This window comes from Schistocerca serialis, chromosome 7 (genome assembly GCF_023864345.2).
Source record: "Schistocerca serialis cubense isolate TAMUIC-IGC-003099 chromosome 7, iqSchSeri2.2, whole genome shotgun sequence".
In the NCBI taxonomy this organism is placed as follows: Eukaryota; Metazoa; Arthropoda; class Insecta; order Orthoptera; family Acrididae; genus Schistocerca; species Schistocerca serialis.
Genome location: NC_064644.1, coordinates 279,494,550 through 279,782,907, shown reverse-complemented (window position 1 = coordinate 279,782,907; position 288,358 = coordinate 279,494,550). Strand labels below are relative to the sequence as shown.

The following is a 288,358-nucleotide window of genomic DNA, read 5'->3' as shown; positions in this document are numbered from 1 at the left end:
ATAAATGAAAGTCAAGAGGGTTAAGGTCAGGAGAACGTGGAGGCCATGGAATTGGTCAGCCTCTACAAATCCATCGGTCACCGTATCTGTTTTTAAGAAGCGTACGAACACCTCGACTGAAATGTGCAGGAGCTCCATAGTGCATGAACCACATGTTGTGTCGTACTTGTAAAAGCACATGTTCTAGCAGCGCAGGTAGAGTATCCCGAATGAAATCATGATAACGTGCTCCATTGAGCGTAGGTGGAAGAACATTGGGCCCAATCAAGACATCACCAACAATGCCTGCCGAAACGTTCACAGATAATCTGTGTTGATGACGTGATTGAACAATTGCGTGCGGATTCTCGTCAGCCCACACATGTTGATTGTGAAAATTTATAATTTGATCACGTTGGAGTGAAGCCTCATCCGTAAATAGAGCATTTGCACTGAAATGAGGATTGACACATTGTTGGATGAACCATTCGCAGAAGTGTACCAGTGGAGGCCAATCAGCTGCTGATAGCTCCTGCACACGCTGTACATGGTACGGAAACAACTGGTTCTCCCGTAGCACTCTCCATACAGTGACGTGGTCAACGTTACCTTGTACAGCAGCAACTTCTCTGACGCTGACATTAGGGTTATCGTCAACTGCACGAAGAATAGCCTCGTCCATTGCAGGTGTCCTCGTCGTTCTAGTTCTTCTCCAGTCGCGAGTCGTAGGCTGGAATGTTCCGTGCTCCCTAAGACGCCGATCAATTGCTTCGAACGTCTTCCTGTCGGGACACCTTCGTTCTGGAAATCTGTCTCGATACAAACGTACCGCGCCACGGCTATTGCCCCGTGCTAATCCATACATCAAATGGACATCTGCCAACTCCGCATTTCTAAACATTGCACTGACTGCAAAACCACGTTCGAGTGAACACTAACCTGTTGATGCTACATACTGATGTGCTTCATGCTAGTACTGTAGAGCAATGAGTCGCATGTCAACACAAGTAACGAAGTCAACACTACCTTCCTTCAATTGGGCCAACTGGCGGCGAATCGAGGAAGTACAGTACATACTGACGAAACCAAAATGAGCTCTAACATGGAAATTAAGCGTTTCCGGACACATGTCCATATAACATATTTTCTTTATTTGTGTGTGAGGAATGTTTCCTGAAAGTTTGGCCGTACCTTTTTGTAACACCCTGTATATAAAATTCCTTAAGAATGCCGTCGAGTCCTGGCGAGTATTGCGATGGTGAATCAATAATAAGGTGATACATATCATCTCAAGTAAAGTCATTAGAAAGTCATAATTTAAAGCGGGAGTAACCACGTAATCGAGGAGATTAGTAAGCCCATCAGGTACAATCTTATCAGTGGCAGAGTCATCATAACACGTCGGTGAAGTAATGATAGATCGCTGTAGAAATGTCACATTGGGATGTCAATATGTAACCATCTATGTGAGTAAGGGACGTGATAAACGCTTGTTTGCGACGCTTTAGCAACCGCATAATGTGATACAAGGAGGTCAGTTCATCCTGTAGGAAGGAGCGGGACTTAGATCGCACCCTGAGTCCTTACACTTGTTGCCTCTTTAACTGAAGAAGTTTTGCCTTAACGTGGCGGACATCCATAATCCGTAAGGAAGCTTATCTGGCACCGTCATGAAGTTGACGCACGACGGAATAATAAAATGCCTGGGTCCGATGGAGGCCTCTCGCCCTCTCAGCGCTTTAGCACATTAACGCTTTCCGGTGCAAAGGTTTGACGTGCCCAAGCCACCATTCCATCAGGGAAGGTTGGCGGTCCTGCGAACGCAAACTACAGTACCAAACATCTCGAACGATAATCTCGATGGAAGGACCCATTAAGAGGGATGTTTTCAACGTCCAGTGGAGGCGATACAGTTTTACTGGTTGCGGCACATTGGTCAGTGAAACAATTGGTTATCACGTCTATCGCTAGCAGCTGTCCAGATAAAGAGTCAAAAAGATAAAAGCGGCAGAGTCGGCTGCTGGAAGTAACTCTAAAATGCGTATACCTGACGAGAGTGGAATATTGACAGATGCACGCATCTCGTTTTCTACGAGAACTCACAAAGTCGTCTAGTTCCTTACGGAAATTTAATTGGGGCTCTGGTTCACCCGACACAAAACACTATAGAAATCTCCATCTGACAGAATTTTCTGTGGAGTTTTACGGAATAAATAAACTACACACACTTTATAATAATGAGCACGATCTGTTGAACGACCACATCCTGAAAAGGCGTAAAGAAGAATTAAAGTAAGGTCACCAAAGGTGCACCTATTCCTCAGCCGTCATCAAGAACTTTGAAATCAGTCAGTGACATGCCCTCTCTGTAAAATAAAGCAATACCAGGAGATAGTTCAGAAGCCACATTGAAGAAAGTAGAGGAGCCAGGAAGAGAAAAATTGCCAAAAAATACTTCTTGCAAAAATATCACGTCTGAACCTGAATCGTAAATTGCCGCAGCACCGCAGTTCTAAGCTCGGAAGTAGTTCTGCTCACATTCGAGGTAAGAAATCTATAGGCCTGGATATTCTGGTTACCAAAACTGGGCATTTGACCAATTGAAAATGACCGTGAACTGTCCATGACAGAGTCAACAGATGGATCTGAATGTAAAGAAGTGGATCTCTCTCTTCCCCCACGCCATTTTCTGTTTTTTTATTTTTTCGGGACTTCGCGCTCTCAGGTTGAAAACGTTATTTGTCGCGGCTGTGCGGGAAGGCGACTGCCGCATGGGTCAACGTGTGCGTGGGTGGGGTGGGGGGTCCTTCGGAAATTCAGTTACAGGTACAGTGGATACAACCTACTCCACTACAGGTGGGCGGTGCGGCTCCTGGTAATCAACGGAAACGGAAACTGACGGGGAGGGGGGGGGGGGGGTCTTTCACCGTCACCACGTATGCCAGTGGCATACTTCGGCCGATCAGGTTCTGATTAGCAGCGGGTTGTAGCATGCAGCAGAAGAAGGCTGGGGATATGTTACGAATTTAGGGATGTTTGGCAAGTCCGCAGTTATACGAGTAGTACGCAGCTGCGGAACAGGTCTATTCCTTTGTTCTTCCCAAGAGGCGGTCTCGGTCTTGGGAGTCAGGACAGAGGGACTGGTGGACGCTTTCTAGTCTTTAATAGCAACCGAAATGTTATCGTTCGGTCTAAACTCAGAAAGGGGAGAGGCAGCCTCCACAGGAATCTTTACAGTAGAACGAAGAATCTAGGAGGAATCTTCAATACTTGTTTTGAAGTGAAGATGGTGGCGGCGCTTAAACTACAGTGCCGGAGTGCCTACTCGAGGCCAACGGCGGAAATGCGATAGGACCATCACACAATGGCTCACCTTGCCCCTCAGAAACGTGGTTAATGACAATGGCTGTCACTTGGGGAACTAGATCCTCTAACGTTAGTTCATAAGTGGATTTTAAGATGACACGGGCAATTTGTAGGAGGTGTCCAATCTCAGTACATATAAAACAGGCCCCTTCTTTCCCTGTGTAAATTATAACCTGTATCCAATCACCTGCAAATGAGAGGGAATATTCCGTTTAACCACCATGTCTACGGTTCGATCTCCGCTATAAACTTGAAACCGATGTTGAGAGGACCAGAGTTCCCTCCACATAGTCCGCATATCCCCAAAGGCAAACACGACGATCTTGAGGAAACTGTCATCAACTTCTGGAGGAAGGTTAAACACCCTAATATTCGTATATTTTCCCTCCGCGTTCGGCAGAATAACCATGATATTAGAGCCATTGCTATGAGTGAAAGGAACTTGTCCACGCCGCAGGAGCCTGTCAACCTGGAGCGGGTCTTCAAACTGAACATAAAACACACATGATTCAGAATCGAAGTAAGCCGTGTGAACCTGTTCTGAAATGACCTTGATCGTACCTGCAAGCCACTCATGAATTTCTAACGAATTCGGCTGCACAAGACGGGTAGACTTGCCAAAATTAAAACTGACGTCACCTTGGGTGGAATGTCCCTGGAAGCCATGGATGACATCACGGCGCATGACAACGCCGTGTCAGTACAAAGTGACACACACACGAGACGCCGAGAGAGAAGCGACTCACACGACACTGAGGACAGAGAGGTTCTCGCAGCGCAAAGATAGAGGCGGGAACAGGCGGAAGCTTGTCGCCCGGAGTGCGTAGCAGGAACGTGTATACTCATTCATCGGAGCGGTCAGATACGGCTCTATCCATCCTGAAAGATCCAGAGCGGCTCTCTCAAGCGGAAGAGCCCCCGCCAAAACTAGCACTCCCCTCCACTTTGTTCGTACCTCTGCGCCTATGAGTAATCACGCCTTTACTCATTCTATAAACTGATGAAAGAAAATAGCTTGTAAGAGAGGAGATAGTTTTTCTTAAGCCCTATGCTCAATTACGTGCTTTAGCTTACATTTAAAATATATTTTTCTTAACCCGAAAGGTTAAGAACAAGAGGGAGTATTTTGTCTCAACACCGATATCTCGCAATATCGCTATCGAAATTCTACAGAAGGGTTTCCCCTCAACATTCACAATTCCACGCGCTTTCTGATACCGGAACGGTATTACTAAGGTGAAATTGTTTTAGAAGGTAATAGAAAATTATAGTTTTTCCGCGCAATTGGCACTCCTATCTACATCTGGCCGCGTCAGTCACTGCGCCTTCCCGCTTGAGATCACTTAGAGCCTTCTATTCCGATCTTTCGACGTATGCCTGCCCACAGCCTTCTGCACACTCTCATTTGAATTTACTCTGATTAATAACGAAAATATATTAATTCACTTCGCCTTATGGATGGAGTGTTTTACCGTGGTTTAAATTTGGGCGAAGGCCTCACGCTATTATTATTTTTATTATTAAAATTGCTATTGAAGTCTTTAAATAAGATTTCAAAGTAGATTGTGTATATTATACAGAACTATGTAACGTAGTTGCTATGTTACAGCCACCACCAGCTTTCAAAGTGCCTTGTTCACAATTTGGGCCCGTTGCTTCATGGGGTCTGTGCCATACTCGAACCCTTAACATCAGCTCTTACCAACTGAAATCGGGACTCATCTGACCAGGTTACGGTTTTCTAGTCATCTAGTGCACAGTCGATATTGACACTAGCCTAGAAGAGGCACTGACGGTGATGTCGTGTTGTCAGCAAAGGCGCTCGAGACGATCGTCTGCTCCCACAGCCCATTAACACCAAATTTCTTCTCACTCCACTAACGGATACGTTCGTCGTACGCCCCACATCGATTTCTCCGGTTATTTCACGCAGTGTTGCAAGTCTGTTAGCACTGACATCTGTTGTCTTTACGCAAACGCCACCGCACTCGGTCGTTAAGTGAAGGCAGTCGGCCAGTACTTCGTCCGGGATGAGAAGTAATTTCTGAAATTTGGTATCCTCTGCACGGTCTTGACACTGAAAATTTCGGAATATTCAATTCCCTAACGATTTCAGAAATGGAATGTTTCATGTCTCTGACTCCAACTACCATTCCTCATTCAGAGTCTTTTAATTCCAGTCTTGCGACTATAAACACGTCGAATACCATTTCACATGAATCACCTGAGTACAAATGATAGCTCCATCACTGCATTGCCCTTTGATACCTTGTGTACGCGATACTACCGCCATCTGTATGTGTGCATACCGCTGTCCCGTGACTTGTCACCTCAGTGTATTTGCACTGAATGTTGTTTATTTATGAATCCTTTTATAGAGTGATTCCTAAAATATCATGTAAAAAGTTCACAGAATGAGATTTTCACTCTGCGGCGGAGTGTGCGCTAATATGAAGCTTCCTGGAAGATTGAAACTGTGTGCCGGACGGAGACTCGAACCTTTGTGGAAAAGCTGCCAAGTTCAAGTCCCGGTCCGGCACAGAGTTTTAATCTGCCAGGAAGTTTCATGTCAAAAGATGATTAAGGTGGCGACATTTAACTGCTTACGATAGCTTTCTGGTAGCTGGAAGTAATGTGATGTGAAGGATGTCACGAATTTCCACTGAGTTAAATTATTTGTCTCCGTAATAAATCAGTCAGAATCTTTACATACTCGTCCTCTCACATGTCAAGAATGAAGAGTATTACTCTGACAGCGGGTGATGTAAGTAAGAATGAAATGCCATCTACTAGAAGGATTGAGCTGAGAGTGCGATTCTCCACTGAATTTTGGTCTTGCTTTAAATTATTATGTTCACCAGATTACTCAAGTTCTACCGCAGTCTACTCCCAGTTATTATTGTTACATAATAGTCTTCTGAGCTGGAAAGTGGTTGACAGAAAATAAACTAAGTATTGTGGACATGTATAGCTTACTTCATATTATTACATACATAGCATCTGAAACAACATGCAGTTCTTTTCAACGTTTGTAGTCAAATACCCATCTAGCCGCCAAAAAGCTGACTACATAATACAGGTGTCAACATGGTGAACTTCATTGTTTGTCTGTATTTTGTCCTCATCAGTATTGTAGAGTCGATCTCTGTAGAGGTACCATGTTGTGTTTCTGTGTCTGTAGTTACTCTCAGCTCACATTGACTGTAGAGGTCCTTCCTTATTTTCCGTAAATTAGACCCCGGATGCTTCAGAAGACACTGTTTTATCGCACACAGCTTACAATATGCACTGAGCTGGGTAAATGAAAGTCATCCTTCAGCAGTGGCTGCGGTGCTTTTAAGAAGCTCACAAGGAGTGAGCTGTGTGCAGCCACCGGCATTCGTCTCAATCTGGCTGACAGGACTGATAACAGTATACGACCGGAGCCATCGCCTGCGGTTACCGAGGGCGCCGCACCTCACAGGCTCCAAACACAAGCAGCCAAGGAATACCAGCACAGTCCTTTCACACCGCCGACGTTTAAACTACCTTTCTGCACACGGGGACACGTTTGTTAATGTATATGTAATAATAAATTCGGAATCCACTTCAGTCACCGTGCGTGATTCATTTAAATACAAATTGCTATAATTGTGCACTTACAATTGACGACTAATGTGATTATCACCGATTCACACTACTTACATTGCTTATCATCTATAAACAGTCAATTTAAATTGCTGAACTGAAAATAAATGTACCTACGAGAGTCGATTACACAGGCCGACAATCATTTGTTTTTTTAAAAAAACTTTATTTACTTTGATAGCTGATGTCTATAGATTTTTACGAGCTGAATCCAAATCTAGACTTAGTTTTTTTCTATCACTCATAGTTTTCGAGCAATTTGCTTTATATTATATAGTATAAAAGTCCTATGCTATACGGTAAACGGAGAAATTGATGAAACACTTTGTTACAACATAAGCATGGTTTGTATTTACAGTAAGCTACGTAAAACAAGGATATGTGTTAAGAGAGATTTTTCTTGTCAGCAGAAATTGGTTTGTATTTTCTTTCTCTTTCTTCTTTGAAGCTCACTTACCGAACTTCTCGGTGAAGTAGCCAACAGTAGTGCCCCATCATGTTGGTGTTCCAGCGGCCTTGGTGGCGTTTCTCCATCACTTTAATGTCCTGGTGAAAACGCTCTCCTTGGTCGGACGGCGGACGGAAGGTTAGGGTAGGGTAGCTTATTACCTTCTTTTTTTCGAACTATGACCAGTAATATGAACACTGCAAAACTAGCATTCATCGGAATGATTTCTTGACTCCCTCCATATCACAGGAATAGTAAATCTAAAGGCTTTCTTCTCCTTTTTCGACCATTTTCTCAGATCTTCAACACACTCATAATATACCTTACGCGGCGCCCAAGATTTGTCTTAATCACCAACGTTAAATCCAAATTATGATAGATAAACCTTTTTCACAAAGTCTGTAATGTTTCTATGGTGTCTTTTAATCACAAATTCACCACAAATATAACAAAGAACTGTCAGCAGAATTTTTAAAACCACGATCAGACATTGTACTGAGCACATGTACAGTAAACGGGAAAGTGAGGTTAGGTTGACAGTAAACAAAACACCATCTGTTAACACAAAAATAGGATCAACCTTCTTTGCCAGCAAATGTTTTACAGCAGTTCTACCAGTTCTCCTGCACAATTTTACGTCTCTGGTGAAGCAGACCACCAAATTGTAAAATGCAAATCATCTGTACCATTTTAACAACAAAAGAAAATTAGCACATCCACAAAGATATCACACACGGCAAAAAAGTTATCAAGACAACCAAGCAGTACTATGTAAGCAAACACTATTCAGCACTCTAAGCGAACCATCGCGCAACATAAAATAAAACACACATACACACACATACGCACGCACATAATGCAAACAAACAGGACAGATTCAAAATTCTCGGACGATAGACCAAAACGAAGGGTTAAACAAAGTCGGTAGCCCATGAGAAACGTAAATTTGTGCTGTGAAACGTGTGTACAAGCAACAGCAACATAGCATCGTGCATATCCACAAATGAGGAGAAGTTCAAAATGGTTCAAATGGCTCTGATCACTATGGGACTTAACTTCTAAGGTCATCAGTCCCCTAGAACTTAGAACTACTTAAACCTAACTAACCTAAGGACATCACACACATCCATGCCCGAGGCAGGATTCGAACCTGCGACCGTAGCGGCCGCGCGGTTCCAGACTGTAGCGCCTTTAACCGCTTGGCCACCACGGCCGGCTGAGGAGAAGAAAACGTGAGTAAACACTTTCAAAATATGAAACATCATCCATGAATAAGAAACTATACCAATTAGTTCTACATACCTGAGCTTCATAAAACTTTTTGTCGATGACCGTACATCAGTCCAACTTCATAAAGAGCACAAAAACACCATGGTACACAAAAACAAACGTATCACAATTCAGGACAAGCCAGATATTACAATGCTAATACTACACCTCGATTTTTACCTGAACACACATTTCAAAGATTGGATTATAATCCAAAATTCAGTGCAGACGATATACTAACATCCCTCAGGCTTACAGGTGCCATGATCGACCTGTGGCCGATTTCGGTTGTCTGCTGCTGGACACACATAATGTCCTCATGAAAGAAAAGGTAAAGCAAACATAAATTAAATATCAATAAAATCTGATGTAATGTATTTCCTATTCCAAACATAATCAGTATGTACGTATTTCAGAAAAATAAAATAAAAACTCCACTGAGAATGATACTAGTGTGGCGAAACATGTTTGGGTGTTAAAGCAAAACAATAATTTTGGTACTTGCAAAAATGTGGACCCATCCTTAATTCATTACTAAACATGTCCACAGAGAAAGAAATCATGGGGCGACCAGTCAGGTGAATGCGGTGTCCACGCAACATGTCCTCCTCGTCCTAACAAATTTTCCCCAAAAACCGGTACTTACCTGTGCTGGCGTATCAACACTGATGTGTGCTGATGCTCAATCATGCTACTCGTATAACCAGAGGATCTGCGCACAGCAAGCGGCAGACAGTCCAGCACTTCCGGAAGTGTTCAAATGTGTGTGAAATCTTATGGGACTTAACTGCTAAGATCATCAGTCCCTAAGTTTATACACTACGTAACCTAAATTATCCTAAGGACAAACACACACACCCATGCCCGAGAGAGGACTCGAATCTCCGCCGGGACCAGCCGCACAGTCAATGACTGCAGCGCCTGAGACCGCTCGGGTAATCCCGCGCGGCTCCGGAAGAGTGATCTGCAGTTACGGGGAGTACGTTACTCTAGTTAACCTAGGTGGCATTATTACCCATCATAGAGGATGATTTTAAACATTACCGCCCACATGTGAGGAACCTTCGTTGGTGCGATTAACATTAACGTCATACGGATTCTCGTAGACGTACGTGTGACTGTTCCTGTTATTTAAATACCCGTTCTGTGTGAAGTTCTCAAATGTAACTAAGAGGTGTGTGGAAGGTAACGTCATACGGACTTTGGTGTACAAACCACTGCACATTTAGCATGTGATGTGAGTGATGAGTTAATACTTAAATCAGCACCCATTGAAGATGGTACGCTTGTAGGTTGCACTCGTGCAATGTTCTCCAAACAGATCAATGACATGTTCTCATAGCAATGATTATACCATGCGTGCTGCTCCAAGTTTCATTGCTAAATCTGCGGATCACCTCACTGAAAATCCAATGTTCTCACTTAATATCTATGACCATCAACATGCTGAGGACGCAATGTCCCTGTTGCTCTTTATAGTCCATCTATTGTAGCAAAGGTATTGCGATATGATGAGTTGCTCTTTCATTTCTCCTCACCTCATCGAACCTTATAACCATGTCAGTGATAAGACGCACGCCACTGCAGATACTGTATTACAACAATACGTCCATAGGCATAACTCATAAATGGGAGACTGAAACATACATATTTCTTAAAAATTTGCCATCTTTGTGAGATCTATCATCCTCAGAGATTGTTGGTGATGTTTTGAAACATCCTGCATACACCGTAATGGCATTTGTTGTTGACGACATTGATTGATTCAGAGGGAACTGCGGCATTCATTAGATAGACAACTGTTTGCACTTAAATAATACTTCCATCTTTTTTAACGCTTCCATTGGCAAAGTACAGAAAAGTGTAAACCATTCTGCAAATTTCATTATCGACAGAGTGATAAACACAAGGTCTTCAAATCACCGTTGAAAGGAATTCTTGCAATAAACATCTTGTATTCTGTACATAATTTTGTCGTAACAGATGAGAAGGTTTCCGTGTTATGAGTTATATATTCTTATACTTTCTCATAACTTCTTCTTGTTTCATTAGTTCTTTAGTTTCTTCGTTGATAAATTTTTAGATATCATACACTGACTTGTTCCACGTTCAGGCATCTTTAGCACCTATTGCCCCCCTTACCTGGTACATAAATGTAAAAAATAAAAATATAATTATTGTTTTTGAAATCTGCGTCAGGTAAAATACTACCATTTTGTTGTAAAAATTCTGAAGTAGTGTAACACTTACCAAGAGCATGGCCATGAGTCCCGTCAGGCAATGATACTATGCCATAGCAGTTACCAGATACTAAGAGAGTGCTGCCAGATGCTTATATTCATTTAATAAAAGTGTAATTACTAGTACCAGAAAACGGTAACCAATATGGAAATTCCAGTATTAATTTGAAATTCAGTGGCACCGTATTAACAATGCTCTGTTCACTTCATTACCTTAATATTTTTTGTTTAACAGTGCCTAATTGGCGTCTTGTGTAACAAAAATGAACTACTATTACGAGTAGTTAACTAAAACACAGAATTATGCTGCATTATATGAATATTTCTACTCCAGAAAACAAACTGGAAACACGAACCGACCACATGTTTAAAGAAGTAGTTACAGACACACACGCTTACCTAACGTAGGCGTGTAACTTGTTATTTAAAAATCAGACACTAGATCTTCATTCATCAAGAAGCTGCCGCGTTTTGAGGTTGATGGAGTCTCTGAATTTAGAGTTGAAAAGTCAGTGCAAGGTGGCGTAGTGGATAGCACACTGGACTCACGTTAGCAAGGACGACGATTCAGTTCAGCCTCCAGCCATCCTCATTTCAATTTTCCCTGACTCCCCTTAATCGTTCCCGGTAAATTCCAGGATGAATACTTTGAAAGAGAACGGCCGAGTTATTTCCTCATTCTTGAAAACAATTCGAACTTGAGCTCCGTCTTCCTTCATTAAACATGGAAAGAATATTTATTCAAACACTTCAATAAAAGACGTCGAACAGGATATGATTTAAGAGTGAAATATCCACATACTGTTACAATAGGAAACCACTCGCTGTCATGCGTTCTACAACATATCTCACTAATATATCAGAACTCTCTCCTTTATGTTAAGAAGCATCAGTCTTCCAGGACAACGACGACTTACCTTTCTCCACCTATACCCTTAATCTGAACAAGGAAGAAGATATTTAATTCAGTTAACTGATTGTGCCATTATCAGACCATAGATGAGATTTGTAGCGACATCAGCAACATGTGTAAACAACATAGTACCACCGTAGCATGTACCTATGTTACGTACGAGAATCAATGAAATGAGTTAGGCTGAAGTAGTTAGTTGTCGATAATGCCCTGTTCTGTGTCATAAAACGACACTGAAAAGAGGTATTGGAGAGATTTTTCGTTTAAAAGATTTAACCGAAAAAATAAGTTTAGGAAAATGTAACTGTATTCCGAGAAGTTTGATTTTAAGCGAAAAAAATACCGGTGGTTCAATTATTAGCAAAGTCAGCATAATGAACTCAATTTAACCTACGCAGCAACTTCCGACTGATATTCAGACGACCTCTTGCATACAGAATATAAATAGGCTATTAATTCGCCCTTCACGTGTCAAGATTAATTAATGCCAACCTAATGCGTTCAGTTGACAGGCAGCCAAAAGTGTTAAGTTCACCGCGACTGCACATGAATAATTTATCGACTGGATGACGACAGGCTCGTCTGACTCATCTGATGCCTGTGTAAGAGTCCTCCATGACTATTACTTCACTAAGCAACATTTATTTAGACAATAAGGAGTGCGCATTTAAACAGTACATATGTGTGGTTGCATTTCAATGAGTTTTCCACTTCGTTCGCATGCACAGATATCAGAGTTGGTCAGTAACCCATTTGCAGGAAACTTTTAACCGCTGGCCAACTACACATTTAGAGTAAATTTTTAAAACAATGTTCTATCCTATAATGACACTCCAACATAATTGGTTTGATCCTGAAAGGAACTTCTAGAGACAGGCAACTTCTAACAAAGAGCACCGCAAAACGTATGAGCAAATACAAGGTTCCGCGGTACTCTGTCGTACCGCAAAGGATTCATCGGCGTTTTAACATCCTATTTCTTCTCTGGCGTATCCTGCGGCGGAATATCGAACTCAAGGGTGGTTCCATAGTGCCCGAAGTACAGAAGGTCAACTTTAAACCATGTCTTATTAAACAGAAGGTACTGTAATATTCACACCGGTCAGCACGTTCCTTCTTTGGAACAGGAACTGTTAAGTGCTTCTAGAAGTCTGAGCGTATTTCTCCTATTTCGCGTATTTGGCAAAGCAGGAGGACAAATTCTGTCTTGGTATGTTTTCTGAAGAATCTAGATAATTACAAGGGAATTTCGTCTGATCGCGTGGCCTTATTGTGCCTTGCGACTTCATTTCTCTGTGAAATCGTTCAAAACGTATCACAATTCTCGTCTCACACTCATGTACTTCCTCTTCCTGTACTGAGACAGTAAATGTGACCCCTAACTAAGGGTAATAAACAGTCGACCGACTAGTCGACCTTTACTGATATGCTTATTAACTTGTCATTTGGGTTAAGTATTTGAAAAAGGAACGTGGCATTTTGTTTTTACTAATGTGTAAACAGTGACAGTAATACAAATGGCTCAATATGAGATGCCGAAGATTGGCGAGGTAGAGAAACAGAAGTAAAAGGGCTCAGGCGTCTAGAACCACAGATTACGCAAGACTTGTGAAGCGTGAAGGTTAACCAAGAGAAATTAAACCTTGTGGAAAAACTATTTTTCAAAGAAGAACTCACTCTGTGTATTATTTGGGCATGAAACTGAGTATCAATAGAGTGTACCGAATGTAGGGCCTTTTTTCGGATTTGGCCGCACAGCTTCAATAAATATACTGAAAGACATTTTTCCACGAGAACGTCGATATTTTTATTTTATTTTTCGTACTACCGCTCTCTAGTAACATTCGTAGCTATATAAATTAATGATAACTATTTAGACAAATATGTTACTAGAGTAATTTGAGAATGGGCAACGCCCGAAACTGGTAGCGTGAAAAATAAAAAGTTTTATATATATTCTGGCGGAAAAATGTTGTTCTTTGAATGTAAGGCATTTGTGGACATTGGGGACTAGAAGCTTGAGATGACGGCGCTGTAAGAACACGAACTGTGTCACCACAAAAGGTTGTTAAACGTTAAAGTACTCAGAAGAAGGGCGAAACGAAGTGCTAGTGATAAATAAACTCGCAGTAAGGAGAGCACGAGGAATAAACATGGCGGGACATACAATATGGATGCACTAACACTTAACTGATCACTGGAAGAAAATGTAGATACGAAAAAACAAACGTAGTATCGAATGATTATAATATCAGTGCATCACAGTTCGAATAATAAAACGTATACAAATGCCTGGCTACAGTAATTTGTAGGGATAATACGATATTTGGAAAATGCACTCAGGCTGTAAAAGAGATTACGACTAATTCTGTAATATTGCTCAAGTGTGCGGAACAGCGCACCAAATAGGAATAACAAGGATTACTGAACATACAGATAGAGAGACAGTAGGAATAGTTACAGGTTTATTTGATCCGTAGCCGAGTGGCATGGAGACGTTGAAAAACAAGGAACTGGCAGATTTTAGGGCAAATTGTCCCGTGAAAGCCAGCCTGTAAAGTTCCAAGAACCAACTTTATGTGATTAATCTAGAAACCCCCTACGAGTCGTTCCCGTAGGGATTGCATAGAGCATTTTACCCTATTTACATCGCACACGGAGGGATTTAAGCAGTCACTCTTAGCATGCTTTATTCGCGAATGGGTCGAAATGAAGTGCTAACGGTGATATAATAGGAAATGTCGTCTGCTGTGCACTTCACAGTTGTCTGGAGGGTATAAGTTTAGATGTATATTATAATTTATGATAATGATGTAAAGATTAGCCGAAGATGCATTAATCACCGTAAGGTTGGTAACTCATTTAAACAAAATTTCGAAATATTCATTTCAAGTGTTCTTTTCCTTTATTACGAGTTTGTAGCGTGGGACATACTTTGTCCTTAAATACTCAAGTTGATGCTGGTTCTTCACTCAATAACACAGGCCATCGATGGAAAAACTTTTTTGCTCAAAATACCTTGTCCTTATGTATTTTAGGGTGAGAAATCCGAATATGATACTTAAAAAACTATATCATTCACCATTCCTTCACATATTACAGTTCAATGTATTAATTTAAACAACTTTTTAAAGAATTTGACATCATTTATGTAATTAAAATAATTTAAAAAAGAGGTGTAATGAATGTAGATGTTATGAGAAAGCATAAGAATATATAACTCATAACACGGAAACCTTCTCATCTGTTACGACGAAATTATGTACAGAATACAAGATGTTTATTGCAAGAATTCCTTTCAACGGTGATTTGAAGACATTGTGTTTATCACTCTGTCGATAATGAAATTTGCAGAATGGTTTACACTTTTCTGTACTTTGCCAATGGAAGCGTTAAAAAAGATGGAAGTATTATTTAAGTGCAAACTGTTGTCTATCTAATGAATGCCGCAGTTCCCTCTGAATCAATCAATGTCGTCAACAACAAATGCCATTACGGTGTATGCAGGATGTTTCAAAACATCACCAACAATCTCTGAGGATGATAGATCTCACAAAGATGGCAAATTTTTAAGAAATATGTATGTTTCAGTCTCCCATTTATGAGTTATGCCTATGGACGTATTGTTGTAATACAGTATCTGCAGTGGCGTGCGTCTTATCACTGACATGGTTATAAGGTTCGATGAGGTGAGGAGAAATGAAAGAGCAACTCATCATATCGCAATACCTTTGCTACAATAGATGGACTATAAAGAGCAACAGGGACATTGCGTCCTCAGCATGTTGATGGTCATAGATATTAAGTGAGAACATTGGATTTTCAGTGAGGTGATCCGCAGATTTAGCAATGAAACTTGGAGCAGCACGCATGGTATAATCATTGCTATGAGAACATGTCATTGATCTGTTTGGAGAACATTGCACGAGTGCAACCTACAAGCGTACCATCTTCAATGGGTGCTGATTTAAGTATTAACTCATCACTCACATCACATGCTAAATGTGCAGTGGTTTGTACACCAAAGTCCGTATGACGTTACCTTCCACACACCTCTTAGTTACATTTGAGAACTTCACACACAACGGGTATTTAAATAACAGGAACAGTCACACGTACGTCTACGAGAATCCGTATGACGTTAATGTTAAATCGCACCAACGAAGGTTCCCCACATGTGGGCGGTAATGTTTAAAATCATCCTCTGTGATGGGTAATAATGCCACCTAGGTTAACTAGAGTAACGTACTCCCCGTAACTGCAGATCACTCTTCCGGAGCCGCGCGGGATTACCCGAGCGGTCTCAGGCGCTGCAGTCATTGGCTGACGTGAGTCGACACTGTAAAAATACGAAAAAGATTGTAAGAATAACAAAGTACAGAGCATTGAAGCTTCACAAAATTTTTAGCGCTGTCCAGTACACAAGTGCAACAAAATGATGTTTGTCACACAATGACAAAACCTGTCACATCCCAGGACAGGCCAGATACTACAATGGTAATATTATGCCACGATTTTTACCTGAATTTGTATTTTAAAGATTGGACTACAAATAAAAATTCACGTATCCTAATATCCCTAACGTTCGCATGTGATATGATGTACTAATTGAGACTGGTGGCTTGTTTTGGTTGGCAGACACAGGCACACACAATGTCAAATAAAAGTTAAAGTGAAAATACAATTTAAATAACAACAAAACCCGATGCACCACATTTCTTAAGCTAAACGTAATCTTTAGATATGTATTTCCGGATAATGGAAGAAAACTGCAAAGAGATTATCAGGTTACCTACTATTCGGAAAGTGGAAGCACTCAGCGACTGTATACGACTTATAAATTATAGAGTGCAGCAATCAGTCTTCCTTTTTAGATTTTATTATGCAAATCCAGATTTTGGCTAGTAGCTAGCCGTACTCGAGCCACTATTATTTTTATTCTCAATGCATGTAAGTCCCTTTTGTTCGGGCGTCAGTCACAGAGATTGTCAAAATTATGGTCAATCATATTGGGCTTTAAGGAAAAACAACAATGTGTGTACCTGCAAAAAGGTGGACACTTCCTTCAATCATTATTATTTTCTGCAAACATGGGAAATGAGCTCAGAACTCCTGTACGATAGTCTGGCTTTATGTTACTCCAGTTGCCACTAGAGCTGAAGTGATAGCTCGAATCACTGATACGTTCCACCACATCCGACAGAAACCTGACGTGTACTCCAGAGGTGGACTGGCATAGATACGAAGGTGTGCAATATTTGTTGAGGTATAGGGTGGATTGTTTGAACCACTTGTTTAAATTACTATGATAATATGCCTAATAATAATAAACAGCAATTGCAACTGATGTTATAGATTGTTATATCCTTAATGATATGTTGAAGACAATATGTTGGTTAATAAAAGAGAGACTCTTTGGTGGACCTACCATTCCTCGAAATTTGTCGGAGAGGTACTGAAACACCCTGCATATTCAGGGACAGAAGTGGCAAAATTCCAAGACACTTGAACAACTGCCTGCTGAAGTTCGCTGGCTGATAATGCAGTTCCGCCTGACCACCATTTGCTGAGCTACACATATTCCTAATAATGTCAGTATGCATTTTATTTCCTCTATACATCGTCTATCGCAAGTTATTTTGCTTTCCAAACAGCAAAACTCATTGACTACCTTCAGTGTCTCATTTAATGATTTAATTCTATCAGCCTCACCTGATTTATTTACAATACCCTCCATTACAGATTTCATTTTGGTAATATTCAATCCTTTAACACTCTTCAAGACGTTATCCATTTTGTTTAATGGCTCTTGCAAGTACTTTGCCTTCTTGGACGGAACTGCAATGTAAGCTTTCATAATTTCTTGGCGCGACTTATTAACAATGTACTTGTGGATGTTCTGCCGAGTTGTTGCTTCCAATTCATGCGTAAAATGGAAACATTAACACGGCAGAACACACAGAAACACATCGTTAGTTAAAACTTACAATGTCATCGGCAAGCCTCAAAGATGTTTTTTCTTCTGCCTAAATTTAAATGCCTGATCCAAATTTCTCCTTGCTTTCCTTTGTAGCTTGCTCATTGTAAAGACTGAATAAAATCTGGGGAAAGCTTCAATGTCGTATCATGTTCTTCTCTGCTAACACTTCAATTTCAGGCCCTAAGACCCTTACAACTGAGTTACTGCAAAAATTTTACATGATAAAACTGAGATTTAATAGCTCCCTCGAAAATATAATTAATCTGATTAAAATAGTATGTAACATTTCACTCCATTATTCTAGCCTGCTACCTTCAGATGTTAATCGACTCAACATTGTCAATAGTTTTCTCTCAATCTACAACGGAAATTAACGTAGGTTTTGCACTTCGTCACCCTGTCTTCTAAGGTGTCTTAAAGTCAGTGTGACCTTGTGGGTTTCTACATCTCCCCGGTACACAGTCCGCTCAATTAGCTGAGTGGTGATCAGCACGTCTAACTGCAATGCAGCCGGCCTGGGTTCGATTACGGGCCGGGTCGGAGATTTCCTGCGCCCCAGGTCTGGGTGCTGTGTTGTCCTATTCTATTCCCAGCCGAGTCGAAGATTTTCTTCGCTCAGGGACTGGGTGTTTAGTGGTCCTCATCTTCATATCTTCAACACTGCAACGGATGTCGCCCAACTCAGCGTCAACTGAAACAACTTGAAACTCAGTGTCCGAACTTCCCCAGGTGAGTTTTCCACACCATCAACACGAAACAGTCATATCATTTTCACCGGTACACAATCAGATCATCTCCGAAGTGGATTTCCACCAGTTTCTTGTTCTTCTGTAAATAATTCTTGTCAGTATTTAGCAACAACTACACAACTGGACATTAAAATTGCTACACCAAGAAGAAATGCTGATGATAATTGGCTGTTCATTGGACAAATATATTATACAATAACTGACACGTAATTACATTTCCACGCAATTTTGGTGCATAGATCGTGAGAAATCAGTACCCAGAAAAACCACCTCTGGCCGTAATAACGGCCTTGATACGCCTGGGAATTGAGTGAAACTGAGCTTGGATGGCGCGTACAGGTATAGCTGCCCATGCAGCTTCAACACGATACCACATTTCATCAAGAGTAGTGACTGGCGTATTGTAACGAGCCAGTTGCTCGCCCACCATTGACCAGACGTTTTCAACTGGTTACAGATCTGGAGAATGTGCTGGCCAGGGCAGCAGTCAAACATTTTCTGTATCCAGAAACGCCCGTACAGGACCTGCAACATGCGATCGTGCATTATCCTGCTGAAATGCAGGGTTTCGCAGGGATCGAATGAAGGGTAGAGCCACTGGTCGTAACACATCTGAAATGTAACGTCCACTGTTTAAAGTGCCGTCAGTGCGAACAAGAGGTGACCGTGACATGTAACCAATGGTACCCCATACCATCACGCCGGGTGATACGTCAGTATGGCGATGACGAATACACACTTCCAATGTGCGTTCGCCGCGATGTCGCCAAACACGGATGCGACCATCATGATGCTGTAAACCGAAACTGGATTCATCCGAAAAAATGACTTTTTGTCATTCGTCCACCCAGATTCGTCGGCCGGCCGAAGTGGCCGTGCGGTTAAAGGCGCTGCAGTCTGGAACCGCAAGACCGCTACGGTCGCAGGTTAGAATCCTGCCTCGGGCATGGATGTTTGTGATGTCCTTAGGTTAGTTAGGTTTAACTAGTTCTAAGTTCTAGGGGACTAATGACCTCAGCAGTTGAGTCCCATAGTGCTCAGAGCCATTTGAACCCAGGTTCGTCGTTGAGTACACCATCGCAGGCGCTCCTGTCTGTGATGCAGCGTCAAGGGTAACCGCAGCCATGATCTCCGAGCTGATAGTCCATGCTGCTGCAAACGTTGTCGACCAGTTCGTTCTGATGGTTGTCGTGTTGCAAAATGTCCCCATCTGTTGTCTCAGGGATCGAGACGTGGCTGCACGATCCGTTACAGCCATGCGGATAAGATGCCTGTCATCTCGACTTCTAGTGATACGAGGCCGTTGGGATCCAGCACGGCGTTCCGTATTACCCTGCTGAATCCACTGCTTCCATATTTTGCTAACTGTCTTTGGATTTCGACAAACGCGAACAGCAATGTCGACATACGATAAACCGCAATCGTGATCCCTATCAAAGTCGTAAACGTGATGGTACGCATGTCTCCTCCTTACACGAGGCATCACAACAACGTTTCACCAGGCAATGCCGGTCAGCTGCTGTTTGTGTATGAGAAATCGGTTGGAAACTTTCCTCATGTCAGCACGTTGTAGGTGTCGCCACCGGCGCCAACCTTGTGTGAATGCTCTGAAAAGCTAATCATTTGCATATCACGGCATCTTCTTTCTGTCCGTTAAATTTCGCGTCTGTAGCAGGTCATCTTTGTGGTATAGCAATTTTAATAGCCAGTAGTGTACTTATTAAAGTGATAATTCAATAATATTAGCATCTGACTGCTTCGAAATAGGAATTACTGCTTTCCTGTAGAAATCTCAGGGTATTTCATTAGTTTGACATATCGTGCTTACAAAATGGAAATGATTTGACACGACTGGCTCTCCCAAGGATGTGAACCGTTCTGGGATAAGTAGCATTGTTTTGAAATTTGTTTACCTAATGCAGACCCTCTAGGTAGAGGCGTGCATCGAGCATGCGCGACTCATCCGGAACAGTAGCCTTGACAGCCGGGCGAGCCTCGAGTCACCCTGCCCGGTCAACCGGTCGAGAAGCACCAGCGCCAGCCGCGCATCGCTGTGCCCCGCTACATCCCATGTCTGCCGGCCGCCCGAGCAGCTCGGCTGCTCGTCGGGTCGCGCACCCGCCAGGCGCTGCACTCCTGCGAGTGCTAAACGAAATTTCTGTGGCCCATTTGCAAGCAATTTTCAACTTTTAACAGTATTTAAAGACACAGTATTCAGCTCCAGTCTTATATTAAAATATCTGATGGCTGTAACGTCAGCAACAAGATGGTATTTTAATCTCCACTGTGGTATGTAATTATTAATACAACATATTGTGAGGTGCATGTGAAAAACATCTGTACCTAACAACGCACTGAAAATTTCATTCATGATTATCATACTAATTAGAGCCTTTTGCAGTAATAACCGAAGTATTTAAAAATTTTTATTGACTAACACAGATATAGATGGCTATATCACAGCTAAAGTGTTCTCACACTGTATGACGTTTATCTTTTTCTCACCACATAAACCTTTCCGTAGGCAAAGTCTGGCTTCCAACAGTAGCTTATTTGGCAGAAATTTGGTTAAAAAGTCAACAGTTTCAACATAGGATTATATAGCCAACTGGTTGCACGTAACTGCTCGGTACACTTACCTGAGTTTCGAGACCTGCTAGGGGTGTCTTCATCGGAATGAAATTTTGATAAATCTTGAAAGTACATTGTTAAAATGCAATGATCAGAAATTAGAGTCTGATGTTGTTCTCAGCTGGGCACACGTGGCAAAGCCTGGAACGTTTTATTTCACTTTTGACTTGAGCAGAGCTGCTCTAATTTCTCACCATTGTTTTTTAGCAATGTAATTTTACGATTTATCAAAATTTCATTCTGATGAAGACAGTGCTACTAGGTGTGGAAACCTAGGTCACTGTACCTACCACTTACGTGCTACCAGTTGGCTGTATAATCCTGTGTTGAAACTAGTATACGGTTGCTGGGTAACAGTCATATTTGAAACTGTAAAATCAACAGTTGAAATTTATTATTTCACGAACCAAAGAGAAAGCTGTGTAATGCGCAAGACCGTATGAATCGTTCATTAAAAATCTTGCACTTTGGGAAATCTGTTTAACTTCCAATAAAATTGAGTGCTTCGATATCCTTAAAGATTTCCTAATAGAATTCATTTTACTTCGGACGAAGATGCCAGGAATAGGATAAAGGAATATCTTAATTGATCTGGAGAAATTTAAACATTATTCCTCTGTTCTACCTAGTAATAACAACTGGATTCGCATTCGCTCGGGAAAGACAATATTGAAATCCACATGAAATGTAAATTGAAACGAATAGCTACTCCAAACCTCCAGTGACTAAGTTGCAGAAAATAAGTCTTTGTCACGGTTTTCTGGTTAAGCTTAAAGTCTTAGTGTCTAGCGCTATTAAATAAAGCGGCAACAAGTTTATTACCTGTATCGTCCTGATATCTATGCGAAAAGGCTTCTCCTCCTTAAACGTATATAATAATAATACCAGAAAAAAAATTCACAGCGAAAGCAATTTGAGACTGACTTTACCTTCTGTGCTTCCTGGTTTTAAAGTTATGCCACACGCAAAGCAGGCGGATCGTCCTCAATAAATTTCGAGGAAGGGTTGAGTCAGTTAGTTCGATATTGAAAACTTTTCGATTAACAGTAAAGTGTAAAATAGTGTAATATTCTGAGACAGACCTAACCATTGTGCAAAAACTTCATCAGTTCTTTTGATGCTGCACAGGTGAATTGTAAAGCATTATAAAAGCATTATCGATATTAAACCATTGGTAAAAAACTACAACCAATCACTTTCTGAAATAGTTATTCATTCATTCCAAGAAATGGTTTTCGGACATTTTCAGGTTCATCTTCAGATGGTGTACAGGACGTTACGTAACAATTTCAAGCATAATGCTGGGTGCTGACTCTGTGACAAGTAGATGAAACGTGCTTTAATCTATCGCCATGAGTATGGTTTATCTGCCAATGTTGTTGCAAAGTTTAATTTTGTACTTACTACGACAGTATGGGCGGCTTTTACTGTTAATAACCATCTATCTGCTTCCAATGTGATGGCCAGATGGTACCGACAGCCGAATTGGCAGATAAACAATGCTCATGGCGTTCCATTAAATCATGGTCCATCTCCTTGTCACAGAGCCAACACCCAACATTCTGTCGAAAATAGCTATGCAACGTCCTGTACACAATCTGAAGATGAGCCTGAAAACATCCGAAAATCTTCTGGCTTACTTCGGGCTTGCCATCTGAGCTGTATCCACGCTGGTGCCTCTTTTTTCTACAGAGGCGTCTAATTTTCCTATATGCTGCATTTGTCTTTCCCAGTGTCACACATGTATAGACAACCTTGCATTTCTCGTGTAACCATTCCTTCTTTGCCAACTTGTGCTTCCTGTCAGTCTGTTGTTATACGTCTCTACTCCCTTTTTTCTGCTTCATCTGCTGCTTTTTATACACTCCTGGAAATGGAAAAAAGAACACATTGACACCGGTGTGTCAGACCCACCATACTTGCTCCGGACACTGCGAGAGGGCTGTACAAGCAATGATCACACGCACGGCACAGCGGACACACCAGGAACCGCGGTGTTGGCCGTCGAATGGCGCTAGCTGCGCAGCATTTGTGCACCGCCGCCGTCAGTGTCAGCCAGTTTGCCGTGGCATACGGAGCTCCATCGCAGTCTTTAACACTGGTAGCATGCCGCGACAGCGTGGACGTGAACCGTATGTGCAGTTGACGGGCTTTGAGCGAGCGCGTATAGTGGGCATGCGGGAGGCCGGGTGGACGTACCGCCGAATTGCTCAACACGTGGGGCGTGAGGTCTCCACAGTACATCGACGTTGTCGCCAGTGGTCGGCGGAAGGTGCACGTGCCCGTCGACCTGGGACCGGACCGCAGCGACGCACGGATGCACGCCAAGACCGTAGGATCCTACGCAGTGCCGTAGGGGACCGCACCGCCACTTCCCAGCAAATTAGGGACACTGTTGCTCCTGGGGTATCGGCGAGGACCATTCGCAACCGTCTCCATGAAGCTGGGCTACGGTCCCGCACACCGTTAGGCCGTCTTCCGCTCACGCCCCAACATCGTGCAGCCCGCCTCCAGTGGTGTCGCGACAGGCGTGAATGGAGGGACGAATGGAGACGTGTCGTCTTCAGCGATTAGAGTCGCTTCTGCCTTGGTGCCAATGATGGTCGTATGCGTGTTTGGCGCCGTGCAGGTGAGCGCCACAATCAGGACTGCGTACGACCGAGGCACACAGGGCCAACACCCGGCATCATGGTGTGGGGAGCGATCTCCTACACTGGCCGTACACCACTGGTGATCGTCGAGGGGACACTGAATAGTGCACGGTACATCCAAACCGTCATCGAACCCATCGTTCTACCATTCCTAGACCGGCAAGGGAACTTGCTGTTCCAACAGGACAATGCACGTCCGCATGTATCCCGTGCCACCCAACGTGCACTAGAAGGTGTAAGTCAACTACCCTGGCCAGCAAGATCTCCGGGTCTGTCCCCCATTGAGCATGTTTGGGACTGGATGAAGCGTCGTCTCACGCGGTCTGCACGTCCAGCACGAACGCTGGTCCAACTGAGGCACCAGGTGGAAATGGCATGGCAAACCGTTCCACAGGACTACATCAAGCATCTCTACGATCGTCTCCATGGGAGAATAGCAGCCTGCATTGCTGCGAAAGGTGGATATACACTGTACTAGTGCCGACATTGTGCATGCTCTGTTGCCTGTGTCTATGTGCCTGTGGTTCTGTCAGTGTGATCATGTGATGTATCTGACCACAGGAATGTGTCAATAAAGTTTCCCCTTCCTGGGACAATGAATTCACGGTGTTCTTATTTCAATTTCCAGGAGTGTATATTTCCCTTTACGCAGTTAGATACAATTTGTCGTGAGTTCGCCAATGATTCCTGCTGGGCCTAGACTTTCTGACAACGGAGTCTCTGCTGATTTCACAATTTCCTCTCTCCATGGTACTACTGGTTCACTTAACTGTCTTCCATGGTACACGATTTGGGACCTTTGTGAGACTCTTAAGAAGCGAGAAGAGAACTGCTGGAGGCAACAATTACGGAATTGCGACTCCACACTAAGCGCTTTTTTCTCGAGATTTGTTTTGCTCCTTATGACACCTGAGCATTATCTGTTACGTGTTTCGTGGATAGTGCACTTTTCTATGTGACTGTGAAAAAGTGCTTTTTCAGGTATCATCCTTATGACAAAATGATGGGATTTAGCATGCGACGATGGCAAAGTTTTCTTGTGTGGATGCCTCTCCTATATTAAGACAACACATTCTCGACGTCAGTCGTAAACAGAGACGTTACTAGTTCTCTTTGAATGTAAGGATATCCAAAACCAGACCAGCTGCCTTATCTACTCACTAGTTCTGCAGACCCATACCAGTTCTTGTAACGGGAAAGATTTGAAAAACATACGTGGCATGGAAACAACGTCAGGGCAGTGTGCTACAATTACTGCACTCAAGGGTCCCCTGGAAACTATTGATCACCAGACACTGCCTCAACTCAAGAAGCAGCAAAGAAAGATGGGCAGTGACTTAAGGCAATTTGTGGTAGTCCCTGTGTCGTTTCAACCTTGCTTTTCTCAATCGTCTACCCCATTACTATGTACCTGTGCGGCGAGACTCAGCACAAATTTCGGTGAGAGCCAACGTATACAAGTTTCGACTGGTAAATGCTGGAGTCGTTCTCGTCCGCTTTGACGTCTCATTGGCCGCACAGAAATTTGTCCGTAACCGGAGCCACAATCTGACAGGCATTATTGCATTTAATATGGATCTGCGTGGGCTTCGCGACCATGGATTCGCTCGCCGTTTAAAATTTCACGCGTTTCAATTATGCAAGTGATTGCTTTCATTTTTATTATTCACCGCGTACGTATTTCCCCTGCGCAGGCACACGGTGTGGGATATTTGTCGTTGTTTCGCAACTGCCGTCGCCTCTGATTTTGAAAAACGCGCAGACTTATTCGGGCTTGCGGCGCGGCCAGAATTTTGGCATTGCGAGGCAGTTTGTATTCATCAGGCTGCTGTCGTACGCCGCTAAATCTGAGCACCGTCCTTGCCTTCGTTTTTTAATGGCGGCTATTTCTCATACTCTGTTGCTAATTTGTTCTGGTTTTTCGCGAAGCGAACCGATATGTATTCTTTGCACGGCGGCATGCATCACGACACGTATAACCCATTCAGGCGTGAGCAGCCAAAAAAGGTGGCCGCCGCGCTGGTGGGATTTGTCCAGGAGAGGAGGCAGATATTTTGCCTTTATGGAGCGTCCTTTCAACCTGTGGCTCTCTAAACGTTTGCCAGGCACTTTTTTTTACAATAATACCTCTTTTTATTGGATGTACTCATTAAGGAGGTTTCTTTCTACTTACTTATATAAAGCGCGCTATCATATTGTAATACTAAGCAGCATTGTATTTAAAGTTGAAAGAAATGTAGTGCGCTTTTCTTTTGATGCGATAATCTGTCCCGTCATCCATGTGTGAATGGTGTAGGTCTGCTGACAGAAAGGATACTCTTTTCTCCAATAAATTTCGTTCCTGCACTTCATTGTTGTACACAAAATTTAGCAAAAGCATAGGTGGGGGACCGGTAGGGACTGGGGGTTGTTGAGACGTATATGTTCCTTTCCAGAATGAAAAATTTGTGTGCTGACCCGGTTTCCACCAACGACACGCCTTCTCGTCAGTCTCTACGTGGAGACTCTTTCCTGCATCTTCATGCATAGCGGTCTGCTCTATTTTATGGTATGTTATATTCATAAAGATACAAATTTCCCAATTGTTATCTTCTGTATACGGTTCTTGTTATTAAGCGTTCTTGTCGATACTTCCTACAAATGGTTCAAATGGCTCTAAGCACTATGGGACTTAACGTCAGTCCCCTAGACTTAGAACTACTTAAACCTAACTAACCTAAAGACATCACACACACCCATGCCCGAGGCAGAATTTGAACCTGCAGCCGCTCTGTTCCGGACTGAAGCGCCTAGAACCCCTCGGCCACAGAGGTCGGCATACTTCCCACATTTTTTATTAATTTCTTGGCACTTTTGATGGATTTTGATCCTTGATACAATGGTTAAACGGTTGTGTTCGACATACTGTCGTTCTTTTCGGATTCATGGTAGGTGCTTCTAACTTTGGACTTGGTGATCCAGCGCATTATTGGTCTGGCGTCAATTAAGTTTGGTGGATATTTATTGACGAGTCTCATTGCTTTAGAAAAATTCTGAGGCACCCATGAGGAATCTTCGACCCATAATTTCTGCTTCCCTGACGAATCGTTAACTGCATCATTTATATATAGACAATGAATTTTGGGTCCCGTCCTTGAAGCAAGTTAAGTGTCACAGTTTAACGCGTAAGTAATATCCTTTATTTTTTACTGTTGATTGTAACTATAATAGACCAAAATACTAGCGACCGTCTTTTCTAACATTACAGATTTAACCTCATCATGTGGCTCGTAAGCTGCAATACCATTCGTTAAATAAACTATTTACAAGAGCAGCCAAGCGGTTATTATTCAAGATATCTACTTATGGAGACTGTTGACTCTCATACAAGGTAGTGTGTAGCAATTTATTAGCAACCCACCCACCAAATCCCAAATACGTGACGATATCTTGTGCTAAAATTTATGCATTAGTGCTAGAACCATAACAGAAGACAATGAATGTAGAGACGAGCCAACGGCTAACACTCAAGAATAGCATACGTATGCTTGCTAAACAAATGGAGAATAATTAGAAAAGTTCTCGTAAGTAAAGACCAGTATACTCTAAATAGCAATTAAAATGAAAAAATTTTCACGAGTGAATGGTGAATACTAGAAACCAAATGCAGCAGAATTAAATTACAGTACGCCAAGTCACTGAAAATAATGAGCTACAGCAATTAAAATACACAACGAAATGAATAAGATTCATGAGTGAAATATCAATCTATTGATACCAAAAACACCGAGATAAATAGTACCACAGAATCCACAGAACTCTCGCTCTTTTCCGATGTCCCCGAAACCCTTAAGAGATAACATGAAACAATTAAATAACAACTTTGCTCAGTAGCACAACCATCATACTCAGTTAAACATTCCGAACTATCACAAATGCCAGTTAAAGACAGTATTAATATGTACTCAACTCATACAGAATCACTGCCCATGTAAGGTGCGTAGCAAGGGAGCCCATCCCGGGGGACAAGAGGGGCGCAAACCCTCGCATTGCCCAGCTCTCGAGGAAAGAGAAAAATATAGCGTCGTTAGGTGTTTTTCCTTCAATAAAATGAGTGAAATGTCGGCATTACACAGTTATTTAACACTTGTCTTCCAAAAAATTTAAAATACACCATACCCCCAGATGTTCCCAGCCGCCATCCCCCCACCCCCCTAAAACTATCGTATGGACGCTCTTTCTTCGTAGCACTGGTCCCTCTTCTGTTTCCTGCCAATACATAATGGCCATATAGCACGTAGACTTAGAAAACGAACTTTGACAGGCCCTTGCGAAATCCTGTATGCCAGACACCACAGGCAGCACTCTCCGTGCACTTCCTGATCAATTCAGAACAGACATTTAGTAGACCACAGAAACACTGGACGGCCAGTCCTCCTCGCCCTTGGATTCTCTCTCGTGTCGTCAGTTGCCACCTGCCATTAGGTTCCACAGCCTTACGTTTCACATCCAGGCACACTCAGGAACCGACTTCGCGGGAACAAGAAAACTACGATCATTTCGAATCCCGGGCACTCGATGCGGCTTTCCATACGTTGTCAGCAAGCATCCGCTCCAGGCTCCAGCTGTTTCACTGTTCTCAGCCAGCCTTCAGAAACAATCACTTGGGAAACGATACGACACCGGACTGCATGCTCCCTGGTGCATGCGACGTCTGAGTGGTGTCAGCCAGCAGCCATTTATTGTCTTCCCACACGCTGACTTTATGCACCTACCAGCCCAATTCTTGACAGAAACTCGGGAACCAATTACCCCGGAAATAGCGATCAGGGAACTGAGGAACACCGGACAGGGCAGCCTACATAAAATCGACACTGCTCACCGAGAGCTGTTAGCCAACGACTGTTGTCGTCTTCCTGGCATTGTATTCAAGTCCCGTTGGTCTACTGCTGAACACAAGATTCCTCAACAGCTCCCGCGGTCCCTCCTCCATCGACTGTGATACTGCCCGCAGCTGCTCACGTGTGCCCCTACAGGTGCAAGCTGGCATTTCCAGCGTTGGCGCCACCTCATGAGCGTGACGGGGCTAGAAATGTACTGGGAAATCACGGAACCAATTCAGCTCATATTTGGCAGATCGCCCCTTTACAAATGGTTCAAATGGCCAAGCACTATGGGACTTAACTTCTGAGGTCATCAGTCCCCTATAACTTAGAACTACTTGAACCTATTTAACCTAAGGACATCACACACACCCATGCCCGAGGCAGAATTCGAGCCTGCGACCGTAGCGGCCGCGCGGTTCCAGACTGTAGCGCCTAGAACCGTTCGGCCAGCTCCTTTACAATCTAAAATGAAAGACTCTTAGATATATTGGCTAATCGCCCTCCCCTCCCCTCCACACCCACTCACCCACTTCTGGGAAAACCATCCCTAAAGTTGAGGACGGAAAAGACTCAAAATCGACGGGATCGATAGACAGTTGAACACTGAGCACTCAACTGAATGTCTCTGATGGTAGTGCTTACACACTTGTCCACCAGTTGGGGTACTCAAAGATATTTGCCCACTACGTTCCTTGCCACCTAACTGGAGGGTTACATTTGTTTGGCAAAATGAAGGATGCACCCCGCGGGAAGCAGTGCGTGGATGATAGGAGATTATAGAGGGAGCAAGGCGTTGGCTCCGACGTCGACCAATAGAGTGGTACATTGTGGTCATATAGACCCTCCCAATAAGGTGGCGTAGCATTGAACGGAGATGTCTTAAAATAGGTTTTTGTAGCTAAAACTGTGGGTAGTAGTACGGTATATTTGAATGCACAATAAATCCAACCTGTTTCCGGAGAAAAATGTGTTGCGTTACTTACTGAACGCCCCTCACGCATGGGGCCGCAAACTCACATTTTACAAAAAAAAAAATAAAATAAAAAAAAAATAAAGGAATGAAACTTTCTCGACTGTCAGTTATGTATCCATAAGCTAAACGCTGTTTAATGATGGCGCAGTTCACGCAGCGATCAAGGCATCTAGTTACGTGGCAGAGATCCTTGATTCGATTCCTACACGCAATCTGCAGGTTAATTTTACATGTGTATTTTTTCCGCATCGAAATTGGTACACATAGGCGCGGTAATGAGTTAAGTAATTCAGTTATTCAATTTATCAAACGACTTTTATTAGCAAAGAATTAAAATTTTAAACCTCGTTGTATGAAAACAATCTGGAATAAGACTGCTGCGAAGACGAGCGCTCTACAGACGTTATCGCATAAGGAGAAATAGCGAACCCTAGTCGTAGTTTGTGGTATACATCAAATATCACATTCGTACGAGGAGCAATATGCCATCACAGCGTTTGAAAAAATGTTGCCTGAAGTTTTCCTGCGCTTATATTGAACTAATGGTAACTTTGGTCCTCGCACAAAGAGGTCAATTGTTTAATCGACTCGTTAAAAAATGTCGGTACCACTTTTTCCATACCCGAGACACTGACAAACACTATTCACAAAACGCGTCTTGAGAACATTTTAAAACCGTACGTAGCCGACAAGATTTGGTTTGATATTGGATTCTTGTTATAGACAAACTAATATCGTCATGTGTGATAGCATATTCCTGTAGATGGCAAGTGTCAAACCGACTTGCACGGTGGAAGTAATACCGCCAAATCATTTAACGCTTATTTTTATCGTTAAGTTAAAAACTTTGTTTCCAATCCCCAGAATTCCAATCTGCCTCTGAAAACTAAACGGGTATAGCAGAACGGAACGGCTGCAATAATGAAACACAGCGTACTTTGTGAACGACTTTCAGGCAATGTTATCGTATGCGTGAGGTACATCTTAGTTAACTCACGAAAAACAAATAGTCTTAAATTTGAACCGAGTCTTAATTCCACCGATCTACGGAAGGAACGATGTAGTTTCTCGAAGACTGCCTGCATTAGAGGTTCCTGACACCATCAGTAAATTCGCTTCGAATGTTTATTTGACAATAAGAATCAATGTGATGTTTGAGGGAAATTGGAAACATGTATGGATTTGAGTGAAAGATCCTCTGTAATGCGGCAAGGATTAAATTTTTAATTCTTCGCCAACCCAAGCCTTTTGAGAAATTTATTTCCCTGCTTTATTATTCTTTATACATTTACTTATTTCATTACCTCTACTGTTTAGACGCAGAAAAAATACAGTGCCCAGCGAATTTTGAATCGAACCGAGGTTCTCTGTTTCGCAGCAGGATGTCTTGGTCACTACGCCACCAGCGCTTTCACGGGTACTTATCGGTACTTAAGGGACAGCCGAAAAACTAACTTTCCTCGATATCTAGGAAAATATGAGTTTGAGGATGCCAAGTATGACTAAGACGCAATGCCAATTTCTCGATTATTTATCGATCCTGCCAATTTTGAGATGTGCGCGTCTTGAACTTTAGCGATGGCTTTCTCAAAAAACGGGGTGCTGGAGCAAAAATATCTTAGAGTTTCTTATCTTAGGATGCAAACAAGCGACGCACTAAAGATGAGCCCAACCGGTTGGTCGAGTCTGTGGCCTTCCCCTTGTGAGCCACAAAATTACACCCCCAAATGTTAACAACGTTTAGAAAGAAAGTTGCGTAGTAAGAACGGTGGATTTTTAAAATATAAATGCACTATTTTTTGATATTTTTAATGAAATTCGCCGTCGTTGAGTATTTGGTTTCAGAAAGAGAATCTAGTTGCTTGTGGTCTTCTGAGGCTGAACAAGAGTGTCGCACCCATAGGCTACGATACCCACGTCGGCGTAATCTGTCAAAACTTAATGAATATACGTACTGGAGACAAATTATCTCACGCTTGTTCCAATAGGGAAGCTGTTCACAGAAACTATGTAGTATTGCTGATGACTCTACACAAGCTATGTAAAGTCACTAATTTAAACTTGGTGGCGAGTATCTCACACTAAAACAAGATAATCTCCCACTTAAATACAGGTCTGCAAATCTGTCGAGTTCTTAAGCTTATGAAGTTACACTTCCAGGAAACCTCGTTGAAATATCTTGATATTAGGAAAGATTGCTCCAATAAAACAGTTTTTTTAGGTGGCTCAAAAGAAAAGTCCAGTTTCCTTAGGCTTTAAGTCGACCCACCCATTCCTCGAACACTATGACTGGAATGGCTTGAAACCCATCATGAATAAATCAGCTGACTGCTTTGTTTTTCAGTCGAACTTACTGTGAAAAGTGTGAAAGACTGTACTGATTGGCATCCTTGTAGACAGGAGTAATAAGATGTGCTGGGAAAAGATATGGACCTACAATTACAACATGGGACAGAAGATAGCTTTATCCCACAATCTTCAATTTCTGCTTTTGTAGTAGTCAAGCCCTTAATGAAGCAAGGACATCGCCTAGATTAGGTGATTTGTTTGCCCCAATAATGCAAATAGCCGTACAGTAGGTGCAACCGAATGGGTGGGGCATCTGCTGATATGCCACAGAACCATATGGTTACCGAAAAATAGTTAGCAAACGTTTCAGTAGTTTCAGTCAGGATGATTGACTGATGGGGCCTTTTAACAATATCCAGCATACCTTGCTGTCCTGGTGCTGCCCATGGGCATTCAGTATACTTTAATGATGATGGCATCTTCCTGGATAAAACATTCAGAAGGTGAAATAGTCTCCCATCCGTCTCTTCGCGTGGGGACTACTTAGGGAGGTATCATTATAAGGAAAAGCAGAACTGCCGTTCTAAAGGTCGGAGAATCTAATGTTAGATCCACTAATTTGGCAGGTATGCTAAAGTAAAGTGAAATAGGTATGTTGGAGTCTGATTTTGTAGGATAAAGTTAAGAATAATGGCAGGGACCGCTAGTCAAGTAAGTACTATGTTATAAAAATAAAATAAAATAGAATTAGTGAAGAAAAAGGTCTAATAATTAATAAGAAAATAGAAATTCGGGTAAGCTACTATCAGCAGCTTTGTGAACGTAACACACTTCCGAAGACACACGAAGCCAACATCCATCACAACTGCAGAAGTTTATATGCCAACAATATTATGGAGAACAGCATTCAATGTACACACGATTAAAAAAAAAGAAATGCAATAAGACGGTCAATTAATTTTGTGAAATGATTATGTAAAAATAAGTAGTAAAAAGGATTAGCGAAAATTGTATAAAAATAAGTAGTAAAACGGATTAGAGAAACTTTTGACTCTCCTTTGAATGAATTGACATATCATTTGTAGCAAATAAAGCGCGTCAAATGCATTTGTAATGAATTTATGATTAATTTTGATATTTATTTCATTTTTTCAGCATGAAGATAAGATTCCATCATTTCAACACCTATGTAATTTTTCATGCGCAAAATAGCTAGACCCTGAATAGATGAACTTTTTGACATTTCATTTACAAAGATAGCTGCAACTCTTTGTGACGTATTTCAATTACCTCTCAAATCACTATGTAAGATTTCCTTAATTACCCTGATTACTTTCAAAAAATTAAATCTTTTTTAAAAACCGAAATGTTACGTTAGTCAATTTGAAGCTTCATTCGTCCATATCCTACTTTTGTTTGTCTATGAACATTTGCACAAAAATCCATGGTGTCATTTCTAGGGAGTCTTGTCTTTACTCCGATTAAATATTTGACCGAAACTCATCGTTAAACTAATTCTTGAATAGTTTTCGTTGGTATGCGATCTTCGTCAATTTGCGTACCGGAAGAACAACAGATTCCAAAAAGCTGCTCCATTTATGACTGGTGTAATTATTCAGCGGAAATCCTCAGAGAACGCTGTGAAGATGTTACGGGATGGACGTGATCTCAACATTCTGACAGCCCAAGTTCTTAAATTAGCCGAAAGATTTGCTATTTTCTAATACATACAACTCAGGCATTGACAACAAAGTGGAAAAAAATTGCTATGTCGAGTTGAACCATCCACAAACGTAAGTGGAAGTGGGAAAAGTTACAGTGGTATCCACGTACCGTAGGTGGTTTGAGGACTACGCACATAGATGTATTCACATCGTATACATGCAGCCTAGTTTCGAGAATCGTATCTCTAGCGAGCGTTTTGTGTCTCAAAGTCACCAATCGCTCATTCTTAATGCAATTTTTGTGGTTAGGGATTTCAAAACATTGAAATAAAGGACAATGGAAATTCAGTGCTCTGTACAGTGAGAGCTTTGGATTCTACTGAATATTATCACTTGTGCTGAGCTACATGCATATACCGGACCACGACTCGAACGTGATCATTGGTCTTTAGGGTACAGAGCTGTTCCTTTTGACCTACCATAAATATCTAACAAACTGACTCATTGCTGTGAGATGCCAGTGTCTCCTCAGTTCTTCTCAACTCTACAGAATTACGAACTACTCGCAATATGTTGTCTTCCAGGTTCATTGATACCCCGGACAAAGTCTGCAATTCAACGTTTTTTTAATTAACTTGCAAAGATGGGGCTATAGTGTAGCTCCCACTGATACTTCGATAACATGGTATGGATCTATCAGCTAACTACAGATTCACTTATTGCGCTGTTCTTTGCCACCGAACGTCACATCTTACGCTTGTTTATCTCTGGCCGCGTGCGCAGCGTCGAACCCCGCAGATTTAAAAGAACGGAAAGAGCGCTGTGGCTCCCTCGGAAGATGGCCGGAATATATCCGTGCGAAATATCATGTGAAGATATAGTGTTTCTGCAGCTGCACATCCCAAGTCTAACAGATTATTCAGAGCACCGCAAAAACTTGGAGATGTATTCTAAGTCATCCTTCTACCAGCATACTTTTGTCCTGTTGAGCAATGAAAGTACATAAACATGGATTAATATACCTTCTGAATGTATAGTAAACAGAGATTAAATTCCCGCCCATCTACATAACTTACATTCGCAGAGTTAAAGCTTTTCCTTTTAAGTAAATACTATGATGCCTACGACGTTGCAGCATATTGCAGGGGAAAAATAGGTCCCCAACTCGTTTTATAATTGAAAGAAGTGGTTCTAACTCCATCATAAGTTGCTTTCACAACCTGCCCCATGTGGTCTGTTTGCTGTTGTTGAGCTGGTCATAGTGCCACTTTGATCTTCATTGTAGGAGAAATTATTTTACATATTATTTTACATAGGATTTCGCCAGTATTGTTACACAATACTGATTGTCGGAAAATGGACATAGCTGTCCGAAACTAGCAACCATCAACAAATAAAAAAGATACTTCTGAGTGCTACTAATGACGGAGCTGCAACCATTTTTTTTCAACAAGGATCATTGTTTCAACAATGCGAAAGTCAGTTTTGTCCATTGTATCTTCTCAAACAAGGTGTTGGTTCGTCTTCAACGATCTCGATATTCAAGAAAAGATATCATGATCATCATTATGATGTATGAATCGGTCGAAAAGAGAGGTTTTAAATTAACTTTGAGCTCCACAACATTCTGTTCCTACTGGACTCCGTTCGTTGTTGATATGAAGTGCATTCCTTTGTATCTACCAGCGTGCAATAGCATCTTCTATATCTGCATCATTCCGCTTCTGATTTTAACTTAGATGATAATTTTCCTTAGAACTTGAAACTCGCTGTGTGGCTTCATCCATCTGATACGCCTCAAGAGAGCTCTTAATTCGTTTATCCTTTCAAACATTTACCTGTTATTTACTCTGCCTACAAATTTTATATTCTTCGTTCTTCACCGCAGCCGTATTTCAAAGCTTACGAAAGTATTCTCCTTTTCGGATTGTCATCCCAGCTTCCTCTCGAAGAGTTAAAAATGGTTCATATGGCTCTGAGCACTATGGAACTTGACATCTGCGGTTATCAGTCCCCTAGAACTTAGAACTACGTAAACCTAACTAACGTAAGGACATCACACACATCCATGCCCGAGGCAGAATTCGAACCTGCGACCGTAGCAGCAGCGCGGTTCCGGGCCTCTCGAACAGTCATTACTATAGTATTAAGTACTGTCGTCATATTGCTCACCTGTCTTTTGAGTCTAATTGTAGTTCTTTCAATATTTTGTTTACCTTATTCCATTTTTCTCAATGAAAATCTATTATCCAGTATCCGAAAGACATATACATCTCTCTTCAGACCTCACCCTTTCCTTGTGTTAATATCGGTTCTTGTTCCCTCTACTTCCCCATATCAAAGTTAACAAACTGATAATTGTTCTCTATCATGTAGTCCAGTTACTCCAGTCACAAATGAGTAACTTGGAATCTGGGGTATAAGACTAATGTTCTGGGATCCTTTAACTCCTTTGAATGCTGCTTACTTTGAGTGGGGAACACGACTGTCTTAAGAAAATTTTGTGGCCAAAAAGCTGTTCTTTATATTTTCATATCTCTTTATCAGCAGCGTTATGCTCTGCACGGCACCATATTCTAAAACCTGCTCTGAGTTTCCTGATACGTGATATATATGAAACATTCTGTTAATGTCCACCTATACAGTATGGAAGGACCAATGTAAGACAGTAAGAGGAATCAGAGATCGAATCGAAAGATGTAAGTATCCCTTTCTTGCGCGTGCTGTTCGATAGTAGAACGATAGGGAAATACCAAAGGTTGAAAATACCACTTCATTTGTTAAATTTTTTTATCATTACGACCGGTTTCTGGCTTTCGAAGCTCATTCTCAGGTGTCGCAACTGTGCTGTGGCTCCCGAGCGCCGCGGTACACTTGTACTAGGCGCGGTTTGCTACCTATGAGCGCAGAACAGGAAGTAGTGTGGAAGTGGGTCGAGGAATCCTGTGAGAGGTCCTTACGTTGAACTGCAGAGAAGATATAGTTGTAGATGAACGTTACGGCTTTCTTATCGGCCCCTTATATTAAAACTGGACCAGCACTATCTTTGTGACAGTTCTCTCCTTCTTCTAATTGACCATAGTCATTAACATACTTTTAAGCTCCCAGAACTTCTTCTACCTAATAAGTGTAAATCGGCTTCTGTGTTTATTGGTCTGCAGTTGAATTTCCGTGTTTCTATTTTCATCATATTTTTTGTTTCATTACGCAATTCTTCTATGACCCACTGTTTCTCTACAGTGTGTCCATAATTAAAGTTCCAATTTCAAAACGCTGTAGAAAAAGAACCACTGCTCAGAATTACGTCAAATTTGAAAATATATTATTAACACAAGAGGAAACTTCCTGGAACGAAGTAAAATTTAACGAAAATTTCACCAGTAGACAGAGCTGTAGGCGTCTTAGCATAAATGGGGTCGGCTGCAGATGACAGATGTATCACAATACTACGGCTGTGGTTTGAGTTGCACATAACACCACCCGTAATGTTGAATGTGCATGACTACATGTGTTCTACAGTCAACGTTTGTGATTCTGTTAGCAAGGTAAGCCCATCCATCACGGCAAGATTGTACCACATCGGATGGGACAAATCTGTTTTTGATTGTCCTGAGGGCAAAAACCGCATAAAAAAACAAAATGACTACGGTTAACTATTCAAAGACACATTCAGTATGCTGTCCACCGTTTCTTGCCCAAGCCGAAATCAATAAACGTCATGTTCCTTTCACAACAGATCGGAGTGTCTCGAGAACGTTCAGAATGCGTTGCGAATACGTGCTTTCAATTCAGCTATTTTCGTAATTGGGGAACTGAACACCACTGTCAGAAGTCATGCGGATTAAGGTCAGGTGATCTGGATGGCCAAGATGTAGGGAAATTACTGCTCATAATTCAAGCACTTCCGAAACACCTCTGCAGCAGCCGCTTCTCTCCCTGTGCAATGTGTGAAGGTGTGCCACCTCGCATAAAAATTATCCCACACATACATCTAGCCTGTTGAAGAGTTGGAGTGAAATATGTGCACAAGCGACTCTCGTAGAGTTTACCAGTGACCGTACAGGTAATAGCGCCCTCAGGATTCATCGCAAAAATATGTGATCCCATAATAGAAGATGCCATCAATCAGCACCACACAGTCACCTTTGTACAATGAAGTGAAACCGGTTGATATGTCTGCGGATTTTCGGTTGCCCATATTCTGCATTTCTGTATATTGACATGTCCTTGGAAATGAAAATGGGCTTTGTGTGTCCAAAGAATGTTCCAAGGCCATTCGTTGTCCAATCAGAGCAAGAAACTCCACATCCAATGTTTTCCTTGCTGACAGGTCAGCAGGAAGCAACCTCTAAACATGGTTGATTTTCTATGGATAGCAATACAGGATGTTTCGCAGGACTTTACGCACCATGCTCGCAACCATGTCCAGCGTTAGGGATTTCCCCGTAAACTGCATGCTTTCACACAACCGCTCGAAACATCCTCCAATAGTTGGGCCACATCTTCGCCAGATGTTGAGTCAACTGCTTTCTCCCCTCTGCCACACTGCACTTAAAAAAAAAAAAAAACTGTATTTTCGAATTTTTTAACCATTTTCTCCAGGCCCTTAGAAGTATCACCAATGCCTTTTTTCATACGCTTCAGTGTCCGAAACTTCTGCAGGGCTAATGGCCCACAGTTACCGATCTTGTGAAAGAGCCTTCATGAAGGCAGTCATATTAGGCGTCTCGGACGCGAACTGAGGAACACCCGTCCACCGCTCGCCTGTTGATGTGCGTATTCCGACACTTAAAGCGCCATTTATTGGGCAAATTTTCGTTCTCTTTTTGCATGAGGTTCCCTCCTGCGTTAATGATATGCTGTTAAAATTTGACGTCATTTTGAGCAGCGGTTGTCTTTCTACAGCGTTTTGAAATTGCAACTTTAATTATGGACGACACCCTGCAGTTCCGCCATCATTTTACGCTTACTATCAATCCGTTTTCAGTATTTTCCCTGTTATGCTTCTCATCTGATTCATTATTACACAGGGTGTTCCTAAAGTAACTGTACACATTTCCGGGCGTAATGTACACAGCAAAGTAAGGGTAAAATGTTAATTAAGATTGTGTGAAATTGCTTTATTTCCGAGTTATGATGCATAACGTCATTCGTGGAAGATATTACATCATGGGCAAGTACGGACTTTTAGTGTGTCGTGTTTGCCTGCATATCACTGATGTTCCCTTATAGACCCCTCTACATTGCTCCGTACAAAAACGGTTCAAATGGCTCTAAGCACTATGGACTTAACATCTGAGGTCATCAGTCCCCTAAACTTAGTACTACGTAAACCTAACTTACCTAAGGACATCACACAAATCCATCCCCGAGGCAGGATTCGAACCTGCGATCGCAGCAGTAGCGCGGTTTCGGACTGAAACGCCAAGAACCGCTCGGCCACAGCGGACGGCTCACTGTTCGGTACGAAATGCCTTTCTTTGCTTGATTTCGGAAAGGTTCGTTGGGGTACATGTGGGCGGATGATAATCCTCGCGTAACTACAGTAAGAGGATATCGTTTAGCAGTGAACATTTGGAGTGGTGTAGTGGCCAATCGGTTACTTGGACCGCTTGTTATTCCACAGCGTTTGTCTGGCAAAGCCTATAGACAGTTTTTGGAACATGGATTGGGTGGTCTGCTCCATGATGCCACACTGGCTACACCAACCAGCTTATGGGTAAGGCACGACGGTGGCCTTGCACTTTTCACTCGGGAGGCATGGAAGTGTATCAAAGTTGGTTATCTCGATGAGTGGACAGGTTGTGTAGGTCCCCTATTTGGTCTGCCAGATCCCTGCATCTCAACCCCCTGGACGTCTACCTTAGACCAAACTCGAGGAGCTTGTGTATGGTGTTGGACTCAAACATATAGCACAACTACACCAATGAACCGAAAATGGCTCTGCAACTGCAAAAAATTACATGAACTGAGACTGGAATATTCCAAGATCGGTAAGACGCCGAGTGCGTCATTGTCTTCGTCTACATGGACAACATTTTGAACTTGTTCTGTGGTAAATGAACAGTATTAAATTGTTTCAAATTTCAGATCCGTGTCGTTGCTTTCTGAGAGATATTAGTTTTGGGTGGTTTGTGTTGTACTTGAGGTCCCTATTCTACTGAACAACTCTAAAATCATCTACATCTACATCTACATCCATACTCCGCAAGCCACCTGACGGTGTGTGGCGGAGGGTACCTTGAGTACCTCTATCGGTTCTCCCTTCTATTCCATTCTCGTATTGTTCGTGGAAAGAAGGATTGTCGGAATGCCTCTGTGTGGGCTCTAATCTCTCTGATTTTATCCTCATGGTCTCTTCGCGAGATATACGTAGGAGGGAGCAATATACTGCTTGACTCTTCGGTGAAGGTATGTTCTCGAAACTTTGACAAAAGCCCATACCGAGCTACAGAGCGTCTCTCCTGCAGAGTCTTCCACTGGAGTTTATCTATCATCTCCGTAACGCTTTCGCGATTACTAAATGATCCTGTAACGAAGCGCGCTGCTCTCCGTTGGATCTTCTCTATATCTTCTATCAACCCTATCTGATACGGATCCCACACTGCTGAGCAGTACTCAAGCAGTGGGCGAACAAGCGTACTGTAACCTACTTCCTTTGTTTTCGGATTGCATTTCCTTAGGATTCTTCCAATGAATCTCAGTCTGGCATCTGCTTCACCGACGATCAACATTATATGATCATTCCATTTTAAATCACTCCTAATGCGTACTCCCAGATAATTTATGGTATTAACTGCTTCCAGTTGCTGACCTGCTATTTTGTAGCCAAATGATAAAGGATCTATCTTTCTGTGTATTCGCAGCACATTACACTTGTCTACATTGAGATTCAATTGCCATTCCCTGCACCATGCGTCAATTCGCTGCAGATCCTCCTGCATTTCAGTACAATTTTCCATTGTTACAACCTCTTGATACACCACAGCATCATCCGCAAAAAGCCTCAGTGAACTTCCGATGTCATCCACAAGGTCATTTATGTATATTGTGAATAGCAACGGTCCTATGACACTCCCCTGCGGCACACCTGAAATCACTCTTACTTCGGAAGACTTCTCTCCATTGAGAATGACATGCTGCGTCCTGTTGTCTAGGAACTCCTCAATCCAATCACACAATTGGTCTGATAGTCCATATGCTCTTACTTTGTTCATTAAACGACTGTGGGGAACTGTATCGAACGCCTTGCGGAAGTCAAGAAACACGGCGTCTACCTGTGAACCCGTGTCTATGGCCCTCTGAGTCTCGTGGACGAATAGCGCGAGCTGGGTTTCACATGACCGTCTTTTTCGAAACCCATGCTGATTCCTACAGAGTAGATTTCTAGTCTCCAGGAAAGTCATTATACTCGAACACAATACGTGTTCCAAAATTCTACAACTGATCGACGTTAGAGATATAGGTCTATAGTTCTGCACATCTGCTCGACGTCCCTTCTTGAAAACGGGGATGACCTGTGCCCTTTTCCAATCCTTTGGAACGCTACGCTCTTCTAGAGACCTACGGTACACCGCTGCAAGAAGGGGGGCAAGTTCCTTCGCGTACTCTGTGTGAAATTGAACTGGTATTCCATCAGGTCCAGAGGCCTTTCCTCTTTTGAGCGATTTTAATTGTTTCTCTATCCCTCTGTCGTCTATTACGATATCTACCATTTTGTCATCTGTGCGACAATCTAGCGAAGGAACTACAGTGCAATCTTCCTCTGTGAAACAACTTTGGAAAAAGACATTTAGTATTTCGGCCTTTAGTCTGTCATCCTCTGTTTCAGTACCATTTTGGTCACAGAGTGTCTGGACATTTTGTTTTGATCCACCTACCGCAAGAAATTACAAAGAAATCTTTATTTTAGGAACATCTTATGCTTTTTGATGCATACATTTCGTCCACGAAATGTGTACAATTATTTTTGAATCACCCAGTATTACTTGTTACTACAGTTCACATTCTTTAACGATTCTAGTGGGTTACATTTCTTCCCAGGTTCTTTTCTGTACCATCTAATTTTCCCCGACTCTAATAACAAATGATGAAACACTGTATACTTAACCCGTAGTACCTGCTTTGCCGTGGTGAACTTCGGCTTCCACTTACTGCGCGCCCGCCCACTCGCCACGTCTGAGTGGGACGCACACACATCACGTCTGTGGCGGTTCACCTCTCCCCTCCCTGTCCCAGCACAGTACAGTGCGGTGGCTCGCCACTGTTTCCCCCGAGTTGCGCTTCGTGGCTACGGGCCGCTCCTCCAGGAAGTTACTGATGAGCTTTCTGGCGAGATGAGACGGTTTCCGCCCGAGGTGTCAGGTGGTACGTCGCAACCCCCGCGCAACTTTGCTGAACCAATTTCGCTGCACGTGCCTGGCTCCAAGGCGAAAACTCAGGGGAGTGCCATAAATATTTCTCCAAGCAGTTTGGTGCGCGCTCCACTGACCAGAGGAGGTAGACCACCGCGAGAATTGATGGAGTGACGGACAAGTGGTTGGCGCCCGGTATTTCGGTGGGAGAAAGACCCTTCCTCGCAACTCTGCCGTAGAAGGCATTTCGCGAACGAGGGACGACGAGCAGAAAAAGTCGTTCTCTCGCCACAGGTGGACTTCACATAGTCGGCAGCTAACTTTCATACTACACTCAAGAATTTATATTAGCCTTGAAGACTGTATTTATTACTTTTATTGCGCCTTACACGTTTCGACCTTACGTCATTCTCAGAGGTTTCAAATATATGTAATCCATTCATATGTAAAACGTAAACTGGAATTTTCGAACATGTATAACCCAGTGAGTGGATTTTATATATTTTAAGCGTTTGTGAATGGCGCACTGACGCAATGCGTAAGGGAGAATACGATGGTCAAGCTAATATAAGTTCTTGAATACATTAAAAACGGGTGCTTCAAAGCATCAAACATTTATGCATTTTGCTGCTGTTTTATACTATATTTAAAAAAAGTCACTCCCTTGACCTTTAATAGTCTTTATGACAGTTCATTTGTATATCATGGACAAAACTCTACAGTTCGCATTTGGCATTCAGAATTTACCGCGTCATTACCAACGTATTTCTTCATGATGCTACAACAGTCTGAATTAATGGATATAGACACTAAATGCATATTCTGGTGAGTGTGAAAAATTAATGTAACGAAGCGTTGTGAGTTACAATCAGATTAAGTGATGAGTTAATTGAAATGGCGGTCTACCTGTTAACGCTTCCAACCTCAAAATAATCTCCACTGAAGATCTTCTATCTCCTCTCTGTGGCAGCATCAGCGATGAAAACTACATCACTTGTTTCAACTATAAGAACTTAAAGAATAAGGGATAAGGTGAGAACCGCAAATACATATCAGAAAAGCAGTTAGCGAACTGAATAAACATATTGTTCATTTGAGACACACTTCAATGCTAGGTAACGCATTACAAAACGTGATGAAAGAAATCCATAATTGAAAATTACTCTTCATGTAGCTTGTTCGCCATGGGAATTAGAAATTAGAAAAGAAATAATCAAAGAAGAAATAAAAGTTCGTGCGGCCGCTAAAGGGTCCTAGTCAATAAAACGGGTGAATCTATCTTAAGTGGTAGATGGGAGACATCGTTGACCATGAGTGATATAAGACTTGAATGAAAGTGCGACATACCTTCCCCAACGGCATCGGCGAGTGGTGTGCAGACATCTTGAAGAGCAGACTGCTTGCGTGTATAATTACGGTGATAGCGGAAGGCACGCACATACCAGATTCTTACCACAGTGATTCCAACTAAAGTAATGGTGGCCAATATAGGTTAACTACGTATAGCAGCAACCTCTGCAGTACTACTTACCAACCATATAACGGTAATCTCGAGAACCTGCTTTCAAATGTTCGCATCGACATTGTGCTTCAGGGTGGCTATGTCAAGAATATGCATAATAGTGGACTCAAGAGCGCATGTTTATGTAGTTTTGTTGTCCTGGAGGAGATACAGTGAACTACCTAGCTCAGAAAAATGTAGGTCGTGTTGCCAACCTAGATTGGGAGGGTGTCCTAAGCACCTCTATGGCTTCTCATCCATAGCGTCACGGGAAGACTACCTAGCACTTCCGTTGATCGTTCTGCAGTAGTGTTAGGTAGACGTCGCCGTGGAACAAGTCTTGCTAGGCGTTAAAGTCTCTGTGTTTCGAATTTCAATGCAATTGCTCCTTTCGTCAATGACTAACAGCAGGAATTCTCAGCCTGTGGGCCGCGTACCCCTGTGGGGGCGTAATGACAGTTATTATTTCTCAAGTTAATGTAGTGAAAAAATAGCAAAGCGAAATACATTATGACGTTATAAAAAATGAAAATTTACGTTTAAACTAATAAAATGCGCTTACAAATGGGACCGTTTCAGTACTGCAGAGCGCATTTAGTAATTAACTTTTCAGCACTAAATTGAAAACAAGTTAAATAGTTATTACTGAAGCACTTGGACCTGGTTTTTCTTAGGGCAGCGTCGGTGCTACCTTGCCCGTGCTCGTTCTATCCTCTGACGTAATTCATCAACTTTTCACGCTCTACCTCTAAGACAACAACAGAGGGTCTTCGATTTTTGGTTATCAATGTACCGAATCGATGTTCCAAAACAGCAATAAATTTACTTATTCTTCTGTATTGGTATTTAGTAAGGCCTGTAACGCTACCTTCAGCGCCAAAATATTCAGAAATGATGTATATATTTTTATAGTACGAGGAAGCGGGGCAGGGGAAGTGATAAAAATTATGAACGTCAACTGGATCGCATGTACTGGAAGGTTGAGAAATACTGCATTTCGAGACTTTCTTCAGTGATCTGTTCAGTGGTATTAAGTTACATGGGCATCAACATTTGATGGTCTTGTTTTCAAACAACATTTTTGCGAGTCTGGGATAAAGAGAGAGACCGACAGTTCAATTGAAATTAGAATATTATGTTTCCTGATTGGTAAATATTCAAACGATCAGCTAGTAGTTGCAGTTGCAGGATTTCTAATTTTGCCACCTATATGAATCCGTGACTGGAAGTGTTATTCACTGAATAACTAAATACTCTTTAAGGACTGGGCAAAAGAGTTATTGTAAACTTTTTCCAAATGTGTGTGAGACATCGAGGAATACTGTCGCGTTTGCAAAAGCCTGATAAAGGATTCTGAGAGTGTGCACTGCAGTCTTTTTGAGAAACACAATTCCCTTGTACTCTAGAAACTAGCGCGCTGTGCTCTGGCTCGATTCGATAGCCGTTGACTCTCTATCTTGATGTGTGACTGTACCCACGCAACGATTCTGGTGGTGTTCCGACGGAACGCACAAGCAGTCTCCTCTGCGGCTCGTAGAGCGCTGTCTGTGGAAATTCGCTCTCGGTCTGAGTAGAGTCTTCGTGCTGCAGTTGACCAGTGCAAAGGACGCCAGATGACCTGCTGAGGCCCATCTGCTGTTCACACTAGTTCGTTGTTGAGGCCGACGCATTCCTGGACTACATTTTGAAGAGATGTGTTGCAGCCAGAAGGCTCTGGCGAATGTCAGAGGTTGGATGGTTCTAAGAAAGCAACTGTTGGTAACTTCATTTCATGCACCAGTAGCGCAACACTGAGGACAATTAATTTTGTTAGCACGCTGTCAGATTTGTCACCTTTAGAATTTTGGTGTTCCATAGCCATTGAGGGATGTCTTTGTAGAAGACCAACCTTATCTAAGTTGGTTTTGTTGCCAGATTTCGTCGGCTTCTGCAGTGTTAAAGCAGTGTGGTCTAGGTCTTGTGGTGTCTACTATTATTTGTAAAGTTGTAAACCACTACCACTAGATTTGTTTTGTGTTGCGCTAAGGGGCTTCGTATTGGGTTTGATTGACATGTTCTACGTTTTCATATCGTTTAATATTTCTTTTATTTATTATTATCGTTTTTGTATATATATTCAGAGCTTAGAGACATCTCAGGTTTAAATATTTCTGAAGTTGTTTTACACCTCTCCATTTTGTAATCTTGTTCATTTCCATGATTGCAGAGGATTATCTTTTGAATGCTGTAGTAAAACCAATTTGCTGTGCCATACTCTGAAGTTTGTCATAGTGCGTATACTGTCTTACTGACGGAAGCTGGCCCATCATTCTAGTTCTCTTGCTTCATCTCAAGTTTTATTAATTCTGTAGTATCAGTTTCATACATGAATCATTCATAGTTTTAGTGTTAAGCCTCGTGGCCATAAAACTGTGTAATTTATTAATTTATTCATTAATTTTTTGTCCGAACAGTGGCCTTAAAACTAGTCCAAGTTGCTGCTTGGGCATAAATTTTAATCGGACTCGCGCTTTTCTATCTTTCAGTTGTGACAGCGTGGTTCGCTCGGTGTTGACAAATTTTAAAATAGGTATATTTTAAAAAGATTTATTTTTGTTTCTGTTGTATGCTATGTCCGCTACGGTGTTTTTGTGCTACAGTTACCTTTGTCACCAGATATAAAGAACAGAGGTAACCATGCGTTAAAAAGGAATTAGTAAATTAATGAGAATTTTACACTGTCAACCCAGGCAAGAAAGTGTGGCAGAGCTGTGCTCGTCGCTCGGGGGTTTGTGGCGCTGCCCTCTATAAGTCACAGTGGCCTAAGCTTGCGAGGTGGGTGTCTCTTCGTATTTAGTCCTCGTTACTCACCGGTGTGTTCCAGAGTGTTAATCTGGAAGGGCATGACATCTGATAGTAAGAGCGAATTCTTTTTGTGTGAGGTGGAAGGTCAGAGGCAGCTGATGGGTTTTTCAAGACTGCAAGTATAGAGATGTTCAGTGGCTTTAAGAGATTGCCTAACCCCATTTCCCCATGATTCAGAGCATTGTTAATTTATCTGTTCACAAAAGTCACGAAATTGGTAAACTGTTGTGGTCCTATGTTCACTTAGAACAACTTGCCTGTATATTTCAAATATCTCGTTCAGTCACTCTTCAAGTATTATACGCATTAACTCAAGATATTCTGAAGTTTGTTCTTCTCGGGGTTTGGTATCATGTAAGCAAGTTAAAAGATTTACGAGAGAACATTATGTAGGAGAAATTATCCAGTAGGGTTAGGAATGAGCTTGGTAAAAGGCATTTTCTCTGGTTATAGGCTCGCGATGAGACATTTTTCGACTTATAAAACAAATTAAAACCACTATCTCGGTGTAATGTTTTGAGGTCACCAATATGGAAGCAGTCAATAACATCTTGGAGGGAATGTATCCTGAAGATCGTTCCTATATGTTGTTTACTGAAAAACCCAGAATCTTTGTTGAAATCGACACGATTGTTCCAAGTACAGAGAGCATTCGTGTCAGTGACGAAAAACGTGACACTCGTCAACAAGCTTACGAGTGCGCTCTCACAACTCATTCAGCTAAGAGACAAGTGAGAAGTGCGATTCAACATAATAATAATTTTTATCGTTGTAAGATACCGTCCTACTTGGTTCGTGTTGGCCCAGTTTGCATGATAGATTTCGAAGTAGGAACCGGAGCCGGAACAGGAACAACAGCAGTGGGAACACTGTCCGATTCTAGGGGAAACTGCCGCGCAGAGATGTAATAAACTGAAAGCAGTTTCGAAGTACTTGATTCCGTTTGTAGGTGCGTCTATTAAAGGTGAATCTGTGAGTACGTAATTTGCATCTTGAATTATGAGTGGTGCCTTAAGTACCATCACAGTTGTTAATTTTTGCTGTTGCAACCAGATAGCAGTTGTTTGGCACCGTGAACAGAGAGTTCTTGCCTTTCGTCCCGAGTGTAAGGATTCATGATTTGTCATGACCAGTGAATTTTACACCTGCAAGAGGGGTATTCAACAGTGTTTTCCTTTATTCTGAGGGCTACCTTAGTTCTATTTTAAATTTCGGCCTGGTAAGGCTGTGTAATCATAATTCCACCCAAGGCATTAGCAACGGTCCAAGTAGTTCCGTTGAATTTGATGTTGCGCATTTGAAAGAAGGGCAAGGTGACAAAATTTTAAGGGTTCTTGAGCAGTTTCCGGATATAATGACTGACAGGTTGTGAGCGGCTGCTAAGAAACAATATCAGATTTAGTTGACTAATGGTACATACGTCACCAATCACCATATCGCTTATACTGTCCAAAAGTGAAAAAGTTATGCCAGATTATTGACACATTACTGGCTTATGGCATTGTTAGGCCATCCATCTTAACCCATGCTTTACGCATCTTTCTTGTACCTAAGGGGAATGGCGTGGTCCATAGGCCGGTTGTCGATTATCTTGGTCTGAAACAGAAAGTTATTTTGTAGTCAGTGCAGTTACTGAATTTACGCAAGTGTGTGTTTTTTAACTTCGTGGATAATATACGTAGCAAGATGACTGAGGAACGTTTAGAACATTTAAGGGAAATTTATTTGCGAGAAGGCAGCTTAACTACTAGAAGTAGTAGCCGGGTCCGACGTTGCTTAACATCGGTGATCTGGTGGGAAGCGGCATTACGAACGTGGCAAGCCCGTTGGTAGCAGTTGTTACAATCAATTTATTGGTTTCACCATCTTAATTAAAGCGCTTTTTCCACAGGACTGGTTTTGCTTTCATTTACAGAGAAAAGTCTGTGGTCATTCTGGAAATCTGGATACAAAAATTATTTGTACATTTTGATTTCATAGATAAATAAAGCGACAAGAAAATACTATTTTCAATCACAGAAACAAAATCTACATATATATTTCTCCAAACTGAAATAAACTTAAGATGGAAGAACCAATAATGATTGGCTGTTTTAGTTAATCTAGCCCATCAAGGAATCTCCTTTTTATGGCATTTAGTTTCTGGCGCTGGCGTTAAAATTGGTACAGAGGGTACAAGTCTTAAATTTCCTCAAACTAAAAATAAGAGATGTATAACTCAATTTACTCCCCCAGTAAGCCGCATCCTTGAATCAGTTTGAATCAGTTATGCTATACGGCGGACATCTTTCAGTGCATCGAAAGTCAGCCGACTGTTTTTGATACAAACTTGGGTCTTGCCTGTCGCAGATTTTGAACGCCCCATTATAGTTCCAACTGATGACACTCATTGTGGGATTGGAGCTACACACTTTTAGCAGCTTGACAGCGATAGAGGATCAGTCGTGTACACTTCTAGGGCTACGTCTGCCGGTGAACTTACATATTCCGTATGCAATTTAGAAGCGCACCAGTCAGGTTCACTTTGGAGATATTAAATAATGCTTGGAATACTTTTTCTATTCGTTTATTTAATAGGAAATTGAGATCAGAATCCAGGTGCAAGCAGTGTTAAACAGAAGCTTCTCGCTGATGGACAGTTTAAGGGTTACCAACTTAATAAACGGCTTCTTTGTTGTTTCACCTGTTATGCGGGAATATAAAAATTCTGTCTCACCAAGAAACGTGTCCTTTCTATTTTTAGGTACTTTCATGAATCTTTGCTTGGAAGGCAATCGGGTATATATAAAACCGTAGGCAAAGTTATGGAGCACCTCACCTGGCCTCTATTTAACAAGGATGTGACAAGGCTGCTCAATGAGAGTGAGGTCTAATCCTAATACTCATGGTTTTCTTCATTCAGTCCGTGAAGACAAGCCCATGGAAAACGGCTTGCGGATTATTTGGGTCCCCTTACTCGAACCAAAAATGGTAAAAGATGTGTACCTACGGTTTTTAATTTAATTTCATTTATTCAACATGCCCCATTAATGTGTTTGTAATACTACGAGGGTGGCAACTTTAATATTGGCAACTATTTATTTACAGCTCGTGCAAAACAGATTCGTGTCTCAAAGTTTTACTGACCTTCAAAGTAGTCACCAGCAGTGTGTATAACCCGTTGGCAGCGATGAAGAAGTCGTAGGAAACGCTTGGCAGTGCCAATTGTGTCGACAGTTCGAGCGGTGCGGTCCGTTCCCCGACGATTTTGTAGCAGTTCTGAAGCGAATACCGTGAAGTGTTTCCTTCAGTTTAGGAATCAAGTTGAATTTACGAGGGCTCAAGTAAGGGGGGGGGGGGGGGGGTACAGTAGGTGGTATAGCACTTAGCAGCCCCATCACTCAAACATATCAGTGACTGCTTGCACTGTACGTGCTTGAGCATTGTCCTGCAGAATAATGGTCAGGTCCTGCGGAAAGTGTCATCACTTCTAAGCTGCTCGCAGGCTGTGTTCCAAAAATTAACAGCGGATGGAGCTGATGGAGCTGAAAAGTGCTACACCACGTACTGCACTCCCCTGACTTAGTCCCTCGTGAGTTCAACTCGGTTTCGAAAGTGAAGGAAACACTTCTGTTTGTAAAACTTGCAGTAACATAAATATTCGTATGCTGGGAAAACGTTATCAAATTGCGAAATCTTCGCAATTTGTTAATATATAGCTTTACCAAAACCGGCTTATAGATTGGCTAACTCGCTCGTTTTCCTGTAATACTCTACCTTATGTTACGTCTCTCTCTGTATTAAGATAGTGACACACCCATAAGAGTGATCTACTGTTTGGTCACCCCCTTCCACCACACCTAAAAACAGCACTTGGAGTTAGCGTCAGCCGATGGTACGAAGACATTAATTTTCCACGTCCGGCTAACATCATTGCAATATTAGGTGACTGTGGTAACTTTATGAAAAGACAATATTGAACAATCAGAAAAAAAACCTTTTGTGATTGCACCATTTGTAGTTGCAGAGCGCTCTCATTCCCATTTTTCTTTTGCAGTGTATCTTAACTTACTCCTGGTCACAGACGAAGGGATTCTGCTGTAGATCTCTGCTGCGTTTTCTCTAGCTCCTTGTTTGGTAAACTTGTCTGCCAGTTCATTCCCAGGTGTTCCTACACGTGCTTTCGTCGATTCGACGTTAATATATCATTTCCTCTGCCGCAATTCCCTAATTTTCTTTCTAATCTCTTCTATCAAATATAAATGATTCGTGAAATAACGAATTCAGAGTAATTCTACTCTCCTTGCATATTACCACGACCATGTTAACATTTTCTTCTCGTGAGTTCTCTAATTTCTCTAGGGCTCGCAAGATTGCTAATTTTTCTGCTTGGTTATTGGTCCACCCATTAGGGTGCACTTTAACTGACAGGCAGGTATCCCATTAATCATTATTACCGCTCCTGGACTTGTCCCGTTTTCTCAATAACTTTCATTGGTATAAATCTCTGTAGGATATTCCTTGAGTTTGTAATTTTCTTCTAAAGTTGCTGTACTTGCTTGATAGGGCTGTTGTTTGTTGTTTAAAGGAGCGTGTATAGAACGGGCCAGGTATTCAATTTTTGTAATTACACTCCTGGAAATTGAAATAAGAACACCGTGAATTCATTGTCCCAGGAAGGGGAAACTTTATTGACACATTCCTGGGGTCAGATACATCACATGATCACACTGACAGAACCACAGGCACATAGACACAGGCAACAGAGCATGCACAATGTCGGCACTAGTACAGTGTATATCCATCTTTCGCAGCAATGCAGGCTGCTATTCTCCCATGGAGACGATCGTAGAGATGCTGGATGTAGTCCTGTGGAACGGCTTGCCATGCCATTTCCACCTGGCGCCTCAGTTGGACCAGCGTTCGTGCTGGACGTGCAGACCGCATAAGACGACGCTTCATCCAGTCCCAAACATGCTCAATGGGGGACAGATCCGGAGATCTTGCTGGCCAGGGTAGTTCACTTACACCTTCTAGAGCACGTTGGGTGGCACGGGATACATGCGGACGTGCATTGTCCTGTTGGAACAGCAAGTTCCCTTGCCGGTCTAGGAATGGTAGAACGATGGGTTCGATGACGGTTTGGATGTACCGTGCACTATTCAGTGTCCCCTCGACGATCACCAGTGGTGTACGGCCAGTGTAGGAGATCGCTCCCCACACCATGATGCCGGGTGTTGGCCCTGTGTGCCTCGGTCGTATGCAGTCCTGATTGTGGCGCTCACCTGCACGGCGCCAAACACGCATACGACCATCATTGGTACCAAGGCAGAAGCGACTCTCATCGCTGAAGACGACACGTCTCCATTCGTCCCTCCATTCACGCCTGTCGCGACACCACTGGAGGCGGGCTGCACTATGTTTGGGCGTGAGCGGAAGACGGCCTAACGGTGTGCGGGACCGTAGCCCAGCTTCATGGAGACGGTTGCGAATGGTCCTCGCCGATACCCCAGGAGCAACAGTGTCCCTAATTTGCTGGGAAGTGGCGGTGCGGTCCCCTACGGCACTGCGTAGGATCCTACGGTCTTGGCGTGCATCCGTGCGTCGCTGCGGTCCGGTCCCAGGTCGACGGGCACGTGCACCTTCCGCCGACCACTGGCGACAACATCGATGTACTGTGGAGACCTCACGACCCACGTGTTGAGCAATTCGGCGGTACGTCCACCCGGCCTCCCGCATGCCCACTATACTCGCTCGCTCAAAGTCCGTCAACTGCACATACGGTTCACGTCCACGCTGTCGCGGCATGCTACCAGTGTTAAAGACTGCGATGGAGCTCCGTATGCCACGGAAAACTGGCTGACACTGGCGGCGGCGGTGCACAAATGCTGCGCAGCTAGCGCCATTCGACGGCCAACACCGCGGTTCCTGGTGCGTCCGCTGTGCCGTGCGTGTGATCATTGCTTGTACAGCCCTCTCGCAGTGTCCGGAGCAAGTATGGTGGGTCTGACACACCGGTGTCAATGTGTTCTTTTTTCCATTTCCAGGAGTGTATTTGTTCTTCAGATGTTGTCTTTACTTTAATAATTACTTATGTAAGACCTATTAGAATGCACAACGCTTCAGTAGACCTTCTATCAGCTTTAGCAATCTTTGTGTTAATCAAGTCCTGGATTCGAAGAATGACTGAATCTTCGTGCTGTTACATTTTCTTCTTACTGCGTGAATCCAAACAAGAGCTGCATATTGTAATACTGGTAGTATAGCGCCTTTGTAAATTATTTTCGTTGGTCCTCAATCAAGTCCCCAGTTGAGCCTTGCTCATTTAGACAAAGAAAGAATAAGTTCGCTGCATTTTTCAGTCATGTACTGTATATGTTCTTTAAACATAAATTGAGAATCAATAATTACACCCATATATTTTAATCGTACATCATGTTGCAAAACATTATTGTTCAGAATGATACTAAATGTTGTTTTGTCTTTCTTTTCCTTGCATTAGTTTGAATATTTGTTCATTACAACGGATACTTTTGTTTTTGGCCCAAGTTATGACTTTTTCCATTATTCTATACCTCCTTAACAATAATGATTGTATCTACTTTGATCAACATCTTTAAGACACATGCAAATGCAACCGTTCTTGTGCTCACTGTGTAATCCAAATTAAACAGAGAATTATACTATATATTTCAATAACCTACGCCACATTAAGACCCGTGTGGGCACCCTTTTGTCACCTTCTTTTCTTGTCTGATGCTGTCAAACGCCAACACTGCTGTTTTATCAGTGCTATAGTTGTTTGCTTAGTTATGTAAGTTCTAGGGCATTCAAATTACAGTAGCACTTTAAGCATTCTGGGCCACCAAGCTGCGTGGAAAGCTACATGAACGTCAAGACTGACCTTTATTACACACTGTCCTTGTGGTATGATTACCTCTACGAAGTTCGTAACAGCAAACAATGGATCTGTGAAGTAAGCCATACTGAATGTTGTTTAGCTGATCCTTAGAGAAGACATGGTGCATAAGTCTGTTAATTAATAGCTTTTCTGATACGTTTCTCTCCATATACACGAGGCTGGTAGGACGAAATTAGGACACGTTCATGCTGTTTTCTTCACCAGCTTTGCGAATGGGTTCTACTTCAGATATTTTCTACAGTCTCGGAAACCAACCGATAAAAAGCTCAAATGTATGTGAAATCTTATGGGACTTAACAGCCAAGGTCATCAGTCCGTAAGCTTATACACTACTTAACCTAAATGATCCTAAGGACAAACACACACACCCATGCCCGAGGGAGGACTCGAACCTTCGCCGGGACCAGCCGCACAGTCCATGACTGTAGCGCTTTGGACCGCTCGGCTAATCCTGCGCTGCGGTAAGCAACCGCTTTTTAGGCAACTGTTATGTAAAACGGTAAGACAGTTAGGGAAAACGCTGTACAATCAACGAAGAATCTTGCTAATAAAATCATTTTCACCAGGAGTCTTGTTTTCAGGCAACTTATTTATTATTTCCTTTATTTCTGTCTGTGTAAAAACTATATCATTTACCGTTCCGTTCGGTCGTAGCGTTTGAGATCTTATTAATTTGATATTCCTTGTCTTGTGTTCGATCGTCCTGAAGCACAAAATATTCGAGCATATTCATGGCAGTTTCGGTTAAATCCCTTGTCGTGTTCTAGCTTTGCCATGGGAGAATTATTTCTGATTTTTAATCATGCGATTCGATAGACTATGTTCTAAGCGTTGCTTTTTGGGTTCAGCCTTCAGTATTCCTTCCAGGATTACCTTTTCGCTATCTGTATGGCGGTACTGTATTCCTTCTTCTCTTTACAATATTGTTGTCTTCGTAACTCCCTCAGCTGTTCATTGTCCTTTGTCCTTGAATCAATTCGCCTTTACGCAATGGCTTTATTTTGAGTTGCAGTTAATTCAGATGTTCACCAGGGGCAGATATTAACCCAGTTCTGTCCTGAACCTGGTTTTGTATCTCGAACGCTTTATTTCATGAGGTATCAAGAACTTATTCATATTATGTGACAACAGTTTTAGTATTTGTTTCCGCGTGAAATTCGGCTGCCAAATTTTGGTCTATTTTTTTTTTTTTTAAGTTGTGTAAGTACGTCTTTGGCAAACATTTGTGCGTCAGTTCTTTCAACAACTACCCGTCAAAATCTCTTAGGTTTTCGTCTCTAAGAATAAATTTTTTATTTTGAATTTTGCTTGCAGCATATGCCCTTATTCACAGTCCTATGCTAAAAGTAATAATTGTCGAGGCAACTCTCTTCTTCATCACACGTACATTGGCTTAGCATCGGCAGTAGATGATAATTGGCCATAGTTAAGTCGATACTGTTCTTTCCTTTACTGTTTTCAAAAAGTTGTTCCGTAATTCACCTCGTTCAGTAGGAACAGACTATTGGAAGCCAGAAGTTCTTCCACCTCCTTTCCTCTGCCACATGTCAGCTCTTGCATTGCCATTCATAGCAATTACTAAACCAACTGCTTCGTTGTAGGTTACCATGTCATCAATTTCTCTCAGGTCATTTTTGATGGGTTTTTTGATATCTAAGTACAGGATACATATGAAAAATTTCTTCGTGGGAAAAGTGGCTGATCATTTCGGATTTAGTATCTTTGTTGGTTGGCAGTATTGTTGCCATCTTCCTTGCGTCACCTGCGTCATATATCTCGTAGCCTCCAGTGATTCCACTATCTTGTAGTATCTAGTGACTCCACCTACATTTTGTTGATAACAATATGGTTCCTGTATGAAATCAACGTCAATCAGATATTGCACAGTAATGTGCATACGTTAGGTATTGGAGCTCTGGAGCGCAGTTGATTTACTTGCATGCGCTGGATTTTGAAGAGACCAAGTTGTTTGGCTTGATTTTCTGTTGGCATTAGTGACATAAGTTTTCTATTTTCATTGTGTCCGTCCCGATGTATTTATCCCTGTATCCCATTTGCACGGCATTTACATTTATCCCTTTATTCGTCATGACGATCCCTATTTGCTCAGGGTTATCTGTTGCTCAGAGGACAAGTATGTTTTAGCAACCATATATATTCCGTGTGGGCCCCTGAGCGAAATGTTCAAAATAATTTTCTGAGGACGCTTTCAGTACGGTTTCTGACGACATTCTCTGCCTACCACTGACTTTAAACATGTATTTTAACCAACATATCTAGGCTGAAGAGGTTGTAACTGAAGTCACCGCCAACTATAACTGTAAGAATGAGGTATCTGTTTTGGTAGCTCTGTCGTTAGAGCACTTGCATGCGAAGGACGAAGTCCCGATTTCTAGTCCCGGTCCGGTACACAATTCTTATCTACCAAGAAGTTTCCTTGAAAAAAAAAATAAATAAAAATAAAATAAAAGAAAGAAAAGAAAAATTAAAAAAAAGAAAAAAAAAAAAAGATAGCTGAGTGGTCAACGTGACGGATTGCCGTCCTACGGGCCCAGGTTCGATTCCTGCGTGGCGCGGGGATTTTCTCTGCTCAGGTACTGGGTGCTGAGCTATCATCATTTCATCCCCATCCGGCGCGCAGGTCGCCCAATGTGGCGCGCGAATGTAATAAAACCTGCGCCAAGGCGGTCGGACCTGCCCCGCAAGGGGCCTCCAGGCCAATGACCCCAAACGCTCATTTCCATTTATTTATTTTTTTATTTATTTATTTTGCATTGTGCACTATTTAATTCGGAGGTATCCACGGTACTAAATTGTTCCTTCTGGAACACAGAGGTGACGAACACGTATCTTATTTAGTGGCCGTTTCTGTTTTAGTCATATTTATAAATCATTGTGCATGACGACGTTTTTTGGATGCTTTGATTCTTGTGAATTGTTTATCAATTAATTGTCGCAAAGTTATAAAATCTTTAGTCTACAGTGTTGCAATAAGAAGCATTATTTTCTAATTTCTTGTCGCTTTCAAAAAGGCTTTTGAAGGTATGAGGTGTCTTTACGGAGGAATCGATATTGACGAACCACATTAGGATTTTATCTATCGTGTCATGGTTCTGTTGTGTAGCATCAGATGCAGGTAGTGTGTCAGTAATAGTTATTGCGACTGGCGCTGTCTGAGAAGTACTAGATTCGTCAGTATCCCTAAATTCACATAAGTCGTTAGTTTCCATAGGAAGGACATTCACAGTTCCATACGAGATTTTTAATCTGGTTTTCACTGGGATATATATTGGTATTATTGACGACTGAACTGCGGACAGTATTCTTATTAAAATCGAAATTAGATCGACGTCTTTTAGTGTCAGTCATTGGAAAACCACTCCGAAACAGCTAATTTCACTTTTTTTTTTTTTGTTTGCTTTTATTCAGTCTATGAGTAGTTTCGGAGCGGTACCCTAGCCATCGTGTGAATAAAAAAAATGGAAATTTGCAACTTTGGACTGGTTTTTCGTTGTACCGATTAACAGAAGTTGCTGACCTTCAGCTGTTCCAGAATTCTGGAGGATCACCTTGTAGTGTGTTTAGGGTGATATTTCTAGAACGGTAGAGCCAGAGTCAATGTATTTTTTTTTTTTAGGGAATGGGTTTAATGCGATATCTCCAATATTCCTTATTGTCGACAGCCTCCCTTTGCAGAAAGGGTAAACAAAATTTTAGAAGAGCTCTCATTATTTTTCACGCTCACCGTCGGACAGTGGGGTAAGTCTATCGGTTGTTTTAATTTGACATATAATTCTGATGTTTATGAGATCCAAGGGCAGCTCCGGCTAGTCTAACGTTTGCTTACCCCTTGTCTAATCTGTATCTAATCACAGATCGATTAATGACCTCCTGACAGAAACGATCAATCCGGAAATCGTCCAAAGGAATTGTAGGTAGGGCAAAATTACTGTTGATCTTGCACAACACAGACTGGCTTGAAGGTATAACTGCAGTAAGCATCCTACCAATTTCAATCTTCGACAGACGGTCTAATGTAGTAAATTAGTAAGATGCCGCCACGGTTTATTGGATCTTGCAAGGTTGATAGGATTTTGACCCTCATTAGCCTCTAAATTAAATCTTCCGCCACCAATAAAACTAGTTACAGTCATCTAAGCCAGGTTAAGACTAGTCATTGTAAACTGTCTCTCCCGACGTTTGGCTAAGGGCGAGATGTTGAGGCTTGCACCCACCGGTACATACCGATAGAGATTTTCTCTCTACCACAGTCTATAACAATAGCCTAGCTACGAATCGAGCGGCGTTGTGCTAGATAGCGCAACCTGCTCAGACTTCTTTATTGTTGGGCCCTGTCTGTGGAGGCTCGCTCTCAGTATTTTGGGAGTTTTCGTGCTGCAGCTAACCAGCCCAGAAGGTCCCTACCTAGCGCCGCAATTCTTTACGCTAAACACTGGAGCCAAAGCACGCGCTGGACTGCTTTTATTAGGTGTGTGTTGCAGCCAGAAGCCTCATGCAGGTCTCAGAGGTTGGCTGGTCCTAACGAAGTAGCTGCTGGTAACTTAATTCCATGAAACACCAGCAGATAACTGACGACAATTAAGTTGTTCAGAACACACTCAGAATTTTAGCCTTCTGCATTCCGCAGGTATCTTTGTATAAGACGAACATAATCTAAATTTATTTTGTCGCCACGCGTTAGAGGCTTTTGCAGTGTTAGGGCAATGCGATCTTGATCTAGTGCTGTCTAATGTAACTTGTAAAACTGTAAACTGCTTCCACTGGAATTGTTTTGTGATGTGTTAAGTTGCTTGGTATCAGCTTTGGTTATGGCATGTTACATGTTTTCTAAAGGTTTAAGAGTTCTTGTACTTAATATTTTTATTCAGAGAATTTAAATACTTCAACTTTAGATGTTTATGACGTTGTCTGATAACTCTTTATTGTGTAACGATGTTTACCGCCATGTTTTAACAAGACTGGTTTTGAATGGTTTTGTAGTGTCGCCAATAAGCTCCATATTCCCAAGTTTGCCACGTCCAGAGTATGTCCAGTCTGATGGCAGCTGCCTGCTGATTGCTTTTTGCCTGCTTTAACTCTCGCTCTGTTCATTTTGTGGTGTCATCAGATGCATTGTTAAGCCTCTCAACCATATAATTGTGTATTACTTTTTTTTAGTTCTGGCTTCAAAAAAGGAGAGTTTGGCATTTTTTTTTCCTTTGTCATTTGCTCCCAGATCCCTGCTTTTGTACCATTGATCTAGGTCCAAAAATAATTTCTAACATACGTTTACTACTAAACATGAAAGGGAAACAGGGGGTTGATTAGATTTAGCAAAAAATTAAAACTGCGCTTCTTTCAGGCTACCTTAGTTATAGTACTGAGAAACGAAAATTTTTCCTTTGTCTGTACTAACCTCATAGCAGTTTTTCAGAAATCCAGCTTTTGACAAAAACAGCAGGAACAGCACTTCAGGTATACATACTTCTGAATTTAAAAATGATGTATACGTGGATCTCAAGAGTATACGTTGATCTCAAGAGTGGGCTGTCGTTCGTGACCGGTTGAGCGTAAGGACAACGCAATACCCAGCCCCCAAGCGGAGGAAAGTCTACGAGGCGACAGAAAACGAATCAAGGCGCCTTTGCATACTTACCGAAGCGGTCAGTCAACGAAATTTGGCTTCGCAACCGTGTTGTGGAATGGGTACATGTGGAGTTTGGAGGGGTCCAGAGCTCACATACAAATATAGATAGGTTTCGCGAACTGCACTGAAACCTTAGATTAATAATATCTTTGATGGAAGGTGGTGACCGGATTTAAAATTGGTCAGGTGATGTAATCTCTTGCACCATAACACCCAGACCACCGGTAAACTAAATGAATCTCCCGATATTTTCTAACTTTTTCACTGTTGTTGCAAAAACTGAATTATTCACTAATTTGTAAAAATCTTTTCCAAGATCGCACGTCTTGAAAGCCCTCTGTTCTATGTTTCATGAATATACTCCTTCAACCAGTAATTCAGTCGAAGGAGATGCCACAGAAGAATCTAACAAGTACCATAGCGAATTAGATACATTGGTGGAGTTTTCTATCGCTGCTTGTTCCCCAGCGTTGCCAACAGATTCGGGAGAGAATCAATTAAATGTATGAAGAACTCTGGACACAATTATAAGTCGCTGTGCGCATCATGCAAATGGATAGGATATGTTAGTTCTATCTCCAGAACATATCACTCACCAGAATTCTCACCCACAATATGGATCTATCTGGCTATTTCCCTTTTCGATTTCCTTCAGAACCCCCCAAACGAAAGGCTTTGTTGCATGTCGTATCTGTAGAGGTTGTTTACTTCCAAATAGAGGATGCAACTTAAGTCTTCAGAGGCTTGTACTCCTCCTCGCTCATTTGTGGGTTATTTGCTTGGTTTACTTGTGCATGCACTGCCATATACCCCCCTGCATCCTGCAGTCTAAGAAGAATAGCATGTCAACGTTTGTAAGCAGTTCGATGCTGATAAGTGTTCTTCTTAACATTGTGCCCCACGACAGCCCTGGCGTGATATAATAGAAGGCAGGGAGTATGGGCCCAGGCATAAACTCCCTAAAAAAAAAAAGAGCCGTTGTATTCAAACTGGAAACTCTCGGATGGTTTCTTTGAAAGGCTACAGTCGATTTCCTTCCGCATCCTTTAAATATTTCGAACTTGTACTCCGTTTCAAATGACCTCGATGTCGATGTGATGTCAAATCCCAATCTTACATTCTTCCAGCCGGCCGCCTCGGGCATGGATGTGTGTGATGTCCTCAGGTTAGTTAGGTTTAAGTAGTTCTAAGTGTAAGGGACTGATGACCTCAGATGTTAGTCCCATAGTGCTTAGAGGCATTTGAACCATTTTCTTCCTTCCATGGATGGAGATGTTATTAATCTAAAACTTAGCCACTCTTTCATATTATGGGTTAGACAAAAGAGTCTTGAACCCTTACCACGTGTGTGTGGGTGTGTGTGTGTGTGTGTGTGTGTGTGTGTGTGTGTCTGCGGGATTCAGAGACATCGTATGGAAGTCTCACGTTTACGGTATCCTGTACGGTTATTATGATTAAGCTTCTTCATGTCACCAGTATACTCAAAGCATAAACATTGCCGTATCATTTAATTATTGTTGAGCGTAACATGCTTGCTGGATTCATTATCAATCAGCGGTTAATTATGGTCTCATTTTGTTCTAAACAGTTCATAATTCTCATTGTATATGGAAAGAAACGATACAACCAAAACTCTATGTTATTATGTTTCCGTGTTGAAATGCATTATACATTTCTTTGAGGTACTGTCTGAGAAAAGCTGCACGAATATACAGGTTGATTGAGCTGCCCCTGCCGGCCGTGGTGGCCGAGCGGTTCTAGGCGCTACAGTCTGGAACCGCGTGACCGCTACGGTCGCAGGTTCGAATCCTGTCTCGGGCATGGATGTGTGTGATGTCCTTAGGTTAGTTAGGTTTAAGTAGTTCTAAGTTCCAGGGGACTGATGCCCTCAGAAGTAAAGTCCCATAGCGCTGAGAGCCATTTCAACCATTTTTTTGAGCTGCCCCTGTAGATTCGTTTTATGTAACATGCTGTGAGTCTGTAACAGGAACAGTGGGTAGACAGGCTATAGGCATGAAACCTGTGTGTGTTCCGTCTCAGAGCTTTGGGTGACAGTTACCAACGAAATCATACTATAAAAAATACGAGTGAGGATTGGCTATGAGTTACATGGTATTTTTGGACCGAGATATAACTTATTTCCGACGTTCTTATCCAGGTGTCTCCAATCTTTCTTTGTATAATTGTCGGTGCAGTCATACGGGGTTTGGATGTCTCTCTAAGTTTATTTCGTTTATACTACTTAATCTTTCGTAAGTGGTTCAAGCGTTGTGTACTTGAAAGTTGGTACCTCCACTCTTCCCATTTTCATAACATGCATACATTTCGTAGTTTCTGATGGTGAAACACACTTTATGAGGCAACGTTTCTGAACTGTTTACGAAAGATTAAGTACTATAAGTGGAATAAACTTACAGGGACATCCAAAACCTCTATCATTAAACAGGTAATTACACAAAGAAGTGTTGGAGATACTTGGATAAGTATGGTAGTAGTAAGGTATATCTTGGTGCAGAAATACTGTGAAGCTCACAGCAAATCTTCACTTGTATTCTAAAGTGTGATTCCGTTTGCTAGCAGTCGCCGGAAGTTCTGGGAGAGAAGTCATATCGATTACGTCAGCTGCGTTGTCTGTCTTGGTAATGTGTCTGACCCAGACGTAGTGTGGGTTGCCGAAAACTAATCGGTAATGGCATGTGAATCGCCCTGTAGAGTCATATCTTGAGAAGATTTCGAGGTAGTGCAAAGTCAGTCAACTTGTTTTAAAAGTTAAAGAACGTAAAACTGTGTACTTAACAAAACGCGAGAAGTAGTGTCCTAGGAACAAATCTAAACAGGTAACTCATACAACTACGTACGAGTAACGGTTTGAAGAGTTATAAACGGAATGACCACATGGTCTCAGTGGGAGGAAAAGCAGATTGCAGACTCAGATTAATAGCCCAGGTTCTGGGAAAATGCAGTCTGTCTACAAGGAAGGCAGTTTACAAAACACTTCTCTGTACCATCTTAGAATAACGCTCAGTTATGTAGGATGCATACCAAACAGGACTATCAGAATATATTAAAAGTATAGAGAGAAGAGCGGCACGAACGGTCACAGCTTTGCGTACCTCACACCTGAATTAGCAGATTCTTGAAGAGCGACGCAGACTTTCCCGAGAAAGCCAGTTACAAAGTTAAAAGAGGCGGTAATAATTAAAGATTGAAGAGATAATCTTCTCTCTGTGCATCCCTCTCGCAAAAACCATTGCGGAAAGATCAGATGAATTACAACTCTCAGGGAGGTATTTAAGTACTCAGTCTACTCGCACCCCCATAAACCATTAAAACGGGAAAATATTCTTACATTTGTTTGAATTCCAAGCACTCGCTACCATGCACCTACATTTATTTGAACATGGTGACGGTTTTCCAGCCTTTATCTCCCTGTGCAGCTGTTACCCTTCCAAATATCTCGCCATCATTAAATTAATAATTCCTTGATGCCTCAGGACGTTCCTGCCAATCTCTTTGTTTAGTGAAGTTGAGCCATAAAATTCATTTCTCCTCAACTTGATTGAAGATTAGTTACACGACCTACATATGTAATATGCAGTAATCTTATTTGAATTGCGAACGTGATATCTATGAAGGTTAACAGGAACTGATACTAACATATTTGCGATCAAATTTAATACCAAACTTCTGATTGCAAAGGTATAGTATCTGCGATCGTAGGTAAAACTGTTGTAAAGTAACACATCCTCCTCACTTATTTAAAATACTGTTCTGGTAATAGAATCCCAAGTAAATACAGAAATGGAGTACTTCAGAGGACTGAAAATAGACATCTTGGCTTCATTTAGAACAATACCCGCTGGGCTAAACGCTTGACTACATACATTATCGTGAAACCTCGAAACCAAGACCAGGCCAACCTCACGTACTGCAGACAAGGACCATCGAGAATTGCAGAGGATGACCGTAAGAAATCGCATGACATCAGCAGAAGGAATCACTTGTGAGTTCCAAAGTGTTACTAGACGTCCCAATAGCACAATGACTGTGCGTAAGAAGTTGAGACAATGGTGTGCAGTGGTCAAGTAGCTCGTATTAAACCACACATTTCTGTGGTCAACACTCAGTGGCGCTGGAAACGGTGTAAAGAGTGACGCCACTGGACCGCGGATGATGGGAAATGAATGATCTGGAACGATGAATCACGCTGTGGTAATGGGATGAACGAGTTTTGGTCTGGCGAATGCATTTGTGGAATGATGACTGCACCAGAATGACAGGGCATCCTATTGTAAAGCAGAAAGTGTGAGACAGTGGTTTGTGGACAATGATATCCTGAAGTGGAATAGTGTAACAAGAGTCCTGATCTGAATCCCAATGGAACATCTTTATTATGAGTTACAACGACGACTTCGTTTCAGGTCCCAGGTAAAGCATCATTACATTACCTGGTTTCGGCTATTACGGAACAATTGAGCACTGGGGTCCCGGCGGTGGGGTGAGTGGACTGCTGTAGCCTGTTGTGGGGTTGTGTACCACTGCGGGCTACGGCGGGGTCGAATCCTTTCCGTCGTCTCTAGGTCCCCAGTTCCATACAATACAATACAATATCACAATAACATCAGTTTCGTCTTCTAACACAGTCGTTTTAGCAAAGTATAATAGTTATTACTCTATGATGTACAGAGAGGACACAAACATTCAAAAGCACTGAAACTATTTCAACAGAAAATACGGACTAAAATTAGACAAGTTGTGGGCTCTACTGCATAAATGAAACGGCCAGAGCCAACTCTTCCTTTCCTCAAGTTCCGCAGCGTACGTCTGCGTGACTGCACGATCATAAGAAGTGGTCGAGGCCCATAGAAAAGACAGGGCGCGACGTTAACGTCACAGCACTAGGGCCGTGCGGGATTAGCCGAGCGATCTTTGGCGCTGCAGTCATGGACTGTGCAGCTGGTCCCGGCGGAGGTTCGAGTCCTCCCTCGGGCATGGGTGTGTGTGTTTGTTCTTAGGATAATTTACGTTAAGTAGTGCGTAATCTTAGGGACTGATGACCTTAGCAGTTAAGTCCCATAAGATTTCACACACATTTGAATATTTTTTGAACATTTTAGAACAGCACTTGAACACTGCAGGTCTTAAGAGAGCTAGCAGCAGTGTCCGGCGGGGAGCTGGAAACTGTTTAAGATATTTATCTGGTACCTTTCCAATGACATAATGATATCCCGTGGGCCCTGCACGGAACCCAGCGATCGCGAAGTGTGGCGGACAAGCCGACTAGTCTGACGTCTGAAGTTCTTAGCTGGGCCCGTATACCTCGTTGGGGCAGCGGCCTGATGGCGTCACGAACCGAAAGTTTGTTGGATACATATAAACAATTCGGTTCGCTGAGTTTGTTTTGAATAACACCTTTATGTTCAAATAACTTACGGATTTGCTGCCGAATGACGTCGTCGACCACCATGAATTTTTCGACAGAAGCACACCCTGCCATTCTCAAGGCACAAATGCAAGCAGGAAGCAATGTGCAAGAGAATTTAATACTTCCATTCAAAGAGGACAAACAAGAAAGATACCACACACAGAACAAGTATCAACACAAACAAAGATAACCAACATCAGAAATATAGATAGTGACTATTAATAAACAGGTGAGGTAGCACTAATTCTGCCCATATATTTTTTGATGAGAGACAGAGCCGGTTTCCAAGCAGCACTGAAACAAAATCCACCATCTCTGTTTATAAGGTTGCTTGATAGTTTGATTTCAACAGCTTCATTAATAACACTATCCCAATAGCTGGTAGTGAAAGCCAGAATCTCCCTGTTGTTGTATTCCATAAGACGACCGGTGTCAAGGCAATGTTCTGCAATATCGGATTTGCTCGGCTGTTGTAAGCGTGTGTGACGCTTATGTTCAATACACCGGTCTTCCACAGTCCCGATTGTGTGACCAATATATGACATGCAAGGAATACGATAGACACCAGCTTCACGCAAACCAAGATCATCTTTTACGGACACCAACAGGGCCTTAAATTTAGGTGGTCGAAAAACAGATTTCACATCAAATTTCAGCAAAATACTGCCAATCCTGTTGGAAATGCTTCCTGGGTAAGGTAAAAATGCCGTAGACATAGGTGCCACTTCGTTGCTATCGTCACTCACCCGTCGCACAGAAGGCTGATAGCGCAACGCACGTTTGATCTGCCTCTCACTATAACCATTCTGACGAAAGGTGACTTCGAGATGTGATAGCTCAGCTGCCAAACTTTCAGGGTCTGAGATAATGTGGGCCCTGTTAACCAAGGTACGAAGAATTCCTTCACGCTGAGCTGGATAGTGACAACTATCAGCTCGCAGATACAAGTCAGTGTGAGTAGGCTTCCCATAAACAGAATGTCCCAACGTACCATCAGTCTTACTTCTGACCAACACATCAAGGTAGTGAAGGTTCAAAATGGCTCTAAGCACTATGGGACTTAACTTCTAAGGTCATCAGTCCTCTAGAACTTAGAACTGCTTAAACCTACCTAACCTGAGGAAATCACACACATCTATACCCGAGGCAGGATTCGAACCTGCGACCCTAGCGGTCGCGCGGTTCCAGACAGTAGTGCCCAGAAGCGCTCGGCCACCTCGGCCGGCGCGGAAGTGAAGGCATCCTTTCTTTTCCACCTCCATAGTAAACTGAATATTCGGGTGGACTGAATTCAGGTGTTAGAAAAACCGGTTTAAATTCTCACTACCATGAGGCCAAACAACAAAAGTATCGTCTACGTATCTGAAAAAACACGCAGGTTTCAAGGTCGCTGACTCCAATGCACGTTCCTCAAAGTCCTCCATAAACAAACTGGCCGCAATAGGTGACAACGGGCTTCCCATTGCAACTCCATCCATCTGTTCGTAGTACTGGCCATTGCATAAAAAGTAAGTGGAAGTCAGCACATGTCGAAACACATTTGTTAACTCGACACCAAACTTAACCTCAATTAGCTGCAACGAATCAGCGAGAGGAACGGGAGTGAAGAGAGAAACCACATCAAAACTTACTAAAATATCAGAGTCATTCAAACACAATCCCTGAAATCGACGTAAGAAATCTGCAGATTTCTTAATGTGGTGTTCATATCTACCTACTAGTGGGCTCAACAAACTAGCAACATGTTTAGCTACACGATATGTCGGAGCACCATTATTAAAAACAATAGGCCTCAACGGGACAGTCTCTTTATGGACCTTAGGGTAGCCATGTAGTCTAGGTGATACAGCACAGTAAGAATTAAGACTCTTATAGTCTCCTGTGACATATAAAATTTCTTCAGGAGGTTATTAGTCTTTCTCTCAACACTCTTAGTAGGGTCAGCACCGATTTTGCAATACGTCGAATCAGAAAGTAGACAATGCATCTTTTGAATTTAATCGTGCTTGTTCAACAAAACCGTGGCATTTCCCTTGTCCGCAGGTGTAATAACAATATCAGGATCCATTCTGAGTGAACGTAAAGCAGCCGCCTGAGCTGCTGTAATCTTACACTTGGGTGGACGGGCCCCAGTCAACAAATGGTTCAAATGGCTCTGAGCACTATGGGACTTAACTGCTGTGGTCATCAGTCCCCTAGAACTTAGAACTACTTAAACCTAACTAACCTAAGGACATCACACACATCCATGCCCGAGGCAGGATTCGAACCTGCGACCGTAGCAGTCGCGCGGTTCCGGACTGAGCGCCTAGAACCGCGAGCCCACCCCAGTCAACACACGACAAGCTTCCCTCCTAACATCTTCCGCAGCCTCGGAAGGTAGTTTATGAACAGCCTGTTCAGTGGAACTAATAACATCAGCGACTGGCAAACTCTTAGGCGTCGATGCGAAATTAAAACCTTTCCCCAGCACAGACAAAGCTGCGTCGTCAAACGTTTTCTCCGTGAGATTGATCGCAGAACGTAGAGAATTGAAATTAGAATTAGACACTGAGCCAAGGAAACGTTCAAACTTTGCCGAATGACGAACAGATACAAATTGAAATTCCCAGTCAGACTGCGACCAAGAGGCACCGCCTACCCAATTCCAAGAAAATTCTGTAACATTAGACGCCATCATTAAATAAAGTTAAAATAATTCCATAGAAACAAAATCTAATTGACGGCGAATATAGTGGATCCTTTCACGAACATGAGCTAAACCAGCACGTTGCTTGATGCGATTGGCGGCATGAGAATTAATATGATGCCCAACCTTAACAAACGTTGGAACCACACTATGATTTCGACACTTCAATAAAAACGATAATGCACATAATTCTCCAGCCGCCAATCGCATCAAGCGACGATGTTACCCGGCAGCAAACCCGTAAGTTATTTGAACATTCAATTCACTGGGAAAAGTTGAGGTCTCACAACACCTTTCTTATTCGCTAAAGCCTCTGAGGTCTCCAGCAGTGGAAGACGAAACGACAGGCTAAGAATAATGCATTGGATCACTGCTTTATGCCCATATATTAGCAATATCGCAAATATCGGCAGTGAATGCCTATACCATGTTACTGAAAACAGTTACTCTGTTCCTTAATTCAATTACTTTAATTGAAAATTTTTATTTTTGTGTTGGTGGAAATAGGAAGTCCATGTCCATTCTTTGTGATCAGGTATGTATCATTAAAAACGATTAACAACCTAAGCTGAGAAGTGTATGTTAAATTAGCATCGAAACACGGATTACAAATTTTCCTAGTTTTTCACTGACTGATAAAAAACTGAAGCACCCGTACATGGAGGAGAAAACGAAACGAGTTTCGTGAGAGCACATGTGATGTTGTTTAAGGGATTACAATTTCGAGTCGAATTAACAGAGAATTTGGCAGGATGAGCCCATTTACGAGAATGAAGTTACACCCCCATGGTTTGAAACATGCACTGGTGTAGTAAAGCCGTGGTATATGCTCCTGCGGCAAGCTGCCAGACAGTTGTTGCAACTGGTTCATGATATGATTTTTCAATTTCTCCAGGCTTATTTTGTGACGAAATAAATCTCGGGTGAACAGCCTGGTATGAGTGTGCATAGGACGCAATATTTCGGCAATCGACCACTTTGCCAACATCAGATGCGCTGGTGCACCGTACAGTACATCAGCGCACCCAATGATAGCAACGTAGTCGATTGCCGAAATATTGTGTCCTATGTACACTCATACCAGGCTGCTCACCCGAGATTTATTTTGTCTTGGTCCATGACATCTTCTTGATGCTGGCACTGGGACATAGTTGACATCTAAGACGTTCTCAGTCATGTTCTATGGTGACAGAGTTGAGAACCAAAGATCACGGGAGTTCCTCAGCATCACAGAGACAGTACTGTGAATGAGCATTGCCCTATTGAAAAATGCCACCACGATACTGTCACTGAGAGATAACACATTAGTATGTAGAGCGTTCGTGATGCAGTGTTGTGACGTCGGATTTCCCCAGTCACTAGCAGTCATACCCCATTGTTTCCCACACCATGACTGTAGGAGGGAGATGTGCATATCAGCGCCATTTTGATATCAAATTGATATGCAAATTAATTAAATTTATCAATTAATCCTCCTACCACCCCCCATCCCCTCCCTGACCATGCCCACCCCCACCTGCAGATGACATAAAATCGTTTCCCAGCTGAACGTGTGCCCCAGCTCCTTCCATCCCTCCCCCCTCCCCCACATCCAACCACTCGTCCAAGCTACCCTATTGACGGGAATTTCGAATTTTGGCAGGAACTGAGGTGAATTTCTTTGTCCCAGGGCTGTGCAGACATCCCATTCCTCCCCACACCACCACCCAAGTCTGGGAATTGGCAGGAAAAGGACTCAGCCTGTGCTGGATAGGATGGACGAATGTCCTTATTTAAACGGTCTTTATTTAAATAATTTGAGGCAGTGCCACCATCTGGTGTGTTCACTATGTCGTCTGGAGTCCAACTGACCTAGTACACAGCACTACCTCGAGAGGGCGTCATCGCCCTCCCATCCAAGATGGCGGTGTGGAGGGGATAACTGGCAGTACATTTTCTGGGACTTGAACCCTGGTGCTCCTGGATGAAAAGCCGAAGTGCACCTCCTAACACATGGAAACTATCCAGACGCGGGAGAGGAAGGTTAGGTTAGTGTAATTTATTTATTTTAGTCCAGAAACTGACCCAAATATCAATCTTAATTACATAGTTAATAATAAAGATCGGCCATTATACACAATTATATGCATAGTGCAACACAAGGGCGGCATAAAAGCGCAATACAGCGAAAAAACTGAGTATACCATACAACTGGTGTCATACTGCTGGGAAAAAATTTCGCAATACCCCTCGAGACCAGGGACAGAAACACTCAGACTCCACCCTACACCTACAAGCTGGTGGGAAAAAAGGCTTGGGTGTAAGGTACTACCTTTATTCTTTTTGGCGCGAAATATGTTCATCTGTCGAGATGCTGGTGTTGGAGAGAGAGGGGTTTAGAAAGTATATAACTGTAAGCATACATCATCTATCGCTGTTTGACATCAGAGTTCACTACAGATACCTACTAAACATCACCCTACAGCCAAGCTAACCGAAGCCAATACACGCAATCACATCTGATGGAAAAAATGCGTCACAGTTCTAATTACACTTCAAAATTGAAATAAAAAACAGCACTTGTAACGAATGGCTCATTATGTAGCACATGTACTGGGGGAAATTGTCGTCCTAAAAGACTGCCAAGGGAGTGGTAGTCGAACGTGCATTCTCCTCCATGTACAATCAAGAACTGCCAAAAATCGATGCCCCCTCCCCTCCCACCCTCTAACCATCTAGGTGGTTGGAGGGATTGAGGGCGGGAGGGAGCTACTCTACCGACAGCCTCTCGGCATGTGATGGCTCATATCCGCCTTGGGATGTTGGTCCTTCGCCAACATAAAAGTAGATAAAGGTAACTAAACAATAGGAGATTGGCTGTCCTGAATGTATCTTGGTCATCTAAACTATAGTGACTCAGCTGCCCTAATGGTTAGGGGGTGCACCTTTGGCGACGAACTGTTACACACTAGACATGTCCTCTACGCCTCCAACGGGCCTCTTGTTCTAGGAAAAAAAACTCTTTTGTTTAACGTCACGCAGGACGCTCCAGCTGGGACCGGGGAAGAGACACGATCTCATAGGGAAGTCGCACACCATTCTGCTCAAAATGGCTCTGAGCACTAAGGGACTTAACAGCGGCGGTCATCAGTCCCCTAGAACTTAGAACTACTTAAACCTAACTAACCTAAGGACATCACACACATCCATGCCCGAGGCAGGATTCGAACCTGCGACCGTAGCAGTCGCGGGGATCCAGACTGAAGTGCCTAGAACCGCTCGGCTACAGCGACCCGCGCCATTCTGCACTGGACTATTTAAGATAAACTCGACTCCTATAATGAAGCAACTATTAAAAAGAAAAAAAAAATTTTCGACAATAATAAATGCCCTCTTACCATTAAAATAGACGAATTCCATTTTTATGAGCAAAATCGGTATAGATCTTACGTTCGACTGCACTAGCATCTCATTATTTTGTGACGTCCAGCGAAGTGTACTGCCATCGATCACAAATGATTAGCAGAGTCTTACCAACCCTGCATAAAATCAGGAAAAAAAACTTCGACTACCCGGATGAGAAAACTACAGATCACCTCCGAATATCCTCGTTATTTCAAAATTAAATTGGTCATGAGAGACACTTTGCATGGCGAGTAACTTTTTTTTCTGTGGTTGGATTACACTAATCAGGCAGGTCAAATGGGTATCCGTGGAGGGAACACGATGTTATTTTTGAGGAACACTACTGAGAAATGACATCTGAAGCTGACCACAGAGATATTCTACAGCCCACAGCATACATTTCGAGTAAGGACTGTGGTGTTAAAAACACGATCGTCGCGACCACGTTACAGTCACCCTGCATAAAAAGCGGTCTTCAGTCTACAGGTAACACACACGAGCCGCTGATAGTGTTACGCTTTCTGGTAGAAATACTGTCAGAGATTTTGAATCAAGTCTATCTATTCAACCACTTACTTGCATTGGATCGTGTACAGACATCTTTTAATGATTACAGCCACTGGTGAACAATATTCGTAGCATTCTCATACATCGAAATGAGTCACCTTTTTCGAACCTATCTGCTAAGCATCCCATACGACCGAAACTCCAGCACTGTTCTTTAGACAGTCCCTCTGCATCTTGTAACTGCACCTAAGTCTATGCCCCCGCCACCCATGTAGCTTAGTCTATGTGATAGCCCCAATTTAGGTCGGATCTGTACGGAATGCGGAGAGCTCTATATCTAAGACCTTCTGCATCCTGAAGGGAAACTGGAGAAGTTGAGTTGGTGCGAAAGGTACGCATGTTGACCACTCGGTATAAATTGGATCATGATGTCATATCTCCGCCAGCCGTGTACAGTGTGTAAGACCAGCGCCAAACGAAGATTTCCCCGGCAACACGAGGTAGCAGGACAGATAGTATGAGCAGTTATTGTGGTGTTTCTTGTTGGGAAAATTAGGAAGACTACACATCATACATGGCATGGAGGAAGGATGAAGATTTTTCAACCCATATGCAAACCACATACAGCTAGTTGCAACGAGATCTGTGTCTCTCAGGGTGCATTCATATGTATCACCCAAACATATGTGGCGATCCTATTAAATATACAGGCATTGGTTCACTGGAGCAGGTGGTTCGTGATGGAAGTCGCTTCCACAGAGAGATGTAAAGTTTCATCACCTGTCGGATGAATGTATCCAACAGCCTTTCAATTACACGAGAAGGTTCCTATATTGCTCCTTCATATGCAGTTAAATAGATTGTTTTTTTTTTCAGTTGTAATACATCAAAGCAGTGTTCACTGCGATAAACTTTGTTTTACCTACCATAGCTTAGAGACCCGTGTCAGCTGCTGCCAAACTTACATTAACATGTTTCGTTCCTCTGGCTCTTACAGAAAACAGAACATCGCATGGCATAAGCAGTACAGCTACCACGCCACAGGCTGGTAGAAATAAAACACAGACGTTATGTTTCTCATTGACAAAAATGTGGAAGACATCGTATCATATGGAAACTGGAAGAGTCTGCGGTATTGTAGAGCGCTTCCAACAACTATTCGAAGGTGATTACCTGCACAGTTAATCTCATCTTCCCATTGAAAGGGTAGCGGATGTCTTGGTGCTCCATCTCGAAAAGAATTGTTTCTTAATTTTGTAGTCATGTACATGATTACTGTTCCAGTGTGACCATCGCTGGATGGTGCCGTTCACAACACGCATGAAGTAGCACAAATCAAAAGATGTCTTCTTCTTCTTCTCCTTTATCGTCGCCTTGTCCCACCTCACGTAGGGTCGGCGTTGCCCTTCTGGACCCTTCTCCTCCATAGTACTCTATCCGTTGCCTCTTCCTTCTTCCATCCTTTCTCCCTCAGGTCCCCGCATATCTTATCCTTCCACCTCATCTTCGTTCTTCCTCTCCTTCTCGCTCCTTCAATCTTTATATCTTCAACTCTGTTTCCGATATACTCTTCCCCTTTTCTCTTTAAGTGTCCGTACCACTTCAGTCTACTCGCTTGTATCTTTTTCCCCAGGGGTCCTACTTTCACAGCTCCTCTAAGAAATTCATTTCTGATCCTGTCCTTCCTTGTTGCCCCACACATCCACCTCAGCATCCTCATTTCTGCCACTTCCATCTTCCTTTCCTGGGCTACTGTGATTGGCCATGTCTCTGCCCCGTACATCATAGCAAGCCTTACCACCGACTAGTAAACTTTCCCTTTCAACCCAATGCTCACCTTCTTGTCACACAACACTCCACTCAGTTTCCTCCAGTTGTTACAACCGCAATTTATTCGGTGTTGTATCTCGCTTGCCAGTCCTCCGTCCCCCTGTATGTATTTAAGTTTGCAGACGGATTTCAGCTCATCATCCTGGATCTTGCAAGACCTCATCTGCACATCCTTCAGTGCTAAATATTCTGACTTTGTCCTGCTAATTTTCATCCCTCTTCTTCTAGTGCCTTCCTCCAATCCTCCAGCTTTTCCTTAAGTCTGTCGATGCTCTGCTCACAAAGAACCACATCATCCGCAAACATCATATTCCACGGCGCTTTCTTCTTCACATCTTTCACCAGCACATTCATAATCAGGTCAAAGAGGTAGGGATTAAACGCAGACCCTTGATGTAACCCTACTTTTACTGGAAACTCCTTTGTCATGCCCACACTACATCTCACCTGTGTCATTGCACCTCTGTACATTTCCTTCACTAACCTCACGTACTTCTCTGGCACGCACTGCTCTCTCATGCTTCTCCATATTTCGTCCCTTGGGACTCTGTCATATGCTTTCTCCAAATCAACGAAAGCCATATGTAGATCGGCTTGTAGCTCCCCGTGTCTCTCTACTATCCGCCGTAAAGCATGTATTGCATCAGTCGTTCCTCTTCCAGGCATGAACCCAATCTGTTCTTCACACACCACAGTCTCCTTGCGTAATCTTGCTTCTATAACTCTTCCCCAAATTTTCATTGTGTGTGCCTTCAGTTTAATACCTCTATAGTTACTGCAGTCCTGCACAAAACCTTTTCCCTTAAATATTGGGATTAGTACACAAGTTGTCCACTCGTCTGGCATCCCCTCCTGTCGCCAAATCTTCTTCATTAAATCCCAAAGGAACTCAATTCCCTTTTTACCGACACACTTCCATACCTCAACGGGGATCTGGTCTGGGCCAACTGCCTTCCCGTGATTTCCCTAAAATCACTCCAGGCAAATGCCGGGATGGTTCCTCTGAAAGGGCACGGCCGACTTCCTTCCCAATCCTTCCCTAATCCGATGAGACCGATGACCACGCTGTCTGGTCTCCTTCCCCAAACCAACCCACCAACTGCCTTCCCATTTTTCATCTTTTCAACTGTCCGTTCGACTTCATCTCTACTTATATCCATTGTTAATCCTTCGTTTGCCCCTTCTTCCTCAGTTTTCACTCTTACATTTTCTTCATTCAGCAATTTCTCAAAATAATTCAGGCACCTTTGGATTATTTTTCCATGGTCATGCAGAATTATTCCTGTTTCATCTTTCATTTGTTTTATTGCTGTTGAATACTTAGAAGCTTTATCTCTTGATTTGCCTATCCGTATCAGTTGTCTCATATCCTGATTTTTTTGTAGTTGTTCCTATGCCACTCTTACTGATTCAGCTTTAGCTTTAGCCACGGCTTGTTTTGCATTCTTCTTTGCACTTTTGAATACTTGCCCATCCTCAGCACTTCCGGACAAATCCCACTTCCCACTTTTTCTTCAAAACCTTGTGCACCTCTTCATTCCACCACCATGCTTCCCTATCTTTTGGCACCCCTCTCCCAGATGTTAACCCAAACACTTCCTTCTTGGTCTTCCTTATAACAACACTATTTATTTTCCACCACTCCTGCACACTCTCTGCCAATTTTACCTTTCCCAGTACTTTTTCACTAACCTCCTCTCTCAATTTTTTATCCTTTAATCTCCACCACTTAATATTCCTTTTACATTTATTTAAGGGCCTCTGTCTTTTACATACTTTCATCTCACAATCCGCTACAATCAACTTATGTTGTGTTGCTATTCCTTCACCGTATATGACCTTAGTATTTCGCACCTCCCCACTATTTTTTCTTCTACATAATATGTAATCAATTTGGCTTTTATTTTCACCACTCCTGTATGTTATTAGTTTTTCTGTTTTTCTTTGGAAGTGGGTATTCGTAATCACTAGATCAAAAGCCACTGCAAACTCCACTATCTTTTTTCCTTCCTCTCTCGCCATACCCCTATCCTCCATGCCACGTCTCTTCCCCACATTCCTTTCCGCCAACATGACCATTTACATCCTCTCGGGATATCACTCTTTCATTCTCTGGTATTCCGACCATTACTCCATCGGAATCTCTCCAAAATTTTTCCTTCTCGTCCTCCGGACATCCCGCTTGGGGTGCATAGGCTGTCAGCACTGTTACCATTTCTCCACCAAACATCATCTTAACGTTCATGATCCTATCATTTACTCTGCTGACTTCACATGCCTCTTCTTCAAGCTCCCTGTGCAAAATAACTCCAACTCCATTTCTTGTTTCCGGGCTTGCACTACAATAAAGTAGCTTATAGCCTTCAGCTAAGATCTTTGCCTTATTGCCCTTCCACCTTGTCTCTTGCAAACACAAAACCTTTATCTTCCTCCTCTGCATCATGTCTACTATTTCTCTACCATTTCCCGTCATCGTTCCCACGTTTAGAGTTCTTACTCTGATCTTGAACACCATTGGATCCTTCACAAAACGCCTCCACCGAAGATCCGAATGGGAAGCTATTACTCCAGAACATTTATCTTGAGAAGCATCCATCACTCCTCTTGTTTGGGCAATGTTTTTACAGCTGGATGCCCTTCCTGCCGCCAACCCCCTTCCCTTGTTAGAGGGGCGGAGGCTTGCTAGTTTTCGTAACTCCACACGGGCACAAATGAAAAGATGTACTGTTATCTTACTAGTGAAAAAATAAAAAATAAATAAAGATATCTATAGGGTATCGCAACACATGTAAATAGGAGCAGTCTGTAGCAATGAGGAACGCTTCCAACCTACTGTATTAAGGTGATGACCTCTACATTTAATCGCAAGTTCCGCAGCAACAAGTAGCAGATATCCAGTGTTCCATCAAGGTTCCCTCCATCTCAATGGAGCGGTGTCAGTCAGTCATTATGCAGTAATCAACAGCGTACTCAGTGGACGGTCGGAATTTAAAAGACGCCATTCATATAGAGCAATGTACTGCAATACACACCGCAGTTAGCGAGAACAATCTTAGCAATTTTACCCAGAAGTCGGAGAGAGCAATATCCACCACATTCTGCAACCTGTTTAGGAACGGAGTGAGCTGAGGTAACGCTATACGAGCGTGTTTTGTCCACTCGGTGGAAGTGAGAACATGTTCTCGTACCCGTGTACGATGTGTATGGTTAGCGTAAAATGAAGCCAGCTCCTTCAACACGATCACAGTACGAATAGTTACGGTGGTGTTTATTGTTGGGAAAATTAGGAAGACTCAGCATCGAAGCAGATCTGCGTCCCCCAGGATCCATTCACGTCTGTCACCCAAGAATTCTATCATCGTTAATCTCTACCATCCAGCAGAGAAAAATTACGAATTATCTGCATGCCTGCATCGAGCACATGCAACGATCCTATTAAATGTACAAGTATTAATCCATTGCACAGACCAATGAAAAAGTGCATCGCCTGTACTGTAGGAGGATGACTGAATCCTACTAACTATACAAGACGCTTCTTGTGACCCTGTGTCGTTGTTTCAAACATTGCTTTTTCAGCTTTAACACGCTTTGCACACTGCCATACGTTTGGTTTTTTCCGCTACGACTCCGAGGTCTGTGTCAGGATGTAAACTGATACAAAGATTTTCTAATCCATTGCTTCTCACAGAAAACTAGACCTCACAGGGTATAAAGCATGTTGCTACTGCTGCTACCATAACACACCACATACACACTGGATGATTTTTAAATAAAAGACAGTTACAACATAAGGAAACTGGAAGGGTTTGGCTGCCTTGTGGAGATTTTCCAAACTGCTGGCCGGAGGTGACTGATGACTACATTTAAACTCATCTGTCGCAATGATGGAATATCTGATGGCTCTGCATTCCGTTTCGACTGATTCCTCATATAGCAATCATGTACGCGAACACTGTTTCGGTGTTAGCCATCCCAATAAGGTGCTGCTCCTCCACCAAAACCCTTTCTCCATCTCAAGCAAGCGATGTTACTCAGTCTTTATGTGGTAACCACCAGCGCACCAGTGGATGAATGGGGCGGAAAAGACATCATCGATGTGCTGTAATAATAAGCATCACAGCTGATAGTGCGAACAATTTGAGTTCAAAACTGACCAAAGATGCCACAGCATGTTTCCCAGATTGCCTATAATCACTAAAATGTCCCTTCTCTACTTTGTGAGTATCATTGCGAATTTAGATAGATGACGGTTCAGTACGTCCATTCATTGTTAATTCTCAAAGATATGCATCACCAAAGCATACCAGACAGCACTCTATACATTTCTATCACCTCGAGCATAGTACATAATTTGCGATCTATCTCCAAATGGATAGGAGTCACAGAGCATTCTCACAGTCTTAGGATAAAGTTCGAGACAGAAAGACCACCTCGCATTGTGTTTGACCAACCCACGCTGCAGCACCATTACCGATATAATCTGCAGCAGACCAGAAGTAGACCAATTCATTCCACATCTCGTGAATGAATTAAACTTGTCGAGTCCTTGCCCATCCAAGTGCACAAGATTTCTCCAGACACGCCCATTTCGAGGAGGTTAGCACCCCTTATCGGTGTATAGTAGCAGATTCGAAAGTGCTGTTATGTAATAGCAGACTTTTAAGAACAACAAGAAATTGATGGTTTTTATGCGTAATGGATCTCCAGATGAATGGAGTTCGAAGGATTTTTCGTAAATCAACTACACTATTCATTTTAAAGCATTGTTCTAGTGTCTGGGGTCAGTACCAGGAGGGTAGTGGTAAAAGGGAACATAAACATAAGAACTCCTAAGGCCACATGGTTCTGCACTGAAAGCAGGCTGTTATGTTCGATTGCTTCAGTTAATGACCTATCAGTCACATGGAATGCAGCGCTGTTATCATTCCAATGTAAGATATATATTTCCAGCGTATGACATGCATCCTTCCAGCAGGTTTCTCTACGATTAACTATGGTGACAAACTGTAAAATGAAAAAAACACTTCGTTAAAATATCGATTCTGTGTGATACATGCACAATGTAGCTCTCCAGAGATGTATAGCGTCCACTGTTGACATCCGAAAACGGTTCACAAATTGTACTATGCTCGCCATGCAAAGTGACTCTCTTGATCAATTTAATTCCAAATTAACGAGGACATTGTGCGGTGATCGGTAGTTTTCACATCAAAATAGTCGAAGCTACTTTCCTGATTTTAGGCATGATGGGTATGTCTCTGCTGATCATTTGTGATAGGTGGTGGTACGTTTTGCTGGACGTCACAAAATTATGAGATGCGAGTGCAGTCGAACGTAAAAACACTACACCAATTTTGCGTATAAAACTACTATTTTCATGGAAAGAGGACATTTATTATCATCGCGAATTTCTTTTCCTCTTCTTCATAGTTGCTTTATTATAGAGTCGAGTTGATGTTAAATAGTCCCGTGCAGAATGACGGGCGACTTCCCTACGAGACCGTGGCTCTCCCACTGTACCAGATGGAGCGTTCTATGTGACTTTAAACAAAAGTGTTTTCTATCCCTGAACGTGACGCCTATTGGAGGCGTTGAGGACATGTCTAGTTTGCAACAGCTCGTCTACACAGGTGCACCTCCTAACCATTAGGGGCAGTTGTGTCACTATACTTTAGATGACCAACATGCATGCATTCGGGATAGCCATTCTTTTATCTCCTATTGTTTAGTTACCTATATCTCCTATTATGTTGGCGAAGGACCAACCTCTCAAGGGGGACAGCAGCCATCACATGCCGACAGGCTGTCGGCAGAGTAGCTCCCTCCCGCCCTCCCTCCAACCACCGAGGTAGTTGGAGGGAGGGAGGGGAGAGGGCCTCAATTTTCGGCAGTTCGTGATTGTACACGGAGGAGAAAACACGTTCAACTAGCACCATTTTTGAAGGCTTTTAGGGCGACGATTTCCCCCAGTACATGTGCTGCATTATGACCTGTTCATAACAAGTGCTGGTCTTTTCATGACAATACCAAAGTGTAATTAGAACTGTGACGCTTTTTTTCCATCAGTTGTGATTGCGTGTATTGGCTTCGGTTAGCTGCGCTGTAGGCTTATGTAGGGAAATCCGATGTCAATCAACGATATATGTTATATGCTTACAGTAATATAGTTGTATGGTATCGTCAGTTTTTGCACTCTATTGCGATTTTACGCCATCCTTGTGCAGCGCTATGCTTATAGTTGTGTAATTATAACCGATCTTTGTGGTTAATTACGTAATTAGGATGGACATTTGCGTCAGTTTCCCGCCCAAAATAAATAAAGTAGACTTACCTAACCTTTCTCTCCCGCATCTGGACAGTTTCCGTGTGTCAGGGGATGCACTTGGGCTATCCATCCTGAAGCACCAGTGCTCAAGTCCCAGAAAAGGCACTGCCACTCCCCTCCAGACCGCCATCTTGGATTACATCATGGGAGGGACGATGGCGCCCTCTCGTGGTACTGCTGTGTACTAGGTCAGTTGGACTCCAGAGCCCATGGTGAACACACCAGATGGAGGCACTGTCTAAAATTGTTTAAATAAAGACTGTTTAAATAAAGACATACGTCAATCCTATCCACCACAGGCTGAGTCCTTTTCCCACCAAATCCCAGGTGGGGTTGGGTGGTGTGGGGTGGGATGTCAGCACAACTCTGGGACAAAGAAATTCCAGCCCGCTAACAGGGTAGGTTTTGGGAGTGGTGGGGGTGGTGGGGGGGAGGGGGAGGAGGGTGCAGGGGCGCACGTGCAGCTGGAAAAACTAGCAATGTCCTCTGGTGGTGGGGGTGGACGTTTTGGGGGGGTGGGGTTGAGCTGGTGTGGGAGCAATTAATTGATAAATTTAATTTAATTACATATAAATTTGATATCAAAATTGCGCTGATACTCCATCTCCCTACTACTCATGATGCCAGGAGATACAGCGCTGTGCTTTTCCAAAACAATGGAGGTATGGGACCTCCTTCCAGGTCGCTACCATACTCGTTGACCATGGTTACCCAGGATGGTACTGAAATACGATTCATTGTTGAACAAAATGCGGCGCCAATCATCAGCAGTGTGTTTTTCCTGTTCACGTCAGCACTCCAAATACAGTTGTTTGCGTTTTGGTGTTAGCGGCTGCCTATTCACTGGATGGTTATCCTCCAGTCCGTCTGCTGCTAATCTCCGCTCAGTGGTGCTGCGTGACACAGAGTGATGGAGAGTGCATTACTTGTTCTCGACTGGCAGGTATAGATGTGAAGTGTGTCTGGTACACACTACGGCGATCCTGCCTTGTGGAGGGTAGACGTCGTCAACCAAAACTTGGCGACGAGTGTGGCTAACCTCTCGTTCCCATGCAGTTCAACAGTGGACTACCTCAACATTCGAATGCCCCGTAATTTATCGCCAGAACATTTACAAAATGTGACATATCTACCAAAGACACTGCTTGCACTACTCTTCTTCACCCTTTTCTGGAGTACTGCTGTGCAGTGTGGGATCCAATCAGATAGGACTGACGGAGGACAAAGAAAAAGTTCATAGAAAGGGAGCTCGTTTTGGGGCTATAGCGAAATAGGGGAGAGAGGGCCCCGTATATAATACACGAATTGGTGTGCGAATCATTAAAACAAAGGTGTTTTTCGTTGCTCATGAAATTTCAATCAACAACTTCTCTCTCAGAGTGTGAAAATATTTTGTTGGCAGCCATCTGCAGAGAAAGAAATGGTCATAATAATAAAATAAGAGGAGAGAGAGCTCGCACAGAAAAATTTAAGTGTTCATTTTTCCCGCGAGCTGTTCGAGACTGGAACGGCAGAGATATAGCTTGAAGGTGATTTGATGAACCCTTTCGGCAGTGCTTAATAGTGAGTTATAGAGCGGTCATATAGATGTAGATGTAGGTGAACAACTCTGGATATTCCATGATTCTATCAGATAGCGGAACTGAAGCCCATAACATGGCTCCTTTCCAACTCTGTCAAGCGCTGATAACGCTGTCACACACGAGTACGTGACATCTACGTGCCCTTCATACTGGTCTCTCAACACCTGACGCAGTTCACGCTCCTTATAAAACTTCTTCGGCTGGTAACAACACTAAACACGAATACCACTAATACACTGTGGTCACAACTCTGTCTGTTAAACAGAATTCCGACGTTGTGTTTTGGATACTTCAGAATTGTCCCTCGTCGTGGGTGTCACAAACCGGTTACCACTAAGAAAATGGTGCCAAACGAAGGGCTGACAAATGTAGCACTACAATTTTTAATCCCACTTTTATCCATCTACTTGTCAGTTTTACCACCATAAAATGTCACACTACTGTGCTCTCAACATCTGACGCTGTCGCGATACTTTTAAGACTTACAGGTCTGGTGACTGTGATATGGCTACACACTGCTACCACACACTCCGTGGGGCTTCTCCCGTCGGAGGTTCGAGTCCTCCCTCGAGCATGGGTGTGTGTGTTGTCCTTAGTGTGAGTTAATTTAAGTTAGATTAAGTAGCACGTAAGCTTAGGGACCAATGATCTCAGCAGTTTGGTCTCATAAGACTTTACGACAAATTTCCAAAAGTTTCCTACACAATGCTACCAGTGGAAGCATAGCCGTCGCCCTGAACTTGTCTGGTACTATTTCGTGCAAATCATTTCACGAAGCCACAAACAGTGAGTCGAGAGGAAAGTTACACGCATTGAGTGGTGAAAGTATTAGTGATTCTGAACAAAACAGTAGTATCATTGTATGTTCTGTTCTTAATACTTGAGCAGTGGAGGAAAGGCGTAAGCAGGTGATGGTAAATGATACATCGTGATCTAATGTTTTGTTTAATTTTTTATTTTTTTCACAGAAGATGTTTAAAAAAGTCCACCATCAACTGTGATGCATTTTGTAACTCTTCTGGACAGTAGTCGTGTTACCTATCAGAGCTCATTCTCACGGTCCTTTACATAGAAAATACAAGCGGAAGTTCGCGCACTGTGTCCACTCTGGCCTTGTAGACTTCGCTCTTAAGCCAGTTCCGCTATCAGTAACTTGACACATTGGGATCGGATTACCTCGGTAGGCAATAAATGATTATACGGCAACCCATCCAGCGGCCGGGATACGTTTCAGTGCAGTACTGTGTCACTGGGTGTGCGGAATGTGCAGGACCTCCGTCGTGCTGGAAGTACGTACGACGTCGTGTCGGCAAAGGAATAACCTCCAAGTATTGTGGTAACACATTTTGAAGGAGAGGAAGACGACATACTCCATTAAGACTGCTGTCTAAAACAACTGGACCGATGAGTTGGTCATCAATAATACTGCAGCACACACGTTCACTGAGAAGAATAACAGTACGTAGACTGACGTCGCTTTGGTCTTATTCGCATGCGAGTGCTGGTCGAGAAGGACGTACGACTGGCACCCGTGATTTTCAAACACCAGTACGTCTGACTCGTTTAAGAAGAGAGCATACGTTCATGCGAAGTTTTTTGTTCAGAATCATCAATACTGTCACGTTTCCTCCTGGCTGACCCTGTATTTATGTAAGTTGTTTGGGCATCTGTAGGATTCGCTGAAGCGAATCTCTGTGCGGGGAAAGGGACAGCCGATGCTGGCTCTCGGATTTCTCTTGCCGGTGTTGCGTCAGGTCAAGTGGGTAGTCTGAAGCTGCGTTACCAGTTGCCGGCGGTACGCCGCGGCCGCTGTCCTTGGAAGGCACGTGACGCGTTGGCGAGCTGCACACACGTGGCGAACGGCCAGTCCAGTCTACTCCAGTCTGTGGCTGACAGCGGCCATCGTCACTTCCGTCTCGCTAGCAGGTGAGTTTGTCGCACTATCACTTACATACGTACTTCTCACAAGCGACTTTGCTGATTGACTCGATGCGTGTTCTTAGTAGCAAGAGTTACGTTGTAACTGAGACTACTGGGGAACGAGGAAAACGGTGAGCACAGCAAAGAAAAGGTGAAGGGCGTTGACCTCAAGTAATTCAGAATTTGTGTTTTGTCTGGGACTGCCACCTCGTTATTCGTAAGTATTGCGTTACTCATGGCTGGAGGAGGGCACATTGTGTTCCATTATCGTCTTTCGTCATTTACTGATGGCGCGTGGTAACAATGGAGATAGGTACGCCTCCGTATAGCCAAGTATTGCTCTTGTAAGCAACCGTGTTAACAAGTGTGTTATTGCTCACGTTACTCACATCCTAAAGAGAATATGCACCTGGCATCAGAAGACATTAAGGAGCTCAATAAGCTTTATCGGTTCATCTTGATTATTCGCACTGTAGTTTTAGCTCACATACAATACATTAGAGTTGAAAGGGATTTTTGAGTGCGAAGATATTTACGTCGACTTCATCATAAATTAAGCTTACCAACTTACCCGTTACGGATGTTCTAGAATCTGAGAGTATGAACACAGGTGATGGCAAACACCCACTTTTTGAAATATTTGCTCATTCCCATTTTGTAGTTTTCGAAGCTATTCATGTTAAATTTCTGTTGCTTTCTTGGTAATTACTTCTTTCTTTCCGTAACTTGTTACTAGCTCTGTGACAAGAACGTAGATTTATCGTCATGCGTGATACGTATATAAAGAACTGCACATAAATGAATTCTTTTACTCACGGCGACTGTATGCACACCACCACTGTAGTTAGCTTCCTTTTCAGTTATCAAGTGGCTACAGATTGGTTACTTTTCACTATAGCCGGCCGGAGTGGCCGTGCGGTTACAGGCGCTACAGTCTGGAACCGCGTGACCGCTACGGTCGCAGATTCGAATCCTGCCTCGGGCATGGATGTGTGTGATGTCCTTAGGTTAGTTAGGTTTAAGTAGTTCTAAGTTCTAGGGGACTGATGACCACAGTAGTTAAGTCCCATAGTGCTCAGAGCCATTTGAACCATTCTTTTCACTATAAATACAAATATTGATCGTCACGAAAAATTCGGAAGTACCCAATATGTCCTGTACCAATGATGCATAAGGGGTGGTACAAAAATTTTCCGTTCGAATGCCGTAGACTGCAGAATCGGTATGCCAATTAGGAAAAATTGCCGAGTGCATTGAGGCAATCATCTCACTGACGCACTAGGATTCTGTGAAGAAGTTCGTTAACTGCCCGTTTTACATTCTCGTCCGACAGGAATCGTCGACACTTCAAGGCCATTTTTAAGGGACGCAGGCGAGATAATCACTAAAGGGGGGGGGGGGGGAGAGATAAGGACTATAGGACGGGTGCTCGAGAATCTACTGCTTGAGATGGCATAACTTCTGCTGGACAACCCAGATAGACTGGCATCTTGTGTCGAATCACGATCATCAAGGAACTTGGCGAACCTTTCCAGAGGGGTGGTTTTCGACAGATATGCTCTCCCATACAAATTATTCGTTGTCCGATGGATGCCTACCGGTGTTGTCCTTCGGCTGCCAAGAAAAGAATAACAGCACCTTGGTCCTGACAGGAAGCGTATCGTAACAATGTCGCTATAGTTCACGTTGCCGCACCTACTGCACACATACAGGAAAGACACGAATGTCGGACTTGTCGGTGTTTATATACCTGCATCAGAGTCGCTTTCCGTTGCATATACGCTACAGCAACACCCTCAAACGGAAACGTTTTGATCGTCCCTTACAAATATTGATCGCCCCCAATTTACAGCAAGAATCCAAGACCTGAAGTACAAATGTTGTATGTTACAAATATCATCGCTGCTAGCAAATAATTCATTAATTTTGTGTGTGTAACAAAATCGATGTGTGGACAAATACATTGATCTAAACTGGTGTTTACATGAACGACGGAATATACAAGTACAGTAATTACAGGTACAGAAAATTGCAGTGGTTTCCTCGTTTTCCCTAAGCGACGTGTACAACGGGGGCAACAGATTTGTTTTACAATCCTCAACGTCTACCGGTTCCCTGAAATGATTCAAGATGCTTACGCTAGAAAATGTCGCACTATTTGTTAAACATTTCTCTTAAGGTTACCTGCCATATGACTTGGGCTCCTCCGTTCTCATGACAGCTATGTTGGTCTTAATTCGTGCAAAGCGTAACGGCGTAAGTGCTGATAATGATTCCACCCGCTAGAGTGAGCAATACTACCGGCTGTATACAAGACCCATTTATAGGTGCACGTCAATTCCCCAGACGTCACCCAACAAATCAAATAATTTATTCGCTTACCTGCTACTGACTTTAAGTGCTGCTTCTACCTGACATCGAATTCAAGCATTACCCATAACTCTTTATTTGGCAATCTCGCTTTCAAACAACATCAAAATTGAGCGCTATTTTCTGCAAAATATTAAAGGTATTATCCTTCAATGGGTAATAGTGCTTGCTAGCAACATTTCAGCTCGAATATACAGCAGCGTTTTGCTGTCTCTGGTGAAAATTTTCTGAATGATGCGTGTTTAACAGACACATTAGACTTTACGTGAGCAGCTATTAGCGCTGTAGAAGTTTCTTTCTGGCTTGTTGTGCTTTTTCTGTGCAAAGAAAACTGCTTATAAACGCAAAGAGGAACATAGCAAATGGACTGATCTTTTATGGGAAGAGGAGGCCTGGCATTGTCTATCTGATGGACAACAATTCCAGAAGAAGATGAAAACTGCAGCTACAATGCTAGAGAGTGATATATGGTATGATAGTTCTGCGTAATCGGCGGACTATGGGCCGAAAACGAAGAGGTGGACCTGGCATTCAGGAGAATTCGACTGTGTGGTGTAAAATGTGGAACTGTTCTGTGCTTTGACCAATATTAGATTTTTGAAGACAGTTCACATGAATTAGTGCGAAATGCCACCATTTTTTTAGCCACAGGAAAAACATTGTAGCATTTATGTTGTAGCACATGTGTATCTTTTGTGGGTAATAATACTTAAAGGCACTATAATATATTTTAAAAAAATGGATGCAAAAGTTCTCATTTGACCATAAAGATCTAATTTAAGTAACTTAATATTTTCCTTTCACCATATTTTTGTGTGCCAAACAAAGGGTTAAATATGTAACCGTATGGCAGACTCCTGATTCTTAAATATATAACCGTAACACATGCTTCAGTAGTTTATCACTGATCCTGTAATCGGATACAACCGATACTTTTTACCTTTGCATTTTTTAGCATTGATAATTTCGCATTTTCCTTAAAAGTTGTTTACATTCAGAGTAAGCAATCAGTCTCCGTACCAAACACTAATCAGGTGCAGTTCTTACTGCATTTGACTGATGCGATATTCCTGCATCAAACTGTGTCGTCCGTTAATAGTTTCAGAGCTACTGTCGTTTAGCAAGTAACACACTTACTTTTTGTTCATCTAACAGTAAACAGTAATTTACTTCTGCATGTAAATTCAGAACGACGTGATATTTCCTTGTCGATATGGAACTTCAAACAATTAGTAGTAAATAGGAAACTGTACTTTCTATGCCTTACGTGTGAAACCCACGTTCTCGAGTTGACCGCGATGTTCAGAGAAGACGTTTACCGCGTTTTCTGGTAAAAAGCGTTAGGCTGCGAGCTGCGACGTGCAATTTGATAAGAAACTTCCCAGAGGTTGAAGCTCTTCTGTCCGTGTTTGCTTTAACAATATGTATGTTTTTGGAAGGGGTCTTCAGCAAAATACAGTTTTGTTCTTTACACCAAACATGTTTCACTACAGTTTCAGCATCATCAATGGGCTTTTACTTTATGGCTGTTAAACATAAAGAATGTTCTTTGTTGTGTCGGTAGCTGGGCCGACACCGTGAAGTTGAGATGGCTGAAAATGCACGCTAGACTAACGCAGACGGGCGTGAAGTACTGGAACAGGCTACGTAATTAATGTTATTAAGAAAAGTACGTAGCTGTATTAATACTTATCTTTAATATCATTGTGGTACATCGATCTTGACGATACACAGGAGACTTTAAGTACAATCACTGTATGGCTAATGGCGCCTTGTTAGTTCGTAGCCATTAACTTAGCTGATGGCTATTCTGTCTCTCGGCTAATGAGAGAGAAAGGCTTCGTACATCTAGTCGGTAGCGAGGTTCTCGTACAACTGGGGCGAGTGCTCTCTCGTATCACGAGACCTGCCTTGGTGGTGGCGCTAGGTCTGCGATTACACAGTGGCGACACGCGGGTCCGACATGTACTAAATGGACCGCGGCCGATTTAAGCTACCACCTAGCAAGTGTGGTGTCTGGCGGTGACACCACATTCCTCCCCCGCAAATCGGCGAACGGTCGTGTGATAAGGCTTCCGCCCGCCGTGGGGAGGACCACATGTTGACGTATGCGATGAGGTGGGGAGCCTAACAACAGGCGAGGCTGTGCCACCCGCACCCGGCCATTCGGTCCGAGGGGAGCTAGGAAACGCCTGAAAAACTAGTCCAGGGTGCACGTCAACATGCGGTGTATGCGCCCATAAAGAGACAGGAGGGACCGAAGGATCAACCTCCATTGCGTCGGGGTAGCCGACGCGCGATGACGTCATGTGGTCCGGAGCGGGCGGGAGTTCCATGGCGGAGGACAGCTGGTCACGGGAAGCGATCGGCGGCGCGTGACCCTGAGAGGCGCTTGGCGGCTGCAACGAAGCGTCGAATGCGGGCGGCGCCGGCGGGAGAACAAGCGGCGGCGGCGGCGGCTGCTGCTGCTGCTGCGGCGGCGGCGGCGCGTCGCCATGGGGCAAAATGGAAGGCATCGTCGGTAACACCTGGGGATGAGGCGAGCCAGTAGATGGGTCCCCAGGGCGCTGACCGGACGGCACCGTCGCTGAAAGCAGACGGGGAGCGGCAGAACCCGAGCGACGACAGAGGCGCAGCTGATTGAGATGCCGACGCACCTCACCAGAGGCCCCCAAAACCAAATACATCGCGCGGCCGAGGCAGCGAAGAATGCGCCCTGCGAGCCAACGCCGTGAACCTCGATAGTTGCGATAAAGTACAACGTCGCCTGGAGCAAAAGCAGGGGTCTGCCGCTGCACAGGAACCTGATGCGGCGGATGCAGCAAAGACATCAAGGTGCGATGAGGACGACCGTGGAGCAACTCAGCCGGCGAGCGACCATCTCGGGGCTGAGAGCGATACGAAGACAAAAAGAGCAACAATGCGTCCTCCCGAGAATGCGACTCTTTCAATTTCAACATCTGTGACTTGAAAGTCCGGACCAATCGTTCAGCGGCACCGTTGGACTGAGGCGAAAACGGCGTGGATGTCAGATGTTGAATACCATTGGCCTGGCAGAATGACTGAAATTCTGCGGACATGAATTGTGGGCCATTGTCGGAAACAATAGTCTGCGGAAGACCTTCAATGTAAAAGATAGCAGACAACGCTTGGATGGTGGCGGAGGACGTCGTGGAAGACATCCGGACAACAAAAGGAAAATTACTGAAGGCGTCGACCAGAACCAACCATCGAGCATTCCAGAATGGACCAGCAAAATCAATGTGCAAGCGTTGCCAAGGGGAAGTGGCTTTTGGCCACGCAAAGACTTTCCGCGGCGGTGCGGACTGTTGTTCGGCACACGCCGGGCACGAAGAACACATTTTCGTAATCGCAGCATCGATTCCGAACCAAGTACAGTGCTGACGAGCAAGTTGTTTCGTTCGCACTATACCCCAATGTCCTTGGTGAAGAAGCCGTAAAACAGAGGACTGTAACGAACGTGGGACCACGACTCTGGACTGATCATTATCAGAACGCAACAACAAAACACCACGTCGACCAAAAAGTCTCTCCTTGTGAGCAAAAAATCGGCGAACCAACGGATCCTCGATCCGAGACTTTGACAAAGGCCATTGCGTAGCAACAAAACGTAAAACAGTAGCAAGGACAGGGTCAGCAGCTGTGGCTGTAGCGACACGACGAAAATCAATCGGAAACGATTCGACCACTTCATCGGTTTCCGAATCAATGAACATGCAAGCAAGTTCGGAAGAATCGAATGCTTTATCCTCAGCAACAGGCAAACGGGACAACGCATCGGCGTTTCCGTGCTTAGCAGTGGACCGATACAAGATATCGTAGCGGTACTGCGAGAGGAAAATAGACCAGCGAATGAATTTCTGCGCTGTACGTGGAGGTACAGGCTGGGTCGGATGAAAAAGCGATGTCAAAGGTTTGTGGTCTGTGATGATGGTAAAGTGACGACCATACAAGAAATCATGGAACTTAGTAACACCAAACACGAGAGCCAAAGCTTCTTTCTCTATCTGTGAATAATTTCTTTGCGCAGACGAGAGCAATTTGGACGCAAAGGCAATAGGGCGATCATGGGAGCCAACTTTGTGCGCAAGCACAGCACCGATCCCGAAATCCGATGCATCGACCATCAACAAAAGGGGTTTCTGGGGATCGAATGGCGTAAGTCAAGTATTAGAAAGCAACGCCGATTTCAACTGGCGAAAGGCGCGTTCACATTCCGTCGTCCAGACGAACGGAACACCTTTACGGCGTAAGCGATGAAGCGGAGCTGAAATGGAAGAGGCATTGCGCACAAATTTATTGTAATAATTAATTTTACCCAACACACTCTGTAGCTGTTTCACATTTTGAGGGGAAGGCAATTCTTGTATGGCACGGAGGTGCTCTGGACTCGGATGTATGCCTTGGGCATTAATGACATGTCCCAGGTATGGTAAGTCACGAGCAAAAAACACACATTTGTCCTTCCTCAAGCGAAGACCATTTTGCCGCAAGACCTGAAATAATGTTCGTAAGTTCGCAAGATGATCTTCTTCTGCCTGTCCGGAGATCACTATATCGTCCAGATAGTTTGCTGCAGTAGGGACCGACGCACAAATAGTTTGCAAATATTGCTGAAACAAGGCAGGGGCGGATGCACACCCGAATGGCAGTCTTTTGAAGCGGTACAATCCAAGATGCGTGTTAACCACCAATACGCGCTGGGATTCGTCGTCCACCGGTATTTGCAAGTACGCATCGGCTAGGTCCAACTTTGAAAAATATTTTCCCGGGAACAGTTTAGCAAAAAGATCTTCCGGGCGGGGCAAAGGAAAAGTAGCAGTCACTAGCTGTGGATTCACTGTGGCCTTGAAGTCCACGCAAAGTCTCAATTTTCCGGAAGGTTTTGGCAAAATTACTAAGGGTGAGGCCCAGAGAGAAGCTTGCACACGTTCAATTACACCCTGTGATTCGAGATCGTGTAACGTTCTTGCGACCTCATCACGCAATGCGTGGGGAACATTGCGCGCCCTGAAAAATTTCGGTTGCGCGTTTACCTTCAGTTCTAAATGTGCTTCATAGTTTTTAGCGCAACCTAAGCCCGGTGCAAAAATGTCTGCAAATTCGTCACACAGCCGAGAAACACTGTCTGTAGGCACAGTCTGATTCACTGATAGGACCTGATTTACAATAGACATGTTAAACAACTGAAATAAATCGAGACCAAACAAGTTCACTGCAGAAGAAGAACGAAGAACGTAAAATGACACAAGTTTTGTTTGTCCCTTGTATGTTGCAAGAAGGCTGCACTGTCCTAACACAGGAAGTTTCTGTCCGGAATATGTAGTTAGCTTAACATTTGCGGAACGCAACGGAGGTTTGCCCAGTTGTTTGTACGTGTCGTGATTGAGCAATGAAACTGCAGCTCCGGTATCGAGCTGGAATGGTATCACTTTGCCTTCAAAGTCTAAGTCCACAAAAAGTTTATTGTTCTGCTGATGACAAGAGCGACTGTTTTGTGCAATTGGAACAGACACTGGTACAGAATCACTTGCTAATTGACGTGATTTCCGGCGACGTCGACGCACAGTTTTTGTGGGACGATCACAGTCACTGTTAGAGAAAGTGTCACTGGACGAAGCGGAATTAACGACATGAATGTCCATAGGCGAAGGTCCACGAGCCTGAGTGTCCTTGGTTCGATTCCGGCGCGAAGCAAAGGGCCTGGAATGATTGTGATTGTCTGATCTGAGCTTTTTCTGGCAAACACTTTGAACATGTCCTTTCTTATTGCAGAAAAAGCAAATAGCTTGGCGTGACGGGCAATGTTCACGCTAATGTCTAGTAGCACACCGCGGGCATGATTTCACTGCATTTGTGTGCTGGCGCGGCACACCTGGCTTAGCACGCGGCGGCCGCTGTGTCGACGTGCGCAAGGCCCGGTTACCGGGCCGCGCAGCGCGTCCAGCGGGCCGGTTAATGTTACACACGGCTGGCGAAGTTTCAAAAGATTCCTGAGCACAGTCAAGTGTGTCCTGTTTATCCAATATGTCTATCACTTGTTGAAGGGAGGGATTAACTAGTTTCAAAATTTGCTCCCGTATGCGAACATCAGAAACGTTCTGTGCAATTGCATCACGCACCATTGTATCAGAATAAGAAAGACCACAGTCACATTCAAAGGCACAGTCCCTAGTAAGTCCTTGCAATGTTGCTACCCACTCCCTATTAGTTTGACCGGCCGTACGTTTTGTACGAAAGAACGTATACCGTTTGGCAACCACATTAACTGTTTCTTTGAAATAGGCATCTAATGCAGACAAAATTTCCTCGTAGGACAGAGTTGCTACGTCGCGTCGGGGAAACAATTTCACTATCACACGGTATGTGGACACACCGACACAAGAAAGCAAAAACGGCTGCCGCTCTTTACCTTGAATTCTGTAGGCTGCTAGATGAAAGTTGAACTGGCGAGACCACTCGTTCCAGGTCTCATCGGCTGCCACGTATGGTCGAAAGGGAGGTGCAACAGCGTTTAGTGGCAGCAGTAGCGAAGAAGCGGCGGCGGCCGCATCGGTTTGAATGGTACGTTGACCCTGGACGAGCTGTCCAAGGGCATCCAGTAACGCCTGCGTCTGCTGATTCTGCAAGCGATAAAATTCGGACAGTACATCGGGAGAATGTGGCGAAGCCATGACACAAACGAATTAATACAAACATCCCATCCTCGTCGCCAATGTTGTGTCGGTAGCTGGGCCGACACCGTGAAGTTGAGATGGCTGAAAATGCACGCTAGACTAACGCAGACGGGCGTGAAGTACTGGAACAGGCTACGTAATTAATGTTATTAAGAAAAGTACGTAGCTGTATTAATACTTATCTTTAATATCATTGTGGTACATCGATCTTGACGATACACAGGAGACTTTAAGTACAATCACTGTATGGCTAATGGCGCCTTGTTAGTTCGTAGCCATTAACTTAGCTGATGGCTATTCTGTCTCTCGGCTAATGAGAGAGAAAGGCTTCGTACATCTGGTCGGTAGCTAGGTTCTCGTACAACTGGGGCGAGTGCTCTCTCGTATCACGAGACCTGCCTAGGTGGTGGCGCTAGGTCTGCGATTACACAGTGGCGACACGCGGGTCCGACATGTACTAAATGGACCGCGTCCGATTTAAGCTACCACCTAGCAAGTGTGGTGTCTGGCGGTGACACCACATTCTTTACTGTTTGTATGCATGTAAATATTATTTTTAAAATCGTAATTACAGAACACATAAAATTATGTATTCATATCTTTTTACCGCATGGTGTGGTTTTCCAGCTGTATTATGTTTTCATAGTAGCGGTTTCTTTCACAGTTTGTCATCTGTAACCATATACAACTTAATGTAGACAAATTATTTAAGCAAAAATTACGATTTGGAAACTGTTATGGTTATGCTTGAAATTAATTAATTCTAAGTGGCGGGTTCTGTGTGTGTGTGTGTGTGTGTGTGTGTGTGTGTGTGTGTGTGTGTGTGTCTATTTGCATTATGTTTCACTCACGTTTTCCTTTTTCCTCATCTTCTTCACTGTGAAATTCTGTATATTGAGCTGTCACTGTCACTGTTTCACTCTTTACCAGCTGGAAAAACAATATGGCGGACCGTGGAACAGTTGAATGTGTTTCTGGCGGTTGTTTTGAAGAGATAGGATTGGTTTGAAGATTTTATTATTATTATTATTTTATTTTTTGATTTTTTTAATATTTTTGTAGTGTGTATGTGTGTGTGTGTGTGTGTGTGTGTGTGTGTGTATGTGTGTGTGTGTGTGTTGGTTTGAGTGGGGAGGGGGGGTGGGGTTTGAATTATCTAATAATGCCTTTACGGCAGAGAACAGAGCTCGAATACAGAGAGCCATGTATTTATTTATTACTTCTTTTCACTCAACAATGGCTTTTTGTATTTTATAGGTACCTTCAATTATTGAAGCTGTTACTTTATAATGCTCTGTGTTCCATGTATCTGGTATTAAAGTTTCTGTTTCTCTGTCCCATATAAACTAATTTGGAGTCCTGTCATGTTAGTTGGTAAATACCATATGTGTTGCGTTTGTCTGTGATTGTGTTGGGTGTTCTTAGTTTTATCTATGTTGAATTGTCTGTCCTGTAGGCTATTTTAAGACATTGTTGTCTGAGTTTGTTACTGGCAGAATAGGAGACATTCACAAAGAACAAGGGCTAAAAATAGCAATTCTTCCAATCCATATGTGGCATACAGCAAGCCAGTGCTTGACAGTATTAGATAAAAACAGTCATGGTTGCAATGTTAGAGTCTTATTTTTCAACGCCGCATTTCACCTTATTTAGGCATCTTCAGGTTATCTTTCAGGTGGACGCGAGTGACACCAAGATCTGCATAAATAAGGCGAAACGCGTCGTTGAAAAACAAAAAACTAAAATTGCAACCAAGACTGTTTTCAACCAATGCTAAGAAAAGCCTATAGGGCAGACAACTCAACGCAGATTAAGCAAAGGACAATCGATACAAGCACAAACAAACACAACAATCACATCTGTTCTCTCGACGAAAGATCCTTACCCAAAGACTGGAAAGTTGCATAGGTCGCACCAATATTGAAGAAAGGTAGCAAGAGTAATTCACTTCATTACAGACCCATATCATTAACGTCTATATGCAGCACGATTTTGGAACATATATTGTGTTCGAACATTATGAATTACCTCGAAGAAAACTGTCTATTGTCACATGGCTTTAGAAAACATCGTTCTTGTGAAACACAACTAGCTCTTTATTCATATGAAGTGTTGAGCGCTATTGACAATGGATTTTAGATCGATTCCGTATTTCTGGATTTCCGAAAGGCTTTTGACATTGGACCTCACAAGCGGCTTGTATTGAAATTGCATGCTTATGGAATATTGTCTCAGTTATGTTAGTGGATTTGTGATTTCCTGTCAGAGAGGCCACAGTTCATAGCAATCGACGGAAAGTCTCGTAGTAAAACAGAAGTGGTTTCTGGCGTTCCCCAAGGTAGTATTAAAGGCCCTTTGCTGTTCCTTATCTATATAAACGATTTTGGAGACAATCTGAGAAGCCGTCTTAGGTTGTCTGCAGAAGACGCTTTAGTTTATCGACTAATAAAGTCATCAGAAGATCGAAAAAAATTGAAAACGATTTAGAAAAGATATCTGAATGGTGCGAAAATTGGCAGTTGACCCTAAATAACGAAAAGTGAGGTCATCCGCATTAGTGCTAAAAGGAATTCGTCAAATTTCGGTTACACGATAAATCAGTGTAATCTAAAAGCCGTAAATTCAGCTAAATACGTAGGTATTACAATTACGAACAACTTAAATTGCAAGGAAGACAGAAAATATTGTGGGGAAGGCTAACCAAAGACTGCGTATTATTGGCAGGACACTTAGAAAATGTAACAGATCTACTAAGGAAACTGCCTACACTACGCTTGTCAGTCCTCTTTTAGAATACTGCTGCGCGGTGTGGGATCCTTACCAGAAAGGACTGACGGAGTGGATTAAAAATTACATATAAAATCAACTTGTTGCTCTTAAAAGAACAAAACCGACAGGCATAAAAGTAATTTCAGTGGCGTCCCAAGGAAGTGTGATAGGACCGTTACAGTTTATAGTGTATATTATTGATCTAGCAGAATGCGCCGGAAGCTCTTCAAGGCTTCGAAGATGATTCGGTTGTCTATAAGAAGCTGGCAACCATAGCAGACCGTAGAGGAAAAGGTCCAAATATTGGCTAGTTAAGGTTATACATAGTAAAATTTTTCTGTTAATTAATAAATTATTGAGGAAACCTTGGGATGGTACAATAACATGTGCGATTAAAAGTTAAAGAGGGTTAAACAATTAAAAAAACAATCTTCCGATTTTAAATAATTTATTTCATAAATCAATAAAAAAAGCCGATATTGGCTATAAATATGGCCAACCATTAACATGAGGGAAAAAAGAAGTATTTAAAAACCAGTTTGAAGCGGAAATTTATTTGCAATAATCGCAAGTATAAAATCCATTGTCAATCCTTCACTTTCAGTATGCGTCCAAATACAGCGCTAGATGTACTGAATCCAAATTTAGCTGTTGGCGTCCGCTAAAAATGGACTGTCGCATTATATGCCCGATCTATCCGTCCCAGAAGACGTGTGATCTTCAGAAACCTCAAAAACATTTTCCTCGTCGTATAGGGTAGGCTCATTCTCATTAGATAATTCGTCACACAAATATAGGTCTTTTTTATATTTTGCTGAGCAACAGTCATACAATACTTTTTAAAGGAACATACCGCCATTTGACTCCTTTATTGTTTATTTAAGGTCAACTCATGTTTAGGTCTTTTGTGCTATTTTCAAGTATTTGATTTTATATCTTTAACATATACTGCAGGACACTTAATATGTCGTTAAGGTCAAAGTCCGCCATAAAGTAAGAAAAATATTGGCTCCCCACGAAATTCCAGACGTAAAATCATCATCTTGAACGGATCAGTGAATAATCTGAAATGTTACAATATGGTGATTTTACATCCGGCATTTCGTGGGAAGCCGATATTTTTCTTAATTTATGACCAGCTTTGAGCGTGACAATATGTTAAGTGTTCTGCAATATACTTGTATGTTAACGGCGCAAAATCACATACTTGAAAATGGCATAAAATGCCAAAATCTGGGGTGTACTTCCTTTTTCTTCCATAGATTTTTTGCTTCAATTTTTGATGAGGCAAAGTAGCTGTCTTTTCCTCTTTAGTGACCAGTCCAAGGAACTTGCGAGCTCTCCGTTGTATGTGATCCTGTAATCAAGCAAGCTTTTAGAGAGTTCTGACCTCTGTTTCCTTGTTTTCTTTGTAATTGTTGGTGGGGAAATGTCGAAAGGACTAACAAGAGCCGAAGTTCCTGGTAGTGAATATGACGAGGAAGAAATGGGCAGAGGAAATTATGAAAACATTCTTGGCCTTGAAGAGAATTACCGTGAATTTGTGCCTTAGGGCTTACGAATCGATAGGCAGTATGAATGGTGATTCAGAGAAAGATCTGCCCAACTTCTACCAGCTGTGTTAGTGGTGAGAGGTGCGTTAGTGTCACTGCTGTCTGCTAAGACAAGCGCCGTTCGTTTGAAATCTGATGCAGTATAACCATAAACCTTTGATCCTTAGTCAACAAGTATGATACAAGCTCTTCTTCCACACTTGGTCCTAAAAATGAGGGCCTGCCTAGCGTAGCACTTTCGGCAGCACTTGGGGTAAGATCTGTTTTCTTGCTTAACGTCAGCAGGGTAGAGCGAGGTAAATCATATACTTTTGCTGCCTCTAGAGTTCCTCACAGCAGTGACGGCTTCAGTCATCTTCAAAGGGTCGTGCGTTTTCATTTTCTCTTGGCTTGGTGTTTAGTCTTGTTACACGGCACCGCGAACAACAGATCTTGAGTAGATTCCAACTAAAATTACAGGAATGTAAATTGATCCAAATACAGAATAGCCCATAATTAGACCCTCCATGGTTGCCCATATTTGGACCACACTGTGGTTCCTGCAAATGGCTCTATCGGTCATTACTAAATACAGCCAGAACAATGGAAATTGGGAAAGACATACTTTAACGTACCAGTAATACAGTTCTTCGAACGAACTGTATGCAGGGCTGAGTCAAAATGTAAAAAAAAAAAAAAAAAAATAGTTACGCACGTACCTGTTGTTAGAGTGCATCCCACATCGAGATTTTCACGCGCAAAATCTCAGAGCACCCAAACAACATGCGTTCGCGCAACGAGCTGTTTACAGTAGTCGTTGGCTTGGCTTGCACGCGCCACGGCCAGGTTGCAGCACTTGCAGCACCCCCAGTCCTACCACCCTATATTTAGACCACGGCCCATATTTGGACCTTCTCTTATAACGATTTACAGAAAGACCTACACGCGATTGATGAATGGTGTATGCTTTGGAAATTCACCCTGAACTTAAATAAATGTAACGTATTGTCCATACATAGGAAAAGAAATCCGCTGCTGCACAACTACACTAACGGCGAAAAATTGCTGGAAATAATAACCACTGTAAAATATTCTGGAGAAGGCTATCTATTCGGAATGACATTCAAAAAAAATGTTCAAATGTGTGCGAATCTAATGGGACTTAACTGCTAAGGTCATCAGTCCCTAAGCTTACGCACTACTTAACCTAAATTATCCTAAGGACAAACACACACATCCCTGCCCGAGGGAGGACGCGAACCTTCGCCGGCACCAGCCGCACAGGAATGACATTCAGTGGAATGATCCCATAAAATAAATAACAGGAAAAGCGGATGCCAGACTGTAATTCGCAGGAAGAATCTTAAGGATACATAATTCATCCAGTTAAGAAGTAGCTTAAAAGAAGCACGTTTGACTGATCCTTGAGTACTGTTTATCAGTGTGGGACCCTTATAAGGCTGGACTCATAGATGAGATACAGAAGATTCAACCAAGAGCGGCGCGTTCGTCTAGGGATCGTTTAGACGGTGACAAATCTAGCACCAAGAGCTATTTGCTTCAAATATTACAAACAACCTTATTCCTGAGACCATTCAATGAAAACTCGCCATAGGAGAACACAAACTTTATAAGAAAGTGACTGATCTTAATACTACGTTATTCCCCAGAAGGAGGTCGGTTATTAAACTGCACTTTAGCGGTAAAACACACTACGTATGTTAAAAAAGTTGGAATACTGGAATACAAATAAAGTTAAGATGGTGGTTTTAATACTACAACTCGACTATCATCTCCGCCTTCCATTCAGTATTACACACAGGACGTCCATGAAACCATGTTCAGTAGTCAGAAGGTCCTTTCTCGGGATGTTCAGAAGGGCGACACTTTCACATCTTCGGTCTCGGCGAACCATCAGAGACCCATTCTGCACTGTGTCTTTGCATGGTAGGTTCACATTTTTAGCACTAAATCTCCTCACCGGTGATGGCTTTTTCCATGGCTTTTTCTTGAAAAGAGTTGTCCGCTCTTTTCATTTTAGTCCAACAGCAGGCGTCCAAGTGTCATGCTTGTGTTCAGGAGGCAAAGTGTGCGGGATAGTCTTTCCATACACTTCTCTCTTCTTCAGCCATTCTGGGTAATGTCCTGAATATTCGACTTGAGGACGGCTGATGATTGATGCACGTCTGTTGTTTGCATTATTTCGTACATGCTCTCCAAGTAGTTACTGTTCAGAAGACGCATTTACGCAAGGAATAAAATCAGTAGCGGAACTTTGGGGCGAGTGTTACAAGTGTAACGAACTACATGTACGAAGACTAGGAATCCACCGATGATCACATTATAGAAGGAGATATATAACGTTGACGGTTTCATAACCCTATTTCCGAATTACTTCATAATGAGAAGAATGTTTTGTTTCGATTTTTATTTCAGTGACAAACAAAATGGGGATACGTAATATAAGTGTTTTCTGTCAGAAGGCTAGTTATTTGCAGACACTGAAGCAAGTGATACTTGCTTCCATATAGCTTCATTTTGTTACTGTTTGGGACTGTCACTGTTACACACTGGCATACCTTCAAATAGTTCTAATGGCTCTGAGCACTATGGGACGTAACATCTCAGGTCATCAGTCCCCTAGACTTAGAACTACTTAAACCTAACTAACCTACAGACATCACACACATTCATGCCAGAGGCAGAATTCGAACCTGCGACCGTAGAAGCAGCGCGGTTCCGGACTGAAGCGCCCACAACCGCTCGGTCACAGCGGCAGACTGGAATACCTTCCTGAACACCCTCTGCGTATTGTCTTGGCCTTATGTATTACACCAAATAAAATGTAAAGCACACTCTACAAGTAAGAAATTTCTTTGTTTCAGCATGGCCACGAGCACGGCATGTTCCGCCGTGGAATGCAGGCCAGTACACAACGACAGTTAATTAGTCGACGCATTTCGCTTGTGTCACGCAATCCTCTCCTGATTATCCACTTGAGCTGAGTGGCTTCCCTTAATGATGCAAATTACTCATATCTAGAAACAAGCGAACTTTCTCTTGGAATTATTGTATGCTGTTGTTGCGACAGTTAAGGCATAGTGTGACACGAGCCATGTCACACTTCCTAGAACAGTCACTTCCCGCTCCACTTTAATTTACTATAGCTGCATATTCTTCTAGAAATCAACGTTTTATCTGCTGCTTAAATACTTCCTCATATACACTGAAGCACCAAAGAAACTGATATAGGCATGCGTATTCAAATACAGAGATATGTAAACTGGCAGAGTACGGTAAGTTGCCGAACGTCTGTGTTAGAAAACAAGTATCTGGCGCAGGTGTTAGATTGGTTACAGCTGCTACAATGGCAGTTTATCAAGATTTATGTGAGTTTGAACGTGGTGTTATCGCCAGTGTACGAGCGATGATACACAGCTTCTCTGAGGTAGCGACGAATTGGGGATTTTCCCATCAGACCATTTCACGAGTGTACCATGAATATCAGGAATCCGGTAAAACATCAGATCTCCACATCACTGCTGCCGGAAAAAGATTCTACAAGAACCGCACCAACGATGACATAAGAGAATCGTTCAACGTCACAGAAGTGCAAGCCTTCCGCATATTGCTGCAGATATCAATGCTTGGCCTTCAACAAGTTTCAGCCTGCGAACCATTCAACCAAACATCATCGATATGGGCTTTCGGAGTCGAAGGTCCACTTATGTATCGTTGATGACTGCACGACACATAGCGTTACGCCTTGCTTGGGCCCGTCAACACCGACATTGGGCTGTTGATGACTGGAAACATGTTGCTGGTCGGACGAGTTTCGTTCCAAATTGTATCGAGCGGTTGGACGTGTTCGGATATGGAGACCACCTCATGAATCCATGGACCTTAAATGTCAGCAGGGGGCTGTCCAGCCGTCCGGTGTGGCCGAGCGGTTCTAGGCGCTTCAGTCCGGAACCGCGCGACTGCTACGGTCGCAGGTTCGAATCCTGCCTCGGGCATGGATGTGTGTGATGTCCTTAGGATAGTTAGTTTTAAGTAGTTCTAAGTTCTAGGAGACTGATGACCTCCGATGTTAAGTCCCATAGTGCTCAGAGCCGTTCGTTCAGACTGTCCAAGCTGATGGAGGCTCTGTAATGATGTGGGGCATGTGCCGTTGGTGTGATATGTTTAGATACGACTCAGACAGGTGGCACGTAAGCGTCCAGTCTGATCACCTGCATCCATTCTTGTCCATTGTGCATACCGACGGACTTCGGCAACACCCCACACGTTCAGAATTGCTACAGAGTGGCTCCAGGAAACTCTTCCGAGTTTAAACACTTCCGCTGGCCTCCAAACTCCCCAGACGTGAGCATTATTGAGAATATCTGAGTTGCCCTTGCAATGTGCTGTTCAGAAGAGATCTCCACCCCATCGTACTCTTACGGATTTACGGACAGCCCTGCAGGAGTCATGTTGTCAGTTCCCTCCAGCACTACCTCAGACATCAGTCGAGTTGATGCCACGTCGTATTGCGGCACTTGTGCGTGCTTGTGGCAGCCCGATATTAGGCAGGTGTGCCAGTTTCTTTGGCTGTTCAGTGTATTTCTAGTCTCTGGTCCTTTTACTTAACTCTGCATACTGCCTGTATCACTGGCCATCCACAACGACGGATACGCCATCTTTAGATTTAACCGTCACATGCCCTAAATATACATAATACTTCGCGAAGCAACTTGTAGTACGTAGCCGAAGTTACTTTTATTATGCAACATACACTCCTGGAAATGGAAAAAAGAACACATTGACACCGGTGTGTCAGACCCACCATACTTGCTCCGGACACTGCGAGAGGGCTGTACAAGCAATGATCACACGCACGGCACAGCGGACACACCAGGAACCGCGGTGTTGGCCGTCGAATGGCGCTAGCTGCGCAGCATTTGTGCACCGCCGCCGTCAGTGTCAGCCAGTTTTCCGTGGCATACGGAGCTCCATCGCAGTCTTTAACACTGGTAGCATGCCGCGACAGCGTGGACGTGAACCGTATGTGTAGTTGACGGGCTTTGAGCGAGGGCGTATAGTGGGCATGCGGGAGGCCGGGTGGACGTACCGCCGAATTGCTCAACACGTGGGGCGTGAGGTCTCCACAGTACATCGATGTTGTCGCCAGTGGTCGGCGGAAGGTGCACGTGCCCGTCGACCTGGGACCGGACCGCAGCGACGCACGGATGCACGCCAAGACCGTAGGATCCTACGCAGTGCCGTAGGGGACCGCACCGCCACTTCCCAGCAAATTAGGGACACTGTTGCTCCTGGGGTATCGGCGAGGACCATTCGCAACCGTCTCCATGAAGCTGGGCTACGGTCCCGCACACCGTTAGGCCGTCTTCCGCTCACGCCCCAACATCGTGCAGCCCGCCTCCAGTGGTGTCGCGACAGGCGTGAATGGAGGGACGAATGGAGACGTGTCGTCTTCAGCGATGAGAGTCGCTTCTGCCTTGGTGCCAATGATGGTCGTATGCGTGTTTGGCGCCGTGCAGGCGAGCGCCACAATCAGGACTGCATACGACCGAGGCACACAGGGCCAACACCCGGCATCATGGTGTGGGGAGCGATCTTCTACACTGGCCGTACACCACTGGTGATCGTTGAGGGGACACTGAATAGTGCACGGCACATCCAAACCGTCATCGAACCCATCGTTCTACCATTCCAAGACCGGCAAGGGAACTTGCTGTTCCAACAGGACAATGCACGTCCGCATGTATCCCGTGCCACCCAACGTGCTCTAGAAGGTGTAAGTCAACTACCCTGGCCAGCAGGATCTCCGGATCTGTCCCCCATTGAGCATGTTTGGGACTGGATGAAGCGTCGTCTCACGCGGTCTGCACGTCCAGCACTAACGCTGGTCCAACTGAGGCGCCAGGTGGAAATGGCATGGCAAGCCGTTCCACAGGACTACATCCAGCATCTCTACGATCGTCTCCATGGGAGAATAGCAGCCTGCATTGCTGCGAAAGGTGGATATACACTGTACTAGTGCCGACATTGTGCATGCTCTGTTGCCTGTGTCTCTGTGCCTGTGGTTCTGTCAGTGTGATCATGTGATGTATCTGACCCCAGGAATGTGTCAATAAAGTTTCCCCTTCCTGGGACAATGAATTCGCGGTGTTCTTATTTCAATTTCCAGGAGTGTATTAAGAAACTTCTCGCTCCATTAACGGATGGAGATAATAATATAGTGTGTAAGCCTCTGTTAAACCCGTTTTTAAATACAAATTTTATCTGCTTCACATCTATGGACTAGACTCGTAAAGATCTAAAGAATATTCGTAGTTTCTGACTTGATGTTTACTAAGCAGGTTCTCGCGATATAAACGTCTTTGTTCGTGTGTGTGCCACAACTCTTACGTAACACACTCTCAGCATCAAAGAAGCCTCTATGGAAAGAGTTGGTCACGATACATTTCCTGTTCTCGAGGCCGTCCGCTGTGGCCGAGCGGTTCTATGCGCTTCAGTCCAGAACCGCGCTGCTGCTACGGTCTCAGGTTCGAATCCTGCCTCGGGCATGGATGTGTGTGATGTCCTTAGGTTAGTTACGTTTAAGTAGTTCTAAGTCTAGGGGCCCCCCATGAACCATAGACCTTGCCGTTGGTGGGAAGGCTTGCGTGCCTCAGCGATACAGATAGCCGTACCGTAGGTGCAACCACAACGGAGGGGTATCTATTGAGAGGCCAGATAAACGTATGGTTTCTGAAGAGGGGCAGCAGCCTTTTCAGTAGTTGCAGGGGCAACAGTCTGGATGATTGACATATCTGGCCTTGTAACACTAACCTAAACGGCCTTGCTGTGCTGGTACTGTGAACGGCTGAAAGCAAGGGGAAACTACGGCCGTAATTTTTCCCGAGGGCATGCAGCTTTACTGTATAGTTAAATGATGATGGCGTCCTCTTGGGTAAAATATTCCGGAGGTAAAATAGTCCCCCATTCGGATCTCCGGGTGGGGACTACTCAGTAGGACGTCGTTATCAGGAGAAAGAAAACTGGCGTTCTACGGATCGGAGCGTGGAATGTCAGATCCCTTAATCGGGCAGGTAGGTTAGAAAATTTAAAAAGGGAAATGGATAGGTTAAAGTTGGATATAGAGGGAATTAGTGAAGTTCGGTGGCAGGAGGAACAAGACTTTTGGTCAGGTGAAGACAGGGTGATAAATACAAAATCAAATACGGGTAATGCAGGAGTAGGTTTAATAATGAATAAAGCAATAGGAATGCGAGTGAGCTACTACAAACAGCACAGCGAACGCATTGTTGTGGCCAATATAGACACGAAGCCCACGCCTACGACAATAGTACAAATTGCTCTGAGCACTATATGACTCAACTGCTGTGGTTATCAGTCCCCTAGAACTTAGAACTACTTAAACCTAACTAACCTAAGGACATCACATACACCCATGCCCGAAGCAGGATTCGAACCTGCGACCGTAGCAACAGCGCGGCTCCGGACTGGAGCGCCTATAACCGCAGGGCCACCGCGGCCAGCGACAGTAGTACAAGTCTATATGCCTACTAGCTCTGCAGATGACGAAGAAATCGAAGAAATGTATGATGAAATAAAAGAAATTATTCAGATAGTGAAGGGAGACGAAAATTTAATAGTCATGGGTGACTGGACTTCGATAGTAGGAAAAGGAAGAGAAGGAAACGTAGTAGGTGAATATGGATTCGGGGTAAGAAATGAAAGAGGAAGCCGCCTGGTGGAATTTTGCACAGAGCACAACTTAATCATAGCTAACACTTGGTTCAAGAAACATAAAAGAAGGTTGTATACATGGAAGAAGCCGGGAGATACTGACAGGTTTCAGATAGATTATATAATTGTAAGACAGAGATTTAGGAACCAGGTTTTAAATTGTAAGACATTTCCAGAGGCAGATGTGGACTCTGACCACAATCTATTGGTTATGAACTGCAGATTAAAACTGAAGAAACTGCAAAAAGGTGAGATTTTAAGGAGATGGGTCCTGGAGAAACTGACTAAACCAGAGGTTGTACAGAGTTTCAGGGAGAGCATAAGGGAACAATTGACATGAATTGGGGAAAGAAATACAGTAGAAGAAGAATGGGTAGCTTTGAGGGATGAAGTAGTGAAGGCAGCAGAGGATGAAGTAGGTAAAAAGACGAGGGCTAGTAGAAATCCTTGGGTGACAGAAGAAATATTGAATTTAATTGACGAAAGGAGAAAATATAAAAATGCAGTAAATGAAGCAGGCAAAAAGTAATACAAACGTCTCAAAAATGACATCGACAGGAAGTGCCAAATGGCTAAGCAGGGATGGCTAGAGGACAAATGTAAGGATGTAGAGTCTTATCGCACTAGGGGTAAGATAGATATTGCGTACAGGAAAATTAAAGAGACCTTTGGAGAAAAGAGAACCACCTGCATGAATATCAAAAGCTCAGATGGAAACCCAGTTCTAAGCAAAGAAGGGAAAGCAGAAAGGTGGAAGGAGTATACAGAGGGTCAATACGAGGGGGGTGTACTTGAGGGCAATGTTATAGAAAGGGAAGAGGATGTAGATGAAGATGAAATGGGAGATATGGTACTGCGTCAAGAGTTTGACAGAACACTGAAAGACCTGAGTGGAAACAAGGCCCCAGGAGTAGACAACATTCCATTAGAGCTACTGACAGCCTTGGGAGAGCCTGTCCTGACAAAACTCTACCATATGTTCAGCAAAATGTATGAGACAGGCGAAATTCCCTCAGACTTCAAGAAGAATATAATAATTACAATCCCAAAGAAAGCAGGCGTTGACAGATGTGAAAATTACCGAACTATCAGTTTAATAAGTCACGGCTACTAAAAACTAACGCGAATTCCTTACAGACGAATGGAAAAACTGGTAGAAGCCGACGTCGGGGAAGATCAGTTTGGATTCCGTAGAAATACGGGAACACTTGAGGCAATATTGACCCTATGACTTATTTTAGAGCCAGCCGCGGTGGTCTCGTGGTTCTAGGCGCGCAATCCGGAACCGTGCGACTGCTATGGTCGCAGGTTCGAATTCTGCATCGGGCATGGATGTGTGTGATGTCCTTAGGTTAGTTAGGTTTAAGTAGTTGTAAGTTCTAGGGGACTGATGACCACAGCAGTTGAGTCCCATAGTGCTCAGAGCCATTTGAACCATTTTGAACTTTTTTAGAAGCTAGATTAAGAAAAGGCGAACCTTCGTTTCTAGCATTTGTAGACTTAGAGTAAGCTTTTGATAATGTTGGCTGGAATACTCTCTTTCAAATTCTGGAGGAGGCAGGGGTAAAATACAGGGAGCGAAAGGCTATTTACAATTTGTACAGAAACTAGATGGCAGTTATAAGAGTCGACGGACATGAAAAGGAAGCATTAGTTGGGAAGGGAGTGAGACAGGTTTGTAGCCTCTCCCCGATGTTGTTCAATCTGTATATTGAGCAAGCAGTAAAGGAAACAAATGAAAAATTCGGATTAGGTATTAAAATCCATGAGGAAGAAATAATAACTTTGACGTTCGCCGATGACATTGTAATTCTGCCAGAGACAGCAAAGGACTTGGAAGAGCAGTTGAACTGAATGGACAGTGTGTTGAAAGAAGGATATAAGATGAACATCAACAAAAGTAAATCGAGGATAATGGAATGTAGTCGAACTAATTCGGGTGATGCTGAGGGAATTAGATTGGGAAATAAGACACTTAAAGTAGTAAAGGAGTTTTGCTGTTTGGGGAGCAAAATAACTGATGATGTTCGAAGTAGAGAGGATATAAAATGTAGACTGGCAATGGGAAGGAAAGCGTTTCTGAAGAAGAGAAATTTGTTAACATCAAGTATAGATTTAAGTGTCAGGAAACCGTTTTTGAATGTATTTGTATGGCGTGTAGCCATGTATGGAAGTGAAACATGGACGATAAATAGTTTGGACAAGACGAGAATAGAAGCTTTCGAAATGTGGTGCTACAAAAGAATGCTGAAGATTAAATGGGAAGATCACATAACTAATGAGGAGGTACTGAGTACGATTGGGGAGATGAGGAGTTTGTGGCACAACTTAACTAGACGAAGGGATCGGTTGGTAGGACATGTTCTGAGGCATCAAGTGGTCACCAATTTAGTATAGGAAGGCAGCGTGGAGGGTAAAAATCGTAGAGGGAGATCAAGAGATGGATACCCTAAGCAGATTCAGAAGGATGTTGGTTGCGGTACGTACTGGGACATGAAGAAGCTTGCACAGGATAGAGTAGCATGGAGAGCTGCATCAAACCAGTCTCAGGAGTGAAGACCAAATCAACAACAATAAGTCTAGGGGACTGATGACCTCAGATGTGAAGTCCCATAGTGCTTAGAGCCATTTTGAACCGCTCCTTAACGTTCTCGTCCGCCACAGTCGAAATAGAAGTTTTGTGTACGTTCTCAACAGGTAATCTACGCACTCCAACCTGTACGTACACGCTACCGGCCATCATCACACGTCACAGAATCACGCTGAGTTACAAGCATTGGTACATCGTGTAGTGTCAGATGTCGATGCCTACCTGAGCCACCTACGCAGAATCTTCAGGAACAACGGCGATTGTTGTTGTTGTGGTCTTCAGTCCTGAGACTGGTTTGATGCAGCTCTCCATGCTACTCTATCCTGTGCAAGCTTCTTCATCTCCCAGTACCTACTGCAACCTACATCCTTCTGAATCTGCTTAGTGAATTGATCTCTTGGTCTCCCTCTACGATTTTTACCCTCCACGCTGCCCTCCAATGCTAATTTTGTGATCCCTTGATGCCTCAAAACATGTCCTACCAACCGATCCCTTCTTCTAGTCAAGTTGTGCCACAAACTTCTCTTCTCCCCAATCCTATTCAATACCTCCTCATTAGTTACGTGATCTACCCACCTTATCTTCAGCATTCTTCTGTAGCACCACATTTCGAAAGCTTCTATTCTCTTCTTGTCCAAACTGGTTATCGTCCATGTTTCACTTCCATACATGGCTACACTCCATACAAATACTTTCAGAAACGACTTCCTGACACTTAAATCTATACTCGATGTTAACAAACTTCTCTTCTTCAGAAACGATTTCCTTGCCATTGCCAGTCTACATTTTATATCCTCTCTACTTCGACCATCATCAGTTATTTTACTCCCTAAATAGCTAAACTCCTTTACTACTTTAAGTGTCTCATTTCCTAATCTAATCCCCTACGCATCACCCGATTTAATTTGACTACATTCCATTATCCTCGTTTTGCTTTTGTTGATGTTCATCTTATATCCTCCGTTCAAGACACTGTCCATTCCGTTCAACTGCTCTTCCAAGTCCTTCGTTGTCTCTGACAGAATTACAATGTCATCGGCGAACCTCAAACTTTTTACTTCTTCTCCATGAATTTTAATACCTACTCCGAATTTTTCTTTTGTTTCCTTTACTGCTTGCTCAATATAGAGATTGAATAACATCGGGGAGAGGCTACAACCCTGTCTCACTCCTTTCCCAACCACTGCTTCCCTTTCATGCCCCTCGACTCTTATAACTGCCATCTGGTTTCTGTACAAATTGTAAATTGCCTTTCGCTCCCTGTATTTCTCCCCTGTCACCTTCAGAATTTGAAAGAGAGTATTCCAGTTAACGTTGTCAAAAGCTTTCTCCAAGTCTACAAATGCTAAAAACGTAGGTTTGCCTTTTCTTAATCTTTCTTCGCAGATAAGTCGTAAGGTTAGTATTGCCTCACGTGTTCCAACATTTCTACGGAATCCAAACTGATCTTCCCCGAGGTCCGCGCGATAACTATCGTCAAATAAATGAAGTGATCTCAAGCGTGAATTGCAATAAGACCCCAGACGAGCAGTAGGAAACGAATCTTGCCTTTTTGCCCTTCTGTGGGTCCTTGTTCGGCAAGAAAAGCCTCCTTGAAAAGATTGAAAGATCAAATTCAATATCTGACTTCCGTCAAAATTCGGACAGTATCTGAGTGCACATATAGGTGCGGCAGGACTCAGAAATCCTGGAGTGGACAAGTTCCCTTGGGAGTGTGGCCGTTCTGACGTCGGACAAACTGTGGAACAACGCAATGAGGTTTTATCAGTTGTGGTATCCCCAAATATCCGCTTTAACTGAGTGTGTTCAAGAAAACGTATGTCGAATTAAATTAGACGAAATCTTTGTCGTGGCACGCACTAACGGCTTCTGGAACCATGTAATTAAAGAAGCCATCGAAAGATAAATCATTGACAACACAGCTAACAGAGACAGCGGGAGCAGCTCATCGCGGCTTGAGATCCAGCGATCGCGAAGTTGAAGCGGGCACATCCAACACGGAGTCAACGACTGACTATATGCGCCGATGGCGTGAGCGCCCGTGACGTCAGAGACGGCAGCTCGAGGCCCACGAGAAAGACTGGCCGTAGCGGTTACGTCAGAGCACGTGACACTGCAGGTGTTACGAGTGCCAGCAGGCGTCTCTGGCGGGGAGCGAGTACCTGTTTCCGACGAGTTTAATACGAGGGTCACTCCAAAAGAATTGCACACTATTTTTGTAAAAATACAGTTTTCATTCTGCATGTGTGAAAGTTTTACAGTGTGTAGATACCTCCTTCACGCTTGTTTTCAAACTTAGTTCAACCTGTTCCCGTCAGTGGCGCCGTCATAGCATGTCTTAACGATGGTTGCTACACTTGACGTTCGTCAGAAGCAACGTTCTGTCATAGAATTCCTGTGCTGTGAAAACGAGACAGTGGAAACGTCCACAAGAGATGCTGCTGTCGATCGCAGTACAGTTAGTCGCTGGGCAAGCAGGTTACTTGATGAAAGCGGGCACTGCAATATTGAGGATTGTCCTCGCAGCGGCAGGCTTCGTACTGCACACACTCCAGACAACGTGCAGAGAGTTAACGAATTGGTGACTGCTGACAGACACATTACGGTTAACGAATTGTCACGCTATGTTGGGATACGGGAAGGAAGTGTTTGCAGAATACTGAAAGTGTTGGCTCTAAAACAAGGTTGGTGCCGGGTGGGTTCCCAGGGTGTTGAAAGTGGCTCACACAGAAACAAGAAAAAAGGTATGCAGCGAACTTTTGGAACAGTACGAGAGTGGTGGAGATGAATTTCTTGGAAGAATTGTGACAGGTGATGAAACATGGCTCCATCATTTTTCACCAGAGACGAAGAGGCAATCAATGGATTGGCATCATGCAAATTCACCCAAGAAAAAAAAAAAATTCAAAACCACGCCTTCTGCTGGAAAAGTTATGGCTACGGTGTTTTCCGATTCCGAAGAACTCTTGCCTGCGGACATCATGCCAAGTGGAACCACAATAGATTCTGATGCATATGTGACGACACTGAAGAGACTTCAAGCTCGACTGAGTCGTGTTCGACCTCATATGCAAAAGCAGGATGTTTTGCTGTTGCACGACAATTCACGGCCACATGACAGTCAAGAAACTATGAAAGCAATCACAGAACTCGGATGGACAACACTGAAACACCCGCCTTACAGTCCTGACCTGGCTCCATGTGACTATCATCTCTTTAGGAAACTGAAAGACTCTCTTCGTGGAACAAGGTTTGAAGATGATGACTCCTTTGTGCACGCTGCCAAACACTGGCTCCAACAGATTGGTCCAGAATTTTACCGTGCGGGTATACAGGCGCTTGTTCGAAGATGGCGTAATGTAGTTGAGAGGGATGGAAATTATGTAGAGAAATGAAAATATTGTTCCTAAAGGATGTATCTACGTACTGTAAAACTTTCAAACACGTAGAATAAAAGATGGATTTAAAGGAAAATAGTGTGCATTTCTTTTGGAGTGACCCTCGTAATTCCTGACTGCGTGTTTAAGTACATACAAGTTCTCGATAGCACACGACAAAAAGATACCATTAGGGGGCCCTTTTATATTAAATATCTATTTCCTGTGGGCCCTGCAGCGGAGCCGAGCGTTCGCATGTGGGGGACCAGCCGACTAGTGTGACGTCTCAAGTTCGTCGCTGGGCCCGGAGTGGTTGGTCGAAATCTTGTGACATTGTAACCTCTCGATGCGCCCAGAAACCCGAAAACATTTTCTTCAAACCTCTGACTGTTCACACTGCATACCTCTGTCCTTCCGGCCTAAAATGGATGACAGATGTTTGCACAGTGCTCAAATAAAGACCGCACAATCGTTTTGCAAGCATCCGTTTGTGGACGAACTGCAGTCTGTCAGTATCGTACCAATAAACTGTAGCCAACCATTTTCTTTGTTCCACTTAATAAAATTTCTTCGTGGGTCAAACTGCAATCGGTTAATTGTCTGAGAACTTCAACTGATAGTATCTGCTGCGTCATTACGTACATGACAGACAGCAACCATCCTATTACACAATCACGAGGCTGACCAGCTATTAGATTCTGTAAATGACTCTCCATCCAGACTAATGTGAAGTGTCCCGCCCTTCAGGAGTTTATGATCTTGTCGACAACTTGATAACTGTTCTCATTTGAACGTATTTCCTCAAGGACGCCTCGATGCAGTACTGAATAAAAAGATATTTAGAAGTCTAGAACCATCACATCAACCCGGTTTTTTAATCGCGGAACCAAAGACAAGTGTGAAGAACGTGAGGTATGTTCCACAAGACCCATGTTTTCGGAATCCACGTAGATACCCATGAATAAGGCCACTTTGTTCCAGATTAATCGTAATGTTAGAACTCGGTATATGTTCAGATTACTGATACAAATGGTTCTGGGTGATTTACGATGTTTATTCTGGTTTCAGTATCACTTGGTGCTCTTTTTCCCCATTACTCTTGCTGTCATCCAAAGAAGGTGATATCTGTTCGTGAATTTCAGATAACTGTCTTCTTCTTCGCAAGGACCAAACATAGGCAATCAGTTCTTCTCCTCGTGCCAACAAATTGGCCTTCTGATGAACGTGTCTCTGTATAAATTCCAAGACTCCGAGTTTAATTATGTTAGCTGAATCTATATTGAGTAACAGTAGCCTAAAGTAAGAGGTCTATAATATAACAGTAAAGAAAGTAGAAGTAATGAAGGCCAAATATCAGTCATAAGAACAATGTTTGTGTCAGATAACACGCGACTATATCAAAACAGTGTGGAGATACGAGAATACAAACGATGTGCTGTAATGCCAGGGTCGTTGATTCCTTGTAAGCCGTATCAAGATGAAATACATGTAAGGATAAATAGCGTTAAATTGTGTTTGCATGTGAAGTAAGCCAAAAACAAATTTTATTAAATATTGACGTCTGGATACAAGAAGGTCAAACATTCCTGCTGAGCTCTCAGCATATGACGTGTATATAGTAAGTCCCCTTTTGCTTGCTGAAGAAAAAGCACGAGCATGTTAGCAGAATATCAAGTGTTTACGATAGAGAAAAAGTAAAAAAGTTGGAAGTTGACCGAGAGTAAATAGATGACGCACAGCTACGGTCAGGGTATGACTGAGAAATGTGTTATACTGGCAGAGGTGCTAAGATCGTTATGTTGCGTTCCTTAAATCCACAGTATACGTCAGTAAACAAACTCAACCTACCATCATATAACTGATCATTTCACCAAATATTTTGCCTTCCGTGCCATACTTATTAGGCTGTGTAAGTGAGTACTAGAAATTAGAATAGAGAGCAAACTGATACTCCAAGTAGAGTTTGGTTCTATTAACCTTACGAATACAGGGGGAGAGCTACAAACTTTAATAATAGAAGTCAGAACTGAAGTAGGAAAGGGGAGTTAGGATACTTCGGATACCTGCGTAGGTTTGTGGACCCTGCAAAGAGTCTCATATATTGCAAAGTGAAATAATGTGTTCGAAATTCTGAAAGAAGCACATTGAAGTTCTAAATAGCTAATGACGTATGAGAAGTCTGAAAGTAATTTGTGATAGTAGTAAGAACTGTGTACGACTGTGTTGATGTTTACGTGTAAGGATTGAGGATGAATTCCTTGTCTTAACTATTTTACATTCACTTTACTTGACACTTATGAAGCACAACTTTCCACATGCGCCTCTACCATAAGTATCGGTTTAAATACGTACTAGATCTTGAATTTTGCTTCACTTACACTTCGATGTAAAGCTCCGATCAGAACTATCTGGCTACGACAGCTAGCTGAAATCTCAAGTGTAGGGAAGCTATCACTGTGCTTGAATTCAGCCCTCCCCCGGTGTGGCCTCTATAGGGCGACTTGTAGCCATTTCACGAATTGTGTTTTTTCTTCTGCTCCCAGAACCCCTTCATCTGTTCTCTTCTTCTTCTTCTCTTCTTCTTCTTCTCTTCTCTTCTTCGTGCTATTCAAAGATCTTCATTAAATTCTTCTCCACTCTGCTCGCTGTTGACTCAATTTTAACTTCCAATATCCTCCTCTGTTCGTTGATATCTGGTACGTTGATCGGTTTGCACTTGCTTCTCCAATTTTCCTTCCCTTCTATTATAATTCTCATTTCCGATCAATTATTTTGAGTTCTACAAATCAATCAGTTCCTTTCTTTCCTCTTGTTCCACCTGTTGTTTTTCATACTGCTTTGCTCATTCTGCTCATACTTATCCAGATTACATGGCCCTCCATTCTTTCCGTTTTCAGGGTTCTGCCTCCTGACTGTATCCTCATGCTACTGCGGTACAGGACTATCCTAGGTCCTCGCAAACATATCTCACCATCTCTGCTAGGGCTGCGGCTGGTCCCGGCGGAGGTTCGAGTCCTCCCTCGGGCGTGGGTGTGTGTGTTTGTCCTTGGGATAATTTAGGTTAAGTACTGTGTAAGCTTAGGTACTGATGACCTTAGCAGTTAAGTCCCATAAGATTTTACACACATTTGAACATCTGTTAGGGCCCATATGATTTTTTCCCTCTTCAACATGTAGGTGTTCTGTACCCTGTCTTCCTAGTGTTATCGTCTCTGCACCAATTGCACCGCATTCCTCGCCGTTTCCCTGTAGTAGCTGACGTTTGCGACCGTGGATACATTATTTTTATTGTATGTCTCACTGGGTTAATAGAAGGTTCACACCAATTTCTTCAGCATGTCTGTTGCTCTTTCACTGCCACGTTCCTCGGCTCAGAACTGTCAGTAAATGTGAGCTCTGCGCATGCATTACTTTCGCCAATGCAGCGAGGGATTTCCTCAAGCATGTGTGTGATATGGGTCAGCAGCTATATGAAGGCAAGCAAATGAGTAACGGGAAGTAGTTCATTTATAAGTTTGACTTATTTATAACTGGGGCCTACTCGTATTGAAGAAGCAATTGGCGTCCCAGCAGTGACTGCGGAAATGTGAATAAGAGCGGAGAAAGTCCTCATATTTTCCAAAATTTCATATTGCCAGAAGCAACTACCAAGGACGAACGCCAATTATATTGCCAATAATTGTGTTAGCTACGGGAGTTGGTAGAATCTTCCAATTGCCATTGAGTACTAATCCTTCATGTCCTTCGTTTCAGTCACCACAAAGCTACAAGAAACAAGCCATTATAATAAGTCATCCAAAAATTAAATTTCAGTTGGCAAAGACTTTTCCGAACTGCTGGTATAGTCCGAAGAAATGATTTTCCTTTTCGAAGAAAGCCCGATAGCTACTCTCCAGACCACACAAGAGCAATAGCAAGAACTGGAGGAATAAGCTTGGCTATTTAGCGGTGAATGGGTGCGAATGAAGTGGGAGTATTCATTGAAGAAGGAAGGAAGGAAGATTTAGCGTTAATGTCCCGTCGACGGCCAGGTCATTAGAGATGGAGTACAAGCTCGGATTTTGTCAAGAATGGGAAAGGATATTGGCAGTGCCTTTCCAAAGGAACCACTCCGGCACTGGCTTGGAGTGATTTAGGGAAGTCATGGAAAAGCTAAACCTGTGTGGTCGGATGAGAATTTGAACCTTCGTCCTTCCGAATGAGAGTCCTGTGTGTTAACTACTGTGCAACCTCGATCGCTAGAATTGGTTGAAGTGTTCCACAACTGAAAAAAAAATTGTTAGCAGTCGTTCGAGCTTATTACCCAGAAGAAGGTATGTCAGTCACGAACAGAGTGCTCGATAACAGTAAAAACTATGTTCGCAGTGAATATAAAACATCCGAGATTTCTTAGTCATTGATGATTCAAGACAGAGAACCGCCGTAGAGAGTTTTCGCAGTCATGTTATTGCAATGTATAAGCTAGGGCCTCCCGTCGGGTAGACCGTTCGCCTGGTGCAAGTCTTTCGAGTTGACGCCACTTCGGCGACTTGCGTGTCGAAGGGGATGAAATGATGATGATGATAACACAACACCCAGTCTCGGAATGGAGAAAATCTCCTACCCAGCCGGGAATCGAATCCGGGCCGTTAGGTATGACATTCCATCGCGCTGACAACTCAGCTACCGGGGGCGGACTACTTCAATGTGTAAGATCATTAGCGACGTCTGTACGTTATTAGATCAGACGTCTAATCCTGTTCTTGAGGTTCCAATGAAATGCTGCGCAATAAACGATGATGCACCTAGTAATAACAATATAAATTATGATTTTTATCTTAAATTTCATCGTTTATATAATGAACGCTCTAATTTTTGTTTGAAACGTCTGTTGAGTTTCCTAGTATCTCGAGCCACAATTAGTGCTGACAAAGGTAATTCGTAGTTCTCATATTAATACGTTAAATGATTTATTATAATATCAGTTGTCCAGTTTTCAATTTTTAACATCTATCATCACTCGTAATTACGGGTCATTAAATTTTTTAAAAGATTTTCGTTGTTTTTACGTCCGTGTTTCGACATATCTTTCAAATATAAAGAAAAAATTGCACATTGGAGTCTCTATTCTATGTTATAAGTACATTTGATATCAGTGTAACGAAAACAAAGACTGGAGAGTTTCTCGCTTCAACTCCCTTAATGAAAGAATATGAAACACTTAAATCTGTCGTTTATTCTCACGTCAAAGTCCCACCATAAAGTAGATTTTAAGGTTTATTACTGCAAAACCATTATCAGACAGTAGGGCTTGACAGCATAATGTTGTCCCGTCTATTGATACACTGGCATCTTTAAAACAATGTACAAACGCTCTGAATACGTCTTAACGTAACAAACACATTGCCGCGGTCTTATTTCAACTTTCCATGTCATTTTATGTCAAAGATTTAGAAAGGTGGGGGAATAGCGGACCATGAAAGTTCTTCGATGTTTTCTATTGTTTTCTACATATTACGTGAGATGTTTTACAGAGGTTTTTTCTTTGGTATGTAAGGAAACATTTCATGAGCTTGCATTTGCTGGGTTAATAATAGATAACCGAATTAACAAGTGCTGTAAAGATACTGTAATGCGTTTGATTTCAATTAAAAGACTTTTTTCATATGTGAAATTGCCGTTCATTAAACACATGTTATCATTATCGATGTTTTCGACGGAATAAGACCGTGGAAAGAATACAATTCACATCGCAGGCTTATAGCAGCTCCTAATTCATGTATTAAGACTGTGGTAAGATTCGCATACAGTAACTGATTAAATATTTTCAGTCTTTCTTCTTACACCTCGGAAATCGTATATACAAACAGATTAAATATATTCAGTCTTTCATCTTACACCTCAGAAGATAGTTTCATTAACCGTAGCATCACTAAGCTCGGATCTATCACAGGGATTTCTAAGGGGGTGGGGGGCAAAATTTGCCCTCACTTTCTTTTCACTTTTTAACATTGTTTTGTTTGTTTGTTTGTTTTGATTATTTAACGAACTAGGAACTTCTTTACTAGGTTGCAACACACTTTACATAGTTATCAGGAACATTATAAGAAATACAAATACAATAAATAAAGTAATGAATATGAGAAATATTATCATATTTTTATCATGAAACTAACACTTTCGTATATTTCAGACCTATATTCAGAAATCATAAAAGAAAACGTGCAATAGAAAAACACAAATAAGAGAACAAAAAATCAAAGTCAGAAATTACAATTGAGTTTTTCCTTCCTACTCAATTTCACTTTCAATTTCACAACCTTTGCCTATGATTGTTTATGCACAATGGATGGAACACACATACTTGGGACACCTGCAACAAACTATAGACACTTTTGTCATCTTGTCTTTTTCCTTTTTAGAGTTATTACTCTTCAAACAGATGTGACATCTTTCTCTTGAATAAAATTCAGCAGACTGAACAGTTGCAGTAACGCTGGGCAACGTTTTCCCTAGAACACCTTCCATTGCAGAGATGATAGGCTTTTGTAAACCCGTGATATTCTTTGCTCTCTCTTCCACACCTGGCCTAACGAGCTGTTGACCAAATTCTTGCAGATATAGCCTTCTTACATTATGCTTTTTCTTATTTCAGTTTGGATTGCTTATCATGAAAATTGTTCCAGTGTTGAGACAGGCAATATCTGTAGTTATTGTTGTCTTCAGTCTTGAAACTGGTTAGATGCTGCTCTCCATGCTACTCTATCCTGTGCAAGCTTCTTCGCCTCCCAGTACCTACTGGAACCTACATCCTTCTGAATCTGCTTAGTGTATTCATCTCTTCGTCTCCCTTTACGATTTCTACCCTCCACGTTGCTCTCCAGTACTAAATTGATGATCCCTTGATGCCTTGGAACATGTCCTACCAACTGATCCCTTCTTCTAGTCAAATTGTGCCACAAACGCCTCTTCTCCCGAAATTATATTCAATACCTCCTCATTAGTTACGTGATCTACCCATCTAATCTTCAGAATTCTTCTGTAGCACCACATTTAGAAAGCTTCTATTTTCTTCTTGTCCAAACTATTTATCGTCCATGTTTCACTTCCATACAAGGCTACACTCCATACAAATACTTTCAGAAACGACGTCCTGACAGTTAAATCTATACTCGATGTTAAAAAGTTTCTCTTCCCCAGAAACGCTTTACTTGCCATTGCCAGTCTACATTTTATATCCTCTCTACATCGACCATCATCAATTATTTTGCTCCCCAAATAGCAAAACTGCTTTGCCACTTTAAGTGTCTTATTTCCTAAACTAATTCCCTGAGCATCACCCGACTTAATTCAACTACATTCCATTATCCTCGTTTTGCTTTTGTTGATGTTCATCTTATATCCTCCTTTCAAGACACTGTCCATTCCGTTCAACTGCTCTTCCAAGTCCTTTGCTGTCTCTGACAGAATTACAATGTCATCGGCGAACCTCAAAGTTTTTATTTCTTCTCCATAGATTTTAATACCTACTGCGAATTTTTCTTTTATTTCCTTTATTACTTGCTCAATATACAGATTGAGTAACAGCGGAGAGAGGCGACAACCCTGTCTCACTCACTTCCCAATATCTATCAGGGTGAAAAAGAGGGATAGTGGCCACCATCTCGTTCCTGGTTTTACTGAATGATGTCGTGTCATTTGATGAATGCTGTCTGTGCCCCCTTTGGTGTTATTGTAGTCGAGATTGATGTTTATCCTTTTTTTCTCCCTCCGTCGACTCATCCACTTTGTTATCATTGTGTTGTGTGAAAATAAGTAGGAGATTCTTAGTAGGCTTCAGTTTGGAGATGTATGATACAAAGGCGTCTGGTGCGTTGCTTGTTTTCGGATGTGTGAATAACAACTTAGAGGAATATAGCTCTCGACCCTGCGTCTTCTTTACCTGTTCTGTTACGTGTTTTCTGTTACTCTTCAATGTTCCCACCAAAGTTAACATATCATCATTGTAGAGCTCCTCGGATAGGTCTGTGGATGTATAATAAGCATCTGTTCTTATATTTCTTCCCCTTCCTGCCAGTGGATTCACCAGGCGTCTAACAACTGCCTTTGCACTCCGTTCCTCGGCAGGTAGTTCATCCATCCCTGCATAGACCTCCATTATTAGAACATACCGGGTGTGTGCATCCGATAACATCTTAATCAATACGCCATACTTCCCATGCTTGTCTTTCATAAAGAACTTAAAGGGACATCTTCTTCGAAATAGGGAGAGCATTTCATCGATCGTTAGATCTGCACTTGGTTTGTAGTCTTTCACAAACATTGCGTCAGTTTTGTCGAAAACTTCACAAGGGCGACAAAACTTATCCTGCTTTCGTCTCTCGGTTCTTGTTTCTTTATCATCAAATCTAACCAGGGGCAGAAGTTCTCCACATTGAATACGACTTATTGCATCTATGTAGATATTCTTGCACAGTACTTTCCCCTGTAAGTCCTCAAGAGACAGTCTAGTGTCATTATCTGTGCCCGTGAGTATCAAAATACCAATGAGGTGTACATTTCTTCTATGGTCGTAAGTTTTAAGTTCTTATTACGAGTTTCTTGGTTTGTATAGTCCACGATAATCTTCATTATTTTGGGAGTTATAAGCTCTTTGAAAGATTAGAGGTCAAGCCTTGATGAGTCATACCTTCATGAAAATTTTTTATATTTTGAACTGACCTGCGTACTTGCCTTGGAGGCACAGTAATATATTCCCTACTGCTTTTTGCTGTAACAATGACGCTGGAAGCAGCTGCATGCTTTCCATCAGGGGATGAACTCCGTGAACTTGACTCATTGTCAATTGCTATGTAACTATTTTATGCCACAACTGTATCATCTTCTTCTGGATCACTTTCATCACCTTTACTTGATTCATTTATTATTGCTGACACCTATATCTGTGAGTAACCTCTGATACTGAAGAGACATTTTATTAGAACTGCAAGCAACATACAACTGCTCGAACAACAAAGGAGATTTATTTCAAAACAACAATGGCACCAGACACAGCGGTACCAACAGTTAAAAACTGCAATTCTTTCTGCCATAGTGAGAAACATTTTAATGAGAAAAGATTTCTCACCGATATCTAAGGGGGGAGGGGGCAAAACCTGCCTACACTTAAATGTAATAGGCCGATTTAAATAATTGACAAAAATTATGAAACCATGACAAGACATATTCTAGATATTTTTGTACAGCTACCTAAACTCTTGCGTCTTCTCTCCAACAAATAGATATGTTACACAAATAACACAAATATTTAAGGCAATTTTTGCCACCCCCCTTAGTTGTGCTAGGGTTAAACAATCAGAATTCTCGAATGTGAGTAGGTAACGACACAATTACCTTGGTGCCATTGTTGGTTACACACTTTCTGGAGCACAGAGGTTGGTCAACATTTTTTATTACCTTCAGGTTCCTGAGACATGATCGAATTTCTTGACACATAGCGTCATTTCTTTGAACGAATCTTTTAATACATTCCGTTGTTGATATTACCCCTGGGATTATCAGTATTTTCCGATAGGTATCGCTCATTTCTCTCTCTCTCTCTCTCATGCTCTCGTTGTCTTCACATTGATCTTCTATTTTTTTTCTTGTCCACTACGCTTTTGTTCATCAGTTACCAATCTGTAGCAGCTCATTTCCTATATAATAGGCCAGTCTTGCTGGCTTCGTACTACGAGCAGATTCATGAAGTTTCTTCTGTCATTTATAGCTCGTAGCACGTCATAAAACTTACTTTCCTACAGTGGTTCCTCTAACATTAATTACTTTCTCCTTAGGTGAGGATTCCGCTACGCTTGTAGGCTGCCACTTTTTCCCAGCATAATACTCTTGGCCTCTAAGAATTTCGAATCGATGCCATTAGCTTTTACTCTTCGACGCTAGTGCGGTGGCATTTCCTTGTCTCTACTTGATTATAAACCCTCTCTTAACCATGAAGTGTTTTCGGTCTGAATCCATACCTTAGCGCAACTTTCGTAGTTCCTCAATATTTTTCTAGCATTGCGCTGCAGTGCAGTCCATCTTTTACTGGTATATCCTTTTCAAGTTGAACGCAGGTATACACTTACTGTCCATTAAAATTTCTACACCACGAAGATGACGTGCTACAGATGCGCAATTTAACCGACAGGAAGAAGATGCTGTGATATGCAAATGATTAGCTTTTCACAGCATTCACACAACGTTGGGGCCGGTGGCGACACCTACAACGTGCTGACGTGAGGAAAGTTTCCAACCGATTTCTCATACACAAACAGCGGTTGACCGGCGTTGCCTGGTGAAACGTTGTTGTGATCCCTCGTGTAAGTAGGAGAAATGCGTACCATCACGTTTCCGACCTTCATAAAGGTCGGATTGTAGCCTAACGCGATTGCGGTTTATCGTATAGCGACATTGCTGCTCGCGTTGGTCGACATCCAATGACTGTTAGCAGAATTTGGAATCGGTGGGTTCAGGAGGGTAATACGGAACGCCGTGCTGGATCCCTACGGCCTCGTATCACTAGCAGTCGAGATGACAGGCATCTTATCCGCAGGGCTGTAATGGATCGTGCAGCCACGTCTCGATCACTGAGTCAACAGATGGGGACGTTTGCAAGACAACAACCATCTGCACGAACAGTTAGCCGACGTTTGCAGCAGCATGGACCATCAGCTCGGAGACCATGGCTGCGGTTAGCCACGACGCTGCATCACAGACAGGAGCGCCTGCGATGGTGTACTCAACGACGAACCTGGGTGCACGATTAGCAAAACGTCACTTTTTCAGATTAATCAAGGTTCTGTTTACAGCATCATGATGGTCGCATCCGTGTTTGGCGACATTGCGGTGAACGCACAATGGAAGCGTGTATTCGTCATCGCCATACTAGCGTATCAGACAGCGTGATGGTATGAAGTACCACTGGTTACACGTCACGGTCACCTCTTGTTAGCATTGACGGCACTTTGAACAGTGGACGTTACAGTTCAGATGTATTACGACCCGTGGCTCTACCCTTCATTCGATCCCTGCGAAACCCTACATTTCAGCAGGATAATGCACGACCACATGTTGCAGGTCCTGTACGGGCCTTTCTGGATACAGAAAATGTTCGACTGCTGCCCTGACCAGCACATTCTCCAGATCTCTTACCAATTGAAAACGTCTGGTCAATGGCGACCGAGCATTTGGCTCGTCACAATACGCCAGTCACTACTCTTGATGAACTATGGTATCGTGTTGAAGAATCATGTACACACCATCCAAGCTCTGGTTGACTCAATGCCCAGGCGTATCAAGGCCGTTATTAGGGCTAGAGGTGGTTGTTCTAGGTACTGATTTCTTAGGATCTCTGCACCCAAATTACGTGCAAATCTAACCACATGTCAGTTATAGTAAAATATATTTGGCCAATGAATACCCGTTGCATTTCTTCTCGGTGTAGCAATTTAAATGGCCAGTAGTATATAAAGTGGAAGTAGTTTTAAAAGAATGTTTTTACAAGAAGGAAGATAAGAATATGATTTAACGTCCCGTCCACGATGAGGTCATTAAGGACGGAGAACGAGCTCGGATTGGAGGAGGGGTGCGGAAGGATATTGGCGTTGCCATTTCAATTTGTGCCATTCTGTTATTTGCTTTAGCGATCTAGGGAAGTTACGAAAAACGTAGATCATTATATCTGAAAGGCATTTCTCCTGACCTCCTTTCGAAGTGGAGTCGAGTGTCTCACCTCACTTCTACTTTCCTGGATTTCGAGACGGACGGGTGTTCATCGAGATAAAGATTAATTGTGTTTAATGCAGTTTGTCCATCACCTGCTACTAGTCAGTGTTTTATCGTCTTTTTTTTTTAGCACACCACGCACGATCTAGGATGGGTCAAGTAGTTCACAATGTTATTAAATTTTCTCCTTGAAACTAAGGTTTGGCACCAACATTACGTCAGTTACATTAAATTTCCGGAGGTTTAGGAAATCAGTCGGTAATAATATTCTCACGTGGCGATTGTATTATTCCAGAGGCACCCCGTGCACGGTATATGAATAGCTGGTGCTCTTCTTTATTTCTAGTCGATTCACAGTAAATTATTACAGAAGTATGCTATAATTATTCTCCCCCATATTTATCTGATTCATTATATTGTACATTATGCTGGCTTAATAAATTTATGCAATTGCAGTGAGAAGCATTTGCAAATATTGCTTTTAGTGGTCTTCATTTCCTTCAGATGTTACGAATTTTTCCCTTTGTTTTTGAGCTTAAATGTCAAGGGCTTAATAAGGAAAATTATAACCTCACCTTTATGGCGCACTGCTGTATTTTAACCGATCGCGACGCAACTACGTGTGGTATGCTGTTTTTATTAGGTTTCGGTACAAACTTGCATTTACGTATGACATACATCTGAGATTATTCTTGCAGTTTGTTACTTGTATTATTTTTCTCATAGGTACTTAAACCTCCCAGAAAGCCGTATTCCATGTAAACAGTTACGATATACTAATCATTTACATGAATAATTTTAAAGTATGTTTACCTAATAGATGCATTAAGTGTTAACGAATTAACTGGTACAAGCACAAGTGCGAACACACGAACTCTTGCGCCCTCCCTCCCCTCTCCCCCCACCAATCCCGGTCGCCCGTCACTGTCTCTCTCTCTCTCTCTCTCTCTCTCTCTCACACACACACACACACACACACACACACACACACACACACACACACACGCACACGCACACGCACATACGTCCACACACACATACATACACGAATATACACAAATTCCGTAGACGAAAGTATTCGTGTATGGAATGTATGAAGCTGCCAACCACAAATTAAACCTGATGTTATTACCCATCTCCACCTTTAATTTGCTTTATTGTACTTGAAAACTCAAAATGCTGGATAACATGTCATCCATATTTAAGTTGAGAACAGAGGACGTCATTGTAACTCACAGTGTTGTATTAATGAATGCTGTTTTTGGTTACTTTAATGATAGCAAGTTCCCGCGAACATTATAAGCAAACTAAATTAGGATGGAGTAGGTCTGAGCAATCAAAATTAGTTGAGTTCTTTCTTTTCTGACATATTTTCGAAGACATACTGATCGGATTCTGTATTCAGAGATTCTTCATTGACAATAACAGATTTGATTAAAATATTTAGACTTGGTTGTCTCATCTAAATGACAGACATTCGCCCGCAGATTCGTTTGGTGATATGTACTTGCTAGTAGTGTTGTGACACTTCCTTAAAGATTTTCAGTCTAATATTCAAGAATCATAACACGAAAAACTTCGTACGAAATATCGTGTATAATTGCTGATTGAAACTTCGATAAGTTCGTTACCTTTAGATACAAATGTCAGAAGCAAATCTAAAAGCATTATGAAATCCCCTGAAAAGGTAGACAGTAGATGATATCGTGTACAGCCTGCAAATAGAAACGAAAAAAGCCGATTACACTGTTACTGTTTATTGTCCTGTACACGAACCGTAGGTACGTTCGTGTATTGATGTAATCCTCTGTTCACAATTGAAATGTGGACGACATATTATCCACCATTTCAAGTTTTCAAATATTATAAAGCAAATTAAAGGTGGGGATGGGTTATAAACATTAAGTTTAATCTGTGGTTGGCAGCTTCATACATTCCATAGACAACAGCAAGAAACTACAATTTAACTGCTATATTGCGGAAACAGAAAGTGCTATTGAGCTATTGAAGTGAGGTTTTCACAGAGTGGACTGGCAGTCAGGGGCTAATATTGTCAGCCAGTCAACAGATTACAATAATACTTATAAAGTGTATTTCTTAAATGGAACAATGCCTATTGACATTAACAAACTAAAAGTATGGTAAGTATATTAGAATATTAATGGTACTTGTTACGGGATTCTAGAGCGAGTCATTAACGAGGATCGCATTTTGAAAAGTTCCCACATACACACTTGTACAACATCTGTAGTAGCACACATTAAGGAACAGAACAAATGCATACACTAGTTATGTTGATTGTGACCAGTAACGAGATAATTGATCATCACGGGTTGTGTTCAAAATGACCACCGGGATCAGTAACACACGCCTCCACCTGGTATGGAATGACTGATACATGCTAGCATTTTAGCAGAAATGTCCGAGAAGGCTACGGAAATACGTCGGTGTATATGGTCGGGTGTAGTTGATATATCTTTAAACTTCCTTACACAAAAAAGTCCAAACGCATCAGATCTGAGAACGGGCTGTAGAGGGTGAAGGTCCTCTGCAACCAAAACAACGATTTGGAAAGATTTCATGAAGACATGCTGTAGCACTTCTTGCACTGTGAGCTAGGAAGCCGTCATTCTGGGCCCACAGATTCTTCTTAGTCAGCAGGGGTAGATAGTCTGCTGGGAATCTGCGATAGCTGTCCTCGTTCAGTGTTCCGTGTATGAAAAAGGGCCTATGAGCTGTTGGTTCACTGTCGCACACTACACGTTTACCCTCCATGGACGATAACTTCTGCGGCTCACCTGGCCATAATTGGTAAATGTGTCGTCAATACTAAACAAGTTACATGATACATCTGGAGCACCCTGTCTTAATGCCCATGCACAGACGATAAGACGATTGTCACATTCGTTTCCATGCAGTTCTAGATGGATGGAGACGTGATAGGAATGGAACTTATGTCAGTAGAGAATCCGCGGGACGCTTGTCTGACTCATGCCACATCCACGTGCGATTGCGCGGGAGCTAACGTGTGTGTGTGTGTGTGTGTGTGTGTGTGTGTGTGTGTGTGTGTGTGTGTGTGTGTGTGTGTGCGTGTGTTTGAGTGCGTACATACATGTGTGTTTCTCTTTCCACCCTCGATTATTCTTGAGGTCGATAGATCGTTAGGTTCTGTGTAGGAATCCATCAGAAACGAATCGGGTGTCCAGACCACATGTTTCAGTGTAGAAGGTAACGCTGCTGACCACTTGAAATTTGTAGAAATTGTATGAGAACTTTCCGGACGCCCAAACCCTCAATAAAGACGGTTCAACCTAGGCACAACTTCAGAAATCCACGTTTGCATAACCTCGGTCATTTGTTTTACTTTCTTGAAATGACTGGAACCGTACGTCATCTAATACATGTAAAGTACCAAGTGTCCCAAAGCTCGCTTGTGTGGCGCAAATGTGATGCAGTGCTACAGCTATTGTAACAAATCGCAGGTAGTTATAATAACTGTACGAACTGTCATGAAATCCTTCTAATGTGTCCGCGGGATGTACCGTCCCATATCTGCCAGTCTTGGTATGGAAACCCGACACTCATGTTTCGCGGACATTTTTCTACCATATACTGCACGCTAATCGATTCATGAAATGTCGTACTTTGCCTCTGTATGCGAATTAAAAGGAAGACTTGATTGTCGGCGGAAAGGACGGGGCTCATTCCAAAAAACCGTAAGCTCGTAGAGATCTATTAGAACTTGATTCTGCTATGTGATTTCCTCGAATGCTAAGCGACTTACATTAGTCATATAATTACACTGCGTGTGAGTTTAGTACAGGCCTATTCAATATTTGTGCTCGCTGATCGTTCTTGTGCTGCGCCCCCGCTACCTCACCACTTTCCGAGTAGGTGTGTGAGTGGGAGAGCAATATGCTGAAGGCCGTGCACATAGGAAACACAGGAAGATGCGTTAACAACACATTTAGACTACTTCCAAGAGGCGAGTATTGCAGCACACTTCTATAAGCGAGATTCTATTACTAATGTTTGTTTTCAACTTTTTATTTTTCTACCAAAGGAATAACTATTTGGTATTGAAATCGATCAGTTTATAAGAGAATGAGTAGAACTACAAAAAAAGTTTTACACACAGGCATTTGCCGTTAAGTTACACTTGAAAGTTGCAGGGACCTTGTCGGTATCACAACAGAAAAAAAAACCGTTCGCCTGCATACGTTGAACCAAAAACTGAAAATACTGTAGCAACTTGTCTGTGCATTAGAGAATATTGCTCTCGCAGTATAATTTAATAAGAGTCTTGTAATTTCCTGGATTCGACCAAAAGGTAATTGGGCGGATCGCTACACTGGTCGTCTGTCAATTCAGGTTGGAGGTAATGATGATATACACTGAAGCGCCAAAGAAACTGGGATAGGCATGCATATTCGAGAACAGCGATATGTAACAAAGCAGAATTCGGCACTGCGGTCGGAACCGCCCATTTAGGACAAGTGTCTGGCGGATTTGTTAGATCGGTTACTGCTGCTACAATCACAGCTTATGAAGATTTAAGTGAGTTTGAACGTGGTGTCATAGTCAACGTGCGAGTAGCGATACACAGCATCTCCGAGGTAGTGATGAACTGGGGATTTTCCCGATTGACCATTTGACGAGTGTACCGTGAATTTCAGGAATCCGGTACAACATCAAATCTCCGACATCGCTGCGGCCGGAAACGATCCTACAAGAACCGGACAAACGACGACTGAAGAGAATCGTTCAACGTGTCAGATGTGCAACCCTTCCGCAAATTGCTGCATATATCAGTACTGGGTCGTCGCAAAGCGTCACCGTGCGAACCATTCAATAAAATATCATCGTTATGGGCTTCGTAGCCGAAAGCCCACTCGTGTGTCCTTAATGACTGCACGACACATAGCTTTAGGCGTAGCCTGGGCCCGTAAACACCGACACTGGAGTGTTGATGACTGCAAACATGTTGCCTGGTTGGACGCGTCTCGATTCAGATTGTTTAAAGCGGGCGGATCTGTACGGTATGGGGACAACCTCGTCAAGCCAAGGACTCTGCATGTCAGCAGGAGACTGTTCAAACTCGTGGAGGCTCTGTAATGAGGTGGGGAGTGTGCCGTTGGAGTGATGTGAGACCCTTGATATGTCTAGATACATTGTGGCAGGATTTGGATACAGCCCTGCAGGATTCATGACGTTAATTCCCTCCAATACTACTTCAGACATTAGTGCAGTCCATGGCACGTCGTGTTGCGGCAATTCTGCGAGCTCGTGGGGGCCCTACACAATATTATGTAGGTGTTCCAGTTTCGTTGGCTCTTCGGTGTGCTTCAGCAGCCAAAAGCGAGAACGGTATGAAAAACAAATTGAAATCAGTCTTCAAAGTGCAGGTCTTAAAATCTCTTTGAGAACTCATGATGACCTAGTGTAGTTAATTAAACGTAGTCAGTTATGACTGGTCGACAAATGACTTCCTTGAGTTCCGGATATGTTTCATGTCATGAACTTCGAACTGATCTTTACACACTATTAATTTCTGTTTCATAGCATCAGTCTCATCCACCGCATCTGTTACCAAATGTTTGTCCCATTGCACTAAAAGACTTAATGAATCCGGGAAACTGGTGGTGTTGACCATGACAGAAATTTTCAGTGCTCTGTTTAGGCTTAATTTAATTTTTTCCTTAATGACCGCCTTAAGGTCATCCAGCACTCACTCTCGTACGTCACAAGACAAATGCATCGCATCGCCTATTTGGTTGTGTTGAAACGATATTCCAGTGAATGTTTTTCCTACTCGTAAGCTCTCTGCGTGGCCTTCAAACAATAGGAAAAGTAAAGTAGTTCACAATCAGCGTTTAATGATGTAGCTTCTTCACTTGTCCTTTTTATTGACAAGTTCATAGGCGCCATGGAGTCCCTAATCCACAACATGAGTCTAGTTTAACATAGTATTGTCAGCAAAGTATTAAAAGACGATTACCTTCCTCTAGCTCAGTGATTTCCTACCTTCCTGACACCATTACACCTCGGTGCGATCACATATTAGCTAGTGGCCCTTCCCCTCCTCTCACCACACCATCATTAACATAAGCGCCTAACTAAACTTCAGAATGAATAGGATTTTCTTTCTAATACAGTCACTTTAGAAACCAATAAAGGGTAAGTGATTAAGTTTTTCTAAGTGCTTTATTAAAACTCCAACTAATGAGTCAGTGAGACAACTGATGCCGCTTATTCCTAACAAATCATGGTTATAGAATGATGAAGTAATTCCACGAGTGCTGCTTACAACACGTCTCAGAAAATTAAGCGAACAAACCACACTGAGGGTAGATACTTGTAGCAAAACGTGCTTCCTCTGCTCCACTTATCTCTTTAGCGACACTTGCTTCACTCAGAACAAAATGTGTGGACTATACTTTTGTCTCCTGTTTGTACACTACTTCATCGGTGGACTGGTCAGTTCTGAACTGGAAGAAACTTGAAGACTTCAGGGTTTGCCGATGCTTTGTGTCTGATCACTAATAATAATAATAACAGTAACAGTAACAATGCAGCGTAAGCCCTATAGCAGTACAGTAGCTTTTACAGAATTATTGTTGTGGTCTGCTGTCAATTAGTTCTGTTATTGTTGTGAAGTAGCCGCGCAGAGTGGCGATGCGGTTTGAGGCGCCTTGTCACGGTTTGCACGGCCCCTGCCGCCGGAGGTTCAAGTCCTGCTTCGGGCATGGGTGTGTGTGTTGTTCTTAGCATAAGTTAGTTTAAGTAATGTTTAAGTCTAGGCACCGTTGATCTCAGCAGTTTTGTCCCTTAGGAATTCACAAACATTTGAACATTTTTTTGTTATTGTGAAGTAAACAGTGAAGAAATTTCTGTGTATTGCAGGAACTACGTACAACCCTTAGAAAGTATTTTATTAAGATATGTAAACCTATGTGATGTATGTATCACAATTTTACTGTCGCAGATCCGTGGCACAAAGTGTGTGTGTAGTGGGTGAATACTGTGAGGAAGATGATGTTCATACATTAGTTTCACTTGTTAACGTTACTATTTGAAAAAAGTAATTGCTGGTAACTTATGTAATCAGAATTACAGTCTTACAAAATAGTGATAATAGTAATAATCTTTTGAAAATAATTTTCAGTTGTGTCAGGAATTCAGTGCAACCCTTTTGTTTTTGCCCCCTCAGGTAGTTACATTTACCCTCTTGGGTTATTTACCCGCTATTTGGTAACCACTGCCCTAGACGTGTCCAACTGCAGCCTTCGGCTGGCGTTCCCTGCTCGCCCCTCATTCAAACGCCCACACTCGCCACTGCGCTCAGTGCGGCCGGAGCGCTATTCGGTAAGATCTGCTATGCGACATGCCGTGCTTCGATTGTACCAGTTTACGTGAGCTATTCTGACAGGCTTCGAATGGTTGTTCGAGATGCCAGTGCATAGTGGCAATGTAATGATCCTCCGATGTTGTGTTGTTGTGGTCTTCAGTCCCGAGACTGGTTTGATGCAGCTCTCCATGCTACTCTATCCTGTGCAAGCTTTTTCATCTCCCAGTACCTACTGCAACCTACATCCTTCTGAATCTGCTTAGTGTATTCATCTCTTGGTCTCCCTCTACGATTTTTACCCTCCACGCTGCCCTCCAATACTAAATTGGTGATCCCTTGATGCCTCAGAACATGTCCTACCAAGCGATCCCATCTTCTGGTCAAGTTGTGCCACAAACTTCTCTTCTCCCCAATCCTATTCAATACTTCCTCATTAGTTATGTGATCTACCCATCTAATCTTCAGCATTCTTCTGTAGCACCACATTTCGAAAGCTTCTATTCTCTTCTTATCCAAACTATTTATCGTCCATGTTTCACTTCCATACATGGCTACACTCCATACGAATACTTTCAGAAATGACTTCCTGACACTTAAATCAATACTGGATGTTAACAAATTTCTCTTCCTTGCCATTGCCAGCCTACATTTTATATCCTCTCTACTTCGACCATCATCAGTTATTTTGCTCCCCAAATAGCAATACTCCTTTACTACTTTAAGTGCCTCATTTCCTAATCTAATTCCCTCAGCATCACCCGACTTAATTAGACTACATTCCATTATCCTTGTTTTGCTTTTGTTGATGTTCATCTTATATCCTCCTTTCAAGACACTGTCCATTCCGTTCAACTGCTCATCCAAGTCCTTTGCTGTCTCTGACAGAATTACAATGTCATCGGCGAACCTCAAAGTTTTTATTTCTTCTCCATGAATTTTAATACCTACTCCGAATTTTTCTTTTGTTTCCTTTACTGCTTGCTCAATATACAGATTGAACAACGTCGGGGAGAGGCTACAACCCTGTCTTACTCCCTTCCCAACCACTGCTTCCCTTTCATGTCCCTCGACTCTTATAACTGCCATCTGGTTTCTGTACAAATTGTAAATAGCCTTTCGCTCCCTGTATTTTACCCCTGCCACCTTTAGAATTTGAAAGAGAGTATTCCAGTCAACATTGTCTAAAGCTTTCTCTAAGTCTACAAATGGTAGAAACGTAGGTTTGCCTTTCCTTAATCTTTCTTCCAAGATAAGTCGTAAGGTCAGTATTGCCTCACGTGTTCCAGTGTTTCTACGGAATCCAAACTGATCTTCCCCGAGGTTGGCTTCTACTAGTTTTTCGATTCGTCTGTAAAGAATTCGTGTTAGTATTTTGCAGCTGTGACTTATTAAACTGATAGTTCGGTAATTTTCACATCTGTCAACACCTGCTTTCTTTGGGATTGGAATTATTATATTCTTCTTGAAGTCTGAGGGTATTTCGCCTGTTTCATACATCTTGCTCACCAGATGGTAGAGTTTTGTCAGGACTGGCTCTCCCACGGCCGTCAGTAGTTCCAATGGAATATTGTCTACTCCGGGGGCCTTGTTTCGACTCAGGTCTTTCAGTGCTCTGTCAAACTCTTCACGCAGTATCATATCTCCCATTTCATCTTCATCTACATCCTCTTCCATTTCCATAATATTGTCCTCAAGTACATCGCCCTTGTATAGACCCTCTATATACTCCTTCCACCTTTCTGCTTTCCCTTCTTTGCTTAGAACTGGGTTTCCATCTGAGCTCTTGATATTCATACAAGTTGTTCTCGTATCTCCAAAGGTCTCTTTAATTTTCCTGTAGGCGGTATCTATCTTACCCCTAGTGAGATAGGCCTCTACATCCTTACATTTGTCCTCTAGCCATCCCTGCTTAGCCATTTTGCACTTCCTGTCGATCTCATTTTTGAGATGTTTGTATTCCTTTTTGCCTGTTTCACTTACTGCATTTTTATATTTTCTCCTTTCATCAATAAAATTCAATATTTCTTCTGTTACCCAAGGATTTCTACTAGCCCTCGTCTTTTTACCTACTTGATCCTCTGCTGCCTTCACTACTTCATCCCTCAAAGCTACCCATTCTTCTTCTACTGTATTTATTTCCCCCATTCCTGTCAATTGCTCCCTTATGCTCTCCCTGAATCTCTGTACAACCTCTGGTTCTTTTAGTTTATCCAGGTCCCATCTCCTTAAATTCCCACCTTTTTGCAGTTTCTTCAGTTTTAATCTACAGGTCATAACCAATAGATTGTGGTCAGAGTCCACATCTGCCCCTGGAAATGTCTTACAATTTAAAACCTGGTTCCTAAATCTCTGTCTTACCATTATATAATCTATCTGAAACCTTTTAGTATCTCCAGGGTTCTTCCATGTATACTTTCATGATTCTTAAACCAAGTGTTAGTTATGATTATGTTGTGCTCTGTGCAAAATTCGACCAGGCGGCTTCCTCTTTGATTTCTGTCCCCCAATCCATATTCACCTACTATGTTTCCTTCTCTCCCTTTTCCTACACTCGAATTCCAGTCACCCATGACTATTAAATTTTCGTCTCCCTTCACAATCTGAATAATTTCTTTTATTTCATCATATATTTCTTCAATTTCTTCGTCATCTGCAGAGCTAGTTGGCATATAAACTTGTACTACTGTAGTACGCGTGGGCTTCGTATCTGTCTTGGCCACAATAATGCGTTCACTATGCTGTTTGTAGTAGCTTACCCGCATTCCTATTTTCCTATTCATTATTAAACCTACTCCTGCAATACCCCTATTTGATTTTGTGTTTATAACCCTGTAGTCACCTGACCAGAAGTCTTGTTCCTCCTGCCACCGAACTTCACTAATTCCCACTATATCTAACTTCAACCTATCCATTTCCCTTTTTAAATTTTCTAACCTACCTGCCCGATTAAGGGATCTGCCATTCCACGCTCCGATCCTACTGAGTAGTCCCCGCCCGGAGATCCGAATGGGGGACTATTTTACCTCCGGAATATTTTACCCAAGAGGACGCCATCATCATGTAATCATACAGTACAGCTGCATGCCCTCGGGAAAAATTACGGCTGTAGTTTCCCCTTGCTTTCAGCCGTTCGCAGTACCAGCACAGCAAGGCCGTTTTGGTTATTGTTACAAGGCCAGATCAGTCAATCATCCAGACTGTTGCCCTTGCAACTACTGAAAAGGCTGCTGCCCCTCTTCAGGAACCACACGTTTGTCTGGCCTCTCAACAGATACCCCTCCGTTGTGGTTGCACCTACGGTACGGCTATCTGTATCGCTGAGGCACGCAAGCCTCCCCACCAACGGCAAGGTCCATGGTTCATGGGGGGGATCCTCCGATATACGTTACATATTTACCAGATGTTTTTGCTGCACGTCTGCAGACTAATAAATGTGCTGCTGACGATGATTTAGACAAAACCACACAGTAGTCTATGATGGAATATATAACATAAGCTAATATATAAAATAATTTGCTTTCTAAGACATTTGAAATACTTGTACCAATATTGGATAAAACGTGAAAAGAATACAAACGCGACACTAAATAGGATTAGATTAGGACATGGAAGCGAGTCAGTGATGATAGTTTGTGAGAAACCATGGCTTTATTTGTTTGGTCTGATTTTTGTGAATCAAGACAAATCCAATTCTGGGTTCTGGGGCAGTGAATTTAACTAGGTAACTCGAAGTCTGAAACACTGAGCTAACACACGCTATACAGGGTTGTCCATTGATATTGACCGGGCCAAATATATCACGAAATAAGCATCAAACGAGAAAACTACAAAGAACGAAACTCGTCTACCTTGAAGGGAGAAACCAGATGGCGCTATGGTTGACCCGCTAGATGGCGCTGCCATAGGTCAAATGGATATCAACTGTGTTTTTTAAAAATAAGAACCCCCATTTTCTATTACATATTCGTGTAGTGCGTAAAGAAGTATGAATGTTTTAGTTGGACCACTTTTTCGCTTTGTGATAGATGGCGCTATAATAGTCACAAACATATGACTCACAATTTTAGACGAACAGTTGGTAACAGGTAGGTTTTTTAAACTACAATACAGAACGTACGTACGTTTGAACATTTTATTTCGGTTGTTCCAATGTGATACATGTACCTTTGTGAACTTATCATTTCTGAGAACGTATGCTGTTACAGCGCCATCTAGCGGGCCAACCATAGCGCCATATGGTTTCCCCCTCCAAGCTATACAAGTTTCGTTCTTTGTTGGTTTTTCGTTTGACGCTTATTTCGTGAGATATTTGGCCCCGTCACGATCAATGGACCACGCTGTATTTACTTTATATAGGCGTCTGCTAATAAACCACTTAAAGTTTTATTTAACTTGTATTTTAAGCAGTGATTATTAGAAATTGAAAATTATTGACCATGCGCACAGTAGCAACAGTTTCGCTACAGTTAAATACGGTGTTAAAATCAAGCAGATTACAGCCGTCCTTGCACTTGTCACAACCATGCGATTCCAGTATGTGTCGGAATATTATCGAGAGCAGATACTTAAGGTATTAAACCCCTACAAGGTAAGACTCCAGACAACTATAAAACCCTGCCAACAGCTTTACCGCCATATTTACGAATAATGAAACAACCATCACGGGGTTGGGAAAAATTCTGGAAGAATATTAACACACACAACACTTCCGTCCATTGTCAGTAGCTCCTGGTAAACACTGGTTACCGACACCGCGAACATGAAAAACATGGTTGTTGGTGACGTTCGACAAAGTCATCTTATTGTCATTCGTATTAAATAAAATCCTTCACCACACTCATCCTCAATTGTAACGATCAGAATCAAATATGACTTTGAACTCGGGGAAACTTGGCCTCTATAACCAGATCAGCTGCGGACTAATACATAAATTGTCTGACGGACACTACGGTGGAGAATGTATTGACTCCAGATACGTCTCTCTATCCGAGATCGGAAATTAACGCTAGAACCACGCTCACGGTACATCTAGTGACTTTCACATTACGTTCAAAGTCAGCGTTGATGGATGACTGACGAGAATATTTACGCCAATACGACTGGATCAAATATGGTCGACAATAAGAACAAATCACATTTCTAGAAATATCTCTGCGTAGTGCGGGCCGACTTATAATTGCTGTAATGCCTCATAGTTTCCCAAGAGTTGATTGTTATTTTGAGAGTAATTTATTGTTCTTCAAGATGAAATTTTCTGAGAAATGTATTATTCGGTTTTCCCGAAGTGTTTCTTCGTGGAAAGCTCTTATTCCGTCCTAAGAACCGGTTCTGTGCTTTTGAAAATTTTGTTCTTTTATAGTAAGACTACAACGAACTTCAATGGCAGACAGTACAAGAAATACGTTTTGAGTGACAGAGTAATTTACTATAAGGTTTAGAGAGAGAACTACGTGAGTGGAGTCGGAGAACATATAAGTTCGTTCCACATACGTCTCACGGAATGATCACAATGAGAGAATCCGGGAAATTTTAGTTAATACGAAATTATTCTGGCTTTAATTCATCCCACTCTCTATTCGCGAAAGATATAGCAAAAGGGTGATCAGACAGTCGCAATCGAGGTACCCTGCACCACACGCCATAAGGTGGCTTGCGGTATATAGATGTAGATACAGTTATAGAAGAGCCTTAATAAGAGGAAAGAGGAGTGTCGTTGGTTTCCAAACAGGAGTTTCAATTTTTCCGAAGGAGGTTGTTGTAACTGTTCGTGAAGAGGTTACTCGACGTCACCACTATTACTAATACTATCTTTCTTTTTGTATCAGAATCTTGTTTTGAGGGTAAGTAGCATAGCTAGCGCGAACAATCCTACTGAACAACTTCCGGTAGGAAAAATTGACAGTAGCTACAAGGTTGGGCTCACTATGAAGCGTTACAGCGAGCACATAGACAAACTGTAGAATAGGACGGAAATAAAATAAAAATGGTCTACTTGTTAGCATAGCTGGCTACGTATTCGAGTGTCTCATGTAAGATTCTCGGTGACCACAACAGAGATTTCTGTGATGGAATGATCTGGAAAGGGTCTTCCACCCTTTGCGAGTCCAAATGAAAAGCTTCTTAGTAAAATAAACAGCGAAATTTCCACACACTCCACAGAAGTGGCGTAAGATTGAGATACTTGAACTACGATCGTAGCCACTCGTGTTTCGTTTATTTGTAACTCAACGTGGTACTCAGTGTTTAGTTTAATATTGCTTAAATATAGTAAATGTCACGATAGGTGTTACTATGCTATCCCTGATATACCCTTATTCAAGTAATATCGCTGAATAGCGTCTTATAATGAACTTTCCATTTGTCTTTTATCAAGTTCTATTTGTAGCTAACTTCTATCCAGACCAATTTACAGGCAATAATAGAAGGAGAGGTGGTTTTCGCGAACATCGCTGAGCCTCACAAAAAGATTTGTAGAATATTTGTGTTTTATCTAGTGATTGGAAGGCACAGTAACATTGATAAATGTATCATGATATGAGGACTATTGTAGATGTTTGCGGCTTACGTCGGTTCTCTTTTAAATGAACGATCGTGACGATAGAGGTGATATAAATTAAAATGGCTGCCTGACTTCAGATTCCCAATTAACAGGTACATTTGACCTTACCTGCTAATGTTCTTATGTCTTGACCGTGGTCAGCGTCAGACCTTATCTCTCCTAGCAGCGATTTCTAATCATTAATTAATAGGTTGTAGGAGGCAGCAGGGGAATTCTACAGACCAGAAGTCGGACTGATGTGGTAATATCTTTTATATGTCTTCATAAAGACACACTTGTAAATCCAAGGTAGCGTTTTGCAGTTAAAATATTGGATATTACACACACAGCAATAGCACAAATCTGGCACAGATAACGTCTTGCTGCAGAACATGACAAAGGGAACAATTTGCAAATTACCTAACATTCTGTTAACTCGTCCTATCCTTAATCGCAGAGGGAGAGAGAGAGAGAGAACAAGATATACATAGTAATGATTATTACTCACGAGAAAGAATAAACTGAAGCCCAGGAAGAGCCAGTACAAAGCGCTACCGCGCAAGTGTGGTTAGTTTTGTCGCGCCTACCGATCGATATGCACATACCGTTGCATTTTTGATGGTTCACGACCGAACTTATCGCAGTTGCATTACCTTTAATGCGAAACAATACTAACCCGAGTTGTAAGGTCCATGGCTGCTATCGAGTAAGCAAGCACAAAGACGCACAAATGACGACAAAATCTGAAGCTGCTGATCTCCACGGACCTACTCAAACTGGGGAACAACTGCAAGCAACTGAGGGCTAGAGAGCATCGCCGGTGAGTTTTCTACGAGAGTACCGCAACCTAGTAAGCGTTCGGCGGCAGGAAGAGGAGCCCGTAGCCAACCTAAGCAAACACAGTGACTGTTAAGTTTTGTTGTGGCCTGCAAGGCCTGGTGTCACAGTTCTGAGGTAGGGCTCCCTGGAGTGGTGGCACCTCAGCAAAAGTGGAGGGACAAATTGGTGTCCCTCTGCCACGATGAAGCCGTGATCCAGAATTCAAAGTAACGGCTCGAACAGCTTTTGTGGCTGTTCACCATGTTGCAAATTAATAGGAATATTTAAATGTTGGCTCGGAAAATTACTCCGTCCCCGAGACAACAGTCCTTTCGCTAGGCAATCCTATGGTGATATCTGACAACCTGGGGAAATTAGTTTGACATGGTTTAATTGACGATTAATTCATCGACTTTCTCTTATTAATCGCACCGATATTTTTTGATGTATCAAATGATTCGTAAGTTTACGTACAGTTCAAAACGACCATCAGAAACGTAAAATGTATTTTGTTATGACACTCCTTGTCACAATGGCTGGACAGAGTGTCAGTAGTAGAAAACATAGTCTTAAGTATTGCTAGTGAGTGAGTGGCGAGCGTTTTACACTAAATGTTTACTTGATATACTCGTCTATCAGGATCCATAACGTAATGAACAATTTTTTTGAGAGGTTATATTTTGAAAACTATGCTGTCTTAGATGAGGAACGATCGAAGGGGTACTATTCACGATGAAATTAGCTACTCTAGAAGCTCTCCAGTTCCTACCCATTTGCCCTTTCCTTCTTTTCGTCCCACCACTAAAGGCTGCAAGCTCATTCACTCTGCATGAAAGACACTTCTCTGGTGTCCCAGGCAGACCGGAAAGATCTAAATAAGCTGAATCCATGGAAACATTCACGACTCTGGGGTGCAGCATCGCTAGTAACAAAGCCGCTCTGTGCACTAGTCGGAACCAGTAGCACAGTGGGGCATGTAAACTAGAGCTTGTCCACGATAAACACAACCCCTGTCTGCCTGTCCCTCTCTCTCCCTATCCCTCCCTCCCTCTCTCTCTCTCTCTCTCTCTCTCTCTTTGTCTCTCTCTCTCTCTCTCTCTCTCTCTCTCTCTCTCTCTCTCCGGTAGTGTTCTCGCTTCCCACGCCCGGGTTCCCGGGTTCGATTCCCGGCGGGGTCAGGGATTTTCTCTGCCTCCTGATGGCTGGGTGTTGCGTGCTGTCCTTAGGTTAGTTAGGTTTAAGTAGTTCTAAGTTCTAGGGGACTGATGACCCTAGATGTTAAGTCCCATAGTGCTCAGAGCCATTTGAACCATTTTTTCTCTCTCCCTCTCTCTCTCACACGCTGCTCCGGACCACTGTGGTACGCTAAACTACACGCCATGTTTACGGACTAGCTCTCGGAACTCTGTCCTGTCAATGGAACTACTGCTTATATTGACTTCTATAGCGTACTAGCCTTCTGGATTCCACCGCGGTCTTACTCTCTCTCCCACAGCCACGTTTTTTAGACTGTGTCTGCCAGAGCGTGGTTCTTTCTCATTTATGTTGTTTCATTAAATTGATGTTGATATACGACACATTTAGAATGATATAAAACGTTATCTGTTAAATATGACAATAGCGCAGCGCATATATAAATCAGCGTAAATCTATAACGCCAGAAATATGTTTTTCGACGATGATATGTCACGTTGACAGGTTAGATCTATTGTAACATTTCATCATACGTATTAGAATGGCTACAACGCCGAAATTATGACATTGTGAAAGAAATTATCAGTAGTTTAGAGTGAAAAGGAAGGAATTTCTTCAAAAAAAGTAATAAAGAAATGTCTATCAGTAACAGATCTAGCAATAAGCCTCTGAATTGCTTCAAAGTCTTCCTTTAAGCCGACCTGGTGAGGATCCCAAACACTCGATCATCACGTACTCACGAATGGGTCTTGCAAATGTTGTGTATGTGACCACCTCTGCGGATGAGTTACAGGCTTCTAACACTCTCCCAATAAACCGCAGTCGGGTTTCCGCCTTTCCTGCAACCGTCCTTACACTCTCGCTCCATTTCATAGCAGTTGGCAACGTAGCACATAGATATTTAATGGACGTCACTCTGTCAACCTGCACACCAGCAAAACATATATTAAAACATTGGAGGATTTCTTTTCGAAATATCTCAATTAAATTACACTTTTCTACATTCATAGAAAGCTGCCATTGGTCGCACCAAATAGGACTGCTGTCTAGATCATCCTGTGCCCTTTTTCAGTCGCACACTGACGTCACTTCGCATATACTACAGCGTCATCAGCAGACAGCCGAAGATTGTTACTCACCCTATCTGTCAGACAGTTTACGCAAATAGAGAACAAGACGGGTCCCATCAACCGTCCTGCAGCAATTCAGACGATACCCTTGTCTCTGATGAACACGCGCCATTGTGAATCACGAACTGGGTTTTGTTACTTAAAAAGCCTTCGAGACACTCACATATCTGAGGCCTTGTGCAATCCTGTCCGGAAATCTAGGACTATGGAGTCGAACTGTTACCCTTCATAGAATACGGTTTTAAATTTCGCGTATAAGAAAATCATTCGCTTAGGGGGATCGTACAGACATACCATCGTTTCATCGCCGTACAGATTCCCGCATGAAAGACATAAAAATAGACAGCCCTGGCATTGGGAAGCAACTGAAAGGGATGGGGACCCAGTTCGGTTTTACAGATTATACCCCACGGCATTGGTACCTTACTTGGCTTGAATTTATTTCAAATTTCTCGGCCAGTGGTAAGTCCCAAGCGACTGGAAACAAGTTCCGGTGACTCCTGAATATAAGATGAAAATCACAGACTAGTACGCTTAACTTCGGTATGCCACAAAAGTTTTGAACGTAAAAAGGGCTCCCTAAATCCGCACTGATTTATGGACAGAAGCTTTTCTTTACCAAAGAAATTTATTATATTCGAAACTAGAATATGTTGAAGAATGAAGCACATCGATGTAAAGTATACAGGTGTCTAATTTTTAGACTAGGTTCTTTTACCCTTCTTAGAGACAGGAGTCAGCAGAGCTTTCTCCAGTCGTTTGACACTTTGTGCTGGCCGAGAGATTCGTGATAAATGTAGGTTAAGTAAGGTGCCAGTGCAATAGAGTTCTCCCCGTAGAACCGCATTGGGATTAGACTTTTTTCATCTCCTTCGCAGGCTTCTCAACGCCAACGCTGCCAACTTTTATGTCCTTCATTCGGGAGTATGTGCGACTTCAAAAGATGGTATGTCTGCACGATACCCCTGCGTGAAATATTTTCTTAAAACGAGAAACCTGAAACTTCAGCTTTCGTTTTGCTGTCTTCTAATGCCAGACAAAACGGGTCAACGAATGGCAAGCTAGAAGCCTTCGAACGGCTTACTTTTATTACGTAAGTAAAATGTAAGGTCACATGGTATGACAGGCTGGGAGACCAGTGCGGAAGGTTCAGCCTGCTAATTGGAAAGGTTTAAGGTGTCCGTCACGCACAATGGCACATCCCTTCGCGAAATATGAGACTTCTGTGATAACAGTGTCTGAAATGGGCAGATGACCGTCATGTGTGTGTGTGTGTGTGTGTGTGTGTGTGTGTGTGTGTGTGTGTGTGTGTGTGTGTGTGTATGTACTGTGGCATCATGTGGGAGAGGGTGAAACCCCTGACAGTACGTAGCCTACAACTCTTGAGCAGCACCAAGGGAGGCGGCGAACACAACGTCCCCATCCAACCCTCGGATCAGCATCACCAGTGGCACTCCTCATTCTGTGAGACACGGCGGAGAGGTTTGCAATTCAGTCCACGACACTGGCGCAGAGTCTAGTGATAAGGAATTTTACGCCACCATTCCTCCTACTCTTCGCAAATGGGTAAATTGCCAGCAGCGCGTGTCGCGCCTGGGCGGTTACCCATCGAAGTATTGGCCACACCCGGCGCTGCTTATGTTCAGTGATCTGACGAGAATAGTTGTATTCAACGAGGCAAGGCTGTTGGCGTTTCACGTAGGTAATGAGGGGCATGGTATCGCCTTAACACTCTTCCTGTCGTTGGCGGCCTACCAGCCGCTGCTTCTTACTTAAGTTGTTCTCTAGTTGGCACCATGAGCGCGAATGGATCCCGTTCCAGTGTTCATAACAAGGAAATAATCACTTGCAGTACCGGGATCGAAGCCGGGTCCTCTGACTGGTAGTCCGACGCGCTGAGCGCTCAACTATAGTGAACGACTCTGATCCTGAATAACGCGACCAGCCAAGTCACAAAACAGTAAACCGCAATCTATGAAGGCTACGAAACCAGCGCTGTCGGATCCGACATGTGCTACTGAACGCTTCTCCTTCTAACAGGAACCTTAACAGCGTATTCTCACAAACACTCTTCGGATACTATTTCTGAATGAGAAACTCTGTGCATTCTTTCCTTATGTACAGGATGCAGATGGTGTTACACCTACACACTTTCTGCAATCGCACAGCAATGCTAATCGTTTGTATATGCAACCCCTCATAGCAGTTAGGCCGGCAGTGTATTATGACGTTAAAGGAAATCGTAATAGTTTCCTCACGTTTGTTCATGGTTCCTAAAAGAAAAAATAATTTCATATTTACGCGAGCCACCTGTCCTCTACCTTCATAAGAACTCCGCTGCTGGTGAGTCCCGCTGAAAACCGATGCCAAGGCTGAAAACCGTCGTCCTTTATAGGCCTCCGTATTGTGCACGCTGCATGCGCAGCTCACCATAATTGCTGTCCCCAAGACTGGACTGATGGCGTAGCCCGTAGTAGAATACGGACGCTGTCATATTCAAAGACTATTTTCAATTACTCGGTCTGGCCGCACCAAAGAACATTGTGTTTTGATGCGAAATAGTACAGGGTATCCACAGCCTATGAGGAGAAGCCTTGCCACCATTAATCAAATTATCTAGCAATATAATTGAAATTGCCTCTTTATAAACACTGTTCGAAAATGCGGAAGAACTGACAATCTATTATAGCCTCTCAAAATTCATCTTGTGCTCTCTTATAAACAATGTTCAGCTACCGCCGATTTTTCAAGCTGTTGTAGCCTCGCGTGGCAGTCGACCTGCTTCACAATTGTCGTGAAACTGTGAGAATCGAAATGCCGATCTAAGCCTTCGGAGGATGACACGGAATTCTCTATATGCCAGGCTTCTTAAGTCCCAGATCATTTTTGACAGAGTCGTGCGGTGTCCTAACCTTGGAATGTGTACGGTAAACACTCTTAATGACATAACCCCTTGTAACTCTTCCCATCTTAAACGATATGCCTTCAGCATAAGGAATAAATGTCGTAGATCTATGTTCCTCTTCAGACACCTCCGGAGATGGTCCAGATTACATAACACATCGAACCTGCTTTTCAGAGAATTCATTTTTCCTTAAAGACAGCCGTAAAATGTGCGCGTTCCTGGGTTTAACTGTCCGCTTCAAAATAGCTTATATTCTTTGAGTGCGATGTATCCATATTGTCAGCGTTCTGCTAGGGGTGGCGTTATTAGCAAAAAATGTGGTGAGCGGGCCATCCACCGTGTACTGTAGGGCTGCCTCTATAGGACGATGATTCGCAGTCTTGACATCAGTTTTCAATGGGACTCAGCAACGGCGTACTCCTGAGGATGATGGACAGATGGATCGTCGAAATATCGAGTCATGTGGATTTTAAGATGGACAGCGAACCGGAGGAGACTCTCAAGAATTGAAATTTATACCTTAAATTCAATTTAACTTAAACAGTTTTAGATGTAGTGCCTAAGACGACATATGAATGTTTGTAGCCGACCGGAACTGCAACCAGCATTTCCCGCTTATGGCGAACGGCGCCTTACCACTTAGACTATCTGAACACGCTCCCTGGGCCGAGCCAAACTTCCATGTGTCTCTACTTCTTCCCATAGCTTATTAATTTATTTCCTCACATTCGTACCTCTCGTGACTCCCACGCGGGTTTTATAATAAAGATAACGTGAAGCCATAGATTATCGTTGTCATTTTCATCACAGACCCGTCTTCGCTTAATACATATTTATATTTATTGACGAACTATAGTTTCTAATAATGAAATATATTTCTGAAGTTTACCTTAACTGAATAGGTTTGTGTGCACCACTGAAGTTCAATTTCGGCAATAAATTTCATTCAAAAACTTTGTAAATGGCTGGAACAGCAACCGTAGGACGAAATCTGCTTGTAGAAATAATAAACAACCAGTAAGTTGCAAAAATGGAAGGTTTATTAAAGTCCCTTAACTTGGTTTCGATGTTCATAAATATGTTTTCTTCAGACGCAAATATTGACAAGTGGGTTACATATTTTGGCACACGTGCTTTAAAATATAGCTGAAAGGCGTCACTAAACTACAAAATTTCATCAACCGATATTTGAAACTGTAGTTCACTGTCAAACATCTACCAGAAACTATTACATCGAGAAAGTCTATCTAGTCACACGAAGGAGGAGGATAGTTATAACTTTTGTGATGCCCTTAATTCCTGTGGAACACTTCTGTTGGTAAAATCTTTGATATCGAAATACGACATTTTGAATGAAATCATGATGTTCAACGATTTTTTACATGTCTTTCCGTTATTAGAGTGTTACTCGAATGCTTGACAGACTTTAACGGGTAGTTAGACAGTAAAATCATGATGTATCTTTTGAAATTATGAGAGCCCTTTTCACAAAGTTTCGTGCTGTTCCTCTCCAAATACAGTTCGCAAATGAGTTGATGCTATGAAACTCGAGACATTAGGTTAGATGCTGGCACGTGCAGCCACTGTTTTAAACTCTAATATACCACGAGGTGAATAACGAAGGGGGAAACTGATAATTTGTATCACACGTCTCACGGAAAACACTGTGAATTGAGCAATACAGATATAGATGTAGATAAGTGCGTTTCTAGACAACATGCAGGCATTTTCGAGCTGATTTCTCGTTATTTTGGTCTGACGTCTTTAAAATGGCTGGTAAGGCCATTACTGACTGGGAATACCAACAAGCATTCGTTTTTGAGCGTCTTTGATCATGGATGCCTGTTCGTGTATTTCAAGCACTGGAATGGCATCCTGCGGGGGCGACACACAGCCGATGCCATCCGCAGTTGCTTACTTGCGAGATAATTAGTGTCGCGAATGTTGACAATCTGCTCCCAGCTTTGAGCTTATCACCCCGAGGCACCTGTACTGTGTCTGCTGCTGCAGTACCGTGGAAGGGGGCGCACTGATCCTACCGAGCTCCTTGCGGCAGCGGTTTCTGCTTTATGCAGGGTTGCGCTCCATCTTCATTCTGGAGCATCTGTGTGTAACTCTAATTGGCATCCGTGAATACAACGGTCGTTTTATAAATATATGGATAGAACAATAGCTTAACCATGCACAGTCAAGATATATTTTTTATGTAACACGAACAGTACTTACCTGAAAAGCGCTTTTCATCATACTTTTACAACATAGCGAATCTGTTATACTCTGCATGGAACTTCAAGTGAAGAACCCAGAAGATACGGTCAGATGTCATTCTATTTTCGCACTACAAAACGCCACTGCGCTATGGCTAAATACATACAGTTCCCTGACCTGAATCGAATGAACGAGTTCCATATGAAGGTCAACCTTCTACGATTCAGATGTATTTAATAAACTATTCGCGAAGAAAGGGAAAGAGAAGGGTCAGTCCCAGCAAATCTTCGTGAAGCTAATAGTGCTGAGAGGCGTGAAGAGCAGTAAGTTAGACCACCATTTACTACAAAACAACGTAGTAGTTCACTCACTCACACACTAGAGATGAGTAGCAAATCGTTACATGAAATCAGTATAGTTACACAGTTGCCAGTATGGGTGGCAAAGTCCGGGAGGGAAGGGAAGTCTGGTTATTAACTCATGTAGTTTCTCAAGTAAATTAAAGACACGGTTTCGCTTTGGATATAATGTTGCATCGATCGGGTGATATTCGGAAAATACATGCAGTAGTCCATATCACTAAGACATGGCCGGGCCTTCGACTGCATGAGTGTGCTTTTAAACGATATCCCCGTCCTTTAGCTAAAAACGTGTCTACTCCTATCTCATCATTAACATCTCGCCTCGCTTTGCTGCCAGAATTTACTAAATCTGAGAGGCGCAAAGGTGAGCTGGACCTCAGAAACTGCAGATAATATCTCCGCTGCAAAGGCTGCCACGGCCCGCACAGTGGATGAATATCGTCCTCAGATTTCGACCAAGAGTCTACAACCTCACATCCAAACCAAGAGTAGTGTTCACCTTAGCTTTCCAGCCAAGAAAACTGTTAAAACGAAGCTCCTTTGCTCTCTCTGCGGAAATTCTGTCAAAAATTACTGGTTGTCCAATGAGGCACTATGTTAGAAACGCCCCCATTGAGAAGCCCCGTATTAAAGAATTTCCTCTCTCTTTCGAAAAGTTTCATATTACCTTAGTCAGTCACCCAATCTTTCAGTTTAAACAAATTTACAACAGTTTGGTATACGATCCTCACCTCGGGTTACGGAGGAAGCTTGGACCAATCCGAAAGATCTCGAATTATCGCCTTTCCAAAACGTGACACCAATTCCTCCATTCTGGCTAATATGTTAACACATCCCCTTCCAAATGTTTGGGTCCATAACATCCAGGCGTTGGTCCACGGGATGTGGTGGTGAAATTAAAGAGCGGACATAATGTGAGATGGTGTTCCTCTACACCCACATTATCTCATCTAGGGACTAAACTGCTGCATAAAATTTGCAGAAACATCTACTTCGCACGTCGCCCGGCGCCAGTTGTGGCATCTTAAAATTGCTAGCCAAATATAACAAGTAAGTTGCAGACGACTGCTGTCAAGTACTGCCTCTGGAAGGTTGTATCTGCAGCCGGCACAACTGCCTGAGACACGGTCAGTGCTCTGCGACCCCGACCCAGCGCCTCACGGGATAACAAGGCGGCCTGGGCGAGGCGCACCGAGGTGACCCACTAAGCGGCTGGGATGCCAGACCACGCACGCATAGTCCTGGCGGCGTCACTACCTGGCGAGTCAGCTGCAATGGCAACATCGCACATTATGCATCGCGTTGCTGTTGTGGTATTCAGCCCGAAGACTGGTTTGATGCAGCCCTCTATTCTACTCTAACCTGTGCGAGACTCTTCATGTCCTAATAACTACTGCAACTTACATCCTTCATAATCTGCTTACTGTATTCGTTTTTTTGGCCTCCCTCTACGATCCCCACCTCCCCCCTAACCAAACACTTCCCTTGGTGATCCTTTGATGTCTCAGAACGTGTCTTATCAACCGATCTCTTCTTTTGCTCAAGTTGGGCCACAAATTTCCTGTGTTTCCAGTTCTATTCAGCAACTCCTCATTAGTTACGAGGACTACCCAACTAATCTTCAACATTCTTCTGTAGCGTCATATTTCGAAAGATCCTATTAAGTTTTTTGTCTGAACTGTTTATCGTACATGTTTCACTTCCACAAATGGCTACACTCTAGAAGGCCGCTCTGGCCGTGCGGTTCTAGGCGCTTCAGTTCGGAACCGCACTGCTGCTACGGTCGCACGTTCGAATCCTGCCACTTGCATGGATGTGTGTGATGTCCTTAAATTAGTTGGGTTAAAGTAGTTATAATCTAGGGGACTGATGACCTCAGATGTTAAATTCCATAGTGCTTAGAGCCATTTGAACGATTTGCTACACTCTAGACAATTACTTTCAGAAAAGACTTCCTAACACTTAAATCCATATTCGAGGGTAGGAAATTTCTCTGCCTCAGAAATGCTTTTGTTTCCATTGCCAGTCTGCATTTTATATCGTCTCTACTACGGACATCATCAGTTATTTCGCCGCCCAAACAGCAAAACTCATCAACTACTTTAAGTGTCTTTCCCTAATCTAATTTCATAATCATGCTCTGACTTAATTCGGGTACATTCCATTATCCTTGTTTTGCTTTTTGCTAACGATCGTCTTATATCCTCCTGCGAACATTACGTCCGTTCCGTTCAACTGTTCTTCCAAGTCTTGAAATGACATTGCTCTTCCAAGTCCTTGCTTTCTCTGAGAGAATTACAATGTCATTGTCAAACCTCAAATTCCCTTACCGCTTTTTCATTGTACAGATTGAATAACGTTGGGGATAGACTACAGGCTTCTCTCACTCTCTTCTCAATCACTGCTTTCCTTTAACGCCCCTAGACTCACGTAACTGCCGTCTGGGTTCTGTCGCTCCCTGTATTTTACCCCTGATACATTCAAAATTTCAAATACGGTATTCTGCTGGTAACATCTTCAAAATCTTTCTCTAAGACTACAAAGCTACAAACGTAGGTTTGCCTTTCCTTAACCTGTTTTCTAAGATAAGTCGAAGCGTCAGTATTGCCTCACGTGTGCCCACATTTCTGTGGAATCCAAACTGATTTTTTTGTAGGTCTGATTCTATCAGTTTTTCCAATCGCCTGTAAAGAATTCGTTTTAGTATTTTGAAACTATGGCTTATTAAAATGATAGTACGGTAATATTCACACCCGTCAGCAGCTGTTTTCTTTGGAACTGAAGTTAATACATTTTTCTTAAACTCTGAGGGTGTTTCATATAGTACATCTTGCACACAAGATGAAAAGTTTTGTCATGGCTGCCTCTCCCAAACGGTTCTGACTGAATATCGCCTACTCCCAGTGCCTTGTTCTTTCAGAGCTCTACCAAATTCTACTCTCAGTATCGGATCCCCAATCTCATCTACGTCCACTTTCCTCTCTATAATATTGCTTTCAATTTCACCTCCCTTGTATGGACGCTGTATGTTCCGACGAAGCGACAAGCGCCGGCACGACGATGAAGAAAGGAAGAGGAGAGAGGGCTGTGAGACGACGTCAGCCCATAATACGCTGACTAGGACGACACCATGACTGGAGCGGCATCTACACAAAGAGAATATAAGCGCCGCGCGGCCGAGTAGCGGTGGAATGGAAGAAGAGCCGTCATACAAACGCTACAGCAGTGACTTATGAACTATATGCATTGAAATTGTATATACGGAAGGACATTGCTTATTTGCATGTCGCCATTTGCTTCCGACACACCTTTTTTGCGAATTTAAGTACTGTCAATTTAATTTACTGTAATAAACTACATTAATCCGAATTGTTGTCCAGCGATCCGAGAAAACACTGCACCCTATATCGCACAAGTGGGCAGGATGCTACACCGCATATACTCGTTCCACCTTCCAGCTTTCCCTTCTTCGCTTAGGATTGTTTTTCCATCTGAGCTCTTGACATTGATGCGGCTGCTTCTCTTTTCCGTAAAGGCCTCTTTATAATCCTGTAAGCAGTATCTATATTTCCCTTAGTGGAATATGCTTCCTAATTTGTGCTCTAGCCATTCCTGCTTAATCACTTTGCATTTTCTGTGAGTCCCATTTTTTTAATGTTTGTATTCGCTTCCCATTGCTTGATTTGCTGTTTTTTTTTTTTTTGTATATTTTCCTCTTTCATCAGTTAAATTCAATATCTCTTTCGTAATCCAAGTATTTCTATTCGGCCTTGTCTTTTTACCTATTTCATCCTCTACTGCCTTTACTATTTCATCTCTGAAAGCTATCCATTTGTCTACTACTTTACTACTTTCCCCTGGTCTAGTCAACCGTTCCTCTGTATCCTAGGAGTGAGGTAGTTGAGGATCTGTTAGATGACGATCAGTTTGGCTTTAGGAAAGGTAAAGGCACTAGAGAGGCAGTTCTCACGTTACGGTTGATAATAGAATCAAGACTAACGAAAAATCAAGACACGTTTCTAGGATCTGTCGACCTTGAAAATACCATTGACCATTTCTAATGGTGCATGGTTTTGGAAAGTCTGAGGGAAATAGGGGTAAGCTTTAGGGAAAGACGGATGGTATACAATTTGTAGAAGAACCAAGAGGGAACAATAAGAGTGGAAGACCAAGAACGAAGTGCTCGAATTAAAAACGGTTTAAAAGAGGGATGTAGTCTTTCACCCGTACTGTTCAGTATGTACATCGAAGAAGCAATTTCAGAAACGAAAGGTTCCAGAGTGGAATTAAATTTCAGGGTGTAAGAATATCAACGATATGATTCGCTGGTAACATTGCCATCCTCAGTGAAAGGGAAGAAGAGGTACATGATCTGCTGAATGGGATGAACAGTCTAATGAGTACAGTATATGAAGTGAGAGTATATCGAAGAAAGACATAAGTAATGAGAAGTAGCAGAAACAAGAAGAGCGAGAAACTGAACATCAATATTGGTGGTCCCGAAGTAGATGAAGTTAAGGAACTGTGCTTTGTAGGCAGCAGAATATCCCATGCGGACGGAGGACATAACAAGCAGACTAGCACTGGCAAAAAGGGCGTTCCTAGCCAATAGAAGTCTCCTAGTATCATACATAGGCAATAATTTCGGAAGAAATTTCTAAGATTGTATGTTTGAAACACAGCATTGTACGACAGTGGAACATGGATTGTGGGAAAATCGGAAAAGAAGAGTATCGAAGCACTTGAAATGTGTTTCTACAGAAGAATCTTGAAAATTGGATGGACTGATAAGATAAGGAATGACGAGGTTCTCCGCAGAATAGGCGAAGAATGGAATATCTGGGAAACGCTGACATGAAGATGGAATATAAAAGTAGGACATCTATTAAGACATAAGGGAATAACTTCTATGGTAGTACAGGGAGCTGTAGAGGGCAAAATATCTAGAGGAAGACAGAGATTGGAATACATCAAGCAGATAATTGATGACATAGGTTGCAAGTAATACTCTGGGATTAAAAGGTTGGCACAGGAGAGAAATTCGTAGCATGCCGCATCAAACAAGTGAGAAGACCGATGACTCAAAAAAAGAAAAAGAAAAACAAAATCAAAAAGAAAAGGCTGGTAGGGGTGGGACCACAAGCCAACGGTGGCTGGCGACTGCCGCTCCACGGCGTAGAAGACACACTAGCCAGGCTTACATAAAACCAATGTGCAATTACTTGGGAAAGTATGTTGTTAAGAGGGAACTGGGTAGGAAAGATGAAGGTCATGAACAGCATCAGGTGTCTAGTGATTACTGTTAAATGGGGGTTGGAACGCCCTTTATCGATTTTCCTCCCCTGTATTTCAGAAATCACTGTGGCAACGGACATGAAAGTCTTACAGGGCATTGCACATTATTTTCTTAGTGCACCGAACTTAAATCTTTGCGTATCAGGCAGTCGTTTGTGAAATACAATTTTTTAACTACACGGTTAAATTTTTGTGTACTCTTTTGTACTATTTCCAATACAATTTTAATGACACTGAACATTATTTTATACTTTCATTTTAATTCAATATACTCAGTATATCTGTGTTGCTACTCCCTGATAATTTGAATACTCTACTGCAAGTGGTTTCCGAGATTTAGGGAATAATGCAACGGGAAACGTAAATTTTTCGAAACAACTTTTAGTGTTTGAATTGACTAAAAACTTACCTAGTATGTGTTTTAATTTTTATTTTTAGACGTTCAGAAGCACCCTGCACCAAATGGTATATCATTATCTTAATCATTTTCCATGGATTTCATTCTTTTCTGCCTTACGGACTCTTTTGTGGCTATTTCGACTGGATACAGTGCTTTATTGATACGAATGTTGTCCACATATTGATGTTCTCTGTTGTTTACTCCAGGAAAATTCCTATGTGCTGTAGCACTTTCACCATACAAATGTTGACATCATGAAGTGCATCAGAGTTTTAGTGTCTTCCACCAAACAAAAATATTGTTCATTATGCGAGTCCATTTGAGACCGTTGAAAGACTCGTTGGGATTATGACTCTGCTCGTGTACAGATTTCTTCAACAAGTTAGGATGTGTCAGATTTCGTAAATGGCCGAATTTCATCCATGACTGCTGCTGGCATGGAATGTTTCTGGTTATATGGATTATGATTATTCATAATTGCGATACTTGCACCATGAATCAGGTTCGGAAGAGCAGGCTGATGTTCTGGTTTCTCATCTGTTGACAGTTTGAGGAACCCTCTGCTGCCTGCCTCATTCTGAATACATCATCAGTGTTATTCTTAATGTACATCTCTAGTAGTGTTGTAATTCATCAATAATCTTGTCTGCTAGCCTACCCCTTACAGTTTTACCACCAGAAAATTTCTTGTTTCTCAAACTTACTTTCAGTTCCACCGCTTAGTGCACATAGTGTTGTGGAAGTGATCCACAAAGTCCAGTTCTGTGAAAATCTTATCATTATGAGGTCAAGTTTTTACTACACTTTGTACGCTTTTAACCCACATCAGCTAAGAACGTACAATAGCAAACACCCGTTTCATTCACAGTTAGACTAAAAATTTTAGTAGCTGCAGAGGTCTTCACAGTTCCTATCACAAATACGTTCCGCTTGGTTAACTGATTTACATTTGTAGCAAAGTTTGCTCAGAATCTGAAAGTCGATTGATTACCTTTCCGTTGTCCAGTCTGGTCACTATAGCAACACAATGCTCAGAACTTTTACATATCATGAGCGTTCGTATTATGTTTCACATTGTTTTCGAAGGTGTTAGCAATAGAAAATACATATACTTCAGATGTTTGATACTACAATCCTCAAGCTTCTACTTAAAAGTTACAGACTTTATTTGATCTTCAAGTGAGGAATGCTAAATTCTTAACTCTTCAAACAGCTGCAGCCGATATGTATTCATATCCCATGCGAGTTTACAATTGATTTGTACATCATTTTAGTAAGATAACTGCAAACACAATAATGGGATAGAAATCCGAAACGGTCAGAAAAATTTCTTTTTCATACCTACACCTGTCAAAAGACCCGAGATGCCGCATACTCCTGGGAGACAGATTTATCACCATCGGACACAGTTCAAAAAGGGCCTCATTGTGCGTCTCCATTTGGCCAGCTGGTTGAATCGAGCTGTATTCACATTTGGGGGGCATTTGGACGTGACAGTGAGCCAATGTTGGACTGCATGGGGAAGTGAGAGCAGGTATACCGGTCGTGAAAGTACCAGTCCACCATGTCTCACCACCACGAGGGAGCACAACGCGCATCGTAATCCCTTCACATTTCCACCTGTCATCCAAGGAAAAGTAATGGACTACCTGCAACATGACGTTGTCATTCCGTTTCACTGGCCAGAGAGTAGCAGCAGCTTCACTCGGGAATTACAATCCCATGCATGGACTGCTTTTAACACAACAGACGTGGCTGCGTTTGGATTAGTGCCCTGACAGGGAAAAATGGGCTGCTGTTAACTGGCATCACGTGGTGTTTAGAAATGAACAGTGATTCTGCACAACTCTTGATAACCATCGTCGATCAGTATGGCGACTAACTGGGGAGATATCCCATGCATTCATTGTTTTGGAATGGTATCAAGGTGTTATTCCTGGCATCATAGGGTGGAGACCATGGAGTATGACCTAGGGTCACGGCTGGTGGTGACTCAGGGAACTCTCAAGGCAGAACGATACATCACGGTCACCCTCCGTCCTCACGTATTACTGCTCACGTTACGGTGTATTGGTACGATTTTTCAGTACAAAAATGCTCATCAACACATGGCATGTGTCTCTCTCAACTGTGTACCTTACGTTGAGGTACTCCCAGAGCCAGAAAGATCCCTAGATTTGTCTCCCACATGACATGTGTGTGACTAGCTAGGATATCAGCTCGGTGCCAGTGCCAGTATTCAGAATATCAAGGAGCTGTTAAAACGATTACGTAGCCTCAGAAGAGGATATAACGGCTTTGAGAAACCCTTCGCAAGACGATCGACGCATTCATCCAGACCAGAAGTGGTGTTGTGCCATACTGATAATTGGACCAATACAGCCAAATTCTTTGCATATTGACAATTTTTGTAATTACTGAAATAACATCACATACCCTCTCAGACGGTGAAGATTCATTTAATTTCCTCCTCTCCTTTCGCGCCCTTCACTTCTTGAGGCAAAGGAGCTGAACACTTTCGATACTTCAACAGCCCACAATAAAAACTACTAACTAGCGGAAAACTCAGAAGAAATATTACGCCCAAAACCGATACGTAAATGACCCTCAACCGTCCCATCCACTCCTATGCAATGATCGCATAGAATTCTGATACAAATACGTAACATTTACTACACTTTCCAAATCTTATGACTTCGTGCACTTCGCCTAACATACCGTAACCCATTACTTTCTCCTACTTTCTACCCGCTCAAAAAATACCACAGCTTCCCAAAAATGGAACACATAAGTGAATCACAGTTTTTCCCCAAACTCGAACCCAAAAAAATAATTGTATCGCACTTTCTAGAATCTCATTCTAGAGCTGCGCCTTTGTCAACATAGCCCACATGCTCTTCATCTCCATACACCAGATACCTTTCCCGGTGTAGCCTTAACCTGCCTCCCAGATCGAAAATTCACCTCCGACATCTACGCTACTAACCAATGCTTACCGAAAAGCTTCCACTTCAAACCAAGGCTCCAGCCTGTCTTTCTCTCAACATGAATTCCACTAAAACGACCAGGAATTTAACTACACCACTAAAATAGGTCGATCTGATGTCACAATGTTTTCACAGGAAAGTAAAAATGTGATGATAATGGGATGAAAATCTCTATGAAACACTCTGATTCGTAAACAGGGACGTTAGTTTATAAGACTGTGTGTGTCTCATTATTGGCTCTGTGTTTCTCTGCCGTGAGTGTGCATTCATTGTCTTGTACAGATCACTTGTAACCTCACCCCTTCTTCTCTCGTAAAGTAAATGCTATGTTTGACCCTATCACACAAGAATACATATATACTGTCCAGGCACATTATGAAACGCCCTGCTAAACCCGCCAAACAGGACAGGTAGTTGGAGTTGTGGAAAGGGGCCAAAATGAGCGGCTGTCAGTTACATTCGAACACATATAACTTTATTTATTTGGCCAAATATTGTAGTACAGATTCTTGAACTTAGTTATCGGCTGAATACGCCACACTGAAGGTGGCAGGAGTAAAATACAGGGAGCGAAAGGCTATTTGCAATTTGTACAGAAACCAGAAGGCAGTTATAAGAGTCGAGGGGCATGAAAGGGAAGCAGTAGTTGGGAATGGAGTGAGACAGGGTTGTAGCCTATTCCCGATGTTATTAAATCTGTATATTGAGCAAGCAGTATAGGAAGCGAAGGAAAAATTCGGAGTAGGAATTAAAATCCATGGAGAAGAAATATAAACTACGAGGTTCGATGAAGACATTGTAACTCTGTCAGTGATAACAAAGGACCTGGAAGAGGAGCTGAACGAAATGGACAGTGTCTTGAAAGGAGGATATAAGATGAACATCAACAAAAGAAAAACAAGGATAATGGAATGTAGTCGATTTAAATCGGGTGATGTTGCGGGAATTAGATTAGGGAATGAGCCGCTTAATGTAGTAAATGAGTTTTGGTATTTGGGGAGCAAAATAACTGATGATGGTCGAAATAGAGAGGATATAAAATATAGACTGGCAATGGAAAGGAAAGCATTTCTGTAGAAGAAACATTTGTTAACATCGAGTATAGATTTAAGTGTCAGGAAGACGTTTCTGAAAGTATTTGTATGGAGTGTAGCCATTTATGGAAGTGAAACATGGACGATAAGTAGTTTAGACAAGAAGAGAATAGAAGCTTTCGAAATGTAGTGGTACAGAAGAATGCTGAAGATTAGATGGGTAGATCACGTAACTGATAAGGAGGTATTGAATAGAATTGTAGAGAAGAGATATTTGTGGCACAACTTGACTAGTAGAAGGGATTCGTTGGTAGGGCATATTCTGAGGCATCAAGGGATCACCAGTTTGGTATTGGAGGGCTGCGTAGAGGGTAAAAATCGTAGAGGGAGACCAAGAAATGAATACACTAAACAGATTCAGAAGGATGTAGGCTGCAGTAGGTACTGGGAGATGAACAAGCTTGCACAGGACAGAGTGGTATGGAGAGCGGCATCAAACCAGTCTCTGGACTGTAGACCACAACAACACAACGCCACACTATCTTATGCATTAAGAGCACAGCCACATTAATTTAAAAAAAAAGCGACTAATTGCCACTAACTCAAAATTCAGACGCCAAAGAGAATATTTAGAAGGCAGAAGGAGAAGGCCTCACGTTAAGTAAGTTCTATAATTTGGCTGAAGGTCCAAAAAATCTAACACTTGAAAAGCAACGACCTTAATTTAAAGACTGCTGAAGACCCATCATTTAAGACTGAAGATAAAATTTAATAAAAAGCACAAGACAGAAGGGCCAATCTTAAATTAGGCTGATGGCCCCAAACAATCTAATACTTGGCAAGCAAGGAACATTAATTTTAAAGTGGCTGAAGGCCCATGGCTTAAAACACCACTAAAAACAATTCAACTTTCATTCAAAACAATCGGCTATCAGCCATACAAATACACACAAAAGATAATGAGAAAAGACAGTGCAGCTAACAGCGCTCAGAAGTTTCGGGGGGTCGGTCAGCACTTGAAATACTAACGATCACTTAAGTGAGATAGGCAGTCGGCCCAACCACTCTCGATTCGACGACAATTCAACCAACACACAGTCGACGGACCCACTGACAAGGTAAGTTGCGCTCCACTCGATCAGCACAAAACTGGGAGTTCAATGCAAACATAAAAGGAATCGACGCCCACAACCAAATCATACATTAAGCTGTCGAACTACACACTGTACTCGACAGCGACAACACGATGAGGAAAGCACACTGCCTAAATTTACGTCAACGGCCAGGGCAGGTAATCGGAACGTTAACGGCCACAAGACAGAAAATTCCGCTGGTGCACTTTAATTGCAAATAACTAAATACAGTTAGACTCCACTGGACCATGGCTAAACCTTCGCCAACTCGAACACACAGTTGTTGCTCGCGGGAATGTCTCAATAGCCAACAACGAGAACCAAACGGCGCAATGTGAACAGTCTTGACTTGCTGGTAAATTAAGTCCAAACTCAACTTTCGTGTCCAGGGTCGGTGAGCCACGGACCTAGTAGCAATGGGAACAGCCCCCCACGCTTTGACACTGTGTAGAGACCGCGAGTGGGCCCAGCCAAACCACGCCTCATGCAGATTTCCTCGCTGCTCCACGCCAACCGACTGACTCCCACGCCTCAGCACGGAGACAGCACTAAAATAACTGAGCAGTCGACGTCACAAGCTGCAGGCAGTTTCACGAACACTTTCATGAAAGACTCGACAACACTAACAGCCGCGGCTGTGCAATAACAAGGATGAATCACGAGTCGGCACATGCATGCAACACATAAGGGATCGCCAGCCAACATAAACGTCGTCCGACAAGACGACCGACCGACGACCATCCAGTGTGGTTCGCACTCAGGTGAGTCATGGCTGTCCATACCTCACTGGAGCCGTGCCTCGACTGAACTTCTGCCACGTCCTTATTCACACACTGCCAGGTCCGAACTGCACTGCTAGCCCCTCCCAACTCACTGGCTTATCCGAACTAACCCGAACGCACGACAACCTGGAAGTAACAGCAGTCAGAAAAGATAATACGCCAGGGCTTATACTGACAAGCGCTCACGGGCAGGCAAGGTGGCAACTCAGTAACACCAGTAATTGAAATTAACATAACGACGTTGTGGTGTACAGGAAAAACAGGAAGTCCAATTAGATATGGCTCGAACATGAGCCACGCACGGCTCACATTACATTGACCATTTGTCAAAAGCCTGAATAATCATCTTTTGCAAGGCGGGAAGCTGCAAGACGAGCAGAAAGACAGCGAGTGAGGTCATGGGAGGTGCCAACAGGGATGTGGAACCATGCCGACTCCAGTGCCGAGCCCAGCTGCTCTAGGTTGTTGTCCCACACAGTCTCGGTTGGGTTTCATTCGGAGGAGTCTGGTGCGGAGAGATTGTTGGTAGCCCCTTATTTCATCTGGGTGGTCAGTTGCTCAACAGTTGCTCGTCTACCGTCGTTCACCGCTGTATCTAAGGGCCGTGGTGCAGCACAGTTGCCTGGGCACCGTTTTTGGACAGCGTCATTTTTCCATGCACGGTATACGTTAAATACGGCATAGCGCAAACAGTTTCCAAACCTAGCCACTTCGGGAATGCTGCCACCCTTCGCACGAAAGGGACTGATAGTTTCTTCTGTAGGTCCATCCTTTTAGCAGGAGGTCTCTGGGACAACGGCCGTTTAACAATAAGAAAAACACCTACAGCCGTCCTTATGATTTTATTTTATTTTGTCGCTACCAGTTTCAACGCTTCATTGCCTCGTCTTCAGGCTGTTTTGATGCATGGGGATCACATCAACCTGGACCGCATCAAAACAGCCTGACGATGATGCAATGTAACTTTGAAACTGGTAGCGACAAAATAAAATAAAATCGTAAGGACTGCTGTAGAGGTTTCTGTTTTTTGTCAGTGATCATTCCCTCCTGAACGTCAGAGATATCGCTCCGTTTCCGCATGGCGAAAACGAGTCCACTGTTTTTCAAGTCTTTTCTGCGCTTTTTATACAGCCATCACTGTTAGTGCTGCCATGTTAGTGCTGCCACCTGCAGTCTGTAACTGGTTCGTTCACTTTCACGTCGAACGTGAGTGCCTATTACATTAATGTGGGTCGACCGAGTAATTCTGGCCGTAACTAGTTACATTTAGACCGCACAGCTGCGTTTTTTGAGTGATCTTGACTTCCGAGCGTCCCTTAATGCTTACCCCCACAAAAAATCGCAAATTTACGGTTTTAACTGCTGTTAGATTTAGAATTGTTGTTACAATGAGAAACCATGTTACTGACTGCAGTACTGACAACTTACAACCGTGTGTAAACCTGAACAGAAGCTACTGTTAAAGGCAATCGTATATTTAATTTCGAAGCGTTAGGTGGATATGGGTTTTCGGATTTTCCAACAGAGAACACATGCAAGTTACTCTTCACTGCACTGCGTTATCGTCTTGATCACTTAGCACTTAGTCATATATACCAAACAAAGAGTGAGAGCAGCAGCTCAGTTACTCTTAGTATATCCCTCTGAAATAAATATTAAAAATAACACAAGGCGTTCGGAAACCTTGATGAGGCTATATGTGTATATTATTTTCGTAATTACGTGAATAACTTTGATGCAAACTTTTAGTTTATCATTGCAAAGTTACTCAAAAGTGACGACTTTACTGTTTAGGTTTCTAGGTGTGTTTGAAAGGCATTACCTGAAACAATTACCGAAAATATTTTACCTTAAACTTGAAAACGACAGGAAAGGAAGTTAATCACAGCGAACTAAACGATGGACGTATCAAAAAGACATATTCATTTCTGGCAGTTTATAACAGTAGTTTCTTTGTTAAATGAACGCATTGACATTGTAGTTTCAGGTAACTATCTTTCCCGATATCGTAGCTCAGCAACAAATCAACTCTTTGTAAAATGACAATGGAATTAGGATTATGCATGTCTATAAGAATGAGCGATTGTTGAAAAGTAATGCCACCGATTTTTATGTGACAATTTTTAAAACTTTTTAAGTAAAATAAACATTATCAATCTTATAAATCTTCATTCTCCCTGTCTACGTATTTATTTCTCAACAAAGTTACACTGGCGACGAACACGTTTCCCCCAATGAAAAACCACTTTGTTACTAGCGTCACGGTAGATGTTTGACTGTATTCATGGAGCCACAATCTCACTTCTGGTTGCACCGCTTCGGCACTATGAAACAGAAGTCCTCTAAAGCAATGTATTGGTTTTGGAAACACACGAAAATCGGATGGGGCTTAGTCGGGACTGAATGGTGGATGATAGATGACCGTGAACCCAAGGCGTCGGATTGTCGCAGACGACGTGTAATGCCCAATACTGTAATGCTAAAGGAAACGGAGCCCCATGTGCGGGCGAACTCTTCGGATTCGTGCTTTCAGTTATCTCCAGGTTTCACAGTCACAGATACAGTTAGCCCCACCCTACCGTGTTAAACGCTACAATTTGGAGCCCTCTAGCCGCAGAGGGTAGCAAATTGCCTGAACGATGTACGTAAGGAGACCGAGCAATACAGATGACATGTAATACCTAAACTGATATTGAAAACGGAATAAAAAATTCTTAGCCATTAATTTTCATACTGAAATATAGAACTACAGATACTCCTATAAAATGTATTGTTCCAAACTTTCAAAGTAAGAAAACGTGCACTGATACCGGTTACTCCCTATACACTGCTAACTATGAGAGTACATAAAAGTTCTTGTCTTTCGGCAGTTGAGCAGTCGTAAATTGTGATGACGAACAGCTTACACAATTTCTTCACGGCTCAGTTTATTAATTACGGCCCATCATGCAGCCATCCCGAGGCATTGTTCTGGAAATACCAGTGGGCAATTACTTTGCTACAATTTGGGTCCGGAAATTCTAGCATCCGCGGTAAATTACTTTTAGGGACGACTTATAATTGTACAAACTCATCCTACACCACTTAATAGACAATGTAATTAAAATTTTGTCGCACAGTAATGAACATTTTAACAGTACGCTATAGAGAGTCACATGAACGACGTCACTGCCTACAAGCCAGTCTCTCGCAATCCAAACTGCCATCGCCCTGAGAGCGCAGAGCTCGCCCAAAAAAACGCGTCAAGTTAAATTCATTGTAGATGATCACTGCGAAAATGAATTTGATATAGTAAAGATCTTTTGGGAATCGAGCAATAATTTTCAGTTAAGAACTTACTTTACATTGTACTCCAATAAATAATCGACACATATAAACGAAATATTCAGATGCTTAAGTATAATACAGTAACATTGTTTCGCCAGCTTCTTTCACACGTTGGTGTCGATCAAAACTGTATCGATATATAATAAGATGTAACATTATCAGAAAAATTTAAAAATTTTATGGTCTGATATATGATGTTGTCATTATGTTATAGTCGCGTGCTAGACATGTAGAAATCTCCTTTAATGCAGTCTCTCGGTTGATATCAGCATGTCTTGGGTCTACTCCATTGTGTTAAAATCGAAACGTACGAGATGTCGTAAGAAGCTAACCAGTTGTAAGATTTATATGCCACTTTGGGATGACGTACTGAGACATCTAGGCAATGGAAGCATGTGTCATCATCACCTCCAAAAAATTCGCAGCTGTGGCCTCAGCGGGCAGGGTAATTCTCAGCGTCAAAGGGCCGATCTTTTCCAGTTCCTCGAGCACTGACAAACCATTAATAGTGACACGTATGCAAGGCGCTGTGTAGGCTACGCAAGTCCATCAACAGCAAAAGGCCTTGGATATTCACGGAGGGAGTGATCCTGTTCCATGATAGCGTGCGTCCACACGTCTCCAAGGTCACAAAAAGTATAATGGTCAAGTTCATGTGTGACAGCTTGAGCATCCCCCCTACAGCCTGTACATATCGCCCTGTAATTTCTACGTGCTTGGTCCGCTAAAAACACATCTCAAAGTGGAAGCGCTTCAACTCGGACGACGAACCGAACACAGTGGGGGATTGACTCCTGTCACAATCATAGGAATTCTCTGAACAGGGAATCCCTCGGCTCGTGAAACAGTGCGATGCCTGTACACAGGCTTTTGGTGATTATTTTTAATAAAAACTTCAATTATACCATATACGTTCGAACACCCATCATGTATCACCTGCAATAGCAGCAGTAAAGAGAGACATACGGTGCAGTTTATCAGTACTCTGATCATATAGCACATCTCAGCAATCATCTACAAAGCTTAGCAGTCCACCTCATAAAGAAAGGAATGAGCATAGCGTCTTCCAGCAGCGTACAGTTCTCCACTGATCAGTGTGAAATATTGTAACGTTCTATTTTGATTGCACTAATAGACGCTGAACAGCGCATAACGACAACTGGAAATATACACTAATGAGCCGAAACACTACGTCCATCTGTTTAAGGGGAGACGGAAAGCAATTTGTATCCCCATTCTGTCAATGCTATTTTACACTTTGAATAGATACACTTTTCAAAAGAACTATGAGAGATAAAACAATGAAATTTTTACTGCATGTATATATATCATATATGGCTCGATTTACAAGTAAAATGAACATAATACCTCTTATGGTTTTCACTAGAAAAATTTAAATTTTTTGTACATTAATTATTATAAAACAGTTTCTGATTGTTTTTTGGTGGTTCTCAATTTACTTGTAGTAACTTATTGCCATCTGCAGTACAAATTGGCCAAATTTCATGTTACCTACCCCATTAGTTTATCAAATAATGGTACCTGAAAGTAAAAAAATGTTATTTTGAGAAAAACCATTTAAAGTTTAATATAGCAATTCTAGTATAGTTATTAATGAAATTACTTACCACTACTACTTTCCTGCACCATACCGAGCATTATCTGAATCATATCGATCTTCTTTTCTTCTCTTGTTCGCTCTTCTTTTCTGTCTGGTTTCTTTTGTGCATTTTTTTCATATTTTCTCTTTATCTATTTGCACCAAGAATTTTGCAGCATTTCCACTAGATTTTATGCCCAATAATTCCAAAACATCGAGTTTTCTAATAGCACCATCATTGAAGCATAGAATAGCATCATAAACACAAAATGTGAGGGTTGTAAGCTGAACAAATATAATTTTCAGTAACCGGTTCCAAATGACAGGATTCACACATTCATTTAACTTTTGGGTTTCCCCATGAAGACATTTCTTCAAAAACGTATTTTTACAAAGGTCTCTAAAATAGGTTTAATTTCATTCATTACTGATGCAGGTAAAGAATGTTTGTTGTCATATCTGGCACTTCTCCTGTACTTGCACCAAGTGTCAGGATAATTCGGGCAAAGACCGTGCTCTGGCTTGTTATTTGTGGAATGATTTCGGAAAAAGATAGCCCATACAGCTTTTCTCATGTTTTCTAGATTCCCTTGTATTCTACTTCATTTTTATGAAAACACTCGCAACAAATTTCACTAAGTACAAACATTAACGCTCGAAAACAATAACAAACACGATTGGAAGAACGTTTATCGATAGTAGATACAGGGTAGGAAACTTTGAAGTGATAACACAATAGATGCATGAAATAATATACAAAGAGTAAAAGAATGCTGTGCATTATCTCTGCATGGCGCAAAAAGGAAGGTGTGACATTTAAATGCCAGATTGCGCAGAGCTTCTGGAAAACCCTCATATCTCACGAAAAAATGGTCGTATTTATATAAAACAAAAACTGTTTCACGCAGGAAACACCAGGCATTTCAAATATGCTAAAATCTAAAAATCCAATTTTTGAAGCCCACTTGCCTTCCGTCTCCCCTTAACAGCATGTGGTTTCACCTTTGCAACGCTGTAAAGCAGCGATTCCATGTGGCATAGATTCTAGAAGTCCTTGATAGATTTGCAGAGATACGAGGCACCAGGTGTTTGGGAACAGGCTAGACATATCCTGTAAATTACGGTGGTCTGAGGTACCGAAGCTGGAGCCAGATATCGTCACGAATGTGATCCGTCAGGTAAATTTCGTGGCTAAGACTTCAACGTGGGTTCACTAGCATGCTGTCCAAATCACGGTGGCACGATTCTATCCTCGTGACATGGTCTGTAAGCTTGCTAGAAGATGACATCGCTGGCGGGGAATACTTAAAGAACGATGGGCGGCAGGTGGTCTACTATAATGTTCACGTACTCCACACCTGTCACGGTGCCATCGTTTACTACTACAGATTACATGGACAGCTAGGTAGATGTCGCTCACAGGAAAACACTCTCTCCACCGATATGCATCTGTAGCATGGTATAAGTTTAGAACTACCACTCGGCCTGGGTAACGTTATATACGAACATAACCATAACTAGAAACGTAGAATATGCAAGGGGACAAAACGTTTCCACTGATCCACGGTCCTATCTCGATGATCCAGTGCACACTGCAATCGTAAGTGAAGGAATCGTTGGGTGGACAGGAGACATGTAGTGGTCGTCTGCTGCATATAAACATCTATGACAATGTTCGCAGGAACCGAACTGTGAGCTCGGAAACATTTCTGCCTGTATCAACATTGAGCTCTGTCGTTGTATGTGTCAGAGATCGCCATACATCTTGCTTTACAGAGCGGACAACACACCGACTTCCGTGTTCTGTGATGCGTGGGCGTCCAACACCTTGTCACCCACTCGCCGTTTAATCGTTGTACAACCACCTTCCGTGGTTGTTCAGAATAGCTGCACGCGAAAAGCCGACACTTCTGGCGTCTCCGTGTAACGCTCGATTCCTCAATTGTTTCTTCTCCACGTGTACACTTTCCTTATTGGAACACGTTTCCGTAGTGCCAGCTGACAACATTCAGTTAATGCCCCGCGTCACGGTGTTGTTTACTATCGAAGTTCTAAGAACATACTTTCCTAGAAGAATCAATCTATATCTGCATCTACATCTAGATCTACATTTACTTTACTACCCTGCAGTTCACATTTAAGTGCATGGCAGAGGGTTTATCGAACGAATCTCATACAATTTCTCTACCGCTCCACGCTCTAATAGCGCACTTGAAAAAGGGCCACTATCTGATCAAAAGTGTCTGTACTAGTGTTAGTGGACATTAATACTGTGTACGTCAATCCTTCACCTTTATGACAATTCGAACTCAGCCGGCGACACTTTCAATGTCGTGACTGGATGGCTGTAGAAGACGGCTTTCTGAAGACCCAAAATCAGAGACGGTATAGATGAGGACGTTAGGGTCACGAGCGAAGTCGACATTCTGACTCATCCCAAATTGATTCTATTGGGTTCAGGTAGGGACCCTGGCAGACCATTCCATTACAGAAATGCCGTTGTCCAAAAGCCATTGTCTCGTTTATGCTGCTTTATGACTGGGAGCACTGTCATGTTGATACAGTCATTGCCTCCAAACTGTTTCGCTACTGTACGCTGTAGACAGCGCTGTAATATGTGTTCAGCTACTTTCGTAGTTAGTGTTTGGCTACTCACAGTAAGGGACCACACCTTAACCACGAAAAATACCTCCATACTGCAATGCCACTGTCGAATCGCAAACACTACCTCAAGTGTCGTTTCGCATTGACTGGTGACTGCTTATGAGCAGCTGCTCTATCACTGTATCCCATTCTTTTAACTCCTTACGCAGTATTGTTGGTAGCACTCTGGAACTCACGAGTGATTCCTTCCACTCACTTCGCGGGAGTTTTGTTCCTTCGATTTTCCACTTGACAATCACGCCATCAACTGTTCTACGAGGACACGTCTAGGAGGGTTGAAATGTGACTCAAGGGTTTGTTCCTCAGGTGACTTTCAATGACTACTCCACATTCCAAGTCTGAGCTCTCCTGATCCAGCCATTTTGCAATTACTGCTTCTGTATTTACAACACAGCAGTCGCCGGCTCCCATTTCAGTGGTGGGTCCGTCCATTGTATTGTCTAGTGGTCAATTCCACATTACGTACGTAGGTCCAACACTTTTGACCAGATAGTGTGTGTTATCTATCACTTATAACGAAAAAAATTCGTGAAGATAATATTAGACAGATTCGAGCTCACACGGAGGTTTCTCAACTACTGTTCTTCTCGGACACCGTTTGCCACTGAAACAGGAACAGTGGGGTTCAAAATGGTTCAAATGGCTTTGAGCACTATGGAACTTAACTGCTGAGGTCATCAGTCCCCTAGAACTTAGAACTACTTAAACCTAACTAACCTAAGGACACCACACACATCCATGCCCGAGGCAGGATTCGAACCTGCGACCGTAGCGGTCGCGCGGTTCCAGACTGTAGCGCCTAGAACCGCTCGGCCACACCGGCCGGCTAACAGTGGGGTGTAATGTGAAAGTGTTACAATGGTTCAAATGGCTCTGAGCAATATGGGACTTGACTTCTGAGGTCATCAGTCCCCTAGAACTTAGAACTACTTAAACCTAACTAACCTAAGGAGATCACACACATCCATGCCCGAGGCAGGATTCGAACCTGCGACCGTAGAAAGTGTTACAGAGTACTCTCCTCCATGCACAGTAAGGTAGCATGAGGAATCCAGATGCAGACATAGAACAGTTCGAGATGTCCAGCTAATTTCGTAATTTAATTTTTCGTTGCATCAGTTTAAAGAACCAGCAACAACTTGTCATTTTAATTCGATAGGTGAATAATTGTATGATTGAGTTGAACTCTATCAAGGGTCCAAACATTATTCCAGGAAGACATTGACCTCCTTGTGTCTCGGTGAGATACATTTATAAACAGTGATGACAAATGCTTTTCAAATAATAAACACTTTACTTACTTTTTTTCAATCTGTCTCGTTTTCATTTGACAGCCACTCATAAAGACAAGACGACGAAGAAAAGTAACTATTTCTGGACATCAATTTTCCGGGGAATGTTAGATTTAATAGACGTGTCCTCTGACGATTTCAGGGTGCCCGTCGTGCTAGAAGAAAGTGTCTATTCTTGTACCCAGAGGAACATCTTTCCATAATACTGGAAGCTCGCTTTCAGAAAAAGTGTAGGTCACAGGTCCCTGTAACCGACGCTGTAACACAACAAGTCCAGTCAACTGATTGTCTGTCACAGCGCACCACATATTTACAGTGAAATGTTCTTGAAAATATTTCTCAACAAAGCTAGGAGGGTTTTCGTCGAACCACCTATGTGAATTACAAATGTTGTTGATAGTTTCACGAGTGAGAGTTGCTTCATGAGCAAACAAATTTAACACCATTAGTCGTCTAACTGCAATTAGCCAACTGTTAAACTTCAGTCGTCTGCTTTCGTCACTTTCTCGAAGGCGTTGAATCTGCTGTAAATGATAGGGTTAGAGGCCGTGAATAAGGCCGTGAATACGTAACGTCCAACATATCCTTGTATGTAGGATATCGATTCGTGTAGATATTCAGCGTCTGCTTGTTGAAGAGCTATGTTTTAACATCTAAATAGCTTCTTCTACTTCATCCACACTCTGTTTATTTGCAATTTCAGATCAAATATGGGTGCCAAGCACTGCACCAGTCTCATGTACTGTAGTGAAATCACAAGTAAACAATCTCGAATCCTGTGTTCTTTGGTTAAGATATTTCCCACTTATTCTCTACAAGAAGCAGCAACGTTACCAATACAAAGCCAATACACAAATATCTATCGGCGTAACATTCGTAAATATGTGCATAACCGATATAGTAAAATTGGCTAGTAAATATCAGTTTCAGTCACAGTTGAAAAATTCTATTACGTTCATTAAAACACAATTTCAAAACTTGAATTTCAACACCAAAAGACACTCAAAAATTGAATCAAAGCACTGGAGTAGCAAATTGCGAAATGGAATCTAATCTATTTAATCTGCTATATCCTCGAAACCAATAAAAATTGACGCTCGAAGGTGTCGATTAAATCAAGGAAATGTGTGAATGAATATTAATTTTGTGCATTTGACTTTCAATAAGAGAAAATATTTTCTTGCGAGGATTAGAACAGTGATCTTTTTACTTCTGTTGCTGCTGAGCAGCGTCCACTATGAACACAAGCATGAGAGACATTAGTTGAAATAGATAGACAACGAAAGCAAAGATTTCATATACATCAATTTTTTTATTCTGGTCACTGCATCTATCATTTGGCCAGCATATACTCAATAATTCTCTAAATACACTGCGCAATGGAGTAAGGGATCACTGTTTCGAAACCCTTTAAGTGTGTCCCATTCGAACGCAAAATCCTGCAATTTGGCTCACAGGTTCGTATAGCCGTCCTCAGTAACAGTACAAAAGCGTGGCACGCTGCGACGTCAGCTTCGGGCTCGACGACGCTCCAAACAAAAAAGAGTTGACACTTCCGAAAAAAAGGCTGAAACACAGAAGTCCATGTGACGTGTAATGTGGAGAATGGATTTCATATTGGCACCAAGTTTGACCACAAATCTGCCCAGTGCCACCGTTGACGTATGACACGATGGAGAGGTCGTCACAGCTCCGCTTACGCACATTTCACCTCTTCTTCTTCCGCCTCTGCAATCGAAGTCAGAACAGCAACGCCTAGCGTCGAAATCACGCGGTTTTCTTACAGGTGGGGGAGGAAAATATTTCAACCGTACCGCTGTGCAGAAGGGAAACGAAAAGGCCTCAGCCGGTTGCATAAAGGGTATCAATGAAACCTACCCTAGCGTGGGACGCTGATTCCCCTTACATTTCACTGTCGAAAACGTCAGTTCGCAGTGAAGTTTGCAACATGAAGACGTACTTAAAAACCCTTGGCACTGCTCACACCCTCGGTCGCTTCAACCCTTCTATATGGACATTTTGGGGCTCATCCGTATTGAATGCATTCGTTTGGAGCGCAGCGCGACCGCAATTTTTCCTCTCATTTACAGCTTGGAACCATTCGGAACCTTTCAAAAAACAAATTGACGAAATTTAAACGTGATCTGAAGCAGCAAAGCTACCCATGCTTTTTCCGTGCTCCTGCTTCAGGCCCTGCATTTGCGGTCGCACTGGTCTACAAAAGGGGTGAGAGCACATTCATTGAGGTTGCTGCCCCATGATGTCCGTCGAGAAGGGTTAGATCGCCCGGGATGTGTTAACGGTGTCAAATGTTGTCAAGAACAAAGTCCTTTTGCTAATCTCACTGCGAACTGTAGTTTTCGACAGCGAAATATGTCGGAATCAGGGCCCCAAGGAAAGGGGTGGTTCCATTAACACCCTCTATACCACCCCCTGAAACTTTCTTATGTCAATTCTGAGCGGCAGTGTGTCTCAACTGCTTTCCTGGGCCACTCAAAAGAAAACTGTCCGAGGGTGAGGTTTCAGAACGCAGCACTTTTGCATCGTTTTAGAAGAACGTTGTAGGCACTTTTGAGTCAAATTTGAAACCTCCAAGTTAGTATGGGAGAAATTCCAAAAAGCGGACCTCGCTTTCTGTTTCGCAGAGTATGTTTGCATTTTTTATGCACACTGATAATACAATATGTTGCAGGGGGAATGATCAGTATTCATGGATGTGACTGCATAGATCATTCGAAGCAAAGAAGTCTATTAAGCATGGGATCTGAAATACATACCTTAAGAGCTATGAGCACTTCTTCATAAGGGAACATTGACCTGGAAACCCGGTACGGCACGAAATCGTGTTTAGACTACCACTAGTCAAGAAAACCACAGTGGCCTGTGTCATTTCCACGCAAAACTCCGCACTTGTCTGCTAGCGCCATCAGAAAGTGGCTTGTTGTAGCTGCACTAACAAGTGCTCGAGTTGCGTGAATGGTACAGCTGCAGTACGATCATGACTGTTGAAGTGTTCATCTGCGGGTTACTTGAAAATTGTGTTCAGTGATATCATGAAGAGTATTAATCCCGCGAATACGGTCAAAGTATTAGAGATAAATTTGCGACGTTCTGAATATGCAAATGAAATCGGCGTCGAGGACAGAGAGTCCAGGGATATATTGTAACATAATGAATAAGAAATGCAGTGAGGATAACACAGAAATACATAACGTTACGCTCGATAGATATAATGATTTTGAAGAAATGGAAGAAGTGTAGCGGTTCAAGCAGTAGACGATGGTAGTCTCCAGATCAAAAGAATTAGTTTAGTCAAAGTGGATAAGAACTATCTCCATCCAAACAGTCGAGGCCCACTGTATTGGGAGGTGGTGATGGCAGTGTACTAGAGAACAATTATGAAGACTATCACAATAGTGGTTTCAGTTCCTATAGCAAACTAATGATGTCGCTATAACTGCATTACAAGTAAATAAAATTAATTGTAGATCATATCTCTGGCAAAGACGAGCAGAAGATTATTTTAAAGGAAACAGGTTATCACAATTACAAACTATAAAAGAGTATATAATACCGCAATTTGATAGAATAAGGTCGTATGGATCCACTGTTCACTATTGGCATCTGCATATGTGGGCACCGGAATCGTCTAAAATGGTTGCCTTGGACAATTTCAAAGCTTAGCTTTCTTATGTCAACAATTTTGATGATGAATATGACTTTCATCCAGGCATATCATTACATTTGTCACATGTACGAGGGCAGTTCAATAAGTAATGCAACACATTTTTTTTCTCGGCCAATTTTGGTTGAAAAAACCGGAAATTTCTTGTGGAATATTTTCAAACATTCCCGCTTCGTCTCGTATAGTTTCATTGACTTCCGACAGGTGACAGCGCTGTATGGAGCTGTTAAAATGGCGTCTGTAACGGATGTGCGTTGCAAACAACGGGCAGTGATCGAGTTTCTTTTGGCGGAAAACCAGGGCATCTCAGATATTCATAGGCGCTTGCAGAATGTCTACGGTGATCTGGCAGTGGACAAAAGCACAGTGAGTCGTTGAGCAAAGCGTGTGTCATCATCGCGGCAAGGTCAATCAAGATTGTCTGATCTCCCGCGTGCGGGCCGGCCGTGCACAGCTGTGACTCCTGCAATGGCGGAGCGTGCGAACACACTCGTTCGAGATGATCGACGGATCACCATCAAACAACTCAGTGCTCAACTTGACATCTCTGTTGGTAGTGCTGTCACAATTGTTTAACAGTTGGGATATTCAAAGGTTTGTTCCCGCTGGGTCCCTCGTTCTCTAACCGAACACCATAAAGAGCAAAGGAGAACCATCTGTGCGGAATTGCTTGCTCGTCATGTAGCTGAGGGTGACAATTTCTTGTCAAAGATTGTTACAGGCGATGAAACATGGGTTCATCACTTCGAACCTGAAACAAAACGGCAATCAATGGAGTGGCGTCACACCCACTCCCCTACCAAGAAAAAGTTTAAAGCCATACCCTCAGCCGGTAAAGTCATGGTCACAATCTTCTGGAACACTGAAGGGGTTATTCTGTTCGATGTCCTTCTCCATGGTCAAACGATCAACTCTGAAGTGTATTGTGCTACTCTTCACAAATTGAAGAAACGACTTCAGCGTGTTCGTAGGCACAAAAATCTGAACGAACTTCTCCTTCTTCATGACAACGCAAGACCTCACACAAGTCTTCGCACCCGAGAGGAGCTCACAAAACTTCAGTGGACTGTTCCTCCCCATGCACCCTACAGCCCCGATCTCGCACCGTCGGATTTCCATGTGTTTGGCCCAATGAAGGACGCAATCCGTGGGAGGCACTACGCGGATGATAAAGAAGTTATTGATGCAGTACGACGTTGGCTCCGACATTGACCAGTGGAATGGTACCGTGCAGGCATACAGGCCCTCATTTCAAGGTGGCGTAAGGCCGTAGCATTGAATGGAGATTACGTTGAAAAATAGTGTTGTGTAGCTAAAAGATTGGGGAATAACCTGGTGTATTTCAATGCTGAATAAAACAACCCCTGTTTCAGAAAAAAATGTGTTGCATTACTTATTGAACTGCCCTCGTATGAACAGAAAAGACGTCGGAAGGCAGAACAGTTTGTGGAGCAGGTGAACGTGTTTATGACAGAGTGGAGAAAGGGAAAGTTTGGAAGAGTGACGAATTCAAGTCCTATATGAAATATCTTCTTCAGCACTGCAGGAGAGAAAACTACCGCTAATGTGTTGTGGTCTGCACGTAGTTTTGGAGTATTACTGAATTCACTAAATTACATATACTTTCCATCCTATGGTCTGATGTCTTGTTACTGATTTCTCTCTGTTAAAATGCCACTTGTTGTAGAATGCAACGTTTTGTGTAGAAATGATACAGATCACAGTTTTTGTTTAAAGATCGAGTGTTATTCTAAGCACAGTTTCGTGCGGTTTCGAGCTTTCGAGGTGAATGTTGTCTCTTGTTAGATACCGAGAAACAAACTGCATCTGTTTTAAGCTCTCTTTTTACAAATTTTGACAGGTGGTAGTATGGACCAAAACAAGAAAAAAAATCCACTGAACAAGGAATCTAAAATGTATACCTTATGAGCTGTTAGCAGTTGTTAACCTAAGCTTCTGCGGAACACTTCCTTTCTACCGAACAAACGCACATGGCTCATAATTGAAGTAATTCAGTGTGCATGATTACCTCAAAATTGTTTTCTTGGGTTTCCACTACTTCCTCCAAAAATACGGAAAGCGATGAGCTTGCAGTAGAAGAGATTTGTTTCATAGCATCTAAGATGAAGAAATGCTCACAGCTCTTAACGACCCATTTTAGACCTCGTGCTTACTGGACTTTCTTCTTCGAAAGACCGTTCCTGTCATATCCTTGAATACTGATCATTCCCCCTTGAACACACTCTGTCTTAAATTACACTTCTTTAAAATGCCGGCTAAATACGTGAAAGTCTCGATGAACCGGAACTGAATCTTGGCAGTGTCCACGTCTCCAAAGCGAGGAAGACAAATAAATGTCGAAGAGTAAAATGTGTTTATTACTTTCTCATTATAGATCGCAGAGGACAACATATTTAAATAATACCGTATGGAAGGAAATTTCTACGCTGGAGGCGCAGAAATGAAACTGAGATACTACAACACTTGAAATATGGAATGCTTTATTCGAATTATTAAATATTACCAGATCTTAAATATTTACTGTTCCTAATGAAACACCCACACTACTCACAGGCCGGCCGCGGTGGCCGAGAGGTTCTAGGCGTTTCAGAACGGCGCGACTGCTACGGTCGCAGGCTCGAATCCTGCCTCGGGCATGGATGTGTGTGATGTCCTTAGGTTAGTTAGATTTAAGTAGCTCTAAGTTCTAGGGGACTGATGACCTCAGATGTTAAGTCCCATAGTGCTCAGAGCCATTTCAACCATTTTGAAGTACTCACAGATGCTTAACAGTCACTGATGCTTAACAGCGTGTTGGTGAACCTTTGGAGACATAGAGCAGCGATTTTGCGTGCCATGCGTTCGACAAGCCTTGGTATACATGCAGCAACAGATGTGTGCCCACAGATCACGTAATTCCCGTAAATTGCATGCTGGTGGCTTCTGTGACGACTTTGGAGTCTGCTAACATCGCAGATGTGCTCCATCGCGCTTACATCAGGTGAATCTGGCAGCCAAGGATCAACATGAGATCATTCACATGCTACTCAATTCACAGCAACCATATTCCGGATCAACGACACGGACAACTGTCCTGCTGGAAGATCCCATGGCCACGGGGATAAACATGGTTCGTGATCCGTCACCGCTTTCAAGTCCACAGCTCTCAGGATATCATCGAATATTGCCACCACCGTCCTAAGTCCGTGATGCATTTTATAGTAGCCGTTCGCCAGTAAGAAGGCGACTGAGAATACAACTATGAATCAAGTCTAGTGTAAACATCATTCATCCGAACAATCGGCACTTTTCCATTGATCCACGGTCCAATCTCGGTGATCCAATAAGCACTGACTTCTTAATTTACGATGTCGTTAGATGAACATAAAACCATGCTTCGCAACGGAAGTTGAAAAGGGCCTTACATACTATCGGCTTTTAGTGTTCCATACCTCAGCCAGTTAAAACGGAACTCTCATAGGAATTTCTATGTCAATAAATTCTTTTTCCCTCGTCGGGAAGTCAGATGAAAATGAAACCTATCGAAAGAAGAAAAGCAGTTTCGTCAAGTTTTTAATACAATAATCGAAATCTCGATATCCTATCCAAGTGAACTCAATGTTAGTTTATATTCGTAAAGGTAAGACTGCAGCACTTAATTCTGTCATTGATTTACACTTCCGAAAATCTGTCACTGAGGTAAAAACACAAACCTCGCCGTCAATTGATTCTTTGGTGTTGCACGTTATTAACGGCACCCTCTATTTCTTCTCTGGTGTACTATGTCCTCACTAAGATAAACCTCCTAAATAAACCCTCGTACTAAGCCGAACAGCCTCTTAAAACTTTAAGATACGATATCTCTGTTTTCCTGATCTGATTTTGCTGAAATAAAGCCTTTACTTGCACCAAGCTTCGCTGACGCTATGTGAAAACCCCATCAAAATTAGTCTAGCATTTGTGGAGATTTTTGTTCACACACACAAACAGACTGACAGACACTACAGTTTTAAGTAAAACTTTAAATCAGGATATCCTTTACATGTGATCCGATTTTGGTGAAATAAAACCTATACGTTACCTCAATCTACGCTCTCTTTACCTGCAAAAATCCCATGCAAATTCGTCTAGCACTTTTGAAGATTAGAGTGTTCAAACAATCAGACAAAATGGTTTTATAGCTTTATTATTAGTGTAGATGATGTGCCGAAAGATGTGCTCCGAAATACTCGTGTCGACAGATGTGTCACAGACGGCTTCCTATCCGGATGTGAAGGAAGGGAAGCCCCCATCCTCCACGTTGTGTGAGGACGCATTGCCCTCCAATACGTTGTAGTATAGCGTTACTTGCGCTATCAGTATCATTCGGACACGTTCCATAGATACGCGCGACAGTAGTCCACGAACAGTCGATCAGATTGGTCGTTTCCGAGGTGCGCTTTGCCAGTGGTCGGCCATGGCAATCTGCCCTATTGTCTAAGTCATTTAAATCAATGGGTTCTTCCTTTTGCGGACCGTAACTTCATTAAAATCTTTACCCAATAGTCTCTTTACCGCCTTACTTACATTCCTTATGACGTCAGTGTCCTCAATAGAAGCAAAGGCTACGTGTAGCGCATAAATGAGAAGGAAGAACCGCTGTTGTTTGATCACACGATTGCTGAATTGTCACTAGAACACTTACATCCATTTATATATGCATACGACAGAGCTATTTAAAGTGTAACGATCACAATAACAGTGATCATCGGGTGTAGTTTAGTGTTAGAATTCCAAGAGTGTGCCTTCCTAAAAAGAGAGAAACAGAATAACGCTTCCTTCTAGATAAACCTCGGGGCTGATTATGGAGGTGAAAGAGAGAGAACGGAGCTCAAACAGTATGTTACCTGCAGTCGTTCTCCGCTCTCACATATCTCGATTAGCACAGGACACGGGTAAGTTGCAATGTTTCGCAAAACACTCTTCCTAAAAACCGTAAGGATGCATGCATATTATAGATGTAGATTCTACGGAAAACTGTATTGGAAGCCCCCTTCCCCCCCACCCCCTAACACACCCGTTCACATTTTGAGAAATGGACTTAATGTGGGAAAAAACGCTTGAGATGTTCAGCGCACTTAGAGCTGGATGCCACTTCGGTGAAGCACTTGAACTCTGCTCAAGTTATCGAGGGATATTCTTGATTTAGTTTTTCCGTCATTACCTTCAGTAGTTTCAGACAAACTGTACAGAGTTATTTTGATAATTATCCACTCAAAGTACAACTCAACCTTAATCTACTCCCGTGCTTTCTTGCGTCCACTCATGAATCAATAACGCGTGGTGCCCTGCATCCAGCATGAGACGTCGAATTTCGTCCTAGATAAGAAAACCTGGTAGCTCACTCTTGATATTTAACTGAAGAAAAAATAGCAGACTGAAATAAGGCTTAATCACCTCTTTGATATTGATCTAAAGGAAACCAACCAGACTGAGACTGAAATATGCCATAACTTAAATTAATGTGAGGTAATCATCACTGTACATCTGAATTACATTGAACCAGTACAAACTTCCTCTTTCCCAGTTATGGCGAGTAGATGGTTCTGCTTTGAACTGCGTTTCATATCGGTGTTAATGTATCTATAATGACCTAGGACGGTTAAGAACGGTCGTGACATTAGAATGTTAAGCGGTCAAAATATTTTCAGCATACAGTATAGGATAAGACGTGATGGGGGAACACTGCGTTGGCCATTAGTCAGTTAACTAAGGAGATATATCTACTACCGTATTCCTTCCAGACAGCGATGGAAAAGGGAACAGTACACTGTTTGAAACGTCGCGCTACCAGGAGAACTTCGGTATGTGGTATATTTAATAACGCTCATACTTTAGAGAAGTTACGCACAGAGATATGATTAAGACTCAATAACTTACTTGCACTTTAAAAGGTATAATTAACATCTCAGATTTCTATGCCCTTCTGTCAATATCTCTGAGCGATTAAAACCTTGTTAGGTAACACTGAAAGTAGACGTATATCAATGAGAGAAAATAATACATTTACATTACTACGCTGCATTTCACTCGTAAGTGCCTGGCAGAGGGTTCACCAAACCACTTTCATTACATTTCTTTACCGTTCTACTCTCGAGCAGCATGCGGAAGAAAGCTAAGACGTAAATGTTTCCATCCAGACCTGACTTTTCTTACGTTATTACAACGATCATTTATCTCTAAGTATCTACTTGTCAATAAGATGTTTACGCATTCCATGGAACGGTTGGTGATGGAAATTTCGGGGGAAAGATCTTGCCGCAATGAAAGATGCCTTTGTTCTGATGATAGTCCTCCAAACTCACGCATCATATTCGTTACACTTTCTTCCCAGTTTAGCGATAATGCAAAACGAACTGCCCTTGTTTGAACTTTTTCGATGTGCTCCGCCTACTCTGTATACAAGGATCCGTGCCGCGCGGAGTGGCCGCCCAGTTTGAGGCACCTTGTCAAGGATTGCCCGGCCCTTCCCACCGGAGGTTCGAATCCTCCATCGGGTATGGGTGTGTATGTGTGGTTCGTAGCGTAAGTTAGTTTCAAATGTGTGTAGGTCTAAGGACCGATAACCTCAGCAGTTTGGTCGCTTAGGAATTCACACACGTTTGAACGTTTTGAACGTATGGGTCCGTATCGCACAGCAGTGCTCAGGCAGAGGACGGAAAAGTTCAGTGTAGGCAGTATCTGTGGTAGATTTCTTGCTTCTTGCGAGTGTTATGCCGATAAAACGCAATCTTTGCTTTCCTTTCCGCGCAATATCCTCTGCGTGATACTTCCAATTTAAGCTGTTCAGACCGTTACTTCCTTGGTATTTAGTTGAACTGACGGTCTTCACATTTGCGTGATTTATCGTATAACCGAAATTTAAGGGATTACTTTATTACTCATGTGGATGACCTCACACTTTTCATAATTAAGGGCCAAATGACACTTTTCGGGCCGCACAAATATTCTGATGAATGAATTTGCTATTGGTTTGATCTTCCGATAACTTAACTAGAGTTTATGAATGAAAATACATAAGCCACTGATGTAATATTCTATAATACTTATTTTTTTATTTCACAAACTGGTTTTCGTCTGTTACGCCCTCGTCACATACAAAGACAAATACGTGGTGCAGTGAAATTTCCAATAGTTGTAAATATATCAGCAGGAACGTCTGTGGAGCAGTAAAGCTAGAATATATAATGATTTAAAAATTCGGATCTATCGTATAAACCGTGAGTTTTCAATTATATATTCTATGCTGCTGCCTCGCCCCTCTAACAAGATATGTATCTCGTTTAGCGAGCAAGCGTGAAAAAAGTGTCTGTTTCCATGCTACGGTTTCCTAATGTGGATTGTTGTCTAAACTTTTCGGATTAGCAGCTTGAATGGTGTACACATTTTAGGACATTAAGAAGTGGTTGAACTATAGTACCGAAAGCCAGAAGCGCCAGAAATACAAAATCTCGTGTTTTCTTAAGCACTAGATACTTTTAGATCCATGAAGAGGAAATGGTGAGATATGTAACAAAAACATGTGAACTACTCATTAGAATATTAAGTGTTTTACTGTCTGATTCATAATTTTGGTACTTTTGGTATTTTCAGAGTTTAATGGGATATTACATATAGAATAAGAGTCAACAAACGTAAGAAAAGTGCGAATGATGAACGCAATCTGACATGGATGGAATGAGCACTGGGGAAGGTGTTATGCGATTAAAAACCGAGATTTAAATCACAAGTAAGTATAAATATTTTGTTTCTCTTTGATCTGTTTTACAAATTACTCCACATTATATTAAGTTGTCTGAATCACCAGTTTATGACACAATTTTCTGGCCTGATTTTGTGGAAAAGAACAATACACTGAAGAACTGCAATTTCCTTCCCTTGGCATGTCTGTTAGTGTCCAACCGATGTCTATGTCGAGGTAACGGATAAACTCTATGATAACAAAACTCTTGACGTCAGTTTGGACCACGTGATCAATATTACTTAGCTATGTTGTTAGTGAAGTATGTGAAGGAGTTAATATTATGTGACCGAGATTTGTACAACAAGGATGTGCCACGTTACCTTTTGAAAAATCACAAAAAGTACTGCTGTAAACTTAACGTTACAATCAGAAAAGAATTTGTCATTATATTTAGAACAATCAAATGAATCTTAATAAATATGGATTTGACCTTAGATAAAATAAGACCAGAGAATCGTTACAACTTTCTCAGTGGATGCGAAGAACAGCGTTCAGAAAACGTCGCATACTGATATCATCGAAGTACAATGAACTATTAGCCACAGACATTGGTGTATGGACCGATAATTATGTCCAGTCGATAGACGGTTGATTATTTTCTGTATCTTCCAGAAATATTTCTTCATTATTACGTTCGTAAATAAACTCCGGTGGTACATATCCGAATGTCGAGAGTTCGAGTCCTCGATTATAAAATCGTCATTGCTGCTTTATATAAAAGTATATATGTTAAAGAAAAGGAAAAATCTGTAAGAACGATCCGTGGTTGGTTTTTGGGGGGATACTGACATTCGATATTTCCGAGAAGTACATATGAAAATAATGATTTGATTAAAAATAAATTTTAGTAGAACACTTCATTAAATCGGAATAAAAAGTAGAAAATAGTTTCTCAATGACAATACAGATTTCTGACTGCATATTCTAGTTACAATGTCTTACGTGTGCAACAATAATACCCTCAGGAAAGGATTTCAGAAGATCTCAATATTCCATTCACATTCAGCTCAGTAAATTTTACAAGCATTAAATAATAAAATTTCGTGTGTTGATAATTTCCATGATCTATCTAAGACCTTTGACTGTATGAATCACAGTATTCTCCTAGATACACTGTTGTTTTATGGGATTGATGACATAGCCAACCAATGAATGATGTTATATCTAACCAAAAGAATGTAGAAAGTTGTACTTAGTAACTGAACCAATGATGTCTGGGGACATTATTCTGATTAGGAAGAAATCACATATGGGATTCCCTTATGCTCAATCTTAGGTTCGCTGTTACTCGTCATGTATGTAAACATTCGTCTGTTAATATACAACAAGCAGAATAAGTTCCTTTAGCAGACGACACTACTATTGTAAATAGAAATGGTAAATAACGTTCTTTAGCATATTATTAGCTGGTGTTCTGTTTTACAAAGACACACCACTTTCATTTCTGCACATGTCAATAAGCTGTGTCCATACTGATGAGAATTTAAACGGGAAACGTATGTTCTGGAAGTCCTAAGACGACTTAGTTCAGCCAAATTTGCAATTACAATCATTGCAATTCTTGCCTAGAGACAAATCAGTAAGTTGAAGTATTCTGCATATTTTGATCAAATAATGTCATATAAAAAATAATCTGCGGTAATTATATTTACGAAAGTAAGTCTCAGTTGTTAAAATACATGCTGTCAGAATAATATGTGATGCCCACCCATGATCCTCTTGTAGACTTCTGTTTAAGAACTTGTGTGTTCTGAGTACTGGTCCACAGTTCATTTCTCCCCTCATGAAGTATATTGTAAGTAATCCACTGCAGTTCAAAACAAACACTTACGTATACAACTACAATACCAGAAGAGAAAATGATATTCTTTACTCCACATTAAGGTAGTCTTTAGTATAAAAAGTCTGGCTGACAGCAAAGTAAAATTTGAAGCCAAATTAAAATAGTTTCTCCCTGACAACTGCTTCTCTTCCATAGGGGAATTTCTATAACTGTAATGTGTAAAAGGTAGTGGGTAGGAATTAGTATCTCATATCAGCATGTACCCATACTTACAAATTAATTTGCAATGTGAGTTTAAAATCACTCAATCTACATCATTATGATTTATTTTGCAAATGGTCTACGCAACATGAAACTAAATAAGTAACCAAATAACTAAATAAATGACAAATATACAGACTGCCCCAAAAATATATCTTTGTGAATTTATAATACGAGGCCTATTCAGAAAGTAAGCTCCGATTGATTGCCAAATTGAAACCACAGTGAACATCAGAAATGTTTTACTTGTAACAATTAGCTACACTTTTCAGCTACTTCTCTACGTAGTCGCCGTTCTGACTTAGACTTTTGTCATAGCGTTGTACCAACTTTTCAATAGCCTCATCATAGATGGCAGCCGCCAGTGCTTTCCGCCAATTCTCCACGCTGGCCTACACCTCGTTGTCTGTGTCAAAATGTTGTCTTCAAAGACAGCGGTTCATGTGGCCAGAGATGAAACTCAGGGGGAGACAATTGCGGACTGTATTGTGGGTAATCTAACATTTCCATTTGAAAACGATGCAGGAGCATCTTCATTGCCCCTGCAGAATGCGGCTGAGAATTGTCGTGAAGACGAAACAGCACGACAGTTATGTAATGTTAGCTGCATAGCTTCAGGCGAAATTTCTCACCAGGCCCTCGTACTTGGCGGCAGACACTATTTTCTAGACATCTTTACGCACTCACTGCGAGCTCAGAAATGAGAAGAGCAACGTGATGCTAACTGGGGTTATACTAGAGACACTACCCAACACATCTGTGCAAAGCTTTATCGGATTTTCTTAGTCGTTTCCATTTCGCGACCGATCGGAGCTTACTTTCTGGACGCCCCTCGTACGTATGACAATACATGTAATTTTTATAACGTAAACGTGGGGCACATTCAGTACATAACTGATGCACAAATAGTTCACCTCCTACTTATTATCTTCATTTGTTGCTTAAATCTAACAAGTATTGTCACAGACATTAAAAATTCACAAGAAAAATTTTCGCAGTGTATTGTAAATTTGTTTTTATTTAAGTAATATTTTCTTCTTTTTAGTCTTGTGAGTGTGTGAAATTTCTTAGTGAATTTCAATCGAAATGTGTGTCTCATTGCGTATTTCTTTCTGTTACCTACTGTACTGTACTGTACTGTACTATACTGTAGGAGTTCGTTCTGTATATGACTCAAGTTTCATTGAGTTGTTGCTTAGCAGTGACATATCATGCGAAAGTTATTTTCGTTCTTCAGTTTCGCATACTTGCGTATTATAGGACTTAAATGGTGTAGCATTTTGAAATGCAGCACGAAACACAACGTCGTGTAGAACGACAAGGAAAACTGCGGAAACAGCTTATGGCGGTGTCGAGTAAGCATTCCTTCGTGTGATTCTAAAATCAATTACTAGACGGAAGTACCGAGCGAAACATATAATGAACATAACCCTCTATATCTAACACTCTCCCCTATATATAAAGAACCCAGCCAGTGTCCGATTCTGCTAGTGGGGCGATCCAAGGGAAACAATGAATTATAGACGAGCGTAAGCATTTTTCCATATTGTAATTTCATTTCTCCAAGAATGGGGCGTTCTGGCATTGATAAAAACGCCACATCACTAAAGGAATCAAGTATGAAGTTCTAAATAAAACAAATGAAATAATTTAAATTTTAAAATATGCTTTGATGAAGGATTTTCTAAGATTTTTGAAACTACTTAAATGATTTTACACACAGTCGTAATGTAATCGTGGATTATATGGGGACGTTTGTGGTGTATGAAAATTATCATGTTCAATATGGAAGAGACTTCAATATACCCTGTGTCCAACCGGTTAATGTAATGAATCCAAAAGTGTTTGAAGCCTGGAAGGAGGTCTTGGCAATGAATGAGTTGGTATACTACGCGACTTGGGGAAGTTAGGGCGGATGCACTTTGTAATACAGTGTGAAGGTCTTCCAACGTTTTCCAGATTTGCCAAATATTATGGTGAGACTGAGATACTGACGACACTATCATAAGTTGAGATGCAATCAGTGAGTGCATAGCTCAGGAACTGTAGGGTTACACATTAATTGCGGCCTGCTGAACACGAACGGCCGCAGGTCCCTTCAGAGCTCATTCAATGTAAGATGCTCTCCACAGGAGATGTGACGTTCCACAGGATGTCACTTTGAATCACTGGGCAGCATCTTCTGTTAAGTTCGTCTACAGCTAGAACTTAAAATGTGTATATTTAATCTCTCTGCTGTACCTTCTTGTCACTGTAACTGCTAAATCTATGCCACTATTTCTACTCTGAATTTAAGTGCTAACGCTTTACCCTTCGATAAAATGGCTACTGACATCCCTTTAGTAAACTGTTATGCTCAAATGAACTGCTTCTTTAGTAAGCTCCCTTTAATCTACGTAAACCATATACACCCACAGTGTCATTCATTCATACAAATACAAGTACCCTGGGTAAACTTTTCGTAAAATTTGGTCGTATGGCAATTGTGCCTTACGCACAAACTGGCAGTTAACACTGCGATATCCGGAGTAAGCGTTATGTTGCAGATTCTGCAAATAACAGAATTTTTATATTACGGCGCATTCAGTGTAGGACCTTTTTACCCCCTTCCATAATGGGTCAACAATGTTTTGCATGAGAGAAAGTTTTCTGTCCTCGCCGTATCACACTAAACATTTTGCGCTAATTATAACTGCAGTGCCTTCCTACGTTATAAACTCTCATTCTAATTTAGCCTATTAAATTAAAACGTTTCCTACAGCGAGAAGTTAACCCTGAATTTCTAACAGTTTAAATAGTTACTATCAATATGATAATTAACATCAGTATTTGAGATTGTACTGTGACAGTTTTCTCCTCATCCATAATGTTTTTAGTTTTATCTTGATTCAGTGACCGGCGATGTTTTTTTCATTACCCTGCAGACATCACCAGATGCAGCGGTGAGATGTTGCATGATCTGAGCTCTTCTCACGTCGTAGTCACTCCCTGTACATTACCACAAACGGAGACTCCTGCACAAAGTCCGCTATAAATTATAGGTTGTCTCTAACCCTTTCGGTCAATCCGAAACAGGTTATATTGGGTGCACAACCGATTATATTGGGATAGGCAACCAATGGTCGGAAATCCATGTTTAATATGTTATGACCGTACACAGCGTACATCGCGTAACAGCGACGCTCATAGTGATTCTTCAAAGTGACTACTGCCAGTCTCAACGCATGGGTGGCAACGGCGTATGCCGCATTCTCTCATAGATCCTTGGTGTCCGTTGTAGCAGGAGACTAACAGCTTGGACCCCAGAAAGCAGATCTTCATCCGTTTCTACGGGCATTTCATACACCAACGTCTTGACGTAACCACTGAGGAAAAAGTCCTGAGATTTGAGATTCTGCGATTGCAGTGGCCATGCGACAGGACCTCCGTTTCCAATCCAACGATGAGGGTTGTTGAGGTGCTCGTGGACATTACATTGGAGCGGGCTGGTGCACCATCATGTCGAGACCATATGCTTTAGCGGACAACAAGGGGTACACATTCCAAGAACTGTGGCAGTACAGTTTACCGGAACCCCAGGTAATGTGTACCAGTTAAACGTGGTGGCAGCAAACAACCTGGGACAAGCCCCCCTGTCCCCCTCCCCGTAAGTTGACACCTACGTGGGCGTCGTGGGGATTGTCCTAACTCCAGACATCGCTGTTGCGGCTGTCGAAAACATCATAACGGGCTAACGAGGCCTCATCAGTGAGCATACAAGCTGTACGAAGCACGGAAATAAGGCGCCGCAGTGGGTAGTCCGTTGAATAAAGTGAAGGAGGGCTCAAAACCTGTCGGTCCCAGTGCTTCCAAACGTTCTTTATGATAGCGGTGTAATACTTGTACCACCAGTACTCTCTAGTCTCAACACTGTATCCTTCGGAGAGTGCGTTTGAAAGCGAAATTGACGGGTGCTTATTGTTGGGTGCTCGGCCACACTATCAAACCCCACGTCTTTAAAGTCTGGGGTTCGGACATGTGTTTGGCGAGAACCTGGGACGGCTGTCTGTAGCGTGAAAATCCCCGTCTCTTGTAGGCTGATTTCCACGGAAATAAACTTCTTCCAATTAGGATGAACCCTGTTGGTGTGCTGTGTAAATTCGTGCTGTGTTACGGGCACATCCCGCTGCACCGTACATTAAATGCATGTCTGCCCACTCTCGTGACGCGTAACATTCGATCTCTGACTTCACAACGGACACATCAGAAGCTGTCTAATGCAATGGACAACTAACACCAGGGATGATAGTGTTTGTGCGGCACAGGTTAATGTGCCGGTGCGACGCACTCGGTCGTCACATGACACTCGTGTTCTGAGCTAAGCTGTGTACAGTATGTCTGTTGTGGATCGGGGATGTACCCTGTTTATCACCCGCTACCTGTTCCAGTGCACAACAGACACCCAGGATCTTAATGAGAGTGCGGCAGAACTGTACGCGCCATTGCAATTCATGCTCTGAGACCGCCCGTCGTCGTTTTGTACAGTTGCTGTGACCTATGGGTTTGCTATGAGGTGTACGCTGTGTGTGTCCATTACACAATAAACATGCAATTCCTACCATTTGTTCCCTATCTCAATATAATCGGTTGTGGAACCACTATCAGCTGTTTCAGTTTGACCCAAAAGATTTGAGACAGCCTGTGTACGACTGATACAAACAAAATTATTGCTCCTCCATGTTCTCACTTTTCTGCATTTAACGGTTCCTTCGCAATAACACCCTAGCCCCAGCTGACTTCATAATCCTGTTTTGCTTAGACACGGATTGTATTTTCCACCTAACTGGGAGAGTACGAGAAAAGTAATTTACTGAAATGTATTACATTATACAAACATCTACACCAGAAACATTTTTATAAACAAGTCTACTACGTAACATAATACGCCAACAAATTAATGTCATATGTGTGGGCAGAAATATGTTTATAAATAAGATGTAAAATTTATGCTCTCCGAAAATAAAATTTGTTTCGTTATCACGTTCAATACTGATTTATGATCAGTGCCAACATTGCCAACGTCGACGTTTAGAATCACTTAAATCTTTATTTCACGGAGCCATTCTATTGATCAGTTCTAGTATTTATATCGAAATAAGATACAGCGAGTCAGTTTCCACACTACCAGTTGATAATTTGTTTTTATGTGTAGCTACATGAGACCACCTGCAATTTTCACGGTGTGCCAGAAGTTCACTTCGTTTCTGTATATGCTTCCAAATACACAAACAGATAAGTGCACGATCGCACAGAATTTTACAAGTAGTCCAATACTTATTCTTGGGTTGTAGGAGCACATGTGAAGAGGTTACGACGTGCTCGGTGCACTAAACAGCGATTCATCCTTACGGCGGGCAGACGTAGTCACCTGTAACCTAGGCGATAAGTTTGGTCTCCATCACGTTCTAGTGGAATCCAGCTTCGGTCAAATGTCACATGCGAATGCACCCCAAATCTGTATATTGAACAATTCGGCCTACTAGGCAAATGGAGACAGACATGAGGCTTGTTTAAAACTCTCTTAGATGGTGATATTAACGTCTCACATGAGTACACGGCATTCCTATTTCATTAACAGTTTCGGTGACCCGCCCTGCGTGGCATGGTAGCTCGGAGAACGGAATGTTGCCGACACAATGCCTTACGTGTTCTGGCTATCGGCGCCATCTAGCCTACGTTTTGTTTGCTGTCGAGCCCGATATTCTCAGTCAGTGGCAACACTCTGTAGTGAGCGTTGGACAAGAGGTAGCCCAAGTTGCCAATTTTACCTTCATTTTCGGTCGAGCCTGTAGAATGTGAAGAACATGGTAAATCATAAGCAGAAATTTCATCCTCGCATTCAACTGGAAAAAAAATGATAATTGTGGAACATGAAGTGAAAAATTCTATAACAAAATTATGATATCGAATACACGATATTTAAGCAAAACATATGGCGAACAGCGATAATAAAAGGTGAAACAAAATACGAAGGGTATGCATTTTAATCTATATTTGTTACAAATTTACGGTGAACAGGAAATAATATCCTCTTACGTCCACGTCTGTTTCGAGGCATCGCTATAAAAATAAAATTTGTGTGTAATCACGGTTAATATAATTATTTTATAGATTAAGAACTATAAATTGAAAGCAAATGCACTTACGTGCACACGTTTCATCACAGAACGCTACAAAGGTAACCAACTGCTACATCTCAACCAAGACTCACTGCAGAGTACCCGGACGCGGTCTGAGGCAAATGCAAACACGCACAGTAAACAAAACATAGACTTCACACTGCCAATAATCAGAATAAGGTAGGCGTGGCGTCGATCATCTACCGCTTCCCGAGTTTCCACGCCTGGCGGGGCGGAGGCGCCGACCGTGTTGACAGTGATCCTCCAACATCTGACGCTGTTCACGCCCTTTATCTTTCCTCCTTCATTTGGTAACAATACTAACCACGAAGAACGCTAATGCATTCTGGTGGTCGTTCTATTTGTGACACAGAATTCCTACTCTAATCTCTTACATACACGCCGACTATGCCTTCTGGGAGCATCACTTTTTTTGTCAGACAGTGTACACTGATGTGACAAAAGTCATGGGGCAACATCTAATATCATGTCGAGCCTCCTCTTCCCCATCCAAATGTGGCATGGACTCAACAAGTCGTTGGAAGTCCCGTGTGGAAATATTGAGCCATGCTGCCTCTATAGCTGCCCACAATTGGGTTCAAAAAGATGGTTCAAATGGCTCTGATCGCTATGGGACTTAACATCTGAGGTCATCAGTCCCCTAGAAATTAGAACTACTTAAAGATAACTAACCTAACGACATCACAGACATCCATGCCCGAGACAGGATTCGAACCTGCGACCGTAGCGGTCGCGCGCTTCCAGACTGAAGCACCTAGAACCGCTCGGCCATATAGGCCGGCCCATAATGGGAAAAATTTTTCCAGTGCAGGATTATGTGGTACAGTAGACTTCTCTTTTATGTTCCATAAACGTCGGGCGATCTGGATGGCCAAATCATTCGCTCGAATTGTCCACAATATTCTTCAACCCAGTTGCGATGAATTGTGGCCCGGTTACATGGCGCATTGTGATCTATAAAAATTGCACTCTGTTTCGGAACATGAAGTCGTTGAATGCCCGAAATGGTCCCCAAGTAGCCGAACATCGGTTTAGTTGGATCAGAGGACCCAGTCCACTCCATGTAAACACAGTATACACCATTACGGAGTCACCATCAGTTTGCACATGAATTGACAACTGCACTCCAGGGCTTCGTGGGGTCTGCGCCACACTCGATCACTACTGTCAGCTCTGTTAACCGAAATCGGGACTCATCTGACCAGGCCGAGGTCGAACTGTCGTCTAGTTTCCAACTGATGTGGTACAGAGCCCAGGAGAGGCGCTGCAGGCAATATCGTGCTCTTAGCAAAGGCACTCGCGTCCGTCGTTTTCTACAATAGCCCATTAACGCCAAATTTCCCTGCATTGTCCTAACAGCGACTTCGTCTTAGTCTCCAATTGATTTCTACTTTATTTCAAACAGTGTTGGTTGTATTTTAGCACTGACAATTCTACACAAACGTGGCCGCTCCCTCTCGTTAGCTGAAGGCCGTCGGCAATTGCATTGTGCGTGATTAGAGATAATACTTGAAATTTGGTATTCTTTGCACATTATTGATGTCGTGGACCTCGGAATACTGAATTTCCTAAGGATTTCCAAAGTGGTATCGGCCATGCGTCCAGCTTCAACTACCGTTCCGATTTCAAAGTCTGTTAATTCCTGTCGTGCGGCCTTAATCTTGTCGGAAGCTTTCTTATATGAATCAGCCGAGTACAAAAGACAGCTCTGCCAATGCACTGCGCTTTTATATCTTGTGTATCGATACCACTACCATCTGTAAATATGTATATCGCTGTCCCATGACCTTTGTCACCTCAGTGTATTTAATTGTGAAGATTGGATTCTATCTTGATCAGACATAAATTGTTCTTGTTTTTACGCTCAAACACGTTTCGGGGAAGTTTTATTACCGTCAGTGGGTGCATTGAGTTTATTATTACCTAGTATGGGCACTTATGTTACAGCCTGGTATTTGCAGTACATGTGATATCGTACTCCAAGTAGTAATTTTTTTATACCGCTTTTTCAAACCTCTGTGTCGCCTATGCGATCTAGCATCCATGACGACTTTATGTTTGATAAAGACAGAACCATTAATCAATAATTATATATACTTATACTTTAATACATAGTTCTCTGAGTTAAAGTTTGTAAGAATTAATATAGGAGTATTAGTGGCTGGCACAACCCACATTGCCAATGAATTTAATAACTAGAGAGAACGCTTTTGACTTTCAAACAACACATGCTACCAAATAACCACAAAAGATTGATATATTAAATGGTGCAAGGTACCGGGAAGAAGTGATTTCAGCTTAGCCTTGGAAATTTTGTTTGATACCTGCCAGACTTTTATCGTTTCGCCTTCAAGATCGAGAATATTTTCTTTCTACATATAGAAATATATTTTGAGAACCTCTGACAGTTTCAAAAACGTGGAATACAGTTTTTTTTATCTTGTAACTTGACATCTGTTCTAAATAATTTTCTTTAGGGATTCCCCAAGTAGTCAATCAACGACCAAGAGAAGTCTTTAGCCTGTCACATTTATTGTTCACCTACATGCAAACGAGATTCTACAGATGTGTCAACAAATGAAGTCACATAGAGTGTGGTACTATTATTATTATTATTATTATTATTATTATTATTATTATCATTATTATTATTATGCCAGATCCTTGCGATGAGGAACTACCGGCAGTATATCCAGAAACAGCACGGTATATACCATGGCGGAAAGAAGTTTGGGGGTAAAAAGGAAACTATATCACTTATGACCTTCTGTCCCATTGGATATTGGAAAATGTATGCTTACGTCGTCAAAGCAGTAAACAAAGACTTCCTCCGTGCTACAATAAAAATGGTTCAAATGGCTCTGAGCACTATCTGTGGTCATCAGTCCCCTAGAACTTAGAACTACTTTAACCTAACTAACCTAAGTACATCACACACATCCATGCCCGAGGCAGGATTCGAACCTGCGACCGTAGCGGTCACGCGGTTCCAGACTGAAACGCCTAGAACCGCACGGCCACACCGGCCAGCCTCCGTGGTACAGATATGATCCTCACAGTGCTGTACAAAATTAAAATTGGAAAATATAGTAGCATGGTAGAAAAATAATCGATATAATAGCCAATTACTGGAGATTGATTAATAAAGCTGCGCAAGCTAACTTGCTTGCAAACATCAATGTCCATAATCTGCAAACACCTGCAAACACTAGATGGCCAAATATAGGGACTGGGAAATCGATATAAAAACCATATGGAAACGGAAGTATGTACACATCATCCCTATGGTAATATCGGACACCCACGTTGTCCAAAAATGTACTGTGAACAGTCTGCAGGACCTAGACCTATAACTTGTAACGCAATAGACAGAATCTAATTTAGAATACTGCACGATACAACTATGTATGTATTCTTTGTATTAGAGGGAAAATGAATTAATTGTATCTTTACCCACTTTTGTAAAACCAGTGATTGTTTCTCAGATGAATTCATGCTACCTTCTGAAGTTTTTCTTTTATGATTAAAAGTAGAATTGAAACACATAAAATGAGATGATTTGATAATGAGTTCATATACAAATGTCAGAAAAAAGTAAGCATAAGTAATTATATCCATATTTAAGACTTTATAAAATTAACTACTACAGACACTTATGACAGACACTTTTTATATGAAAAAAAAGCAAACATTGATTATCACTACAAAACTTTTAAATTGATTTTTTTATGGACCCCTTAGTGCATTTAGATATTGTCTTAATTGCTGTCTGTAATTATAACTAAGTTGAAATATTTTTATCAATTATGCCTGTACTGGTTCACATAGGTAAAAATATGGTAAAGTATTGGGGACTGCAACAGCAAAACCTGTGCAGTGTGTGGCGCTGTGAGGGAAGCTGAGCACCAATAAAGTACACATATGTGTTGGAAGACAGGTAGAAAGTTGATCATATGAGCATGTACACTTCTTAGTGCTGCACAAGCTTTTATTTAAAGATTATCCAACCACAAGTTGAAACCAGAATGGCATGGAACCCAATAGGGCACAATTTAGGACTTATTTTATTACAACAAGCAGGTGCCAACATCTAATATTCTGAACAACTGGACTTACTCGTTGTTGATTTTGTTGTTGTGGTCTTCAGTCCTGAGACTGGTTTGATGCAGCTCCCCGTGCTGCTCTATCCTGTGCAAGCTTCATCATCTCCCACTACTTACTACAACCTACATCCTTCTAAATCTGCCTAGTGTATTCATCGCTTGGTCTCCCTCTACGATTTTTACCCTCCACGCTGCCCTCCAATGCTAAATTAGTGATCCCTTGATGCCTCAGAACATTTCCTACCAACCGATCCCCTCTTCTAGTCAAGTTGTGCCACAAACTTCTCTTCTCCCCAAACCTATTCAATACCTCCTCATTAGTTATGTGATCTACCCATCTAATCTTCAGCATTCTTCGGTAGCACCACATTTCGCAAGCTTCTACACTCGTCTTGTCCAAACTATTTATCGCCCATGTTTCTCTTCCATACATGGCTACACTCCATACAAATACTTCGAGAAACGACTTTCTGACACTTTCCTCTCTACTTCGACCATCATCAGTTATTTTGCTCCCCAAATAGCAAAACTCCTTTACTATTTTAAGTGTCTCATTTCCTAATGGAATTCCCACAGGATCACCAGACTAAATTCGACAACATTCCATTATCCTCGTTTTGCTTCAGTTGATGTTCATCTTATATCCTCCTTTCAAGACACTGTCCATTCCGTTCAAATGCTCTTCCAAGTCCTTTGCTGTCTCTGACAGAATTACAATGTCATCGTCGAACCTCAAAGTTTTTATTTCTTCTCCATGGATTTTAATACCTACTCCAAATGTTTCTTTTGTTTCCTTTACTGCTTGCTCAATACAAACACTGAATAACATCGGGGAGAGGCTACAACCCTGTCTCACTCCCTTCCCAACCGCTGCTTCCTTTCATGCCCCTCGACTCTTATAACTGCCATCTGCTTTCTGTAGAAATCGTAAATAACCTTTCGCTCCCTGTATTTTACCCCTGCCACCTTTAGAACAGGAGAGTATTCCAGTCAATACTGTCAAAAGCTTCCTCTAAGTCTACAAGTGACAGACACGTAGGTTTCCCTTTCCTTAATCTATTTTCTAAGATACGTCGTAGGATCAGTATTAACTCACGTGTTCCAACATTTCTATGGAATCCAAACTGATCTTCCCCGAGGTCGGCTTCTACCAGTTTTTCCATTTGTCTGTAAAGAATTCTAGTCAGTATTTTGCAGCTGTGACTTATTAAACTCATAGTTCGGTAATTTTCACATTTGTCAGCACCTGCTTTCTTTGGGATTGGAATTATCGTATTGTTCTTGAAGTCTGAGGGTATTTCGCCTGTCTCATACATCTTGCTTACCACATGGTAGAGTTTTGTCAGGACTGGCTCTCCCAAGGCCGTCAGTAGTTCCAGTGGAATGTTGTTTACTCCCGGGGCCTTGTTTCGACTCAGGTCTGTCAGTGCACTGTCGAACTCTTCCTGCAGTATCGTATCTCCCATTTCATCTTCAATTACATCCTGTTCCATTTCCATAATATTGTCCTCAAGTACATCGCCCTCTACACACTCCTTCCACCTATCTGCTTTCCCTTCTTTGCTTAGAACTGGTTTTTCATCTGAGCTCTTGATATTCATACAAGTGGCTCTCTCTTCCCCAAAGGTCTCTCTAATTTTCCTGTAGACAGTATCTATCTTGCCCCTAATGAGATAAGTCTCTACATCCTTACATTTGTCCTCTAGCCATCCCCGCTTAGCCATTTTGCACTTCCTGTCGATCTCATTTTTGAGACGTTTGTCCTCCTGTTTGCCTGCTTCATTTACTGCGTTTTTATATTTTCTTCTTTCATCAATTAACTTCAATATTTCTTCTGTTATCCAAGGATTTCTACTAGCCCTCGTCTTTCTACCTACTTGATCCTCTGCTGCCTTCACTACTTCATCCCTCAGAGCTACTCATTCTTCTTCTACTGTATTTCTTTCCTCCATTCCTGTCTATCGTTCCCTAATGCTCTCCCTGAATCTCCCTACAACATCTGCTTTAGTCAGTTTATCCTGGTCCCATCTCCTCAAATTCCCAACTTTTTGCAGTTTCTTCAGTTTTAATCTACAGTTCATAACCAATAGATTGTGGTCAGAGTCCACATCTGCCCCTAGAAATGTCTTACAATTTAAAACCTCGTTCCTAAGTATCTGTCTTACCATTATATAATCTATCTAAGACCTTCTAGTATCTCCCGGATTCTTCCGTGTATACAACCATCTTTCATGATTCTTGAACCATCTGTAAGTTATGATTAAATTATTCTCTGTGCAAAATTCTACCAGGCGCCTTCCTCTTGCGTTCCTTAGCCCCAATCCATATTCACCTACTACGTTTCCTTCTCTTCCTTTTACTACTGTCGAATTCCAGTCGCCCATTACTATTAAATTTTGGTCTCCCTTCACTACCTGAATAATTTCTTTTATCTCATCATACATTTCATCAATTTCTTCATCATCTGCAGAGCTAGTTGGAATGTAAACTTGTACTACTGTAGCAGGCATGGGCTTCGTGTCTATCTTGGCCACAATAATGCGTTCACTATGCTGTTTGTAGTAGCATGCCCGCACTCCTATTTTTTTATTCATTATTAAACCTACTCCTGCATTACCCCTAATTGATTTTGTATTTATAACCGTGTATTCACCTGACTAACAGTCTTGTTCCTCCTGCCACCGAACTTCACTAATTCCCACTGTATGTAACTTTGACCTATCCATTTCACTTTTTAAATTTTCTAACCCGCCTGCCCGATTAAGGGATCTGACATTCCACACTCTGATGCTTTTGATGCAATTGCAATTAAAGTTCTGGCAAAGGATGTAACAATTTGCTTGCTTTCATTTCTTGTCAACGGCAGAAGACAGTCGTGCTATTTGTGCCGAATAGTTTTCGTGTTCTTGGAGAACATATTTAATTTAGTGGTATCTAGTTACTTACACGGCTATCATTATATCAATACAACGTAAAACTGAGTGAGGCTATAAATAATAATGGTAATATCACGATAATCATGTTGGTAAAACACCAGTGACTTGTTAATAGGTACTGAGGGAGATATGATAGAGAATTCCTAACATCAGAATGAAAATTTCGAATTGCTGATTTATGTAGAGAACTTGGTCATTAGATGACCGGTGAAATACCAGTATACAGTTAGAAAAAGGCAATTGCTCTCAAATTTACACTGAAGGAACAAAGACTGTCTGCTGTGGATAGGATACTTAATAAACCGAAAATATGATAAGGTGAGTCAGCAATTCAATTAGTTTCAGAATTTCATAATCGTACCCAACGTTGGTTGGGATACGTGTCATTAGAAATCCCAGATTCTTAAAGAGATGCCTACAAGCTGACAGGTTAAATACCACATATTATTGACACAGCTCGTTTTATGGAACCAATACTTTCTCACAGATAAACCACCCAAGAAATGTTATAAGACGGTGAATTGTGTAAATATGATGCATTCAGAGGTTGCATCTACGGCTCTCTGCTACAAATAAGAAACACTTCCCTTTCAGGTGACGAGGAAGCAAGATGGCCACTCAGGATATCAGCGCAGAAACAGTAACAGAAGAGCGGCAGCCGCTGCGCTATTCAAATTTCGAGAGGTCTTCCACATTCAGGAGGTGGCCGCAGTATATTGCAGTTTTTTTCGGTAGGTCTCTTCAAGCTGCCACGCACGTGAGCTGGTAATGTGTTGATGAAGTTTTATTATTGTTGGCGCTTACCTGCACTGCGTTAATGTATATTTTATACTATGTTAACGTGACTATAGCCAAATGCCAAACCAATGTCTGATTAAGATACGGAGATGGGTCTCAGACAGAGCAAATGTTCATGTTCAAATGCAGATCGACAGTTAATTCTAATCTACATCAACCGGAACCCTTTTGCAGTCACTTAACGGTCTCCTTCATATTGACCTCCATACGCGGCACTACCATTAACTAGACAGCGTCGCTAGAAAAGTTATATGATTGACCAACACGGGAGTTGCTAGTTGAGAAAAAACGCGAGTATTTCCCATTAGATGGCACACAAACGTCCCGGCTAGATATAATGAAAGTACAGTCACTCATGGAGGTCCAGTGTGGGCTGTAATTATCGCGTGGCACCGAAACTTAGTAGCTATGCTACTACGTTAGTGACAAACAGATTTACACTGAAAAAAATAGTTCCATTTTCGGCCACCAGGTAGAAATCTGGCACTGTGCCCTGTATGTATGACGGTATGACACACGATGTCATTTGACAACACCCAATGATTAATAATAAAACCAACATTATGCCTTTCTCACTCGTTAGACCTTTTCTACTCACGTCTAATTCCTAATGCATTACACGTCTTTCTTGAATTCACAGCGCCAGAGTTTCAAATGGCAGCAAAAATTAGACCTAATATCTTTGCAGCGTAAATCGGTTCTGAATGTAGGCATTAGCATATACAGCAAGTGCCGCTGCCATACGTTAATTACAGCCCACATTGTGAGTAGCTACACATTACTCATAACCACCTGGTGCTTACTGTAGACCATGATGAGCGTGTTTTCTTCGAACATGTCAATATTTCAGCTAACTTAGTTTACTGAATAACTTTTGGCTCTGTCTCTTGACAGACTGTAATGAACTGTAATTACAATATTGTGAGAATAGTATCAACCAAAGACTCAGACTTCATTAATATTAAAACAGCTCAGGAATAAAGAAGTAAAATTTTGTATCGAAGAACAGAAGAAGAATTAGAAAATACCCAAGTAAAAAAAGGAGTAGAAAGGTACATTTATCTTATTCATGGTGGACGCACAATATTTCGATTCTGGTTGCATCACTGTAAGATTTCTGCGGAACATGGACGTCAAGTAGTGTGTCTCCAGTCCTGCTGGGTACTGAATTTAAGCAGGGGTGATCGGGGCACATTTACGCTGATTTCTTATCGGAACTTTTAAAAAGGTTTCGTTTACATTCGTGTTAAAAGTTGTTTAATGGCATTACATGGTTATTAAAGTATAACTTGGCATGTATATTTTTAACTCAACATTATATTTAAGAGTGCAAATTTTATACAGGCGCAAGTCAAGTGCGTAAACGTGCCTAAGCTATGGGCCAGGTTTACAGTTCTTCGGGCCATGTCACCGAGCGCAATAATGACTAACCAAATCAAACTACTTAACTATCCAATTTCAGTTTTGTTGTCAATAATTAGAGTCTTACTTACACTAATTAACATGAAAGAAACTCAACAATTTTACTGGCAGTAAAGAAAAATTTGTCGAACTTCCATTTGTTACCATAATATGGCCTACGTAGAAGTCTGAATGTTAAAACCAGGCCTATTTATTATCATTGTACGAGTTTTTATCTATGTATACAAATGTTCCTCCTGTGGAACGATAATTGTCTTGAGCCCAACGTTTACATCTAAGGCAATGGACAAACTCTTGATATTTCTTATTGGTTGTATCGTATTGATTATTAAATAGTAAGACAATTTTATCTTCTTCATCAGACTGCTGCAGGTTATAAGAGAAAGGAAGGAGAACTGGATAGGACGTTCGTTGAGGCGGGACTGCTTCATGTATATCATATTCCGCAAGCCACCTAATGGTGTGTGGCGGAGGGTACTTTCGGTACCACTATCTGATCCCTCCAGCCCTGTTCCACTCACGAATAGTGCGTGGGAAGAATGATTGTCGATAAGCTCCTGGTGATCAATACGCAAGATGTATGTGGGGAAGAGTAATATGTGTCTGACTCCTCCTAAAAAGTGTTGTCCCGAAATTTCAGTAGTAAGTCTCTCCGTGATGCTTGTAACGTTTGCCAGTGGAGTTTGTTTAGCACATCCGTAATGCTCTCTCGCCAGCTAAACGATCACGTAACGAAATGCGCCGCTCTTCGTTGGATATTCTCTATCTCTACTAACAGATCTACCGATAGGAATCCCAGATAGATGAACAATACTCAAAAATCGGGCGAACAAGCTCCTTATAAGCCACTTCTTCCGTGAATGAATTACATTTCCTTAAGATTCTTCCAATGAATCTATGTCTGGTGTCTGCTTTCCCCACTATCTGTTCTATATGGTCATTCCACTTAAGGTCGCTCTGGACAGTTACGCCTAGATATGTTACGGCAGACACTGCCTCCAGCTGTTTGACATCTGCAGCTGTTTGTCATCAACAGTGTAGCTGTACTGTAGCGGATTTCTTTTCCTATGTATGCGCAATATGTTACATTTATTTACGTTCAGGGTCAACTGTCAGAGTCTGCACCATTCATCAATTCTCTGCAGGTCGTTCTGAAAATTCTTACTATCTTCTGGCGTTGCTACTTTGGTATAGACAACTGCATCATCAGCGAATAGCCTTAAAGAACATCCGACGCTTTCTAATATATAGTGAACAGCAACGCTCCTGTCAAACGTCGCTGTGGTATTCCGGGTATTACCCTTACATCTGTCGATTTAGATCGGTTAACAGCGACATGTTGAGTTCTGCCTGCAAGAAAGTCTTGAATCCAATCGAAGGTCTGTTCCGATACACCGTAAGGTCGTATTTTCTTCATTAAACGGCAATGCGGGACGGTGTCAAATTTCTTACTTAAATCAAGGAACATGGCATCAACCTGAGCACCGTTGTCCACTGCGCTGTGAATCTCATGGTGGAACAGAGAGAGCTGAGATTCACAGCGTCTCCGTTTGCGGAATCCATGTTGATTTTTATAGAGCAGATATTCATTTTCCAAGAACGTCTTAGTTCTTGAGCATAAAACATGTTCCATAATTCTACAAGAGAATGACGTCACCGATATAGATGTATAGTTGTGTGGATCTGCCTTAAGACCTTTCTTGAAAACGGGAATGACCTGCACTTTTTGCCACTCGTTATATAACTTCCGTTGCTCAAGCGTTCTATGATAGAAGGGTAGCCAGTTCTTTCGCATAGTCCTTATAGATTCTTATAGGTATCTCATCTGGTCCTGAAGCCTTTCAACTACTAAGCGATTGTAGAATTTGAAGCCATTTTGACTATTTTTCGGCTATGACTGTCTTTCGAAATATGTAAAGATTTTTTTTTTAAATTACTGCTACCAGTCACAAACTTTGTCAACTATTGTATTACTTATTTATTTAGCGACATGTTTCGAGGGTTAAACCTCATCTTCAGGCTAAATGGCATTACGCAAACAACTTTATAATACTTTACAATAAGGTCATACTGATATTACATAGCCTTTTCGTAAATGATGTGGTCATATTTGTTCTTCTGGTGTGGAAGCCTCGTTGTGATGTGTTGCGGTGTATCCATTTCCGAGGCTCTCTTGGTCACTGTTCACAAATTGTCACTAATATAGGAATAACTTTCAAATACGATCAGAAACTGAACAGAACTGTTTGTGATCGTGTTTCCAAGTTAACTGCCATGCTAGTGACAATTTGTGAACAGTGACCGAGGCAGCCACGGAAATGGATACACCGCAACACATCACAACGAGACTTCCACGCCAGAAGAACAAATATGACCACATCATTTACGAAAAGGCTATGTAATATCAGTATGACCCTATTGTAAAGTTGTTTTTGTAGTGCCATTTAGCCTGAAGATGAGGCTTAACCCTCGAAACATGTCGCTAAATAAATAAGTAATACAATAGTTGACAAAGTTTGTGACTGATAGCGGTAATTGAAAAAAAAAGAAGCTTTAGATAAGCGATTGTAGCTGCTTTTCAGTGCCGGTTATCTCAATATCAGCCATTTCGATGTTTGTACGACGATTGAAAGGAAGGACAGTGTTGCGATCTTCCGCTGTGAAACAAATTCGGAAGACCGGATTCAGTATTTCGGCCTTGTCCCTGTTACCTTCCGTTTGGGTGCCGGTGTTGTCGCTGAGAGAATGAGTAGATGATTTTGACCCAGTTACTGATTTTACATACGACCAAAATCTCTTAGGGTTTTTACTCAGGTCGGTTGATAATGTCTTACTTTAAGAATCGTTGTACGCTTCTCTCATTCCTCTCCTTACGCTCATTTTCGCTTCGTTCAGCTTTTGTTTGTCAGATAGGGTTTTACTTCTCTTGAATCTGAGATGAAGTGCTCTTTGTTGACGTAGCGCTTTTCTAACACGAATATTAAACCACTGTGGATCTTTTCCATCTCTTAAAATCTTACTCGGAACGTACTTGTCTAGGGTGTACTGAACGATGCCTTTGAATTTTTTCTATTTATTCTCCACGTCTTCGTCCTCATCGTCGAGTATCTGATGCTGACTGCTAACATATTCTGAAATTTGTATCCTGTCACCCATGCTGCAAAAATATATCTTCCTACCTTTCTTAACATTCGTTGTAGGATCCGTAGTCATGGAAGCTGTCACAGCCTCATGATCACTGATACCATCTTCTACTTTAACTGATTCGATAAGTTCAGGTCTGTTTACTGACAGGAGGTCAAGACGTTACCCTCACGAGTTGGTTCTCTAACTACCCGCACAAGGTAATTTTCGGACAAGACATTGTAGTGGTACTTGAATTACGTAACCATTAGGACACTTCACCTCAACCTCTCGATAACAGCAATATTCTTCTGTGTTTCTGTAAAATAGTTAACTTATTTCTGTGACAACATTCAGATTTGATTTCATTAATGTAGACGTACTTTGATACATCGATATGTTTATACTGCAATGAAATTATTCTTATGTGTATTCTTTCATTTGTCACTATGATCTTTGACGTACTTGTAATTCTGATTTTTGGGCGGGTAAGCGGTTATTAGAGAGTCAAGTCTTGGTCGTCATCTTGTAAAGACGCAAATTGTAGTCAGTTTATAAAATGTGAACTTTAACAGTGAGGAAGATACTTTCAAGTATGTTTTATATTGTGAAGTGATATTGCAACAAAAGTAATAAAAAAGAAGTGTAACCTAAATTCACAGTATTTATCACTTTTTTACATCACCATTGTCCTAACTTGCAAAAGTTTAATCTTCAATAATGATTTATGAAACACATTTATAAAACTTTTGAATATCGCAGAATAACACCTAGGCCTCTTTGGATCCGAGCTTGGAATCATCACTACCTAGATTTTCGAAGATTGAGCCATGAGTTCACAATGAGACCAGCGTGGGAAACAGGAAAAGATGAGTGCCTAGTTTATCCATTATTTCAAGAAATGACTTTATTAACTGTGCTCTAATGACACCTGCCGCATAATATAACTTTGTTGTTGCCCGAAAATGCAATATTTAGCAGCGTAAGCAACACTACAATCATAATTAATTTTTGACCTTTGTTGTGGTAGGGTTGTTAGAACATCAAGAACAATGCCACACGTTTATGAACTGACACCAGTTTTGATGACAGAACACTCCCAATCTATACCTGGCAAGTTGAAGTCATTTCCTATTATAACGGCATGATCAGGAAAATTAATAATGATATTCTGCATGTTCTTTCTAAAGCTCTCTACAACTACAGATCCTGACCCAGGTGGTCTATAACACCCCACTTTTGTCTGTTCTTTGATATTCACTTTTACCCAGATTAATTCATGTTCGGAAGCGATGATAATCTCGCTGGATTTTATCGAATTTTTTAATGCAATAAACACGTCGCCACCATTGGGAACTAACCTATCCTTAAGATAAACATTCCAATCTGAACTTAGGATTTCGTTGTCATTGACGTCTGCTCTCAACCAGATTTCTGTTCCCAATACAGTCTGTGCATTATAACCTGCAGTAAGCGATACTAGTTCTGAGACCTATTCTTGGATGTTCCTGCTGCTTACTAAAATCGTAGTAATCTTTTCTATCTCTGATCTGCGAGGATCAAGATTCTCTGCGATCGCTGCGGCTGATTTAATAAGCAGGGACCCAAGGGAGGGGTTCCCTATACTAAAAAGGCCCCATGTGCAAGCCATTCGTACTGTGCTACCCTAGTATACGCTTCCTGCGTGTAGTGCACGCTGGACGTATTAATAAGGGGAACCCTAGAATTCTGCACCCGAAAGCGGAGGTCGAGAAATTCGCATCCGATACCGTCGCAGAGCCGTCTGAGCCTCTAGTTTAGACCTTCCACTCTTCTCTAAACGCGAGGACCGCGATCAACCCTGGGTGCGATTCTACAAATAGACAGCTTAGCCTGCACCCCGGGTGCGTTGCTAGTTGCCTTCACCAAATCAACCAGCCGCCGAAAGGGGCAGAGGACGGCCTCGGGACCCAAGAGGCAGCCATCATTCGTTCCGACATGTGCCATTACATGCAGCTGATTGCACCCAGTGCGCTCGATAGCCGCCGGCAGGGCCTCCTCCACATTACGGATGAGACCTCCCGGCAAACATACCGAATGCACACTGGAATTCTTTCCCACCTTGCCTGATATCTCCCTTAGGGGCTCCATCACAAGCCCGACAAAGGAGCTCCCAATGACAAGCAAGCCGGGCGGGGTGTCCGAATGGTTCTAGGCGCTACAGTCCGGAATCACGCGACCGCTACGGTCACAGGTTCGAATCCTGCCTCGGGCATGGGTGTGTGTGATGTCCTTGGGTTAGTTAGGTTTAAGTAGTTCTAAGTTCTAGGGGACTGATAACCTCAGATGTTAAGTCCCATAGTGCTCAGAGCCATTTGAACCATTTGACAAGCATGCCCACCCTCTGTACTTGTCCGGACTGGGCAGGAAAATCGACCACTGGTCCAACAATAGAGGCATCCCGTGTTTGCTAACAGGTGTTTTGGAAGGACTAGTTTGTGAGAGGAAATTGAGAGAAAGAAGGAGATAAAGATGCTGGACGACATAAAGGGAAGTGGAAATTAGGTGGACCTGAAGAGGAAGGCAGAAGATGGGACAGCGTGAAGAGTTGCCATGCGAAAAAAATGATTTGGGCAGAAGACTAATGATGACATCAGAGGTAGGCTACCCACATTTTTCCTTGTTCTTACTTTTAGCAGTTTCTTGCCCTTATCAGTCCTTGGCCACATAGAATTAATCTTTCTGAATGAAAGTTATTGGGTTCAAATATTTTTATAACAGTCTCTACCCTTTATTCTGCCATGCCTTCACTTTTTTAGACTGGGTTTCCACTACTGGTGTCTTAAAGTTTCCTTGAGTGAGGTATCGGTTAGGATGGCAATGCGAAATAGTGCCTAACGTGTCCTTACAGAACTGCATAAATGTGCCCCATCGCCATGTTTGATTTAGTTTCGAAACTACAAGTAGTAACTTTAAGGCTTCACGTTACACTAACGTACCTTATAAAGTAGACCAATCCTCTGTAAACGAACATATATTTATCTACTCTTAATTCTGAAAGGTATGTTCCATAGGAGCTTCAATTTATTCAACTTGCACAAAAGCACAAATACGTTTATCGCGCTAACACTTTTACTCTACTGGTGCCTTGAAGTTTGTGAGAGCCCACAGAAGATAGCAAGCCTAACCTTCCATTGTCGGTAGCCCCCTGGCAAGAATGGTTCCCAAGAAAAGTGGTCTGCGTGAACGTGCCGTGTGCGTGTCCCCTTCTTCTCTGCCGTACCCAAATCGCCAGAAACTAAAGAAGGAAAAAGGAAGATTAAACTGCAACCTCCCGTCCATGACGATAGGCGTAGCACAAGCTGGGATTGAGGGAGAACGTGGATGAAAATCGGCCGTGCACTTTCATAGGAACAATCCCAGTGCTCACCTTTAGTGATTTAAGGTAATCACAGAAAAAAATCACGAAAGCTGGTTGGGAATTTGAGCCTCCATCTTTCCGAATGCTTGTCTATTGCCTCACCACATCGCCATGTAACTCGGTTATCGGTGTTACAGGACGTTGCCACAATCTTAGCAATAAGTAGCACTTAGTACAAAATATGAACATCTGATGAAGAGCCTACTGTGCACTGCAACGCGACGGCTCACCACTTCCGCACCAATATCCCGCAAGTAGAGATAAAGTCGAAAATCTTTCCACCAACAAATACGAATATTTCTTTAACTTGAATAGCCGGTTTGAAATAGGAGTCGTGGTAATAGTCGACTCATATACGGATTTGTCCATTCGCACAGTTCTTAAGTTAGTCAGAGACTAGTACTGAACATAGTTATCAATGTTCGAAGAACTAATTTTCAAGTAGGATAGGTTTGACCGCTGTAGCTTGAACATGTTCACCCTTCTTCGGTCACCCGTGTCGATTTGTCGACCATGTCGATCGACAAAAACGCTAATACAGCACCTTCAGTGTCACTGTCACTTGTATTTTCTGTTCAATCACAATTCAGTTTTCGCATCACTGGAAAACTCTAATAGCGGTATGTATGGGGGATTATATTACTGAGCATGTGGACGTACTTTCCACATAGTTCTTCCCATATTTTCTACGATGAATTGCCTAATCTTCTAAATCCTACATTGTTGTGAGGAGCAGTGTGTCTGTATGCGTTCTGCACGGGACATATTGGTACAGTCTTCAAGAGTATCGTTGTAATGTAGTTACCTGTTCTGATTGGTAGTCTTTCTTCCCTTTGAGACATACCCCCTTTCCTCACTAAACTAGTAAATCGTCATCTGGCTGTCTGGCTCTTTCCGAGTCAGTCACTAGCCTCATTAAGGCTTCAACAAGGGCTATCATCGAACTAAACTGACTACTATTATTCCAAAGATTTGCTGCTCAGTTCTTTGAACGGGAGAAACACGAACAGATATAAAATATTTAAGAGAAACAACAAGACAATCCTACTATACGGAAGTAAACAAACGATTAGAAACAGAGCTATAAAGTAACCGCTATTTATTGATACACAATAGATCCTTGTCCATTTAGCAAAATGACGTTTTCTCGAAGACTGCGTACGCAACCCACGCTTTGAAAATTTACTTGAGCTGTAGTGTGTCCCTATTCTCTCTGCAGTCGGAACGTCTGCCATCAATTCTGTTACTACAGCATTACCTATGTTAAAATAGCTGTATATCTTGAACCCACTTTCACCGAGTACAGATGGAATCAATGCGTCGCCCAGGCGGCTGATTGCTTCTCCGGCCTACAGTCCTTAACCGCTTCTCCAACATGGTCTGCGTCAAGTCTTTCAGTAGCACAGCTCTTAGGTGATATTATTGGTTAAAACAGTCTTGGCAGAAATTTCAGTTTCTTTTTATTTTATTTTATTTTTCAACGACGCGTTTGGCCTTATTTAGGCATCTTCAGGTTATCTACATAGAAAACAGAGAACAAATACATCTATTTAAGAATCGCGATCGCATTGTGCAGACTTGGATAACCTATAAGCATGTATAAACAGATCACCTACTGAAAGAGCAATTACCTTAATTTGGTAATTCTTAGAAGAATCCTTTAGTCAGCGTAGCCAAAGAGCATCGTCGAATATATCAGGCCAACATCGCCTTCGTGAAATTCAGTAAAAACTAGAAATATAAAATAGTAAAATTATTACCTTTTCTAGATGGACGCGAGAGGCACCAAGAGCTGCATAACGTGTTCCCGTTCACAGGAGTGAGTAACAGTAACACAGGGGCTCAGGTAGTAAGCATAATGCGCCACAGCGTCGTGTGCCAGTACTGGAGCCTAATACAGAATCACCTCAAGAGGTGGCGCTGCGACACAGCAGTGATTAAAAATGAGAGATCGTAAAGTGGATATACATACCCACTAAAACGTTATAAACGTAATGCGCATAAAACATTGATAAGGTGGAATTACTAGAGGCAACACCTGTGCTTAACATATCCTAAAATTTTGACGAAGTAAAATATAAATGAAGGCGGTACATTTAAAATCAGAAAACAAGGTGTATAATACAACACACAGATGTAGTACATAAACAGATTTTTCGTATCATATACCACTAGAACGAGAACATTAAAAACACTGGACCGTAATTTCGGATAAAGAGGCCGCCCATATAACACTCAATACTGCGTCATTCGGAGCTAGAACGTCTAGCAAGAAAATATTTTTTTAATATAAAATACAAGAAAAATTATTAGGCTTAAAAATACACACCAACGTGGATGACGGACGTTTTGCGGGTAAACTCACCCCCCCCCCCCCTTTTTATAGCTATATAGAAATGTGTAAAATGCGTCATCATTTAAAGCGACAAACTCGCATGTATCCTATTTGAGTAAAAAATAAGTTCCTAGTGGCTTGGCTAAGAAGACGACATAAGACCAAAGAGGAACAGGGCTCGTATTTAGGCAGAACTACGAGCCCCAGGATTACATCAATAACACCGATATCATAAATTCTAAAAAGGCCTGATTGTCGCCAAATATTTGGCCGTTAAGGAGAGACAAATCTTTGTCTTCCATAGGCCTAAATATTTCAACTTCTTCCAAAATGTTTAACTTCTTACCCTTTTCCGCAAAATGCAAAATCTTAAGATTTTGTACTTGCGGAGGACTGTGGCCATTGGCTTTAAGGTATTGGGCAAAGGCAGAGCTCTGTTTTACCTGTCCCCATCTATTAAGAAGATGTTCTTGCAATCCGATTTTGAAGGTTCTGCCTGTTTGTCCAACATATCCTGCGTCGTTGAAAAATAAAAAATAAACTAAAATTGCATCCAAGACTGTTTTTAACAAATACTGTTAATTACTGGTCTGCTGTATGCCACATATGGAGTGGAAGAATTTCTTAGGTGATACGTGTGTTCTAATGTAATCATAGTTATCCAACCGTAAATGGGGACTTAAAGTTGAACGTTCTTTCAATTTTTCACGTTATCGAGAGACGAATGACCACTAAACTACAGGGCCCGACTGTATTGGATAAGAAACTGCTTTTTGAATCGCAAGTTTCGTAGTTTTAAGCAACTATTTTATTCTACTCACGATTTCGCGGTATTAAGCTGTACCTCCCCTCTTTGAGTTGTATTTACTGTTAAGGGCCCCTTAGACGCTCAGATATTAGCACCCATCTCTTGTACAGACAATGTTTGCACAGGCAAGACGTTTCGTGTGAATAAATCGACGACTATAAAATGTGTCTGACACCCAAACCTCCAGATCTCAGAGTGTCAGATAGGTACGAAACGCTGTAAGTTGATAGAGTATCAACCAAAACATCGATTTAGTTCTTGCTATGTGCTGTCGTAATTAAAAGTAAGACCAGAACTACGGAGTACATGAAAAGCGCATCTGTGATCAACTGTTTTGCATATTTAGCGTGGGTCAGTTGGTAGAGCGTATGGTCGTCGTGCTCATGGTCTCTCGTTCATACACCGCTGATTACAATTATGTTTTAACTCTTTACTCGTGAAGCTGTTACACGGGAGTACATTTTCCTGACATGTAAAAGAACTTTTCGGAGTTTCAAGCAGTGTTCATTCAGCTGTCTGGTTTTGCTTCGTTATTTGGAAATAGCAAAGCTATAGAGTTCATTCGTAGAGAGAGGTGTAGTGTTCTGTTACACATGTCCGTAGACGTCGATGATATACTCGTAACATTTTTAAGGATCTGTCTTACAATAAAAATCTGATCCGTAGTGGATCTATTAGACATGAAACCACATTGGCAGTCTCCTAGATACTATCCTACATATGTTCTTAGTGGCCCAGTCCTGATTTTTCCTGATACTTTAAATACTATACAATGCAGTGCAATTTCTCTATAATTCGCATAGCTTGCATTATCATGTTTTTTTTTTCAATGTAGAAGGCAGAGTATTGCTGAATTCTATTGCCCCGGAATATTTTCTTTCCGCCATATTTCCACTATAATCTCATGCGAAACCCTAATTAGCATTTCTCCGCCATTTTTATCAGTTCTGCGGCAATATTTCCTTCTCCAGTAGCTTTATGGTCTTGAGTCTTGATACTAGCTTTAACTTCTTCCAATGTATGACCCTTGACCTATTCCTGGTACTCTTCCTCTCTGTTTACTTCCTGCTCCATCTCTTCTACCATACAAGCGTCAACCTCACCTTCATTTTCTGATTCTGTGTTCAGTAGTTCGCTAAAATACTCCTTCCATCTGTCTAAAATTTGATCTTTTCCTCCAGTCAAATTTCACACCATATATGTACAGAAAATTGCTCAGGGTTGAAATTCTTTCTTTATATCTTTCAAACTCATACAGAATTGCCTTGTTTCTGAGCAGTCTTTATCTCTTTTAATCCAACAATCAACAGTTTTTCAAATTCTCTCATTTTTCTTCTACATTCCTTATCCGCTTTCCATCTCTTCTCCTTGTATTCTTCTATAGTAGCTCTTGTTCTACTCAGCAGCATTCTTTTTCTTGCCCCATTCTTTCCTTTTATCTTTCTCCTACAATCTTCATTAAACCAGACCTGCGTTCTCGATTACTACTTTCTGCACGGTACAGTTTTAGCTGTCTAATGTATTATATGTTTGACCATTTCCCATCTTTCTTCAATACCGTTTCCTACTGATCTTCGGCTACATTAAGTCTATTTGGCAAAACAGTGTTATGCTGTTGTACTGTATTTTCATCATTTCTTAACTTGGCACCATCAAGCCTTGGCACAGTACTTTTCTTGGTCTGTCTGTAATTAGCTACCCTCTGTCTATATTTGATTCTTACCAAACAGTGATCATTATCTCCATCTTCACGACGACAGCTATCCACTTCTAATACATCTGAAGCATGTCACCTATCTATGAGTACATGATCAGTTTGATTATCTGTGATCCCATGTGGGGAGCACCATGTAACTTTCCTTATATCCTTCCCTTGAATCTATGTACTTTTAATAATCACATTACTGCCCATGGCAAAAATCAGTTTGACTGATACGATTGTCATTAGAAGCTTCACGCAGACTCTTCTTACCAGCTGTTCCTCTGTATGAGATTTCTCTTCCTACTTGAGCACTGAATTCCCCCATAATTACAAAGGGGGGTAGGACGTGAAACGGGCCGACTTGGAGCAGGAGAGGCACCACAGGACATTTTAATTTCCACTGTCTATACTTTTACAAATAATTTAATAAAACTTTGTCAGCATGACCAGGAAGGATTCAGGATTCACACTAACAACAGAGGAAGTTCAAAAACATAACAAAACAAATTTTTTTTTGCATGTGAAATTTCATCATTTTTTCACTTGATATTGGCTGCATTTGTTGCTGTAGGTACACTTTTCTTCATAAGTAAGAGAGATTCTTCGATGAATTTTGCACAGCATACAAACCATACTTACAGGTGTATGAAACTCTAGAATTTCCCAAATCTGTTAAAAACTGTGGTAAAAATTGAGATAATTAACTATAAAATTCGAGTTTTCTCTAAACACGAAGTTTAAAACGTAACAGCCCATTCATTTTTCCATAGATTAAATAAATTCTAGAGTTTCATACACCTGTAAGTATGGTTTGTAAGCTGTGCAAAATTCATCGAAGAATCTCTCTTACTTATGAAGAAAAGTGTACCTATAGCAACAAATGCAGCCAACAGTAAGTGAAAAAAATCATGAAATTTCACATTAAAAAATATAATTTTTTCTGGTTTTTCAACTTCCACTGCTATGAGTGTGTATCCTGAATCTTTCCTTTTCATGCTGACAAAGTTTTATGAATTTATTTGTAAAAGTATAGACAGTGCAAATTAATATGTTCTGTGGTGCCTCTCCTTCTCGAAGTCGGCCCGTTTGACGTACTACCATCCTTAACATCATGCTTGGCCACCCTTCCTATTTCCTATTGCAGTAGCTCATAGAATGTATCTTTTCCCACCGGCTCTTCATCTTCTGTTGGGGCATATGTACTTATGAAGGATATATTGAAGAAGTGGGCTTTCATTCTTAGCACGCAGAGTCTTCCGCTAACAGGCTTAAAGTTCAATATGGCAGCTTTATGAACATTACCAACCAGAGGGTCTTTACCTCATATCCCCCGCTTCCACAGCTGTAAAACATTTTGTGTGTCCCAGATGCTAAAATTCCATTTCACCTCTTGTGTTATCGCCTTTGTCACATTATGTGTGTTCATTTTCTTTTTCAGATCTTGTAGTCCTCCAATCTTGTTCAGCATTCTCACAATACGTGTCGCTAAATACCAATTTACATGCCGTTTCCGTTGCCAAGGCCGTTTGTCCACTAAATCGGTCCGGCTTCCTTTGTCCTTTGGTTCTGTAACGAGCTCTATCTTCCGGGTTAGTATTTTTAGCCCCACGTCCAACCCTCCTATTTTATCCCGGCTTGGGAATTTCACTGCAATTTCCGTGGTACCCGTCAGTGTCGAAGTAAATTAAAAAAAAGACCAATAACGCAGGTAAATGTTATACATAAATGATGTTCCTCAGAGACTACTTATTTATAAATAACAGAGTTTTACTCAAACAAGTAAACTAAGGATTACTAGAATGTAATAAACAATTCGTAGTATACATTATCTTAAATCTGTGATATTCATGGCTGTGTCCGCTAGTATTTTGTTTTGCTAGAAACTCGCCTTGATTAAGCTTGATACACGCAAAGTAGCATATGGTAAAAAAATAGAGTGAAGTACAAACGACAGATGGTACAGTATGTACCAGTCCCGTGGGAGAGTCCGCCAATTGTACTGAACTTTGCTTCGGATTGGTCGACACATTCGGGTGTTAGTCGCCATAGCGCCTAACTTCTCTTATTAATTATTTATGTACTTTTCATTGTATTTAAGACAGTTTTTAGCATGACAGTCTCTCATGGTTTTTGTTTATTAAATTTCACCAGTGTTGAGAAACATAAGAGTAACGATATTGCAACCGAAGTACTTCGGACACATTCGGGTCGCTTTGCCACGCCTGAGAGACGAAGTAATGCGGCTGCGAAAGTCACTCTGTTTCAGGAGTTCTGGAGGGACAGACAAGTCGTACTCTATATCGGAAGCTGAATGGAAAAGTTTCCGTACACTTAAGAAAGCTATATTGAGTGTTGTAAAAGACAGTGTAAAATGAGTGAATATCTAAATAATACCCAAAAAAGGATACATTATTCAATTCTCTTTTCGCTATTACAGTTGTTATACTTATTGACATTCGACATTTCATTTGGACGACACTAGGAAATGAACACTCAATAACTCATAGAGGTGTGAAAAGTGGGATATGACGCTACGGACTGCTGCACGTTGCTCTGAATTCTGAGCCGCCATATTTGATACTCCGAAACATTAGTAGATTACAGTTTTGCGATTGCTTCTTGTTCTTAATTTGTGTCGTGTTGCACCCAACAGTTGTCGTAAATAGAAAATATTGCAGTTCTTAGATGAATAATACAGCGTCAGGAAGGCATTTTCAGAAGCGATTCTAGTCTTAAATGCATATTTCACCCAGTAATATGGCGAATTTCGGATCGTTAATGTAAGTATGTTTTTGTTACACGTATCGAACAACACAGTACGTGATCTGAGAAGTCACCTTTCGTAATCCAGCAATATCCTTAATACGGACTGACAAAACGGATGTTCGATCTATATTGTCTTCCCGAAATGCTGAAAACATATTTTCCTAAGTTTGGTCGGCTTTCAACCTCCTTTCCACAGCGTTCTCCAAGCGATCTTTTCATGTTTGTGTGTATGTGTGTATGAGTGTGTGTGTGTGTGTGAGAGAGAGAGAGAGAGAGAGAGAGAGAGAGAGAGAGAGAGAGAGAGAAAGAGAGAGAAAGAAAGAAAGAGAGAGAAAGAGAGAGAGAGAGAGAGAGAGAGAGAGGGAGAGTTCACAAATTGTAGACACCACCCGTAGAGCAGCATTGTCTTAATTCACAAACACAATTTTAAACGCTTATTACATCACAGGAAATCATATGTGCTAGAACGGTTTATAGCAAAATCGTATAAACTGAAACAAGTATATATTTCAGGCCAATGATGATGCCTTCTAAATAATAAAAGCGAAATGCTTAAGACACAAAAAACTTCGGTTTGGTCAGTTCCAATCAAAGGGCAGCAAAGTGATAACTGACAACGTAGTATTATACACAGCTGAGTGGTACAGGAAAATAAACGTTAAGAGGGAATCTGCAAATTCTCCACATCATCAGTATGTACGCTGTTCACAAATCTTTCTTCACTTGCTGCCACAAAACTCAACCAGCACACGTTTATTGGGATACAGTATTCACGTGGTCCCTGCAGACTATTGTTTGTCGTTCTTATCGCACCGAGCAAGGTAACCGCGCGCGTCGGGCGTGTCTCGAACGACCCATTACCTCCCTATAACAGTGGCGGTGCCGACTCGTGCGTCCACGGCTAACCGTCATCGGGCACCTCACTCCGTCGTGAAAAACACTGAGGAAACACACAATACGGAAATGGACTCTCAGTGAGCAGAGATGACTGAGCCATTTGGCGTAAGAGATTCACATAATGGAGAAATGAGCTAAATGTATCCGGTTCTCCAATTACGGTTACACTTCAGCTGCACAATGGATTACTGACAATGAAAAGTTGTGCCAGGCTGGGACTCGAACCTAGAGTCGGCTTAACCAATTAGGCTGCCTGAGCACACCTTCAACACGACCCACACCTCCATATGTCACTGGGTGTCTTCTATGACCTGCACTTGAACAGTTGCTGTGATTCCCGCACGGGGAGAGCCTTTAAGTTTTATTATCACGGAGTTGTCTAGGAACGAAATGGCATTTGCAGTGTCTGTGTTACACGATGTAAAGTCCAATGTCCTTCAGATGTGCCTGAAGGACATTGCACAGTACGTCGTATAACACAGCACTGCAAATACCGCTACAAATGCAAGAATCTTCATCTTACGTTTAGAATTAGCTGCGACATTACTTTGTACTATATGATATGTTTACAGTCTCATCAGAGTGTATCTGAAAGAAATTCTTTATGTACTTTGAAATTATAAGCGCACGGACAAACAAAAAACAGGAGACATGAGGTTAACACAGTGTAATACGGCACTAGCCTTGAGGATGGGCTCAAATTGGCGAGCAAGGGAGTTAAAAATATTCTTCGTAGCGTGACGTATGCATGTGGAAACATTCGTCGATTCTTAGATCTCAAAGAGTTGCCGGATTATGGGGGAGTTAATTCCCAAGTTTAGCATGCTGTTCCAAATGCTCCTACGCTTTCCCATATGGTGTAAATCTGAGCCAGTCGAGATATGATAGGTTGTCCGAGAAATCGCAAAATCACACTTTATTCACACAATGCTGCAAACACGACTGTTGTCATGTTGAAAGGCGGTAACGTCTGCAGCATATTTGTCATTATCACATAGAAGAAAATCAACAATTCGCCACCGAGAATGCAGAAATGAGCATCTTGGTTCATGCCCATGGTAACCTGAATAAAAGCCGCGAGTCATATTATGAAAACACCCTCAAAACATCACATTTGCAAGTCTGCCTGTGTTATTTAACAATTGTGTAAATAAAAAGCTTTTTAATATAATACGTTTTTCAAATGGACTAGAAAGTTTAAAAGAATTTCTCCAAGTTCCATACAAATTCTTAACCCCCTACAGATAGTCCTGAAAATGTGTGCTTGTGATTTTTTATAGGTGTGAAAAGACTTACAGACTTTGAAACGAAAAATATGGGGTGCATGCAATAGTTAATAGTAAAGGAGGCGAACTGTTCCTGAACCAGTTATGTATTGCACGTGGCCCACGTTTTTCATTTTAACTTTTACATGTATTTTCGTAGTTATTAAAAATTCACAACGTAAAAATTTTCAGGACTGTTTTTCGAGGTTAGGAATATTTATTGGGCTTTGATTTATGGTCTGTCTTTTAAATAATCTTGCATTGAGAATTTTTTTTTCAAATAATTATTATTTGCTTTTTATTCCCGTGTGTATCAAATTTTTCAATCGATTTCAAATATTTTGATGAGATTACAACGTAAATATGTGGTATCTTTCGGGGCTATTTTCGTTTCTCTTCATCTGTGTCATCCAGTACATTACTTCATCCTACGATTATCTCACCAAAAGACCTCTAAGATAAAAATCAGAGAGAATCGAGCCCACATGGGGACATACTAGCAACCGCTCTTACCATGAAATAATGGCAAGTGGAACAGGAAAAGGACAAATAGCAGTGGTACACAAAGTACCTTCCGTCACCCACCAGAGACGTAAGTGGGTTAGTTTCAAGTCTCTAATTCATCAAGAAATTAAGGAGATAAGCAAAGTACCCTCTGCCACTCACTAGACATGAAAGCGAGTTAGTATTGCATTGTCATCCAGCTCTGAGCTATGTTGAAAATTTCAGATCTGTAGCTCATCGGGAGAATAGTTTAGAATCAATTGCAAAATTTATACCGAACAAACAGAGAAGAAAGTGACCTAATGAAAATGAGATAAAAGTGGTTATATCGCGACCCGTAGATCCATTCTACGCGCCTAGTGGCCAGTGTTTGAGTTGTTTGGCAAATTACTGACGTTCGGCTTAATGTGATGGTATGAGCAATGACCTCTTGCAAGGTATCCGGGTCGATGTTCCCACTGCACAAAGTTCCCTTCGCAGTATTCCCCCAATAAATTAGATCATAAGGATCGCATTCACAGTCAGCAGCACTTTTTGTCCTGTTTAAACCAGATTATCGTAGACAGGGTTTGAAGGACGTCTCTACTTCTATTCACATACGCCTTTTACGACCTCCGTTTTTATACCGTGTTACATGGAGCTGCGAGTCATACACTACTCCGTCTACTCATCTTGGATAGTCCACGACGATACACGGACGAATATGTCAAACCCTTCACTGTGTGGTGATCGGCACGCCCAAACCTGACAGTTCTTCTCTGTCATTCTGTTAAATCTCCGTGTCGAGATATTTCATTGTGCTGCTTCCATGCATCCCGCCGGCACATTCTCACCACTTGACTCCCACTTCTTACGTTAGTAACAGTTTCACTGTTCTTGTGCTTCTGTTCATTAAAATGTATGCGTTGTGGGAACACAACGTCTCGGCGTAAGAGAACAGCAACAAAACGGTGTCTAGAACGTCATTTCCACTCCCTAGAAATGGTATCCAACGGCATTTTTGTTGGTAACTGCATTGCAACCGATATGATAATAACAGTCTAGTACTACTCAGGTCTACGAGACCAATTCCAGCAAAACATAAATGACAAGATGCCTCTATTGAAACAGGATTTTTCTTCTGGACGATACGCACGCCCAACAAGCTGCTTTGCTAATGAAAATACTTAGGGATTTGAATTACGGATTGCTGGAACATCTGCCCCAAACACGGATTTTGGCACTGGTGTTTTCCATTTGTTTTTTTGTTTTAGGTTCATTTTAGAGGTTGGGTATTTCGAGTAGTAAACCGTCAGTAAGTGAAACACTAGGAAGAAATATACTAACTGGCAGAAAATCGGATTGAAGCCATTGACCGAAAACGTGATAATATAGAAAAGATAGAGTGCATTCTCTGCCCAAAAACGCAATATTTAACCACCTGCAGTTGGACATGAAACTTCGGACAAAGTTAACCTCTATTCACATTTACTAAAGCGTAAATGTAGCAGAATTTTATAATAATAATAGTAATAATAATAATAATAATAATAATGAGAAATAATAATAATACTGAAAACACTTACGTACAGAAAGCCCAAAAAAAGATTTATGGGAGAAATATCGCTTTGCAAATAAAACAATGTCTGCGAAACAGATTAACCGTCGTCACTCTTCTTCAGTCACTTCCTAGACAGTGCCTCTAGAGAGTGGGAAAAAGAATTAAAACAAAAGGAATCTCTGGTAATCTACTCGTCTTGGACGAACAATAGATGGTATTAAGACCTCTTATTTAACTTTCGCTAACTATTTAGTGGTACTTTTGGGTAGTGCAATCACAGAAATAGAACAGAAAGAAGTTTGCAAAACACGTGCTGAAAAAGCTGGACTACAAATCTTTCTTGAAAAGGCTCAGTTCATCTGCAGTAAATTTTAACTTCACAAAATGAACACAAAGTATGGGCAAGCATGACGCTTTAATTCTCAACGGAAGAAGCGAACTCTAAGACTCCGTGTAGGAAGAACGAATGATGAAGAGGAAAATTCCTTGCCTACGAAAACCAGAGGACGAATACAGATTTTGCCGACCGGAGTGGCCGAGAGGTTCTAGGCGCTACAGTCTGGAGCCGCGCGACGCTGCGGTCGCAGGTTCGAATCCTGCCTCGGGCATGGATGTGTGTGATGTCCTTAGGTTAGTTAGGTTTAAGTAGTTCTAAGTTCTAGGGGACAGACAACCTCAGATGTTAAGTCCCATAGTGCTCAGAGCCATTTGAACCATTTTTGAATACAGATTGAAATCCCTCAAAGCATCAGAGAAATTACCAAACTTCACAAAAGTTATTAGAAAACGTAAATTTTTAACGCCTTCAGAAACTCCCAGCAACGAAGATTACTCCCAAAACTGGCATATGTGGCAAAATACAAAATGTACCAAGGATCCATCAAGTACACATGACCTCTAGAAAACGCAGCTGGAAGCTTTGGAAGCAGAAGACAGGAATGTCTTGAGTCAAAATGTGAACTGTGGGGTAGCACAACTAGACAATGTGGTTCCAAAAATTCCAAGAACCTAGTGGACTGAAGAAAGAGAAATACTACACGGAGAGAGAGTGAGAGCCACACGGAAGTTCCGGAAAAAAATCTGAAAGCAACAAGTGATCAAACAAGGCCCATACCCTAATAATACTGATAATAATAACCCACATGATCTTCTCACCTTTTCGTTCTATTGCCGATACTTCCAAAATTTAAATTTTAGGTTTCTCCAACGGTCTTCAATTATTCAGAGCTTTTCTTGTCATTGTGAGTCTACATTTTATATCCTATCTACTTCGCCCATCATCAGTTGTTTTGCTGCTCAAACAGCAAAACTCATTTAAATTTCTCGTTCCCTAATTTAATTCCCTTAGCATCACATGATGTAACTCGACTACATTCCAGTATCCTTAATTTGCTTTAATTGATATTGCATCCTCATTTCAAGATAATGTCCATTACTTTCAACTGCTCTCCCAAGACCTTTGCTGTCGCTGACAGAATTACAATATTATCAACAGATTGCTAATTTTTTGTTTCTTTTCCCTGAACTTTAATTTCTACTGCAGATTTTCTTTGATTTCCTTTACTGCTTGTCCATTGTGCAGGTTGAAGAACATCGGTGATAGGCTACAACCATCACTCTATTCTCAACTGCTACCTTTATTTCATGCCAATCGACTCTTGTAACTACCCTCTGATTTCTGCAGAAGTTGTTGACTGGGGTCCCACTGAACGACTCAGTTGAACTGACTGCGGAGAAATTTAACGTGCTCTGTAGGACCTGTTCAGGCATACACTGACATCCACGTATTTCCTGTACGGGAACCAATATTACGAGCAAACTGAAGGTGTAGTTATGGCGGCCCACAGTCTCCTCTGATTTCCAGCATGTTTATTGAGAGATTTGAGAAGACGGCACTACTGACATCCAGACGTAAAACCACATGCTTCTACAGGTATGTGGACGACAGCTATGCGATCTGGCCTCATGGGAAGGACAGGTTCAATGAGTTTCTTAAACATCTTAACTTATGCCATCCAAATATCAAGTTCAGAATAGAACTGGAGAAGAATCGCCAGCTGCCGTCTCTGGATGTCCTAGTCAAAAGGAAAGCTAATGGATGAATTCGCCACAGTGTGTATAGAAAACCCACACACACTGACTGATATCTGCAGGCCGTCAGCTGTCACCACCGTGTGGAGAAGAACGGGATTCTTAAACATTGGTCCACAGAGCACGTGCCTTGTGAGACCGAGAGAGTATACCGACAGAAGCAGAGCATCTTAAAACTGTGTTCTGGAAAACCAGATACACCACAAAGCAAATTGAGATGGCACTCCAACCAGCCACTACACTACAGGTTCCCGAAGCAGAGCAAGATGAAGCAACTAAGGTGGCATATCTGCGGTATGTGGTTTTATTTCTGACAGAATCAGTAGGACCCTCAGTAAACACGATATCGAGTGTGTTTTCTGTCCATCCAACAAGATGGGAGCGCTGGTGAGGACTGATAAAGACGACCTGGGGTTACGTAAACCAGGAATTTATAATATGTCTTGTCAATGTGGCATTTCTCGCATTGGCCAGACGACAAGAACATTGGATACCAGGTGAAAAGAAGATCAGACGCTCACACGATTAGGACAGGTGACGAAGTCAACCACAGCCGAACACTGTCTAGAACTAGATCATGCCATTAATTATGATGGAACCAATATTATAGCACAGATACCCAGATTTTTGGACAATGTTATAAGGGAATCGATTGACATAACAGCGACTGACAATTTCATGAACCGTGACATGGGATACCACCTAAGTAGACCCTGGGATCCCACTCTGGGATTGTTAAAAGGAGCAACGGAGACAGCTGCAGCACTCCACAAATGGAAGAAGGGAAGGCGTGGACATGGAAAACGATCACCAAACAGAGTGCCAGGAGCAGTGGACCGAAGATGGAACGTCGAGGAGGGGGTCCTGAGGAAAACGAAACGGCAACGTTGCAGAAGATCGCAGCAGCGGGCGCGGACCGCAGAGGGAACGCCTACAACCACCGGTGGAGGGGGAAGGCCACAGACATAAGTACTGGACCAGGTCCACTCGAGGAGCAGTCCCAGGTAGCACCTGATGGAGGTTACGAACTACGTTACCGAAATATCGAGCCAGTACAACGCTGATATCCGGAAGAACACCCTACAACACAAGATGTCATATTATAGGAACTTCAAAATGGGTTATTTAGAATACTTGTTACCTAGGAGTTTATTATATCATGTAATAATAAATACTGTAGTCAGCACTTAAAGATAAACGTACAAATAGAATTGCAGCTCGGTCATCCCATCATTTCTACAGGGTGGTCCACTGATCGTAACCAGGCCAAATATCTCACGACATAAGCGTCAAAAAAATTGTTCAAATGGCTCTGAGCACTATGGGTTTTAACATCTGTGGTCATCATTCCCCTAGAACTTAGAACTACTTAAACCTAACTAACCTAAGGACATCACACACATCCATGCCCAAGGCAGGATTCGAACCTGCGACCGTAGCGGTCACGGGGTTCCAGACTGAAGCGCCTAGAACCGCACGGCCACACCGGCCGACTAAATAAGTGTCAAACGAAAAAACTACAAGGAACGAAACTCGTCTAGTTTGCAGGTGGAAACCAGATGGCGCTATGGTTCGCCCGGTAGATAGCGCTGCGATAGTCAAACGGATATCAACTGTTTTTTTTTTTAATAGGAACCCCCTTTTTTTATTACATATTCGTGTAGTACGTAAAGAAAGTTGAATGTTTTAGTTGGACCACTTTTTTCTTTTTGTGATAGATGGTGCTGTAATAGTCACAAACTTATAAGTACGTGGTATCGCGTAACATTCCGCCAGTGCGGACCGTATTGGCTTCGTGATACATTACCCTTGTTAAAATGGACAGTTTACCAATTGCGGAAAAGGCCGATATCGTGTTGATGTATGGCTATTTTGATCAAAATGCCCAACGGTCGTGTGCTATGTATGCTGCTCGGTATCCTGGACGACATCATCCAAGTGTCCGGACCGTTCGCCAGATAGGTACGTTATTTAAGGAAACAGGAAGTGTTCAACCACATGTGAAACGTCAACCACGACCTGCAACAAATGATGATGCTCAAGTAGGTGTTTTAGCTGCTGTCGCTGCTAATCCGCACATCAGTAGCAGACAAATCGCGCGATAATCGGGAGTTTCAAAAACGTCGGTGTTGAGAATGCTACATCAACATCGATTGCACCCGTACCATATTTCTATGCACCAGGAGTTGCATGGCGACGACTTTGAACGTCGTGTACAGTTCTGCCACTGAGCTCAAGAGAAATTGCGGGACGATGGCAGATTTTTTGCACGCGTTCTATTTAGCGACGAAGCGTCATTCACCAACAGCGGTAACGTAAACCGGTATAATATGCACTATTGGGCAACGAAAAATCCACGATGGCTGCGAAAGTGGAACATCAGCGACCTTGGCGGGTTAATGCATGGTGCGGCATGATGTGAGCAAGGACAATTGGCCCCCATTTTATCGATGGCAATCTAAATGGTGCAATGTATGCTGATTTCCTACGTAGTGTTCTATCCATGCTACTAAAAGATGTTTCACTACATGACAGAATGGCAATGTACTTCCAACATGATGGATGTCCGGCACATATCTTGGACGCGGTTGAAGCGGTATTGAATAGCTTATTTCATGACAGGTGGATTGGTCGTCGAAGCACCATACCATGGCCCGCACGTTCACCGGATCTGACGTCCCCGGATTTCTTCCTGTGGGAAAAGTTGAAGGATATTTGCTATCGTGATCCACCGACAACGCCTGACAACATGCGTCAGCGCATTGTCAATGCATGTGCGAACATTACGGAAGGCGAACTACTCGCTATTGAGAGGAATGTCGTTACCCCTATTGCCAAATGCATTGAGGTTGACGGACATCGTTTGGAGCATTTATTGCATTAATGTGGTATTTACAGGTAATCACGCTGTAACAGCATGCGTTTTCAGAAATGATAAGTTCACAAAGGTAAATCTATCACATTGGAAGAACCGAAATAAAATCTTCAAACGTACCTATGTTCTGTATTTTCATTAATAAAACCTACCTGTTATCAACTGTTCGTCTAAAATTGCGAGCCATATGTTTGTGACTATTACAGCGCCATCTACCACAAAGCGAAAAAGGTGGTCCAACTAAAACTTTCATATATCTTTACACACTACACGAATATGTAATAAAAAAATGGGGGTTCCTACTTTTAAAAAAACGCAGTTGATATCCGTTTGACCTATCGCAGCGCCATCTGGCGGGCCAACCATAGCGCCAACTGGTTCCCCTTTCAAGCTAGACAAGTTTCGTTCTTTGTAGTTTTTTCGTTTGACGCTTACTTCGTGAGATATTTGTCTCGGTCACGATCAATGGACCACCCTGTATAGTCTTAGATTGAAAAAAAGATCCATTAAAATTTACAAAGCTGAAAAATGCTTTTACATCTAACTATTAATGTTATCTAACTTACCTCACTGCACAGTATGTAGAACCGTTAGGCACATTTTTGGGCATTTTAAGTAATAACAAATAATTTTTAAACAGAAAACCGCACAACGATTTGATTAACTGCTTTTGTATTTTAGCTACGTAATGATAGTGAAACTGTACACCATTCTCATTTTGTTGAGCAGTTTGGAGCACGTCCTTGCAACATACGAGTACTGTCACTGCATATCAGCACACATATCGCAGTTATTTCCACAGTGCTGAGTGGGAAAGGAGAACTAACATGGTACTGTGCGCAAAGAGATGCGCACCACTTTGACGCTTCGTGTGTACTGATGCGTGGAGGAAGCCGCGACCTTTGTCACTGAACAAACGCACACGTGACATTTCGACGCCAATGTGAACGAGACTAAAGCAGACTAGGAACATAAAGCGAAAGAATCAACGTACGAGCTGCTGATGTGTTTCTTCTGGGAGAACGATTGTGTACTTGACACGGTCCTGTTTGACACTCCAGTACTGGTCCTGTGTTCGAGTCTGCTTGTGTAGGGGACCACAGAGTGACATCGGTCGTTGAGTTATACTGGTATAGTATTTCCGTCACTTTCGAATTCTAGACCATTTAAGAATACGTTTTGCCAAAGCTGCGCTCAGTTTGATGAACTCCTCTTTCACACGGCTGAGCAATGTCTCTGAAGTTACTACTTTTTTGACAAGCTTTTTTTAAGGATTGCATTAACACTCCCCTCTTTGTTTAGTTACGTCTTGATTGTGTCGCTGAATTAATGAACCGGGGTGCTAAAAATTAGGTAGATGCCTTAAGGTCATGAAACACCCACTTCTTTCGTTCTTTCTTTAACTTTTACCTACCCCATTAACTCTCACTTATACAGGGCACATGCATGTACATTACAGTTAAAAGTCAATGTCATGGTTCATCTTGATGGCTATTGTACCTTTATTTTATTTTAAAAATTCGGCCACAGCTGTTATCAGAAATTATCAGATAAACAAAACAAATGAGAAGTTACACAATGCCGTTACAAAAGTAAAAAAAAAGGAAGAAGCAATATTGGGATACCTCCTAATATCTTGTCAACCCTCCTATTTCCCGGCGTAGTGCAGCAACCCGACACAGCATGGAATCAACAAGTCGCTGGAGTCCCCTCAGAAATACTGAGCCAATTTGCCTCTATGGCCGTCCATGATTGCGAACGTGTTCGTGGTGCAGGATTTTGTGCACGAATTGATCCCTCCATTATGTTCCGTAAACGTTCGATGGGATTCGGATCGGGCGACCTGTGTGGCCAAATAATTCACTCGAATTGTTCACAATGTTCTTCAAAATGGTTGAAATGGCTCTGAGCACTATGGGACTTAACTTTTGAGGTCATCAGTCCCCTAGAACTTAGAACTACGTAAACCTAAATAACCCAAGGGCATCACATACATCCATACCCGAGGCAGGATTCGAACCTGCCACCGTAGCGGTAGCGCGGCTCCAGACTGCAGCCCATGGAACCGCTCGGCGACTCTGGCCGGCGATATTCTTCAAACCAATCGCAAATAATTATGGCCCTATGACATGGTGCATCGACGGCCATAAAAATTCCCTCATTGTTTGGAAACATGAAGTCCATGAACTGCTGCAAACGGTCTCCAAGTAGCCAAACACAACCATTACAAGTCAATAATCGGTTCAGTTGGACCAAAGAGACGAGGCCATGCCATGTCAACAAAGCCCACACCGTTATGGAGCCACCACCAGGTTACACAGCGCCTTTGTGACAACTTGGCCCACGCTTCATTGGGTCTGTGCTTGAAACATAGCATCAGATCTCACCAAACAAAATCGGCGGTATTCCGACCAGGCCACAGTTTCCCAGTCCTCTAGGGTGCAACCGAAATGGTCACGAACCCAGGAGAAGCGCTGCAAGCTATGTCGTGCTGTTATCAAAGACCCTCGCTTTGGTCGTCTGCTGCCACCGCAATATCCTAACGGATACGCTCGTCGTAAGTCCTAAGTTGATTACCTCGGTTACTTCATGCATTGCTGCTGGTCTCTTACTAATGACTCCTCTAAACAGCCGCTGGTCTCAGTCATTAAGTGAAGGCGGTCGGTCACTGTGTGGTGCTTGGTGAGCGGTAATACTTGAAATGTGATATTCAAATGGTTCAAATAGCTCTGAGCACTATGAGACTTAACATCTGAGGTCATCAGTCCAGTAGAACTTAGAACTACTTAAACCTAAATAACCTAAGGACATCACACACACCCATGCCCGAGGCAGAATTCGAACCGGCGACCGTAGCGGTCGCGCGGTTCCAGACTGAAGTGGCTAGAACCGCTCGGCCACGCCGGCCGGCAAATGTGGTATTCTTAACACACTCCTGATACTTGTATTATGTATGACTAGTGTAGTTCATTGAGGCACCCTGCTTGAAATAAGACTCTGTGACCATTAGGTGGTGTTTAAACCAATAGAAAGTATCAATGTTAATTCCAATTAGCGTCTACAAATGAAGTATACAGTCATTTATTACAAGTAAAAAGTAACGAATTGCAACCCTCACGCTAAAATTCCTAATGAGTCTACTAATCACGCATAGAGTCACAACATAAAAACTAATCTACAAAAATAATGAGCAGGACCTGCAACGTTAAGAATTCAAATTATGGTACGTACCAAGCATACAGACAGAGCTTCACCCAACTTTACCCTTGTTTTTAGGTATTTAAATCCATATTGCAACCACTTTTATTTTCTTAAGTTGGGGATACAAAATATAAAGACTTTATTTTAAAATAGCAAGGGATTACAACATTAACATAGACTTTACTACAGGCTACGGTACCTTACGCCAGCCCGCGGCTGTTGTGAATCAGCCGAGGCCCATAGACAGTTAACTAACGAAGCACGACAGGCAGGTATCTTTCTAGGCGCACCCCCGCTGCCGCCCTCTCGCGGAACTGCTACATTGTTAAGTCTTGGAAAATATCATAGGACCAATGTGCTCTTGAGCTTGCTCTTAAGGTCCCTTATTATTTTGTCCAACTGAAGAGAAGTAACTGAACTGTTTTCCAAACAGGGACAAAATACTCTGCCAAAAAAGTGGTAGCATTCAGAAAGTGAATGTTTCGTTTCTCTAGCACCATGCTCCCTATGTGATGTCACAATCTTCCCCGCCCTCCGAAATGATGTATGACTTAATGGTAGACCAGCAGTGCATAATTCGGTCAGTTCAGGATGTAGCGAGAGTCATCATGTACGGACGTGTTGCCTTAAACTTTACCTCCACACATTCTGAAAATACTCCCAGTGACTGAACATTCGATGGAGAGGAACAAAATTCACTGCAGATTATGAGAACTAGTGCCACAAAATCAAAATCAAATGTTGCAAGACCATGTTCTGCAGTATTATTTACGATATGGGAATTGCATTTAGCTCGTTTTTGAGCATTTAGATAGTTTTCCAGTAAGAGAAAAACTGAAATTTTTTCCCATGTTAGTTGGAGCAATGTCTGTACTGTATGCACTTACCTGTTTCACATGGTAGACATTATATTCTGTAATGGTCTTTATTGCATGGAAAATGTCTTTGTGGGTTTCTTTGGAGTCTTCACAAGGATCTAGCAATCACTGATTTATCCTGTGGTTAAAATCAAAGTACTGAACTGCATAAGAATAAGTTCCTGTAATTCCTCGGTTTAAAGTATCTGAGTCCACAGTAAAATATGTCTTTACGAAGCTCGCCTTCGACTTCATTTTGACTGTATGGGCCAATAACAGTTTCAGAGATAGCCGTTGGCTTCATTCTCCCACACCAAATGTTAGATGCAGTATTACTGACTGTATGATACAATTTCATTTGACAATCCATTAACCTGTAGCTGAGGCCGTTCTTTACACTGTGATAAATAGATGGAACTGCAGCCCGTATCACGGCATCTATTACAGTCGTTTTCTTTTCACAAAGAAAGTTGTTGCTGTTTTACTTTTATAGCACTGCTGTTGCGACAGGAAGCGTTTTTTTTGTCTTCTGCTCATCCATTACATCTTTTACTTCTTTAAATTTTATCGAAAACATGACAGGGAAAATCACACCCTTTTCAGTGAAGTCGTTTTCTTTTATCTCTGTTTTGTAAACAGAATTCGGTGAAAGCCCCGCATCTGTTGTTTAAGAAAATGCGTGTAACCTTGCTGTACTGAATTTTACGCACGTAATTCGACCGTATTTTGAAGCCTTTCACGGGTACGCGCTTTGGTGTGACACATATGTTTACTGTTGTTATTCAAGTGTCCTTGATGCTGAGTCTCTATATAATTGAGTTGAATGGTTCACAATACTTCACTGACTGCTGTTGATATGTGTCTGTAGCATGATGTACGAGATGTAAAAGTTTTTTTAATTTTTTTAAATTTTGCTTAACGATTAAGGATTTTGTATTTTTCGTCAGTAACATGTATTGTTTGTTTTTGTCTATTTCGTCTCGTCTCAGAATGATGGTTGACAATCGAAACTGGTCGAATAAATGTGTAAAATTCAGTACAGTAAAGTTAACATACATTTTCCAAATTATATTCGTGCTGTGTAATGTAGGCTTAAAAAGATGTTTGCGTATCTTTTAACTTTCTTTTTCGGAACACACGAATTTGAAGAACTATATTCATCACTAGAGGAAGGTAAAAGTATCTTTTTCTCCGAAAGCCGACCCCTTCTAATTCTATAATGCTCAAAATGGACATGAGATCTCCTGACAAGTTAACTGCCTGGTAATTTAACGTGCAAATGTGTATTTTGAAACATGTAGAAACGTAGCCGACCGCGGTGGCCGAGCGGTTCTAGGCGCTACAGTCCGGAACCACGCGACTGCTACAGTCGCAGGTTCGAATCCTACCTCGGGCATGGATATGTCTGATGTCCTTTGGTTAGTTAGGTTTAAGTAGTTCTAAGTTCTAGGGGACTGATGACATCAGAAGTTAAATCTCATAGTGCTCAGAGCCATTTGAACCATTTTTGTACAAATGTACAATGACTGGGGGAAAGAAGTTCACACATCATTCTTGCATGGTTCGCAAATTCGGGGCAAGGCGGGATAAAAGTGTGTGCCGAGAGCTGTTACATAACATATAGTGGAGGTATAGTTACGCTAAGCTTCGCCTTGTATAACGTTAAAGCTGTACGTTATAATATTTTATCAACACGTTTCTCTAGTTTAGTCTCCATAGATTAATTTTTGTGAAATGACCTAAATTTTACTTTTTAACGCGTCATGTCGTATTCATCACTTTCACAGTAATTTTTTATCCCTTTATTTGGTAATGTTGCTCTAAATCTACATAAAAATTGCGGGCTGTTATTTGCAACGTGTTTCAAATTTCATATTTGGGTGGGTAATGGTGCTTTCTAGTAAATTTTAAGCTTTCATATACGACGACATTCTGTCGTCTCCGGTGAAAAGTTCGTGAATACTGCGCATCTGTTGCAGACATCGTGCAAGGTTATGTGAATATCACTTAAAGGTGCAACAGTTTCTTTCGATTTTGTGGCTGTATTAGTGTTATTGTGCAAACGAAAGTTGCTTCCAGCCAGAAAGAGGTAGTCTTGAAGGTGAATTATTATACAGATGTATTAGCAAATTCTCACCTGGGACATTGCAAATGGACTTCTCCTTTTGGAAAGAGAACGCCTGGCTGGAGGGACAAGAGCAGAATAAGAAGCAAACAGTAGCTCCTACGCCAATTATGATACAGAATACGACAGCTTCGTTCACTTGCCTGAGTAAGGGACAAAATTCAGATGCTGACTTTTCCCTCTGGAATAATCGGCTGTAAATATGAGGAAAATATCGAATGATTCAGTGCTTTGCACCAAAATCGAATTGTTTTAAGAAATTTCAGATGCAGTAGGGAAAAATACTGCCATTTTTTCGGCCAGAGGAACAGCACTGTATACTTTTATTGTAGTCTTTTGTGATCGACGATGCTTACAGGCAACATATTGTATTTTGAAAGAATATATGCAAAATTGTTCACATAGCCATATACGTCTAAATTAAGTATTAATACATTTTCTTCGCCGTATATCTGTGTGTGCCACTCTAATGAGTCTAAGCGCAATTTCTACTCGTTATCATTAAGTTAAGCGTGATATTTTGAGTGAGTAGTTTGTTCTTTTATTATGTAACTGTATGCTTAATTTGTAGACGTTAATTTGAATTTAACAGTGAAGTCTTACTGCTTTTAACGTCATCTAAGGCCGCGGAGGTTTATTTAAGACAGACTGCCCCGATGAACATTTAATTGTAATTATTGTAAAAATATAACTTCTCGCTTGTTTTGTTTATCAGACATATTCTGATGATCGCTGTGGCCGAAACGCGTGAAGATGTACTTTTAAAATAAAGACATAGTAGCGATGAAGACGGGCAAGTCCACTGACGGTTTCGTACGATGACTTTGTCATTTGTAGATCCCTTTAAAATACAACACTGGTCGCTTTGGAGCACTGTAGACGGTGTAGCACTGCTACCATCTGATCACGTGACCCACAACCGCTGACGAAAATCATGGCAGTGAAATGATGTGCATCTGGCAGTTGGTTGTACGGAGACGCGCAGTAGGAGGAGCTATCTCGTTTCAACGTGTCCACGATGACACCGTGAATGAAGCAGCCCGATTTGTTGCTGTACCAACGTGTCTACAAGTAATGATGTAATACTCACCGCAACGTAATGCAGAGTAAGAATAATGGTCACAAAAATATAATAACACACAAGGACGGGAGATCATAGAAATTCCTTGTGAATGAGAATTAGATTCGAACCCAACAGGGATTGTTTCTGTCGTTGAATGCTGGTCAATCTCAGCTAGTTTCCGAACGAACACTGCGAAGAGAATTACATGGAATAGACATTTGGAGTAAGCTACCTCACAATGTCCTGCTATTCACAGTCACACGGAGATGCACGTATCCAAAGGGCTAAACAATACAGAAATTGGACAGAAGATGACGAGTGATGTATAGTGTGGTTCGATGACTCACAGTTTATATTCTTTCCTAACGATGCAAGGTGTCGAATGGACCGATATTCCAAAGAAAAGTTCAGCCCTCATTGTGTGCAACGATACTGTGATGTACAGCATACAATACGAACTATGATATACACGAAACATGCATTTAGTTCAAGATACCCGATGACCGAAAGTATGGCTTTATTTCACATCTTCGTGATGAGATTGCTGTGCTCGCGGCCATTTTCCAACAGGGTAGGAACATTGTTCACACGGTTTCGTGAATATGCCTCTGTCACATCTCAACTGGCCCGCTAAATCACCATATCTTTATCCCCTGTAAAATGTCTGGGACTATTTGGAACAGTGAATGAAACTTTGTAATCATAAATCCCGCAAATTAGAAGCTCTGCGTAAATTAATCATCAATGAGTGACTGCAGTTGTATGTGGATCAATTTATATCACGACATTTGGGAGCAAGCCACATTACGACGATTCTGCTGTCCCCCTCAACTCTAGTAATTAAGAGACAGATAATCCAAGGATAATATCGGGTTGGATTAAGAACAGTTACTGTTAGCATAACTTGAACAGAACAATTTACCGTCGGAAGTACGATATTGCAGTGCCTGTACTGTCCTTTGGACATGCGTGCGCGGCCCAAACTGCACTGAATTTTCCCTCTTAGCAACTCAGGCACTGCAGTGTCATATTTATCCGCCGATACCAGGCAGCAACTTTCAATTAAAAATGTCCTCTCATATACGACAGTTACAGAATGATTGTTAGAGTTCAGGTTGTGACGCAGGAACAACGACATATGGAATTTTTGATCTCGTAGTGAGTCGTACACGGGTAGCCAAAGCGGAAAAAGCAACCGCTCTCATGAAGCAGGAAATCGGGGTTCGACTTCCGGTACTGCACAAATTTTCATTATCCTCATTCCCTTATACATCTGATGGTTGTTCTTCTTCATATCTATGAATGCATTTCATTTATTGTTGGATGCACGACACACAGACAACCTATTTAAGTATGTACAATAAATTAAGAGTACACGTGCCATTATACAACACAGATATTATCACTCTGACACGACGCGAATGATCATATTAAAAACGATTTAACCACTTCGACATGACAGTGTCGTCCTGCCTATTATTTTATCCCGACCCTTCGATTCGACTCACCCCACGCGACTCTACCTGCGACTGCTACTAAGCACTCGCGGCTAGGGCTGTTCATAAAATATCGATATCACCACAATAAAATATGTCGATATTAACATACAATACAGAGTGCCGATATTTTTATTTCATATTATACCATTATCCTAATTTTCGGTATAAACTGTAGTGGAAAAAATTATTTACTTTTCATCGCATCCAACCTTCTCTTTGACTGTGTGAGGCAAGTATAGGTGCCACAAAAGAAAAAGTCCAATTGCACTGGGGGGGCGGTGGTGTGAATGGAATAATAAGATTTCCGATGTGAATAAATAGCATACGAATTGCGTTACAGAACAAGTTTAACGCAACTAGTGTGCTAGTTCCTCACATCAGCATTCTTGAAAAGCAGTTGTTGAAAATGATGAAAAAAATCTGAGTGACAAGACTGTACTTTGCGGCGGGTAGAGACTACGAAGACAAATGCTAACGCAGTCGGCTCTCTGCACTACCAGCAGAAACTTTAATGTTTAGTGTCACCACGCGGTTTTCGTACATCAGCGTGAAAAAAAAGGTTTATTCGACATGTAGTCAGTGACTGGAATGGAATATTGTCTGATAATATGCCAGGTAAACAGTTGTTGACTAACAACACAATCGTCGACTAAATAAGTGTTGTAATACAAGCTTTTCATCTGCAAAAAGTCCCATTATTAATTTCTGGATTTTCAAATTAAGCTTTTCTCTTCTAGTTCTCGTTCTAAGGATGATAGACCGGCTGCTAGGCGCTTCAGTCCGCAACCGCACTGCTGCTACGGTTGCAGTTCGAATCCTACATCGGGCATGGATGTGTTTAAGTAGTTCTAAGTCTAGGGGACTGATGACCTCAGATGTTAAGTCCCAGAGTGCTTAGAGCCATTTGAACCATATTTTAGAACAGGCTGCTAGCTTGTTGATGCACGAAATATCCAATAATAAATCGGTAGTTAAATATACACCTCTCAAACCGGCAGTATGTTAAGAATGAGCATCCGATATTTTTATAGGCCAATATATCGATGTTTTTTGTTAGATATATCGCTACTCATCGCCGATATATAAATTTCCGATAGTTAAAATGTTCAATTGTGTTGAATACCTTATGGACCAAACTGCTAAGGTCATCGGTCCCTAGACTTACACACTACTTGAACTAACTTATGCTAAGAAAACACACACACCCATGCCCGAGGGAGGACTCGAACCTCCAGCGGGAGGGGCCACGCAGTCCGTGACATGGTGCCTCAAACCGCGCAGCGATGATTATGTTCTTCAATATCGATGTATCGGAATCCCGATATTTTTAAAAATATCAACAGTTCTACTATCGGGCAGGAACGACAATCATATTATATTGAAAATATTGTCCGCTGGCTGTGATTACTCTAAAATTCCGCATTGGCCAAACCAGAGGTAACTACAACATCGTCACTGTAATAAAGCAGTTCAATAAATTCTACATCTATATAATACTCAGCAAGCCACCGTACGGTGCGTGGTGGAGACTACCCTCTCCTACTGCTTGTCATTTCCTTTCCTGTTCGAGTTACAAAAAGAGCGAGGCGAAAACGACTCTCTGTATGTTTCCGTATGAGGCGTAGTTTTTCTTGTTTTTTTCTTCGTGGTTTGTTAGCGGCAGTAGAATCGTTGGGCAGTCAGCTTTAGATGCGGTTTCTCTACATTTTCTCAATAGTGTTTTTCGAAAAGAATGTCGGCTTCCCTCCAGGGATGCACATTTGAGTTCCCGAAGCATCTTCGCAACACGTGTTGTTCGAACCTAACGGAAACAAATCTAGCAGGCCGCCTCTGAATTGTTTCGATGTCTTTCTTCAATCCGACCTGGTACGGATCCCAAACACGTGGGCAAAACTCATGAATAGGTCTCACCAGCGTCTTATATGCGGTCTCCTTTACAAGTGAACCACTCTTTCCTAATATTCTCCCAATACACCAAAGACGACAATTCGCCTTCCGTAGTACCACAGTTCTCACACGCTAGTTCTACCTCATATCGCATTACTCTCCAACGTTATAAATACGAGGGGCTTTCAATAAGTAATGAAACACATTTCTTATCCGTCCAATTTCGGTTGAAAAGATGTGGAACTTGTTGGACATCGTGCAGTATTCCCGTTTCAGCGCCTGTAGTTTAATGAAGCTCCTATAGTTGGCGGAGCTGTTGCAGCTATCAAAATGGCGTCTGTAACGGAGGTGCGTTCCAAATAAAGAGCTGTCACTGAGGTGCTTTCATCGAAACACCATAGGCGCTTGCAGAATGTCTACGGAGACCGGATAGTGAACAAAAGTACGGCGAGTCATTCAGCGTGGCGTCTGTCATCATCCCAACAAAGTCCCACAAACCTGTCTGACCCCCCGCTTGCCAGCCGGCTGCACACAGCTGTGGCTTCCGCAGTGTTGAGAAGTGCGGACACTCTCATTCGAAGTGATCGACGGATCAGAATAAAACACCTCGCTGCTCAACGGGACATCTCTGTTAGTAGTGTTAACACACTCGTTCACCAGATGGGATATTCAGAGGTGTGTGCCCACTGACTTGCTCGCCACCTAACAGAAGCCCCTAAAGAGCAATGAAGAACATCGTAACAGACTATGAAACATAGCTACGAGGGCAGTTCAATAAGTAATGCAACACATTTTTTTTCTGAAACAGGGGTTGTTTTATTCAGCATTGAAATACACCACGTTATTCCCCAATCTTATAGCTACACAACACTATTTTTCAACGTAATCTCCATTCAATGCTACGGCCTTACGCCACCTTGAAATGAGGGCCTGTATGCCTGCACGGTACCATTCCACTGGTCGATGTCGGAGCCAACGTCGTACTGCATCAATAACTTCTTCATCATCCGCGTAGTGCCTGCCACGGATTGCGTCCTTCATTGGGCCAAACATATGGAAATCCGACGGTGCGAGATCGGGGCTGTAGGGTGCATGAGGAAGAACAGTCCACTGAAGTTTTGTGAGCTCCTCTTGGGTGCGAAGACTTGTGTGAGGTCTTGCGTTGTCATGAAGAAGGAGAAGTTCGTTCAGATTTTTGTGCCTACGAACACTCTCAAGTCGTTTCTTCAATTTGTGAAGAGTAGCACAATACACTTCAGAGTTGATCGTTTGACCATGGGGAAGGACATCGAACAGAATAACCCCTTCAGCGTTCCAGAAGATTGTGACCATGACTTTACCGGCTGAGGAAATGGCTTTAAACTTTTTCTTGGTAGGGGAGTGGGTGTGGCGCCACTCCATTGATTGCCGTTTTGTTTCAGGTTCGAAGTGATGAACCCATGTTTCATCGCCTGTAACAATCTTTGACAAGAAATTGTCACTCTCAGCCACATGACGAGCAAGCAATTCCGCACAGATGGTTCTCCTTTGCTCTTTATGGTTTTCGGTTAGACAACGAGGGACCCAGCGGGAACAAACCTTTGAATATCCCAACTGGTGAACAATTGTGACAGCACTATCAACAGAGATGTCAAGTTGAGCACTGAGTTGTTTGATGGTGATCCGTCGATCATCTCTAACGAGTGTGTTCGCACGCTCCGCCATTGCAGGAGTCACAGCTGTGCACGGCCGGCCCGCACGCGGGAGATCAGACAGTCTTGCTTGACCTTGCGGCGATGATGACACACGCTTTGCCCAACGACTCACCATGCTTTTGTCCACTGCCAGATCACCGTAGACATTCTGCAAGCGCCTATGAATATCTGAGATGCCCTGGTTTTCCGCCAAAAGAAACTCGATCACTGCCCGTTGTTTGTAACGCACATCCGTTACAGACGCCATTTTAACAGCTCCGTACAGCGCTGCCACATGTCGGAAGTCAATGAAACTATACGAGACGAAGCGGGAATGTTTGAAAATATTCCACAATAAATTTCCGGTTTTTTCAACCTAAATTGACCGAGAAAAAAAATGTGTTGCATTACTTATTGAACTGCCCTCGTACCACAAAAAGAGAGTCTATGGAGTGACGCCACCTGTCGGAAAAGTTTTCAAGCCGCACACTCAGTCGCTAAACTAATGGCGACAGTCTTCTGGGACTCCTAAGGAGTTATTCACAATCATATCCTTCCACACGGTGCAACGATCAACTCTGTAATGTATTTTGCTACCCTCAGGCTATTGAAGAAACGACTTTTAGTGTGTTCTTAGCCGCAAAAATGCAAGCGAACTTCTTCTTCATGATAACGCATCGCCGCACACAAGTCTGTGCACGCTTCAGAACCTTGGACCGTTCTTCCCTATCCACCCTCTGGCTCAGATCTCGCACCTTCCGACTTTCATCTGCTTAGCACAGTGAAGGATGCACTCCGTAGGGAGCATGATGGCGAGATTACTGATGCAGCAAGATATTGGCTCCCGTGACGAGTATATTGGTACGGTACGGGCATAAGTGCCCTGCCAGTAAGGTGGCGTAAGGCCATCGCCTTAAACGGGGATAATGTTAAAAAATCGAGTTTTGTAGCCAAACGAGTGAGGAATAATATGGTGTATTGTAATCATGAACAAAACCAACCTGCTCTCAGGAAAAAAAACGTGTAGCTTTTCTTACTGAATGCCCATCGTAATTGCAGATGTCTAGACATGCAACGATACGGAGTTAACGATATGGAGTCCTCAGAATTGGAACCAAACTGCAAACTCCCTTTGTCGTCAAACTGATTCGCTTATTAAGGCTAGAAGTAACGTTACACATAATTAGCGTAGCTTCCAGAAGTGATTTTTTTTTTATCTGTTGGGCTTACTTCGTGTTGTCCTAATACATAAAAGGAACTTCCATGCTAGGTATTGCGACTTGTTAACAACAGAGGTCACACGAAGGCCTATGAATAAAGTATACACATCTAACGAATTTCTGAAAGCGAGAATAATACGACAAATGCATGATATTCATGGTCGACTGCTGTTATCTCTACGAAAAAAAATTATATAATTTTTGGTATTCAACGAGGATATATCTTCAGACGAGAAGTTCACCAGTGTGCTTTAACATTATGGTTTACGAGAACTACTTTTGACGACAACACTAAAGAAAACGATCCAATTGGTGAGCAGGTTTAAAATTGCAGAAGACTGTATGGAGTTTAGTTATAGTTTGGCAACCGGTGCTCTCTTGAATACGCTTTAGTTGTAGGAGGAGAAATTATCCAGAATGAGATTTTCACTCTGCAGCGGAGTCTGCGCTGATATGAAACTTCCTGGCAGATTAAAACTGTGTGCCCGACCGAGACTCGAACCCGGGACCTTCGCCTTTCGCTGGCAAGTGCTCTACCATCTGAGCTACCGAAGCACGACTCACGGCCGGTGCTCACAGCTGTACTTCTGGCAGTATCTCGTCTCCTACGTTCCAAACTTTACAGAAGTTCTCCTGCGAAGGTAGGAGACGAGATACCGGCAGAAGTAAAGCTGTGAGCACCGGGCGTGAGTCGTGCTTCGGTAGCTCAGATGGTAGAGCACTTGCCCGCGAAGGGAAAAGGTCCCGAGTTCGAGTATCGGTCCGGCACACAGTTTTAATATGCCAGGAAGTTTCAGGGGAAATTATGTTTCAGCTCGAGGAAACGAACTGTATCTTTCACTGTGGTAAGACTGAAACGTGAAACCTCCATACCCATTAAAACTTCATGCATCGATTTAGACAAGGTAGGAGTTTGGTTGTTGGGTTATTTTGTGGGAGGAGACCAAACAGCGAGGTCATCGGTCTCATCGGATTAGGGAAGGACGGGGAAGGAAGTTAGCTGTGCCCTTTCAATGGAACCATCCCGGCATTTGCCTGGAGTCATTTTGGGAAATCATGGAAAACTTAAATCAGGATGGCTGGACGCGGGATTGAACCGTCGTCCTCCCGAATGGACAAGATAGGAAGAAAACGTCAAAAACACGCCTGCTATACATGTCAGAATGCGCTATCTGCAGCTGTAAGTGGAGTAATAACGAGGGTGCGGGATCAAGTAATAAAAGTTACCTACCTTCTGGGTATGAGTAGTTCTAATCCATCTGCACGTCCTCTACCTATTAAAACTACCTGTCCTGGTCTACGGTCATCCTTAGTGTTACCCAACTGGTGTGGCGTAGTTGCTATCTGAGTTGACTAATACAGTCCAGGAAAAGGTTCGTACGCCACCACATAAACGGCATGCTACACAATATTATGTAAGCCCCATGTCCTCTAATTAGTGTCGAGTACTACAGCAACAAGTCAAATAGAAAAATGCAATTTCCACGTACCATAATCATCGGAGCCTCTATAGTGCCGGATAATTCTGATTAATAAGAAACAATTTTAAATGTAGATCGCTACACACTTCCGCCTGATATCACAAGAATACTGATGCCACGTGGGACATTGAATAAGAAAGCGAGGGTAAATCTAAATCTGCGTAAACACTACACACCATATTTTCAAGGATGATAAAAATTCACACTCACCATCGCAGCCAATCTTGTTAGTAACGACTTTTCAACATCACACCGAGAATGATCAAAACCATATAAGAATGTTTGTCCTACTTAGCGATCAGCAAGGTGTGAGATTATGTAATGGCGGACTACAATTATTTTTTTGTGCTGCCATCGTCTGTCATAGTCCAAAATCTAACATTACAAAACAAACTGAAGTCACTTACTGAACGCCTGTTGATATTTTGACTTTGCTAGCATAAGATGAACATATTGAAACCTTATTGTGCAACTGAAGCAGAGAGACTATCAGCTACTCTTACAAGTCTGTCAACACCCATCACGTTATAACACTGAGAGTATTCGACACTGATTTTTAACTTTTGGGCCAACTGTGATCTCAGCCACGTTAGTTTTCCTAATATGTGCAATTCTGATGAGACTATGCTACCAACTGGTTTCCAAATTACCAATTCTCTAATAACACTGCTTTAAGGAATTTTACGATCACGTTATATCCTCATGGACTACTTTTGGACTACTTTATCTGCGGGAACTGTTGTGCGTCCCTAAAGCTGTTGACGGAAATTCTTCTTTCCGGAGCTCCTTTCTGTATCTGTAGCGACATTTATTCTGTTATGAGGCAGAGCTACCACAAGTAGTGGTTAAAGACAGTGGACTGCGATTGTAACGTCTCACTTGGTCACTCACTATACATGCAGTATTAATCATGGGAATATGGATGAGTTGCGTGACAGCTGATGCCCTCCAAGGTGGCGTTCCTCCGCTTCAAATACGCACGAGCATGGGTAGATGTTCTGAGTGTAAAATGGCTGAATAATATTATTCCATTGGCATACTTTCCCTTTGATTGAAGTGTAGTATTGTTTAAATCACAGTGTGCAGTCCCTCGTTATTTCCAGAGAATTTGGTGCAAGACAAAGGTCTCCTCTCTTTACCTCGTTGCTTAAGTGAAAGGTACGTAACAGCATCTAATTGGAGTTTGGTTGCAGTCAGTTGGATAAACCTGGATTGATAGATTTTTAAATTACTTGTTAGTCTGTCTTCAGTCGCTATGAAAGAAGGTCCTTGCACCGCCGATGTTGTGTCGCCCACGTACATCGGTCCATGCACGACTGTGCACTGTACCATCATGTTTCAAAAAGACTTGCGTGAAAACGCGATTTTTCAGTGTGTCACTTTTCGGGCTCTATTGATCACAGAGATAAGGGGTCAGGTTTTGGATAGCCCTTGGCCTAGCTACCATTTGTATACCCATCGGAAGAACGTGCATACTCTAGCTACTCTAGAGAACAGGAATAAAATTTGAGCATTACACACTTACTCCAGCCCAGGCAAACTGACCGACTAGGTTGGTTCTTTACCATTGGGTGTAGTCTAGGATGGGCCTTATACAGCTTACAAAAACTCTATTTGTTCGTAAATGGTTCCTCAGAAAATCCCGAAAAACTATGATTTGTGGATGCAAAATGTACCAGTTGTGAGGATTTCCATTCAGAACTAATGTTCGAAATTTTTACAGTAACTTCATATGATGATGTTCTCGGTGAACTTCGAAGCTTTGAAGCTTTTTTCTGTATTATAATGCGTTGCCCAGCTCCAGACGCTCAAATTTACTGTACATTTACACTTGAAATATGCAGATAATATCCGGTGCCAGGCATAAATGTAGTTGTAACTAATTACGGTTGGTGTGTGGGATTGAAGGGACCAGACTGCTAGGGCCATCGGTCTGTAACTAATTCATTGAATGAATGACAAGGGCTCTAGTATCATTGCAAGATTTATGAGGTCACTACTTCTAGTCTCCATCTTTTCACTAATAAATCTTTATGTTGCTCTGTCTCTGTATAATGGGGATGTCACGCCTATACAGGGTGTCCTGAACTGGATATTATTCGATGGAGCAACCTGGTGCGGTAAGCATCTTACAAAAATTTATTTTTTTTATATGAAATTCTTTGTACTTGCAAACGAAGTACCACATTTCTTGGAATATTTTAGGTGCAGCCTAAAAATGTTGTGCGTTGTGTAGGGTAGTGTTTTGGAGTAAACCGTGTGTTGTGTGTACTTTGTTGTTTACATGTGTCAAAGCATGTAAGCGGGTCGAAGTGTATAAATAAATTATTATCCTGCCGAATCCGTATTTTGTAACCAACACACCCTGCAGTAACACGAAAAAAGAGGACTAGCTGCAAAATGACCCTGTCGGACACAACAATGCGAATATCCTCGTCTTTAAAACAAAGGAAGAGAGGAACCTACCGCATTAATCCTCATTCAACAAGCCTGATCATCCATTTTGGATCGCGAACACATTCGCGTTTCTTATGCTGATAGGGAGTAGGAGGGAGACAGTGACGAGAGAAGGGGGAGGACACTAGTAATGGGAGAGAAAGATAAAGATAGACTTAGTAAAAGGATTTTGAATGTTCTGTGTTAAAAGAGCGCAAATATCGTCGCATGCCAAAATTTGTGGTGAGGAAGGCAGAATGAGGACTTTGGCAGCTGGTCCCCCACAAACCTGATAGTGCTGACAAGATCATTTTTTAGCTACCGAACTATTATTGGGCCAAACGAATCGCACACAACGCTGTAGCACTAAATAACTTGGGTGTGTGGCTACTTATAGCTACGTTCCAGTTCAACATGGACAGGACATGTAGCTATCTAAGAGATGAAACACGGAAAGTGATCGTGGGAAACGGTTTTGTGGCAGCAACGCAGGATTGCTTTTAATACTGCAAGCATCTCATTCTCTCTGAAACTCAGACAGAACGGAAAAGTGTATTCTTAAACACGCCCTGAACAAGATTGCAATCTTCTGTAACGTTTAGGTTCAGGACATGATATTTTAAAGTTATTTGACTTCAGTACTTTAAAAACCAATAAAGTTAGAGGATAGGAATATTTTATTTTATGGAACGTAATAACGAAGAGTATAAATGATGATTTGACTGAATTCTAAAGGCTTTATACCTCGTGATATATTCATGGCCATACTTTAAACACATATAAGGAACCCATCTTATAATCGAGCAATATGCAGTGAGCATGCTTGTCTCAATAAGTTCGCTTAGTTTTCCTGTTCAGAAATCTGAAATTTCAAAACACAAAGAATTCACGTCATATGTAAAGCAATGAACCGCCATTTTTCTCGGCGTCGCCTGTTGATGACTTACGTTCAGGCCTGAAAGCATGCAAGCGATTAATCTATGTGTACTGCTGACAGACGCAGTTGCCCCTGCATGATTTAATTTGCCTCTGGGTGTCAATTACGATCAACAGCACAGACACCACAGAACTGAGGTGATCGAGGGTGGGCTAGGAAATACCTGAAAGGATTCCTGAATCAGTGGCTCAAAAAAGTGGCTCTGAACACTATGGGACTTAATTTCTGAGGTCATCAGTCCCCTAGAACTTAGAACTACTTAAACCTAACTAACCTAAGGACATCACACACATCCGTGCCCGAGGCAGGATTCGAACCTGCAACCGCAGCGGTTACGCGGTTCCAGACTGCAGCGCCTAGAACCGTTCGGCCACTCTGGTCGGCCCTGAATCAGTGGTATCCGGTTCTATTCGTTGGCAATCACAGGAGTCGTCTGATCCTGAAGCCAGTCGTAGAAGAGTGTGGAAGCGATCTGACAGCAACAAGTGTCTAAGGCGTGCTGTCCCACTGATACAGCAGGAAGATGGGTCAATCCTGTTGAGGCCGGGTGTCGGACGCCTCTCATCGCTATGGGTGGTTATTTGACAGCCATGTATTATCCTAGCAGAATCCTTCAACCTGTTATCCTGCCCTGATGTTATCGTTACGCAGATGGTTTCCTCTTTCGTGATGATAACGCAAGTGCACATCACGCCAGCCCGTGTAGACATCCCTGCAAGATGCAGACCTATGGCGTGTGCTACATGAAAACGATTGACCATGCATGAGACCCGATAAAACTCGCAGGAACTCTTCTCGTACAGTCTGTAGATTCTTACGCAAAAGAAGCTCAAGATATGCTGGAACAAATTTCAGCAGACTGAATTCTTATGTATGTTGGTATGGTTGTTATCGTTTGGACAGCAGTTAGAAGCAATGGCTAGACCCCATTGTAAACATCATCCAAATGACAATACAAGTATGATACGATACCCAGAGTTGTGCAACAGTGTGTTAAAAGTTACCCAGCAGCAGATTTTGGTTTCACTAACGTCCAAACATGAGCACTTTGGTGCAAACTGCCCCAGGTCTGGATATTGTTCTGTTTTTATTTCTCAATAAAGATATTATTTTTGCTTCCTAATGTTTATTCTTTCAATCCCTGTCTGTCTCCTTCAATCTAAGCTCACTCATCTTCACAGAAGTATAGCTGGTGCAGACTATTTTGAACAGGTTACTAATATTTGACCAAAACAAACACCATTTTCTTTTCGAAGAGCTGTTATATCCTATCGAAGAAAAGAAACTTGGTCTTACACGGTGCGTTTTAAACGTATCGTTGGAAAGTAGAAACCTATGGAAAATATTCTTCCGTGTTTCCCCACAAGTTCGCAAGGCGACGACCGAACTAAGATGAAGGCACTGTGCCCTTTAACAGCTCATCAGCGACCTGCCGACAGTCCTTGGGCATATAAATAGCAGCCTGCCTCCGACCGCTCTCCCCCCCCCCCCAACCTCCCACCCCTCCCCCAACCACCACTCCCTCTTCAGGCGGACGCTTTTCTACGCTATCTGCTTCTCCTTCTCCACCTTGTCCGATAAAATCTTGACAGCAGACAGGACCCTTCCCCGTTCGGCATGGAGAGGACGAATGGATTCTTACGCAAAAAAGTTTTTCTCACCTCACTCTCCTGCTGTATTTACGGACCTTCATTATAAATTGTTAAACATCGAATACACGCTAGCGATAGTACTACTATATATATGAAGCTTTTAAGAAGTTTTAAGTATCTATATTTATTCCTGCTTATTATTATTGTATGTATTCCTTCCTCATATATATGTTAAAATGTTTATTGCGATTGCAGTGTCAGCATTTTGTCATTCTCACCATGTTCGGAGGTGTGGATATACGCATTGTCGTGACTACTATTTATGTTATTTACTTGTATTTATTTGTTTAACCCGATCAGGCCAGGGCGTTCGAGTCCTCGATTACATCCGACGCAGAGTTGCACAGATGCTCAGTATCTTCCTTTACAGCATAATTACCTCAGAAATAACAATAATTGTAATAAGACAAATATTAATATAATGATCTGAATTTCTGTACAGAAAAAGTGAATAATAACGGTAGCGGTGTATATAAAAAGAAGATGTAGTTATACAATATAGATATTTTGTAATACAAGGAGTTCTGGGAAGGGAAATTTAAGGAGACTGTACCAACCAAGGACGCTGGGAAATGCCGACCGCTGTGGCCGAGCGGTTCTAGGCGCTTCAGTCACAAACCGCGCTGGTGCTACGGTCGCAGGTTCGAATCTTGCCTCGTGTATGGATGTGTGTGATGTCCTTAGGTTAGTTAGGTTTAAGTAGTTCTAAGTCTAGGGGAATGATGACCTCAGATGTTAAGTCCCATAGTGCTTGGAACCATTTGAACCATTTTTTTACGCTTATTTCGTGAGATATTTGGCCCAGTCACGATCACTGGACCACCCTGTATAAATGACGGGTGAACGAGCTGCAATTCTATTTGTACGTTTATTTTTAAGTGCTGACTACAGTATTTATTATTACATGATATAATAAACTCCTAGGTAACAAGTATTCTAAATAACCCATTTTGAAGTTCCTATATTATGACATCTTGTGTTGTCGGGTGTTCTGCCGGATATCAGCGCCGTACTGGCTCGATATTTCGGTAACGTAGTTCGTAACCTCCATCAGGTGCGACCTGGGACTGCTCCTCGAGTGGACCTGGAAGACTAGGCTGGAAGGAATAATCTAAGTGATAATGAGTGAGTACAGGATCAATGACAACATTATTGCTGCTAAAGCATATATGTTATTAAATCTCTTTTGAGACTGTAGATGCCATTTAGCTCTCTAATGTAAAGAGGCAGGTTATTCGAGAGACATGTTTCTGACGCTGAAAAGCGCATACAAATTTTCGGCGAGTAGCGCACAAGTATTACATGGTTCAGGCATATTTATGTGGCCACCTGCCTGAAGCTTGAATAATCACCTTCTGCAGCGTTGACATGCAGGACGAGTGCCTAAGAGGTTCTGGAAGGTACCGACAGAGAAATGGAGCCATGCCGACTGCAGTGTCGCGGTCAGCTGCGCTACGTTCCTCGGTTGAGTATCCATAGCGCGAACAGGGCGATCGAGGAGGTCCCTCGGATTTTCGATTCAGTTTGCATCCGAGGAATTTCGTGGCCAGGGTAGTATGGTAAACTCATATGGTGCTCTTCGAACTTCGCACGTATACCTCGAGCTGTGTGATACGTGAGACACGAAAACATTCCTCAGGTCACAACTCTCCCTCCTCCGGCCTCGACAATTAACACGATTGTTGAAGGTCCACACACGGCAGCGGACCTGTGCCCGACAGACCATAAAACGTGATTCATCTGAAAAACCACCTGTCACCATTCAGTGGACGTCTTGTAGTGATACTGGCGTGCAAATTCCACCCTTCGTCGCCGGTGAACAGCAGTGAGCGTGGGTGCATAAACCAGGCGCCTGCTGCAGAGGCTCATACACTGGAACGTTCACAGAACGGTCCTTCAGGAGGCACTACTGTACAGCCTTGATTCATCTGGGCGTCAGTTGCTCAACAGTCGCACGTCCATTCACCTGCACACATCTCCACAGCCGTCGTTTACCCTAGTCATCTATGGCCCGAGATGCGCCACAGTTCCCTCGTCGCCGGTTTTGGATAACGCCGTTCCGTTGCACGGTATGCTTCAGCCACGGCGGCACACGATCAGATTACAGACTTAGCCGTTTCGGAAATGCCTACCAAAGCCACGGATCACACCCTTTTGGACGCCAGATAAATAGGTGCGTTTGTGCATTACACAACGGCAGCACTGTTTTCTGCGTCCCCCGGGCATCTTTTATACACCCTCCTCCCTCCTCTACTAGCGCTGGCACCTACGGTCTGTGAGTGTTTTTTGCACGTTGACGTCGAACACAGGCGATCGACACATTAATGTGACTGGACTGTGTATAATGTAGTGGGCTTTCGAACGTGACACGTTTTGCAAATACGGTATCTACCACATTCCGGCACCTGCCTCCGAAAGCGGGGTCGTTATCGCAGGGCTGTGCAGTGACGTTAGACTAAGAGGTAAGCCGCTTTAAATCCTGGCCCAGGATGAAATTTACACAGCCATTATATGGATAGGCAGAGCGCGGATAGGTGATGGTGTAAGGCTACAAATCACCGCACTGTGCGCCAATTTCTGAATTAAATTCCAACGTTAAGTTTGGCGTCCCCCTTGGTGGCAGAAGAGAGGAGCAAGTTGTGTGCTCGCGCCGAGTTTCACTCTCTTCCTCTTCTCTTCCTCTCTATACAACACAAGTATAACACCACACTATACGCACATCCATACACTCACCTACACTCCATAAGACGTAACTCTCTGATATCCGCTAGAAAAGGCGACATCCTGCGCGGTGGAAGAAAACCCTTTCCCACTCAGGGTCTCCTATCCAACAACGGCATACGACTTAACTATTTGTAAGATTTCTATAAAAAGTGGCCAAGTGCGAGTAGGACTCGCGTTTTAAGAGTTCCTTGCTATTTTAATTGTGTATACAGATAGATCATCCATACCGGGAATCAAGAATGTCGACGATTTTTGCTAATTATTGATAACAATATTGGTAAAATACAGATTCCGGGAATTCCAAGATATTCGAGAATGTTTTAATTTTAAGTTCAATTTTTTGTGTAATTTCGATTTAGTTACATTATAAAGATAAGTGAGCGTAATGTTTTGTGATCCTATGGATTCAGGCACCATTTAAGTTTTTAAATTATATTATTAAAAGTAGTTCAATTGTGACAGAACTTGACGAATAGATTCTGACGTCTGATAGATCCTTTCAAACCATAGGGAATTTCGAAATTTATTCCAGGGATTTAAATTCGCGTCAAAAATAAAAGTAGATATTTTATATAAAACAAAACAGTCCATGACACGTGGAACTACAATATTGGTGTCTTTAAGGCAAGAGTGATTACGCATTTACAGGTACTGCAAAACCTCGCTTCTTGCAAATTTTCTTGATGGTAGTTCAACGGGAAGTACTCTATAGGTTTTGATGAATGAGTTTAGGAGTATCAAAATATGTCATCTAACTGATTGTACTTTTTAATGCATAGACGTAGAAGCTTTCATTTTACACCTCCAAGGGACCGTCGACCATGGAATGTGACACAAATAATTTGATACGTCTGTAGATTCCTAAGAAAACGAATCTTAATAGACGCACAGACAGACTGTCGTATAGAAAACAATATTTTGTCCGTGCGATGTAATTACAAATTAACAACTTTCGTATTTTTTTCTCCTACTTGGATTCTTACCAAGTTTCGTGATTCTACGTCAGTGGGGAGTACTATCGCTTTCAATGACAGAGTCTGCGAGTATCAGAATCTACTTCTATATCTACATTCACATCTGCACGGATACTCTCCAAATCACACTTAAGTGCCTCGCAGAGGTTTAATCGAACTACCTTCACAATAACTCTCTATTATTCCACTCTCGAACATCGTGGGGAAGAAACGAACATTTATTATCTTCCCGTGCGACTTCCGATTTCCCTTGTTTTATTATGGTGATCGTTTCTCCCTATGTACATCAGCGTAAAAAAAAATATTTTCACATTCGTAGGAGAAAGCTGATAATTGAAATTTCGTGAGAAGATTCGGCCGCAACGAAGAACGCCTTTGTTCTAATGAAGTCCATCCGCGGCCTGTGTCATGTCCTTGACACCCTCTCCCCTATTCCTCGGTGGCACAAAACGTGCTGCTTTTCTTTGAGTTTTCTCGATGTACTCCGTTAATCCTCTCCGGTAAGGATCCCATGCTGCACAGCAGTACTACAAAAGAGGACGGACAACCGTGGTGTAGGCAGTCTCTTTAGTACATCCGTTGCATCATCTATGTGTTCTGGTAACAAAACGCACTCCTTTGGTCACCTTCCCCACAACATTTTCTATGTGACATTAATGGCCGTAGGTTTTGGCAGCAATGACTTGAACGTTTAGGCGTTTTAAGTAGTTAAGCGACCGTTGCCCCTTAGTATGCGATATAACGTTCAACCTTATACGTCAGGCTGTTCCTAAGGAAAACGGGTGTCAACAGCTGGGCAGACAGACAACCGGACGGACAAGAAGTGTTCCTATAACGGCTACGTTTTCACAGTACGGAACCAAAAAAAGTTTGAATTTTGAATTAAGCTTTTTTTAGGTCATCCGTGCAGTGTCGGATTTGCATTAAGCCGGGGAATCATGAACTTGCTTTAATCTTCCTCAATAAAATAGAAAATAAAATATAAGTGCACATCTGCCACTCGTTTGAGATATGTCTCGTTGTGTGTATCTCCAGCAAAATTTGGTCCTTGGGAATAATGCATCAGTGATATCAAGAATGGTGACTGAAGAATATTGCCCTCTTTTGGATAAATCCTTGCTGGTGCTATTTCGGCTAGTATGAACAACTTGCAAAACCCCCGGACTCGTAATAAACTTCCAGAAATGTCTCAGTTTAGCCCTTGAGTCCGTAGAGGGTGGTACAAGGCGTGTACAGTATAACTGGCCACGCTGTCCCACCCGAGTTTTGTGATAATTAAGCCAGTCCGTCCTTGAACTGACTTAGTGAGGCGCCGCATAGGAGCTCTTCCTATCTGTTATGTGGAGATGCTCTCGTAGTTCTCCTTGCAGAATCGTAGCAGCGTTGTCGGATTCTGAAAGTGCAATACTACTGTGTATGTTTTACAGAATGAAGCGGGAAGAAATTTTTTGTGCAAATAATTTTTGCACGGGATGCCGTTATGGTGCGTTTTTCTAAGAAACAGCGTGAAATGAACTTGCTCACACTAATTACAAGCTAACTATTAACGGTACCAAATCATGGTCTACCGCAGGACTAGATCGAAAGGTACCCTATCGATGACTGCCGTCTACGGCGCACAGTCAGTAACTTGAGCGTACAACCGGTGTTGTTCCAATGAGATCAAACATCTTCGTTATGCCAAAGTTATTCATTTATTTATTAATATAAATGTTTCCCGCACTCTAAAAGTACTGAAAAATAGCATCTATGACTCCTCCTAATGTCTGAGTGTCAGAAGGCAACTTTTGTCAGCAAAGATTTATTGATACCAATTACTTGATTCGCTCCAGAGTAAATTTATGTCCCCTACGTATCTCTTCGCTGAAGTCACGAGCATTTTCTGCAACGGCACCTCATCCCACTGGCTCTCAAAGCGCAACATGGCCAACCACCTTTGCTACACACACACAGCACCTACTGGTCACTCCATACGTACAACAATGCTGATACATTCATTCCAGTTATGTAAAACAGAAAAATTTGGAATAATGTAAAATGCGCTCTTATCTGCAAAGGGGTACCTTACAAGCTATGAGACCCGCACACATTATATTAATTGTGGTGTCTGCAGCAAGTAAGACAAGAGTATGCGTTGAGGTTGTTCAACCTCTATATAATGATATCCACTTCACACACCTGCATTTGTTTATTAATCACTATCGATTTCGAAGCGCCCAGGCATAATTTGTGCGGTAGAGCCACAAAGTATATTACGATATTCCTTAATCATGGATCGTTATCAAGCATGGATCCGCCTTTGGCCAGTAGAGGTGATACCATACTTGATAACGATCCATCATAACGAAATAGGATCCGCCCCTACGAAATAAATCTTCAGTATTTTCACCCAACACACTCGTCTAAAACAGATCACAACACTCTCGTCCGAGTTCGTTCGCCGTTTCGTTCGCTCAGCGTGCTCTGCTGTCTCTCGCTCCGACTGATAACGATGTCGGCGAAGATTACCCTCGGCGTAGTATTCTGTTAACTCTGTTTGGGTTTCAGGAGGTATTTCTGATTTTTACTCCTTAATTCGTATCTTATTAGTTCTGTGATATCCTCCCATGTTTCCCGAAATCGAAATAAATCAGGGACGCCCTACAAAAAGGATTGCTGCCGACCCCTTGCACTGTCCGATACTGGAAAGGAAGTGAGTTTAAAATACGAGTGAACTGTCAATATTTACCGCGCTCGCAAAGTGAAATAAGTTCTCATTGTTTCCGCGTAGGAAGATATCTCTGTGAGGTAGCGCAACTTGACTCAGCCGTTTCTCAACTGTTCCCTAACTCTTACAACTGCAGTCTGGTTTCTGTACATATCGTAGACAACTTTTCTCTCTCTCTATGTTATCCTTATTAAGTCTAAAATTTCGAAAATTACGATGAATAAAAAGCATTAAATACAGGTGTTAAGCTGATATCGTTATAAAGGCAATACACAATCATGAGCGAAAACATATTAACCACAAGTTTAATAGCGTGCTTGTCCGACTTTGAAACGAAATACATCAACGGTGCACCGCGATATGTACTCGACTAAGCCATAGTGTGTGTTCGAAGGTATTTCGCACCAGATGCCTAGGTACTGGTCGCACAATTCCCACGAAACACGGGTAAGTGGTTTGTGGATATGAAGCTAGGGTCATATAGCGTCCCAAGTGTGTTTCATCTGTTCAGATATGGCACATTTGGTGGCCAAGTCATCAGTACGCATTCTCTATTATGCTCCTCAAACCACTATAGCAAATGGTTCAAATGGCTCTGAGCACTAAGGGACTTAACATCTGAGGTCATCAGTCCCCTAGAACTTAGAACTACTAAACCTAACTAACCTAAGGACATAACACACATCCATGCCCTAGGCAGGATTCGAACCTGCGACCGTAGCAATCGAGCGGTTCCGGACTGAAGCGCCCAGAACCGCTCAGCCCCACGGCCGGCACCACTATAGCACGGGTCTACCCTTGGACATGGACAGTTACGAGGGCTATTCGGAAAGTATGGTCCGATCGGTCGCGAAAAGGAAAGCACTGTGAAAATCAAAAATGTTTTATTTGCAACAGTTAGATACAGCTTCCAGCTAGTTCTCTACATAGTCGCCGCTCCGACGTAGACATTTATCTCTGCGTTGTACCAACTCCTCAATGCCCTCGTCGCTGGCCTACAGCTCGTTGTCTGTGACAAAATGTTGTCTTCGTAGCCAGATGCTCATGTGAATAGCATTGTGAGCTGTAATGTGGGTAATCAAACACATCCCCTAGAAAACGCTGCAGGAGCATCTCCATTGCCGAGCATGAAGGAGGAAACGTATAACAGTCAGGTTACGTGGGCTCAATTGCTTCAGCCGAAAGCTCTCACTAGAACCTCACACTTAGGAGGGGGGTGCATTTTTTCTAGGCAACTTTAGGTTCTCAGGGTGCACTCAAAACTGAAAACAGCGACGTGACGCAATCGACGGGCATAGTGGAGACACTGCCCATTACTTCTGTGCCAAGTTTCATCGGATTTTCACTGCCATTTCCATTTCGCAATCGATCTGACCTTACTTTTCCAATGGCCCTCGTATCTTCCTGGTAGAGTCAGTCACCGTCACGGAAGTCATCATGCATGAAGGAATCCAATTGCGAGTTCTTAGATGTCACGTACCCAGGCGAATGTCAACCCACAGAGTAACTGTGCCCCACTATACTCCGTCTGTCACACGGTGCTTGTTTTTTGGCTGATGGCACACATAGATATTACCAGAAAACTAGTGCATCCAGTCAGGCAACATGTTAAGATTGGTCCATAATCTACTGTAGATCCGATGATATGGTGCCCATTTGAATCGTAACTGATGATCTAGTCATGGAACACGTAGGAGTCGTCTGTTGTGAAGCTCCAGGTTCGATAAGGAGCCTTGAACGCCGTGCTCCCAAACACTCGTGCTAGCATCAATACCGTACTCTGCCACAGATGTCCGCCTGTGCTGTCTTACAGAACGACCAAGTCTCCGATCTGTGATGAGTCGTCCAACACCTTGTTGCCTACTCGTTGTTTCACCATCCTTCAACCACTTTTCAAAGCTGCTCACTACCGTAGTACTCTAACAGACCACCAGCTTCGCCTTTTCCGAGAATCTCGTTGCTAGGAGCCAGGCCATGACAATCTGCGCCTTGTAAGAAGCGTCTCTTCTTTCTTTCTCAGTGCTTATCTTATCTGAACAACAATGCCCTGTGATAGCTGTTCAGTTTATAAAGGGTGTTCCTAAAATGAATGTAAAAAATTAGAGGGCTTGTAGCGTGTCTCACAATAAGTGACTTCCGCATAGCAACAACCCATGTCCGCACCCCTTAGCGTTCGGTCCTATACGTCATTTAAAAGCGCAGCGCGAAACTAGGAATTTGCGTATACAATCAGACACACAATTAGAAACGGTAGCAGGCTACGGAGTAACGTTTTACTTGCAAACTTTAAAACACTGCTGGAAGCTACGCCGTCTTCCTTGAATGCATGGCGTACAACGATGGCTGAGGGATTCTCGCACAATTTCAAATACATACGGAAAACTGTGAATTACATCAGCGGCTGCCGTAATGACGGGCTTTCAGCTCTTCATTCATCTCGATAGGTGTTTCACAAACAACAGATGTCAGGCGTCCCCAGATGAAAAAGTCAAGGGTTTTTTAAGTCGGAAGAACGCGCAGGCCATGCCACTGGCTCACGGCGCCATATCCGGCTCGCACCAAAAGTCTCACGCAAATGAATTCGCACCGCATGAGCGAAGTGCGAAGACATACCATCATGTTGATACCACATGCACTGTCGCATGTTGGCATGTTCCAGTTACTCAGACACTGTCTCCTTTATGAAGATTAAGTATCTGTTTACGTTCAGTCGTTGGTAAAGCAAGTATCGATCACTCGCCTACCAGACTAGCCAAAACATTGACGACGAAGCGCCATTGGTACCACGAACAAAGGCGACATGCGGATCTTCCCCTGTATGTAAGTGTTGATTATGGCTGTTGACCGGCCGGAGTGGCCCAGCGGTTCTAGGCGCTACAGTCTGGAACCGCGCGACCGCTACGGTCGCAGGTTCGAATCCTGCCTCGGGCATGGATGTGTGTGATGTCTCTAGGTTAGTTAGGTTTAAGTAGTTCTAAGTTCTACGGGACTGATGACCACAGCAGTTAAGTCCCATAGTGCTCTGAGCCATTTGAACCATATGGCTGTTGAATCCACTTTCCCTTCTAAAGGACACATTATATGTAAGAAATACAAAGCACGGGAATTGAGATTGATTGGCGCTCTTCTACAAAAACCGCTGGCAGAAGTCAATGTGATGCGAAAAATCTTCTCTGTTAACGGCTTGAATTTTCTGAAGGTGGTTAAGGGTGCAAATCTTCTTCATTCCGCACATGCCAGACTGCGAGCTTGCTTGCCGTGAGTTTGCTGAGGGCGTGTTTTGCATCAGTTCTAACGCCTTCTCTTCAAACTATGGTGTAAGCGCTGTGCGTCGACGGCCATGTCTGTCTGGCCTTCGAACCCGCATCACAAAACGAATGCATCGGACTTCGATGTAGGCCGTAAGTGTTCATACGGCATTACGATACCTTGTTAGCCGGTAAGTCACCTCTAGTACACCTGCCTCTCTTTGGGACCTGTGGATGGAGATGGACATGCATGGCTCTGGCACTTGCGGATTCAGAAACTGTTAAAAGTACAACAGTTGAGCAGAGGGAGTATTTCCATCTGCCACCCCGTAAGCACAGTGCATTTCTACCACCTCCTCTGACGGAAAGCGCGCCATTTCCCTCCTCTCAACATAGAACCACGCTCAAGAGTGTCCCCATTTGTTGACGGGCGAATCCAACTCTCCACTGTACACAGAGGCCGCTCTCTATACCGTTTCGTATCAAACAGGAATTTGCACTGGCAAACGCGACGCGTTCGCGTCCAAGCAAATGACAGGCGAAACTCCATGGTGTTGCCCCGCCAGGTATACCTGCAACCATTTCGACCAGGATGACAGGCTGTATGCCTACCTTCCCAGCGGCGCGCACCGCTGTTAACCTTGTTACTCCACCGAGCGAGGTGGCGCAGTGGTTAGACACTGGACTCGCATTCGGGTGGACGACGGTTCAATCCCGCGTCCGGCCATCCTGATTTAGGTTTTCCGTGATTTCCCTAAATCACTCCAGGCAAATGCCGGGATGGTTCCTTTGAAAAGGCACGGCCGACTTCCTTCCCCGTCCTTCCCTAATCCGATGAGACCGATGACCTCGCTGTCTGGTCTCCTTCCCCAAAATAACCAACCAACCTTGTTACTGCTACGTCCGACCTCCTGCGGGAATCTCAGAGTAGCGAGCATGGGGTAAATGGATAGGGACTGCAGATAGTTGGCGCTATTTGGGAATGTGGATCTGCTGTGAGAGGTGCCAAGATATTCTGTGCAATTGCTTTAGCAATGTGTCCCGGATGGCGCAGTGGTTACCGCACCAGCCTAGTAAGTTTAGAGCCCTGGTGTGCTACACTTTTTCACTCGTCACCGCTGATTCCGCATAATGTCCTGAAGCAGCTAACATCAGTAATACCTTCCCTTTTCTTTCCTTCCTCCCCACCTCCAACTTCAATTTACATATATACTTTACATTCATTTCAGGAACACTCTGTACACAGCGCTTTCCTTAACGCGTCACGGGCCCCCAACACCAATAGGTGGCATTGAGTTTCGTGGTTGGTTGTGGTCACATTCTTTCATCTCATCGGTGTAAGGTTCCCTGCACAGAATGTGTATCAGCTGACGTCCGCAGTTTGTTGGAGAAAGATGGAAGTTGTGCAATGTGTAGTTGAATTTCAATTAAGTTTTGATTTATTGTCACGTATTTTTGAGCTATTATCTAGAAACTCTAAACGGGTAGTACATATTCAATAATCATAGTGACATACAATGGTTTATATTATGTAAATAGTAATGAAGTACGTTAACAGCAACGATTGGTAATATTAAAGTAGAAATTAAACAGAAAATTGAAAATAAGAGTCTATTAAAGAAAACATAAACTGAAATTAATTAATTCAAGTTATAAGTGAATAACTTCGAGCTTTTATCACTAGACATGTTACAGGAAGCCTAGGAATATGTCGAGATTTGCCCAATAACCACAACCATATGTACTTCTAAACCTATTGCTACTATACTACTCTACATTTCCCACACTGGTATGTGCATGCCTCGGCGATTCTCAAGTCTATGCTTACCTGTGTAAATGGCCATGGCATTCTTTCATCACATATATCCTCTGTTTTTTGAAAAAAATCTTTCTCCTAATCAAATTTGTATGTTCCTGTCATTGTCTATAGTGAAGGAATAGCTTCTTATGCTTTGTTGACGTTATATTGATACTCTGAACGTCCACTTGATCTTATAGACTGAAAGTTAAGCACTTGCCTTTCAGATATTTTTTGTGCAATCATAGTAACCGTATTTCACTAGTTCTGGTCACATACAGTTGTTTCCAGGTCGCAGTCAATTTGTCTGCAATCTGTCCCTACCTGAAAAAGAGGGCAGCTGAAAAAGGCATGAACAGCGGAACCTTTCACTCCACATTCACAGATTGGTGTGTTACTACATCCCACTTGATGAAAATCTTTGAGATGTAGACAATGATCTTATGATAGTTCCACCGTACCTCGAGTAGGAGCAATGTCACTCCGTTTCACTCTGTTCCTGATGTTTTTGGATGTATTGTGAACCCACCTTGCAGTGCTTCTAGTGGCTGTACCACACGTAACGGTAATTTATAGTCAGTAGTTGCAGAATAGGCAGTCTGATGCATAAACTTAAACGCTTCTGAGTAACAGATTGCCGGCCGTGAGGCCGAGCGGTTCTAGGCGCTTGAGTCCGGAACCGCGCTGAGGCTGCGGTCGCAGGTTCGAATACTGCCCAGGGCATGGATGTGCGTGATGTCCTTAGGTTAGTTAGGTTTATGTAGTTCTAACAAGGGAACCTCCCCATCGCACCCCCCTGAGATTTAGTTATAAGTTGGCACAGTGGATAGGCCTTGAAAAACTGAACACAGATCAATCGAGAAAACAGGAAGAAGTTGTGTGGAACTATGAAAAAAATAAGCAAAATATACAAACTTAGTAGTCCATATGCAAGATAGGCGACACCAAGGAATATGTGAGCTCAGGATTGCCGTGGTCCCGTGGTTAGCGTGAGCTGCTGCCGAACGAGAGGTCCTTCGTTCAAATCTTCCCTCGAGTGGAGAGTTTAATTTTTTATATTCAGGCAATTATTATGTGTCCGTCCGTCCGTCCGATGCGAGGTAACTGCGCCGTAGTATGGGGACGCTACACCTAAACAAACATCGAGACATATTCCTGTCATGTAACGCACATGCCGTCACCAGTGTCGTATAGAATATATCAGACGTGTTTTCCTGTGGAGGAATCGGTTGACCTATGATCTTGCGATCAAATGTTTTCGGTTCCCATTGGAGAGGCACGTCCTTTCGTCTACTAATCGCACGGTTTTGCGGTGCGGTCGTAAGACACGCACACTAAACTTATTACAGTGAACAGAGACGTTAATGAACGAATGAACAGATCATAACTTTGCGAAAAACTTATTACAGTGAACAGAGACGTCAATGAACGAACGGACAGATCATAACTTTGCGAAAATAAACAACGTAAACCTTTCACTCGAGGGAAGACAAGAACCAAGGACCTCCCGTTCCGCAGCTGCTCACGCTAACCACGGGACCACCGCGCTCCTGTGCTCACACTGTCCTTGACGCTGCATATGTGCACATAGACTACTCAGTTTGTATAGTTTGCTTATTTTTTTCATAGTTCCTCACAACTGCTTCCTGTTTTCTCAATTTATCTGTGTTCAGTTTTTCAAGGCCTATCTACTGTGCCAACTTATAACTAAATCTGAGGGGGGTGCGATGGGGAGGTTCCCTTGTAAGTCTAGGGGACTGATGACCTCAGATGTCCAGTCCCATAGTGCTCAGAGCCATTTGAACTATTTTTGAGTAACAGATTTTACATGTTCTAGAAGGTTTCTTTTCTCGCCTAGAATAATGCATAAATATCTACTAGGAGTGCTGCGTTTTACAGGTAAATCTGTGAAGGCTCAGAGTAACGATGTGTAGCGTAGCGTGTTTGGATTGGGGCAGCCACCCTGGGCGGGGCGACGGCCGGCCTGGTGGGCGGCTGGACGAGCAACGCGGCACCGGCGCTGCGGCTGCGCGGCCTGTCGGAGCCCTCGCTGGCGTGGGTGGGCGCGCTGCCCGCCGCCGGCGCGCTGCTGGGGGCTCTGCCCGCGGGGCTGCTGGCCGCCAGCCTGGGCCGCCGCCGCCTGCTCGCCGCTGCCGCCGTGCCCAGTGCCGCCGCCTGGCTCGCCGTCTACTTCGCCATCGGCGACATCGACTCGCTGGAGGTGGGTCGCCGCCTCTGCTGCTTACCGGCGCGGTCGCGTTCACGCCTTGCTCATCACAGGCCCCACTATACGCCTAACACCAGCTGAGCAGGTCGTCATAATCGTCACACTATAACCCATTCCCACAGTTTTCATTGAGACATAGTTCTTTTTCTTCCTCAGTACTATATATCATTCCCAAGACCACTCAACATTGCACTAAGGTGACAGAAGGTATGGAATAGTGATATGCATACATACAGATGGCAGTAGTGTCCTGTACACAAGTTATAAAAGGGCAGCGCACGGCCGAAGATTTTTTTTTTTTACTTAGGTGATTCATGAGAAAAGATTTACGACGTCATTAGGGCAGGAGAACTAACAGACTTTGAACGTGGAATGGTAGTTGGAGATAGACGCATGGGACATTCCATTTGGGAAATCATTAGAGAAGTCAATATTCCGAGATTCACAGTGTCACGAGTGTACCGTAAATACCAGATACGAGGCATTACCTCCCAGCACGGACAACACAGTGGCCAACGACCTTTACATAACAACTGAGAGCGCTGGCATTTATGTAGAGTCGTCGGTCGGTGCTTACAGACAAGCAACACTGCTAGTAATAACCACAGAAATCGAAGTGAGACTTTCGATGAACGTTTCTGTTATGAAAGTGGGGTGAAATTTGGCGTTAATGGGATATGACAAGCCGACGACTGACGCGAGTGCCTTTGCTAACAGCACAACATCGCTTGCAGCGCCATTCCTAGGATCGTGACCATATCAGTTGGACCCCAGACGACTGGAAAACGTTGACCTGTTCCAATAAGTGCCGATTTCACTTGGTGAGAGCTGATGGTAGGGTTCGATTGATGGACAGACCTCACAAAGCCATGCACCCACGCTGTTCAAAATGGTTCAAATGGCTCTGAGCACCATGGGACTAAGCTTCTGAGGTCATCAGTCCCCTAGAACTTAGAACTACTTAAACCTAGCTAACCTAAGGACATCACACACATCCATGCCCGAGGCAGGAGTCGAACCTGCGACCGTAGCGGTCGCGCAGTTTCAAACTGTTGTCAAAAATTCCCTGTGCAAACTGGTGTTGGCTTCATAATAGTGTGGGCTGTATTTACTTCGAATGGACTGGATCCTCTGCTGCTACTGAATCGACAATTGACTGGAAATGGTTATGTTCAGCAACTAGAAGGTCATTTGTAGCCACTATTGGACTTCGTGTCAATTCGCAGAGTCGCTGGGCCACACTTGCTTACCATTCATTTGAGGGACATACAGGACAGTTCGAACTAATTGTTTGTCAACTCAGATCGTCCTACGTCACCCTCTCATCGAACATTTTTAGGTACATAATGGAAAGGCCAGGTCGTGCATAAAGTCCTGCATCGGCCAAACTTTCGCAATTATGAATGGCTGTAGAGGTGACATGGCTCAGTATTTCTGCATAGAACTTGCAGCGTTTTACTGAGTGCAAGCCATGTCAAGCTGGGAAAAAAGAGGTGTGAGACGATATTAGGAGGTATCCCATGACTTTAGTCCCCTCACTGTGCATACACTTACGGAGTCAGTAACTTCACGATTTCGGTGACAGCTCGAACTTAAAAGTTCATGGGGAATTAGAGTGTTAAGTTCAGAGTAGAGTGCAGAAAGGAAGGGAAAGAGCACTAGGGTCACCGCGGGGGGTTTATTGTCTGCTGGCATAAAACAAGAACAACTTGATTTCGATTTTGGAACAAATAGGTGATCCCGTATAAAGGATTGTGAAAAGCTGAAACTGCAATCCCAGCAGTATGTCTTGGAAGCAAGCAGCCAGTGTCCATCTTTGCCTACAGCATCAAATTCATATCCTACTACTGGTATAATTCGACATTGTTTTCACAGTCACAGTGGAGTGGACCATGTGTGATGATAGGTTCAGGATGGTATGGGATAGCACAAGTCTACTTAGATAATAATGGACTACACGTTCAATAAAAATTTTCCTTTTTGATAAAGACACACAAATATATTAATAACTAGTATTTAGCTGCAGCTTCGTCCAGACATGCATTTGATGCATATATTGAACACACCTCATTCTCCCTCTCTCTGTCTACACCTCTTCTTCCCACTGTCTGTTCACCTCACCCTTACACCTCTATGTGTCCATCTCCTCCAACCCCTCTCTCTGTCCCTTCATCCGCTTCCCCCCCCCCCCCCCCCGTACACTATATTTCCTCCATCCCCTCTCTCTTTCAATTTCCACCTTCCCTTCCTGCTTTCTCATCTGAACACCTCTCCTACACACCTTCCACCTGCATCATGCACTTCCCTCTCCCCTCCCTGTCCTTTCCTCCTCCTCCTAACTCTGACCATCCCCTCCTCTGTCCTTCTCAACTGGCATACAGTCATACTTGACTGCATGTGTAACCGCTGCAGTGCAGTTCAACAAAAGAGACCAATACTACTCATGAGGCCTGCTGTTTCTGTGTCAAATTTTTAGATCACACTCACGGAATTGAAAAAAAGAAAAAGATTACGAAATAGATGTCAAAATACATGATATAATATGATATGATGTTAGACACTAAATAATGGACCCAGAGCCAGCACTCAGTTAACCAAGGAAAGCAACAGTCATAAGAAATCGGAGACCACGTACAAGATGGAGAAATAAAACACGTAATTGAGGTTTTGAGTTGGAAAAATATACTGTCTAGTGATTGCACGTGACAGGTGAACATGTCGCATTACCTCAGCGGAGGCATGGAGACGTCGGTGGCATGGATGCAATCGTAATTGTTAGTTACCATCGCCATCCGGATGATCTGATTACCGTGACGAGCGAGGAAGAAGATCATTAACCGTTTTTCCACCAACTGGTAATCTTTTTATCGGCCTCATTAGCGTATCTCAACATAGCATCGAAATTGTAGGAGCATGTGATCTTGAGGCCGGATCTACCAGCCAGGCAACGTCAGTTTACAGCGGCAGAATTCGATTGCTGGTGAGGCACTGATGAAGCTGTGAAGGTTTATTTAAAACCTTTGGTTTCGAAGAAAACGACCGACTGCTCAGAGAACACTGTATCGCACAGCCAACTTAACACTGCTCATGTGCACACTTTTGGGCAGGTTGCTTACTTAGGACAGACTGCTAGACAATGACTTCTTCTGGCGACCAGAACCGCTTTTCTGACACCTCTGTGGACCATTCATGCGTGGAGGGCCGTTCAGACTTAGTACAAAATGTACTCTTAACCACGAGAAACACGGTCTTGACGAAAATTACCAACCTCTGAATTAACTGCTATTACCTTAAGCCAAAATTATGAGCATTACCTCTGTACTGGGGCATCATTGCTATCTATTTGATAAGAGGGGTTGTCAAAAACTAAGTGACACATTTTTACGGTAAGACAAGTAACTTTTATTGAACCTTGCACTTTTCTTCTTCAAAGTAACACAGATACATGGTACTATTTTTGAACCTAAACTTTGGAGAAACTTTCCATTTGCCGCTCCACTTCACTCGCACACTGTGATGCACCTGTTATCAATACTGCAGCAGAACTATCTGTGTAGAAAACCCAGAACATGTACTACCTTCTTACAATATGCCATATTTGTTGGCAATGGTTTTAGCGTGTGTCGGCATGTTTTAACAGACTTTCAGATGTCCCTACCTATCTCCAATCCTCCCGCGCAGCACACAGAAAATCAGAAATTAAACTATATTCAAAATTAATTCATAAAGTACTCTCATTGCTACCCTTAAAGTAATGTAATTCTCTAATTATCTCATTTCTTATGTAGGGATAACAGACTGCCATCCGTGGAGTGTGTGACAACACAATTAATAAAGCTGTAGATAAGTGCCTATCAGACATTTCAGTCTCCATACAATAGTAATGCTGGGTCACTTCTCCTCCCTCTACAGCGTTACAAAACATGGCTGTCACGTACGAGGCCGATATCCACATCTGCGAGATTACTCTGCTATTTACAATGTTATGCCTGGCACAGGGTTCAATGAATCACCTTCAAGTTGTCTCTGCCGTCCTACTCTCGATCGGGGCGCGGGGAAAACGAGCTCTTAAAATTTTCTGCCACAGCCCTGATTTCTCATATTTTCTGGTAATGATAGTATCTCGCTACTTAGATGGGTGCCAACAGAATCTCTTCGCAATCGGAGGAGAAAACTGGTGATTTGAATTGTATGATAAGATCCCGTTGCAACGAAAAACGCCTTTGTTTAATGATTGGCACTCCAATTCACATATCATGTCTGTGACACTATCACCCCTATTTCACGATAATACAAAACAAGCTGCCCTTCTTTGTACTTTTTCGATGTCATCCGTCTCTCCCATCTTATGCGGATTCCACACCGCACAGCAATACTCCAGAATAGGGCGGACAAGCGTGGTGTAGGGAGTCTCTTTAGTAGACCTGTTGCACCTTCTAAGTGTTCTGCCAGTGAATCGCAGTTTTGGTTTGTTTTACCCACAACATTATCTATGTGATCGTTCCAATTAGGTAATTTGTAATTGTAATCCCTATGTATTTAGTTTAATTTACAGCCTTGAGATTTGTGTGACTTATCGCGTAATCGAAACTTAGCGGATTTCTTTTAGTACTCATGTGAATAACTTCACACATTTCTTTATTTTGCACCATACAGATATCTTATCTAAATCATTTTGCAAGTCGTTTTGATCATCTGATGACTTAACAAGACGGTAAATGACAGCATCATCTGCAAACAATGTAAGACGGCTACTGAGATTGTCTCGTACGTCTTTGATATAGATCAGGAACAATAGAGGGTCTATAGTACTTCCTTGGGGACAGCCGGATATTACTTCTGTTTTACTCGAAGACATTCCGTCTGTTACTACAAACTGTGACCTTTCTGACAGGAAATCAGGAATCCAGTCGCACAACTTAGGGGACATTCCGTTGGCACACACTTTGGTTTAGAAGACGCTTGTGAAGAACGGTGTTGAAAGTGTTCTGGAAACCCAAAAATATGTAATCAATTTGACATCTTCTGTCGATAGCACTCATTACTTCATTAGTATAAAGAGTTAGCCCCCACAGCGTTCTGAAAAATAATCATCAATGTACTTTACCTACTTTCCATGTAAGTACTAGGCCTGTGATGCTTTGGTATGAGTACATTCAGATATAAGGCAGTGCAACTGGGGTAGAGCTGACAAAAACACCATGTTATTCTGTACGTGTGCTCTTCTGTTTCACCATTAAGTCCAACAATCGGGGAGAGCAAACGCCATTTTTTGTGCTAGATAAGAGAAAACACTGTCGAATTTCAACGTGAATAACGAGTCCTGATCGGAATGTAAAACTTGTTACATATCACAGAGGTACAACACAGCACAGCATGTAGACATGGAGTTACGAATTCAGTAACTCCATATTAATGAATCAAGCATGTTGTCAACAACCCCCAATGAATTATGACGGAGAATCTGTTGGTGTTGCTATTATCAGCAGTGGTAGTGGATATATGGGGAGTAATACCGTGACGGCGTTACTAACTTTCAGAGACGATGGAGAACGGTGACCGTATCAATGTGAGGTAAGAGATCCTGGTCCAATACCGACCGAGTCGAAAGTTACAAGCTAAAATGTTTCTCTCTTCCTCTGCACGCTCTATGGTTTCCCCACTTTGGGATGAGGCGGGGTGGATCGAAACAATAAAAAAATGTCCAGCAAATAAGGGCTCTAACAAGCATACCTTAAGTGCTATGAGCACTTGTTCAGGAGATGGTATGTGTTTCACAGTAGCAAAGATGAAGCAGCGGTCATAGCCCTTTGACATACACGCTAGAGTCCACGTTTACTGGGTGGTATTATCTTGTTTTGGTCTATACCGATACCTCTCAAAATATTGAAAGCAAAGAGCTTGCATTGGAAAAAGCCCACCGTCAGAGGTATCAGAACTATTTTTGCTTAGTCGTTTCCGGGCCAGAACTCCTCAACAGCAACTGGTGCATTTATACTTTTCCAACATCAATGCAAATTTGTAACAGTATCACGCAATCAACCTATATACATTGACGAGCCAAACCGTTGTGTCCACGGCAAGGTTGAATTCCGACTGGCGTTGTAGCGGGCACGTGAACCACTGAGGAAGGTACATTGTCCCGTCATGTAAATGTGGCCACCTGTCAAATGCCTGAATAACCATCCTTTGCAGCGTGGACCACTGCGAGATGTGCAGGAAGAGAGTCAGTTAGGTCCTGAAAGGTTCCGACAGGAATGAGCAGCTGTGCAGACTCCATTTGCATGGCCAGCTACGCTAGTTTCTCGGTTGAGGATCCATGGCGCGAACAATCCGATAGAGGTGGTCACACTGATTCTCGATTGCGTTTCAATCCGGGGATTTCGGTGGCCAGGGAAGTACATTAAACATATCCTGGTGGTGTTTGAATCACACACATACACTGCGAGTTATGTGGCATGTTGCATTGCCCGGCTGGTAAATGCCGTTGTGCCAAGGAGAAACAAACTGCTTGTTGTTGGGGTGGGCATGGTTCCCAAGGATAGACGCACACTTGCTTTGATCCATTGCATTTCCAGTACATTGCACCTGCATGTGATTCATGGTATGCCACAAAATTTTCCCCCCCGCCGTAAGTTTCCATCTCCTAATTTGGACCCTCCCGAGGATCCAACGGCAGTCTGTCCGATGGAGCATAAAAGCTGATTCGTCTGTAAAAGTCATCTGTCGCCCGGTCTGCCACAAATTTTCAGATTGTTCCACTAATCTAAATATACTGGTACCTAATGCCTTTAATCCTGTGCGTCTTGGCTATTGAGAAAATTTAGAGAATCGGCATTTTGAAGCTGAGTAAAGAACATTCTACTACCGGCAACGTACATCCCGTGTAAATACCGCTAAAATAACATAGGAGAAATTATGGCTCGTACAGTAATACAGAAAAGCGTTTATGCCCTTCTTCATTTGCGAGTGGAACAGGGAAGGAGATAACGAGTATTGGTACCGGGTATCAGCCGTCAAGTACCGTTAGGTGGCTTGTGGAGTATATATGGAGATGCAGATTTACAATGGGTCAGACAAGCGCTATTCCCATTTTGCGTGCAGACAGCTTCTGTCTGTATCATGTGTCGCTTCAGGAGCAGACTAACATGAGGAATTGCAAAAGATGCATGAAATTCTTTCATCGAAGAATCTTGCTAAACAATGAAGCTCCCTTCACAAATCATGGAAAGCTGATTGTAAGGAATTTACATTCTTGTGTTGCTGAAAATGTGGTCTGGCTTACGAAGTTTGAACATGAGACGCAGTGGAGTGTGGACCGTTTGAGCGTTACCTGTACGCTAGGTGTGTTGCATATCTCTTGGGCGTTATTTCATTTCGATCTCATTGTTTGCGTACGCGACCAGTGTCTTACGTGGTTCCCCTACACTGGAAGTGCTGAACTGTCTAGAAACTAAGCACGGATATGTATATGACCGTATAACCACAGAACATTTTTGTTCTACATAGTTATTCTCCTGTCTGTTACTTAAAAATAAACATTATTTACAGGAATATTTGAGAATGGCAATATTTAATTCAGATATTATTAGACAATTATTGATTTGTATCTTGAAACGTGACGATGTCGTAGTAAAAATAAGAATAAAAAAATCAATACAAATTTTAAATTTATCATACAGCGCTAGACAACGCAAGTTCTTCCAAAAAAAGTGTTAAACAACGCTTGAATAATTCGTCATACGTGGAACATGTTTCTGTTCATAAACAACTATTAAAGTTATCAATAATAACACGAAACTTTTGCCGTTCGTAATGATGAAGAAAGTACCAATGAGTACAAAATAGCAACAATAATTCTATAGATTTTTCTCAAGTTAGTATATGCAAAATGTCCTTGCATTAAAAGTATCTGCTTTTGTTACATAAAAAATCAGAACTTACATGATCAAATAATTTTTGTTACTTATAAAATAAAATTTATAAGTTCATAAAATACGCAATGAGTTAACACTAAACGATATGCCGTTCTGATTACGTGTTAAACAAACAAAAAAGCAAAGAAAAGTCATCGACTCCTCGTTTCTCTCTCACACACCCTACCCACGCTGTCAAGACTACCGGTAATGTTATCATTTACTATGTTATTTATGTACTGTAACAGAAATATCGAACCGTAGTTTGGTAGAGTGCAACTATAGCGGTATTATCGAAGAAATCAGTTCAGTCCGACAAGAAATTCTTGCATGAGGGCCTTTTTCAATGTACCTCAGAAGACGATGGACTGATGACATCAATGGAATTTCAGAGAAGTCCTTATCACATCTGATTTAATTATAGCAGTAGTTGCTGATTAAGTTAGCAATGTAATTACGTTTCTTTGTATTATGTTCTTGAGAAAAAGTTATTATTTAACAGTTGGTGCACCTCAATTAGCTGTTTTGCAAATCCATTCAATTTTTGACGAGTACTTTTCTATCAAAGTTGTGGCAGAAACAGGACCACAACTATTGCGCTAGTGAACCGCTGAATAATCCTTAGATGCTGTGTCCTTCCCCTTCCATTGATCTCCCGGTCGAAGCACATGAAATCAGGTGTCCCGTCAGCCTGAGGCTACAGGTGCTGTACCATAAAACCAACTTCTGCATAAACTAGCATCAGGTGCCGTGTCCAAAGCAGGAAAAATCCTATATTCCAAACATTCTAATCAATCTGAAGAAACTAACTGGATTTTTTGGGTGAAACGCTTTTAAAATTGTGTCTTTCAGAACTACATCATCAGCAGCAGAAATCTATACCATTCCATTTGAAAAGAAGCGTGTAATTAATATAGCTTCTAAATAAGGCTACACGTCATTCTGTGAGGATTTTTACGCAATCCGATAGAAGAGATGTTCGAAATTTGCACTATCTCCACGGAGGCTGTGAGAGCAGTACTGTGGTACGTGGGACACTCACCTGACTTCGCTGGTAGTAATCCAGAGCACATTGGCAGCTCTGGAATATATGAACGTCATTACGGACCATTTGCACCCACTCGTCCTTAACGTCTTCTCCGGCTTGAAACACTCCCGTTTAAATTCCTTTACTGGGTTTAGTGTAATTTACCGAAGCCGCGAAACAGTTAATTATTATGGTTATATGACCGTGTGCTTAATGGATGAAGGCTATCGGTTTTCCTGCTGTGGTTTCGGGGGTATTTCAACCGAGTGCGGCTGTTCTAAGACTGAATAGTGGAATGATTGAAAGTTTGTCTATTATTAAGGACCATAAAGGTTGCGATGTACAAACTGATATATATTTCCTACTAACACACCAATTCTGAGGCAGTTGCTACCTTCGCCTTACACGTCTAATTACAGTAATATCTTTTTATTGGTTGCTGATTTTCAGTACTTCGTCACACGCAATGCTGATGGTTAACATTCACAACAATCCTATTGCAATCCATGGTTGTTGCTGGCCGACGCGGTTGACGCGAAACACGTAATTCGGCACTTGTCACTTTCTGTTTCGTATCACTCGTGAATCGGTATTAGTGAGAGTCAACCCCACGACGATCAGGGGGACGTGCTCACTCGTCATACTCCGGTGAGTATTAACGTTTACAACTCATTCGACCACCATTCTTGCCCGTCTCTCCAAGACTACTGCTCACTCGACACTCTCCAGCGCTACTACGCACTTGACACTAGTCTCACTACCTACTGCAGCACTCGACAATCGACTCCTGTCTGCTATCGACGTGGGCGTCGGATACTAGCATCTATGTTTGTGGGATCACGGATTCCTTACATCCCCGCCCTAAAAACCTTCTTTGTAGCCACAGGCGAAAAAGAATAATAGGAAAAAATTATCAGATAGCATATAAATGAAAATGAGGAGCATAAGTTCTGGTTCAAATACTGAAAATTACATCGTATCACAAATAATACCCTATTGACTCCGGTAGCAAACTGCCCCTACAGAGACATAATACAAAATCAACAAAATCAATCTATCTTAATTAACATAGCATGGTAAATAGTTTTATAAAACTTTGTCTTACATTCAATTAACAAAAATCTTCACTTTCAAAGATTTGTATGAGCCATTAACTACATATTTGTTATTACTTGCTACAGCAAAGACAAAAAAACAAATTAGTTGAATGCCAGCTACCCCTTTAGTATGCCGTCCTTTCAGCGGGGTTACTGCCGCCCATACTATTATCACTAACTTATAACTCACTTGGTCAACACACATTAAAGTTAAGGAAGAAATTCACAGCTTATTCATTTGAGTCCTTAACATAAGCAAAATTGAATACGAGAACAAAACATAGCACTTATACCTTGACTTGTGCAATTATTTTACAATCCCTCATACATCTACAGATTCAATAATATTAAATGCTCCATTATACCACTAAATATGTCTTACGTAACTATTTGCATCACTATAACTAATGTGGTCATCCAAAGTACAAGACCAGTTGAGGTGATAACGATTTAAACAAATCTACGCTCTGATTGTTCGAAATGAAGGCTGCTATATATTACGTAATAGTTTATTGTCGGTAACTGTATGAGAACTGCTAAGGAAGCACTGAAAGTTGCTAAAAACACAACTACCAGTTGCTACAGAACAACCAACAATTGCCAAGGGACACCTGAGCAATGATAGTAAAGGGAAATGTAGAGGGACGGACGTGTTAACTACAGCGAAGCATGTTCACGAATTCTTTATATGATTTCGACAGTTCCTTACTGAGAGCCCTATATCGTCCTTCATGTTGGTAGTCCCGACATGTATGAAACTTGGACGTTATTTATGCCTCTGATCCTACTGTCTCATATGGTGAAATTTGTACCATTCTTCGTTATAAATATATCGTTACACTTCTATTACCTATGTACTGTGGTCCATGTTGTCCATGATTGCTTATGTTTGTTCGAGTGCAACAGAGCCTCGGTTTCTTAGCAGTTGTCGAGCAATGTATGAAATCATAAATATAGGATTAATGTGTCCACAAGGTAAAATTGCTTCTCAGATATATCCTCCACAAAGCGAATCCTTGTAAATAGTTACGTAACTAGTTGTTAGTCGTACCCTAGAACCTGGTTAAATGACGCCTGCCTACAGACCTGAGTCTCGAGTGACAAATTAGCTACGGCGGTCGCATGTGGGCACTTAACCGCTATAAGAAGGACTCCTAAGTCAGGCTGCTACTAGGTAAGGCAAAGCAGGTAGAAAAAGAGAAGAATATCACAAGAAATGGAAAATAAGCGTCATAAAAGATCAAAAAATACTTTGAAAAATCCTTGTTACGGAAATCGCTTTGTTCCTTTAACAATTTGGGTATTGTTTTGAAAGTAGTAGATTTTTGCAGCTTTTCAAATTGCAGAAAATTAATATCCGAAGACCGAAATTCCGACGAGTAAGAAATGGAATCAGTCAACTCACAAAAATGCATATTTGTAACAATATTTAGGAGTCGTGGGTAAATCAGGTGTGAGACTTCGCTTCATTCGCAAGGTTCTTGGAAAAAGCTGTGAGTTTACAGAGGTGGTTGCTTAGAAAACACTTGTGCATCTCATCTAAGAACACTGCTTATGTGCGTGGGACCATATCAGATAAGATCCAAAGGGGATACTGAGAGTATAAAAAGTGCGAAACGAGTAGTCACCTGTTCTTTTTCCTCACACGAGGGTTGCAAGGAAATTCGTAAAAACCATAACTAGCATATAGGCACTGATTATCCCACGAAAATCCCACTTACAGGTTTTCAAGAACTAGCAATAAATGTAAAATCTGGAGGTGTACTTCATCACCTTTCGTCTCGATCCCGTGAATAGAAGATTAGAGTAACTTCAGCTCGCACCAAGAATTTGAACATTCATTCAATAGGGGCTCCATACGCCATTGGAGTTGAAAGAAGCGCTAGCATCGTACAATTCTAAGTAGCCTATATCTTTCGCTTCAGTGGTTATAGGAGAATGTTGAGTATTTATGTAGACGTATAACTAACGAAATGCCTATTTATCAAAGCTAGATGAAACACAGTGACATATGGTACAATGCTAAGCCACCTCTAATACGCATTTCAGGAGGATAACAGAGTAGGTAGAACATGAATGTAGAAGTAGGTGTACTCAAATGCTTAGTTATCACGGCTAAACTAAGGAAGAATGACTGTGGCACAGTGGCAAGTAGACAGCGCTATGCGCTATAGTGGTTAGCAAAGCATGTATATTACCTATTTTGATGTATATGTATTCCAATGTCAGATAATCACAACCGAAGTTAGAAACAAGGGCAAATGACAGTGTGCTGTGTCCTTTGTCACACACTTCAGTAGTTAGAGTACATAGTTGATGTAGCAGTATCGAAACGCCTGACTATCGTAGCTACATGAACGAACAATGAATTCACTTTACACCCAAAATATTTATTCAAAGTGATCACGTCGCTCTAATTTGCCTGTAGGGATCGTTAGCAGACAGCGGTATGTACTCGACCAAACTGTGGATTCTGCTGAGCGGGCGAGTCCTGCTAGGTGTCGCTATGGGCGTCGCCACGGTGGTGGCACCTCTGTACTCTGAGGAAAGCTGTGACGTGGCCATCCGCGGCCGCCTGGGGGTGGCGCAGAACCTGCAGATCGACGCGGGCATCCTGCTGGCCTACACGCTGGGCGCTGCGGGGGCGTCGCTGGAGACACAGACCCTGGTGCCGGTGGCCGTGCCGCTGGTGCAGTTGGTAGCCCTGCTGTGGATCCCCGAGAGCCCAGCCCACCTGGCCGCAGCGCCGGAGGCCGAGGCGATGCGCCGGGCGCCCAAGGCGGCGCGATGGCTGCGGCTGGAGCTGGACCCTCTGGAGCGGCGGAGGCGGGAGGCTGATGCGAGGGGCGGCAAGGAGACGCCTCCACTCAGGGTCAGGTGAGCACACGGTGACAGGTCAGCGGTGAAGTACAGAGTACAGGTTGAAGGGTACTCCTCTACATATTCACTCCTGACTGGGCACTGACTGAGCGAGCTAAGGCAGCATAGCAGCATATCGAAACCTTAAGAATACTTATGGGAAGAAGGTTGAGTCACCAATTACACAGCTGCTGTTGCTGTTCCACATTCATTCTAGATTACCTTATAGGCCGAGGTCTTTTGTTCGTGGTGAGATTGGTACCGGGGCAGCGACATTTATGTATTCATGTTGCTTCTGCTAATGTCAACATTCTTTTGACATTTATCTGTTCATTGTGCACTTAACAAAGACATTTTAAGGTTAGGAAATCTATTTATTTGTAAATAATTACACCTCAAAAATTTTTTTGCTATTTATTGTGAAATGATCAGCCAGATACCAGAAGTAGTACGAGGGTGCGATGTAAAACATTTCTCCCGAATTTTCTTCAGTGGATTGGGAATTATAGCCTACTAATAGCCATATACATGTTTATTAAACCTTGACGCGGTTCAACAGTTTGAAAATTGTCTACTTCGGAAGTTTTTTTTACACAGAATCACATTATCTACGGCCAATGTGGGAATAGTTGACTCTGTCCAGTACATGTATATGTCATGCACTTAATCGCCATTTAAAACACATTATTGAGGAGTAGTAACTCTTTACTGTAGGACGTTGCCTTAAAATTTTTTAAACATCACACACTTTACATTTCGCATCGTTGGATCCACGGTCAAGTGTGTCTTACTTTAAGACAAAGCTCTACAGCAGAGAGCAAATACTTTCAAATTTTAAATGTTCATTATGTGGATAACACGTACATGTACTAGACAGTGCCGACGGCTTCCCTACTGGATATACATAATGAGATTCTATGTACAGTACCTTCTGAAGAAGAGAGTTTTAAAACTGTCGAAACGACAGTCAAGGTTCAATAAAGCTGTATTTTGCAAATGGTAGTCTGTTATTCCCAATTCATTGAAGCTCCTCAATAGAACCAACGTTATTAACGGTCTACATCTTTGTTCTCCTTGTCTACATATTTATTTCAAACGTAGTTACCCTGGTGAGGGAGACATTTCTCCCAACTAGAAGCCAGTTTGTTGACATCGTCACTGCAGAAAGTTTGGCGTTGTTGACAAAGCCACTACCTCACCCCTGCTTGCACATCTTCATCATTACAAAGTGTAGTCTTCGAAAGTATTCTTTAATATTTGGAAGCCGATGAAAATAGGATGGTGCTAAGTCCGGACTGTATCGAGGATGATCGATGACCATGAACCCATTGCGTCATATTGCTGCACATGCAGCAGCACATATGTGTGGTCATGCTGAAGGAGAGGATGCTCCATGTGTGGATAAATTCTCCGAATTCGAAACCCAATTACGGCACACTGTTTCTCACCCACCGACATAGTTACGGTACACACTACCATGTTACACGCTACGATTCAGATCATTCAAGCGGCAGAGGTCTATACAATATGTAGACATGAAGAAAAAAGGTGTAAAACATTATCAACATTTTGTTTTATTTAAATATGTTTAGAGTTTTCACGTAGAAATTTCGGAGGCATTATTTTTCACGACGTTCTAGTACATATCCGTAAGGGTAGTAACGCTCCAGTTGCTACAATTAACATTTGTAATGTTTATCCAAGTGTATTAGACGCTCACAAAATCCAAAGATGGTTTTCTACTTTCAAATCCGGTAATATTGATCTTTCATACTTTTGTCAGACAGGAAGACCAAGAACTTTCAAAGAAAGAAATGGTTCAAATGGCTCTGAGCACTATGGTACTTAACATCTGAGGTCGTCAGTCCCCTAGACCTAGAACTATTTAAACCGGACTAATCTAAGGACATCACAAACATCCATGCCTGAGCTAGGATTCGAACCTGCAACTGCAGCAGCAGCGCGGTTCCGGACTGAAGCGCCTGGAACCGCTCGGCACGAAGAACTTTATGAAGTGACATATTAAGGGCAGGAATTAAATCAAATCACTATCAGACAATCAAGGAATTGTCAGACATCCTCAACAGTCCTTGATCGACCATTGCAGAATATTTGCAGCAGATCGGTAAAGACAAACACGGCTAACCGATCCACTACTTCCAACTTACTACTTCAGCGACACTATACAGAAGCGTTTTTCGATAGTTTGATCACTGTAAACGACAAATGGGCTCTCTCTGACAATCCAAAAGGCAAAATTAATCGGCTCTCTCCGAATGGATCACCAAGAAGTACAGCTAAGCCAGCTATATACACCAAAAAAGAGCTTTTGTGTGTTTGGTAGAGTATTCACGTGGCCGTTCACTTTGAAGGGCTGAAACCTCGACCAGCTGTGAATGCAGACATTTGCTGTGAACAGTTACATCAAGTAAATCAGTCTTTAATTGAAAAGTGCCCAGCTACTATTAAAAGAAAAGGTGTTATTCTGCAACACTATAGTGCAAGACCGCACTGCGCGAGAACGAACCCTGGAAAAGAATTATTGAATTGGGATGTCAGATATTGCCTCACCCGATATTGCACCACTGAATTTCCAATTATTACATTTTCCAAGTGGGATAAAAACTGAAAATGTGAAATATGTCCAGATGTAATCTCTAAATATTTTTCTCAAAAATATATAGAATTTTATGGATCCGTTATTGAAACTTTGCACTCTAGATGGCAAAATGTTGTTGATATCGAAGGTCATTACATCAGTTATTAAAACAAAGAACTTTTTAAGCATTTATCTATTTGAATTTAATGTAAGAAAGAACGACATTACCGGGGGCCCCTGAGTTCGCCAACTCAGGTGTTATACTGAAACATTTTTCAGATTATAATCCCGATGGTGGAGAGGGATGCGGTGGTGGGAGGAGACAGTCAGAAATATTTTAGAATACTTTGGAGATGTAATTTCGCTGAGTTCCACACATACAGTTTTTGCGAGTGACTACTGTTGTACATAAATGATATTTAGACATTTCGGGGCTTTTTGGTGATAAACATCCGCGTAGTTTAGGGATTTGTGGCTAGAAGAAACAGACATGCGAAATTCAGCAATAGTCACTGCTCTGGATTCTTAGCTTCCGTATATAATACTCAGGTTTCCGAAGAAATTTCTCTTAAGCCATTCAGACATTCTGGAGTGAATGGGACGCTCAAACACCGTTTACGAATTCTGTTGTAGTACAAGCAAATAATTTTAGAATGCTTTATGGGTTTTTGGTTGAGTGGGTTGTACGTTTAATAATCTGTGTAGAGGCAGGAACTTTTCAGTTAAGGCCGGCCGTGGTGGACAAGCGGTTAAAGGCGCTACATTCTGGAACCGCGCGGCCGCTACGGTCGCAGGTTCGAATCCTGCCTCGGGCATGGATATGTGTGATGTCCTTAGGTTAGTTAGGTTTAAGTAGTTCTAAGTTCTAGGGGACTGATGACCTTAGAAGTTAAGTCCCATAGTGCTCAGAGCCATTTGAACCATTTTTTTTTCAGTTAAGTCCCAGACAAGCTGCTGGTGGGGCAAAGTTAGTCCCAATTTGGGTTATCTAGAATGAGACGCCTATTTAAGCATGTGTTTTATTACCTTTAGAAATCGTTATTCAGAAACGAGCGATGGAAATGGGAAAAGGAAATTCCGAAAGTGAGATGAGAGATGTAATTCTTAGAGAATAAGTTCACAGAACACTGATAGGAAAGTGTGGAAAAGTAACTGCATAAACGGCATTCCCTCAAAATTTTTGAGATCCTTAGGAGGATATGGTACAACTACTCGATCAGATTTGAACCATGTCAGCCGGGAGAAATACGCTCAGAATTCAATAAGATCTTAACATTTCCAATTCTGATGACAACGCCGGCAACTTTGGCCGAGCGGCTCTAGACGCTTTAGTTCGGAGCCGCTCTGCTGCTACGGTTGCAGGTTCGAATCCTGCCTCGGGCATGGATGTGTGTGATGTTTTTAGGTTAGTTAGGTTTAAGTAGTTCTAAGTCTAATGGACTGATGACTTCAGTTGTCAAGTCCCATAGTGCTTAGAGCCATTTGAACCATTTCTTCCTGATGATAGCAGGTACTACGCAGTACTACGCAATCTTCAGTCTCATAAGGGTTTTTTGCAAAATACTGACACTAATTACTTATACAATGATGAAAAATTTTCTAGACACTGAACTCAATAAGGACCCGACTGTTTCCAAGAGAAACGAAAGTACACCCCACGCAACACTGAACCTACAGTTTTAGTTACCATATAGGTTAAAGAAAGCCACAAGTACTTTCATAGAATTTGTAGTTTAAAGTAAGAGCTTTCGCCCATGGTGATTGGAATACATTGCTTGAAAATTTGAAGGTAGCACGGATAAGACACAGAGTGCTCAAGATTGTTTGTAACTTGTACAGAAACCAGACTGCAGTTATAACAATCGACGGACTTGATAGGCACTAGTTGTTGTTAAGGAAGTATAACAGCGTTCCATCGTCCCCAACATTACTCAATGTGTACATTGAGTAATTTGTGAAACAATAACAAGATGTTAATTATAAAGGAAATCAAAGTTAAGGGAACACAAATTAAAATTCGGAGGTTTCCCGATGAAATTATACATCTGCTAGACACGAAAAAGCATTATGAAAAATGTTGAAGAAAATGGATAGGATCTTGGAAAGATTTAGGATTAATATCAATAAAGGTAAAGCAGCTTACTTGGGTATAGTCGAATGGAATCGGGTGGTCTAGGTTAGGGAATGAGAGCTAATTAGGTTAGCTAATTAGGTCGGGGAATGAGAGGCCACAGAATACTAGTATTGGTAATCAGGAATCAAAATAACTGAAGCTATCCGAAGTAAGGTGCATGTAAAATGCATACTTGCAATGGCGGTATAAACGGGAGAATAGAGATTTGAGGACAGTGAATATAATTATAAGTGCTAGGAAGTCCTTTTTGTAAATATTTCTCTGGAATATAGCGTTGTGCAGAAGTGAAAGGTGGACGAAAAAAGTCAAGGCAAGAAGAGAACAGTTCCTAGTGAAATTTCGTGGCACAACTTGAGTAAAACGAGGGGTCGGTTGATAGACATATCAGGAGGTATCAAGCAATAATTAAATTGGTGAACGGCGGAAATATGAACCATAAAAGTTGATGAAGCAGATCATGGCTTGACTTCAGTAAGTAGCAGGATCTAATGGATGTAGGTGGCAACAGTTAGGCAGCGACGAGGGGGCTTGCATAGGTAGCGAAACCAGTCTTCGAACAGAAAACTGTATCAGCCCAACATAAATATTAAAATATATTAATGTCTGCCAGTTATTTTCGTGCAGACTGGTGCCACCTGGCTGAACTTTGGTCACCGAGATCAGTTGTTACCATCTACTGTCATACTTCAGGATGTTGGAACTTCTCATATAGCGATAACATTGAAAAATACCGTTTAGTTTCGTTATGAACTAACGAACCTGACAATGTTTTGCAATTGCCAAATACATATGGGAAATGGATATACGTCCTAATCTTCTTTTCCCACCTCTCTGTCCTTCCCGTTCTCTATGTCTATTCCTTCCACACACCCCCACCCACGCCCCACCTCTCAGTCCACCTCCTCTTTTTCCCACTCTCTGACCTCGAGCCTTGTTTATTGGTATTTCAAATGAAAACTTGATTGGGAACTGAAGTCGCTTAAAATGAATAGCTACATCGGACGTGATCATTTGTATAAGGGACATGAGAGAGAACACACTGCTGGATCTGTGATGAGTGGCAGTATTCCGAATAGATTTAATCTGCGAATGGGTAGGATTACAAAGTTTCAGACGATTCAGATTCTGTAGTGGTATTCCAATCATAAGCCGATAAGCCATAAATACAGCATTGCTCTTATCTGTTAAAACCGACTGCGGGGAAGGAAACAAAACAGCACATCATTGTGTAACAATTTTTGTTGAAGATTGTGTGACACGAGAAAGAATGTATATGGGGGAAAATTGTTTTATATCTGCTTAAATGCCCTGGTACCGTAGTTAAGGCTGACCGAGTCAAAGAAAACAAAAACGCACATTTTCAGAGCACAGTAGAGCGCTTTAACAAAAGTTCTGTACATTGTTGTTCGAAAAATATAATGGCTGCTCCAAGACTATATGAACGTATGTTACAGTACTGCATAAAGGTACGAATTAAATGGGTCAAGAGTTCCATGAGATTTTTGATAACGTTTGCCTATTTTGTATTAAAAATATGTAATCCATGCCCATCATAACGTTTACTACAATATCAGATAAAAATTCAAATAAATCGGTTTTTTCGGGAGTTTTGGTAACAACACTGACCGAAGTTTATCTTTGTATATATAACATGTGTCCTAAGCCTGCCGAAGTGTTCCGGATGTTTAATGAGTATCGAGTAGGAAGATGAATTGAATCCGTCAAGAACTTTCCGAGATTTTTGCTAACGACGTTAAACAATGTCTTGTATTTAGGTAGTAGTATAGATTACGAAACTTTCTATTATTTCACCTCTTTTGTAACTTGTAACTATGTTTAGATAACTATGTCATTGTTTATAAACATCCATAGATTCATAAATTTCTGGGTAAATAATTGTAAGCTTAAAAAAACTTCAAGAACTGCATGTAATTTGCGGATACAAATGAAATTAATATAATCCGTGCGACTCAGTGAGACACAGTTCTAGAAATACATTGTCTTAATGTCTGCATATCAGTCTCTGATTATAATAGAATCGTATCACAGATTTAAACCTTATTGTCTGCACAGTAGCTCTACAGATACTAAACATTTCGTATTACGTTTCTTGTGGAAAATTTGAAGGAGTACGTACACCATATTAACATCGCCACGTAAATCCATAATTATTTTAAAAATTATATTAGTCATTTATTGCATATTGCCTTTACAGGACTTGATGAATACTAAACTTTTCACATTACGTTTGTGTTTAGAACATATCACAGAATAAACGTTTCTTTTCAATACTGGTTCATAACAACTTTAAACAGGATCATTGAGGCCACTTTATCCAACTGATCGTCTGTGCAGGATATCTGTCCGTCCTTACTTAATCTAGAATAAACCTTGGCACTTGATATATAACGTTATTCATAAGTATCTGTGCGTTATCGGAAGACCACTGTGCGGTAACTGTAGGTTAGACGCAATTTAGTGGATAGGGGATGTCTCTGAATTTTTTACTCACTTTACAGGTGCTTATTGTTGGCACCGTTTCTGACATCAAAGCGTCTATGTATGAGTGGGTGCCCTCAAAAAAGCTGCAGCCCGGTTTGGAGATTTGTTCATGGGGTTGCCTATCTACAAGTAACAATTAATTCGATGCGGCCATTCGGAGCGGATGTTTTGTCCACAGACTCTACCTGTTTCTATATGCCTGTCCCCTAGTGGTGCGCTGCACAACTACACTTCAGCGTATATTACGAACTGAAACTTGGTGACGTACTCTATCAACTGATTCTAATTTTTTATTACAATATCGTGCAGTTTTCACTCACTCGTCTTCTGATCCCCTGAGTTACTTATGAATAATGCTGTACAGCACGAGTGTTTGGTCACGTGAAGTAGAGAAGTTAAAACGTGCATATGGCACCTACGGTATTTCTACAAAAGATAAAGACATACTCGGACAATAGTGGCCGCTGACGCAGAAAGGGTACTGGCGTAGTCGTCATAAGTTTCCATACGCTGCAGGTCTCTCTCTCTCTCTCTCTCTCTCTCTCTCTCTCTCTCTCTCTCTCTCTCTCTCGTTCTCACTCTAGCTCACATACACACATACACACACACACACACACACACACACACACACACACACACACACACACAAACATGCACACACGCACATACACAGGTGAGCACGCATGGCAGATAGAGAGACAAGCAGCAGTAAGAGCTAACACCGTATTTACTGGTTTTAATAAACTGAGATAAATGAGACACGTTCCTGACAGTTTCAATCAGTACTTGCAGATGTAATCTATCACTTTGTGAGCACTGTAGATCCTCTTTCGGCAGGTGTCGGGCGCTGCTGATAGTCGTGGGACTGATGACGTTGCGACAGTTTCTAGGCATCAACGCGTTCATCTACTACACAGTCGACATCTTCCAACAAGCTGGCAGCTCACTATCGCCAGAGATGGCGACCTTGGTGGTTGGAATCGTTCAGGTGAGCAACTTCATTACATTCACGTAGATGGACGTAACTTTTATGTCTCTCGTTATCTATCGTCTTCTTCCAGTTTTTATCGTGTTTTCCTATGTTCATTCGCATTTGGCACTATTAGTGATGGTGGGAAGCTGGATGCCATTCCTGAGTCCAACACTTCTTCCCAGGCGCAGAATTTGTGTACTCCATCTCTCTGCTTAGAGATTTAGGTCGCAAGCAAGACTGAGAATGTTTTTTAAATGGTTGCGAATCGCGCAACCGAGGCATTACGTGGCGTTCACCCTGTCGAATGTGGGAAACCGTCTAAAAAATAAATCAACTCCTAATTATATAATGCATGTTGTCTGTTCCTTCGTACATGCACATAAGAGCAGACATCATGTGTACAGATAATTAAGGTCAGACGGACAATGAAGTCTTCAGCACAGATGCTCACCAGGCTGTGAGCTATTATGTAACATACCTCACAATAAAGAGCTTGCCCAAAGTGTAGCCTGCTATCAATATGTATTCAACACTGTCGATTTCCTTGTCCGCATTATGGCTCGAATACTTTCACAAATGAGATGTATCAACCACATCAGCCCATCCTCAGCTTTCCCAAAACCTGAAAAGGCTGATGGGCTCAAATTGGCTCCCTCTGCAACTAACAGTTCTAGACTTGAACATGACTGATCCCATTCCATTCAGACATATTCACACACACCTTGCAATAAATATTGTGGATGATCGGTAAGTGGCTCCACCCAGTGCAGTCCACCATACAAGAAATGGAAGAGATTTACACAGTTCCACAGAAAGAGAAGTAATGGTGAGAGACGTGCTGTAACTGTCTGGTCATTCATTAATTCATCAAGTGGCTGCAGTATGGTTACATGGCTTCATAGAATATTGTCAATAGTAAACAATAGCATGTGCCGCACGTGCCAGTCTAATCCCTTTTTTGCAAGGCTGCGTACGACACTGACGACCTCACTGTTGCACATCAAATACTTCTGAGGTATTGTTTATAGGAAAATATTTTACATAAAAGCTCACGTAACAACTGTAAATAAGTACTTAATAAACTGAGAACAACTCCAATACAAAACTCGAGCTCGGATGAAGTTATTTTGTCTATTTACAATCTTACGTCACGGAAACGGACAGGAAATGCTAGGAAGATGTAGTCTGACTGTAAATTGGAAAACGTTCATGTCTCCTGGTGAGGCGAAACTGCTTTTCTCCTAAGAACACTACATTTGTCGAACAGGATAACTAATAATCAGTTACCATTCTTGCAGTGTAAAGGGGGGTGAAGAGATGTATGGCGAATCCGTCCATAGGCGTTTTTTCCGTTAGTTTTATAAGTAACTCATATCAGCATTCCATATAGTATTAAAGGACTTTGTAGAAAATAAAAAACACCCCTCTACCGCCCCCCCCCCCCCCCGCCCCGCGTTTCAGAGCATTGTATCGACAATGGGGTAGAGAGAGTGGCGACTCGCCTGCTCCATCTTCAGTTTGCAGCAGACTTACAAAGGACTTAAGGGCATGACTAAAATCCGGCGACCTGCCTTCCTTCGTGTGTCTAGCCCCGTCCGGCTAGCTCGTCATGCTCCCAGAACAAAATACACTCCTGGAAATGGAAAAAGGAACACATTGACACCGGTGTGTCAGACCCACCATACTTGCTCCGGACACTGCGAGAGGGCTGTACAAGCAATGATCACACGCACGGCACAGCGGACACACCAGGAACCGCGGTGTTGGCCGTCGAATGGCGCTAGCTGCGCACCATTTGTGCACCGCCGCCGTCAGTGTCAGCCAGTTTGCCGTGGCATACGGAGCTCCATCGCAGTCTTTAACACTGGTAGCATGCCGCGACAGCGTGGACGTGAACCGTATGTGCAATTGACGGACTTTGAGCGAGGGCGTATAGTGGGCATGCGGGAGGCCGGGTGGACGTACCGCCGAATTGCTCAACACGTGGGGCGTGAGGTCTCCACAGTACATCGATGTTGTCGCCAGTGGTTGGCGGAAGGTGCACGTGCCCGTCGACCTGGGACCGGACCGCAGCGACGCACGGATGCACGCCAAGACCGTAGGATCCTACGCAGTGCCGTAGGGGACCGCACCGCCACTTCCCAGCAAATTAGGGACACTGTTGCTCCTGAGGTATCGGCGAGGACCATTCGCAACCGTCTCCATGAAGCTGGGCTACGGTCCCGCACACCGTTAGGCCGTCTTCCGCTCACGCCCCAACATCGTGCAGCCCGCCTCCAGTGGTGTCGCGACAGGCGTGAATGGGGGGAAGAATGGAGACGTGTCGTCTTCAGCGATGAGAGTTGCTTCTGCCTTGGTGCCAATGATGGTCGTATGTGTGTTTGGCGCCGTGCAGGTGAGCGCCACAATCAGGACTGCATACGACCGAGGTACACAGGGCCAACACCCGGCATCATGGTGTGGGGAGCGATCTCCTACACTGGCCGTACACCACTGGTGATCGTCGAGGGGACACTGAATAGTGCACGGTACATCCAAACCGTCATCGAACCCATCGTTCTACCATTCCTAGACCGGCAAGGGAACTTGCTGTTCCAACAGGACAATGCACGTCCGCATGTATCCCGTGCCACCCAACGTGTTCTAGAAGGTGTAAGTCAACTACCCTGGCCAGCAAGATCTCCGGATCTGTCCCCCATTGAGCATGTTTGGGACTGGATGAAGCGTCGTCTCACGCGGTCTGCACGTCCAGCACTAACGCTGGTCCAACTGAGGCGCCAGGTGGAAATGGCATGGCAAGCCGTTCCACAGGACTACATCCAGCATCTCTACGATCGTCTCCATGGGAGAATAGCAGCCTGCATTGCTGCGAAAGGTGGATATACACTGTACTAGTGCCGACATTGTGCATGCTCTGTTGCCTGTGTCTATGTGCCTGTGGTTCTGTCAGTGTGATCATGTGATGTATCTGACCCCAGGAATGTGTCAATAAGGTTTCCCCTTCCTGGGACAATGAATTCACGGTGTTCTTATTTCAATTTCCAGGAGTGTATTTCACTTATACTCAGATGTGGGGCATACTTTTAATATTTGTTTTTAACTCACTTCATTTAAAAACAGACGTTAACTCGCTATCAGTAAATCACTATTTTCAAATAATTGTGATTTTTTCTTCCGCTACTACACTGAAACTATTGGTCCTAGAGGAAAATTGACTAGGATGTCTTGTAGGAAATTTCACACTGTTTAATTTCGTACTATGAGACATTTTCGTAAGAAGTTGCAGTTTCTGAGTCATCCGAGAGCAATATAAAAGAGTGACCATCAAAGCGCTAAACATCCACCTCTCTCCCACACTCACAGCCCAACGGCCAGCATTTCTAGTATGTTGTTCATGGAACTCGGTCGCATCACTATACGATTTTTTGCGATTACGCGATTTTTCCCCTAAACCCACATCCCTCGGTCATTGCTGACTGGGCTACGAGCATTTCCCCATGTCCCTGAAGCACTGTAGAGGCTTTAATGCACTCGCTTATCCGGGCAGGTCCTGTTCTATTTTCGGCGTTTATACATCTATCACAACGGATAACAGAGGACAGCCTAGACTACTTTATTGAAAGCTAATTATTTACTACAGTTTATATTTTTTGAAGAATAGCTATTTCATAGCAATTTTACGGTGTATTTTACCTATAACTCTTCTTCAAATGTAAGTAATATAGACTATTGTAACACATTTCATGCTAATAGTACACAATGTACTTCTGATTGGTTAACACTGATGTCATACACAGGACGGTGAGTGGGACTAGTGCTATTTAAGACCACTCCCTGCCTATGCATTTAACAGTCAGTTCAGCGTCGTGGATCGGCGTACTGGGTATATGTAGTTTGTAATCTGATTTCAGTGAAAAACGGTAATATCGGAAATTGAGTCCGCCTTGATGCAAAACACCTTGTTATTCGTTAATTTCTTTATTATCCCAAACTAGTTTCTGCGACAAATATCACCATCATCAATGGGGTTTTTTAATGTAAAACACGCACAAAATGGCATGGTTGTACAAACACGGTAAAACATTATTACATTTTTACAATTCATTTTTTGAAATATAGTTTTCTATTGATACTTTCATACTACCTTGAGTACCGTACGAGTACCAAACTTGGTAACATTAATATGCAGAATATGGAGTGCAAAATTTCCAGTTCCATCCATGGATACGAGGTGCCGTGATCAGTCATCACGATTCATAGTCTCACATACCTGACCAGTCGCAGTGCACTTGTTGATGCGTCAACATGAGCTTGGACTAAAGGGGCAGGGCATTGTTTGTGAAACTATGTTACCAAAACAACAGTAATACTGTAGCTGCACTTCTGGAATATCGCCGGCTGAAAGGATTACGGAAGGGTCTTCTTTCTCCACCCTCTGTGCTGGGTATGATGAAAAAGTTAGAATAAACTGAAGAACTGGTCATCGCTGCGGGAAGAGGCCGGTGGTTGATGAAATCGCTGTTGCTATGGCAGACAACGCCGAGCGCAATTCCCGATCGTCAGGCAGTGCGGGTGCTGTGTCACGAGAGTTTAACATCCCGTGGTCCAGTGCGCGGAAGGTGCTTGGAACCATTCTCAGATGGTATCCGTACAAGATGCATATTGTACAACAGCTTGCACCACAGGACGCACAACGGCGCGTTGACTTCGCTCTCCACTTTCTCCCAAGGATTGAAGTTGACGAGGGCTAGTCCTGGACCATCCTACGGACAAATGATATTCATTTTCTCTGTTGGATGAAGTAAACACACAGAACTGCCGAATGCGAGGATCTTCACCTCCAGTCACTGTGCATGAAGTTCCTCTGTATGATAAACGTGCCACAGTATGGTGTGGCTTCGCCTGCTGCTGCGGCCGAGCGGTTCTAGGCGCTTCAGTCCGGAACCGCGCTGTTGGTTCGAATCCAGCCTCGGGAATGGATGTGTGTGATTTCCTTAGGTTAGTTAGGTTTAAGTAGTTCTAAGTGTAGGGGACTGATGACCTCAGATGTTAAGTCCCATAGTGCTTACAGCCATTTGAACCATTTTATGGTGTGGATTCACGGCAACGTTCATGGTGGGCCCACTATTTTTTTAGACGCTATGGTGTTCAAGGACCAAAGACGTGGAATGCGACTGGCCAGTGTTACTGCAATATGCTTCGCCAGCATGTCATATCCGACTTACAGGAGAGAGACGCATTGAACTCAACAGTCTTAGTGCAATAGGCGACCCCGCAGCATATCGTTCGTGAAGCTCACCTGCTTCTCCAAAACGCAACTGGAAACGATCGAATTATCAGCCGATCGTTTCCACATGCTTGGCCGGCACGATCACCTGATCTCTCTCCGTGTGATTTCCGAATGTCGCGCTACCTCAACGACATGATTTAACAGAGAAATATTCGCACATGTGCTGATCTAAAGCGCAGCACATCAAGGGAGGTAGACGGCACAACTACGGACATGCTTCGTTCTGCTGTGCAGAATGCAATCCTGCGCTTTCAGATTCTTCTGGACACTGAGCCCCTTTTGTAGCTGTAATAGCACCGGTATGTAACGGTACTATGCACCACAGCAGCGAATTAAAAGTGTTTCAGTTGAATTGATTCTGCATTATTTGTCTTCCCCATGTCCTTTACGTAATTGCTGCCATGTTTTTTTACTAGTACGGTAAGTAGTTTTGATCATAACCAACCGCTATACGTAAGCGAGGGTAATGATTGGAAAAGGGCACAGGTCATCCCCGTTTTCAAGAAGGGACGTCGAGCAGATGTGCAGAACTATAGACCTATATCTCTAACGTCGATCAGTTGTAGAATTTTGGAACACGTATTGTGTTCGAGTATAATGACTTTTCTGGAGACTAGAAATCTACTCTGTAGGAATCAGCATGGGTTTCGAAAAAGACGGTCATGTGAAACCCAGCTCGCGCTATTCGTCCACGAGACTCAGAGGGCCATAGACACGGGTTGACAGGTAGATGCCGTGTTTCTTGACTTCCGCAAGGCGTTCGATACAGTTCCCCACAGTCGTTTAATGAACAAAGTAAGAGCATATGGACTATCAGACCAATTGTGTGATTGGATTGAGGAGTTCCTAGATAACAGGACGCCGCATGTCATTCTCAATGGAGAGAAGTCTTCCGAAGTAAGAGTGATTTCAGGTGTGCCGCAGGGGAGTGTCATAGGACCGTTGCTATTCACAATATACATGAATGACCTTGTGGATGACATCGGAAGTTCACTGAGGCTTTTTGCAGGTGATGCTGTGGTGTATCGAGAGGTTGTAACAATGGAAAATTGTACTGAAATGCAGGAGGATCTGCAGCGAATTGACGCATGGTGCAGGGAATGGCAATTGAATCTCAATGTAGACAAGTGTAATGTGCTGCGAATACACAGAAAGAAAGATCCTTTATCGTTTAGCTACAAATTAGAAGGTCAGCAACTGGAAGCAGTTAATACCATAAATTATCTGGGAGTACGCATCAGGAGTGATTTAAAATGGAATGATCATATAATGTTGATCGTCGCTAAAGCAGATGCCAGACTGAGATTCATTGGAAGAATCCTAAGTAAATGCAATCCGAAAACAAAGGAAGTAGGTTACAGTACGCTTGTTCGCCCACTGCTTGAATACTGCTCAGCAGTGTGGGATCCGTACCAGATAGGGTTGATAGCAGATATAGAGAAGATCCAACGGAGAGCAGCGCGCTTCGTTACAGGATCATTTAGTAATCGCGAAAGCGTTACGGAGATGATAGATAAACTCCAGTGGAAGACTCTGCAGGAGAGACGCTCAGTAGCTCGGTACGGGCTTTTGTCAAAGTTTCGAGAACATACCTTCACCGAAGAGTCAAGCAGTATATTGCTCCCTCCTACGTATATCTCGCGAAGAGACCACGAGGATAAAATCAGAGAGATTAGAGCCCACACAGAGGCATACCGACAATCCTTCTTTCCACGAAGAATACAAGACTGGAATAGAAGGGAGAACCGATAGAGGTACTCAAGGTACCCTCCGCCACACACCGTCAGGTGGCTTGCGGAGTATGGATGTAGATGTAGATGTAGATAGGTCTGAGCTAACTTTCTTGGAGTGAAGGAGGATTCACGGCGTTAGCGACGTCCATTGCTCCGCTAAAGAGCCTGCAAGGCAGCGGACGCGGGACGCCCAGTGTTGAGACGCGGCGTGCTGCGCTGCCCGCAGCTGGCGGCGACGGCGCTGTCCGGGGCGGTGGTGGAGCGCGCGGGCCGGCGGCCGCTGCTGCTGGCGTCCGGCGCCACGGCGGCGCTGAGCCACGCGGCGCTCGCGCTCTCCGCGTCGCCGTGGGCGGCGGGCGCCGCCTGGCTGCCGCTGCTCGCCATCAACGTCTTCTTCGTCGCCTTCGCGGCCGGCTTCGGCTCGCTGCCCTGGTTCATCACGGCCGAGGTGGTGCCCACGCCGGACGCCGCCTGGATGAGCGGGCTGGCCGTCGCGTCCAACTGGTTGCTCATCTTCACCGTCACCAAGGTATTCCCATCGCCAGAGCCTGTACATACACATAGTATGGTCAAAAACATACGGACAGATCAGTGGACTTTTATATGACCTGTGTACACTCTTCGCCTTTATCACGGCTTGAACGCTTCTGGGGACGCTTTCGATCTGGTGTCTTGGAATCTGTGGAGGATTGGCAGTCCATTATTCCTCAAGAGACGAAACAATAGAAGACAGTTAGCCGACGCTCTAGCTCATCCACATGGTGTTCCCTTGGGTTCAATTGGGAACTGTAGGCAGACCAGTCCATGCCAGGGAAGTTATTGTCCACAAACCATTATCTCTTAGATGTTGTTTTATGCTATGGAGAACTATCATGCTAACACGGTCATCGTCTTTCAACTGTTCCTCTACTGTGTGCAATACACAATGGTGTAAAACAGATTCATATCCGCCTGCTTTTAGCGTTTTCTTTAACGCGATGAAAAACACCGCCTTAGCGAAACATCACCTCCACCGTACTTCGTTGATGGGAGGAAACCTTCTCTTCCATCGGTTTGTCACAGAGCATAGCTTGGTTCATCACTCCACACGAATTGGCTCAAATGGCTCTGAGCACTATGGGACTTAACATCTGAGGTCATCAGTCCCCTAGAAGTTACAACTACTTAAACCTAACTAACCTAAGGATATCACACACATCCATGCCCGAGGCAGGATTCGAACCTGCGACCGTAGCGGTCACGCGGATCCACACTGTACCGCCTAGAACCGCTCGGCCACTCTGGCCGGCCTACACGGATTGTTTCCAGTCGTCATCTGTCCAGTGGCATCGCTCTTTACATTACTACAAGAGTCACTGTCCATTAACTACACGAGTTTGTGGCTAATGACGAGATGGTCGATAGCTTCCTGCGCACCGTTATTGCGCTACCTAGGAATTACAGTTACGAACAATTTAAACTGGAACGATAACAAAGGAAACTTTGGGGAAAAGGCAAACTGAACACTGTATTTTACTGATATAACACTTACAAGATGTCATAGATACACTAGAGAGAATGTGTACACAACGCTCGGTCGTCCTCTGTTACCGTATTATTGGGCGCTAGGGGATCCTTGCCAGGTGGGATTAACGGTAGATGTCGAAGAACTACAAAGAAGAGCAACTCGTTTTGTAATATCGCAAAATAGGTGAGAGAGTGTCACGTACATGATAAGCGGGTTGGGGTGGCAAACATTAAGAAAAAAAAAAAAGCTGTTTCTCATCGAAGTGAGATCTTTTCAAGATATTTCGATCACTAACTTACTCCTATGAATGAAAAATAATTTTGCTGACGGAAATCTACATAGGGAGAAAATATCATAGCAATAAAATAACAGAAATAAGAGGTCCTAAGGAAAGTCCTCGATTTTTCCGACGCATTTTTCGAGAATGTGACCGTAGTTAAATAGTCTGAAGGTGTTTCGATTAACGCTGTGCCAGGCTGTTAAGTTTGAATTGCAGAGACATCGCCCAGAAGTAGATGATAATGTAGCTGGACTGCCGGTAGCACTGCGGAACTCACGAGTGATTCCTTCCCCTGATTTAAGGCTACATTCCATCATCCTCGTTTTGCTTTTGTTTATATTCATCTTATATCCACCTTTCAAGACACTATCCATTCTGTTCAACTGCTCTTCCAAGTCCTTTGTTGTCTCTGACAGAATTACAATGTCATCGGCAAACCTCAAAGTTTTTTTTTTTTTCTTTTCCATGCATTTTAATACCTACTCCGAATTTTGCTTTTGTTTCCTTCACTGCTTGCTCAATATACAGATTGAATAACATCGTGGAGAGGTTACAACCCTGTTTCACTCCCTTCCCAACCACTGCTTCCCCTTCATGCCCCTCAACTCGTATAACTGCCATTTGGTTTCTATACAAATTGTAAATAGCCTTTCGGTCCCTGTATTTTACCCATGCCACCTTCAGAATTTGAATGAGCGTATTCCAGTCAACATTGTCAAAAGCTTTCTCTAAGTCTACAAATGCTACAAATGCTAACTTCTAAGAGAAGTCGTAGCGTCGGTATTGCCTCACGTGTTCCAATATTTCTACGGAATCCCAACTGATCTTCCCCAAGGTCGGCTTCTACTAGTTTTTCCATTCGTCTGTAAAGAAGTCGCGTTAGTATTTTGCAGCAGAGACTTATTAAACTATAGTTCGGTAATTTTCACATCTGTCAGCACCTGCTTTCTATGGGATTGGAATTATTATATTCTTCTTGAAGTCTGAGGATATTTCGCCTGTCTCATACTTCTTGCTCACCAGATGGTAGAGTTTTGTCAGGACTGGCTCTCCCAAGGCCGTCAGTAGTTCTAATGGAATGTTGTCTACTCCCGGGGCCTTGTTTCGACTAAGGTCTCTCAGTGCTCTGTCAAACTCTTCACGCAGTATCAGATCTCCCATTTCATCTTCATCCACATCCTCTTCTATTTCCATAGTATTGTCCTCAGGTACATCGCCCTTGTATAGACCCTCTATACACTCCTTCCACCTTTCTGCTTTCCCTTCTTTGCTTAGAACTGAGTTTCCATCTGAGCTCTTGATATTCATGCAAGTGGTTCTACTTTCTCCAAAGATCTCTTTAATTTTCCTGTAGGCAGTATCTATCTTACCCCTAGTGAGACAGGCCTCTACATCCTTACATTGGTCCTCTAGTCATCCCTGCTTAGCCATTTTGCACTTCCTGTCGATCTCATTTTTGAGACGTTTGTATTCCTTTTTGCCTGCTTCTTTTACTGCATTTTTATATTTTCTCCTTTCCTCAATTAAATTCAATATATCTTCTCTTACCCAAGGATTTCTACTAGCCCTCGTCTTTGTACCTATTTGATCCTCTGCTGCCTTCACTATTTCATCCGTCAAAGCTACCAATTCTTCTTCTACTGTATTTCTTTCATTCATTCCTGTCAGTTGTTCCCTTATGCTCTCCCTGAAACTCTGTACAACCTCTGGTTTAGTCAGTTTATCCAGATCCCTTCTCCTTAAATTCCCACCTTTTTGCAGTTTCTTCAGTTTTAATCTACAGTTCATAACCAATAGATTGTGGTCAGAGTCCACATCTGCCCCTGGAAATGTCTTACCATTTAAAACCTGGTTCCTAAATCTCTGTCTTACCATTATATAATCTGTCTGAAATCCGTCAGTATCTCCAGGCTTCTTCCATGTATACAACCTTCTTTTATGATTTTTGAATCAAGTGATTTAAGGCGATTTTTTACAACCACCCCTCGCAATGCTTGATGGTACCTGTCCGTCTGTACATGAGATCCGCCTGGTCTTGGTTTTGCCGTGGTCGTTACATCGCGTTTATACTCCAAACTCATATGCTCCAAGACGCAACAATCTACCTGGGCGGCTGTAGAAGGGTTGAAACTTTCTTGATGGACTCGTTACTCAAGTACATCCAACGACTAGTCCACGTTCGAAGGCACTGAGCACACCTGATCGAGCCATTCTGGTGTTGGTACTTCTGTACTGACAACACAATACTGCGTGCCTCTTTTTATACTGGCGGGTTCGTCTCTCGTGATATCTGTCGGTCAGTTCGGCCTTACACAGAGGTGATCGGATACTTTTGATCAAGTTGTGTCTCAAAGGGAATTGTAAGCTGTATTTATTAGAAGCTCGTTTACAGAGAGGTCGGAGAGCCAGACAACTGTGTTAAATGCAGCAAGAGTTGGCTACTGACACTCAGCACATCTGACAGCCATGTACTGCACAGAACTCGGCGGAAAGACGCATTACTATACGATTACACGAATTAGTACCAAAGGCCGGAAGCAGTCACATCCATTAAATATTTTAGAGTGTGAATACAGACTGATGTAGAGTGACATGAACACATAATAACCAATAGTTGGAGATGCAGATGCAAGGCTGAGACTGACTGAGAGAATTCTCATGAAGTGTCCCCTGCCATGAAATAAACAGTTTACAAAATCCAACATGATCGTCGGTCTGGGAACCAAGCTAGAGTAACTGATGAATAACATAGGAAAGATCCAAAGAATAGCAGCGTGTTTCGTCACGGATCCTTTTAGTAAGACCGGAGGTGTCACGAAGGTGCTGATCCAGCTCCACTGGTAAAATTCCGCGAAAGTACTTTCTTACAAGAGTCAACCATACACATAAGTCATAAGCATATTGCACCAAAAGACCATGAATTTAAAATCATGGAGTTACGAGATCATACCGAAGCTACCAAAAATTGTTCTTCTCATGCGCTATTCGCGACTGGAGCAGGAAAGGGGGAAGTGATATTGATAAACAAAGTACCGTCCGCCACACGTCATGAAGTAGCTTGCGGCGCATAGATACAGATATAGACAGGTGTAAAGTTTAAGGCGCGCGTTTGATTCAGGCAAGCGCTGTACATTCTCAATGCTTCGCAGTACAAGTCGCAGAACTGGCACCGTAGTTTTTCATAGCGGTTTCATTGTATGAAGAGTTTTCAAGGATTAGCACCATCTTTATCGTCAGACGACTTGTCTGTCGGAAGTGAAGTCTGCTTCCTTTGTCGTGGTATTTAGGCTTGAAACTGGTCCGATGACGTCACACTGAATTCTTTCTACTAGTGGTGACGTCATCTAGAGGCCTATAGTGGTGGTGGTGGTGGTTAGTGTTTAACGTCCCGTCGACAAGAGGTCATTAGAGACGGAGCGCAAGCTCAGGTTAGGGGAGGATTGGGAAGGAAATCGGCCGTGCCCTTTCAAAGGAACCATCCCGGCATTTGCCTGAAACGATTTAGGGAAATCACGGAAAACCTAAATCAGGATTGCCGGAGACGGGATTGAACCGTCGTCCTCCCGAATGCGAGTCCAGTGTGCTAGGGCTATAGTCCCATGCACAGATGCATACAGTCACCTCCTGACGAAGTAGATCGTGTTAATTTTCGGAAAGCTCGAGTTTTAACTCCAATTTGTTGCGATCTGAACACCAAAAAAACTTGAAAGAAGTTTTTGAATTATTCACTAAATCAAAAGTTCGATTGAAAATACTAATTTTAGTTCCCACTAAAATTTATTATTTTAAGTTCTACACTATGCGTTTTGGGGGTTATGCCTGCATTATCACGTGAATTATGTCTATTATATCTTTTACAGCACGTTTTTACTGTGTACACGACATTTTAGTAACTGTCTGGCAACAGAATACAAAACTCCAATTTGACCAATACTAAAGTTAAATGTATTTTCTGATTAGCTAGGTGAACAGTAATGTAAGAGTAAATACCAATCGAAGTTCACAAACTGTACACTACACTAAGCAAAGGCAGCGTGTTAGGAGCTAACAACTCACAATAACATATAATAATGATAATGCTGCTTATGGTATAAAATTTTATGTGGTACTTTCATATTCTACTTTAATTACTACTATTAAAAGTATGTAGTGAGAGTACGGTTTTAATAGTTATGCCAGCTGTTAGGCATTCATATATCTGGAATGTTCATCAGATAAAAGAAAATATGTAGAATAGCAAAATCTCTGTTTTAAACAACAATCTAAAACACACACCCACACACACATAATACCAACGTTATGTAATAAAAATAATGATTGTGTAACATAAGATTTGGTGGAGACCAAAGGGAGACCAGGAGATGAATGCAATAAGCACATTCAGAGGGTTACAGTAGGTACTTGGAGCTGAAGAAGCTTGTACAGGATAGAGTAGCACGGAGAGCTGCATCAAACCAGTCTCTGGACTGGAGACCTCAACAACAAGAACAAAAAGATTTGGCAACGCTGTATACCAGTTTTCATGAGAAAAAGTCTTTATTAGTCTCTTGCTGGGTTCTTACAGCTCTTCTAGGACAAGCCCGAAGAACAAAATAATGCATTTATTGCAGCGAACTAGGCATGCAAGTTCAAAATATTATAGTAATACAAGAACGTAGAGATTTCACACCACCTCGTTTGCATAGTCGCTTATTGACTAGTCCATAGTTGTATACGGTAACTTTCAGAGATTCGGTTACACAATTGACACTCGCATGTTGGTTTTGGTTCGCTGTATGTTACGTTACACATTAGGTGACAGAAGTCGTGGATTGCTACTCTGATAACCTCGGAGATTTCCTTTGTCTATGTACCACAGTAATGGCTCCTCGGCTTCAGAAGTTTAGAAGTATACCTCCGCTATTTTCTTCAATGTTTTAGTGATCTTTCCGAAGCACTGGTGTTGGATAACATTAGTTATGTCAGTAGGTTATCATTAGGGAAGGATTCTCTTGCCAGCAGGTATACGACTCAGAATCGTGCAGAATCTGATCGCTTTCTTTGTATAGGTCGCCTTCACTTTTTCTTGTGTTGTTAGGTTTTGCTCGATGCGATATGGTCCGATGATTTCTATGCCGTACGTCCGTATCGGCGAGAGGCTGGCTTTGAATAGTGCCATCGCTGTCTTTAGGCTGAATGATCTGATGTGATCTATTTCGTGAGTAGTCATAATTGCTTGTATTGTTATCTCTGTTATGTTTTGTGGAGGATTTTTCCACAGTATCGCGACACCTAGGTGAAGTGTAGCATGAAATATTGTTTTTCTCTCCTGTATTGAAGTTCTCTGCCGATTCAGGTGCTCTTCCTCCACTTATGAGTACCAAAATTTTTGTCCAAGAATAAAAATCTTACATGAAGTTCGAGGATGGATATCACGTTTCTCTGCAATGAATGTTTTGTGTCAACGTGTGGGCCACATAACGAATGCTGGAACGACCACTTTGATCTCAGTAACAGCAGAGACTTGATCGGCAGGTGTTCCCGGAGAGCGTGGCAAAGCTGGGCCGCCAGATGACGTTCGCGCTACTCGGCGTGCTGAGCACGGTGACGACGCTCTTCGCGCTGCTGTTCGTCCCCGAGACGCGGGGGAAGCCCCGGGACGCCATCCAGAGGGAGCTGCTGGAGGAGAGCGTGTTCGTGCTGCCCTGCTGCGCGCGCAGCCGCCAGCGCGTCAAGCCGACCGAGCGCGCAGGCGCCGGCGCCGGCGAGCAGCAGCCGCTGGCCGACTACGGCGCCTCTGCCGCTCCTCCTCGGTACTCGTAGGAGCGAAACGAAGAGGACTTCACACAGTGCCCTGTTCACAGTTGTACTATCGTGCTCTTTTCTAGTTGGTACCATAATCAGCCTGTAAGATACGCCGTACTGACCACTGCTAAACAACATTATTCTTGCCGCATCTCAGGGACAAGAGGCAGACTTGGGAGTTTCAGACGCAGATGGCTAACAGGTCGCTGTGTTTCTTCGGGTTATCACTTAAAGGCAATATTTTTTCCTGTGTACTTGTGTAAAAGACTATTGTTACATACAGTGTGTGTGGACGAAGAACGTGATGTCAGTAAAAGTTCGATCGTCAGTAAATTACGCCATGTCAGCTCCCCTTTCCCTAATTTCATACAAAGAATACATACTGAATGTCGCCGAATGATCTCATTTTCTAACCATGCCATAAAATTTCTCCTCATTAAGACGTGGTACATGAAAGTATTTTTGGCTGACAAATAAAATAATGCAGTCTACTTCCTTCATTTGACTTATAATCTAACATACCTTTAATTACACGACATTATCTCACAATGAATGCAATGTCAGTGGTGAACGACTAGATTTATTTTGGAGTGGGTATTATATCAAAAGTGATCTGCTTAATTGTTATTGACACAAGTACTCGGCGAAATCTAACAAATTAAATCCCCTGTTGGGGAAGTCTGTTTGAGGAGCCTCACCGAATACCCTTTTACAGCACTCGGTATTGTATGCCCTCATACACTGACGAAAGTTATTGTATCTTTCTCTCACCTTTGCAGAAATGGAGACACCAAGCCATGTAACGGATTCTCACCAGATAGTCAACAACATATTGGGGCCTCTCACTCAATGAGATAGAAACTCGTGAGCTCGTGACATCAAGTTATTTTATTTTCTTTACTTGAAATTTAGTAATTAGCACGTATATTATTTCAAGCCACAAGTCATTTACAGAATTGCATGTCCAGTATACTGGCAGATTGCGCATCGAATATATACAAGATGTGAGACTTCAATTGGGCATTTATAATACCCATGAGATGCTAATAAGATCGCTACCCAGTCACCTATACACTCCCCATAAGATCATATGGATTATTAAAAAATAAGCATCTGAACTGAAACAGGTGTTGCACAATTAAACATGAATTATGGGTACCACGGCTCAGATATAATGAGAGAGGGCGTTTATTGAGCAACGAAATGAAACTTAAGGTCAAATAAAATCCTGTTTATTGTTGAACTTCATACAGCCTACATACAAGTAAAGCAATAAAATAAAGTGCAAAAAAGTTTAAAATGAATTATACAAGGAACACAGTAAGGACTTGCCTCAGGTGGTGGAACTGGAAATGAAACGGTACAGTCTGATAATTCCTCGTAAACCCTGAATCACTACGGAATTAGTCAGTAGATCACAGTAAAAGAACATGCAAGCATTAACACCCTTGCCTACTGAGCGCATGTTGTGTTTAGCTTGCTGACTGCGTGAATTAACTTGGGAAAACAAAACTCTAACTTGAAGAAACAATCTCGTGGTCCACTCGTCATGACGCATGAAATGCCACTAATGCTTACCAATGATTGAAAACACAGATGCAGAGGAAGGCTGCAGTGATGGTTGAGCGTTATAAGTCCAGCTCTGTGAACTATTTTCAGCATTGGGGCGGAGTTCTTCATCTTAATAGTTGCAAGATGAACCCTTCAATCCTTGGATGTCTCTAACCACATGTTGTGTCTCTGCAATTGGAAGATTAAGTGACTCCCCTATCGACATCTGAGACCAAGAGTGTATGTGTTCTCTTACTGATAACTCTTGGTGGTTCCGGTTACACGGTACTGCCTTTGAAACGTCCCCTTTGAACAATTCTACACGACTGTCCTTAAACTGATACACAATATTTTCTTTTAGTGCAACGCAATCTGACTTTCAAAAATCCCTACAAAAGAATGGCCCTGACTAACATTAAACTATACCTTTCACAAATCACTTACCTCACAAAAATCTTCGCTGCTCAAGCTACTGCAATACAGCGAGCGCCACTACTGCCAGCTAAATAAAAGATTCAAACTATGGAAGGCACTAACTACTGATAGGGATAGTTAGCAAATGAAAGATATTAATAGAGAACAAACAATGTATTTACCTTGATATCATCATATACAAATATAGCAGTTCATGACAAATTTCAAAGCATACTAGTAATGTAAAGTGAAAAGTTTTATGGCAAAGACAAAGTTAAAAAGCAGATTATCTCTCAGTAAGCGGTTTTACATGTGAAGTGTG

The 288,358-nt window shown here is 42.4% G+C and overlaps 1 protein-coding gene across 1 annotated transcript; it reads left to right on the top strand.

Moving 5' to 3' along the window:
• Nucleotides 1–82,490: 82,490 nt before the first annotated feature.
• Nucleotides 82,491–286,468, top strand: LOC126412635 (facilitated trehalose transporter Tret1-2 homolog). Its single transcript, XM_050082312.1, has 8 exons — nt 82,491–82,560; nt 175,723–175,858; nt 191,730–191,866; nt 250,102–250,364; nt 262,839–263,287; nt 271,342–271,492; nt 278,727–279,029; nt 285,802–286,468. The coding sequence occupies exons 3-8, from the start codon at nt 191,746–191,748 to the stop codon at nt 286,087–286,089; spliced, it is 1,575 nt and encodes a 524-aa protein (XP_049938269.1). The 5' UTR covers nt 82,491–82,560; nt 175,723–175,858; nt 191,730–191,745; the 3' UTR covers nt 286,090–286,468.
• The last annotated feature ends 1,890 nt before the right edge of the window (nt 286,469–288,358 follow it).

Bases quoted from the DNA above. Each gene is read 5' to 3' on its own strand.
- LOC126412635 (XM_050082312.1), top strand. From the start codon at position 191,746: ATGGCCACTCAGGATATCAGCGCAGAAACAGTAACAGAAGAGCGGCAG. The intron at 263,288-271,341 runs GTGAGCACACGG...CTCTTTCGGCAG, and splicing joins ACGCCTCCACTCAGGGTCAG to GTGTCGGGCGCTGCTGATAG. The intron at 279,030-285,801 runs GTATTCCCATCG...CTTGATCGGCAG, and splicing joins TCATCTTCACCGTCACCAAG to GTGTTCCCGGAGAGCGTGGC.